At 38.3% G+C, this 282,500-nt stretch overlaps 1 protein-coding gene and 3 long non-coding RNA genes across 10 annotated transcripts; 2 read left to right on the top strand and 2 right to left on the bottom strand.

Annotated features, from left to right (window-relative positions):
- Positions 1–37,340: 37,340 nt before the first annotated feature.
- On the bottom strand, positions 37,341–64,844 carry LOC309391288. Of its 2 annotated transcripts, none has more exons than XR_014175255.1 (3): positions 64,637–64,844; positions 61,076–61,261; positions 37,341–37,464 (listed from the first exon to the last, which is right to left on the bottom strand). It is a non-coding gene; the product is annotated as an uncharacterized lncRNA (long non-coding RNA). The 2 variants fall into 2 exon arrangements; XR_014175256.1 differs by lacking the exon at positions 37,341–37,464 and adding an exon at positions 58,686–58,731.
- An 82,746-nt stretch (positions 64,845–147,590) lies between these two features.
- Positions 147,591–243,372, bottom strand: LOC309391287. Of its 2 annotated transcripts, XR_014175253.1 has the most exons (6): positions 243,289–243,372; positions 212,210–212,342; positions 168,126–168,210; positions 167,694–167,804; positions 163,628–163,867; positions 147,591–148,339 (listed from the first exon to the last, which is right to left on the bottom strand). It is a non-coding gene; the product is annotated as an uncharacterized lncRNA (long non-coding RNA). The 2 variants fall into 2 exon arrangements; XR_014175254.1 differs by lacking the exon at positions 168,126–168,210 and having other exon boundaries at positions 147,614–148,339.
- Positions 243,373–244,636: 1,264 nt separating this feature from the next.
- Positions 244,637–255,316, top strand: PEX2 (peroxisomal biogenesis factor 2). Of its 5 annotated transcripts, none has more exons than XM_081951585.1 (2): positions 244,637–244,869; positions 254,177–255,316. In XM_081951585.1, exon 2 carries the CDS (start codon positions 254,194–254,196, stop codon positions 255,100–255,102), a length of 909 nt encoding a protein of 302 aa, XP_081807711.1. In that variant the 5' UTR covers positions 244,637–244,869; positions 254,177–254,193; the 3' UTR covers positions 255,103–255,316. The 5 variants fall into 5 exon arrangements, with proteins under 5 accessions (XP_081807711.1, XP_081807714.1, XP_081807713.1 ...); XM_081951588.1 differs by lacking the exon at positions 244,637–244,869 and adding an exon at positions 245,726–245,978; XM_081951587.1 differs by lacking the exon at positions 244,637–244,869 and adding an exon at positions 247,515–247,664.
- A 2,159-nt stretch (positions 255,317–257,475) lies between these two features.
- Positions 257,476–265,849, top strand: LOC309392285. Its single transcript, XR_014175412.1, has 3 exons — positions 257,476–257,691; positions 264,393–264,509; positions 265,638–265,849. It is a non-coding gene; the product is annotated as an uncharacterized lncRNA (long non-coding RNA).
- The last annotated feature ends 16,651 nt before the right edge of the window (positions 265,850–282,500 follow it).

The following is a 282,500-nucleotide window of genomic DNA, read 5'->3' as shown; positions in this document are numbered from 1 at the left end:
GGGAGGGAGGGAGGGAGGGAGAGAGAGAGAGAGAGAGAGAGAGAGAGAGAGAGAGAGAGAGAGATCCTGTTCATAAATTTTCAAAGTTCTTAATTAAATTTAATGATTAAATGTAATCCTCTGCTCAGTGAATGAATCCAGATTAAAGCATGTGGGTAGATGACTGTTCAACTTCTTCCAGAAGACATTCAATAAAGAGGGGCTTACCAGGTGCCTCAATAACTGGTCCCATCATTCAGCTGTCCTTCCCATTAAGAAGTTTTTCCTTAATACAACAAAAATCTGCTTTCCTGTAATTTATATCCATTGTTCTGTACCCTGCATTCTCACATGACAGAAAACAGGTCTTAACCTTCTTATGTAGAATACCTTTCAGATATTTATGGTGTGTTATTTTCTGCTGATCAACCTCCAAGTTTAACATTTCTAGTTCCCTAGGTCCAGAGGTGGTATTCAGCAGGTTCTGACCAATTCTGGAGAACCAGTGGTGCAAATGTTGAGTAGTTCAGAGAACCCATAAATACCACCTCAGACTGGCCCCATCCCCATCTATTCTCTGCCTCCTGAATCCCAGCTGAACAGGAAGAAATGGAGATTTTACAGTATCCTTCCCCTGCCATGCCCACCAAGCCACGCCCACCAAGCCACACCACGCCTACCAAGCCATGCCCACACAACCAGTAGTAAAAAAAATTGAATCCCACCACTGCTTCAGTCAGTCTTTGTTAGACCCAGTTTCTATTGCTTTTATATTTCTATTGCAGTTCTTCTTCATCACTTTTAGTTTTTCTTAATCATCCGTAAAGTGTGGTGCTTAGATCTGAACTTCATATATAGAATATATGAATATAGAATATAGTACAATTACCTGTGATTTAGCATTTCTAGCAGCTACTGTATGTCACACTATTTGCAGTTTATATGCAACTATAATTCCAATATTTTTAAATACAGATTATTACCAGGTTACATATCCTGTACCTGTACATTGGATTTATTTTTCTTAGCAGGAAATTCTATTTAACTCATTGACCTCCCTATGCATAATTTAATTAATTTAATGTAATTAAGGATTGATTATGCTGCATGAATTTGCCATCAGATTTTTTCCCTGTGGATATTTAATTAAAAGCAAAGACCTTGACAATAAATATACCCAGAAAGCCACTGAATTTGTCCATCAAGTCTGGTGGCATGAAGTATATTGCAAGGCTTGGCCAACAGCCATCCAATAAGCTATAAGTTCTTAGTAACCGTATAGCTGCATGATCATTTTGTCTTATCTGTTTGTCCTTTGTTAAATGTATAATTATCACAGAGTCCCTGTCTATCTGTTCACCTTTGGTCCAACCTTGACATAAACCTATCATTCTCTATACATGTTGTTCTCAGTTTTGACCCAGCCTTCGTTTGTTTCCTATGGTACTTATCTAGCATTCTTGCTAAACTACTATGACAAGTAATGTCTGTTTTGAGTTTAAAATTATATTTCTTTCATGATATCGTAGCAAGTGTAGTACGTTGTCAAGAATATCTGGCAATTTAACCAAGTCAGTCTGACTGCAAATATCTAGAATTTCCAATACTAAAAATAGAGGGTTTTATGGTCATCTAAGAAACCAGTGGTAGATGCATATTGCTACCAAGGTTTTCAGCATAATAACTATTTTCACATCTATATTTAATTTAATAGACTCCTTCTCCAGAACCTCTAAGAATAGCTTTATCTTGTTAAACCTCTGCAAACTAGTGAAAATAACCCTAATTGTTGCCGATCATTTCATTACTGTATGAAGTAATATTGCCAATGCACAAGTTTGGGGGAATATCATTGGGACAATCCTCTGTTGTTTTGCATGCAATGGATGCTTTATTTTAGTAAATTATTTTTCTTGCTGACATACTGTTGGCTCTGTCTTACCTCTCTATTGCTGCTTCCTATGTGATTTGTGGCATTGAAAGCTATGAGATGGCTATTTAAACTTGACAGAAACAATGGCATCCTAACAAACTATTGAGGAAGACCTGGGATACAGTTGGAAATGATGAAATGTTGAAAACTGCTACTCTTCTAGGTCACAGAAAGATGCTGCAATTGAGTCCATTAGGATAAAAATTCAGTACGCATTTGAAGTTTACGGCTGGTAAGATCAAAACTTTTCTGACACAGTAATTTGGTAATGTCTTGGGCAATTGAATATTTAAAATTTCAATCTCTGTTTTTAAATGGAATTGCATTTAGTATAGCGCTCTCATCCAGCCTTGTAATCACAGGTGGTATTCAGCCGGTTTGAAGCAGTTCAGTAGCTCCAACGATCCATCGGCTCTGCCCACCTGCCCTTTCTCTATCCTGTCCTTTATTTTCTGCTTTCCAGCTCATCTCAATCACATGGCACAGCTAAGTCTCCCCCCCCCAGCTGTTTTACTTACCGTTGCTGACTTGGAAGGTAAGCAGCTGAGATTCTAAATGCTCCATTTTCAGCACTGTGTGTGCACGTGCAGCGCACGCTCACCGAACCGGTTGTTTCACCGGCAGCGTTCCACCACTGCTTGTAATAACCTCTCTTCAAGTAACCTTTTCTATGCAATTCCTCCATTGTACCTGGGGCGTTCCTAATCTGTTTATGAACTCTAAAGTATGCCATCAGTAAGCAGCTTTTAATCTTGGACACTGTACCAAGTTTGCTATGGCTTTTCTTTGGCATTAGACCTATTATTCCAACGAACTAGACCAGGGATGTCAAACTCATGGCATTGCTTTGTCATCATGTGACATATCATGACATTTTTTCCCCTTCACTAAACCAGGGGGTGCGGGTGGCCAACATGTGATGCATCCAGACTACTGGCTGCAAGTTTTGACACTCCTGATTTAGGCTAAATTGTGGCACCAGTAGTTGTACAGTATAATAGAATCATCTACTGTGGCACTTATGGCAGCTTGAAGCTGGAACCCTTTTTATTTACATTTTTTCCAAATTCCTACCCAAAAATACGTATTGACTAACTAATGGTATTTGCTTCCTATTTCCTTGTTTAAAGAACAGCAGAATGGTCTCTTGCTTGGATAAAGATTTCTACTGTCAACTCAGTGGCTAGACCAGATTACGAAATCAATTCCACAGGAAGAGTAAAACTATTTTTACTGAGGTGGGCTATAGTAATAGAATGTTGTGAGCCTAATTGTGCTATATTATCTTCTTTCTTATTTTTCAGTGAATTGGGAAAGTCCCTGACTAAGTCACTTACAAATGTTCTGGTCACTTCCTAAGCATTCTGAATTTTAAAAATGTTTTATCCCCTTTTGCTTAGACAATAGCTTTTGGATATCTCCATCAAGATAATATTTCTTAGTCTCTCTCTAAATATTACCATATACTATCTATACAGAATCTTTACCCTTCTTCATTCTCTAAAGCAACGTTTCCTATGCTAATGTAACATATAATCTAGGCTGAATTATATACTAAAATTAATCCTGAACATTCTGAAATTCTGGTTTGAAACAAGACACGAATCCACCATAAATTGTAGAATAGTAGGACCATTCCATGGATGCAATTAACAATCAAGAGCCATGGGTTCGTCTATCAATTCCTTTATTACTAGGTGATTTTGGGCCAGTTGTTCACTCTTTCAGGCTTGTTGTGGGGAAAAGGAAGAAGGAGTGCTGTTTTGTGCAGGATAAATAAATATATTCCATTTCCTGATTGTAGAACTATTTTATTAATAATTGGTATCTGCATTTGTTTGTTTTTCTTCCCTCTCCCCTTTGTGTTATATTACTATACTTATAGGCTTTGCAAAAGCTTTAAAATATAGATTAAATAGTATTAAAAATAACTCATAAGATACAACTGCTGGAAAATTGTTTAAAATAAATAAATATTGATCCTACTTCCCTTACATACTCAGGATGGTACTAATTTTTTTCATTAAATTATTCAGTTCTCATGTTAGTGTAGGTTGCTTTGCATAACCGTGATTTTATGATATAGGCTGTCAACATGCTGTTTTTTGCTTTTTTAAATAATGTATGAATTATATCATATGCAGGAGCCAGGATGAAAAGGCAGGAGCCTATATATAAAATATCCACTACACAGCTTGACAAAAAAGTCAAGAAGTAATCTGGGGAAAGTGTTCTTATGAATGTTTTAATTGTTGGGTATAAGGGAGGAAATAAAGTAAGATGGAGTTCTCTCAACTCTTGACAGAATCTCGCTCACTTTGATTCTTTGATCCACTGATTAACATTTGCAAGCACTACCTCACTTTTTTTGACTGAGGCGACTATTGTCACTTCGTGCTGCTTCCAGAGCCTGGTGCAAAGTTTCCAGCTGTGGATGCAGACAGATCAAAGCTTATGATGGACTCACTAGAACACAGTCTATCTGGAATACTAATAATAGTCTGAACTACTTGTAAAGAATCAAGTCATTTTTCTCTTCGCTTTCAAATAATCAGGGTTTCCTTGTACATGCTATTAATTGATTCAATATGCTGGAAGGAATGTCTGAACTTTTCCCACGCCTTACATTTACTCGTTTATTATATTATAACTCTACCTCCAGAGGTTGTTTTAATTGAAATCAGCTTTATTTTTTTTAAGAAAAAGAAATGGGCTGATCACAATTTATTTCTGTTTCAGTGCCGTATTCTTTTTGATTTCAAATGTATGGAGGGATTATTGTACTTGAAGGTCAGTTTTATGTTCAGGATTCAGTGTATTTAGCACACGAAAGCTTTGTAGTACAAGAAAAAATGCACAGCAATGGGAGCTGGGAGCTGATGACAGAAGAATGTGGTACCATCATCCAACAATCTTCTGCAGTCTTGGTTTAAGCATCTGCTCAGCTACTTTTATTATCTCGCAAGCCAGTTGAGAGCTTCTACCAAAATCCCAAAGGGTTTCTATAACAAATCCAGCTTTGTAGACTGCTAAAATAATCCTTACCTTGTCCTATCCCAAATTGTTTTAAGATGCTTAGGAGGACATTTTCAAGGTACATTGCACTAATTTCTGTTTGTCAAATCTGCATACTTTGCTTGTGATACTTTTAGTCCTTCTGAATAGATAGTGGGTTTGGAGGTTTGACTGACAGAGGAATGCAGACAAGATGAACATTAGCTACACATGAAGTCTGATTCACATCATCTGTTTCTCCTAGGGAAAAAAACAGCTGTGGAGAAGCCAGAATATTTGCACTTCTTTTGTTTAAAGATGTGTGAAATGTTGAGAAATTTCTTCTACTTGCAAGATCTGGTGCCTCAAGCACCACTGACCTCTTTCCAGAAGCTTTATCATCAGGCCTATTCCAAAAATCTATTAAAATAAGCTAGCCTTGGTTCATAGAGATCTAGGGTCATGTGGCTTCTAAAGTTGGCTCTGAGAAATATATTTACAGTACTTGTATCTAAACTCATAAATGTCATCACTATAAATTTTTTTGTTAACACCATTTTGTACTCTTCTATGGGAAAATGTACTTATTTATTTGATTTATATGCCCTCCCAATTGCAAAAGAGAGTCTGGGTGGCTTGCATTGTGTTATAAGCATAAAACCGAAGGAACTAAACCAAAAGAGAAGAAATACCAAGAACAGAAAAATAGAATAATCAAAACCAACCATTAGATATTCATTTCAAAATATTTCATTTCTAGAATGTCTTATGCCACAATTTCACCTAATAGCTATGAGAAGAACAAGATTTCTGAGGGCTTATGAAATGCTAAGATAAGGGTAAAGGTCCATTCTCCAATCTTGTAAACCAACCCACAAGCTCGGAGAACAAACCTTCATCCTCATCCTACACCACTATTCACCACTATTTCAAAGGTTAAGATAGTTGGGTCATTTGAATCTCAGGGGAATCTCAGGCAGTTGCTGCAACTAAGATAGCTCATAACTTGGATCCTCAGGTGACATTGTTTCACAGAAGGTACCTGAAGCAATCCCCAATCTCATATCTTTTCAGGGCTAAGCAGATATGATTGGAGAAAAACAATCTCACAAATGAACCAGTTCTGTGTCTTTAAAAGCTTTATAGGGGACAACTAGAACTTTTAATTGTTCCCAGTAGTCTATAAGGAGATAACATAACATTGATCCACCAAGCTGCATCCATAACCACTCACATCACTGCTTTTTGGACAGATTTCTGGTTCTGGATGATTTTCAAGAACAATCCCAGGAAGAGTGCATTGCAGCAGTCCAAATGGGAGTGACCAAGTCATGAATCTATCATAAAAACAGAGTTCTTCAATTGTTAGGTGGTACATACAATTGATTTTGTTCTAAGGTTCTCCTGGCCATTTATGCCATCTTTTCTTCCAGCACAAGATTCCAATAAATTTCATATCAGTTTCATCCACTTTTATTTGTTAGCCATACAGGACTAATGATGGAAATTGAGGATCCCAAATTGGGGAATTCTAACATCCACAATTACATGGTCTTGCTAAGGTTCAGCCAAAGCTTGTTCTTCCATAACTTTGCCCACATTTTTAGACACTAGAATAGAATCCTGACAACGTCACTTGGTTGTCCTAGGCCAAATTGGTACACAAGCTCTAATGAGGCATGGTTAAATGCCAAAGCCACATTATAGGTTTGGTGTGAGGATAAAATGAATCTCTACGTTTCTCTATCAGATCTTTAGAGAAAGTTTGAGTCCAAACATTAAATCCTAGTTTTGTGCTGGCAATGTCCATGTACAGTGTTATATTCTTTAGATTGTCCTCTAAATCAGTGTTTTTCAACCTTTTTTGGGCAAAGGCACACTTGTTTCATGAAAAAAATCACGAGGCATACCACCATTAGAAAATGTTAAAAAATTTAACTCTGTGCCTATATTGACTATATATAACCATCTTTGCTTTCTTTTGATTCCCACTCATACTTGGGCTTAAAGGTTAGCAACAGCTCAAGCCGAAACCCTGCTTCTCAGCCCTGCTTGGGGGGCGGTCCGGGCTCTTGGGGGCGCATCCTCCCAGCCAACTCTTTGCCCCGAGAATCTTCTGAAGGTGCAGGGAAAGGCGTTGCTCCCAGCGCTGCGGTCCCTACAAAAGAATCGTCTTCCTCCTCCATTTGCCCTTTGCCCAGCCGAGGGCCTCCCCGCCCCGGCTGCAGAAGAAAGAGGCTTTACGTTTGCGCGGCGCCAACCCCACGGAGGCGCGCTCCTGAGACTGCCGGCGGGTTGTGACCTTCTCGGTTCCACGACTGCTGCTCCCTCCACCTTCCCCGAGACTGACAAAACGGGGGGACGGCCAGGGACAGTTACCTGGGCGCGTGGGGGGGTGCGGTTTGCCTGGCGCTGGGCTCACCTGCTTATCGGCCGCCCAGCTCCGGCGGGGACTCCGGGCCACTCGACTGCCGCTGGCTCCCTCCACCGCCACGGAGCAGCGCTGCCCCCAACTCCCACGGGGCACTCCAGCCCACAGCGAAGGCGTCCTCAGGCGCGGTCGCGGGCCTGCTTCGGCTTACCGGAGCTCCGTCCGCAGCAGCCCCCGCAGTGGTGGCAGCCCAGCCTCCGGATCCCGCCTCCCGTTGTCAGCCCCGCAAGCCTCTTGCCCGGGCGAGAAGGCAGAGGCGCTTGGCCGCGGTCCCTTCCTGCCCTTCCCGCTGCCCTGACGCCCCCCTCTCCCCGCTTCTGTTGGATCGCTCCCCTGTGCCAAGACGGCCAGGCAGGCTGGGGGGGAGGCTGCGGCATGCTGGGATTCGTAGTTTCCCCAGTGGCTTCCCTCTTCCCTCTTCCCTTCAAGATTCAAGATTTTCCCACGGCACACCAGGCAACATCTCGCGGCACACTAGTGTGCCGCGGAACAGTGGTTGAAAAACACTGCTCTAAATGACAGCAAAATTTAAAATAATAGTTCCCTGGAAACACAATCAGAATTTTATCAAAAGGAAATGACTGAAAACTTTTCAGAAAATTGTTGTCAACGTTGTTTGGAATAGGTACCAGTATTCAGTATTCACATCTAAAAGTTGTGACTGCAATAAGTTTCTTAATATTATGCATAGAACTGTCTTCCAGTACTAGTACAGGTAATTCAGTATATAATAAAGAGACAATATATATCTAATTAAAATTAAATGGAAATAATATCTTTAGTCTTTAAGAGTCATGTTATGCATATTAATTTATATAATACATTATGCTACACTGTGAAAGTAATTTACTTTTTCTCAAGTATCTGCAAAACAATTCTATATGTTATTAAACCAGATGCAATTTATTCCTTATTTTCATGATTAATACAAAATTTAACAGAGGGTTTATTGCCTGACAAGTTAAGACCATGTGGTATAGTGGCAAAGAAGATAATAACTGACCATCTTGCTGATGACATCAATCAGTGATTGTTAGGTAAAGAAAATGTCACATAAATGAGGTAGATTTTTTTTTAGATCCTGGATAATGACAGCCGTCCTCTAAAACACTAATTTTATGTTGCAAAATTTAAGTTTTGCTGTTTAATATTTTAAGTTGTTTCTACTGTAGCAAATGGCTCAGCAGATAAGATTTGAGACCCAATTTGAATTGCATTGAGATGTACATAAAATGAAGGATTTTATGTAAAACTATAATGGAAAAAAGGTTGAAGCCTTTGTTCAAATGTGTAGCTAGAACACAACACACACACACACACACACAGACAGAGTCATAGTTGATGAGACATTACATGCTAGCTATTAAAATTATTATAACACAATAGTTCCAATAAGAAGAAAATAATTAGAATCCATGAAGCTAATTACATTATTAGACTAAAATTCAATATAATCATATAAAGATTTTTATAATTTAATAAAGTCTTAATCAAACCAGTTAGTGGTAGCATCAAGATGAAGATCATGGCCATACAGTTGAAGCTTATGCCAAGGTGTAAGATGGCTTTCATCCTGACATCTTTCTTTTGATTTCCCCTTGTCTTTGCCTCTGCTACTTGACTATAAACAAAGGGCAAAAATAGAAATGTATTCAACTCCTGTTAATACATGGGAAACAATGATGAAATCCTGGATACACAAAATAAGGCTTATCAAGGATGAAAAGTATGTAGACCTCAAAAATATAAATAGAGCCCTATTAAGTAATGTACATTGAATGGAAATATTTGTAGGTGAAGTGATTTATGTTGTTTCAAGAGTTTTACTTGGATTCAGTTTATGGAGTTCTTGCCATTCTTTGCTTCATCCTTCACTATTTGCTATGTAATGGAACAGTTTATTAATTAAATTTATATAGCCAACATCTCTCCCCCAAGGGGGAGTCTTGGTGGCGCATAGCAATAAATAAATGTCAATAAATAAATATAATCTATATTGTTTTCTTTTCAACTTTCCAAATCCAAACAAAATACAAAATATTCTCTTTTCCCAAATAATAAATGTACAACTATTTGTAGAATATTTTATTATGAAACACTAAGGAAAATTATTGAAGTTTAAAATATGACTTGTAAAGAATTACACAATTTAATAATGAAACTTTTCACTCTAGTAATTACTTATTTTAAATCACAAGCAATGTATCATCAGTGTCATGTTAAGTAATTGTGGAATTAGCAATTCATTACTTACAGAAACAACATTTGTAAAAACAAATAGTTTGACTTGATCGGTTTGGAGAATGATATAATGTTGGAATAGTTGGCATTCTAAGAAAAGTTCTTATCAAGCAAGCCATTCAACCATCCTATGAATTAAGCCATGGGCAATCCTCATTTAAATTAATGGAAGTTGTTATATTTGCTCATTCCTTTTCCAGAAACCACAATTAGGCGCTTTCCCCCAACCTTTTCTTCCACTTCTACTTGTCACAAATGATAGAAAATTGCAACATTGTTAATTATTTTACTTCAGAATGCATTTATTACGTTATGAAAGATAAAAAAATATTTGTTTTTCATAGACATTATGAAACCTAAACACCTGCATGTCTTTCCTTGTTCCACTCCTCCACACATTAGAACAATAAAGTTTAAAGATCAACTGTGTGTGTCACATTTCATTCATTACAATTGTCTCAAATATTTGTGTAAAATAATCTGTTCATATATCCATCTGGAAACAAAATTGGGTGTTTACTCTAAGATGATTGTGTGTGTGTGTGTGTGTGTGTGTGTGTGTGTGTGTGTGTGTGTGTGTGTTGGGGGAGTTTTGAAGAATGTAAGAATCAAAATGTAATGTATTTTCAGATATTTGGCACAAATTACTTTTGTCTTTGGGAAGGAGGGAAAATGGAAGATATAATAATAACATTTAGGTGCATATTGACATAGTTACATTTTAAAAAAAATGTAATCTCAGGGAGGCTTTATTTTAAAGGCATTAACCAGGGAAATGTATATGTCAAAGAATGAAAGCAGGATGACTTCCTTTATGAAAATTGTCGGGAAACATATTAACAGTTACAGAAAACATTTCTTTATTTTAAGAGGTGGAAAATATGAATGATCACATTAAAACTAAAAAGAAATTGTATAGGGAAAAAACAGGACAAGTGTATTGTTGTAATGTAGGCATAAAGTAGAAAGTACTTTTAGTAATATTTAATAATTTAAACTTCCACTCTCCCAATGCTATTTAAATATGTTGTTTAATATAAGATCATTTTGGCTCTTACATTAGCAATAGTTAGAATAGAAAAAACAGAATGATTATTTTCAAAATGCAGCAGAAACAAAAATTGGTGATCAGAGAAGAGATATTCACACAGAAACAAACAATTGTTTTCATTTTGCCTGTGCATATCCAGATTGTGAATATAAGTTTAACCAATATGTTTTCTATGCTGTGATACAATGAAATAAAGATGAAAATAAACTCACAATTTCCTGCATTCTCTTGATAAAACTCAAGCTCTCCATCAAATCTAAAAAAACAGCATGACCTCTAATTCACATTTCACCATATCTGCAATGTCTTACTAGAATTTCTACATCCAAATTTGCGCTTTTGGAATTTTATAAATCAAAAAACTTATATAAACCATACACCATTGGTATCTGATAATACTAAGGGGGATTATTTGCCTAAAGGTAGGCATGTTGGAATCCTATTGCTTTTGGGGCTGGAAGGGTATGAAAGAAAGAAAGAAGAGAAAAAAAGGTGATGTCTGAAAAAAAGAGAAAAAAATATTTGTATTTATTAGTTTGTCAAACATGTACAAAATAGAAGGTATAAATATAAACATGGACATGAACAAAAGAAATGAATACAAATAAATGGGGACAGTAGGATAGGGACGGTAGGCACAGTGGACGGTATGCATGCCCCCTTTACAAACCTCTAAAGAATGGGGCAAAATCCACGGAGAGGAGGGGGGAGAGAGAGATGCCCCTTGAAGGATGACTAAATGACTTGACAGTGCCCCTTTGCAAAGAAACAGATACAGAAGCATAAATGCCAGCGAAGACTATGATTTATTATCCTGAACATTTTTCCATGCAGTTAAATTAACTAAATAATTAGTAAATATCCACAGTATTTCTTGGGCTGCTTGCATAAAATAGGAATTGAAAGAAAAAGCTTTCTTTCTTGCTTTCTTTCTTCTCATTAGTTCTCAGTCTTGAACACTCAGTGCTCATCAGCAGCTTCACTGCTTCTGACATGAGGAAACATGATCAGATGTAAGACGTACTCCTTCCTTAATTTTCTTCTCTCGCTACTGGGATTTAAAGGTGTAATTTGCTTGCATCTGAAAAACAAATAAAAGTTCTTCAAAATCTAACATTGTAGAAGACACATAAATAGGATTCTAAAATATAAATGCCAAGTTTCATAAAATATTGAAGAGCAAAAAGTATACCATTTTATCTATTTAAATAAAACTCATAATCATATAGCTTCACCAGGACTCGGATGATATGAAACACAGAAGTGATCTCTGACGACACACCTTTCTTCACTGCCTTCATTGGGAGATCCATTTCAATTTGCAGTAGTACAGGAAGTATTCCCTTGTCTGTCAGTCAGTCAGTAATGCTTTTCCTTTCATTGCTTCATGTACACTATAGAGAAGATACGTGCAGAATCAAAGATTCTCCAAACTTTGAAGAATTGTTTCATATGATCATCAAAAACTTGATTTTCAAGTTTAGACCCTGGGTACCTCTCAAGAGACCTCAGTGGAAATCTCTCTTTCTCATAAACATCTTAGTCATGGGTGTCCAAACTTTTCACTTCCCTGGGCTGCAGTGAATGAAGTGGAATTGTCTTAGGCTGTATATAAAATATATACTACGGTATAGTTAAATATAAACAACATAATAGTATTAAAAGTTTATGGTCTTGTTGGGCACATAACTAATGTCCAGGGCTGCATTTGATCTGCTGGCCATCAATTGGACACATTTGATCAAACTATTTAATTTGGGATTCTAAGAATAGAAATTTAATTTTTTTCTATACTTGGCATGATGTTTACCACTGACCTACAGCATGTCATGGTATTTGGACTAGATATGTGATGGTGAACCTATGGCACGAGTGCCACAGGTGGCACGCAGCACTCTCTCTGTGGGAGTACAAGCCGTTGCCCCAACTCTGCCATGCATGCATGTGTACCTTCCGGCAGCCAGCTGGTTGTTGGATCTCTGCCGTGCATGCGTGGGAGATGCATGCATGAGGGATGGAGCAAGGCAAGGGCCCACATGTGTGTGGGGGGTGTGAGGGGTACCTTCGCATTGCATTTTGGGGGTTCAGGCACATGCACATGCATTCAGGTACCCGCGCACATGCTTTGAGCATTCAGTCTGGAAAAGGTTAGCCATCACTAATAATAATAATAATAATTTTATTTGATTAGCCGCAACCCTCTCCCGAAGGACTCGGGGCGGCGTACAATCAAAACGGATAAAAATACACATAAGACAAACATATATACAAAAGAACAAAGACATATACATATGTGCATGGAGGAGGATTGACTTATAAGTGAAAGACAGTTAAAAATACAATTTAAAATCCCCTTAAATAAAATTACTAAATTAAAAAACCCATCAGGAGCGATACGAAGTTATGGTTGAGCCAGGCCAGCTATTTGGAAAAGGTGGGTCTTGAGCTTGACACGGAAGGAGCGGAGGTCAGTAGTGGTCCTAATATCCGGGGGGAGGTCATTCCACAGGGCTGGGCCCGCCACAGAGAAGGCTCTGCTCCTAGGCGCCGCCCCATGGCACTGTCTGGTAGACGGCACCTGGAGAAGTCCCTCTCTGTGCGAGCGGATGGGTCGTAGGGATGTATGGGGCAGAATACGAACTAGATTATCCTTCCAGCTCCATAGTTCCATGCTGTTATAATTCTCAGTCAAATATTAAATCTGACTGTAGATAAATTCCCTTATCATGAGTCAGCTTTTTAGAACAAACTAGTAGACATAAGCAATGATGGGATTCAAATAATTTAACAAATGGTTCTCTCTAATGATTTCTTCCAACAACCAGTTCACCAAACTGCTCAGAAACTTAACAACCAGTTCTCCCAAAGTGGTGCAAACTGGCTGAATCTCACCACTGACAAGTCTGCTCACATACATACAATATGCAATTTTCTATGAAAAAATGTCAAGATGGCAGTCATAAACATGTAACCAAAGTCCTGCTAGTTTTTACTCATCTATACAGTATGTGGAACATAAAAAAGGAGTAGATCTTTGTAGTTGCCAGATTTACTTTTTTTTAATGCAGACACACATAGAGACACACCATGGTTGTTCCTAGGCATAGTTCAAATTAAAGGGCAAGGTGTGTTTTGATGAGGATACTAAAGGTCAAAAAAACAAATTGTTGTATGTAAGGGACACATGTTTAAGATGTCCGAACCAAGTTAGTATTAGTAATACCAAAAGCTGGGGTGGGGGGAAAGACAGCATTCCTCAAATTGACATTGAATCTGCCTTTAAAAGTAGCCTTGGTCAATCTTTCTACAAACAGACACTCAACTAAGGCACTTTATAACTTAATAAGTTGTAGGGAACGCTACTGGTTTCCTCTCAAGTTTTTCTCTCTAAGCTTCTGGCAAAGTTTCTAAGATCTGGACAAGCCATTTAAAAAGAAAAATAATGTGTCTTTTTCTTGTTACTGCAATATGAATTTGGCAGTGCTACAACTATTTATGAGCAGAGCAGATTACATATCAAATCATTCGAGGGGAAAGGGCACTTTGAGTATTAGAAACACCTGTGTTTAAAGAGAAACCATACTCATAAGCAAATACAAATACTTTAGAACGTGCTTTTCATTTGTTTCTGGAAATATTGGTTTGAGCCTGATCTTTGGACGCCAGGCCTATTTAGATTATAGGGCCATCTAGAACAGCATCTTGTTTTCACAAGACAGTTTATTTCAAGGAAATCAGCAAGCACAGCAAACAGTTTTTCAAAGAACTGATATTCAATAATGTAATGACACTGAATATAAATGATCTACTCCTTAGAGCCATAGTTGAGCAGATTGATTATATGAAGCATATCATAAGTGTCATCCACATCTGTTATAGACTATGAGACAAATAGCAATATGCAGTATAAATAGCAATATCAGTACAAATACAACACAAATATAAAAAGGCAACATTAAAAATAAAAATATGGTTTTCTGCCTGCATGGTCTTCTGTAATAAGCCGAAGGACAGAAAGAGGGAGTAGTGAGCTTCCTCCCATATTTGGGCATACCAGGGGTTGTAACACAAATACACACACACACACGCACACACACACACACGCACACACACACACACACACACACACACACACACACACACACACACACACACACACACACACACACACACACACATATATATATATATATATATATATATATATATATATATATATATATATATATATGCTGGTTTTGTTGTATTCGGGTCTTTTCCCGTGTAAGGTTGAGATTGTCTTTGCAACGTTTCGGCAGGATCTCACCTGCCATCTTCAAGCTGTGGGCTTAAAATGTGATCGGAGCTGCTGTCTTTCTGTAAGTCTTGGTGGGACTCCAACCACGCTTTAAGCCGAAAACATCAGCCTGAAGATGGCAAGTGAGACCTCGCTGAAACATTGCCAAGACAATCTCAATCTTATACAGGAAAAGACCTGAATACAACAATATATAATCACCAATCCATTGGGGATGTTAACAAATTCTTTGGGGACAAATCACTGCAGGAGGCAGGGGAAATTATCACACCTGGATGACATCAGGTTGAAGAAAGCTACCAGAAAGCAATGAATTTCTAGATGTGGTAAAGTTTATTCACGTGCAAATATAATAAGTCATCACCCTGTCACTTAATATAGGTAACCCTCGATATATGAGCACAATTGAGCCTACAATTTCCCTTGCTAAGCAAGATAGTTGTTAAATGAGTTGTGCCCCAATTTGTAACTTTTGTGCCATACATTTGTTAAGGAAAGCACTGCATTTAAGTGAATCATGCAGTTGTTAAACAAATCTGGCTTTCCCCATTGACTTTACTTATTGAAGTCAGCTGGGAAGGTTACATATGGAGATCACCTGACTCCGGGCAAACTGCTATAAATACATGCCAGTTGCCAAGTGTCTAAATTTTGATCATGTAACTATGGGAATGCTGCAACAGTCATAAATGCGAATACCGTTCATAAGTCACTTTTTTCAGCACTGTTGTAACATTGAATGGACACTAAACAAATGGCTGTAAGTCAAAGACTATTTGTAATTGACAATACAGAGGAGTATTATTAACAACTATTTGTTAATTTTAATGAGAGAATTTGGCAGGTTCAACATTGCAAAATTGAGTTTTTAGTGGCAACAATTGAGATCTGGTGGGGACAATTTAGGAAATTTTCTAGGTTGAATTGGCTTATATCAGGGGTTTCAAACTTGCATTGTCACAGCGTCATCCTATGATGTATTGTGACTTTTTTCCCCTTCACCCCTAAACCGGGTCTGGGCATGGCTAGCACATGACGTATCCAGCCCGCCGGCCATGAGTTTGACACCCCCTGTTTATATTTAGCTGGCCTGGCACCGTCTTAGTTTTACCTCCCGGGATTTATTTATTTTAATTGGGTTTTAAGGGTTTATAGGCTTTTAACGTATTATATTTATTATTCGATTACAGTCTCATAACCTCCTTCACCAGTATTAATTTAATTGTTTATGTATGTATTTTAGAATGTATTTTAGTGACTGTACACCGCCCCGAGTCCTTTCCGGGAGAGGGGGCGGTCTATAAGTGTGAATAATAATAAATAAATAAATATGGTCAAGATGAAGGAGTGAGCACTTTGGAAAAAATGGCCTAATATGAGAAATTTAATTTGGTGATAAAGAAACTTTCCTTATGCACTTCCTATTCTCATTCAGGTTTTATCAATAATGCCCAAATATTTCTATGATGACATCACATGACTTCATTCTTTAATGAACTTTACTTTCTCCACTACATACCCTGAAAACAAGGAAAGAACATTTGTATAGTTATGAATGAAGAAATAGCTAAAGATTCTTTATTTTACAATATAAAGTTTTAGAGAACTCCAATTATGCATACCCCTCATTATTCCATCAGAAAGGAAGGAGAGCAGTCTCCCTTCTTTGGTTGATTTAAATTCTTGCTGGCTTGTTTTTCAGTACACATATGGATATACTTCTCTTCTATCCAACCTTGGAAAGTTTCCAGAATGTAGGCAAGAAAACTTTCCCTCTAGACAGGACTAAAATTCATTATCTGAGCTTTGGGATATTCCTCCTTCTGCTACTAACATAGCTGGACACATCTTTGTTCATCTGTGATTAGTGACAGTAAGCTTTACACAGTAATAGTTTTGCTCTTTATAAAACAAAATTTTGTGAAGAAATATGAGATGATAACAAAGAACAGTGTTTTTAATTACTTTACCAAAGCATTCCCAGTTGTGCAATGTTTCAGTTTTAGTATTGCCATTTCTCTATTGGATGACTGGATCTGGAATAAAAGTAAAGACGTTTTTCAGAAAAGCTACAGAAAATTGTGTATATTGAGTAGCTATTATCTTTCCCTTTGTCTTCTTTTTCTGTATATTTTATTTGGAGCCTTTTTCTAGTAAAACCAGATTTAACTAAAGTTTTAAGATCTTCAGTCTCACAAAAATCAATGGACATTATTTTATAATCCTATTTTGAATGTGCTGAGTTCCTAGTACTCACACTACTCTGAAATTAATTACTAAATAAATTTGAACACAAGGAACACAAAACATTGCTTAAAGGCGGATCTCGTTAAGCAAATAGCAATAGCACTTAGATTTATATACCTCCCCACATACTTTGCCAAACTCTCTGGGTGATTTACAGAGTCAGCATATTGCCCCTAACAATCTGGGTGCTCATTTTATTGACCTTGGAAGGATGGAAAGCTAAGTCAACCTTGAGCCCGATTAGGATCAAACTCCAGGTTGCGGCCAGAGTTATCCCGCAACACTGTATTCTAAACACTGAACAATGCAGAAAGGGGATAAGGATAATCAAGGAAAGAATATAGTGATTTTATAAAAGGTATCTCTCAGATATTTCATGTATCCGTTACTTTTGGAAAATGGGGCTGGGTGGATTGCAATACTTTCTGCTTTCAATGTTCTCTCTACTTTATATCATTAGCTAGCTATAATAGCTACTAAGATAACATCAATATGAAAAATGCACACATACACAAACATTTTATTCCCAATATCTGCATTACAATGACCTAGCATTTCACCTACCAATTGGTGTCAGATGTGATGAAAATCAAACTAATTGTAGCATTGGGAATGCTCATCAGGTGAATGTTATTTGGTTACAAATAAACATCCTCATTTGATCCATGTTTCCTTGGAAGTTTATTTATAGAAGTTAACATAGAAGCTTACAAACCCCATGGACTTTTCTTTACTAAGGGGTCAAAGCTGTAATCATTCTTTGGTTAGTCTGTTTCAGTCCCATTGCATTTAGAGGGATTCCAATGGGTGGCATTCAGGTAAGCAGTCCAGACTTACCTATTTGATTGTTTGCCTATAGCTTAAGCCTACATTTCTATCCATATTAACCAAAAATGTTTATAGAAATCTTCTAGTACAGGGCTGTCAAACTCCCAGCCTATGAGCTGGATGCGTCACGTACTGGCCATGCCCACACCCACTTTGGTGAAGGGGAAAAAAGTCCCGATACATCACATGACACCATTGTGACAATGTGAGTTTGACACCCTGATCTAATGGAAGTGCAGGCCTGAAAGCAGTCATAATGGGCAGCCCTGGATAATTCTGGAAATTGCATACTTGTGAGGTTACCTACCTGCATCCCCCATAGACAAACCATTAGAAAAATAAAATTAATGTTCGACCTATAAGAAGACCAAAGACATATGTGATATTATAAGGACAAGACAGAGCCTGGAAAAGAGCATGGTTTCTGTTCAACCTATTAGTATTCTTTGGGGGAGTGAAGAAAAGAGTAGATGAAAGGGAGCTGGTGGATATAATTTATTTGGACTTTCAAAAAGCCTTTGATAAAGTCTCTCACAAGAGGCTATTAAGGAAACTGAGTAGTCATGGGGTGAGAGGTGAAGTTTTGTCAAGGATTAGAAATCAGTTAAGAGGTAACAAAGATTAGGAATGAACGGTCAATTTTCAACATGGAAGGAGGTTAATAGCAGGGTCCCCCAAAGAGCCCTACTAGTGCATGCATTATTTAATATATTTATTAATGATCTTTAGAAAGACTGAACAATAAAGTGTCAAATGACACAACATTATTTATGAAACCCAAGACTGGAAAGCACGGTAAAGAAAAACCGGAGGAAACAGGACAGCCGGACAGAAGGTTGGTTAATAAAAGCTGATGTGGACAAATTCCAGACAAAGCATACTGGAAGGATTAGTTTTAACAAATCATTGACATTGTTGGATTCTATAGAACTACAAGCCTGAGTGAAAATAACTGGATATCTCTATGGAGAATGCAGTGAAAACATCTGCAGCTGAAAGGGTTTTTAAAAAATTAAGAAAAGATGTTAAGATTCTAAACTGTGTTAAGAATGGAATTTAGGAGCATTCAAGCAAACATATTCTTTTTGTGATGGATAGTAATTTATTTAGTTGTGCAAAATTAATAAATAAGTTATTAAAAGTTAGTATGGCCAGAGCCTCGTAATGGACTGGATGAAGGCCAATGCTCAATCAAACCAGTTAAAAACAGAACTGCTGTTAATGGGCTGCTCATGAAATCCCAGATGAAATTTCACCCTGAATTAGAAAGGCCGAAAGGATCTGTTTTGTGCTTTTGGAGGAGAACCTAGTGCTGTTAGTAAACACAAAATTGAATCTCATGGTTTGTTTTTTTAAAATTATCAGTTGACTATTGATTTTTTTTAATATATTAGCAACAATCCTATTTGAATAAACTTTCTGACAACCTTTCCATTTTGCAATAGAAATACACAATACTATTTTTGCAAACTTTAATGTACCTAAAACATAGCACTAGGAATGCAAGCTAACATGGAATCATCTATACATTCCCATAGGTTGCCAGTCTGATTTTGAAAATCAGGATCTGGTTCCATGTGGAAGAACTAGTCTCAAAGCTAAATTATTGAAGATTATCTTTTCTTCATGACAGCTGCAGATATACCTAAGATAATTCTTGCAAGTCTTCCCAACTTGGTAGGTTTGCATAGGAGAAATCTTTTTCAATTGTGGAAGTTTCTCCTTTTTTTAAAAAAGTTTTTTTTTAATTTTTCAACATATAAACATTTCATATTTCCTTAAACAGTGTGTCATCTGGAGATTCAACTAGCACATAGTTAGGGGGTAACTAAGTAGAGATTACTTCAGTCAAAAATTTTATTCGTTCTTACCTATCTTGTTCATCTTAAGCTATATCTGAACCTGATATCACTGATGCATTTCAGCATTTCCCAATGCCATTTGCAAAACCAAAACTGGGGATAATATACATATTCAAAAAAAAAAAGAACCTCTACATATACATAAAGCAGTATATTGGGAAAACTCAATTGTAAGAAAGGTGCTAATAAAATGTATCTATTAAGAATAGTATGAATATTTACAGCCTGAAATTAATTTAGGTTTGGATGAGAAAAAAACCCAACATTGATAGATTTATTGATCCTCTCCTACTGACATCTCTGGCATATTTTTTAATCTTGTCATACTTATTAATACCTCATCTTAAAAATATGTTAGTAATTTTAGATTTTAGTACCGCTGAAGAAAAAGTTGCATATTTTAGATAATTGATGTTGATTTTGCATTGGTTTTATTCTGTACATCGTCTAATTCATTTTAGATATACAGTATATTAGGTTTAGATTTATATGTTTCTAGTTATATATTGTATTTATGATTTTATATCTGTTTTTTTAACTGCCCAGATAAGTTTAACTGCTGGACAATATCAAAATGAACTTAATAAATCTATTGCAGCAAGAGTTTTATTACAATGTATAGATAGCAGCTGAAGCTTGCTATTTCATTCTCTACCATAGTCCAAGACAGTGGACAGGCTTTGAACTGATAGAAAAGCCCAACTCTCATAATTCCCAGAAGCAGCTAACACTGAGAAACATCTGCAGTTGTAGCTTAGACAGTGGTGAAATCGAACAGCTAAGCTTCTGTATTTGAATGATAGAAGATCTCCGGGATGGATCATGGAGCAGAAGAGGCAGTTTGAAAGAGACAGAAGAAGATAAGGTCCATTCCATCTGTTTATGTAATAGAGTAGGCTTTTCAAGGCTTTCTTCTGATCTCTTTCCTGGTACTGGGGAAATGTGACAGAAAAGCAGCAGGAAAAGAGCTCACAGATCCTATTCTTGTCTATCCAGCTCCAACCTAGATAATAATCACAACCAAGGACAGTCCCAAAACAACTGGAAGACCACTTGAGCACAATTGGCACCAACAAATTCACCATCAGTCAATTGCAAAAGGAAGCTTTACTTGGAACAGCTTTCATCCTGCGATCATACTTCTAACATAACCAAACATCAACTTTGCTTATTTCAGTTCCCTGAGAAGAACAAGATAGATGGGTAAAAATGCCAAACCTAGTCTGAACATCTGGCTGACTGTTCAGAGAACCATAATAAACATATTCTGGGCATGAGGCAAATAGAATAAGCAGTTCTACAAAAAACAGACTCATCTGAATGAAAATCTGGATCATGGAGAAGATGCCCACTGAGAAAGCAGAGGGCAACAAGATGATTTAAAACTATAGATCTGACCACCACCACCCCCTTAAGAACTGCCCAGTTCAGAAGTTATGCAAAACATAAGTGTTTTTTGAAGTCAGAAGGAATGAAACAATTCAAGGGTGGATTAAATATATCAATGAAAAAGTTGTTAAATAGCTCAAAACTGCTTTCATTGTTTTTAGTTCTTAGTTCTTAACTGCTGGCAAATCTTTCCATTTCACTACTCATTTTTAAAATATTATATTTGGTTCAGACCATTTCTGGAATCAAGAACAATTCACCTATGACTCTGCCAACTGAATGAGCCCAAACGATTACAGAATGATAAAATATTATCAAAAAATAATTTCCCACCTATGTAGGATGCAGTTTCCTGCTATAGTAAAAAGCTTCTTAAACCGAGAAATCAAAAATGACTTAACAAGTGGCTTATTTTATTTATACCGTTACATATTGGCTATGACTCTTTTTATTGTATTAGTTCCTCAGAACCTTATAAGTATATTAATAAATCTGTAATTATAGAATAGTCATTCTCAAAAAGGCTAAAGGTTTTCTGTGTATTGAAAAAATAATTTGACAGCACATTGCCATTATCGTTTCAAAACCTGTTCAAATATATTAGATTGTAAAACTTGCTTAGGGTTTTAGGGGAAAATGTTTATTTTATTGTATATAAAATATATAAATATATAAAAACCAAGGCTAGGAATACACATTATGTTCAATTAACCTAAACTAAACCTACAGTGATTAGATCCAGGAAGGCAGGATAGAAATTGCAAAGGCCATAAGCTAATAGCCTTATGCATTCTGCCTCAAACAAACATGCTGTATACTTTTATAACTAAGTAAAGAAAGTCTTAAAGGGGGGCTTTATGTAAAAAAAAAAATGGTGGCATAATGCAGTCAACTTGTTCTAGCAATCATTACCAGAATACAATTTCTTTGACTTTCTGTTTGGGAGGGAGGAGAAAAGATGGGTGGGGGGAAAAACCCTTTTCTTCTGAGGCACATACTATAGCATGTTAATTCGGCATTAATTATAGAACATGTCAAACTGTATTTCAGTCAAAGCTCCCTGTTAGTCTCCAGAGCTTTTTTAATGACAGTAATTATAGGTCATAAAGAAGTCATCTAAAATTAACATTTCTCTCATGTCTTGATAGGAAAATGTAAATGGCTGCATAGTACAGATGTTTTGATTAGTAAAATTTACACTTCTTTTTTTGTTTCAGTGCTTGTCAAACTTTACAGAGCTAAACCTTAGGTGCTACATTTTTAATCTTTCAGAGGAGATAAAGGTGTGCCTGAAATGACTATATGATTTCTTTGTCTGCTACAATTGATGTGCAATTTGGAGTGTATCCTAGAAAACTAGAATCTATAAATCATCTATCAGTTTCCAAGCTAAATGAACAGTTGAAGAAAGGATGAGATGGCTTGGCCCAATATTGTTACTATTTATTTATTTAATTATTAAATATACTATAGGATCATGTATATTTTCTCCAAACTGCTTTTCAATCACAACTTTAAATCAATGTAATGGTGATGGGCATACTATGGTTCTAGAGCAGGGGTATCAAATTCCCCATGTCATGTTGCCATCACGTGATGTTTCACGATGTTTTTCCCCCTCGTAAAGCAGGGGTTGGTGTGACCTGTGTGTGACGCCTGTGGGCCACCGGTTTGACACCCCTGTTCTAGAGCAATCGACTATTCTTGGTTTATTTTCAAAACATTACTTCAGAATTTCAAACTTGTGAAGATAGCTACAAGCCCCTTCACTGCAACCTTCTGCTTGAGAGGAATAGAAAAGAGTATCAGAATGAGACAATCTGTCTGACCTGATCCATTTTTATTTATGGTCTTTCTTACTGCTGAACCCTGCCATGTTATTTTAAAAATTGAGATATATATATATATAAATGTTAAACCAAATTAATAAAATATAATTCATAGTAGCAGAGGAAAAAACAGAAAAATATCTTGGTAAAATCATCATCATCCTTGTCTTCTTTAAGTCTGGGCTGAAATTTTCATTCATATGTATATAAATCCATTTTTATTTAACAATTGGATGAAACATTAATTTGACCTAAAGGTGCCCTATCAGTCCAGTTTTCCACTTAGAATTATCTCTCCATTTGAATTAAATCACAATTAAAGATATTATTACGAAACTTTCTTTTTCTAAATCCAGAACTTATAAAACAACACCAAAGGAATTTGAAGGAGTTTTTAAGGCACCTGGGCAAACTGGACAAAAAAAACAACCTTGCACACTTTTGGCACAATATTTGTTCCAAAGATGATAGAAAGAAATGTTTCTTCGCATGGCAGTGGGATACAGAAGCAAGACCTCTAATAAAGAACTGAGTCAGCTTGCAACCTCATACGAAACAACATGTTCCTTCAAACACTGTGATTTGATTCATTTTAGGCCATTAGGAGCAAAAATCCATATCTGTGTCCCGAAATGGATGAGTAGTCAATAAAAATACAATATAACTACCTTTATGTACTTGAAAAAGCAAGCCTAGACATTCTCCCATCTATATTTTCTACTCCCTAAAACTACTAAACACCCACCAATAACTTATTAGATAATATACATAAATATTTACTAGTTGTACATCCTATACACACAGAAATGCATTCCGCATAAAGGGGTTAGGCAAAATCTTTTTCCAAAGAAAAGGAAAGGAAAGGAAAGGAAAGGAAAGGAAGGGAAGGGAAAGGGGGGAGGGAGGGAGGGAGGGAGGGAGGGAGGGAGGAAGGAAGGAAGGAAGGAAGGAAGGAAGGAAGGAAGGAAGGAAGGAAGGAAGGAAGGAAGGAATATTCTGATGTGTCAAAATTTACTTATTTGGAAATGAGGATGGAAACAGTCTGGTTTAAACCAATGCTAATATCATCAAGCATCCGGGGAAATATAACAAATTAAAAGGTAATCACTTCATAGCATAAAAGGCCTACACCTTAAGTAATAATAAATCTAATACTTGACATTCATCTCCCTAGAAAATAAAATTAGATAAACTTTTGCAAAGGCATTCCGAACAGTCAATCCAGTTTATTAATAATTTCCTGTTTCATACAGGAAGCTCATATTATCTGGTGGCAGCCACAGTGGACCTCCAAAGATATTTAATAAAGCTGCCATGGGTAATCCTGTCTGATTACCTATAGCCTTCCAGCTATAACACATACTGAGTTCGAGCTCCATAGAAGGACATCACACTGTCACCTAGTATGATGTTTGACAGCTTATTCTGCTACATCAAGCAGCACAAAATTACTTTTTCCAAATTCATCCCTAGTTAATAACCAAAAGCAATAATGGTATTCAACATGCGTAAAGCACTCAGAAGGCAAAATGAGGCAACAGAGAGAAAAAAGATTAAAGAGAGACTATTATGAAGAGGAGATCAAAAACTGAATCTTGTAACATACAACAATGTTTCAATTATAACATCATGCAGAGAGCTCCACGTATCACTTGAAAAAGCTCATCCTGCAAACCTAAAAAAACACAAGAGAAAATTCCTATTGTGTTTACACTGGATGCAGTCATATTCTAATTCAAACAGAGAGCACATTTCAAATTTCCCTTTTTAAATTACGCTCTGAAATTCTCTTGGAACCAGGTGCTGACTTACCTTTCATGGCAATGTCTGGTTAAGAGAAATAGATTGCTTTGATCATTTTTATTATATTATATTAACAAAAGCCTGCATCTTATTTTGTACTAAGATTGCAACGTTTTCCTTATAGAACAGATCAACAGCACTACCTGTGACAAAACACTTGAAAACTAAATAACATCCAGCACACATGTGCACACAAAGTCATACAGTAGAAGCATACAGTAAAAACTGACATGCTTTCATGCTGCAGAATGTGATGTTAAAATCCTATTTTCTTTCGTTAGGGAACTGATAAGTGACCTTCACAAATGAGATGGAAGATGCATTAAGTAATGTACAATAAGAAATGGTAAAAATGATTGTATTTTTTTTCAGCAACCATGAAAAAAGAGAGTGGGAATAAAAGGATGTATTCATGATCAGAAATATAATAGGAACTTGCTTGCTGATTTTAGTACAATTATCATTTAATTCCTCTCACACACATCACAGCAGGAATACCATTTAGAAATTAGTTGGGTGATGAGAAAGTCCTGCAAATTCTAATGAATTCTAATTCTAATGAAATGCAGTTCCAGTATCCAATTGTATTACTTTTTTTTTTCCTTTGAGTTTGGAATAATTATAGAAATTATCAAAGATTTTTATGGCATTTTGCTATAACCAACTATTCACATCAAAAATTGAATTGGGCAAACTCCAAAATATGTACATCTGCAAATGCAAATAACTCATTAGTTTGTGACCTTTGAATTGAAAGTTTGCAAATCAATCCTTCTTTGAATCTCCGACTCACCATGAAATAGTTTCAATTTGTAATTCAATATTTCTTCTGCGTACTTTACTATTTGGTTCTTGTGTAGTCAGTATAATAATCCTTGCTTGGATAAGGTTGATTTGTAGCCAGCCTAACTGGTTTATTTAAACTTGTCGGCAGGCTATGCATAACATGAGAACAAGTTTAATCTGCCAAAGCAAATTAAATAGAATATAGGCTGTAAAGAAACCTAAATTAGTGCAATTTTATGGGAGAAGTTTGAGATACTCAAGTTCATAAAAATGCATCTTGTTTTTCTAAGCAACAATTGTTACTCCAATTTTTTAAAAAAAAAAATAGTTTTAACAGTTTCAGCCTTCAACTATGCTAAGTATATCATTTTTATTTCCAAAATGGTTGATCAGGAAAAAAAAGTTTGAAAATTATGGGCTATGGCATTGTGCAATACATTGACTTTCGGTTATGAGAATATCTGCTTGTTCGGATTCTCCATATGTGCAAAGGATTCCTTTATGTGTTTACTTAAAAAGAGAAGGAGGTTCTCCACTTAGGTAATTGTTTCTTTACTTTTCCATAATTATAATTATTATAATTATTTCCATACTTATTATAGGCATAACATCCCAATTGACTCTATATTAATGTTAATAATTCTGACCTTATGACACCTTATGGTCCTTCTTTCTATCCAAATAGTCTATGATCACAATAAGGACTGGAAAACTGGTTCTAAGTCAGTGTAGTTGAAGTCAAATAACTGCACGATTAAACCCAATTTTACAACCATTTTTACCATGTTCTTAAAGCAAATAACCACAGGTGTTAAGGGGACCATGTTAAGGAGATCACGTGGCCTTATGCAAATCTAGTGTCTCCAATTGTGGCATGTTTGTGTCATTTTGCTGGGGAAATCATGATCCTGTGACACTGCACATAAATGCAAACCAGTGGCCAAGCACTCGAAATGCATTATGTGACCGTAAATTATTGTCATGCTCATAAGTGCAAGTTCAGATGGCAAAGCACTTTTTTCTCAAGCTGTCTCAACAGATATTATTAAAGGAGTGGTCATAAATCAAGGATTATTTATATGTCTTCTTAAAGACTTTAAGCACAATCAGGGGCTCTTTTGGCAAGGCGGGAGGAGTAAAATCTTCTCTGAAATTTCTCTGTGATCTCCATGTTGCGCATGCGCAGAAGCGTCTGGGCGGAGCCTCCCACCACTGCTACTATCAGTCCACCCAATCCAGGCTGAATCGAGAGCAACCCACCTCTGACCAAGGAGTCTTTTTTTCTCCAGTTCTGCAGAGACGTATCTCCTGGGCACTCATCTCCTGCAGAGCCTCCCCTTTAGGCTGACAGGAACGCTGTAGATGTAATGGCTCACATTGCATTCTAGTGGTGGCTGCAGCTATTCTCAGCATGCACATCATCAGAAACTTGAAGCTGGATCCCACAATGACCACTTGCTTGCCTCCAAGCATCATTCCTATCCACCAAGGAGAACCATTAACTTTTGGGGACATTTCCTTCAAAGGGAAATTCTATTGTGAGAGAAAGAGGCCTGTTTGGCAGAGCCTGGGGGAAAAGGATCACATGGCTTGAGGTATTTATTTATTTATTTATTTATTTATTTATTTATTTATTTATTTATTTATTTATTTATTTATTTTATTTTATTTCTAGACCGCCCCCTCTCCCCGAAGGGACTCGGGGCGGTGTACAGGTACCAAATTAAAAACCTTACAAATAATCATAAATATAGTTAAAATCGAATTAAACTTTAAAGCCCTGTACAAATTTATAAAAATTAAAAACTTAACCTAAGACCAAAATTTAAAAATACAGACTGAGGTGGGAGAGCTGGAATTAGGCCAAGCCGGCTAGATTAAACAGGTGGGTTTTGAGCTTCTTACGGAAGGAGCGGAGGTCCGTGGTTGTTCTAATATCAGGGGGAAGGTCATTCCAGAGGGTTGGGCCCATCACAGAGAAGACCCTTCCCCTGGGCATTGCCCGCTGGCACAGCCAAGTGGACGGCACCCGGAGGAGTCCCTCTCTGTGTGCGCGAATCGGCCGAAGGGATGTGTGGGGCATTTGTTGATCCCTGGGCCAAAGGAGAAGCTGCTTGGATTTTATTGGGGAGCTTTATCCTCATGCCAGTACTTCATGCTGTAGAAATGTCTGGAACACTTTCCCTCACTCTTAATCTTAGGTAATCTGAAAAGAACCAAAGATATCTTGTTCTCATGAGAGAAATGGCAGAACAGCCAAGGCCCCTGGGGAAAAAAAAATTTAGTTAGAAGTGTGGAATACACCCAAGTTGGTGTAAGGTTCTGTCTTTGAGATTTAATTGTTAAATTAAGGAATACCTGTAAATACCTGTGTTCCTGCATTCTGAGCCTGTTGTAGCTTACAAATGATCTTCAAGGCACCCACATATAAAACATATTGCCTTCCTTGCCATGGCTACCACCTGCTTTTCAAGCAGGACATGAGGCTCCAGAAGGATCCCCAAACTGTGCTAAGATTTTGACTGGGGGAGAAAGTCTTCCAGAACTAAGGGACATAAACCCATATCTTCTTATTCCTACTAGGTTTGACTCTAAGCCTATTCCTCACCATCTACAGCTTTCAGAGCACCTTGTCTTGATCATGCTTTTTAGTTATACTATCATCAATACATCATTCAGCAGCCATCTGGTGAAGAATCTGGTCATGGTAGCAAGCAGATGTTGTCTGATAAGAGAACACAGGTTTATTTTACATATTTCAAGGTGATAACAAAAAAAATGATAGTGGGCAATTTGTATCATCCCTGTCTTAGTTTACTTCATTGGTTTACATACTCAGAGGGGGCATCACCCTGAGTATGTAAACAAATTCAAGGTTGAAGTGAGTTAAGGAGTTGTTATCCCATAATAAATGATGGTGAAAATAAGTCAATATGTAGCTGACAAGCTAACTATCTGGGAGCAATCTAATCAAATCCTATTACTGATTTTCTGTGCCCCTGTTCAAGACTCTGATTGATTAACAGAAACTGCATATGAAAAGATATGTGGGAGATTTCCTGTCTCTACAAGATTAATAGCACTATAGAAAAAATAGGGTTGAACAACTCTTTAAGACACTATGCCTGGACCCAACACTTCAAAGAGGCTAGGAAGGAAACAATCTAAGGACAGAACACAATATCTGCCCAATTATAGTTCTCTGATAAGTAAAATTACTAAAGTGTTACTAAAAAGTAGCTTATAGTCACTTATATACCAAGGTTAACCATTTTGTTACAACTATCTGTTGTATTTAAATATTAGTACAATTCTTTCTTTGAAAAACACATTTGAGGATAAAACAAATTTATTCCATAAGGTGGATGTTACAAATCATTTTGCCGGTAGTAACATTTTTGGTTCAATATTAAAATTGGCTTTCCACCTGCTTTCTTTTTTTAAAGTTCATTGAATAATATTTTGGACTAAAATGTTATGATATCAGCAAAAGATCGGTTTTACAGTGTAATGTGAAAATACATCCATCAATAATTTTGTTATGTTGAATTAAGCTTTCCCCTTTATTATTGGGAAAACAATGCCTCATCTGAAGGATTTTATCTCTACGCTACCACATAATAGATTACAAAGTAATGCAATATCAATCAATCAATAAGCATGTGTATTTCCTTAGCTGTAACTGTTCACAATTTGTACTATAGGCTTTCTGCAGCTTTGAGAACTATATTTGTGTTATTCTCTGCAGCCAGATTTCTGAAGCAGTGTAATGCTGTGGGGGTTTTTTTGGTATCATGTGTCTAGTTGACAAACAGCACTTGTAAATCTGCTACACTTATGAAATATTACTATATTCTGCACTGAGACAGATAGTACCTGAAAAAGTTCCTAATAATGTAGAATAGGATTACAGCAAGAGAAACAACCTTCAAAACAGAGGCTTTATAAAAGAATGCTGGAGAAAGAAACATTTAACATTTTGAAACAAATTTGCAAACTTAAAACTAAATGCAACTTACTTAGTATGTATAGAGTGATACATACATACAAACTTAGAAAACAAAGTATTTCCCATTTTCTAACAGAAAAAGACTATGATATAAGATCACAATATATGTAATTATATTATAGCAAAATCTTAAGTGGAATCCAGAATGTAAAATAGCAGGCTTATCAGTTTTAACACACTGATGACTTATTTCGAGAAATAGAAGTGCTGAACAAATGCTTGTGCATCTTTTTCTTTCTCCAGCATAGATTTTATAAAGTTCTTCTCAATAGTCTTAAGAGATAATCCATGACATACCCAATAAACGACAACATATTTGGCCCACTGATGCAAGATAAACATCTTTGATACTCACTTCTAGAACAGCTTTTTGGGCTGGATGCAACTTCCCCCCCCCCCCCCCAATGTCAAGAAGCCATTGTGTCAGATCACTACTGTGGAATTTAAAAAAAAAAACCAGATATAACAGACTCCCAAGGTTTGAGCTTAGACCACCAATTGGTCTCTCTACATTCATCATGCCTACATCCAGAATTTCAGACTTTATGAAGCCAGATAGCCCTCTGGACATGAGATGTTGGAAAAATGGGACACAAGCGTCAATGCTAGAGGAGGTTTATTACTTTAAGAGGAAGTCTGAGCAGGGAGTCTGCCTACCAAACAATAAAAATCTTCAGTCTCCTTTGTAGCTATCCTTACTGTTGAAATCCTTAGGCTGCTCTTCTTCCCTGTGATCTCTTCCTTTGGTCTCGAGCAGGATACCTCAGGCATAATATGTTCAGGGAAGTATGACCATCCAACCCACCTGCATCATAGATGATGACTCTGCATTCGGGGAGGGGGGCAGGTAATGATTTTTCAATATAATAAAGGTGTTGTGGGAAATATGAGGACTCTTTTAAGTTGCATTTAGTTCCTAATGACCATGTTGACAAATACTTTCTAATGACATTACCAATGAGTTCTTGGGAGCACCATGGAAGTGCATTGCCACTATGTTCTTCTGGAATATTTCTTTTGTTAACTTAAACAATGGAAATGGAAAATATTAACATAGCAGAAAACATTGCAGCAAACTAAAGGATGCTGTTGGATTATGTAGCTGGATGCTTTGCTGATATAGTTTGCAACAATTATTAATTGTTTCTAATTATATTATATGTAATTATTTACATGTAGCATATAATTAATATATTAATAAAATATATCATGTATAATTTATTTTATTATATTATATAACAACCACCATATCTAATTATATAATGTATAATAATTAACATGCAATAAGGGGGAAAACATGGCCTCGGGACTGGACCACCCCTTTTTCTGAGGTTCTTCAGCTCAGTGGTAGCCTGTGCCATGAGTGAACAGAGGTTAACAAATTAAGTATCCTCGCTCCTACTTTCTCCTCCCTCGCTATAAGCCATTTTCTTCCTTCTAAAACGGCATTCAGGAGAGAACTGAAGAGAAATTCTTGCCCTATCCTAAATACGAAAGATAAACTAAAACTTTGAGAAACTATAGTTCAGCCAAGTTGAGGTGAGTAATAAAAGGCAACTTCAGCATTTAAACAAAAATCAACTTTATTAAAAGAGTCAAAATAAGGATTTGTACACACACAAAAACCTAATGCAATTGTGATACCAACTAAATAATTTTCAACCTTGCCTGAGGTAACTTTTTCCTCCAGGCAACTCACTCATAAAAAGTGGGTGTCACTCAGGCATGAAATCCTCTTATCTTCACTACCAGTTCGGTAGCAAGAGCGTCTGGCCATATGCAGAAGGTGTGTGAGGACTTCGGAATGGGTGGGTAGAGCCTCGCGCCACTGCCAATACCGGATCTCCTGAACCGGTGCAAACCAGCAGAATACTACCTCTGGTGTCACTGGTTCAATCTCTTGTTCTGGATAGGGAAACACTACTCCAAAGAAGACCTGTGTGCAATCTGGGGGTCATTCTGGACTTGCAGCTATTGTTCAAAGAACAGGTGGCACCTGTGGCCAAGAGGACACTTGCACAATTATGTGTTGTGCATTAGATGCACATCATTCCTGGATTGGGAAGCCCTGCTCATAGACACTTCTACTTCAATCACCTCATACCTAGCTGTTGCCATCCTTTGCTATCTCAAGTATACTGATATATTAAAAATAATCTGGGTTAACTATTCAGATATAGAACTCCATTTCAAGTGGACCCAATGACTCACACACACATGCTCACACACACACACACACACACAAATTTCTAAGAAAAGAGAAAGAAAACCCAATTGTAGATGTATTTTTGCTATCAGTAACACGGCAGCAAAATAATTTCTAGACAGTAGTGTCCTTAGATAATTGTGATCTCACATGATGTTTCTCTTGGGATGATGTATGAATTCCATAGCTTTTTATGTAGTTGTCCTCTTTCATCCTTTTCTTCTATTCAGTGATTTAAAAGTGTGATATTGAGGGGAAAACCAGGAAGGATATTGGAAAAAAAATGTTTCCATTATGACATAAAGAGACTTTGTTTGGTGTAGTGTTAAGGCATCATGCTAGAAACTGGGAGATTATATGTTCTAGTATTGCCTTGGGTACAAAGCCAGTTGTGTGACCTTGGACCAGTCTCTCTGTCTAGGAAGGAGGCAACGGCAAGCCACATCTGATTAACTTTGCCAAGAAAACTGCAAACCAACTTGAAGGCATGCATGCACACACAATTTACAACTTAATTTTAAACAACGAATTTGGAGAAGTAGATGATGAAAGTGCGAATGCCAAATGTGTATGCCATGGCGATGAGTATGAGGTGGGTCACAAATCCCGGCACTACCATTTCACTTATGCTCACGCTCGTGCGACACTTCTGCACATGCACAGAAGTGTCCAGGCAGGTGGGTGGACCCTCTCAACGCTGCCACTAGTGGTTTACTCGATCCGGGCCAAACCGGAAGCAACTGGGTATCCTTCCCCAAGCTGGTATTCTCTACCCATTTGGAAACTCTAGTTCTCCATGCGGTACCTTGGCCAAGCTGGCTGGGAATTCTGGGAAATGTCACCTTAACCTATATGAAGGTGACCAGGTTGGGCTAGGCCACAACCAAAAATGAGGACTGTATGAGTTTTATTCTGTGTAAGTTTTCCTATTTCATGCATATGTTTTACTTCTGGATCAGAAAGCACTCATTGCCCATTGGTGGAACTGGCCTAAGGATTTCTGCTGCTGACTTCCTACCCGTATTTGTCATAAAGCTCCCCACTCTCTGAGAACATTCACCTCTCACCCACCTATGCAAGCTGCCCTTGCCATAGGGCACAATACTGCTGAATCCTCTGATTTGACCCTGGCTAGAATCTCCTGCCTGTCTTTTCTGACACACTGTAGAGCTTTGAAGCAATCTTACAGCTACAGACCTATCAGCTGAGCCACAATTGTCAAAGCAGTCATCAGTATTTTTAAAATGTCACAGGACTCTTAAGTCTTGTTCTGGATTTACCAAATTAAAGGGAGAGAGAGAGAATGAAAGAAAGAGAGAATCCATTAAAACTGGATACAGTTACACTTAAGGGCATATAATTTAAAACACTCATTATTATTATTATTATTATATGGATATTTTTTCCTACACAGTTCAATGGAAAAATATGCTTGTGCATTCAGAAGGGTTTTTCACAATTGCTGTTTTAACCAGGACTATCAAAGCCTTTGTTAAGAAAACCCCAGGAAGGCAATGATTTTTGTTTGTTTTTATACAGTTCCTCTGAAAAGTATATTGTACATTTTTCTGAAAAGTTTTATGGAAAAATTCAACTCTGTAACATGCCAAAACGAATCTAGATGAAATGCTGGGAGCTCAATTACACCAGAGGAAACCCAGGCATACTTTTCAGCCCAATAGATAATGCTATTTCTATATCTCAAATATAACGGCAGGACATTTAAGTAGTGCAACTCTTACGGTAGTGGTGAAAAAATCCTGGCAGAAAAGTTGCAATGGGTAAAACAGTTGACAGAAAGGGTGGAAAGTATATTATGCCACATTTTCAACTGGATCATAAAATTATTCTGTCCATCTAATCTGAACACCTAGATCAGCTATATCCAGTCTTAGCAACTTTAAGACTTGTGGACTTCAACTCCCAATATTCCCCAGCCAGAGTTCCCCAGAATCCTGTGAGTTTGTCTATAAGTCATATAGTTGCCAAGGATGGACACCCCTGATCTAGACAGAGCTTGTTGAGAGTCCAGTACAAATATGAGATACAGGGGATCTTAAACCTTCTTGGTTTTAGCACTTAATCTCTAGAATTCTTTTCTTCTGGAGGTGTATTTGCCCATGACATCCCTCTTACTTTGAAAGGCCCAGTTTCAACGGGCTTTGGCTCTTGCAGTGATTGTATGTAGCAATGAACTTTTTATTGATTGTTGTATTATGTATATATTTTCATGACGGTTGAACTTGTATTCAGAGTCCACAAAGATTGGAGCGCTAAACACAAACGTTAGTAAATAAGCAAACATTGCAGGTCTGCACAACTTTACACTCTGATCTTGGAGAAGGAAAGGGGCATTTTAGAAACAATTTTCTTTCAAAGGCTTCCAAGTCTATTTGGAGGATAAGTGCCTTAGAAGAGGACACTCAAGACGGTATGCAGTCTAAGAGTAACTAAGAAAAATACTAGGCTGTCTTTGAATCATCCAAAAATAGAATCCCAGAAAGTTCCTTTTTCTAGAGTGAATATGTGTGCATGCTGATGGCAGAAGATGTTGGATCCAATTTAAGGAGAAAAAAAACTTTCCAGAATTACATGCATTACAATACACTGGATGGACTAGAGGAGTGCTGGTTATAAATATGTCTCAGGGACTATGTCACATTGCTGAAACTTGACAGTCATAAATTCTTGTTCCTGATGATCTGTTTATGATCTTGATTTATGTCTTGGCTTCAAGTTTTCCATAGGTCCTTGCATGTGACCTCCTGTCTTTGATCTCTGGTTGTTTATGACTTCCGTGTGTGCTCTGCAGTTTCTTGAATGTCAATCATTTTGGAGCAGAACATCCCCTATTGACTCTAAGATGACAGAGGGAAAGAAGTAAAACAACTGGCCAGATATTGATACAAGCATTTTTAGGCCTTGATATAGAACATTAAATGTAAGCATTATCCCTTTTCTTCTCTCAGCTATGAAATAAATTGCAGGAGATTCTTGCAGTCAACATAGGATATTTTGGTGGGTACTCCCATTATCCCTGGCTGGAAGAAAGATATATATGCTCTTTGCACACACATCAGTGTTTTTCCCCAAGACACCGACACCCACAATCTATGTGCACTGAGCTCCAAAACACTGCTTCTTAGTTGACTGTTGCAATCCAAAATCATTTAATTTTACCAATAAGGATATCTTGAAATGTCTCAGAAAGATTATTTTTTGCTAAGAATGTTGCTAAAATACTCTGAATACCAAAGAATTCTATTACATGTTCCATTATGTGTGGTAAATATAAGTGTATCAAAAGTGGCAGCAAGAAATCTCCCTGCCATAATCTCTGATGTTCTGAAGGCCTCTCGCGTATACTATGGGCAAGGCTGCTGTTTTCCTTAGTCCTTGCCTCACATTACATGTTTTTGTTCTGGGTAAGGCAGGGGTTTCCAAACTTGGGAACTTTAAGACTTGTGGACTTCAACTCCCAGAATTCCCCAGGCTGGCTGGGGAATTCTGGGAGTTGAAGTCCACAAGTCTTAAAGTTCCCAAGTTTGGACACCCCTGGGGTAAGGGAATAATCTATGGCAACAGGATGGCAACATAACTTCCTCTCTTTCTTTTCATGAATTGGAATCCAGATTTGAAAGAAATTTCTTTTATAGCAAAATTTAAAAAAAATCAGTGCATAATAAAATATCAATGTCCTAACAATACATATTAATTTTGAAGAGGCTGTGAGCGATCGGGACCTACACGGGACCTAACAATGATGATGATGATGGTGAAGTGTCATATCCAATATTTGGATTCACCTTGCACAATAATTGGCATAAGATCTTTCGTTCTATTTTACATTTTTTAAAACATTTTTACAAAGGATCCCATCATCTCTGGAATACTGCTGCTTCCCCAAACTATTTATTTAACTATCGCAGGAATTGGCCTGGAGGAGGCATCCAGAACCTAACTGATTGAAGATCTTATCATTCCTCATAATTGGCCATGCTAGGTAGAATAGAGGGTAGTGACAGCAAAACAGTATTTGGGGGGATCCTATACAACATGCTACTGGTAAACCATTTTCCTTGTGCTTTATCCTGCAGGAGCTTAGAACTCAATATAACGAATATGGTAAATCTGTTCCATTTAACCAAACATTTTTCATTGCTTCTTACAGTCTCCTGACACAATTTTTGAACACAGAAGCCTCAGCTTTTTCTGTATTCCTAAAGAATACTGTATTCTTGCAGGCCTCAGAGGCCTACATCCGAACACAGTATTTTGACTCATTACCTGGATTTTTTTTAATCTCCAGCAGAATATTAATATACTATATTCATATAGTATTTTATTTAAGAAAACTCTTTGGTAAATTGCTGAAGTTCCTTGTAATCATTGGTCTCACCCCTTCCCTTTTCAAAATTACAGGTTTTCTTTCTTTCAAATAAACTGGGGCTATGTTTGCTCTAAAGACAGAATATTTTTTCTGCTGACACCAGAGTTTTAGTACATTATTTGAACTTTTCATTTGATTGTTCTGTGCCTTTTTGTGCAATATTTGATCATGTTTCTCCATAAAGTTCAATCTCTGTGAAAAAAAAAATCATTAATTTACATCCAAATGCAAAAGTCATTATCAGCCCCTGCAATAAAATACAGATATATACAGATACATATACAAAAAGAAGATAGAGATATACAGTAGACTGATACACACACACACACACACACACACACACACACAAAATTGTTTCCCTCAAACTTCTGTAAAGTATCATGAAAAGTGAAAATACTAACAGCAAGACTTCTGGAGGACAGATATTCACATAGCTTCTATTCTCCTAAATGCCTAAATACCATTTAGGAGACATTTATTACCATTTATTTTAGTTGGAAGAAAGTGAAATGCTCATGATTGGCTCCCCAATCTTCTATGTTCCAAATAATGGTAACGGAGCTTTGGGAGATGAGAATTCAGCAGCAGAGAAATATGTTGCAATATATAAGCTCTGTCTGTATCTGCTTGCTCTTTTGTATAACTTATATGAAGGCAAGATGATAGTGAAAGATTGCATGAGAAAAATATCATTATGTTTATGTATTTTTCATAAGAAAAATATAATGTGTACTGGAAAAGGCTGATCGGTTGTCAAAGTATATTCAGATCCACAGCCCAAACAATATTCAAACATTAATAAGTTTACAAAGAGAACGTTATTTATGTAGAGCTGCATTAACAAGGGAAGCACAATGCATTTGGTTATATTTTTTCAGATCATAATGTTTTAATAATGTGGCTTCTGCTTTCTATAAAGTTGTGAATTGAGAGCAGGTTATGAATGGACTGTACATTTGTTTTGTGACATTCCTTGAACAGATGTCCCAGATGAGGAAATTCCTCATGGATTAATGATGTTATTGTGAGGTTTTCTTAGCAAGAACTTTCTTTCGAAGCCTTGAGCGGTGAATCATGAGGCTGCCTGAACTAGAAGTGGAGATATTCATGCTGTTAGATAAGGCACAGAGATAGAGATGAGCTTCTCTAATTACTCGCATCTTGGAGCAACCAACTGGAATTTATACACCTGGAACAAAGATGGGAGAAATTTGTTCAATTTGCACTTCCCAAACTAATGCGTGAACTGAAATGTAATATTTAATATTTGTTTTTTCTTAGATTGTAAGAGTGCCATTCTCTGAGCATAAAAGTTTGCATTTAAAGAGAGAGAAATGTTATAGTAGCATAGCAATTGGGATATTGCCTTAAAGGCAATGGGCTAGAGCAGTGGTTAAGACACTGGGTTTGTCAGACAGACAGACAAGGTTTGAGTCCTGAGAACTGCATAACGGGCTGAGGTTCCAGCCAGCTCCTGTCAACCTAGCAGTTTGAAAGCATGCAAATGCAAGTAGATATAGATAGGTACCACTTCATTGGGAAGGTAACCACACTCCATGATGTCATGCTGGCCACATTTCCATGGAAACATCTTCAGACAGCACTGGTTCAATGGCCTTGAAATGGAGATCAGCACCACTCCCTATAGTTGGCACTGATAGCACGGTAAAATATGCAGGGACTCCTTGAGGAATTATGAGATTATTTAAAAGTATAAAGAAAAGGGGCTTATATTCTGCAACAAACAAACAAACTGGTTTACTCTGTTTTTTAAAAATTAAGTGAAGATGAAAATAGCATTTTTTGGCTAGCATGCATGTATTAAAAAGTAAGTTCAACATCTGTTCGCTTGGAGATCATTAATTTTTTATTTTTAAAAAATATGCCACTCTAATATATTGCCTGTAAAAATGGAAAGATAAACCTCTCATTCCTAGCAAAGTTTACTATAATGGAAAATATATGTACCTCAGGGTTGGAATGCTGAGGAAACACCAAGATCCTAATAGTAATAAAGTTCCAATCTCAAAGGGAGAGAAATCCATGCCAGAATAACAGTTTCTGATCCTTGCAGTATGCTTTTAGAATGATTCTTATTGACACCAGTTCTAGCATCAGAATGGGTAAAACTAGCTCTGTGGGTAGGGCAAACTCATTGTTTTCTTGCTATGGTTCCATAGTTGATATCAACATAGAGCTTGAGCATAGCAGTATGAGTTCTTCTTTTTGATTTCAGTGAGTGAGAACTGTTTTAATTTAAAATGGGAAGACAGACAGAGAGAGGGGGGGGAGAGAGAGAGACAGAGAAACAAACACATGGAGTGAAAATAGGAAAATAAATGCCATTTCATGCCTCCATCACTTTTGTCTTGTAGCAACAGGTCAATAATGCAAAAGAATTTGAAGAATATGATCCTGACATATTCCATCATCCCACTACCATGGTTTTATATTTATCTATATAATTTTAAACCAGACTATGATCAGGTTTGCAGATTAATAATGTACAAATACAATCAGTTGAGTCCTTCCATTCAATTTAACACAATGTGTACATATCACCATAAATTTAGAGAATAATAGAAAAGAATATTTTCAGTCAAACCCTTGCTTAGTACAGGACTAAACTCCACTTGTACGGATCAAATACAAGAGTAGACTCCACGTGAACCAATTCAACATTTCCCAGAATAATTGTTCTCCTATCAAACTTTTTTGGAACAACGGAGAAGAAGTTTTGACCCTTGTCTGTATCCTTTCAAATACAGTATTTGTATATTTATCAGATATTGTCCTTAGTGTATTTCTTCTCAAGATTAAACATTCCAAATCCTTTCACTCTTTCTTTGTAGGATTTAATTTTTGCTTCCTTGATCATTTTCGTTGCTTTTCTCTAAACCTGTTTCAGTTAATATGAATCTTCTGGTTCATACAGTAGTTCATAACTACTGTGCTATATACCATGATCAGGCTGAAAACATACCCACACTGGAATGTTGTGTATCACCTGGGCATTAAATTCATTCAAAGTAAATATATATTTCATTGTCCTGTTTCTATTAATCTCACATTTCAGTCCTGTAATTTATTTGTTCTTTCCAGTTATCTGGTGGAACACACAGTCCTTCATTAAAGTGGCTTGACAAAAATAGGAATTAAGTGGCTTGCTTTTTCCCCATTATATGCTAGCTTTTGATCTATTTCATCGAGCAGCTGGTATACTGATTTTCTTGTTCCTTATATTTTAAATAATTTTAATCTCAATTTTAATCTCAGTTTGTTCTAAAATTCAGCTTTTCTCTACAGTTTTAGACTTCATGACTGTAATCGGTTTAGTGACCTGTTTTATTTTCATTTTCTATATGTCCTCTTTTTTCATTTTCAGGTTTTTATAAAGCTTTGTAAAAATGCACATTGGTTTCATCGGCTGTTCTCCATCATTCTTCCTCATTAGAATTATTTTCAATTGTGCTTGTTGTTGTTGCTTTTTAATGAACTTTCATCCACCTTAAGCTCTCTTTTCTATTAGTTTGTTTTTCTAATAAATCCTCCTTATCGTTTTTTTTCTGGGTTTATTAAAATTCAGTCCATTAAATTTTTATTGTTTTAAAACCGCAAAGAAAAGTATTTGACTATACATAAATTGGCTTCCTGGAAATACAAATAATATGTTTTCATGTGCTTGCTATTTCCACTTCCTTGACTACATGTGCCAATTGATTAGTATTAATTAACAGCCTAGAAGAGCTATTTTCTCCAGCCTTCTATTCTCTATTCTCTGAAGATGAAGAAAAAATGTTAGCACGTCAAGAATTTTTTGGTAGGAGCGTGCTTAGTAGAAATTGTCTCTCAACTGATGTGAGGGTTATCAAAATCCCCCATCACTACCACTTCATGCTTCTTTGAAAGTTCTTTTGAAATGCAGTAATCATATTTTCTCTCTAATACAGTGGGTCGTATCGGATGCCCACAGCAGTTTTTATTGTCTTTGTCCCTCCACATATTTGAACCCAGATTTATTCTACAGCAGTGGAGAAGAGTAAATCTGGGTTCAAATATGTGGAGGGACAAAGACAATAAAAACTGCTGTGGGCATCCGATACGACCCACTGTATTAGAGAGAAAATATGATTACTGCACGTGGACTTCAACATGCACAATTGCCCAGCCAAGAATTGAAGTCCACACATCTTAAAATTGCTAAAATAAATACTGGCTATAATATTGGCAAATTAATTTTGATTACTGAACAAGCTTAGATATTTTTAACATAGCATCTAATTATTTTCAATTGTGCTTCTTTTGAACCAACTGCATCTTCAATTGTTCAGTTCCATTCACAGAAAGCATCTTACCAGGTCTCCATTATATCTACTGAATCTTATTTCTTCCCTTGACTAAGAGCTCAAGCTCAATTTATTTGTCTCTGGTACTCTATTATTAGGTATGATGGTCATACATTTTATTTGAGTGGTTAATAGCAGCACTCTCTTTTCCTTCCACAGTGCTCAAGTATTTATGTGAAGTCCTTCCTTCAGATTTCTTATCTTCAAGCCCAAAAGGATTACATTTTAAAACCTTCTGGTCATATTTGCCATGCTTCAGCTTGGCAAGCAGTCCATTATTCTGATAATTAAGACTATTGTTCCAGGAATCTAATCTCTTCCATCATCATCAATAGCCTAACCAGACATTCATTTGCAATATTCGTCTTTCCTACTCCAATCGTTTTAGATTGCAGGGAAAACCACCCAAGATCAATACCACCACATCCTTCCATCATTTTGAGCTTCCTTCAGTATCCATATTCCTTGAGGCATAATTTATTTCCACATAAATTAGATGGAAGAGTTATTTGTCTGTGGGATTCATAAATCTTGAAAGTTAGTCCTGAGATATCCTTGATATTTATTTGTAGCAGATAGTTCATATCATAAACCAATGAGTCCAAATAGTATACAGGTTTTTTTTTAAGTAACGAGACACCAACCATCATAATTCTTTCCTTCGTTTGACCAAAACTGAATAGACTGTAATGATTAGTTCCAGAGATTTGGAAATTATTTATTTAGTTATTGATTTGATTTTTATTCGATTTGTTAAGCCCATTCAATTCAGTTTAAGACCGGGTGGCTTATAAAATATCATATTTAAAACACAATTTAAAATATAAAAAAAAATGTTACAAAATTCCTGGAGGAAAAGAAACAATAATATTAAAACAAAAACAAAAACAAATATGACAGTGTTTCCACAAGCCCTCTAATCCCAGGCCTGGAACAGAATCAGATCTTAAGGGACTTTAAGACATTTGGAGAATGAGAGCCATATGTATTTCTGGGGGATTCAGCATCCTGCATCCTGCCTGTTTCTTTCTTTCTTTTTGCTTGATTTGAAAATTCAAAGTTTACATCTTTAAAAACCCGAACATTGTTTCTTAGTTCCAATGGTGCAGAATACTGTCGAGGTTCCTTGATTCTTGCTATTACTGTTGTCAATTAACCTTCATTCTTTATTTGACAATCTTCCTTATGGTAAGTTGTTTTCAATGTTAGTTTCTACCGTAGGAACTGCTTTATGGGAACCAATAAAACATCCTTTCTTATCAGGTAACCATTTACTACTCCTATTCTTTGATTTATTCTTCAAGGGCAACTACAGGGTTGCACTTGCTGAATATGTAGGCCAGAATATTGTCAACTAGGAACATAAACAGACATGAACACTGCAGATAAAGGATTTCTCATCCAAGGATCTTCATCTCCACTTTTGTTTCTTAAGCTTTTACCAGTTTTACTGCAGAGAAGCATATAATCATAAAATAATAAAAGTTGGGAGAAGTGGCCATTAGGCCATTGAGTCCAATTCCCTGTTCAGTGCAAGAATCGACATTAAAGGAGATGGATGATAGTCTCGCTCTGTTAGGAAGGTTTTTTCTCATCAATATTAAAGTGGAATTTGTGTTCTTGTAATTTAAATCCATTATTCTGTGTCCTGCATTGTGAAACAAGAGAGAACAGAATTTCTTTCCTAAGACATTTTTTCTGGTATTTGAAGAGTGCTATCAGTTTCCCTCACAGTCATTTTTTCTTAAGGCTAAGCATAATGCTGTATCTCTTTCAGTCTCTCTTCAATTATTTTAATTTCTGTTCTCCTGACTATCTTTTCCCCCTCTCCCAAATGGCCCAGTTTTTTCCTGAATCCAGCCCAGAACCGGACACAGTATTAGAGACAAACTACAACCAAAGCTGAATAAAATAGAACATTAGTTGCAATGAGTTTGGAAATAAAACTTTTGTTTTATGCATTCTAAAGATTTTTTTGTTTTCTTTGCATAATATTTCACTTGTTGACATTCTTTTGAAACTGACTATTCTATACATAATTCAACTACTATCAATACTACCAATTCAATATTCTAGATCTGTGCATTTGATTTTTAATTTCCTAATTGAAGACAATTGCAAAGTGCAAATTTGTGCAGGGAGCAAATCTATTAGATTTTATTGTGTTACTTTTAGCTTGTTTCTCCAAGCTACAAACATCATTTTATGCAAAGGAATGTAGGCCTGACCTTGGGAATTGGGGATGAATGAATGAATGAACAATTAAGAAGAGACTTTCAGAAAAGATTGTTCAGTCCCGATAAAGAGGAAAATAGGAGAAGTAAATAGGAGAAGAAATGGGAGAAGTGAATTCAAAATAACACCATGTTGAATTTATTTCAATTAAATGGATAAACAAAACTCGTTACAGCTTTCAAGATTCTTTTACCCTCAACAATGAAAAGGAATCCTGAAATCCTTGGCATATCTCAAAGAGATATTTCTGTCCTTAAGAATATTAATGATTCATTCCAATTATTTATATGGTCTGCAATCTGAAAATAATTCTTCCCTTTTTATCCAAATCCAATGAAAATATTAAAAGTTAGGTAACCCAGAAGTCACTGAGATTTTTAGTATGGTTTTCAAGTATAATTTATCAATTTGATTGTCATGCTGTTCAATGTACCTTTAACTGGATTGCTGATCAATCTATCATGCAATAGATACTCTGATGAGAGCAACTTTTGCATCTCATTTGGAAACCAAGGACCCAGAGTATGGAGGAAGAATGAAGAGGCCAATCAAGCACAGTAATCCCACGGTCATTGAACCAGGTTTTGGTGCTTTTGGCAAAAGTTGCTCTCATCAGAAAAGAGGACTTTGGACCACTGTGCTTCATTAAGACCAGGGTCAACGCAGTTATCTACCAGGAGATTTTGGAGCACTTCATGCTTCCTTCCGCAGACGAGCTTTATGGGGATGTTGACTTTATTTTCCAGCTGCCCACACTGCCAAAAGCACCAAAACCTGGTTCAATGACTATGGGATTACTGTGCTTGATTGGCCAGCAAACTGGCCTGACCTGAAACCCATAGAGAATCTATGGGGCATTGCCAAGAGAAAGATGACAGACATGAGACCAAACAATGCAGAAGAGCTGAAGGCCACTATTGAAGCATCCTGGTCTTCCATAACACCTCAGCAGTACCACAGGCTGATAGCTTCCATGCCACGCCACATTGAGATAGTAATTGCTGCAAAAGAGGCCCAAACCAAGTACTGAGTACATGCATGTTTATACTTTTCAGAGGTCCGATATTGTTCTATGTACAATCCTTGTTTTATTGATTGCATGTAATATTCTAATTTTCTGAGATGGTGGATTTGGGGTTTTCATGAGCTGTATGCAATAATCATCACAATGATGACAAATCACGGTGTGAACTATCTTGCTTTGCATGTAATGAGTCTTATATATTAGTTTCACCTTTTAAGTTGCATTAAAATAAATGAACTTTTGCACAATATTCTAATTTTTCGAGTTTCACCTGTATGTATTAGCTATTCCAAGTGGTAGGTAGGAATTCAAAGAGCAAGATATATTTAGAAAATGTAATAAACAGGTGTTTGCAATTGCTTTAATATATTCAATTTACCTCTAAATATTTAGTATGTTTGTAAATGTTTTCAGAAGTTACATAAAGCAGTTTCACTTACAGCTGCTTCCATACTGACAGATGTTAAGATAGCACAACTTAGAATACTTTTTCCTCTCTCTACATGCTATACACTCAATTCATTTATCATTTGCTTCTGCTACACTTTTGGTCTCAGCTTTGCTATTAATTAGAGGTGAATGTACTTTGATTAATGGCTAACATATGTCACATATGCACCATATGAGGAATTGCAGCCTACATTTTCCCACTTATTGAATGCCTGATCCAGTGGATATAAGCAAAACATTGTTTTTAAATAACTAAGAAACTAATCTTATCATAGAGAATAATGTGGATATAATCAGAATACAATACAATAATTCATTTGAAGTGTTAAGAGTTCACTGAAGTATGCAATAGGAACAGGCCATAATTGCCAAGATAATGCAAGCAGGCTCATAAAGACCATCAGTGTCTTTAGTTTAGCCCAGGTTTTTTTATTTGATTTGATTCCAGTCTCTCAATAAGTTCTCATGGCTCCATAATTTGTTTTTTAAAAAATATCATATAGTAGGCTGTATTTTATGCTCCGTGTTTCCTTGCAAAACTCCTATGTACCTATGAAATTAGAGAAAAGAATACAGCATCTTATTGGAAAATTAATAAGCCTGATCTAGTGTATGGTATGTATAAACCATTTCAAATTTCACAGGTTTCTAGCATGAAAACAAATGAATTTGTGATGGATAGTTGTGGCCTCGCAAGTGGGTCTTTTGAAACTATTCCAAACATTCTAGAACTGTAGTTCTCAACCTGTGGTCCGCAGACCCCTGAGGAGCCCTGATGTCACCACAGGAGGTCCACAAAGGTTTGAAAAAAATGTTATGATTTAAATCTTAAGTCTTGAGGGTCTGTGGCCACAAAAGATATTTAAAGGAGGTCCGTGGTGAACAAAAGTTTGAGGACAACTCTTCTAGAATGTTTAGGTTCTGGTTTGAGTTGGAAATATGTGACTTAATATCAAATTAGACCCTACTTATGGGAAAGTTAGTTCAGCTGCTTTCAACTTGTAATAGTTTATTGAAATGAAGAATTTCAAGTACTCAAATTCAAAAGCTTTGCTTACTAATAGTATAGATGATTATCTGTTTGAGTACTGTTAAATAATTTAAATAAAACACTTACTCTAACAAAAATGTACCTAAATTCACCCTTTGTATCAAGGATCTTGGCAAATGGCAAATGGTATTCCAGTCTTTATTTTAAAAAAGGACATAATGAAATTATTTAGTATTTCTGGATATGTTTTTGGAAAGTTGCAACGATCAGTTAAAAATAAGAGAACCTAAAATATTGTCTGTACTGACAGACTACATCACAGTAGTATGGACAACAGCCACTTTTGGATAAGAATAAATGGTCTCACTCTGTAGTCAAATTGGATGGCCAGCTCCATGTGGTCAGCTCACCACCACCTTTGCCAACTCACCACTGCCAAGTCATCACAGGACAACTCCACATAACCAATTTGCCACAGGGACAACTCACTGCAGGCAGGCAGAGGGAGAATCAGTTGGGCGAACAAGTGGTAGGCAGAATGCAGATCTGTGGTGGCGGCTGGGGGGTTCCCACCAGAAGGAGAGCTGGACAGGCAAGCAAGCAAGTGGGTGGGCAGAGCACAGAGCAGCAGTGGCTGGGGCTGGAGAGCTTCCCATTTTCACACACCTCCACCGCTTCTGCTACTGATGCATTGTTCTGGGCCATTTGGAGTTTAGGCCACTTGATAGTGGAGGAGGTGTTCAGGCCATTTTAGGGTGATGATGATGGGAGGGTCAGGTGATGGCCAGGTGCATCCCATTTTCACACTTCCTTCCACCACTGCCACAGCAAGCTATTCAGTGGGAGCATTGTTTAGATTGGGGCAGTGGGGGTGGGCAGCGGGGAGGAAGTGGAGGTCAGGGGCATCCCATATTCACACACCCCACAGCTGCCTCTCCACCACCGCCCCAGAATGGACTGAACATCACCACTCCTGAAGAATTTGAACTCCAAATGGCCTGTGGCAGCAGCAGCAGCGGTGGTGACAAAGGGTGTGAAAATGGGAATCCCCTGGCCTTCACAGCACCTCTGCACTCTGCTCTACTTGCTTGCCTGCTTGCTGGCCTGGTTCTCTCTCCAGCTGGATTAAGCACCAATATAAAAACCATAAAAATCCATAGCTGAGCTATTCTAACACCATCAACACAACCACTGCACAGGCTCTACCATATTTCCATATCCTGCTTATGAGCTTCCCATGATCATCAACTTGATGCTGTGAGACCATAATGCTAGACTTTGGTCTTTCATCCATTTCAGCTGGATCTTTTCAACTCTGCTTTTTTTTAAAAAAAAAAAAAAAAGTAAAAGCTTTCTTAACCTACGTATTTGGATATACTAATGTCCAGATACTCTGGATATTCTAATATTGTCTCTCGTCTTCTTTGTTCTATATAAATGTAACCATCTTCATAGACAGCGAGACTAATGAGCACTATAGTAAAGAAGCCGTGCCTAAACTTCTAATGGCCAAACATGCTGTGGTGAAAATGAAATAATCATCACATGTATGAACATTTTAAATGCATTAAGACTGAATGTGCCCTACGAATGAATTTTGAATGCAAACATAAAAGAAAATAAATGTTCCCTCAGAACATTTGTAAGTGGGATTTGTTCCTGCAAGCAAAATGATGGTTGTAATGAAGGTCTACTAGAAAAAAGTTATACTCTGGAAAAAAAAAAAGTAGATGTTTCATTTGCTGGCTGTAGCTAATTTTCTTTTAATATATGATTTTTATGTTATACAGCCTCTGGTAGTAAGTGAAATATAATTCTAATTAATTTTTCCTATGGATGTAGACAAATCAATAACTGTAAGGATCCCAAGGGGAAAAACAAGCAACATGGTCTTCTAGGTTCCTAACAAATGCAAATAAAATGACCTTTTCTTGACAACTATGAATATTGTTCCACAAATTTAGCACCAAAATTGCTGCAATCAGCAATTCATAGTGCAAATACAGAGCCAATAATAGTCTTAAATAATTGTTCATTGTGGCAAAGCAGGGTGTAAACTTCTACCAATTGTTGCAAACTTCAATCAAGAATGCTCCTAGGAAACAACTGGACAATCAAGCACTAAGAATCTCTCATTATTTCCTTTATACATTTGTAGCATAACAACAGGCATATCATTGCATTTGAGATCTATTTATTTTATTTAATCTATTTATTTTATATTGGAAATATGAAAACTATCAATTGATATCAGATACAAAAGAAGTGACTCAGGCAGGTATGAACAAATGTGACAGATGAAGAAGATCTTGTATGTTTAACCTAGAGATTTATTATCAACAGCAATGCACACATTATTTTGTTAATGGTTGCTTGGGTAACTAGCAGGAAGTTACAATGTGGTGGATTGGACTGAGAAGTAAACACATACTCACATGCATCCAGGAAAAGGCAATGGCAAATCATTTCCCTATTACACCATGGAAACTACATGGTTGTGTCCATTAAATCTGATCCAAGGATATCTTTCTACATATATCACAAATTACAATTACATTTTAACCCTGGCTTGGGGATCTTATTTAAGCAGTTCAATATATTGTAGATGATGAATACAACAAACATTCTTATATCCACTAGTACCCGTGATTCTCTTCCCTCTTCCCTCCTTACAGTTCCATTGCATCCATGTGGTTGCTAATAAGTTCTTGTCAGTCCTTTAGTACAATACTCTGACAAAATTATATAATCATAGAATAATATGAGTATAAAGTGCTTGGTGCTCCCTGAGTTTGGTTGCAGATGTTTCATTACATGACTAGGTAACATCATCAGTATTGGTGTGCGTGGGGTTTGCTCTCTATTTATACCCAGTATCTTGCTTTCCAGGATTGGTGGGGGTGTGGAAAACAAGACCCTAATCAAGGAGCTTCCAAGGAAAAAGCATAGATATGTTGATTTGTTATACACATAAAAACTAACCATAACTTATTAGTTTATTTAGTAGAAAATACATACATTAGTTACTGCCTTAACTGGTGCCGTGGTGGCATAGAGATTAAAATGCAGTATTACAGACTAACTCACTGCTCATTGCTAGGAGATTGATTCTGGGTCAAGGTTGACTCAGTCTTCCATCCTTCCGAGGTCGGTAAAATAAAGACCCATATTGTTGGGGGTAATATGCTAATTCTGTAAACCACTTAGAGAGGGATGTAAAGCACTATGAAGCAGTATATAAGTCTAAGTGCTATTGCTATTGCTTTAATCAGTTTGCCTTTTAGGAGATATTCTAAAATATCTCCCTAGCTAACTTCTGGTTCTATTAAGCTCCTCCTTCTCTTATTCATGGATGTCTGTAGAGATTCTCTGTCATCCAGGTCATGGTTGTCCCAAAAGTGCTTAATGCTGAAGAAGCTTTTTGAATGAGAAGTTAAATGTCTTCAAAGAAAACCAGAAACTCCAGTTGCTTCTTGAAAAAGTACCTTTGGGTTATTCATGGATGAATTAACTCCTGCTCAATAGCCTAACAGCTTTTACAAGTAATGGAACATCACATTTTTAGAATGTAAGCAAATATCCTCTCAGTGCTGGAGACTTTGAGTGAGGTATGTGCTGTTAAAGGAGTTTTGTTTGTTGCATATTTCAATTTATATACGGTCCTTAAACTTTAGGTAGTACCACATGTGGCTTATGGATTTGTAAAGAGCACCCTAAATGTAAAGGGTACTGATGTGAAGTGTAGGTTCAAGTCACTGATTTAGTAGGAAGCATGATTAACTTGGGGAAGTCGCCATTTAATAGGTAGTTCTCAGCACCCAGTCAGCAGTCTGTAATGTGGTGTTTGATTCAAGGAAGTCCTATTAATATTTCAGGAAAAAAAAACATTCTCAATTTTCATAGTTACATAAGAAAAAAACATCTCAATTTCTATGATAGTATAGGAGATTTGCTGCAATCTCTGAAGCAAGTACTTTCTTCAGTATGGAATCAATCAGAGGCACATCAAAAGCCATGACTGAAATGCTATTTTTAAAGTGATAGAGTGGAATACTAGCCATCATATAAGAAATAATCATATTAATGTTAAATTTCTTCGATATATCTCATTACTTTTAAGTTAAATCAAATTTAGCTTTTGTTACCAGTTTCTTCATCCCAAATTAATTTTGGGAGTGAAATCTTTGTTACTTAACCAACAAAACTTGAACCAGAAAGCATTCACCATATTATTGACAAAATCACCCATTTTTTTGTTAATCTTTTATGTAAGGCTAGTTTATTCTGCTGAGAATAATATGAATTTTGAGAAATCAGATTTGATTGGAGACATGCTTTAAAATATACAATAAAACTAAAATAGAATTTATTACAAATGTATTTTCCTAAGAAAATATTCTATAAAAGCAAGAAATTAAAATAGAATGAATATTTTATTATCTATGAAGGCTGTTAGACTATTGAACAGGAGCTGATTTTTGAAGTCTCCTTATGATAAATTCAGTTAACTTATTGAAGCATGTTGGATCAATCATAACAAAAGAGAAATTTGACTAATGTCTATGTGATTATGACACACAAGGCATACTAAACTGATCTAAACAATCTTTTCTTGATGACATCTGAAAAGATATCGCAACTCTCTAATACTTGCTATTCTTTCATGTTCTGAATGAATCCCTATTACATCTCACTCAATATTGATCTTTAAACCATGTCTCCCAATCCGTTTCCTTGTGTGGTCACTGAACAGTATAAAAGTTCAATAGGAAGATCAGCTGCTCATCCACTTTTTTGCTAAAGCAATTTGTATTATGGATTTACTTTAGCAGTCTACAGTGGCAGTTGCTGTTTTTACTATTTAAATGCTTTGATTATCTGACCTTGCTTACTTTATCTTTTTAAGCGCTGTGTACTGGCTTTAAAAGTTGATCAATAATGGGGGATTCCTCCACCGCATTATGCAGAAATCAATCCTGATTTGGGCTATTTGTATTTGCTCTTACAGGTCTATCTGTCTATGTTAATTTTATATTTTCTCTTTCTTTCTTAAGTAATTTGGACCTATAGTTTCAAACAGAGATTCCTAGGTCTCAGGGGACTACAGGGACTATATTTCAGTGGAAGAACTGTGTCAGAAAAGATGTGAAATAATTCCTTAATGGATTTTAGGTTGATGCGGCCTAAATTTTGAGCCACAGCAGTTTGGATTGCAAATTTCAGATGATTCTTCTCAATTTATTCCGCTGCATTTAATGGGTCTTGAAGAATTCTAAAATTTACTTATCTTACTGATTTTCAATTAATTAATTTGATGAGCTGGGGTTGGAGCCCTTCCTATAGTCCCAGTCACAGGCTCATGTATTAATTGTGAAAGGAATACTTATTGATCAGTAGAACAGACATCTCAACTCTCTAATAATTGCATTCCTAATATAGATAATGACAGGGATAGTGTTAGTAATAGAATTAAGGACCAAAGGATAAAAAACTTTCAATATCATTCTCTCAGGATCTAGTAGCTTATCTACTGCATAGCACCTTTTACTAAAATATGTTCACTATATAAAATAAACCATACAATTGGTAATCAAGTCAGTAACATCTGTGTTAGCCTCAAAAGGTATTTGAAAAGTTAAAAGCTTGCTGATTGCTGCTTATTCACACATATTCAGTTTTATATGGTATTATATGAAGTCTTTAGTTAGCCACCTTTTCAATGCAACACATAATTTATTTCTTGAATCATGATGTTGCTGACTTTACTCTTTCATAGGACCAATTAGTCTTCAAGTGTGTCCTTATGCATCCTTTTTTGCATTGCACTTCCTTTTGACTCTACATAGAGGAATGTGGATTAGTGGCGGTGTCAATAGAAATGAGGGACCCCATAGTTGGGAAAGCATAGGCAATTATTTGTAAAACATTATTTGCAAGGTCAATGAGCATTTTTCTGTGTTCCAAGTATCTTTAAAATTGTTTTGAAGTTGTGTGTCTGTTAACATATAAAATGATTGCCAGTTACAGAATGTAAAAACCACATTTTATACTATTGTAAGGACTATGTCTTTGGTATGGCAGCCAGGCCAAAAAAAAAAAATCCTTTAGGCAGACTAATACTCAGTGAGTAAATTGGTTTTAAGAATATAGAATGTGTCCTAAATGGCATATTCACTCTTTGCATTTAACAAAGAGGGGAGAATTTAGAAGGTACTAGGCTACAAAAAAATGATTCCAAACCAGTTCAAGAAACTCCAAGGTTAGAAACATTCTTAAATGGAAATCAAAGAAGTAGGGGTTTTTATGATTACATTTTTTCCCATCAGTCTGCCAGTGAGGACCTAATACTTGTGATTGGGAACGCTCAAGCGCATGCAATGAAGCCGTTGGATGAGTCTCTGTTACCCATATAGTTGGTCAAGATTTATACATTGAACACACTAAGGCCCAAACAATGTTTTGTGCTTAAACACTCTTTAGAAGACATGAAAACCAATGAGTTGCTGCTCTTCCGGTTTCCAGCGCGTGCTTGCACACTGGCCGGCTGTCTTGGCATCCACATGTGTGCTAGAAACTGGAAGACCAGATGGCATGCCAGAAACCGGAAGATCTCTTCCCAGTGTGGACATGTGCACTGGGTAGCTGATGTTCTGGTTTACGGCACATGTGCATATGCGCATGCTCCCATTTTGGCACTTGGTGCCAAAAAGGTTCACCAACACTGGTCTAGTAGCTAATGTTCCATGCACACAGACAAAAAATGAAAGCTGCAAACAGAGAATTAAAATAGAAACATGAAAATATAAGAAACATGAACAAGGGAACACTCTGGGCAACGGAGAATGAAATAATTGACTACACATTGACATCATTGGTATCATCTTATTGAAATGGACTGGGATTGTTCAAAAGATCATACTATTTTCAATTCTGGACACAAAAAACAAAGGAAGAATAACTTGCTTTGGTAGTCAAGAAGTATGTAGAAAGAATAGTAGCTGAATACAATGGAATCAGTGATTAAATAATATGAGATACACTTTACAACCCTTTACCATTATGACCATCCATGTTTATGCTCTAACCAACCAATACTGAATAATACATCAACAGAATGTAGCTGGACACTGAAATTCAAAAATTGGAAACATTGAGGAAAACATATTTGTACGTACAGGTAATCCTCAATTTCTGACCACAATTGGGATCGGAATTCCTATTGCTAAGCAAGGAGGTTGTTAAATGAGTTGCACCCAATTTTATGACCTTTTTGCCAAGGTCATTAAGCAAATCACTGCAGGTAAATAGATCATGCAATCATTAAGCAAATCCAGCCTCCCACATTGACTTTGCTTATCAAGAGCAACTGGGACTCTGGGAAAAGATAACTGTTTTAGATACATGCTGGTTACCAAGTATCCGAAATTTGGTCATGTGATTGTGGGGATGCTGTAACAGTTGTAAGTGTAAGTATTGGATATAACTCACTTTTTTGTGCCATTGTAACTTTGAACAGTCACTAAACTAATGGTTGTAAGTTGAGGACTACCTGTATAGTTTAATAAATAAAAATGAAGCTTATCAATTTCTGCCACTCCAAATATTTTTTCATTGTTAATACAGCTTACCAAAAATAAAAATGAGATCATTACAAGCTGGGAGGCTACAGGAATTGATGGAATGTCTATAGAAATATGGCAGACAGGAGAGGTAGAATCCCTAAAAGGGCTAATCATACTATACTAGCAAATCTGGAGACTGACCCACTGAACAATTGACATGTCAGTATCAAAAAAGAACTTAATAGTATTCAAACTATTGTACCTTAATTTCACAACCTGTCAAAATAATGATTAGGATTATCCATAGATTAGAGCTCCACATGGAAAAGAAGATGCCAAATGTTCAAAGTGGGTTTTAAAAAGGCCAAAATACAAGAGATATTATTGCTGATTATTAACTGCAAAAGCCAAAGAATGCTAAAAAAAAAAAATTAACATATATTTTAATTGATTATAGATGAACTTCAGTTGTGCCAACTATAGGAATCCCATACAAACAAATTGCAAATTCTTGTAATGAAAATCAAGGATCACAATGGAAAAATGGTATAGGGAAGACTAAACTACTGACCTAATAGTTTGGCACAGGTCCACAACTGACAATAAAGCTAATAGGGTGATGGAAATTTCTGCTTTTTACCATCAACCATCAACAATAGAGGAATCAGTAATCAGGAACCAAAATAGCAATTGGCAGAGAAGCAAGGAAAGCTTTGGAAAATATATTCATATGTTGTGATATATCTATACTGCAGAGATCAAAAGTGTGCAGGCATTAATTTTTCTGTAATAGAAGCTAAACTTGGACTTTAAAGAAAAAGGATAAGAAGAGTATGGCTGTTTTTGAATTTGATGTTGAAGAGAACTGCTAAGAATTGATGATGATGATGATGATGATGATGATGATGATGATGATGATGATGATGGATCAAGTCAGTGCTTATAATTATTGACAAGGTAAGTAGATGTTATCCAACCTGCTGCTTCAAATCTTCCAATAGCACATCCATTATCACTGTAATTGAGTCCATTTTATGGCTAATCCATTAGTTGCTTTTCTTGGTTATCCATGTCACTATAGGTTTTATGATATTATGGAGGATAGGTAGGTTAGATTAGATTTTCCCCCTCATTTATTCTGATTGGTGGGATTGGTTTCTTTATTTTGTTCAACAATTTTATTGTAGAGGTACAGTTGGGTAGATTCCATCCTCTGCTTTCTAATTTACATGTGTTTATTTATATATGAGTTACACCTACGCTGATTTAACTCTTTTAGGTTTTGATTAGTTCAAAGAATTTTTTTTTACTTAGCTCTTATGTAGCTTCAAACTTTTAATGGATTAGACAAATAATACAGATAAGCCTTTTAATGGCTATTAGCATGGTAGCTAAATTAAACCTTCATGTTCAGACTCAATATTCTTGAGAAAGCCAGATGCAGGGATCAGCATGGTTCATCTGGTCAGCCATAGCAATAAATTTATTATGGTCTCATCCAGGCATTTCTTTTATTCTTATGATATTATAGTACTAATATTTAATCTTCAAGCTTTATCCAAAGTTAAAATAAAAGCATTTTTCCATATTAAGTTAATTCAAAGGCATATTTAGCCAAGTATATTGTGCATGATGTAATCTAATTGATGTAACCACATGATGTAATTCTCATAGTAAGTGAAATATAATGGGAGCAGATGCTAAAGTGAAATTTTGGTGATGGAAATGTAGAAATGCAAACATTTATGTATATGACTTTAGAAAACATTGTTCTGTCATCATTGCAATTAAGACAGTTCTATTTCAAAGACTTATGTTGTTGACAAGTGCCTCCATATCATCATTTTGTAACCTAACTGATGACAAAAGCTGCCTGAAATTAATTTAACTTGCATTTTGGGACGGCTTCAGATGCCCCTGCAGGAAATCACTCTAGTTCAGCTAAGCCCGGGATTCAATTCTTTATAGGTATGTTTTAATTTGCAGACTATTAATTGCCCTCAGTGTACATTTATTAGAGATAATGTCCATTTGCATCATGAGATTGTTTTAAAATAAATATTATTATTTGCCGTACATAATTTTAGCAGATATTCACATTCTTAACAATGTTAGAATTTGGGATATTACAAGACAGGGTTTGGCAGAAAGCCATTCTTTTCATTCCATCTGGACATGATAAGAACTGCTAAAATTGATGTCTGAATTTGCTTTTTTCCCTTCCGTTAGTCTCCTTTTCCTTTCTGTGATATGCAAATCTGTGAATGGGAGTTGTCAGATTTACATTTATCACAGTTCATAGGTGTTTATTTTTAAGCTAGGGATGGGCTAAATACCATCAATAAATAAACAAAAAATTAGAAAGTTCATATAGAAGAGTCAGATTCTCTAAGTTTATTATAATGTTTACTAATGTAAAGATTTAAGACACTGTGAGAAGAGATGTTGCTGAATGTAACCAGAAAACAAAACAAACAAAAAACAAAAAAACCCAGCCCCTGCTACTTGCTGATTCAATAAAAGATGAGGGATTTCGATATAACCATCAGAGCAAAATTCTTCCTTGCCATAATAGTTCCAATGTTAAACCTGGTTTACCTGGTTTTAGTTAAATTCTGATTACCTCATTTTAGTTAAACTCTGGTTACTCTGCCATAGCTATAACATATAACAGCTTTAAGTTCTTAATTGTGGTACAGGAAATAATCACAATCTATTCCTTTCTTTAAAAGGGTGTGGAATGAAATTGTGAAGGTAGACTCAGATATTTAAACAAACCAAAGAACTGACAATGTAACACCAAAATGTCTCTCTCAGTGAATTCACTGAAATTTAAACAGGCAGAATGTGGCATATAAAACAACTCTTAAACCAACCATACCTGTTGTTATATATTCCAAAAAAATAGTTGATATTTGAATTTCTTGTCTTCAAAAATATCTGTTTTCTGGGGAAATGTATATCTGGTATTTCAGAAAGACATTTTCCTTTTCAGATTGTCCCTGTAAAATGCAATGAGTAGCACAGCGAAGCATGAGGCATTCGGCACCAAATGAATGCATCACTCTCTGGCCAGCCCTGAAACAGACAAGTCCATACAGTTTTCCTCAAGTGGGTAAATGTTAAGAGAGAATAATCCAAGTTTCATGATGCAGCAGGACAAAGCTGGGTAGTGAAAATTATGTTGCAGTAGAGTCTTGAAAATATGACTGTAAAAGTTAATCAATAAAATGTCTATTCCTGTCTATTCACTAGAGGCCCCAGCTGCATAGCTTCACACAATCGATACTACAAATTATTACGATTTCCAGGTTCCCACTGGACATTCTGAACAAATCTTTCAAGTGTAACAGGCTTACATCGTGGGGTTGTTGTAGCCTAGCTTCCTTCCTCTGCACTCCCTGCACTTCAAATTTTTGGTGTAGTTCATCAGAAAAAGTGGCAAATTAAATATCTTAAAGCCACTGGACTTTGTGCAGCTGCTAAATTCTGGATTATTCTTGCTTTCTTTTGTGTTTCCTTGACTTTTTCTTCCATGAGTACTATTTGTACTCATATTAGACAGCCATAACGAGGTAATCATGGAGGAGATAACTTCACATTTTATTTTGTACATGTGCAAATATGTCCCAGTTTTGAAATCCTAAACAACTGAAAAAAGGCCATAGAGTTATCTGATTATCAACCTACATTTTTCATTCCTTCATTTCCTGCAGAACTTCCCTACATCTGCACATTTTTTCAACCTTTTAGCAATGTTTACCACGCTGACAGACTTCTCTTTGTGTTCTCCTGCCTTAGGAGAATGATTGCTTCAATATTGCTACTACAGCCCCAAACCTACTGTATTAGGTCCTGCTGGGGTATTATACAGACATACACAAGGAGCATCTCTATTTTATCCCTTACCTCCTAGCTTGTCTAGCCTGTCTTTGAATTTTGCTCCTCAAGAGTGAGAAACTGTCTCCACTCTCAACCATTTATTATGGAATTGTTTCCTATTTAAGGGGTTCCAATCTTTCTAGAAATATTATCTCTATCCAGAGGTGGGTTCCTCCCTATCAGTGGTGCCGTAGACACTGCTATCTTCTTTTTTGCTTCTGTGCATGCACAGAAGCAATTTTTTTTACTTCTGGGCATGTGCGCGCCTGAAGCACGTCCCTGAGCAAACTGGCGGTAAAAGAATCCGGAACCCATCCCTGTCACTGTCCATTTGGTAGTTGCATATATTTATCATCTCACTGTGTTAACGTGGTCAGCCTATTTGCAGTCTCTGTCACTTCCTCCTCTGTTTATTTATAAACCGTCTCCATCTTGTTTCAACACTCAGCTGTGTTGTTGTTGGTTTTTAAAAAATATATATTTTCACAATATTTGCATTTAAGTTTGATATGCAATTTTATCTTGAAGTGCAGGCAAATGTTTTATTCTAAATATGTCTTTTTATGCATGTTTTGCTGTTTGTTTTACCTTGGTAGCATATCAGCATATTTGAAAAAGTGCAAAAATCCAAGGAGAACAACATCCTAATCTTTATATTAATCTCAGAAGTGTAAACCTGGTTGGTTTGCTTCGAAGTAAAGATCAAACAAAATCCTTGTGCATTTCTATTTTGTAGCAATCAATCAAGTAGTGAAGCCAATGTTATCACAGACATTGCAATTGTACATAAACATGGGATAGAGATACGACAGTACACATTTTTGCTTTGTGGCCAGGTGAAATAGAGAAAAGACTTTCCATCTGGGTAGAAGTACAGTTTCCTGTCAATTCAAATGAAATTTAACATGAATCAGCATCTAACCAAAATGTGTGGAAAGTTTTAAATTCTTTTCAGCTTTTAGGAAAATAGTTTTAATAGCTAGTTTATCAGCTAATTTATCGGGCACCTTGGAAACTTTCTGTATTTTTTATTTTAACCATGGTAATCTGCCACTTTAATATTACTAATAATAGAATATAGAATAGAAAAGTATAAAATAAAATAGAATTCTTTATTGGCCAAGTGTGATTGGACACACAAAGAATTTGTCTTTGGTGCATATGCTCTCAGTGCACATAAAACAAGATACATTCATCAAGAATCATAAGGTACAACACTTAATGATAGTCATAGGGTACTAATAAGCATTTAGGAAACAATCAATATCAATATACATCGTAAATATACAAGCAACAAAGTTACAGTCTTGCAGTTATAAGTGGGAAGAAATGGGTGATAGGAATGAGGAGAAGACTAATAGTAATAGTAATGCAGCCACTTATAAAGTCTTTAAAGAGTTAAAATGTTACATAAATACAGTGGTATTTTGGTTCTCAATTGCTTTCAAACTCATTGAATTTGGTACTCGATGTATTTTGACACGAAAATTTTGTCCCAGTACTCATAATTTGTTTGGTACTTCCTTATGACTCACTACATTATTCCTTATGGGAAAAAGCTGTTTCGTACTCATCATTTTTGGTACTCATTGTGTCTCCTGGAACCAATTAACAATAAGTATCAAGGTACCACTGCAATTATATCTGAAGAGAATGCTTGCAAATTTATAAAATAAACATGTAACATGCTAGCTAATGTTTAATAAGAATTTTATATTTTTTATTTCAAAATAGTGTTGACTATCATGGTTTGATATTAAAAGCACCTTCTTAACTACAGGTGGTTTTGACTATATTTCTACCTTACATAACACAATTATCCATAGTTCTTAAAAATCTAAAAGTCATTTTTACTGTTTGCTCATTATACTAACCTGGATTATGCAGTTTTAGTTGTCATGTTTAAGAAGTCTTGCTCTCCTCTTAACTTCTGTTCCACAAATAAAGCACAATCCTCATAAAGGGACTGAAATTGTTGCAAAAAGGAACTATAACAAAACTTGTATAGCAGTACCAAATGGAAATGTTTGTGTAAAATGATGTGAAATACTGTAGGATACTTCTCCAGAAATATGCAACTATCCCTAAATTTTATTCTCTATAATGAAGATAACAGTTCTGTTTCATTACTGTCAAAAACAGCGCTATTTTCCAAATGATGACGTTATGAAGATATGATGCCTTAATTTCACTTTATATTTATACGAGGAGTCTCATTCAAGATCTTTGGGACAAAGACTTTTGTCAGGGATACTTTTAGGACACAAAATAACTCAACCACCTTCATGTGCTTGGTAATTCATTCTTATTTGGTCCTCCTTATGTCTCCATCTATCCTTTCAGCAATTCCTACTGGCTACACAAACTGCAGCCCTAGGACTTCACATAACCCTTCACATATTTTATTGTCTTCCATGCATCCATTAGCCCACACTACCAACTTTTGTCAACACAGTTATTCCAAATCAGCAATGCTGTTTGATGAAGAAAATAAAAATAATAAGCAGTAGTTATTAGTAGTTTAACACAAGAAAAGAAAAAGGATAGTGATTCATGGAAAAAAGTAAAAACTCAGAAAGTTCTTGCTCCAGTAATTTTATACGATAAAATCCTAAACTTTCATTCTTTCCTTCACAACATTACAAACTGTTTCCCTCGCAGCATTACAAACAGCTCCCAGTCACTGAAAGATTGATCGTGCATAATCTGTATCTATCAGCTTGTGAAGTTAACTAAATAGAGTTTTTTATATAGTGGCTCACACCCTCTGAAATACCCTGCCACATGATTTTTTTTTCCAGAAAGCTCGTAACAACAGGTGCTGATCATGTGAATGCTGTCCCAACTTTTTTGCTATTCCCTGAAATTATTGTTAGCACATGATATGGGGGTGAAAGGACATAAAATGGTAATATTTGTGAGTATTGATGTCTATGAGGGAGTTTTTGTCTATTTTCTACAATTTATATATTGCATTATAAACATTTCTTAGTCCTTTCTCACAGTCATTTTGGGAGAATTCTAGGCACAGCCTGTCCTCATCCTTGTATCTCATAGGTTCTAGTTTATATCAATGTTATCTTACCATTATATTTACAATTTTAAGTGATGGAAGCATGGTTAAATAATTTATTTTCCTTTTTAAAAACTTGTTTATGTTTTATTTTATGCTTTTTTTCTGTCTGATGACAGATTCTTGCTTATATGCCAGTACTATTTATATTACTATCAAAACTTCCTGCTTGGGAACCTATTTTGCTATGATTAGCTTGTTCTTTGAGGTTCCAGGTAAATGATGAATCAGTTTGCTTGGCATTTTATATCATAATTTCAATGAATGAAACTGTTTCAATCAAATATGGGGACATACAACTGGGATCCTAAGGATATTTGATGGCCTTACCTGGTAAGTTCTGCGCAATAACTTCAACGCTATTGTGACTTGATCCTGTGTAATCAGAGGTGTTTATCTTAGGGAAATATTTCACTTCTTACCACAAGTTTTAGATTAGTAAACTTTGTTGTCATCAAAGCATCGGTGATATCTTAGAACTTTTGCAGATCACATTTGCTTTATAAGAATGCAAACAATCCTTGAGCTGCTTAAACTGGAGGTACAATATAACAAGCTTGACCAAAAGAATGCATTATTCAGAGTATTTAATGTTAGAATGTAGAAGAGAGAAACACATTCTGCTGAAATGCATACCTTTCATAAGTCACATAAAAACTGCATCCTGAATCATAAACATAGCTTTTTTTCATAAACATTTACAAATGTTTAAAAGTTTAAAGTTTTCTTAAAAGAAAAAAAAAGGAAGAGGTAGAAATTGGGTTCATTTTAGCAGCTTCATATGTTACTCGTTACTCTGACTAGAAGCTCGAACTCTTAAGTTTGCTTTAATTTGGGAGCGTCTTGCTTTGAGGCAGCTTCTTGAACGAAAAAAGACAGAGAATAGGAGCCATATGTAACCTTCAGACCCCAAAAGAAAGAAGATGATGAGAATGCCATTGGCACACAGACAATAAAAAACACTATTTCCCCTCCACACCAGATTTTCACATTTTCTAGAGGTGGGGAGAAATATCAAACGGCTGCTAGTTAATATCCAGTTGGGCAGGAAAAAAATGGAAAGGTATTTTTGAATGGAGCATCAGTTACTTACATTTAATCAATATATTAGTCAATTGCATTAACAAAACACAACACCTAATCAAAACAAACCCTAAACACAGAACTAAAAGAATTAATGCTGACTTCTAGCTAGTCTGCAAGTCTTTTTGTAACATCAAAACAAACAGCAACTCACTTGTAATCACTAATTCTTCGTGAGAATCTATAATGCATTTTCTTAGAGGTTTCAGCATTCTCTCTCTCTGCCATTTCCCACTGCTCTTGGAAACTCTCTCTGCTCTCTGCTTGCTTAGCTGCCTTTGACTTGCTTTCAAGCTGGATTCCATTAGAAGTTTTTCATCCAGGCTGGCAAATTCTTGGGCTGGAAGATAATAAAAAGCAAGGCATTTTCCAAAGAAGCCAATGATAGGCTTTTTTTTTGTTTGTTTATTTCTTTGTTTAATCATAGTTAATTCAATGAAACTGGATGTAAATTTCTGTGTCATAGGTTTAAGTAAGCTCACTATGCTTCCCAGTTATTAACAGACATACAATATTTTAAAATGATTTTTAGAAGCCCAAATTTTTATTTTAAAATTGATACACCAGTCATACTCTTGTTTGAATCAAGATAATTCAATTAAATTCAGGGATATTAATTATCAGGTAAATATTTATAGAATTTTAGCTTTAATAGTTTAAAAGTAGCTGACTGCTTCCAAATTCATTTTCCATGCAAACATACAATTTCTGGATTCATATGTCTTTAAAGCAGACATGATTTGTTTTATTTCAAAAAAATACCTTTCTATTAATAACTGTCTCTCCCTTTTCATTTTCCTGTTTGCATTCTATGCCTTGTAAATAATTAAGGCAGAAATTGGAAACTTCTGGGCCACTATTCCCCCCCCCCCCCATTATGTAGAGTACCCCATAGTGTAAATAAATTCTCTTCCAAGGTCATCCAATAGATGGCACTCTTTCATTAGAGCAAAGAATCTGGAGCTGTGTGTTTCAAGCTATCTCAGAAAAAATAAGCAATTTAAGACAAAGACATTTTTCCTTTGTTCTTTTGTTGACCACATTCTAAGAAATATATACATATATAGGTGAATATTTAAATGTTTGTCCCTTAGCATAGATATACAGGTGACTGGTTTGGTGTTGATGCTGTTATTTTTACAAAAAAGCTTTTTTTAAAAAAAAATACAGCCTCAGATATACAAATGTTTATTGAGTTATGTAGTTCAAGTTTAATGAGGTACAGAATTACATTTCAGAATAAACATGCATCAATGAAGAATGGTTTATTTTCAAAAGTGAAGCCTATTAGTAAAGGTTGTGCAAATAATACAAATCCTAAAGAGAAAGGAAATGCTGAAGCACCTTGTAGAAAAAACATCAAAGCCAAAATTAAGAAGGTCACATTTTATATATAGTAAAGTTTATCAAATATTACCCTTTTAATAATCCTATTTTATTCTGGCAGAATAATGTGTAAATTAGGCTTCAATTAATTCAGGAAAAAAGGGATATGAATCATATAAAACCAGTATTGTCATATCAAAAAAAATGTATCACTTTTTTATAAATATCTTACATATTTTTAAACAATTGTAATCATCTGATGAGTTGACTGTAAATTAAACTATTTAGTCAAGAATTAGGAATATTTGGAACAATCAAACCTGGGTTTCCTCTTGAATAAAAATACAGTTCTAAAAGCATTCTATGCTGTAACAATTGTATTCAAGAATCATCTAAAATGAATATATTATATATGTTTAGAGGTGATATTATATTAAATGCAGCACTAGAGAGCAGTCCTAATGAAAATATCAATGTATTTAGTTTAGAAAGCTGATGTTTTCCAGGCTGCAGTAGAAAATAGAGAAGATTCACAGCAATTATTTTTTTAAAAAAATGCAATACAAATATCAAGAAGGAAAGAAGAAGGGAGAAAACTCTTTTAGCATAAAATAAAAAAAACAAGCAAATTAGCAGGTAGATGCCTACCCTCATACAAAGAAAGCTAGATGCTTGAATAAAGCTAAATGATTTCTTGTTTATCCTGAAACTCTGGTCTTGGCATTAGGAGTATTCCATGCCATAAAATATTGTATTTACATATTTCAGGCTAGTTTGAAGATTGCCTTTTGGGAGGGTGGGTTAGGGTGGCAAAATGTAACTGTTCAAGTAAATAAAATTATAAATGCAGGAGCACTGCTGCTAATTTTTATAACTCCCAAATGCAGGTGGATTTACAAACAATTCCATTTCTTGAAAATAGCGAATTCTGCCTTCTGACTTGCTGTCTGAGATAAAGCTAATTTGAAGTACTGCCTGCTATGTTTTTTCCTTCACAGAACAAACCCATGGATATAAATATCAAGGTTTGTACATTTTCTAGGGAACTTGCCCTTTCCTACCTATAGAGCCTATTTATGTTCCCAATTCTCTGAAGAATGTCTTCTAATTCATAGTGTGCTGGTTGAAAAGGGTTAAATTATTTTAAGTTTACCTATGCCTTGGACTTGAGCCTCTGCTGATCCCAAGCCAGAGGCACGAGCAGCTGCATGCTTTATTTACAATCCCTTTGTCAGACTTACAACTGCCTCAGGCTATAACATAGTGTACCTAATGTTCAAACTGGCAGGTAATCTTATGTCAAACATACTTCTTTGATTTAAAGTGATCAATAGATTCTTGTAAAGAGGTAATTTCTCTGATGTTTCCACCTTGCCTTTCTTACAGGTGATTCACACAAAAGCCTGCTTATATGATGTACAAACAATAAACAGAAAGCTATAATCATGTTTTTTCAGATGTTTCCGGTGCACAACGATTTTGGATCAATACCCTGTGTAATACAATTATCTGCAATGATCTGGTTGTATTGAAAAAGAATTTGCAGCAAACCTCTAGGGGGTTTTATCCAGAAACATGTGTCTAGCAATGTTGTGAATAGTGGAAGAGAAAATTAAGGGTTTGACACAAGCTGTCCATTATGTTCCAAATGACTTCATTAATATTTTATTTGCTAAAAATCATATCTTTCAAAACTTTACTATAGGGGAGGATCTGTTATGCTAAAGGATGATAATGAGGCCATGTCCCTTTCAATATTGACTATTTCCTGAAAAACACCTCTTAACATAGAATCCAGATGCTGGGCCTTTACATCTCAGGCAAAACCTATAGGAAGGAAATTATTGGCTGTGCCTGAGTGACTCTTTGAATGCTTGACAAAACAAAATGGGAAATTCTGTTTGTCCTCTGAATCTGTGTGGTTACCATGCATGTGAGAACAGCTCTTTGTCTTCAAAAGGATTCAAGCCATCAGTTTCTGAGCTACCACCTTTCGATACTGACAGTTGAGTAACATAAAGGCAATTTTAACCATCACACATGCTAAACATCATATGTTTGATAAATATGTGTCTGAACACATTTTATTTGATTTATAAATTCTGTAATAAGCAAATGTGCAAAGCTCTGTAAGCTGAAATGCCTCCCCTCCCAATATATATTTTTTCACACTATCCAATGGCGTGCAGAAACAAAGGAACACAGTTGTGTTTATTTCTATTTGATAAAGCTGCTTTCTCCAGCTCTAAATTTCCCCTAAAGCCAGACAGGGAACCTTTTGTGTTCATTTGATTACAGCAATCTTTTGTCCATATGATTGATATTTCTATTCTATTACGCAGTGCCAAATTCACAGTGCAGTAATATTACTATTTTCATATGTTATTACCTTGTCTTTTTGCATTGCTCTCCTGTACATCTTGCAGCTCAATATTACCTGCTGAATCTCAGTTCCAAATCGGACGGCATTTTGTCTTCTGTTCTCTCTTTCTCTCTCTGAATATTTTCAGCTTCCTATCCATATTGTTACAGAACTCCACCTCACACATTTTAGCTTTGATATTGTCTATTGCCTGCAAAAGAGCTGGGGCGCTCGGAAGCTCAATTCGATTGCATATTGCCTGTGAAAACAAAAACATTCCAAGAATATCTGTACTGTTTATAAGGAAATTTTTCTTTCAATTTGCAGCCTGCTTTTTCCATCAACAGGATAAAAAATGTATACCTTTTCTCATTAACAAAAAGGTCATGTTCTGACTTGTTCTATATGATCAAAAGTTCTACATTCTTTATATTAGCCCCTACCCCAAAGTTTGTGAAGGGAAAATTTTGCAATGAATGATTAATGCACTTTCTGTAACCTTCCGCAACACATATCCAGCTATTAAGAAAGTAACTGAATTTGAAAAAAAAGAGACTCCCAGCACCTGGGAGTAAGACAAACTTCTATCATCCTATTATCTCCCCAATTAAAATGTTTTAATTATAAAGAAATATCCCTGCATTGAAATTGTTACAAGATGCAAAGTATAGGATTTCAGAATTTTTGTTGTTCTTAAACTAGCTATGTTCTTATTATGCTTATATATCAGCACTGCCGTTTTAAAGCATCTTTAACTTCTGAATATTCAGTTTATTTGAGAATATTGAAATGCAAATGAATAAACAGTTCTGAAGGATTGAAAAGTTCATGAAAAAAATAATGTTCATATCACCCAGAAGAGAAAATTCACAAGCATCTGTGCTACGTTGGCTTAGTGCCACACCTTGATTCTCTATCATGCTCCATCATGCTTCTTTTAATCTGAATATTTAGTACTCTTTCATGTCTTAATTACAGCAAATTGCACACAGTTGGCACCATTTCTTGAAATTAATCCCAGAGTACTTTGTTTCTGTCAAGCACACTGAAAGCCTTGGAGAATAATAGTAAATGTTATTGCAGATCTAAATTTAAATGACTGTCTATGTATTTAACTTAAGCCTTTAATTATTCGTGCTGCACTGTTTTTGGTTCATATATTAAACATTTTTCATTGAGAAAGTAAAATTGCAAGAGACAGTTTAAAACCTGCATATATGTCTAGATGTAAAGCTAACTTGACAATAATTATTTGTGCTAACATATTATTTCAGGTGTGCAAAAATTGGACAGCATATAATGTGCTGACAAGATTTCATTTCCCTTTTCATCATCAGTGATTTAAAAACAAACAAACAAATAGGTCAATATTATTTTTAGAAATATAACTGTTTTGTACTTGGATGTGTCTGTGTATCTATGTGTACGTGTGCGTATGTGTATGTGTATCTGTGCATTCTTACATGGGGGTGTAAAAGATGCATTTCTGCATGAAAATCTTCTGTAAAATAGGGAGGTCTGCCTGCAGACAGTCAGAAAATACAGGTTTTGTCATGGTAGCCTTTAGATTTAGCTTGTTTAACCACTGTTAGAAAAGCTGTTTTAACAAAATGGAAACATATAGATGGCTCCTAAGCTTCTACCACTTGCTTCACTTTTTTTTTTTTTGTAATTTTTTTTTTGGGGGGGGGGATAAAGGAAAGATAGATGCCTGATTGTAAACGCATACATCCTAAGTTACTAAATAGCACACATTTTTGTTTTCTTTTTGCTTTTAGAATTCACACACATGCAAGGATAGAAAGAGAGAGAATATTGATACATTAAATGGTGCAGATCCAGGCTTCTTATACATTTGCTTGCACTTTAAAAGTGATTTCTGTTTTGCGCATTTTTCTCATTGTCGGGACATGCTTGATCTTCCTTACTACAAAGTTTCTTGACACCTGCAAAGTCCATTTCCAGCTGTGGCATCTGCCATTCTAGATCAGGACAACCCACATTCTATTTCTGGCAGAAGAAATGCATTTAGATGTAGTGCTTCCTTAGATTTTTCTATCTCAGTAAGTTGTTTCGTAATCATGTATTTCTGGTGTCAGGATTTCAAACCTATTATATCGTGCTTGTCGATCAGAAAGGTTGGCAGTTCGGTGGTTTGAATCCCTAGTGCCGCATAATCTAAACTAACAGCATAATCTGTTAGTTGTTCCAGCTTCTGCAAACCTAGCAGTTCGAAAGCACGTAAAAATGCAAGTAGAAAAATAGGAACCACCTTTGGTGGGAAGGTAACAGTGTTCCATGCGCCTTTGGCATTTAGTCATGCCGGCTACATGACCACAGAGACATCTTCGGACAGCGCTGGCTCTTTCGGCTTTGAAACAGAGATGAGCACCTCCCCCTAGAGTCGGGAATGACTAGCACATATGTGCAAGGGGAACCTTTACCTTTTATATCCTGAGAGAATAATGTTAATACAATCTCAGAAGTTGAACCCTCCTGAAGTAGATTCTACAAATATATGCTTCTCTGCAAGTTTCACTTTAGCCATGTGGAGCTTTGGTTTAGAGTAGAAAATGACCCTGAAGAATCTGCCTTGCCTTTAACAGTGTATTGTCTCTGCGCACACACACCCCCCAAATGCAGGAGTTAAAGCACATGTGATATACACAATTTGTAATTGCAAGGGGTTTCCCCACCCACCCCACCCCCAAGTAAATCAAAGGTATTAGTGAAGAAAGCGCTTAACTCTTTTCTCAGTGTTATTTCCTCAGACTAAATGTGGATACAGACAGAAGACAAACTATTTGATTGAGGCTGCTTCCAGAGAAGGTTATTACAGCACAAGCGCTCTGGGTACTTTGCAGATATTCTGTCAGATGAAGACTCAGATAATATCTACTCGATGTAATTCACTTTTTTTCTTATTCCAGTTAAGAAAGAATGCTGCACCATGGGTATTGATTAATATTGCTAATAGTTGTCAGTCTGACAAAGTTTTTCCCACTGTAAATCTAGTGGCAGCATCAATAGCTAATTTATGTTTTGAGAACTGCAGAAAGATTGGACTAAAGACTCATCTTCCAATACTGTTGGTAGATCATAGCCTTAAAAATTATTAATGAGAAGGGGAAACAAGCCCTATCATGTGAGAGTCAGGTACAAATCACCTCTTTTCTATGAATTCATCTAATGCCGAACAATTTATTCTGTGCATGTGGATTCCTGCAGTTTCAGTGTTGGTGCTCTAATATCATTATATAAATAGATAATGATTTGCACTAAGAAAGGGTTTCTTGTAGAAATAGAGTCGTTGTCATGCGTTAATATTATTCTTGTTTCTTTCAGTTCATCTTATCAGCTATCTGAATTTGGGCAACAGCCAGATAGGTCTTTTTCACCAACTGAGTTATCAGCTAACAGAGCCCGGGTGTCTCTGAATCCACATTTACAAAAGTGAGACACAGATGGTGAATGTTAAACCACTAATTTGCCAGTGTGCATTTCTTATGTTCATTTTTCACTTCCATACAGTGAAATCCCACACAGGAAGACTAAGAACATATTATACTCTAGATATCATAAATAAGACTCAAGGAAAGAAGCAGCTGTATTTAAGAAGAAGAAGAAAGCTACTTTAAGCTTTGATGAAAAAAAATACACCAGAAAAAAATTGTCCATTCTCACAGTGGCCTACCGCATGCCAGTCAGAAACAGTAGTTAACCCTAGTAGATCCTGATAGCCAAATAATCCAAAAATTTATCTAATCATTATTTAAATCTAAGCTAGTCATTTTCATTGAATCCTTAGTTGAATAACAAGCAGTTATTCTTATACCATGAAAATTCAACACATGACATAGTTGGTCAGTAGAAACCACAATAATGTTGTGTGTCATGTAATTGCATAACTGATGGAAATTAAATAATTTGTGTACTTTTCATGACACATGTGACATCTCTTCCCTCCCTCTCGCCTCCTGTAGAGATCTGGAGAAGAGCAATTAACTTTGCCCATCTTTATCCTTCTTCTAAACATCACCCATAGAAGATGAACAATGGAATGTTTTAATTTGTCAGGATGCTCCGGGGACTGAATACATCCACAGAACACACTTTCACTAGCAGTTTATTTTGTTTTTTTTAAAGGAAAGCATAATCTTTGCCTTATCTTTTCTGTTTTAATTAGACCACATAATTTAATTCACCCCCACTAGCTTTTTATAATAAAAAATGATATGGATGCTACAATTGCATGATTAATGATTAATGACAACAATCTGGCATTGTTTAAAACAAATTCACTGGGAAAAAAAGATTGTTGTATTTTGAAAAGGGAAGAGATGGAAACAAAAATAATGCTTTCTTCATTCCACATGTTATGGCTTATACAGGAATATCTTAGAAAAGTAAGTAATACAAAATATAGTAAATAAAGTATTGGCTGGGCCAAGCGCTAAAATAATATTATACCAATATTATACGGCTTTACCGGTTTACATTTTACCTCTAAGTCCATTCCAAAGTGAGGATATTGATAAAGTTCTAAATGGTTATCTATCTTATTAGACTCAATTCTGTTTAGTTTCCAAGATGAGTTAATGTTGGCCAGGTCCTAAATGAACATGTATATAAAGGAACAAAAATCAACCAAACAATTTGTTTATTTGTTTTGTTTTGTTTTCCTACACCAAAAGTTGAGCTGGTGATAAATGGTAATAACACAAGTGCTCTTTCACAGTGAAAAGCAAAACAGACTACAGAAGAAAAAAAATGCTCTTACTTTGTGTGCAAAGATTAATGGATTTTCTGCCCTCTGACAAGGTTTGTTAACAAGCCAAAGACATGTGTATGGGGAAGACTTCAAGACACTGTAAATAAAAAGATCAATGTGGAAATCAAGTTCCTTTCCAAAGATGTTAAGTTCTCTCTAAGGGCATTCTGCAAGGGCCACCAATACAGCTAATTTCAGAATTTTGTTATGCTCGGCTCTTTCACACTTCTTATCCCTTCCATAATGTACAAGTGGTGTTGCTTCCCACCCCTCCTAAAATGAACATTGAATAATAATATGCTTGCATATACCTAGCTTTTGTGAGGGAAAACATGGACACAATGATTCTGAGTTTGCTTTTTCTTTATCTTCTGTATCTTTCAGCATGTCTTTGTACATCTGCAATCCATGTGTACAAATAGGAAGGAGCCTAGTAATTACTTGAGAATAAGTATCCCAACTGGGACAGTCACTCAGAAGCAGATCTGTGGTTGCCGCATGGTGCTTCTTTCAGTAGAAACAAATGTAACTGTCTTACAAGGAATCAGGGAAAAGAATGAATAGCATGCTACCCACACTATTGCCACAGAACAATAGGGCTGTTGGAGCATTTCAGTTGAGGGACAGAACTTTGTAGCAAAACAATATAGGATCACTCAATAAGACAAAGTCATCACATATTCAGAAATATAACTACATTTGTGAATCTTTCCTGAGATTTTCCTATTTGTTTCTGGACTGGATCTAAGCAAATATATGGAGTCTCATCTCTTCAACTTGAATAAAGTTGTGATGGTCCAAACATTAATCTCTACCAATACAAGATTCACTTGTTGGGCTACTATGAGAATCAAACAAAAGATGGACCACTCCCCCTTAATCTCCAAGATGCTATAAGTCTTATATATTATCACTTTCTGCTTCCTATGAATCATCAGATACTGAATGTCTAAGCTTTTCAGGTATATTCTGACATTTTCAGATGAGTTTTTACAATCCTATCAAAATGAAGAACCTAAAAGCTAAAACTTAGCTTTTATGGATCTGAGAATTTTTTCCCTTGTCCTTTTTTATTTATCATATTTGATACCCTTACCAGCCACTACCTAAAATAAACAAAACCAAAAAAAAAACACATTACCCTCATCCAGGCTTTCCTATATATATATTAAGTACAAAAGAGCCAGATCAAACAGCTTTCATGACTGATAATCAAGAAGCAACATGAATTAAAGCAAACATCCAAAAATTATAAGCTCTTAAAGAACCAAAATAAAAAAGAAACAGAGGACATAATGAATTTCTCACTTGCATGAGAGCAATTTTAAATTTCCTGTTGTGAGAACCTGGGACATTTGTTCGCTTTATATATAGTAATACAGCTTGCCTTTTCAGAAACAAAGATTTAAAAAGAACTTGTTTTACATTCTTTTTCTCCTTTCCTATTTGATTTTTTTCCTGGGGCTTGTTTTGATTGTCTTGCCTTGCAGTCATCAGATAATCCACTGATTCTTTCCAAGGCCAAAGGAGGCATGATATGCCAGACCTACAAAGGAAGATTTCCACAGACATTGAATATTAACCATAGTTGTTCAGATTGTGTTAAGATGCTTTGCAAAAGTGCACATCTTGAGTTCAACTCTCAAGATTGTTATAATGAATTTTCTACTGTTATAGAGTAGCTAAGTAAACTGTTCCCTGATGACTAAATTTGCCATTCACTAGGACAGCATCCATCCAAGCACACAATATGTATTTAGCTACAATATTTTTTTTTCAAGATAATGGCCTTTAAAAAAAGCTCTAGATGAGTATTATGGGAAACTTTGATATTTTACTATCAACAATATCATCAATTTTCAAGGATAATAAGAACTGGTATAAAAGATCTCTTCCAGAAACTATCCTTGGAAATTGAAAATTGATGATAGTAAGATACCAAATATTATTAATTGAAAGGCTTGTAGTGATTATTGAACAACAAGATATTTAACATAACTATTGAGATGATAATGGTTTAATAGTTTCTAATGTTTTGGAAATATGCTCTGTTGCTTGAGGTCCTGTGTTCAGAATTGTTTGTGTAAACAATTGTTTGTCATGACTTGCTAATAACCCAACCAGCAACATTTCAGAGGTTTATCCAGTCTCAGCTAGTAACTGAAATGTTAGTCCATATTCAAGCCTCTCTATAATCTTTTTTCCTTCTATGAGCAGTCCAGATTAAGGATGCACTGAGCAAGCTGAAAAAGTATTTTTAGGAATTTTGACTAAGTGTTTCAAATTTAGAAGAATCAATGCATGGGCTTAGTTGGATCCTATAGTGCAAGAAGATATCCTGCATTTCTAAAGGAGAAGAAGGAAGTGATAACTAAGTATCTCTTTTGAAAGAAGTAAAAAGCCAATTTAGAATAGAATAGAATAGAATAGAATAGAATAGAATAGAATAGAATAACAGAGCTGGAAAGGAACTTGGAGGTCTTGTGGTCCAACCCCCTGAATAGGCAGGAAACCCTACACCACTTCAGACAAATGGTTATCCAACATCTTCTTAAAAACTTTCAGTGTTGGAGCATTCACAACTTCTAGAGGCAAGTTGTTCCACTAATTAATTGTTCTAACTGTCAGGAATTTTCTCCTTAGTTCTAAGTTGCTTCTCTCCTTGATTAGTTTCCACCATTGCTTCTTGTTCTACCCTGAGGTGCTTTGGAGAATAGTTTGACTTCTTCTTCTTTGTCGCAACCCTCGAGATATTGGAACACTGCTATCATTTATTTATTTATTTATTTTATTTTATTTCTAGACCGCCCCCTCTCCCCGAAAATACAGACTGAGGTGGGAGAGCTGGAATTAGGCCAGGCCGGCTAGATTAAACAGGTGAGCTTCTTACGGAAGGAGCGGAGGTCCGTGGTTGTTCTAATATCAGGGGGAAGGTCATTCTAGAGGGTTGGGCCCATCACAGAGAAGGCCCTTCCCCTGGGCGTCGCCCGCTGGCACAGCCTGGTGGACAGCACCCGGAGGAGACCCTCTCTGTGTGAGCGGATCGGCCGAAGGGATGTGTGGGGCAGGATACGATCCCGCAAATAACTAGGTCCTGCGCCATGGAGCGCTTTGAAGATGATAATCAGCACCTTGAAACGCACCCGAAAAGCTACAGGTAGCCAGTGCAGCCCGCGCAGGAGAGGTGTTACGTGGGAGTATCTAGCGACTCCCGAGACTGCCCGCGCGGCCGCATTCTGAACCAACTGCAGTCTTCGGGTGCATCTCAAGGGGAGCCCCATGTAGAGAGCGTTGCAGTAGTCTAGCCGGGACGTCACAAGCGCATGGGTGACTGTGCGAAGGGCATTCCGGTCCAATAGGGGACGCAATTGGAGCACCAGGCGAACCTGGTGAAACGCCCCCCTTGCCACGGCTGTCACATGGTCGTCCATTGACAGCCGGGCATCTAGGAGGACGCCCAAATTGTGTACCCGATCCACGGGGGCCAGATGTTCGCTCCCAATGGCCAGTGATGGAATCAGCTGGTTGAACCGGGATGCCGGTAGCCACAGCCACTCTGTCTTGGACGGGTTGAGCTTGAGTCTGTTACTTCCCATCCAGATCCATACGGCTTCCAGACACCGGGATATCACTTTGACGGCATCGTTGGGGTGGTTTGGGGTAGAGATGTACAGCTGGGTATCATCCGCGTACAGATGGTAATCTACCCCGAACCCACGAATGATCTCGCCCAGCGGCTTCATATATGCATTGAACAGGAGAGGCTAGAGGACCGACCCTTGTGGCACCCCACAAGTGAGCGGCCTAGAGGTCGACCTCTGCCCCCCTGCCAATACAAATTGCACTCGGCCAGAGAGGTAGGAGAACCACCGCAGAACGGTGCCCCTCACCCCTAGCCCCTCCAGTCGATGCAATAGGATATCATAGTCGATGTCTCCCCTAGTCCTTCTTTTCATTAAACTAGACATGCCCAATTCCTGCAACCGTTCTTCATATGTTTTAGCCTCCAGTCCCCTAATCATCTTTGTTGCTCTTCTCCGCAATCTTTCTAGAATCTCAACATCTTTTTTACATCATGACGATCAAAACTGAATTGTTTTGTTTTGTTTTTTGTTTTATTGGAAATGTGAGAAAGAAAGAAAGAAAGAAAGAAAGAAAGAAAGAAAGAAAAGATAGATAGATGATAGATGATAGATAGATAGATAGATAGATAGATAGATAGATAGATAGATAGAGGGATGGGAGGGAAGGAGGGAGGAAGGGAAGGAAGGGGGGAAGGAAGGAAGGAAGGAAGGAAAGAAAGAAAGAAAGAAAGAAAGAAAGAAAGGAGGAGGGATGGGCGGGAAGGAGGGAGGGAAGGAAGGAAGGGAAGGAAGGGAAGGAAGGGAAGAAGGAAGGAAGGAAGGAAGGAAGGAAGGAAGGAAAGAAAGAAAGAAAGAAAGAAAGAAAGAAAGAAAGAAAGAAAGAAAGAAAGAAAGAAGATACGTATGTTTTCCAGACTTCAAAATATTTGGATATTTTACAACTCCAGAAATCCTTGGAGAGAATTGGTCATGATGATGCAAAGCAGATGTATACTAAGTTCTAATTTTGACTGTGAAATAGAATTTACTAACTATACATGTGAAATTCACAGTACAAAATACCTTCCGATTAATTATTACAGAGCTTCTAGCAACACTAATCAAAAGGTGGTGAACTATCACTACAGTTTACTATGTATATGGTAAAATCTATAGGCTAGTTGGAAGAGCCACTAAGCAATCTTGCAGAAATCAAGTTTCAGAAAACCCAACAGTTAGAGTGGGTGTGTAGTCTGGTTAGAGAAATGCAAGGGAGACAAAGATATGGTAGTGAAAGAAGTCAAATGCAAGAAGGAGAGGACAATATTTAGTAAACATATCCAAATGTTCTAACAAGGAACCCACAAGGAAAGCAGCTAGTTTTGAATTATATGCATAGGAAGTGATTGTAGCTACTATGGTAGTATAGTCTTTAAAGCATTTAGAAAAATTCTACTTCCAAGGGATCAAATGCAAGCTACATCAAATGGGGATTTAGGATGTATTAGCTGAGAGAGTCAGGTGAAGTTCACTAAAGCAGATTATGAAATTGTAAAGTAGCAAGGCATCACAATCTTCTACAATAGCATAAATTAATCAAGTACACTAGTACTGTCAGAATGTGACTGCACCCATTCCACCCAAGTTGATTTTTAAAGTTAATTTCATACTAAAGCTGATGTTTGCAACTATGTATATCTGGCAAGATTGATATGGCCATCCTAGTCTATGTTAGCAACTTTTGCTCTCTGATCATAATTGCTCTTTGATCTGAAATTCAAACCTTATTCAACTTGCAGCCCAGAAGCAAGTTCTTATAGAGACTGACAAACTAATTCTTTTTATTTCATAGGCTATGATGAACTAAAGTTACTGCGGCCTTTATCTAGAGCAAGGGTGTCAAACTGGCAGCCTGCAGGCCTGTTGCATTACACGCAAGCCACACCCACCCGAGCTCCACAAAAGGGAAAAATATGATACATCACATGAAGACATGATGTCGCGAGTTTGACACCCATCTTCTAGGGCAGTGGTTCCCAACATTTTTGTAATGCTTGCCACTCCATTATCATGGAAAGCTTTTTTGAAACACTGATTAAGATGAGACTGCCGATGCAATGCCCATGGAAGCCCATGGGGATTATTGAATTGCATATTCAATTCTTTCCTGAAATCATATGAAAAATTGAGCAATAGTCCTATCCACAATTGCATTATATTTTGACTGAAAATGCCTAAACTATCAAAATTGAACTGGGAATTTCAGGAAGCTTGGTAATTTAGCAAGATCTTATTTATTTTCTTAAAATATATATTTATTTTGATGCTCTCAAGGCAAACCACTAACAATACTATCATGGGCATTAGTAGTCCTCTAAAGACCAATGACTTAGGGTTTTTCTTGAAAGCCACAATCAGGTCATCTATATATTATATTACACTGATACCTCACTGATCCACCATGAAAGCCAAAGCAATCCACCTAACAGGGTTATTGTTGTGGGGAAGGCAGGAATATTAAACATACCAGGGACGTGCGGTCAGGGGAGGCAGGGGAGGCAGAGCCTCACCGCTCTCATCATGAAAAGAAAAAAAAGGGAAAAGGGAAAAGGCACACGTGGTCCCATTCCCCGCCTTCCTGAGTCAACATGAAGGGGACTGCAGCTCGCACTCCGCGATCCCACAGCTTGCGGGATCCGCAGTCCCCTTCATGTTGACTCAGGAAGGTGGGGAATGGGACCACGTGTGCAGGAGGCTGAGGTTGCCTCAGCCTCCTGCACACGTCCCATTCCCCGCCTTCCTGATGACGTCACCAGCCTCACCAGCCATAAACCTCACCGCACGTCACTGAAACATACAGTAGTCCTCATAGACATATGATCCTTGCTGAGACTAAAATTTGTAAGTGAAACATTTGTTAAGTAAATTTTGTCCCATTTTACGACCTTTCTTACCACAATTGTTAAGTGAATCACTACACTTGTTAAGTTAGTAACACAGTTGTTAAGTGAATCAGGCTTCCCCATTGACTTTGCTAGTGAGAGGTTTGCAAAGGGGGACCAAATAACCCCAGGATACTGCAACCTTTATAAATATGAGTCAGTTGCCAAGCATCTGAATACTGATCATGTGAGCTTGGGCATACTACAACAGTTGTGTGAAAAAGGGTCATAAGTCCCTTTTTTTCAATGCCATTGTAACTTTGAACGGTCACTAAATGAACTTTGTAAGTCGAGAATTATCTGTATTTGCCAACTTCAATTGACATATCCTTTTATTATTTATTTTATACTTTTATTCAATCTACATAGATAGGGGGAAATATTGGATAGCCGGGAGCTGCATCTCAGTTTAATAATGTGAAATATGCAGCTCTACATCACATACATTGGATAGGGCTAAGATTGTACTCTTTTTTTCCCTTTGCATTTTGAATTATTAAGCTTCATGGGTTTTACACTACAGCTTTCATGTATTTTACAAAATACAATACAATACAATAGTAGAGTTGGAAGGGACCTTGGAGGTCTTCTAGTCCAACCCCCTGCCTAGGCAGGAAACCCTATACCGTTTCAGACAAATGGCTATCCAACATCTTCTTAAAGACTTCCAGTGTTGGGGCATTCACAACTTCTGGAGGCAAGCTGTTCCACTGATTAATTGTTCTAACTGTCAGGAAATTTCTCCTCAGTTCTAAGTTGCTTCTCTCCTTGATTAGTTTCCACCCATTGCTTCTTGTTCTACCTTGGTGATTTGGAGAATAGTTTGACTCCCTCTTCTTTGTGGCAACCCCAGAGATATTGGAACACTGCTATCATGTCTCCCCTAGTCCTTCTTTCTCTTAAGCTAAACATACCCAGTTCCTGCAACCGTTCTTCATATGTTTTAGTCTCCAGTCCCCTAATTAGGAAGAAGCCAAACGTGGATTTTTTTTATCACGGCATGAATGCAATCAGGACCTCAGAGCTGCTTTATATGATTGCCTAAATATTAAAATAAAGCCTATGTTGGCACTGTGAAAAGTATTCTGGCTCCTTATAATTCTGAAGATAACTATATACATCAGAGCAAAATAATCCAAAAATAATTGGATTTGTGGAATTGTGCTGGTAAGTGTGGTATGAGATTCAAATAGCATTAATTTTAAATTAATTAAAACAAGTTAAACTAATGATTTAAACCATTTTGTTTAATTTGTTAAAATATGGTTTGATTGAATTAATATTTTATTAGTTGGGGGGAATTATAGTTGGAATAACTACTTCTTTCTTATTAACATTTTGAGATCTCTTAGATTTAACAAATAAATAAAACTATATTTTGCTGTGATAAATAAACAGAGCAGAAAGTATTACAATAATCTCTTTGAGTTCTCACTGAAATATATAATACCTGTTTATATGAATCTTCTATTCATATAAGCTGGTTCATTTCTCAGCATGATTTCATCATTCTTTCTGCTCCCTGCTTTTTTCCTATTTTTTCATCATTATCATCATCATTACTATTTTGCCTACTATTCACATAGCTCTGTAGACCTTTATATTACACTGTATGCTTCCTTCATTTTCTTGAATTTTTAACAATTAAAACTTGACAGTGCATGCCAAAAGATATGTAATTGTCAGGGTTCCAAATAGCATCCTAAAGTAAATCAGAGTCCGAGGCAAAGGATTCCTCAAAGTTCCAATTTATTAAGACAGCCATGTTGGCACATCTGGGAAAACCCAATCTGAAAGCTTCCAGGTTTTCCCATCCAGTTGAAAGTTCAAGATTCTGCCCCCACACCCACAAGTCTATCACATGGTCCAATCTTCCACTGCCATATTGGCAGTTTCCACCCATCCAGTTCCGGCCAGGGGCAGGGACAATGGATGAACTTGGCTTTCTAGAAAGAATGTTATTATGGCTACATATCACCCAACTCCGTATAATCCCACCTCCCATTTTCCCACAATAGAAAATAAATAGTAAAAAGTGTGGCAGGCCTGAAGTACAAATGAAAAGATGGCTTGCAGGCCTGACAGTCGAACATTTTCAGGCACTAATGAAAATACGTAACATCAGCTCATTCCAATACATTCATATTTTGATAAATTTACAAAATGCCATATACATCTGCACACGGATATTTAACAAATGTCCCTTTATTTTTTTTAAAAAGTAATACTGATATTATTGCTAGCAATATTTCTACCAATAATTACAGCTAATATTATACCTACCAATAATTTATTGGTAATATTATGAATTAGTATTTCAATAATACAGTAATATTATTGCTAAGATTGATGTAGTTCAGACATTACTCAGACTGTTTTGCATGCTATGACATTTGATTCAATCATTTCATTTTTTGCCTTCTTGGCATTCATGTCAGCTGAGAATGCATCAGCCCATATAGAATTGCCCACAATTATTTTATGCCAAAATAAAGGTATGGGCTGATGTTATAAACTCCTTTTGATTTTTGGCTGCAACAGATTAACATGGCTATTGTTTGTGAACTTAGGTTTTATAACACATAGAGTTGAGGTTTTATTTAAATGAAAATGTTTATTATTTTAAATTTTATTATTTATCCAAAGAGAAATATCAGTTTGTTGTATGAAAATCAGAGTTTGCTTTTCTTCTCTGTACTTATCTATATACTATTTATTTATTTATTTATTTATTTATTTATTTATTTATTTATTTATTTATTTATTATTTATTTATTTATTTATTTATTTATTTATTTATTTATTTTTACTTTCACTAGCACTTTCTTTAATGGTCAGAATTGAACTAATGTAATGGAATGCATGGATAACCTTGAGGAAAGGGGGAGAGAAGATGCTGCCTAGGAAACCATCAGACAAAAGAAGCAGGAACCCACAGGGGAGGGGGGGGAACCTTAGGAAGGACCTACCCTAATGGATCTAGCAATTAAAAGTGGGAGGTTTGTTCTTTAAAAGTGGCAATATTCTATTAATGTAAGCTTACACTAACATAGATGTAGCCCATCTAGTTGCATTTTCTTTCTGGTTTATTTGAGAAAGCTGACACTGAGCATCATACAAATCTTCAGTCATTCCAAAGTGGACTATGTCAAAATCTATTCTCCCTTGCAAAAGGGAAAATGTCAAAATCAGTGTTTTCTTTAATTATCTCTAGTTAAAATTATACTCAAAAGCTTATTGTTCCAAACTCCAGAGGCAATCTTTGAAGTTTGCTGCACTGAATGTGTAAATTTGTCCTGAAAGATTTATTTCTATGAAAAAAATTTAGCTATAGAGACTGCAAAAATGTCTTCAGAAATCAAAAGGCAGAAGCAATATGTTGCATAAAGGTAAAAGTTCCCCTCGCACATATGTGCTAGTCATTCCCAACTCTAGGGGGCGGTGCTCATCTTCGTTTCAAAGCCAAAAGAGCCAGCGCTGTCCGAAGATGTCTCTGTGGTCAGGTGGCCGACATGACTAAACGCCAAAGGCGCATGGAATGCTGTTACCTTCCTACCAAAGGTGGTTCCAATTTTTCTACTTGCATTTTTACATGCTTTCGAACTGCTAGATGGCAGAAGGTGGGACAAATAATGGGAGCTCACTCTGTTACGTGGTGCTAGGGATTCGAACCTCCAAACTGCCAAGTTTTCTGATCAAAGCTCTTAGTCACTGAGCCACCGCATCCCACAATACGCTGCATGGACCTACTTAAAAATAAATTTAATTACAAAACTTTTAATTTCCCCCCCCTCCTCTTTTGTTAACATTGAAGACATCATTCAGGAAATAACATACTTAGAACTTTCTGTTCTAAATATAGCAAAAAAAAAAAAAGAATGAGGATAACTTTTAGATGTTAAACAGTAAATTGTTTTTTATATATTTAATTCCAGTCATTTCCCAATTTGCTATTGCTTAAAATAAGTTGATACTGTTCTCTCTGTTTAAAGGGATGAAGGAAGAGGAAAATAAATTTCCCCCAAATACCTGGTGAATTTAATTGCACTATGTCTGCCACTGATTGTAAGTGGAGGGAGGGATACCACCCTGACTGCCATTGCACTCAATTTTATTGCTCTTTTCCCATTATCAAATTATTCTTCCAAGTTGAAATGGAGCACAAATCTGAAGAGTTAGGGGCGTATATCATAGAGAAATAATCTCCAAGCAAAGAAGCAGTGCTATGATGCAGTGTTTCTAGAAATGAAATTATATGAAAAGGTGTATGTGCCTGAACAGCAAAAACTAATGATCCCACCAACTAAACATCACTATCACATAGCATCAAGAGTGGGCTGGGAAGTATATGGATTAGATGTGGAAAGAGAAACACAACCAAAGCATTTTTAAAAAATAGAATATAAACTTTATTGATAATAGCCATTTGACCATATCAAAAGCTAAAAACCAATACAAAAATACAAATAGATGCAAAGAAAACAATAGGACATGTTCATAGTAAATTGTCACCTCTGTAGTAAATCCCAATCTGGTCTAAATATTTTGTCTTATTTGAGATGGCCTTTTATATAAAGAGCACAGTCTTACTATTTTGTTTTGTTATTGAGATAATAGGACATGTACAAGAGATATGATTCAAATACTGAAATATAAAGATGCTAATCATGGAATATAAATATGTAAAACCACGAAGAAGGCTTTGGAATTGGGTCACCAGCCACAACTCTCCTTCATTTTGTCATTACAATCTCATGTATTTTACTTCAGAGAATACAATCTTATTATTTTAAAAAAATAGTCAATGACAAAAATTATAATAATTGGAGTTCTGTTCTTCTTATTCTTTTCCACAATATTATCTGATGTATTGATGGGATTCTGTGTCCTAAAACTTTCATTAAATTATATTTTCACTACTCTTTTTGTATGTGTCTATTCAAAGTAATAAGAAAGAGACTTTTTAGACTGCATTACAATTCCCTTGTTTATCTTGGCAGAACAATTCCCAGGAAACTTTATCAGTAGCAAATTTGAACATATCCTGTTTTGATACAAATGAAAGAAGATCTTGACAGATGGTATAGAATTCCTTGGAGTATTCAGAATAAGATAAATGCAATTAAGATTAATATAACTCCATGGTTGATTTACATTTTGAGAGGTCCTTGCATGTTTATTTCATCACAGTATTTTAAATGAATTGTTCAGGATATAGAATATGTTTCTCTGGCAGGGGCATCTTGAGATGTTCATATTATACAAATCACAATTATCTGTTATGAAAGGTGAATTTAACTTCCCGCAATTTCAAGCTCATAATTAGGGATTTATTCTAGCTTCCCTTACTGGCTGGAGCCTGGAACTTCAGAATTCTGCGCCTTTTCCAGCTCATTTTGAGATTTATCTAACTACTGAAATTATGGTAAATATTGTTTGTACAGAGAATGGTTTCCATATTGTAATAATATCACTTATTAGAGAGAGCTAATATGGTATAGTAGTTTAGTTGCCAATGCTCACTAGCTGATGTACCTTAGAGGCTTGGTGGGTTTTGGGGGGGGAAGGGGACGGAGATAAGTGGTGGGATTCAAAATTTTACTACTGGTTATGTGGGTGTGGCTTGGTGGGCGTGGTGTGGCTTAGTGGGCGTGGCAGGGGAAGGATATTGTAAAATCTCCATTCCCTCCCCACTCCAGGGGAAGATTACTGCAAAATATCCATTTCCTCCCGATCAGTGGGGACTCAGGAGGCAGAGAATAGATGGGGACGAGGCTAGTCAGAGGTGGCATTTACCAGTTCTCCGAACTACTCAAAAGTTCCACTCCCAGAATTGGTCAGAACTGGCTGAATACCACCTCTGACGGGGACAGAAGAGTATTATGTATGTCACCTTGAAATCCTCTATGAAAAGCCAGAATACTGAATGAACACAAATAGACAAACACATTTAACGTTAGTGGGTAAACTGAAATTTACAAATATTGGATCACATTCATTCTGAATAGTCTCTTTTTAGAATGTTTGTAGAATTAACACACACTGTGGTCTATCTTGGAGTGCTTCTTGACAACTTATGCAACTCAAGCACTTGTTACTCAAATGATGGAACCCTGATGCCATAACTTCTTCAGAGTTGCATCATAGCTTGGATATTTTTGGAGAGTCCATTTGAGGCTCCAAAGCCAGTAGGCCCTTTTTAGGTAGTTGAAAGAAGTGTGTGTGTGCATACACACACAGAGAGACAGAGTCTACACTTTCTAACCTGGTGTCTTAACCATTAGACCATACATGGGCTGGGGAATTCTAAGAGTTGACGTTCACATAAATTGCTGAAATTGAAAAACATTGTCGCAGAAGGTTGTTTGAAGCAACATGAAATTAGTTTCCTTTGATATTAAACTGAGGTTAATTGGTAACAAGTGTTTTTGTTCAAACACAAAAGTGTATGTAATCTGGAGATCCCGCTAGGCTCCTGCTTGCTTACCAACTCCTGGTTTATAATCAAGTGGCTAGGAAATTTTTTGCACGGCTTCAACTAGTGTGCCAGCTACATCTGTTCCTGGATTCCCTGGGCCTGCTTACAGTCACTCACACTTTGGTCCCTTCCAAACTGGACTACTGCAATGCCTCTACATAGGGCTGCTCCTAAAGATTAACGAGATATTTTGGCTGGTGTAGAATGTGGCAATGCAGGCAGTTATATTTTACAGTGCATTTTACACCTCTGCTCCATGGACTATATTGAGCAATGGTGGCACAGTGGTTAGAGTGCAGTACTGCAGGCTACTTCTTCTGACTGCCAACTGCTTGCAATTTGGCAGTTCAAATTTCACCAGGCTCAAGATTGACTCAGCCTTTCATCCTTCCGAGGTGGGTAAAATGAGAAACCAAATTGTTGGGGGCAATGCTATTGCAATTGGTTGCCAGTTTTTTCCTGGATCCAGTTCAAGGTGTTGGTTTTAATCTTTAAAGTCTTTAATAGCATTAGCCTGGGTTATCTGAGGGGCCATCATTCCATGGTTATATCAGCCACTTCATAATATCTTGCAGGGAAGACATGCTATCAGCTAGGGAATTACACCTGGTGGGTCTCGGGAGAAGTGTTTTCTCTGCTGTGGCAACTGCCTTACGGAACTTTATTCCCCCTGAAATAAGATTGAAAATTAGCTCCATCCCTTTTCACTTATAGTAAGTCCTCAAGATCTGGTTATGCTGCCAGGCCTGGGGCTCTAAGAAGATTGGAGATCTGTCCTGATGGGTCTATTGCTGAGGGAGCCATTTTTAATTTTACGGGAGCCTTCCATAAGAAACTCAAGACCCACTTGTTCCAATTAGCTGGCCTGGCCCAATCGCAATGATAGGTATAAGTATAATCTAATCCTGACCTTCCTGGATGGCATTTTAAATTTTTAAATTTTGGGTATTTTAATTTTTTAAATTGGTTTTAATTATTAGTTAGTTTATGGTACTGTACAGACTGTGTGCTAAAGTTGTTTTGTCTGGGGCTTTGTGCTTTGTTTTGTTGTCTAGTATATATTTATTGTCTGTACACCGCCCCGAGTCCCTTCGGGGAGAGGGGACGGTTTATAAATTTAATAAACTAAACTAAACTAACTTAATCTTACCCTCGCCTAGGATTAATATTTTTGTTTTGATGGTATTTACTATGTGACTTTTTATATTTTTACCAGTTTTATATTGGCTGTTTTATTTACTGTTGTACCCTGTTCAGAATTCCCTTTGGGGAATGGAAGGCTATATCAATTTGATTAAATAAATAACTAAATGACAATTTTCTTATTATAGGAATATAATTCAAGAATTAAAATGATAATTCATATAGTTTCAGCTTGTCATACTGTTGCCACATCATGAATTCAAAATTTCTTGCCTGTATTCTAAGTAGGATGGTTGGCAGCAGACTTTCAATGAATCTGGTCATGTTTTATAAAATTATTTTTAGTATATAATTTTCTTTTTTATTGATGGTGATGATTTTAATCTTACAATGTAATATTAAAATTACCATGAATCTATTTCCTGTTAATTATATAAACATAGATTTCAATCAGAATAGACCTGGAAGAGACCTTAGAGTTCTTCTAGTCCAACCTCCTGCTCAAGCAGGAGACGCTCTACAATTTGAGACAAGTGGTTGTATCCAGTCTCTTCTTTAAAAACTCCAATGATGAAGCAGTCACAACTTCTGAAGGAAAGCTATTCCACTGGTTAATTGTCCTCAGTGTTAAGAAGTTTCTCCTTAATTTCAGGCTGTTTCTCTCCTTGCTTAGTTTCCATCCATTATTTCTTCTCTTGCTTTCTTGTGTTTTGGAAAATAAGTTGACCCCCCTCTTCTCTGTGGCAGTCCCTCAAATACTGGAACACTCCTATCATGTCACCCCTAGTCCTTGTTTTCTCTAGACTAGCCATAGCCAGTTCCTACATCCTTCTTCATATGTTTTAGTCTCCAGGCCTTTAATTATCCTTTAGTTTCCTTTAATCCTTTAAAAGCCTTTAATTGCTTTTCCCTGCACTTTTCCCAAAGTCTCAACATCTTTTATTGTAATGTGGTGACCAAAACTGGATGATGGCTAGATTGTTAGACAGACAGACAGACAGACAGAAAAACAGACAGACAGACGGATGCTGCATAAGAATTCTTTTCAATCTTATAAAGCAGCTGAATTATCGAAAGGTTTCATGCAATACAGGGCAGTCCTATGAGTGTTAGCAATGACAGGAACAAGTAGTTGCCAGAGATAAGTGAATAATGAAAAATGCACACATTTTCTATTTCAATGCTTCCTTATACTGTAAAGTATATATTTAGCCTCATTAGCCTGGAACAGTAATAGTGGAGCAAAGAATGCTTAATTGACAATTCTGGAAGATGCTCAATCAAGTCTTCAAAAGAATGGATATATTATATGCCTTGGGTCTCTAAACGGAAACATGGAATACCTGTGTGCCCAAGAAAACCTCTTTTGATGACATCCCTAACTGACCCAATTTTAAATTGTTCAGAAAGACGAATTTCAAAATATGACCTCTATGTTATTTTAGAAAATAAAACAGTATATTCTGGCAATTGAATGCTTTTCTTTTCTTGAATATTCATAACATATTTTCAAAATATTTGTCTCCTCCCATCAAACTGGGGGGCCCTTACAATTGCTATAGGATTATTTATGTTTTGTTCTATGCCAAATTAAGATTTAAACCTTATAAAGGCAGATAATTGAGGTATGTGTTTCCATATGGGCTGGGTTTAGATTTTCTCCTCAGAGTTACGTAGATGTTCAGAGCATCCAATTTCATAGGATTTTCATCAGGATAAAATGCAAGGGCATCAGATCAGGCATTCTTAATTCAATGAAGAAAGGATGGGTCATGAATACAGCAGAAAGGACAAAAGCAAAACATTAATGTCACAACACATAGCTGCAATTCTATTCCCATTTGACTATTTAAAATATTTTCCCTAAATAAACTTTGCCTATGTGTACATGTGTGTTTACATGCATGTCTGTATATGTATGCGGATTCTTTTAATTTGGATAAAGTATCTATTATTTGAAGCAAATTTCCACATGACAATGTTATTATAATAACAACCGCCATGTCAATCATAAAGGAGATGTGCCAACATAAATGTTCTGTGATCAGTTAAATAAGCCATCTTGGCCTGGCTCCTGTTGATTTTGCATACTGGCATGGGTCCTACATTAACACATGTAACTTCATTAAAATGCCACTTTTCATTTGAATGCCCTGCTTTATAAGCTAGATAGCAAAACTGGCACTCAGAGAATGAAATATTAATTAGCACTTCATAAATTGGCATGTCTTACTTCTATGCTGTTCAGTGTGGTATTGTGTAGCTTTTATGTAGTTAAGAAAGTGAAGTCAATATGTACATTTAACATGCACAATTTTTATCAATGTTAGTTGATAAAACTAACATTGGCAACATAAAAAAAATTGCTTTCTGTCTGGATGGCTTCTAGGGTTAGCTGATAGACAGAAAAGGGAAGCAGTATGCTCCCTCCCATATTTGGACATACCAGGGGTACACAAGCATCCATTCTTCCTCATGAATTCAGGTCAATGTCTGAAAAGGACTACTGAAGTGCATTCCACTCTCCCACATGCTCTAAGCACACGTGATTGCCAGAATAACATTATTTATAGACAAAGGAATATGAGAAAAACCACTCAGAACAGTGAGGTATGGAACTGAGAGCACGGAGCAGAAGCACATATATAGGACATGGGAATGGAGTTTATTTAACAAATTTATATGGCTGCCCAACTCACACATGGTGATAATGGGCAGGTGATAGCATTAAAAATTCCAGTACATAAAACACCAACAACAATAACCCTACTACCATCGCCATGGTGGTAACAGATACAATCACATCAGTTTACTTAATTTCGGCTCTCTATCAGCTTGGTTAATATGTTGCTTACGGTTTCATGAAAATACTCAACGAAGCCTGTTCTTCAGGTGCATCGTTGATCTCTCATTCTGCTTTGCAAAGGAAGTTCCCCCACAATCCAAAAAACTAATTACCAGTCACAAAATAACATTTGTGTGGTTTGAAATACCCATAGAGGGGATTATCCCTCCCATCTCCAGTTTCCCCTATCACAAAAATTGCAGAGGCTGCCAGGAAATAAATGTAGTACATTGTTTGTTGTAGAAGCAGCTCATTTTTCCCCGATGCTACATGATGAAGGCTATGGCAGGGAAATGAAGCAGCAGGCAGACAGGCCCCAATAGGATATAAGTAACTAGTTTCTTATTCATGCTTTAGTTTTCTTACTGTTCCCTTTTTTTAATGAAATATGAACAAATAGCAATTCTGCTTCCTTTTTCAGGAAAGTTATATTTGGCTTTCGGTGGATCTTTTCTTGTCTTTAAATATGACCCAGATGAAGGATATGCAGGAGTCTAGTCCTTAAAGCCAATATTATCATTACTCTATTTCGTTTAAACATGTCCACGACTCGTTATTTAAAAAATACCCAACAAATCTTACCATTAGGTATTTGCTGGTTTTAGAAATCAATCTGAGAAGCTGTGTAACTATTACAGTAACCCTGGTGAGATCAAACCAAAGAAAGGCTCAAAATGGCATTCCTTTAACTTGACATTATTATCTCTCTATTTGCTAAATGTTTTTAAAACCATATTTTTCAGAATCTGACATACAGAGCAGTTCTTCGTTGCCTACAGGATGATTCAAAGAAAGAAAGAAAAAAAGAAAGAAAGAAAGAAAGAAAGAAAGAAAGAAAGAAAGAAAGAAAGAAAGAAAGAAAGAAAAACATTTTGAGAAATAATGAAAGAATAAAGACTGAGACAACAGTGCACATCAATATTTCTGCCATATTGTTCCATTATAAAGGCTACCAACATCATAGTTTTCAGAACTGATAAGAACATGGGAAGCTGCTTGGAATATGCATAATGTTTTAGATTTGATTCCAAATACACTATTAATTTGAAACATCTTATTACAAATGTAGAACATGTGGTTTAAATGTAACATAGACTGTTTGATTATTTGGGACATGCCATGAACTCAAAGCATAAATACTATGCTATGTGCATCTTTCTATTTTTGTGAATTTATGTTTGCCAATTCCAGTTTAAATTAATTGCAGAATTTTCTTTCTATGATATATATGTGGATGAATATGTGCATTTGTGTGTATATGTATGTACACACACACACACACACACACACACACACACAAACACACAGGAGGAGGAATTCTGGGAGTTGAAGTCCACAAGTCTTAAAGCCGTCAAGTTTGAACACCCCTAGGGTTTTTTTTTCTAAAGGGTTAGGGGTGCAAGGGTCTTGTAACCTGACAGCTTTAAGACTTGTGTGCTTCAAATGTCAGTTTCTGAGCCAACATTTTGGTTGCTAAGCAAGAGCGTTGTTAAGTGAGTTTCACCACATTTTACAAATTGGCCATGCCCACCCAGTCACATGGCTGGCAAGCCACTCCCACCCGGTCACAAGGCCAGCAAGCCACTCCCACAAAGCAGGCCACACCTACAGAAGAGGTTCTAAAAAAAATTGAAATCCACCACTGATATATGTGTGTGTGTGTGTGTGTGTATTGGTGTTACAACCCCTGGTATGCCCAAATATGGGAGGGAGCTCACTACTCCCCCTTTATTTTTAATGTTGCCTTTGCTATGTTTGTGTTGTATTTGTGCTGATAAATAAATAAAGGGAGACTAGTATAGATCTATTTCAAGCTATTTAGCTCTCATCAGCTAGCCATACCCTTTATTTATTTATCAGCACAAATACAACACAAATACATACCTATTTCCCTGGCTCAGCTGATAAGGAGGAGAGCCTGTGGCTTAGTGGCTAATACATCTGCCTAATATGTAATAAAGATTTGGCACCGAGAGAATTCACTGTGTCGCAGATTTCTGGTTGTGAGTCTCTGGGCGTGAAATGGGGCCCAGGGAGTCAGCTGGGCCTGTTGATAGTATACCTGGCTCCCGCCATACATCAACGGCCCTGCCCGGGCTCCTCGAGCGGATCGCGGAGATGGCGGTTGAAACCCCCAAGCTATTAGTGATGGGGGATTTCAACCTACCATCGACGGGAGAGGCATCCGGGGCAGCCCGGGAATTCATGGCTTCCATGACAGCCGTGGATCTGACTCAAGTAGTTCAGGACCCCACGCACGAGGGAGGCCATATACTAGATCTTGTGTTTGTCTCCGACCAGTGGACGAGTGATCTGGGAAGAGATCTGGGAATTTAGTCATCACGCCCCTGTCATGGTCAGATCACTCACTTCTCCAGCTGGACTTCCCTGGCGCTGCTCCCCACCACGGGGAGGCGGAACCAGACTATCCCAGATGGTTCCGCCCCAGGCGTCTGATGGAACCAGATAGGTTCCAGGCGGAGCTTGGGCCACCTCCTGCAGACCTGCCCCCGGGCAGAGGACCTGGTAGCCGCGTGGAATAATGCGGCCGCCGGTGCCTTGGACCGGGTGGCGCCTTTGCGGCCTCTCCGATGGCCACGATCGACCCGGGCCCCCTGGTTTAACGGGGAGCTAAGGGCGATGAAACGCCTTAGGAGACGCCTAGAGAGCAAGTGGAGGTCCTCCCGCTCCGAATCCGACCGAGCACAGGTAAGAGCCTATGTAAGGACTTACCTTGTGGCAATAAGAGTGGCCAAACGTCAGTATTGTGCCACCCTTATAGCGTCCGCAGAGAACCGCCCTGCCGCCCTGTTTCGGGTGACCCGCTCCCTTTTGTCACAGGGGCAGCGGGACCCCCCATTGCTGGGCCGGGCAGAGGAATTTGGAGAGTTCCTGCAGGATAAAATCGATCGGATCCGAAGGGGATGGACCCACCTCAGTGCTCCAGTGGGGACGTCCGAGGCTAGTCTTGAGAGACCATGCTGGGAGGAGTTTGACCCTGTTGTCACCGAAGATTTGGACAGGTTGCGCGGGCGACTGCGAGCCACCACATGTTTATTGGACCCGTGTCCCTCCTGGTTGGTACTGGCCTCCTGGGAGGGCTCACGAGGCTGGCTACTGGGGCTGGTGAACGCTTTGCTGGGTGAGGGCCTTTTACCAACCGCCTTGAAAGAGGCGGTGGTGAGGCCCCTGCTCAAGAAGCCTTCTCTGGACCCAACGGAGCTAGCAAATTACCGTCCTGTCTCCAACCTTCCTTTCTTAGCGAAGGTTGTTGAGAGTGTGGTGGCTCAGCAGTTTCCGCGCCACCTGGAGGAAGCTGATTATCTAGACCCGCGCCAGTCCGGCTTCCGACCCGGTCACAGCACGGAGACAGCCTTGGTCGCGTTGGTGGATGATCTCTGGAGGGCAAAGGATGGGGGTTGTTCCTCCATCCTTGTCCTATTAGACCTCTCGGCGGCCTTCGATACCATCGACCATGGTATCCTATTGCGCCGTCTGGAGGGGTTGGGGGTCGGGGGCACAGTATTACGATGGTTCCGCTCCTACCTCTCTGGCCGGACGCAATGTGTGTTGGCAGGAGAGGAGAGGTTGACCGCGAGGCCCCTTATCTGTGGGGTCCCACAGGGGTCGATCCTCTCGCCTCTCCTGTTCAACATATATATGAAGCCGCTGGGCGAGATCATCCGTGGTTTTGGGGTGGGATACCATCTGTACGCTGATGACACTCAGCTGTACATTTCCACCCCAAACCACCCCAACGAGGCTGTTGAAGTGATGTCCCGGTGTCTGGAAGCCGTACGGGTCTGGATGGATGACAACAGGCTCAGGCTCAACCCCTCCAAGACAGAGTGGCTGTGGCTTCCGGCTTCCCGGTTCAACCAGCATATGCCATCGCTGGCCATTGGGGATGATCAATTAGCCCCGGTGGAAGGGGCGCGCAATTTGGGCATCCTCCTTGATGCCCGGCTGTCTATGGAAGATCACGTGGCAGCCGTGGCGAGGGGGGCGTTCCACCAGGTTCGCCTGGTGCGCAAATTGCGGCCCCTTTTGGACCGGGAGGCCTTGCGCACAGTCACTCACGCGCTGGTGACGTCTCGCCTGGACTACTGTAACGCTCTCTACATGGGGCTCCCCTTGAGGTGCACCCGGAGACTGCAGTTGGTCCAGAATGCAGCCGCGCGGGTAATTATGGGGAGATCGAGGTTTTCCCATATAACACCCATCCTGCGCGAGCTGCACTGGCTTCCTGTGGCCTACCGGGTGCGCTTCAAGGTGCTGGTTACCACCTTCAAAGCGCTCCATGGCACAGGGCCTAGTTACCTGCGGGATCGCGTCCTGCCCCATACATCCCTGCGACCCGTCCGCTCACACAGAGAGGGACTACTCCGGGTGCCGTCCTCCAGAGAGTGCCAGAGGGCGACGCCCAGGAGTAGGGCCTTCTCTGTAGTGGGCCCCACCCTTTGGAATGACCTCCCCCAGACATCAGGACAACAACCGACCTTCGCTCCTTCCGTATGAAGCTGAAAACCTACCTGTTTCGACTAGCTGACCTGGCATAATACTACAATCTCTCCAGCCCAGGGCATTTTTAATTGGTAATTTTAGTTTTTAAGGGTTAATTTCACCGGGGTTTTAACTTTTTTAGGTATTGTAACTTATTTATTTATTCTTACCTCCTCTGTACGCTATATAATACTTTTGTACGTCGCCCCGAGTCCCTGTGGGGAGAGGGGGCGACTAATAAGTTCAAGTAATAAATAAATAAATAAATAAATAAATAAATAAATAAAGCCCAGGTTTGAATCCCAGTAAGGGTATGGCTAGCTGATGAGAGCTAAATAGCTTGAAATAGATCTATACTAGTCTCCCTTTATTTATTTATCAGCACAAATACAACATATATATGATAAGGAGGAGAGCCTGTGGCTTAGTGGCTAAGACTCCTGCCTAATATGTAATACAGCCCAGGTTCAAATCCCAGTAAGGGTATGGCTAGCTGATGAGAGCTGAATAGCTTGAAATAGATCTATACTAGTCTCCCTTATGACCACTTATGACCACAACTGAGCCAAAGATTTCTGTTGCTAAGTGAGATATTTGTTAAGTGATCTTTGTGCCAGTTTACAACCCTTCTTGCCACAGTTAATTGAATTATTGCAATTGTTAATAATAAGTATTAAGTCAACTTGGTTTCCCCATTGACTTGGCATATCAGAAGGTTACAAAAGATGATCACATGACCCTGGGACACTGCAACCATCATAAATATTAGTCAGTTGTCATGAGTCTGAATTTTGATCAGGTGATCAATGGGGTGGTGCAATGGTTGTAAGTGTGAAAAATTGTTACTTTTTTTCAGTGCTGTTGTAACTTTGAACTATCACTAAATGAACTGTTGTAAGTTGAGGACTATCTGTCTTTAAATATTATAAAAAGGGTTAACATTCACAGGCAAGCAGCAGCGTCTTCTTAATGATCCATTAATGATCCAGATTAATGAATCTTGGTGGCTGAGATCCATTCATGCATCTCAGCGACCAAGATTCCAGCCATTTATATCTATCCTTCTAAGAGGACATATTATAACTTTCCTCAGAGGAGGGGTTTCTCTTTCTATGAAGAGGTCTAGATCTAACTGAAGATCTTGATTACTGTATCCCAAATTTTCACCATGCAAAGTATGCATAATAACTCTGAGTTATAATTTCTCCCTAAAAGAAGAATTTCTTAGGACACATACAAAAAGAAATATTTCAAATCATACTCATATTTATATGTACAGTATGTCATCTTCAGTTTTGGGAACTGAAATGAATTCTACTTGGTAAGAAGAATGCAGCCCAAGGAACATTCATTACTCTATTCCATTAATTCAAACATAAGCAACTTACTTGCAGCTGGCCACTCTTGACTTCCAGGCACCCTGTTCTCCAAAAATAAAACTCCTCGGATAATAAGCCCAATCAGGCTTTTGAGCGACTGTGGTAAAATAAGCTCTCCCCCCAAAATATTGCAATACAGCAGCAGCCATGAGGTGACCATGCTTGCCACCTCCTGCACCCCAAAAATAATAAGACCTCCCGGAAAATAAAGCCAAACACTTATTTTGGGGATCAAAAGAAAATAAGACCCTGTTTTATTTTTGGGAAAACACAGTACTATGCCACAGTTTAAAAATTTCAACAGTAGGCAGTGTAGACTAAAGATATGGACTAAGCCAAGAGAAAAACTACATAGGATTTAATTTAATTTAAAATTAACTAAATATATTTAAATGTAATATCTGTCCATCTGTTCAGTAATAAAACTATTAAAGATTGCATGCAGTCTCAAAGCCTGTTTATAACTCTGAACTAATTCATCTTATGTTTACTGCATTTCCTACATACCTGCAATCAACCTGCATAAGTATGATTGTACTTCTAAACTTATCTGCTAATTGTACCTTTAATTCTAAACCTAATTTACTACAGAGTAAACATTCCTGAACTGAGTAGAACATTATTTTCAATTCAGATTGTTAGATTTATGCCACACGAGCATGCAAAATGAATTATTCTTAGTTTGTATATTTACATCCATGGTAATATCTTATAATGACTCCTGCAAATCTCATACAATAAATGCCATAATGGGAAAAAATTGAAGCAAATGCAAAATGGAACTTTATATGTATTTGTTTCTTCCATTGATATAATAAGAAGAAGCTACTTGAATATTGTATCCATAAATTGTCCACACATATATACCTTTAATTCAGTTAAGCACTGATCTAAAGTAACATTATTCTAAAAATAACATTATTCTACTGCAGGGATTCACTTACTACAATGTAAGAACTGGATTCTAAAACCATAGCATTTTTTAAAATAAGCTATTAGAACTAAGTATTTCAGCATCTGTTCAAAAATTCTAGCTATAGAAGTAATAGCAAATTGACTATGTAGTTAATATAATTTTTATATAGGAGAAAACCCTGTGTTTTGAAATAAATCCATGCATATATTTTTGAACAAATGTAGTTTTTTTTTTAAAAAAAAGCAAAGGAACAAATTCTGCCCAAATTTAAATTGCAATCTCAAATGGGAGTTGTCTATGATGCACTTGCTGGGTTCTATTTAGTAAAAAGGTTATAAAGAGGTGCATTAAGACTGTTTCAGAACTACTAAGAAGAAGAAAGCAAATAATTGTTGACCTTCCATATAAAATAAAGCTATTAATAACAAATCTATTAAGATGGGTGAATACAATCTTTCATATACAAAAAATGGGAAAAATATCATTTAGACAGTTTCTCTTTTCACAAACATTGAGTTAGCTGAAAATGCTGTTTGATTTACAGAGTTAACAGAAACCAAGCCAGATGAGAGAAGGCGCATCCTTAGAGAATACAATATCAGCATATGTGGCATAAGATCATCTCCCTGTGCTATTTTATGACCAATGCCACTACGGTTATTTTTTTTATGAATATTTCATAAGATGAAATGATAATTTGATCACCAAAATTACTGTCAAAATCTGATGAGGTGCAGGAGAAATTGCACACTGAGCAGCGATTTGGGCACTTGGTGGGGAGTTCATCTGATCATTCCAACATGTGACTACTGTAATGTATATTCATAGTTCCTGAGGATATACGCTATTGGGAGATCACATGGGTGGGAAGGGAGATTCTGTCTGTCTCTGAGCAAAACAAGATTAATCTACTATTTGATTACATCACTGCTGAAATGCAGGAAACAAGTCTTCCTCACACAAAGCTCTAAGCATGATCCACTGAAGATTCTAGCTACCAGGTCTGACTTGTAAACATCTGAATGAGCACCAGATAGCAGAGAAAAGTTTGAGTTAATCTAGTTTTTGCAGCCCAGAACTGGCCAGCTTGCTTCTTTCCAGTGTGATACATTTGCAACACTTAACAGGTTAAAACAAATGTTAGTTAAATCATTCCAAAAAGCTTGCTTTTCTGAAGTGTAAAGAAACCCAGGATAGTAGCATAGGCATCTTAAAAGTCTAGAGGTTGAAGATACACAGTCATGTTACTTACAAGGCTGAAGTGGTAACATCATGAAGATGCTTTTGCCTTTTCCTCCGCAGCTCATTCTTCCACAAGGAAAGCCATAGTGGGACTGAGAAATTTGAATTTAGATATACAAATATCCTTCCTTGGTTGAAAAGATGGAAAGAAGAAAAGATCATCCTGCTTACTTTATGGAAAATTATATATACACAGAACTATGCATAGCATTTATTATCTATGGATTCATAAAAATAAACAGAGAAAGTGATCTCAAAGAAATTTGGTATCGCTGTGCATGATATATGACAGTATATTCTAATACCAATCAGGAATGAATGAGCAGCTGAGAAGATTTAGATGTAAAGATACCTTATGCAGCCTGAAAGGTTTCATTTTTGCCATTTTCTAAACACAGAAAAATGCAACCCTCCAATTCAGAATATTGAATGTCTTATGGAAAGTGAAAGGTCATTTGTAACTGTCCAAAGGATTGATGGAGTTGAGATACCTCCTTGACCTTCACCCTGCACTCATAAAGAACGGTCTCAGATGACAGAGCATCAGGCAAATTTTCAGAAAATGTCTTTTGTTATTTTTATACTGTGTAGTGGACTTGTTACCTGATATTTTTCATAATTATATGTCAGGATTTAATTATTGTATGGCTTCCCTCATTAAAAGTACCCTGCCAAGTAATACTGTTAAGCTACAATTGTCAACGATTTCTTTTTTTTTATTTCTTGCTACTGTATTCCATCTTAGCGTTCTGGAATAATTGCTTGGATACCCACAAAAGCAACGTCAAGGTCAAATCTTACAAACACAGAAAATTCTTTTCCAATTAATTACTCTCTGTTAAGAATGCATGTTTTATAAATCAGTGAGATGCTTCAAAAATCTGTGGTGTAATTGTCATGTAGAACAACTAGAAAGAACTTCAGTTGAGATGTTAAAAAAACATTAAACTTTCACAAGGCTTGTGAGAAGCAAGCTGTGTATTGTATATTGATCGTTGTCCCATTTTTCAATTATGTAACACTTCAGTGGAAAGAAATGCAATACATATTGCCAACCATATAAGTTGAAAGTAAGGAAAAATTACTCTCCGAAAATTTATCCTGTCACAATTCCACTTCTTTCTCTTGGTGGGAGCAAAACTGTAACAGATAATTGCAGTACTTGGTTTTAAACAAAAATTCCTAATACATAAGTCCCTTTCGGGAGAGGGGGCGGTATATAAACGCTAATAATAAATAAATAAAATAAATAAATAACAGACAAAGGTAGACATCCAAATATTAATAGTACATCCAATAAATACAACTCAACAGGCAAAATTCAAACTAATTTCCATTAAAAATTATCTCTTTTCCACAAATACATCATGTACTTTTTTTTTTTTTACAGAGTGGATTCTATTGCGGGGGCAGAAGTCAGAAATCCCTTTCCACATTTAAAAACAGAGTTGTGAGTGATTTTAGATCTCCTTTTCTACCTTCAGAGAAAGTTCTAAAACCTTCAACTCTGTAAGATTGAAGTACCAATGTTGAAAAAGAGTGGGAGGAAAGGCAGCCTGGAAAGCATGAGTTGCACAAATAAGTGGAGAAAGTGGATTCACATGATCCTAAGATTTTTCATTCCTCAGTCATGCCCCCAATTCACAAAAACTTTTAGATCTGTTAGGGGTGCCCAGAGAGTAGGATAAAAAGTAAAAGAAAGTAAGATGACAGTTATGAAAATACAATCAAAGCTCATACATTTTCATGAATATACATGTGACTTTCTTGAGCATGCTCTGTAAATACAACACAGTCTAAGTGTTGGCAGAGCCAAACCAGACAGTTATAGAGGTGCAGATGACAGACTCAATAATTCATCTGTAGAACAGAAGTAGCAGTTCTTTGGGCAGCTTGAGCTTTCTGGGTTGGCACAGAACAGAAAGAACATTCTTTGTTGTGCTTTTTTGATGACATTTTTGATGTTAAGTGTCCTTTTTAAGTCCTGAGATATGATAGAACCTAGAAACTTGAAGGTCTCTACTGTTGATACTGTGTTGTCTAGTATTATAAGAGGTGGTAGTATAGGAGGGTTTCTCCTAAGATCTACCAACATTTCTACAGTTTTGAGTGTATTTAGTTCAATATTGTTCTGGTTGCCCCACAAGGCTAGTTGTTCAACTTCCCATCTGTATGAGGATATTGTGTCCCTTCCTACAAACAATGGTGTGATAGATATGTTCCTTGTACCCTTCTGACTTATTGGAACTAATCCAGATGTCTTCCAACCCTCCCAAGTTGACATTCAGGTGTAGTAGATGACCTCAGCAACTCTCTTCCCTCCTGGGGTTCTTGGACCCTACACACCTCTCCACTTTGCTCAGCTGAGGTATCCCATCAGCCTCACACTCTTTCCTGCCTACTCTTGATGTCTGTGACATTTTAGGTTGGAGTTGGGGGCAGGTTTCTTCATATCAATAAAAGTTTGAAATTTGAAAAATCCTATGTAGCTTCCGTATAAAGCACCCAATCACTCGCTGGAGGTGGCCTGTAAGAAAGTAAAGGACTCCAGCCTGAAGGAGCATTAGAAACAGCTCTAGTTTCAAACCGCAACAGGAAAACAGAGTGATTGAATTTGTGGTGGAAGGGATGTGAGCATCATGATTTATGTCCTCGGAAAGTGGTTGCTACTTCATTTTTACAATAAGACCACTAGAATGGCTAAGTCTCGTATTGTCCAACTTCAGACATTAGGCAAAGATCTAGCTCTCTGGAAACGGCTGTAATGCTGGGAAAGGTAGAAGGAAAAAAGAAAGGATGACCAGGACTGTTTGAAGTACTGAAAGGCCAGGTTATGAGTAGGTTGTTATTTAGAAAAAAATCTAGCCATGTGATTGATAGGGGTAACAATGACTTGATGGCATGTAACCAATCAATCTTGTATGCAGAACATTTTTTGGTTTGTGCCTTTGAGTCAGTCTTGATTCCTGATAACTGCATTGTCACGATGTTAAAAAGTTTGCTAGGCCTGAACTGCCTAAACTGACATTCAAGAGTTAAACTAAGAAAGCTTTATTGCGCAGGTCATAAAACAAAATGTTATCTGAAAGTGATTTATTGCGCATGCGTTTACACATTCCAGAACTAAATTCCTTTTCTTCTTTGTTCGGCTGCCAGCTTGGCAGACGTAGCTTTCATTATCAAAATGTAACCATTAGTTATTTCTGTTTCATTTACTTTTTATTTTATTATTAAAGTTTGTTTATTAATTAGAATACTTTTAAAGACTTTTATTTTTCTCAATATCTCAAAAGATATGCGGAAGGGAATCAGCCACGGTCCATTGATCTCAGATTTCCCCAGGGCATTTTTCCCCTGACAACTTGGTATGCAGAGGTTGGTCAACAACTTGGCAGCTGAAATGGCTACAATTTATGGCTGCATTTTCCCTTCATGCTATCTAAAGATAACCGACTAAGCCTAATTAGCAATGTCGGAGAAAAAGAAAAAAAAGGAAAAGAAAGATGGGGCGAGCACAGATGAATCAGCTTCCTCTGACAAGGAGGCTCCCTCGGACACAGAGAAGCAAAAACCTTCAAACGTATTCCAGGAGCAACAAAGTGCCGAGCCAGATGTGGGGGAAGGAGCTACAGGACGCGACATCCACGAAACGAGGTCAGTGGTTCCTCCTTCTAAAATATCTCCAGGAGATTATGAATTTTTGGGGGCCAAGCCAAAACTTCCCACTCTGCCAGAGCCACTCCATTCCCAGAACCTCGCAGATTATCAAACAATTGATGAATGGCCGGCTAAAAAAAAATCCTCCCACGCAGAAAGCAGATTTTATGAAATCTCCCCAGATGATGAGCAAGAAATGCAAAGCTATCTTGATCAAATAGAACGTTTCGAAAAATATGCTAGGGACGCGAGAGTGTGCTTTGAGGAGATAAGGCGAAGTAGGAGAAGCTCCCCCATTCCCAAAATGTCTGAGGACGCCATCTTGTCTTCAAAACAACAGCCTAAGACACACCCCACAGAGTTCATTGGTCAATTAGAACAAAGAGATATGTACACGTCACCGAGGTCACGTGATCCCTTTGAGCCCATTGAACTTCCGGCCATGTATAGAGGGCTGCAGCCAAGAAGTGAAGCTGCACTGCCATCTGCTGGCGGAGAAAAATTATTACAGCAAAAGATGAAGCAGTTGCACCAGATTTTTAGAGATCTGTCTATGAGTTTTACAGAAGCCCAAACTTTGCCGCCAAAGGTTAAGTCTTCAACACCCCCTGGCGGTGTCGAATCCTCCCTAGATGGAAAAAGGCAAAGCGAAAGGCGAATTCGAGGAAGCCAATTTGATGTTGCCACGCAAAGGCCAATGATGCAACCCCAGCATCCCCTGGTTCAACAACCAGATTTGCAACCAGAGCAACAAATTGTTCCTCAGCAGGTATTCACAGTCACCCCCTTGACTGGTGAGTCCAAATTAAAGGAGTCAGGAGAGAATTATAAAGCCTGGGTCAGTGAAATTGCGCTCTTGCTTCGAAGAGAAGGCACACATTCCATGGTTTTTAATCCTCCCCCTCAGCCCTGGACGCCTGCAATGAGAGACCTCGAAAACAGAGCAATCACGACTTTACTCATGTCAATGGAAATTGAGATCCAAGGTATCTTTCCACCTGATGCAACTGCCCAAGAAATATGGGCTATTTTGGAAGATTGCTACAGGCCCGTTTCAATTGAATCCTCATGTTTGCTCATGTCTGAGTTCCATGGTTCGAAGTTGAAACCTGGTGAACGAATTGGTGGACATTTGACCAAACTGAAAAGAATGAGAAGTGAATTGAGACAAAATGGCCATGTAATCGATGATATCCAAATGATTAGCATCATCATTAACTCATTGAATTATGAATGGAAAGATGCTGTTGCAAAGATTAACTACGTGCCTATTGCTCAACGCACAGTTAACCATGTTTGCAGACTTTTAGTGGAAGATGAAGCTATCAGGTTAGCTACACCACATCTGCAACGGCCTCCAGCATCAAAGGCTCCAGCCAGACGTCCCTTCCGAGGAAGAGGCTATGCTCCAAGGATGCCAAAATGCTACACCTGCAACCGTGTGGGACATGACACCCGGGATTGTCCCCAACGAGTTCCAGCTCCCGCTACGTACCAGCCCAGAGGAACAGATTCCAGAGGCAGAGGTAGAGGCGAAAGACAAGGTCGTCGTGGTCCAAGGCGTGATTCACAAGCTCCACTTGTGACACTGGCCATAACCAACGTTCCACAACCTGATCCAAAGTTCGACAGACGTCTTTTGTGGACTTTAGATAGTGGAGCAGCTGTGCACGTTACCCACAGAAGGGAACTTTTCACAGAGATGGGCGAACCAGAGCCCGAGTATCGAGAACTGTATTCCTTCACCAACCACACTTGCAAGGTTATGGGAAAAGGAACTGTTTACATTGAAGAACTCGATACACACATCCCTGATGTTTATTACATACCTTCAGCAACCAGTAATTTGCTTAGTCAAAGTCACTTGTCTAGAGATTTAAAGTTCCAGGTTCACCACCTCGAAAAAGCAAGTTACTTAGTTAAAGATGGAGATATTGTTGCTGAAACCATGCTGATTGGTGGTGTTTATTACTTAAAGCCAAAGCCTAAAGGGCAAGCACAGGCAAGTATGCAAACTCCAAAAAGGCACAACGCAGACCCAGAGAGAGTTGTCCCAGAGAGAGAAAACATTACTGTGCCAAAGGCTCCTAAAGCCAACAAACAGAGAAAACAGAAACAGGTTGCTCAAAGCAAGCCTGAGGGTCCTCATGAAACTGTAAATGTTGAGAATTCACTAACTGGTAAACTTTTGCATTCCAGGTGTATTCACAAGTGGCACAGAAGATTGGGGCATGCCAGTTTCCGTGTTCTTAGAAAGATGCCGGAGTTCGCAAAAGGTTTGGATCTAAAGGGGTGTAAGGTGTTTTTGGATTGTGCCGTTTGCAAAAAGGCTAAATCTAAGGCGGCTCCAATTCCAAAACACGCTACACGCCAGTCAACACGCATTTTTGATTTGGTACACACTGACATAGTGGGTCCTTTCCCACCAACACTTGGTGGCAGAAAGTATTTTTTAACAATTGTAGATAATCATTCTAGATATGGATTTGTATATCCTATGAGAGAGAAATCTGAGACCTTTCAGATCTTTAAAGACTTTGCAGCTTTTGTTTCTACACAATACCAAGTTCGCATCGCCAGAATCTAGAGTGACCGTGGTGCAGAATTCATGTCTCAGCGTTTCCAGGACTGGATGCGTAAGAATGGAATTCTTCATCAGACATCTGCTCCATATACACCGGCTCATAACGGAGTCGTAGAAAGAAGACAAGGGGTTCTACAAACCATGATGCGTTGTCTTCTAGAAGATGCCAATCTCAGTAACGCATACTGGGGTGAAGCAATCAAATATGCAAATTACATTGTCAACCGTACTTGGAGCAGTGTAATCAATCAAACTCCTTTCTACATGCTGTATGGCTACAAGCCAGATCTCAAGAACCTCCATATTTTTGGTTCATATGCTATGGTGAACACTCCCTTAAGTCAAAGAAGAAAGGGAGGTATAGTAGCAAAGAGACTAAGATTTATGGGTATTGATGATAATTCAAAATGGTACAAATTCATTGATACTAAACATGTGATTGTCATTTCACAATCTGCTAATTTTGAGGAAGACATTGACTGGTCCAGGATTCATTCCAATGATCCTAAAGTTTATTTTCCTAGAGATGGTGTTCCAGATGCCACGCAGCCTGATGGCAATTCGCAGGCAGATATTCCTTCTACCAGTTCTTCACAAACTGATGTTCCGTCTTCGCAAGCCGCGGATGCTGATGCTAGCGACGAACGTGAGGACGAGGATGATGATGAAGAAGAAGAAGACTGGACTGATGTTCCTAGACGCTCCAAGAGGGCCACAAAAGGAATCCCTCCACAACGTTATTCATGGCAACTGTCAAAAACACCAGTACCTTTGATTTGCAACGTTACTCTTCCTCCAGCGACATTCACACAAATCAAACAGCTTCCTGATTCAGAACAAGACAAGTGGTATGATGCAATGCAGGATGAAATGGACAGTTTAAAGAAACTCAATGTATTCACACCTGCAAAACCTCCAGCAAACAAGAAAGTCATTGGCACCCGATGGGTCTACAGAATCAAGAAGAAACCAAATGGTGAGTTTTTATACAAAGCCAGACTTGTAGCTCAGGGTTTCGCTCAACATTATCCTGAGGACTACACAAACACTTACTCACCAACAGTCAGAACTGAAAGTGTAAAAATTGCTTTAACCACTGCAACTATTCTTGGTTTAGAAGTTTTCCAATTTGATGTGGACACAGCTTATCTACATGCAGACCTAGATGAAGAGATCTACGTGAGAAGCCCTCCAGGATTCCGAAAGCAAGAAGGGGATACCTGGTTCCTGAACAAAAGTCTTTATGGTCTGAAACAGTCAGGTTTAATGTGGTATTTATGTCTTACTGACAAACTAAATTCAATGGGCTTTATTAAGTCCGAAACTGATGAATGCGTGTTCACAAAAAGATCTAACAATGCATATGAGATAATTCTTGTTTATGTTGATGATATTGTTTATATTGGTCCAAATAAGAAAATGAGTGAGATTTTTGCTAAAAGTTTGCAGAGATACTTCACACTAAAATCTTTAGGACACATTAGCACTTATTTAGGTGTTCAAATTGAAAAGACACAGAAGGGGTTTAGTCTTTCACAAGAAGAGAAAATTGACCACATTCTACATCATTGCAACATGAAAGATGCTAGCACAACAAAGACACCCATGCAAACAGATTTTCACAACTTAACACATGAACCAAGTCCTGAGTTCGAGGATCAAACACTTTATCGTTCAGTCATTGGTTCACTATTATACATTAGTAGTTGGACCAGACCTGACATCGCACTTAGTGTTAATCTTTTATCACGACACGTAGGTAAGGCAACACAATTTCATTGGTCATGCATTAAGAAGCTGTTGAAATACCTAAAACACACTAAGCACATGAAGTTATTGCTAGAACCAACACACGCTGATCAACCAAAGTTGATTTGTTTTACTGATTCCAACTGGGCGAGCGACAAGAAGTCACGCAAAAGCACTTCTGGTTACATGATGTTCCTAAATGGTTGTCCTGTTTACTAGCAAGTGAGAAAACAGAGTTTTGTTTCATGTTCATCTACTGAAGCTGAATATGCTTGTGTTTCAGATGCTTGTAATTCTCTAACGTGGTTTGATGCTTTGATCACAGATATCTGGACACGTCCGATTCGACCAATCACCGTGATGGAAGATAATGTATCTGTGGTTTATATTTCTGAGTCACATTTTACAGGTTCTAGGTCCAGACACATTGACATTTGTTATCAAAACACAAAGCAATTAGTTAAGCAAGGTTTTGTTAAATTGCAATATGTTTCTACACATGATCAGATCGCAGACATGCTTAACAAACCACTTGCCGCAAATCAACACGAATATCTGCGAAAGAAGATGTGCCTTAATTGATGATTTGATGACGTCAGCCCAGACTAGCAAAAGAAGGGGTGTCACGATGTTAAAAAGTTTGCTAGGCCTGAACTGCCTAAACTGACATTCAAGAGTTAAACTAAGAAAGCTTTATTGCGCAGGTCATAAAACAAAATGTTATCTGAAAGTGATTTATTGCGCATGCGTTTACACATTCCAGAACTAAATTCCTTTTCTTCTTTGTTCGGCTGCCAGCTTGGCAGACGTAGCTTTCATTATCAAAATGTAACCATTAGTTATTTCTGTTTCATTTACTTTTTATTTTATTATTAAAGTTTGTTTATTAATTAGAATACTTTTAAAGACTTTTATTTTTCTCAATATCTCAAAAGATATGCGGAAGGGAATCAGCCACGGTCCATTGATCTCAGATTTCCCCAGGGCATTTTTCCCCTGACATGCATTGCCAAGTCCCTGCAGCTTTGTGGCCAAGATTTTCAGAAGAGGTTTGTCACTGCTTCTTCCTAGGGGCTAAGAGAAGTGACCACAACAAGATCACCCAGTTGGCTTTGAGTAGAATTGCTGATATCCTGGTTTCTAATCTGATGCCTTAACCACTACCTCAAACTGGTGCTCCACTCACAGCAATACATAAACTTTATTATTATTAAACTTTATTCTTTTCTAGATCAGATTAAATTTGTAAGTCATTCCAGTTTCCTGAAACATTCATAAAAAATTGACATAAAATAATTTTATCCTTAACCAAAGGCCGACACAAAGATTATCTGAATCCTTTTTGTAAGAATTAAAATAGGCTGTAAAAATATGAACCAATAACCAATTTATTATTGATGCCAGTTACTGTTATGGCATCATTCTGCTGATGCCATTAATACCAGCCTTTAGGGAAAACAGAATAGCAACAAAAAAGTGGAATCTAATACTGAATATAGTGCTATGGTGTGCATTACAGTGGGTGAGTGCATTTGATTGCAAGGTTTTAATGTACAGTTTTTCAGTAACGGTGGGCAAGTGTTTTGATTTAAAGAATACTTGAAATGTTTTGCCACTGGCAATGACATCAGTTAATAACTTTCACATACAGGAATAAACCTGAAAGATCTGAATGCTATAAAATTTATGATTTTGACCACTGATGTTAGAAATGCTTGTGCATGTATATAATCAAAGTCGATTTTATTTCTACCATTTGCGATATATATTCAATCAACAGGCATGCCAACCCTACGCCACAACTATTTTAAGGATAGTTTCAATAAGTTCCATTATCAAACAGAGACACAATTTCCCATTTCATGCATTGACAGCAACAAAATTGAACTTTCCTATATAGCAGATGTTACCAATGCTTGTCCACTTTCTTTTTCCCAAACATATCTTCAGCCATTGTTAATAGGAAGTTTCCATAATGTTAAAGCCAACAAGATTCACCTGCTCCCCATCCAATTGAAAGTCAAAGGGCATAGACCTTCAGACTTGTTCCTGCTTTCTTCTTGGCACTCCCAGTCACAAAAGGCAGCTTCTCCATTGATTATACTTCAGCAATGCAGATTGGTTTATCTTACTAACAAAAATGTAGTATATAGTATTCTAAAAATGAATCAAGAATTAACTCTAGTTGATTTCCAGTTACTAAAAGTCTCCAACTTGGTAACTACTAACATAAACCACAAGATCTGCTCTACAGATAACAATAGAACAAATTAGTGGACTATTGAATTAGCAATGTAGACTGCATTGTTTGATACTATTTTAAGGCAATATTGATGTTTGTTTTAAAATCTGTAAATATAATACCAGCACAGTTGCCAAACTTTGTCATAAAATCCCCTTTCTATATTGGTTTTTTTATTTGGAGAGTGGATCACCTACAAATTGCAACAGGATGGGGGCAAGGAGCACAACTTTGCTTTGGTTTCAGATAGGCCAGTAGTAAAAAAGAATTTATTCAACCCTTCAAACAAGGCAGAAGCATCTGAATAGAGAGATTTCTGAGAATTGCAAAGTCTCATGTGAAAGCATTCTTAAGTGAATAAAAATAAATCAATCAAATTCCATTGTAATTGTCTCATTTACTGAATACTGTCACAAAGTGAATTGTCTATGCCAATTGATTTTAGGATACCAATCTTACCATACTGGCTTCATAACAAGGTCAATAGTACTGAATCCAACTAGTGCTACTACTAATGCCAATAATAATAATAACAACAATAACACCCCCTCCGAGGAACTTTATCTTGTTGTGATAGAGGGGCTTGCACGCTCTAGTGATCCTAAGGGCTATGCTGAACAGGTGCAACCATATCAGACAGGTCTTAGGTGAAGGGACAGACAAAATTTGCTCCACAACTCATTCAAACATGGTGAATACGAGAAAAATGAAATTTATCCCGGCTGAACCGTCACCCGGATTAACAAGGGTTCTCTTGGATGCTAAGGCTCCTGGGCATTCTGCGCAAAATGAACTATAGGGCTCAGCTCCCTCTGCTAGGCAACCAGGACATGGAGCTGACAAGCTACTGGAAGAAACAGCAAAAAAGCGAAAAATCTGGACTAGGGAAGAAAACATCTCTATTATGGAAGCTTACTATCAGTCTGAGCCAGAAAAATGTGGATTTCAAAAACGAATGTATCAGATTTGGAAGATGAACCACACAGACTGTGATATCAGTGAACAAAGGCTAATGGACCAACGACATGTAATTCTGAGCCATAAATTTTTCACTACAGCAGAATTAACAGAAATCGAAGAGAAAGCAACTAATGGTCTCAGTATACCAACAAAGAAGAGTAACATCAAGAATGATTTGCAGACTCAAAAACAAACTGAGGAAGAAAGGGAGGAAGAGGCTGCTGAAATGGATGAAGATAAAGAACAAGGAAGCACTGAAGAGCAAGCACCAACAGATAGTGTTCAATTAGCTGAGAAAATAAATCATCAAATGGAAGATGCTGAAAGAACACGTTTTCCAAAGCTGAACCAAGTGAACCAGAAAGAATTGAGAAATGTACTAAAAAAGGTCAATGAGGCTGTGCAAACCATTCAAACCACTACATTAACTGAAACAAACTGGCTGATGTATGTAGCAACCTTCATAACCACCAAAGAATTGGGTTTGAAAATACAAAGGAACCAAAGAGGCAAGAAGGGGAAGCCTAAGTGGAAAAATTGGTTGGAATTGAAGATCAAAAAGTTTCGTGGAGACTTGAGCAACTTGAATAACTTAAGGCAAGGTCATCTAAAGAACAAGCAGGTCAAAAGCAGCCTGGAAGCAAGATACGATTTGGAGAATAAGGAAATTGCGGTAGTAATTGAAGAGCTGAAGCAGAGGGTTGTTGCCATTGCTGAAAAGATTAAACGGTATGAAAATCGAGTAACTCGGTTCAAGGAAAACTCAGAGTTCGGAGCAAATCAGCACCAGTTTTATAAGAGCTTAGAAAGTGGAGATGGAGTAACAACAAATGAAAAGCGTGATAAAGAGAAAGCTCTGAAATTCTGGAAGAATTCGTGGGAAAACAACAAGAAGCACAACAGAAATGCAACATGGATCAAGCAGGTTGAGGATTCTATTAAAGTTCATAAAATGGAAGATGTGAAAATAACAAAAGAAATGGTGCAAAGGCAGTCAAGAAAAGTGAAGAATTGGAGTGCACCTGGATCACATGAGCTACATGGTTTCTGCCTAAAGGCACTTACAAGTATGCATGAAAGATTGGCAGCCCAAATGAACCAGATCTTAAAAACACCTGACAATGATGAATGGATGACAACTGGAAGGACATTTTTGATCCAAAAAGATAAAGAAAAAGGAAAGTACCCTGGAAACTATAGGCCAATCACCTGTTTGCCAACAACATACAAGCTCCTTACTGGTATCATTGCAAACCAAATTTACGGATACTTGGAAATAAATGACTTGCTTCCTGTAGAACAGAAAGAATGATGTGAAAATTCAAGAGGAACAAAGGACCAACTGCTGATTGACAAGATAATCTTAAATAATTCAAAGAAAAGATGAACCAAGCTGTTCATGGCTTGGATAGACCATAAGAAAGCATTTGATTGAGTTCCCCACAGCTGGATCAAGAAATGCCTGAAAATCTTTGGCATTAGCAGCAACATACAAAAATTCATGGAAACTTCAATAAACCTCTGGAAAACGAAGCTTATGGCTAATGAAGAAGAACTGGGTGAAGTTGAAATTAAACGAGGCATTTTCCAGGGTGATTCCCTTTCACCCTACTTTTTATGCTCTCAATGCTACCACTGACAACCATTTTGAAGAAGGCGAACTGTGGATACGAACTTGCAAAGAAAGGACTGAAAATTTCACACTTGGTGTGCATGGATGATTTCAAGCTGTTTGGTAAAACAAAAGCTGAACTGAATTTATTAATTGAAAGCACAAAAGAATTTAGCCAAGACATTGGTATGCAGTTTGGAACTGACAAATGTGCAACAATGGCAACCAGGGCAGGCAAGATCCTAGAAGATGATGGAATACAACTTGAGAATGAAGAAACGATAAAGGCAGTAAATCAGAAGAAGGCTACAAGTACTTGGGAATTTTAGAGGCCTCTAACTTAATGCATAATAAAGTCAAGGAATTAACTTCAGCCAAATACATTTGACGAATTCACAAGATATTAAAGTGCAAACTGAGTGGAGGAAACATCATAAAAACCATAAATACCTGGGCTATACCTGTAATTCGATACTCTGCAGGAATAATTGACTGGACCCAGATGGAGTTGGACAATTTGGACAGTAAAACAAGGAAGCTTATGACAATGAATCATGCTTTGCACCCTAAAAGTGATGTTGACCGATTGTATCTACCAAGAGCAGAGGGTGGTCGAGGACTCCTATAAGTAAAGCAGACTGTGGAAGAAGAAAGACACAGCTTGAATGATTACATCCAGAAAAGTGAAGAACCAATGATTGAGGAAGTAAATAAAGGATGCCTTTTGAAGACAACTAAGTCAAAAGCTGAATATAAGAAAGAATTGAGAAGCGAGCTGAAAATTGGAAAAGCAAAGCTATGCATGGCCAATACTTGAAAAGTATTGAAGGCAAAGCTGACCAAAAACTAACTTGGAACTGGTTAAGATCAGGAGTACTGAAAAAAGAAACAGAATGCTTTATTTTGGTAGTTCAAGAACGAGCCTTAGCCACAAACTGCATGAAGGCAAAAATTCAACATGTTACCACCAACAGCAAATATCGCCTCTGTAATGAGAAAGATGAGACAGTCGACCACTTGATCAGCGGGTGAAGCAAAATTTCACAAACTGACTACCTACAATGCCATGACCGCGTTGCTAAGATTATTCACTGGAAATTGTGCCAAAAGTTTGGATTTGAGTACAGCAAAAACCACTGGGACCATCAGGTTGAGAAGGTTTTAGAGAATGAGAAAGGCAAGATCTTGTGGGACTTCAGAATCCAGACTGACAGACACTTGGCCTACAACACACCTAACATAACAATAATTGAAAAGAAAAAAGTATGGTTCATTGACATTACATACCTGGTGATGCATGAATTGGAGATAAACAGCAAGAAAAAATCACAAAATACTGGGACTTGCAAATTGAGGTTGAGCGACTGTGGAAAAAGAAATCATGTGTTGTCCCAATTGTAATTGGAGCCCTTGGAACAATCCCTAAAGGGCTACCTCTCTATTTGAAAAATCTAAATTTACCTGACTTGAACATTCTGACTCTACAAAAAACTACCCTATTTGGAATAACTTATATCCTCCGATGTTACCTTAACAGTTCCTAGGTCCTTGCTTAGGACTCGAGCTATTAGGCTACCAACTAGCCCCAAAGGCTGTGAATCTCACCAAAGATTAACATGATGATGATGATGATGATGATGATGATGATGATGATGATGATGATGATCCACTGGAATTTGTGCCAAAATTATAATTTTAAAACAACAACAAACTGGTGGGAACATAAGCCTGAAAAAGTCACCGAAAATCAGATGGTCAAGATCCTATGGGATTTTTGTATACAAACGGACAAAATACTGGTGCATAACACACCAGACATCACACTGGTTGAGAAAAATAAGCTTACAATCATAGACATCGCAATAACAGGTGATAGCAGGGTCGACGAGAAGGAACATGAAAAAATCGCGAAATACCAGGACCTAAAAATTGAAATTCAACGATTATGGCACAAACCAGCAGTGATAATTCCAGTGGTAATCGGCACACTAGGAGCTATTCCAAAAGCACTGGAATTACATTTAAAACAGTTAAAACTTGACAAAATCACCATCAGTCAAATGAAAAAAGCTGCACTGCTTGGATCCGCACATATATTACAAAAATACGTTACGGCGTCCTAGGCCCCTGGGTGGGGCCCGACTAGTAATCAATGCCAAATCCGGCGAAACAACTGGCTGCTGTGATACAATTCTGTTGATGCAATAATAATAATAATAATACCGGGATTTGAAAGGGCTGTTTTTACAGTTGCAGTTGTATTAGCCTCTAAGCCACAAACTCTCCTCCCTTATCAGCTGAGCAAGGAAATAATTAAGTGTTATATTAAAGCACCTGGTATGCCCAAATATGGGAGGGAGTATACTGCTTCCCTTTAGCCTTTCAGCTCCACCCTAGGACAAAAGGGAAGCAGTATGCTCCCTCCCATATTTGGGCATACCAGATGCTCTGACATAAAACGGTATATATTTATATACACTTTATATTTGTTTTTGTAGATTTTCACGAGAGTAGGTATGCTGGTCTTGTTGTATTCGGGTCTTTTCCCAAGTAAGATTGAGATTGCCTTGGCAACATTTCGGCGAGGTCTCACTCGCCATCTTCAGGTTGGTTTTGAGCTTAAAGCATGGTTGAAGCTGCCGTCTTTCTATAAATTTTGGTGGGTGGGTGTGGAATGCTGGCTTTGTTTCAGTAAGTGGAATGATTGGTTGTGTGGTTGTATCATGATTGGTAGATTGGTGCTGATTGGTGCTGGCTGTGTGTCCGTTGTTGTTTCGTGTTGTAACGGCCTGGGTGGTGGGTGGGGCTCGTTTGTTGACTAGGGCTGGTTTCCAGATGACTGGTAGGCGGGAGGTATCGGCACGTTTATTCATGTTGTGGGGGTGTTTCTCTATTTCGATAGCTTTCAGAAGCTGGGAAGGTAGAGGACAGGAAGGCCTGGAGGAATGTTGTCCATGGGATCACAATGGTCAGACATGACTTCACAACTAACAACAATCAATAATTTTGTCCCTAGACAAATCTAGAAAGAGAGAAACGTTAATGGGATTTTTTTCTCATTTCATCCCATTTTGCTTTGGAAATCATCTAATTTCCAAATCTCCATAATAACTGAGCTGAGGGTTAGACCAAGAACTTTTAGCAGTTATATCACCAACCCTAGTTAATTTCCTCTTTTTTTATTAGGAACAGGTAGCCTGTGGACCATTCCTTACAAAATGACCAGGCAGGGAAAGTACAGAGTGATTAGATACCTATAATGGAGGATAGCTATAGTTTCATCATATCATATGCCCAAGCATCATTTAAAAAAAAAACGCAAAGCCATCCTGACAATTAGATATAAGCCTTTTTCACATAGAGAATAAAACTTCTTGATAACAGAACAGATTTTCTTTGATTAATTTATTAGATATCTTATTAGCTGCAAAATTTACTGCAATATCTAATACAGATAGCTGCTACAATCCTATACTACCCAAAACAGAAGCACTCGTGGCGTGAAATAATCTGTTTAAATTATTTAAAAATATTTTTAAAGGTATTTATAGTTTTTGTTTGCCAAAGAACAAATATGATTACAAACTGGTTTCCAAATGAGAATATGATTCATCAATAAAGCTAAAAATGAGTAAATACAATTCAGCTCACATTAAACTGTAGTTGAATATAACATTTCATGGAAAGAGAAATGGCTTCTTTGGGGATAGTAAAGCAGTAATACTGTATTCTCTGGCTTAGGAGTAAGTCCTCATGACCTCTATCAAATTAACTTTTCACTAAACTTGTACGGGCTTGTATAGTAGGCTAACTTTCATGTGAACCGCTCTCTATATTTGATATTGTATTAAGTAAAATAGTCAGGCTCTACAGCACAAATATTTTGACTTGAATGAGTTAATGTTCTCATAGCTTTTCTAACCCGTTGTCTTTTTCTTAAACAGGTACACGACTCTTGGTAAACTTTCTCTGCTTTCAAAGACAAACATAACTAATAATTTCTGCAAAGGTCTTGAGCCCTTGGAACATCTGTTTTCAGTTTACTATAAAAACGGAGTCTCTGATCTCATGTGTTGAACTACTGTATGTTTGCCACTGTCTATTTCCTGTGAAAAAATACACTGAACAATAATAGCTTTTGTTCCTAACCTTCCAGCCACAAAAGCAGCTGAACAAATATCTTTCCTGCTTTCATTTGGAATAATTTATGCCATGTATGTGTTTGCCCAGGGTCATTTGGCTTATTGGATGTTTCATCATTTAAAAATCAAATCTTTGGACTAAGAACTTCTGAAACTTTCAGTCTAATAGGTTCCTCATGCTAATAGCCAGTCTATTAATATAAGTTCTTTCTAAGTACTACTTCCCATTATATTTAACAATGAATTAGCAATAAAGAGAAAGTGCAATGCTCTTTACAGTGGTAACAATTATATGTGTGAGAGGCATATATATTGCTATACACGACACCCCCTCTTTCTAGTTATAGTTTCCATGAAAATTCCTTCTCTTTTCTATGCTTATTTATGTAAACAATTTTGTCTGCTCAAAGCTGTAAGAAAATTTGCACAAGAATGCTTTAAATTTTACATAAGCTTCAAAGGGAAAATTATTTTATGTGTCTTTAATATACTAAAAATAGAAATGCATACCCATTTTTTTTAAGAAAATCTACAAATCATCATTTAATAAAAACTGATACGAAATCACTATTATAAGGTGTATCCATATATTTTTGTTAGAAATAGATTACAATGAGTTCATTGAGCATACTCCCAGGAAAGTCCATTTGGAATTTCAGCTTTTTATAGGCCAGACTAATAGACCAGAGAAATTAATGGCACTGTATGCATTTGAAGACCACACCATTACATGCAAATAAATAATTTAACAGCTCAATCTAATAGAGGCTCATTAATTTAGTGTGTTGACCTAGTGTGTCCGGCAAAGGTGGGGGACTAATAATAAGGATTTTCCCCCCTTTTCCTTTATCTTTCTGACGGTGACTTAATTCAATGCATTTGAACCAGATGTGCATAACCTGAAACCTTAGATCTGAATTCATTGTTCAAAAACTAGTTCTCCCAAGCACAATGGATTAGTTACCATATTGTCAAAAGGGAGCATTATTAAATTCATAACCGGAGTATAGCAATACTTAATTTTAATTAATTAGAAATTAAAGCAAAGAGTGTTGTCCTGAGCTCATTCAATGTCTTTCCACAGAGTCCCTGGAGCACAAGTCAAGGGACATAGTATCAGTGGTAGCAAGAAGAATCTGCAAGCTCAGTGTGTGTGTATGTATGTATATATATGCTGGTTTTGTTGTATTCGGGTCTTTTCCCATGTAAGATTGAGATTCTCTTGGCAACGTTTCGGCAAGATCTCGCTTGCCATCTTCAGGCTGCTGTCTTTTGCTTAAAATACGAACGAAGCTGCCATCTTTCTGTAAATCTTGGTGGGAGGGGATGGGGTGGTGGCTTTGTTTCAGTAAGTGGAATGATTGGTTGTGTGGTTGTATCATGATTGGTAGATTGGTGCTGATTGGTGCTGGCTGTGTGTGCATTGTTGTTTTGTATTGTAACGGCCTGGGTGGTGGGTGGTGTTCGTTTGTTGACTAGGGCTGGTTTCCAGATGTTTGGTAGGCGGGACGTATCATCACGTTTATTCATGTTGTGGGGGTATTTCTCTATTTCGATGGCTTCAATAATTATTCTCTTGTTGAGGTGTTCTGCTTTGGAGATTAACCTGCCTCCTTCAAAATTGATTTCATGTCCTGTAGCTTTAAGGTGCTGGAAAAGGGAGGAAGTTTTTTTTCTTTTTTTCTTACTGCGTTCTTGTGTTCTGTGATGCGTGCATTTATTCTCCTGTTTGTTTGTCCTATATATGTTGCCGGGCAGATTTTGCATGGTATTTCGAAGACGCCTTGGTTTTCTAGCTGGATTTTGTCTTTGGGGTTTCTTAAGATGTTGGCTATTTTTTGGTCAGTGGTGAAGGCTGTCTTGATATTGTGCTTGTGGAGAATTTTGCTGATTTTATCTGTGGTGCCTTTGATGTAAAATCAGTGTAGATCTATATCAAGCTGTTTAGCTCTCATCAACTAGCCATACCCTTACTGGGAATTGAACCAGGGCTGTATTGCATATTAGGCCGCTGTAATTGCCACTAAGCCATAGGCTCGTCTCCTTATCAGTTGAGCCAGGGAAATAGGTATGTATTTGTGTTACAACCCCTGGTATGCCTAAATATGGGAGGAAGGTCACTACTCCCTCTTTCTGTCCTTCGGCTCATCACAGAAGACCATGCAGGCAGAAAACCATATTTTTTTTATTTTTAATGTTGCCTTTTTATATTTGTGTTGTATTTGTACTGATAAATAAATAAAGGGAGACTAGTATAGATCTATTTCGAGCTAATTAGCTCTCATCAGCTAGCCATACCCTTACTGGGATTTGAGTAATAATAATAATAATAATAATATATATATATATATATATATATATATATATATATATATATATATATATATATATATATATATATATATATATATATATACACACACACACATACACACACACACACACACACACACATACACACACACACACTATATATATATATATATATATATATATATATATATATATATATATATATATATATATATATATATATATATATATATATATATATATATATATATATATATATATATATATATATATATATATATATGCTGGTTTTGTTGTATTCGGGTCTTTTTCCGTGTAAGGTAACCTTACACGGGAAAAGACCCGAATACAACAAAACCAGCATACCTACACCCGTGAAAATCTAAGGGTATGGCTAGCTGATGAGAGCTAAACAGCTTGAAATGGATCCATACTAGTCTCCCTTTATTTTATCAGCACAAATACAACATACATATATATATATATATATATATATATATATATATATATATATATATATATATATATATATATATATATATATATATATATATATATATATATATATATATATATATATATATATAAATTTAAGATAGTGGCTTCAACTAAGTGATTGAAGCTCTGCCCATTTTTTATAAGCATCACACACAAGATGCACATAAAAAACAGATGGAACATCAATTGCACCGTCATAGCCATCATATCAACCTTTTTGATTGCACCCTGCAGACATCCTTGTATGGTATGCAGCACAGAAAATATAGTGCAGTCTGGATTTAGACAAAGTCTTAGCTCCTTGGCAAATATCAGGCATTCTTGTATTTTCTGTACTGTAATATTGCATTACGTACATTCATCCCTAGATAATAAAAATAGTCCTGATTTGTTCTTATCACATTAATCTTAGAGATTAAGAATGAGTTTTGCTTCCCAAATATTTTCATCAAAAGAGAAGGCGGCAGAAATTATAAAACCAAAAATTTGATTTAACTATATGGTATCACTCAAAATCAATGGATTTTGCTTGTTTCTTTTTTTTTGTATTGTTTCAAAGAGTGAGGACGAAAATACCGGATATTTGTTGTCAAAAAGGAGGATTTAGCATTACTCCATCTTTCTCTTCTTTGGGTGGAAAAAGCCACAAATCTTTATGGTTTGGTTTTTGGAGACTAGAGAGTAATATTGCACTAAAAACCTAATATAATGGTTGCAAACAAAAATAAAGAATGCTTATAATTTAAAGAAGCAAAGAAAAGGGAGAACATTTTTTGGTGGAAAGCGACACTTTTTGTTTTACCATTGCATATGAAATGATAGGGATGAACCTGAAGAAAGTTGAGAGGAACATTTCTATAAAAACCATAGTGATACATTAAAGATTGAAATGTAAATGAACATTATAATTGTTATGTTCAAGAAAAAAAATGATGAAAAGAAAGTTGGAAATATGAGAAAATTTTAAAAATGGAAATGCCATAGACTGTGTTCTACTATATAACTGTTAAAATGTTTAAATATGTATGTGGTGTGCTTATGGAGTGGGCATGAAATCTTAAGATGTGAAGATTGCATCAGTGCTTGATTATATGGTTATTATTGCCTCGTACAAAGGGAGAGATATCGAAGCCGACTGCAACAACGACAGGGGGTTAGTTTGTTCCATGTATTTGGAAGATTTTGATTGAAAGGAAATGACAGGTTACACTGATAAAGTGCTGTGTGGTTTTATACCAGGCAGGGGATGTGCAGGCCATATTTTTGCTCCTTAGCATAGCAATGGGAAAACTATACTGTGAGAAACATTATTGCATGTTTGTTGATTTATAGAAAGCATATGACGAAGTGGGTAGGGTTTAATTATGGAATATTTTGCATGAATACGGGCTTGAAGGTTGATTGCTGATTGTGGTAACAGGAGAATGTGATGGAAGTAGAGCATGTGCGAGAATAAATGGAATGCTTAGCAAATGGTTCAGTACTGAACAGGAAATAAGACAAAACCACATTATGTTCCTTTGTTATTTAATGTATTTATGGGTAATTATATAAGGAATGTTTGTGGTGACATTGGAGTTAACTTGGTTGGGGATATAAACCTCTATATGTTTCTTTATGCTGATGGTGATGTACTGATGGCTAAGAGCCTAAGAAATCTCCAGCAGTGTTATACATGATGATATAATAAAGAGTATAGATCAGAAAATTAATATATTCAAGACTAAGATAGATGTGTTTGGATTGAGGAATATAGATATAGATATATATTCCTCTACACAAACACAACTATCTTAGCCTTTGATATATTGATACACACAAATGCATGCACATACAGTGTGCATTTGAGCAGTGTCTCTGTCCATCCATCCATCCATCCATCCATCCATCCTTCCGTCCGTCCATCCATCCATCCATCCATCCATCCATCCATCTATCTATCTATCTATCTATCTATCGTATATCTACTGTATATATCTATCTCATCTTTGTCTATATCTATCTAATTTTATATAAATCAAGGCAGTGAACATACAGTATCTAAATATATTAACAGAAATATGTGGCAGCTATTACCAAAAAATACCTATCCTGTTTCCCTGAAAATAAGACCTCCCCAATCGGACTTTTGAGCACATATGCTAAAATAATCCTTCCCCAAAAATATTGCAACACAGCAGCAGCCATGAGGTGACCATGCTCACCGCCTCCTGCACCTCAAAAATAATAAGAGCTCCCTGAAAATAAGTGCTTATTTCAGGGGTCAAAAGAAGATAAGATCCTGTCTTATTTTCGGGGAAACACGGTAGTATGCCACAGTTTACAATTCCCAAAGTAGGCAATGTACAATAATGGTATGGACTAGGCCAAGATAAAAAAATTTCTCACTGTTAGGAAGTTCTTCCTTAGTTCTAGATTGCTTCTCTCCTTGATTAGTTTCCATTTATTGTTTCTTGTGTTGCTTTCTAGTGCTTTGGAAAATAGGTTGGCCTCCTTTCTAGGCTGGTGTCTTAACCACTAGATGAAACTGATTCTATTATTAACATAATTCTTAATAAAAAAAAATAACTAGGAAAAAACTAAATTGAAGGAGCAATCTGTCCACAATGTCCAGATATCATAAATAGGCAATTTGCAGAGGTTGTGATACTGGTGCTTTATATGGTCATCCTTGATTATGTATTATTAAAGGTCAATAAGTACACAATCTGTTTCCAAGGCAGGCATTTGTTCTGAAAGTATTATTACTCCTTCAGCAGGTAATGATATTTCTTCAGTTAGTATCTCATCATTTGTAAGTGAAAACTGGAAGCTAATATAGACAGTCTGTACTGAAATTACATAGATTACATTCAAGATAAAAATTAAATAAGGTTGCATATGCTTTGTATATGGTGAACAATAGGGACAAGGTTTAATCAAAGAGCAAGGTGAATTTTCTAACCAAGAAGGCTCTAAAATGTTGCTAAGCTGAAAACATGCAATACCTACTTTTCCATTCCCAGCATTGTTAATTGCCCAGGAAGCATATATAATCTTAAATTCCGTGCCTCCTTTGCATCAATATATTGTGTAACTTATATTCAGAAATGCCCATACTTAAAGTGTTTTAATTAATGGTATTAGAAGGACTGTTAGCAGAAACAAGCATAACATTTGGGAAATTGCCACAATGGTCATTCCAAATAAATTTGAATTTAGGCTTCAAAAGGTGCAGAAAGCAATTACTTTCACTCTAATTTATTCAACAAATGTAAAAAAAAAGTATCTGCAAAGTCCCAAAAAAAGGAATAAAGGGATTTTATTGTTGTGGGGGGGGGGGGGGGGGGAGAAGTGTGCCTATTGAGAAGAATCAATGTTTACTGCAAAAAGTGAAAATAGCTATATACAAGAGTGTCTTTCTGACCACTTTGTTATAAGGAAATGGGAACTAGAAAAGTCAGGAGAAATATAAAAGTAAGTGGAATGCAGTGGGTTACTTAGGAATGGTGAGTGTTAAAAACAAGAAGAGATAAGGTCAAGGATGAATGGATGCTGAATGAATGTGAAGTGAATACAGAAGTGAACAGATACTATGAAAAGGGTTACTGAGATAATGTGGTCAGAGTGAATGAATATTGTATGGATTGAAGTGCTACATAAATATATAAAGAAACAGAGAATGTTTTGAGAACAAAGGGAAGATTGAGAAATTCATAATTGGAGAGAACTGATGAGATCTGCAAACTGAGAGAACTAAAAAGTTTAAAGAAAAGGCTCAAGAGATGTACATACTTTATGAAAGCAAGAAGAGCTTGCAAGGTTGGAACAATATGAAGAAATATAGTCCATAATTTTAACTTGTTTTTCTTTTTAACCACCCTGTGATCCCTTTCATCAGGATTGAATGGAGCTGAGTCTTTACTGGTCGGATGCCCTTCCTGACATCTACGTGGAGTTCACAGCAGATATCTTCTCTTTGTGCCCTGGTAGAGAAACATCTGTTGCTGTCTAGGACTGAACACTCAACTTTCCAAGTGGAAGGCAAGCATCTTCATCTCTAGACAACTAAGCTGCTCAAAATTTTTATTTGTATTACCTTACCTATAATTTCTTTGGCTTCTTAATTCTTGCTCCTTTCCTTCCATTTCCTTATTACTTCTTACTCCTGAAAGAAAGAACATGAGGGTAATTAATGCACAAATGAATTATTTATTTGTTTGTTTTGATGTCACCCAATCTCCAATGATTTTCTTATGATAAGAAATGCAAGTATATTTATGTTTATACCAGTTTTGGTACAAAGCACATTAGGGAACTGTAGAAATAACATATGTTATCCATTTACAATAGTCTCCAACCCCTGCTTTCTACATAATAGTCAATCAGATTTCTTCCTTTTTTAACTTCAGGACAAGAGTAACTTAGATTTAATTGAAAAATCATGGCCCTTCTCTTTGGATCATCTTAACTTTGGGAGTCCACAGATTTTTGAGGCTCCGTTAATTAACATGGGTAGATATTGCAATTTTATTTTTACTAACCTGACTAGTAAGCTTTTTGTTCAGTAATATGTGCAGGCAATGAAGTAATTTACAGCCTCTAGATTTCAAAAATGTATATTAACTTCAAGAAATCTCACCATCTAAACTTACTAAATTCTAAAAAAAGATATTGTTATTGATTTGATGGGTTAATAAAGAAGCCTCAATATTATCTGGTTACATAATTGTATTTCTCCAATATTTTTTAATTATATTTGAGCATAATTATTTCCTTCAAAATGCAATCTAGTTCTTCGTATTTTATTTTATGGATTTAAATATTTTTTCTGAGAAGGGAGCCACAGGTTTTTCTAAACTCTTAAAGGGACAAAAAAAATTAAGAAAATTTTTTTCTTCATTGTTTTTTATACAACAATTGCATATATATTGAGAATTTATATATTTTAGGTGACACATGGGACTGTTGAAGAAAAAGTTATCAACATCTACTTTGCTGTGTGGTGTGTTAAACATCTTGTCTTTTTTACTTAATGTGTAAAAATGCATCCAATTAATGTGGATAAAACTAATGAAGATAAAAGCTTTAGCTATATGTGGTATAATTTGGAGATTGGTGTCAGCGTTCCAAATATCATCCAAAATTAAATCAGAGTCCAAGGCAAAGCATTGCTCTATGTTCCCAATTATTAAGAGAGACATGTGGCACATCTGTGGAAAACTCGAATCTGAAAACTTCCTGGGTTTCCCATCCAGTTGAAAGTTCATGATCTTGCCCCCACACCCACAAGTCCATCACATGGTCCAATCTTCCATTGCCACGCTGGCATCTCCACCCATCCACTTCCAGTCAGGTGCAGAAGTACCAAGACAAAGAATTACTTTGGGCTTCTAGAAAGGAATGTTTTATTTTGACAACAACACATTCACATTCTACTCCTTATTATTCCCCTCTCAATTACCCCACTAATGAAACAGCATAGTAAAATAATAGCGAGTATGGCAGGCCAAAGAACCTAAAAGGAATATGACAAATATGACTGCAGGCCTGACAATTGGTGAAGAATGGAAAATTTAGTTCATGGTTTGATTCATCTTTGAAAGCCATTCCTTAAGGGTACAGCTGAGATGCAAGATGGTCTAGAGCAGGCGTATCAAACTGGTGGTGCTTTGAAAAGGCAAAAAAGTTGCAATACATCATGATACATCACATGACATGATCGAGTTTGACATCCGTGGTCTAGAAATTCCAGAGGAGTGATAGTACCTAAAGTCTTCAGGTAGAATAACTATAATTATTAGAAAACAACTTAGTTTTCAGTTTACTTTTTCTTGTCATTTGTTCAAAAATATTGGTGTAATTTTTTTTGAATATTTTAAACATTGAATCTTTAAATATATGTTTGTATTTCTTTAGAAAATAGGGGAGAGGGAGAGGAGAAATATTACGTATAGCTATATTCCATGTCTTTTGGGATCTGAGACTCACACTCCCTGTGTTATTTAGCCATAGTTCTATGTGCTATTGTGGCTATGGAAAGACAATTGTTGAATTCTAAGTAAATATAAGATTTGCTTTCAATTTTTCTGGAAAATAATTGCTTATTGTTGCTGCTATCTCTTATTGCTAAATTCTCTATTTTTAAATTGTGTAGTGTTCGGCTGAAAAAAAAAGATTTTTTAAAAAAATATCATTACAATTCAGAGATTAGAGAGATTCATAAAGGTGAAGTAACTATGGCAACCAGAAATGCTGGCAGTTTACACTGGAAGAAAACTGATTCACTCACTCCACCGGGTTCTATAAAGCTTTACCTGCACACATGTAAGACCACATTATGTCTAAAGGTGTGGTTGTACACATATAGTAAATTTGACATCGAACTTTAATTGGTCTCTAATCATAGACAAAGCAACTACAATTATTCAACTATACTTGAGTTTTCATAGACCTGTATGCTCATTAGGTTGGCTCAAAAACAAGACATATAGAAACAAGTCATGCATGTATGTCCATCTCTTTGTGTACATGAACAAGCAAAACCAGGCATTGAGTTCTTCGAGAAAGATTGACAAAGATATTATGCAGAAGAGGAAAACTATTTATAACATGGATATATGAGATTTGGAATTCCAACCTAAGGCATCTTACATGATGTAGCAGTTCAAACTAAGCCCTACCTAATTACATTCTGGTGGGAAAAAGTTAGAGGCAATGTGCTGGCTTCCCAAAGGAAAATCAAGATATAAATCTAACAAACAAGTAATGAGTTCTGCATAGGTACTATACTCCAGGTAACATACTCAAATCCTACCCTTGCTACTAACAATCTATAGGGGGAACTAGGCTTTTTACAGAAGCTTTTCTCATTTTTTTAAAAAATAAAATGCAGATCTGTTGTAAGATAAAAGTCTCCTACACTTCCATATGAAGTGCAGTCCTGCTCTACGAATCTGAACATTTGCACAGACTTCTTCTTAAAAGAAGCTCAGTAGGCTGGCTGAATAAAATATATTCGTTATTCCAGTGATATATGCCCAAGATTTGTGTGTTATGTATGTATATGACAGAATGGAATTTTGAATAATGTATTTGAACCCAGGTATACAAAAATAAATAATGGAAAAGTAGCATGAGAAGTTGAGTAGCTTTATAATAAGGTGACCAACCGTCCTCCTTTAGGGAGGACAGTCCTTCTTTTGTAAGTTCTGTCCTCCCTCGAAAAGTGTCCTCCTACATGTCCTCCTTTTTGATATTTGAAGGCTAATCTGTTGCACGTTATGTGACATATTTTATCAAACAGTTTTTAATGGTGTTTTTTTTACTTCATTGCAAGTATATTGAACAGATATTGAATCTTGTGTTGAATTTTTATCTAAAGAAATGCTAGACATTAAACTAGACAATTGTCTCTTTGAAGAAATTAGAAGACTGAATGTATATTTAAATTCTGAAAAATTAATACAATGGGAAAATCAACATGTTGAAATTGATAAAAGATGGGTAGATATTTTCAGCCATTTCAAAAATGAACATATTCCATGTGAACATTTATTTATACTTGTTCAATTTACGTTGTGCTGCCCTGGAACTAATGCAGCAGTTGAAAGAGTTTTTTTCAATTGACAATGATTTTTCAACAAGTGAGAAATCGAGATTGAATGTTGATACTCTAGCTGCAGCACTTGCCGTAAAATTCAATATGAAGGATATTTCTTTTTCAGATATTTCCAATATATTGTTAGAAGATGATACATTGACAAAAAATATTAATTCAATGGAAAAGTACTCATTTAAATAATAATTAACAGGCATGTAAGCATAATTACAATATAAAATATTGCAAATGTTTTTATTATGCATATATCATATTTTAGTGTATTATTGTTGCAATGGATAAAATATTTCTTTTATTTACGATATATATTTTTCCAATTTATTTGTCCTCCTTTTCATTGTAAAAAAGTTGGTCACCTTAGCATTTTGGACAATAGAATGTGTTTTGTCCTCCTTTTCATTGTAAAAAAGTTGGTCACCTTATTTATAAGCAACATTTTTCAACCCACCCTCATGATTTTTGAAAATCCAGTTCTACACCCTTTTACTTACATATTTGCTATTGATGCATATAGGATAACACCATGGTTGCAAACAAGATCATATTCTTTTTCTTACACTTGTCAAAAAGATATATTGAGATTTCCTATTTTAATATTATTATCAACTTCATTAGGTCAATTTTTAGCTGTTTTGTTAATGTATGGAAGTATCTAAACTTTTAATTGTTATGGCTTAAGATCTTTTGTGTCTGAAAAGATATGGTTATAAACGTACACTTAGGATACCTTATACTATTTTGGTTCCAAATGTCAGTTTTCTATACCATATTGAAATACCAAACATATTTTCTACATTCTTGAAATCAGTTTCAGTATTGCAAAACATTCTATGACCAACATAATATGTGTAGTTCAGGATTGAACTGTAGAATTATTGGTGATCTCTGGTTTGGTTGTTTCTTCGCAGATACATTGTACGTGTTGTGTATTGAAATGTCAACAAGCAAACAACCAAGCTCAGACAGCACCAATATCTCTGCATTCCATGCCATCCTATCCCTCTCTAAATAAGACAGAAATATTCAACAATTAACATATAGTGATGGAATCCCAAAAATACACAGATTCTTTCAAAATTAGAAAGAAATATTTGCTCCAACTCACCTATGAAACTAGATACTTCAAATCCAAATATACATGAACAAAATTACAGATAGTCCTCACTAGATGAACAGTTATTTAGCACCCATATGAGGTTATGAAAGACCTTCCAAGAGCCACTTACAACCCATTTTCAAATTTCCAATGGCCACCCATACCCCTTACATGATTGCATTTGAGGCATTTGGCAAGCAGTTCATACTTATAGCTGTTTGCAACATCCTAGTCACATGACCATGGCTTTTGCTAGTTTTCTCTCCGTTGGGGAAAATAGACTCATTTAATGTTTATAGTGGATGCTTAAGAATAGCAATAACGGGACATGGTGGCTCAGTGACTAAGGTGCTGAGCTTGTTGATCAGAAAGGTTGGCAGTTCAGCGGTTCAAATCCCTAGTGTCGCATAACGGAGTGAGCTCCCATTACTTGTTCCAGCTTCTGCCAACCTATAAGTTTGAAAGCATGTAAAAAATGCAAGTATAAAAATAGGAACCACCTTTGGTGGGAAAGTAACAGCGTTCTGTGCACCTTCAGTGTTTAGTCATGCCGACCACATGGCCACAGATACGTCTTCAGACAGCATGACTCTTCAGCTTTGAAATGGAGATGAGCACCACCCCCTAGAGTCAGGAACAACTAGCACATATGTGCGAGGGGAACTTTTACCTTTACCTTAAGAATAGCACTATTTGCTTAATTGCACTATTTGCTTTATGACAGCTGCAAAAAATATCTTAAAATCCGGCATGGTCATGTGGTGATCTGCTAAATGACTGCCATGATTTTCACCTGTAATTCCATGCTCAATTATGGTCACAAGCTGAGGACAACCTACACTGAAGAGCCTTCACAACTAAAGAAAGAAAATTATTTAGCCATTGCTTTCCAGGGTTTTTCAAATAGGGGGCTTTTAGGGTTACTCTAAAAATTACCACCCAATATTTTGCACAGCTGAAACCTCTACTGGATCTCAGTCCATTCTGCAAAATGAATGAGCAGCTCTATTTACAATGAGACACTGAATTCAATCCAGATGAAATCAGAATATGTAATGAAAAATATTGACTGAACGTTAAATCTAATTTTCATACATTATCGTTGTAATACTTCAACACTGACTTTAAAGGCATTTTCAAGTGAAAATAAGTAACTTAAAGAGGTCAGCCAAGCATGGAAAGATAGAGATTGCAGCTTTTCATTCCCAGCTGACACACATCAATTAATTGGAGTTAGCATTAAGTTCCCATTTAGTAGAATTTGCCATTCTGGGGTTTGAATTAATCCAATTTTGTACCCAAGGTTTAAGCACAGCAGTAAAATGATTTGCAATGAATTTTGGTAGCATTTTTGTCACTTTTACCTGATATGCTCTTTTTTGTACCATATTTCTTCCAAAAAGTTTAGGGGAAAAGAGTACAAAAATAAAAGGCCTGGAATCTCGTAAATTGGCATAAATGCATGTCAAAACCAGATACAAATAGCAGTAAATTTTGGTACTTGGACTACACTCTATATTAATGAAAGTAAATATTAAATTATATTTTATGAGTGCACTTTATTATTTCATATTAGCTACCCAGATGTGAGAAGATAGGCTGCCTACAAAATGGCCAACATCTGTGCTGCGATTGTCCACTCTTTTAAGTCCCCTCCTTAGTCAGCACATCAATTACTGACCATAAAGGTTGAGGAAAAAGGCAGCTACATGTGGTGGTGGTGTGAGAAGGAGGGGAAAGAATGTGGGTCATTTGTGAAACAACCTAAAGCAGATAGAAAAAGATACTGATTTCCAGCAGTAGGTCTCACAAGGAGTGGCAACTGTAAGAGGAGATAGTAGAAGTGGGTATAGTATAGTGGTATAGTAGAAGTGGGAAGGAGTGGATAGCGAACAGTGAGTAATAGCTTTTGAATGCTTTCATGTGTGTTGCCTAAGAGCTTGTGTAGTTGTGTTGGCTTCCTTGGCTCCCACTGACTGAGGTATATGCAAAACAAACAAAAAAGCCCATGGCAACATAAAATAATTCTGTTGGGTTGTGATCAGTGGTGAGCTGCTGCCTAGTTGAACAGGTTGTTTGGGTGAACCGGTAGTTATGATCACTGGCTTGGCCCACTTACCCACCCCTGCGTTATCCTTTCCATTTATAACTAACTTTCTGGCTCATTCTCCCCACCTACACTGCCCAGCTGTGTTCCGCACAGCACCTGCCTGTTTGAAGCTCTGTTCCAGCCCCGAAGAGGCTCATGTGTGCTCATAACCAGCGAACCAATTGTTAAGGTAAGTGCAGCCCACGTGCACTTTGGCTGCGATCAAACAAGTTAAATAACCAAACAGGTAACTCGAGCAGGAGAACTTGAGGGAGATACATAAACACAGATCTGTCATAGATACAACCCACTTGTTCCTCTGCTCCTAAACTAACTTGGATTATGGTTTACATTTTAAAAATTAAGAATAAACTGTCTAAATTCAGTGTGTTAGAATCTCCACTCCATCCATAAATTTAACGGCATTCAAAAGGCCTGAAAAAGGCTTCCAATTACAGTGCTATCAAACTAAAGTTTGGCATATAAGAACTAGGCCAGTTTCCTTCATTATTCCAACCCCCGCCCATCAGCAAGCATGCATTTGTTTCAACTCTAACATATTTTTTTGAAATGTGCAAATGTGTTTGGATATCCTTTCCTGCCTTGAGGTTTTTTTTGGGGGGGAATCAGCATGAAATAAAAACATACATAGACTAAAGAGGCACTGTTCTCATTGGGGAATACTTTTAACTCCAAGCTTTGTTAATTTGTTCTCTTCTATACATTCACTGAATGCAGTGAGGGATAAAGGGAGACAGACCACACATCCTCACACTGGCATACACTCATTCGTGCATATGCTTGCTTGACTAGGACAAGCATAGAGACCCCTTTCATGAAGTCTGCCACTTGCACGGATACTGCAAGGCATTGCCCAAAGGAATGTCAAAATCTGGAACATTTGTAATCTTATTCCCCCATCCATGCATTCAAATAATGCATGGAGAGAATGATCTGAATGAGACTGAAGTCCCTGCAGTTTTCTTGGCAAGATTTTTGTGGGTTGCCAATGCCACCTTCCTAGGTATGTGAGAAAGTGACTGGTCCAACATCACCCAGCTGCTTTGTGCTTAAGGTGTGATTAGAACCCTCAGCCTCCCAGTTTCTAGCCTGATGCCTAAACCACTGCACTAAACTGGCATGGTGTGACATAAATAACACTGTACTGTCAGTAAGGACTGGCGAACAGGAGAAAGACTGATACAAAACTTTTTTACAGAATTGTGTAGATGTGATGAGAATTCATAATAACGTTAATCAATTCAAATAAACATTTATGGTTTGCATTACATTACATATCAAGATATACCAAGGTGTACCCTCTGAGTGATATCGCGTTTGCGTGCTTGAATTTCTAAGCACAATCCAACTAGTAATTTATCTAGCCTGTCTTACATTGTCCTTTCTATATTTTGGGTTGCCTTCATAATTCATGATAAAGAAATGGAAGACTTGAACTAAAGTGACACTTTGTATCATAATGAGAGCTTACCAGAAAAGGGAATTGATAATGCTTCAAAGTAGTTATAATGCATGCAATAACACATACTAGTCATAGTGCCTGGGGCACATCGAATTTTGTGGGAAAGTTATAGTTTTCACTTAGAATATGATAAAGTCTCTAAAGTTTAGAGAGGGGTTGTGTGCGAATGTTTCTCCTCTAAAGTGACAGAAAACTCTGTAGCTAGTTATCAAGTTAATCTGGTTAGAGGGAAATAAGGTGGTGTCACTGTGGTTTCTCCTATTTTTCCCTATAAGTATATTCCTGTGACTAGGTTAGATTGAGTGGTCTAAAATCACTACCACAATTTCAATAATAATAGAAAGAAAATCTAACCCAAATTAGTATTTGTGTCTGTCATCCTGTCTGGTTATAATTATAACTATTATAAATGAGAACATTTTAATTTTAGCGTTTCCCCCTCTTACTGATCAAGTATGATGTTGCTTCTCTTAGCATATTAGTGAACAGAAGACTTTTCTATTTTTACTAACAGGGATACCACTCTTTATAAGGATAAATTTTATACTAAATTAATAATATATGTTACAGTTGGATGGTCCATTGCTGCAGAGGATAAGCTGCCTTTCTGTATGTTTTTTTTCCTCTTTTTTTTAAAGAGCTACTACTCAGAAGCCAGAGATACAAAAGATACTTCTGTAAAGATGGAGGAAACCTGCTTGGTCCACTGGGGTCTCTGTTATCTAAGCTATTACTATGATCTGGCAAAGGAACATAGGAAGAGGCAGTGAACTGAGCAAGGTCAGCAAGATACTTTGATTTCAGGACCATGGAGAGCAATTCCAAGTTAGGAATGCAGATACGTTACTCCAGCACAAATCTGGAGGGAGCAACTCATAGGATTTATAGCTATGCCAGATTAGATTTGCTGGAAACCTCTCTCTCCAAAAGTGCTGTAGTGGCTTTAAAAATGTCAATACTCCCTTCTTTAAGCACTCCATGAACTATTCTCTTAGATAATGAGGACAGGAGAAATGATAAGGTTTGGAATCTGTTGCTTTCTATAAAGGTCTTTCTTCAGAGCCAGAGGGGAATAGTGTATCTTGTTCGTTGTGTAATCCTGATGTATAATCTAAGGGGAGTGCTTCAACCTGAAACGAGTAGGCTTTTCTGATATTTCTTCAGGATTCTAATCACTGGGGCTTTGCTTTATGACTAGTCTCAACCCTTGAACATAACATAACCAAGTGTGGGTGGGGAATTTGGATGTAGTCTGCACATAAAGGCTGGTGGGAAAAGAAAAAAAGTCCTCTGGTGATTATCCATTTTGCAATTCAATTTCTTACGCCAAATATTTTAAAAAATCTGATTCAAAAGATGGAAACTTTTTGCCTTTCAGATCAGACATTGCCATTTTAATGTTTCTATTAGCCCTGCGGGCGGTGGATAACATAAATTGTAATTCAGTGTATCAACTGGTAAAGAGAGAGCCACAGGAAGACATAGAAACATAGAATAGTTGTTAAATGAATGACAGGTCCTGAAAATCCAGCTAAGAGGGAAAAACAAGACCCATGCGATCAACACATGTGTCCTATCAGTCATCAGATACCCTGCCAATATAGTGAGTGGTCAAAAGAGGATATGGAAGCTACTGATGTGAAGTCCTGAAAGGTTTCCACCTGAAGTCCAACACACAAAGATTGCAAACCACCTGGAAAGAGGGCGGGTGGTATCTGATGAGTGTCAAAGCTCCTGTCGTGCACTAAACCCTGAGTATCTAGGAGTGTATCAGTAAGATGGCATCCAAAGACGAGCTGCTAAGCAGAATATCTGAAGCAGCAGCAAACATGGGAGGAAGATCAAACAGATAAAATGCCATGCCAAGACAAGACCTTGTATGGAATGTACTATCGACAGATTGCTGACATGACTGACATTCAGAAATTCTATCAGGGGCTGGAAAGGTTTGATTAAAGACAATACTAGGCCCCAATCATAGCAGCACAGGAGCAGACACTAAGCATAGAGCCTTAGAAGCAGAGGTCTACCACACAGGACAAGATATGAATTGCAGGCTAGGTAGAGTGGCTTCAGAGATAATCTAACTAATAGTGGCAACATGTGAGATACTGGAAATAACATCATCTTCTTAGCAGCACAACCAAGTAACTGACATTGTGTACAGGAAAGTCTGCACAATGTATGGGTAGACTCTTCCAGGTCCAGATGGGAGATTTCACTGAAGAAAATAACTGCAGTAAGATCCTTTTCAGATCCAGATGGACAGGCAAGTATGACCAATCTATCATCTACACCATGGTAATAAATAAAGATCAGAAGACAGCAGTGTTGATAGATATAGTGGTGCCAAAGACATGTGTGTGTGTGTGTGTGTGTGTGTGTGTGTGTGTTCACATATTCACATATTAACAGATATCATATACAGATATTTAAGATGCATCTAAAATAAAGGACAGTAATACATTTTTGCAACACAATGTATAAGGCATTCTAATTAATACTCTGCTGGAGTCTTTTAACCAGGTACCTAATAAAACAAATAAATTTCAGTAAAGTAAATAAATTATTTATAGAAATATTTATACAAATAAATAAATAAATAAAGAGAACAGTTCTATAATACAGGCATTAAAATATTCTATAATATATATGCCTTAAGATCTGGAATGCTATTTTTAATGCATAGCTGTCGGCAATTCTAGAAGAACACAGCTGCACAGATAGATGGTTCAACCTCTATATGTTGCCCCTGCAAATGCAATAGAGTAGTTCATAAATATGAAGAGTGAACACACCATTATTCAATGTCTCTGAAGAAAATGAAAGCTTCTATTTTCCTTGCATTCATCCATTTTGCAGTATGATTTAATTTAATTTTAATGTAGGTGGTTTTTTTCCCTTTAGTAAGGGCTTCAGCATACTGAAACAATGAAACCCTAAACTGAGATTCACTAAAATACTTATAATTCATTCTATCTCAATTAAAAATATCAACAGTTCTTAAGTACCTTTATGAAATGTAAGCATAAGATATTCATAGCTAATAATTTCATTTAAAAAACCATCTAGATATTCTAACAGAATGGATTAAACAAAATACAATTCCTATATTAATAGTCTATAGAACAAGGGCAAACAGAAACCAAAATAAAAATTACACTCTATTTATTTTAAAATATATCATGTGCACAATAGGACACCTTGAAGTCAAAAGGTCATTATTTTCATGAAAATTACATATTCTATGCAAAAACTGATAGCATTTATTGATGGACAGTGTCATAAAGCCATCACTGTGTTTATAGACATTTAATTGAAGACAGCATAAAACGATAAACTAAGAAACATGCATGGTTGACTCCTCCAATTCAAACCATAAATCATACTGATGTTCAGACAAGTCTCCCAGACACAAATTCTGATGATAGATGAACCATTTAACTTTGATTTTTGAAAGCAATGAGCTTGCTAGCAATACCTCACACGGACTAATACCACATATGGTCATATAAGAACTCATCAAAAATCCATTTTTCTCTTTTGTGGATGCTAAAATTATCTTCTAAATGATCATTATTAAAAGTATGCAGTGTGTAACATCTTTCTAATGTGCATAGCTGGACTCATAGTTGTCCTGCTTCAGTAACCAATGATTTTATCATTATTTCTAATCTTTCAAAAGGAACCCTTAAAAATAAATAAAAAATGAGGTAATCGGGAAAATTAATTTATGAAGAGAAATATAAGAAGCTTAGGGGATCAAATAAATGAAAGGGAACTCTGCTTTTCAAAACCTATTCTGTTACCAAAATGCTACACAATTAGTCCTTTCTTAACTGATCATGTGTTGCTTTTTCTACACATATTGCCTATAGAATCGATCACCAACGGGAAATTCACCAGTGATGACCTATTACTCAACATTTTATACAACATGAAAATGTGAAAAGGATTCTCTACATTATTTGGAGATTTCCTGTTGTTAAATATATATTATTATAGTACAGATGTTTTATCATTTAGCAGCAACTTTGTGGTGTAGAAGCTATATATTGAAGTCCACTTTTTAATGTTCTTTTGGATAAAGCTAAGTTTTATGGTTATCTTCAGACATTCAGTGTTCATAAAAGAAATGATTTATGCCACTGCCTTAAAAATGTAACAAGGTTGAGGGAAGTAGAAGAGGAAGATACTGGATAAGATAGACGAGGAGGTGGAATATTATTGGAATGTTCCAGGAAGTGCAACAGGCTTGGTGGAGATTATTTGTTCATACTGTCACCAGAAGTCAAGCACAATTTGATAGTTGGATAAAATAATACTTTGCTCAGAGATAAATCTAAGTAGTCCCTCATCTTGATTCTCTATACAATCTTACTTTTAGCATACACTTATTACTCCATAATCTATCCCTTCAGGGAAGCTTGCATTTCTCCATATAAACAATAAAAACTCAAAACAGTAAAAAGCTATATATGCAATCCATAAGATATTAAACCAAGTTAAACTTTTACATACATGGCTTGCTTTGAAAATTTAACTGCCAAGACTTCCAATCATTCTGAGGGGAACAGATTTTGGCTTTCAGCCTGAGTATAAAGTGTATGCTGCATATTTTAAAATAGCGTTTTGTTATATTATTTTATGAATTTGGACCCAAGAACATTTTTGAATTATATATTATATATATTGCAGTCGTCTGCAATACATACAATGAAATACATCTGCACAATTATGAGATACTTCTGAAGTTAAAACAGAAACTTCTAGCTTTACAGGTTCCTGTTAAATAACAGAAAATATTCATATTTATTTTATTTTTATTTTATTTACATTTGTTATAATTGCCCTATTCCAATGGACTTGATGCATACATATCTTTTTGCCTGTCTAATATTTTAGTTTCCAATTGTTTTTTTCCTATTGGGGAGAAAAAAAAGGCACATTTCTCCCTTGTATATTTGAGATTCCAGATGGTGGCTCTCTCCAGCTAGCCAGAGTAGCAAATGCCTGCAAAGGATTTTGAGCTTTAGCATTATAATTCATGGGGAAGTAGCCGGGTTTTTCCCCCAGGGACTTGTTTAGCTGTGGAGCGTAATGTCAGACTTTGGGTCTTGTTAGTAAGCAGAATACATCCTAGCAGCAAGGCAGATAGTATTCAAGATTCATTAATATAACTTGATTTGTTAGGCTTACTAACAAAGCCCTCCTATTTCACCTCATTTTCCCATTCTTCTTCTTAAAAAGTGCATACACTATTTAATGCATATTTTCCTCCAAGGGGGAAAAGACTAGATTTAAGAGAAACGCATTTGAATAAATCTCAAACTTTCTCAGTATCTTTAAGGGTCACTCCCAATTACTCTAATAAATATGAATTTATTCTCTACGTTGTGCACATAATAAACTATATGGATTTGATTTTTAATTTTTTTTAAAAAGATGTTTGCAAGCCTGCAGTTCTGCCACTGTTCTGATGCTTCTCTGATCTCCTTCTTACCAAATCAAGTTTTAGAATTTCCAGCTCGGTATTGGACCCCCTAAAGTTCCTTTTTGGTATCATCCGGCTATAATAAATGAAAGTACAGTGATATTTAGATGGATGAGTTGTATAGCAGGAAGAGAAAATTACCAAACAAGGACCTAAAGCGATCCCCTGTCTTCTCATGCTTGATTTCATTCCTTAATTAGAGCCATTAATCAATAGGTATGAGATATGAGGCTTTAGAAGGGCTTGGTGACACGACACCTTGCCACCTGTCAAAATTACAGCTTTCTGTTCATGCACCATCCCTCAAACAGTTATTTTCTGCAAGCCTGGCTGCATTTCACAATCCATTATTTACTGTATAGTTCTATTTCACTGCAATGTCAAAAGATAACTCTCTGATGATAAGGAATGGTTTACATAAAATGGTTAAAACTCACAAACATAGACTCGGTGATCTTGCAGTCATTAAAGCTTTAAATGTTACACTCTTTGAGAATGATAGACTATATCTGTGAAAAAACATTCTTGATATATTCCATTTCCTAGAACAGGTTCTGCTAACGATTCATGCAAAATAAATTTTCCCTGAGAAGAAACGCTGCAATCATGAAAATATTTGGTTTTATTTTTTAAGTAATAATGCAGATTTAATGATGTCTTCATTGCATGCATTTTCGTATTCTTTCTACACATTTAAGCCCTGAAAATAATTATTGGATGCATGCATAAATGGTACTAAGGAAGTAACATAGCAGTCATAACAGTCGGCATGAAACAAGGAGATTTCAGTTGTCCAAGATATGCAGAAATTAAAAATAATTCTAAAATATGCACCACAAACCCAAAGAGGTAATTTACAGATGCACACCAGTTCAGGGACAGTGGAGCATGTTTGATAGCCATAGAATGTTGAGGGTCAGTTGGAAAAGAAAAGTGAAAAGGGCTGGGTGATGTGGAATGACTGTTGGATAAGGCTGCAACTGATTGGTTTCAACTCTGGAAAGAATATTAATCCCAGGAGGGCATCTGTATGTTGCCGCAAACTGCTTACCACATTTACTGAATATGCATTATGCTTTGGAAGAGAAGTATCATCAAGTCTGATGTTTAGTTTGTAATGTGATATTTTATGACAAGAGAAGCTTCCTGCAGAATGCCTTGCCACTGTCAAGAATCTCAATTTTGAATGATTTTTAAACAGGCAATGCTGCAGGAATGTTGTATTTTATAAAGTATCTCTTATTTTCTATTTATCATTTTAGTTTCTGATACAGACAAAATGCTATATGGAAGCATTTCATGATTAATCGATTTGTTCTACATTTCTGTGTTTAAAATTCCAACAGCATTATTTTATACAAGACTAGTGGTTGAGTTCAATATATTAATCTGTATAGAAGCAACTTTAAAAGAAAAAGAGCTTACTCTATAACTTAAATTAGGGATGACAATTTAAATCCTGGGGTTCCTTTTGTGACAACTAGGATCACCCTGCCTAAATTTACTGATAGCAGTTAGCTACTTGCCAATCTGAAGTAGAAACTATTAAAATAAACTTTTTTAAATTATTTTTTAAAGCTTCCAAATTCCCCCTAAAATCTTGATTTAGCCAGAAGTGTGCTATGACCATATCCACTGCAGCCCTGAATTGGTTCTGAACATGTTAAGTGTGGTTTGCAATCACACAAAAAAAGATCAAGATCAAATTTCTAAATAATTAATCAACAGGCCAAATAATAACAAGTTATATCAACAAATAGTAGGAAATTATACTGGAGACGGAGCTTTTCAGGGAATCCCAACTCCACAGCAGTTTTCCCGTCAGGGCTCTTACAAATGCACTGGAAACATATCCCAGCATACTTAATCCCAGTTTATAAAACTTCTAGTGTGAAATATCAATATGAAAATCCAAGGACGCCTATCAAATTGTTTTGTACCACCATGTTTCCAGAATAATGGAGCTGGAAAGGGAGGGCTTGCCAAGAAGAAGCAGTGCTTAACTCCTCCCAATTTGGCAACTTTGAGTCACAAATGGTTCTCAGCCATCTTTAATGAGATGTTTTCCATCTTAGTCCTACAATAGAGCTAGCTGTTGAAAGAAGCCATTCAGGTGGAAGGAAAGAATGTGATAGGAAAATGTTAAGGCTTAAACATCTCCATTATATTTTTTACTAATCTTTGATGTTCCCACTTCCTAATTACTTGCTAAAGCCCTATTTAATGGAGTGTTCCTTGTGAATTCTCTAATAATATAGTTGTATTTTTCTTTTCTTTTTAAAGATCAAGAGAGCTGATCCAGTTTAAGAAATTAGCAACCTGAATTCACAGAATCGTATCAGAGGTACCTAGTTAATTGCCTTGTACAATCTCCTTCCAGTTGCAGTAGTCTTCTATTAAAGATTGCATCTCAGTTTTTATCTCAGTTTATAGTTTATAAAATTATAGTTAATAATTATAATCATTATGTACATCGTTTTCTATCATATTATTCAGGCCCATCTCTGGCATCATCAGCTATTAGCACTTCGTAATAGCATTTAGCAATAACATTAAGACTTATATATCACTTCATAGTGTTTTACAGCACTCTCTGGGTGGTTTACAATGTCAGCATATTGACCCCAACAATTTGGGTCCTCATTTTACCCCTCTCATAAGGATGGAAGGTTGAGTCACTCTTGAGCTGGTCAGGATTGAATTCCTGGCAGTGGACAGAGTTAGCCTACAATATTGCATTCTAATCACTGCACCACCTACAACCTACAGAATATCTCTAAGATCAAAGTGCTTTAAAACCCCACACATAAAAAAATACCCATACCAAAGGGGGCCAAATCTTTTGCTATCTACTGAAGGCCAACTCCTTCTTTCATCTCAGTAGTTCTCAGCTGTTTCACAGTATCTTGTAATATTTTGCCACTTATTCATTTTGTGATTAAATATATACTTAGAGCATACATTAAAGCACATTTTGATACAAATGGCAATTTGTCATTGCTGAACAATGAAAATCTGAATAATTTATAAAACATTTGTATCCCATTACTATGACACCTCACTATTTCCATCCCCTTTCCAATACTAAGAGAAGAATGGTCATTTGTACAACAGGTACCATTTCCATTAATGCAAACAAAATGAAAATAAAGGAGAAATATCACTTTCATAAATATTTCACACCATATTTGGAGCAAAGACTTGAAAATTAAAAGGCCTCTTTCTTCACCAACAATGTTAACTTTTCTATCCCAAATTCTAACAAAATTATAGCTAATTTTGTTGCACACAAACTATAACTTGGCCAATTACAAGGGGGAATACTTTTAATATTTATCTTAGAATATTTCCCACTAAAAGTTTGATTGCATTATGTAAAGCCAGGAGAACGTGAAGAAGCATCATAACCCCATAACACAAACTCTACCCCTTACATATATGTACGCACTGATGTGATGCCAATATGAATAGATGGGGCTGGAAGCATGACATCATGATGTATCTTAGATCATTTCCTCCTCTAAACTAAGAAATTATATATAAATGTACATTTACTTGTATGTAAATAAATGCACACATTAGGGTTTGACATAACTATATGTATAAAAGTGCATAGAAAATTTGAAAAAGGATTGCAAGTGTTTTTTGTAAGAGCAGTCACATAAATACCAATTTCGCTCTCAAAAGGAAGAATAGGCAAGAAAGAAAGTTAGGGCTACTCCACCCAAAGTTTTCTGGATTGTAAGAGATTCTCTTTGTTGTTAGTTGCGAAGTCGTGTCCAACCCATCGCGACCCCATGGACAGCATTCCTCCAGGCCTTCCTGTCCTCTACCATCCCCCCGAGTCCATTTAAGGTCACACCGACTGCTTCAGTGACTCCATCAAGCCACCTCATTCTCTGTTGTCTCCTTCCTCTTTTGCCCTCAATCTTTCTCAGCATTAGGCTCTTCTCCAGGGAGTTCTTCCTTTTCATTAGGTGGCCAAAGTATTTGAATTTCATCTTCAGGATCTGGCCTTCTAAAGAGCAGTCAGGGTTGATCTCCTCTAGTTCTGACTGGTTTGATTGCCTTGCAGTCCAAAGGACTCGCAGAAGTCTTCTCCAGCACCATAGTTCAAAGCCTCAATTCTTTGGCGCTCAGCCTTTCTTATGGTCCAACTTTCACAGCCATACATTGCAACTGGAAAACCATAGCCTTGACTATACGCACTTTTGTTGGCAGGGTGATATCTTTGCTTTTTAGTATGATGTCTAGATTTGCCATAGCTTTCCTCCCCAGCAGCAAGCAACTTTTAATTTTTTGGCTGCAGTCCCCATCTGTGGTGATCTTGGAACCCAGGATTTGGTTGTTAAACTGTAATAATAGAGTTCCAATAATGTAGAGGACATAGGGAATGGCCTTGGAAGACAGGAGAAAGAGCTATTATCAAGGTTCAACTAGCACTGCATGGCGGGTTGAACTCTCATCAGCTTCTGCCCACCTAGCAGTTTGAAAGCATGTTCTATGTTATGATATCCATGATTTAGTTGCTTAGTCCAGCTCCTTAGTTTACCCTTCATTTTGCCACCTTATGAAATGGGAGACTTTGTTGAAATGAACAGATTAATCACATTCTGCTGCAACTAAACTGCTTGTTCCTATCAAAAAAAGGACTGCTGTACCAATGAGGAAGGTTGAAAATAAGAATATATGTGGAGAGTATGTGAATGCATGCATGAGTTGGCAGTGGCAGCTCCCTAAGGCTTAATCTGGCACTGAGTGCTCAACCCGGATTTAACATGTCTAATTTGGCACTTACTCTTTCATGAAAAATAGTAGAGGAGACAATCTCTGACATTGTCAGATATGTTAGGAAATGTCACTTGGCTGTCAGCATAGACATTTCTCTGGACTAGTCACAATAAATTAGCAAAACCTTTAAGGCTATAATGCTATCCATGCTTACCCAAAAATAAATGCTCAATGAGGCTTCCTTCAGAATAGATGTATTTATTGAATTTATATTCTGCTTTTCCTATGAGACTCAAACTTGCCCTTATTTTATTTTAGTAAAATATACTGGTTTAAATTTATCGAGGGGCGAAGCCATGACCTGGAGCATCCTGATACTGATATAACACAAAATCACTACTAGCCACTACAGAGAACTGGACTGTGAAAGTTAGCTATTTGTGAAAGTTAGTTATTTGGAAGAAACATTCAGAAATTTAAGCTTGCTAAGTTTATTCAAAATGAGAAGATTACCAGTGTTTACCCACAAGGTTTTCATTTAGTTTTAGAATATCTGTCTTCCAGTACTTGCTGCTATGTAAAGTAATAGCTGTTGTCACTACTGCATGTTGTCTTTAGCTATACCCAAAGAATTAAGGGGCTCATGCCCTAAAAGTAAGAGAAAGCAAGTGGTGAAGGAAAGGAAGGCAATGAGGTAAGGGGAGAAAGAAGACAATTTCTTTGTTGCATATACTTCTGTTCAGAGGAAGTAATTAACTAATGGAATAGCTTGCCTTCCAAAGTTGTGTCACTGGAGGCATTCAAAGAGAGACTGGACAACCATTTGTCTGAAATGGTATAGGGCAGTGGTGGGCAACCTTTTTTTTTAACTGAGCCAAATCTCGCCAAAACCACGATTGAAATTTATTTTGAGAGCCACATTTTTAAAACCGAAAATACATAGGATGGTACACTGTTTTTAGTTTCAATAAACTCTGGCATTTGAAGCACGCAAGTTTTAAAGCTGTCAAGTTACAAGATCCTTGCATCCCTAACCCTTTAGGAAAAAAACCCCAAGGGGTCTTCAAACCTGACAGCTTAAGACTTGTGGACTTCAACTCCCAGAATTCCTCCTCCAGTCATGTTGGCTCAGGAACTCTGGCATTGAAGCATGCAAGTCTTAAAGCTGTCAAGTTGCAAGACCCTTGCACCCCTAACCCTTTAGAAAAAAAAACCCCAGGGGTCTTCAAACCTGACAGCTTTAAGACTTGTGGACTTCAACTCCCAGAATTCCTCTTCCAGTCATGTTGGCTCAGGAACTCTGGCATTGAAGCATGCAAGTCTTAAAGCTGTCAAGTTGCAAGACCCTTGCACCCCTAACCCTTTAGAAAAAAAAACCCCAGGGGTCTTCAAACCTGACAGCTTGAAGACTTGTGGACTTCAACTCCCAGAATTCCTCCTCCAGTCATGTTGGCTCAGGAACTCTGGCATTGAAGCATGCAAGTCTTAAAGCTGTCAAGTTGCAAGACCCTCGCACCCCCAACCCTTTAGAAAAAAAAAACCCAGGGTCTTCAAACCTGACAGCTTGAAGACTTGTGGACTTCAACTCCCAGAATTCTGAGAATTGAAGTCCACCAAGGGCATCAATCATATTAGCCCAGGGATCTGCAAAATTGGCTCTTAAGACTGGTGGACTTCAACTCCCAGAATTCTGAGAATTGAAGTCCACCAGTCTTAAAACAGCCAATTGTTACCTCTTAAAACTCCCCCATTGGTGGAGCCCCAAGAAGCGAGGAGGGAGAAAAAGAGACGGAGGCCAAGGAGCTTCCCCCCCGCCCTCTCCCAGCAAAAATCTAACCGGGGAGCCGGGCGGGCAGTAGCAAATTAGCTGATCACGCACGCGGCGTGATCGGCTAATTTGCTACTGCCCGCCCGGCTCCCCAGTTAGATTTTTGCTGGGAGGAGGCGGGGGGAGCTCCTTAGCCTCCGTTTCTTTTTCTGCCTCCTCGCTTCTCATCCCCGCCCGACTTCAGGATCCTCCACGCGGCGTGATCAGCTAATTTGCTACTGCCCGCCCGGCTCCCCGGTTAGATTTTTGCTGGGAGGCGGGGGGAGCTCCTTAGCCTCCGTTTCTTTTTCTGCCTCCTCGCTTCTCGTCCCCGCCCGACTTCAGGATCCTCCACACGGCGTGATCAGCTAATTTGCTACTGCCCGCCCGGCTCCCCGGTTAGATTTTTGCTGGGAGGGGGCGGGGGGAAGCTCCTTAGCCTCCGTTTCTTTTTCTGCCTCCTCGCTTCTCGTCCCCGCCCAACTTCAGGATCCTCCCTAATCATTGTGGGTCGAAAAGAAAAAAGGGAAAGGGGCGCTTGTTTTGAAGTGCCCGAGAGGAGGGAGGGGAGCGGGCGCCCGGCACACAGAAGAGCCGCATTAAAATGTGTAAAGAGCCCCGTGTGGCTCGCGAGCCGCGGCTTGCCGACCACTGGTATAGGGTCTCCTACTCAAGCAAGGGGTTGGACTAGAAGTCTTCTGAGATCCTTTCCAATCCTCTTATTCTATGTTCTATGTTATTTTGTTGGGTGTTCTGTCATCACGTTTAAACTGACTGGTAACCTTCCAAAGTAAACCAGTGTTGCCAACATGATATTCTTACATCAAATAGGCAGATTCAACTTGCTGTTACAATGGCTGTCAAGCCCTGGTCGGCTTGCCATGACTAGGGGGAAAAGGGGAACAATGGTGTCAGCTGTGTGACCGGCGTCCCAGCTGTGGGAACATCATGGTTCCAGTAGCTTGTGTCTCACATGCTCCTGATGGCTGCTGTCAGACCAGCATGTCCCATCTTCAAATGGCTGACGAGCGCTGCTTCAAAGAGTTGATTAGTGCTGATAGCGATGCCGGAACAGCTGACAGGCAGTGATCCCAGGACTGTAACCAGTTTCTTGCTAGCTGCCTGGTGCTGATTCCAAATGGCCAGAACAGCTGACTGGCGCCGGTTGCACCGGCATACTTCAGGAGACCCAGAAGGAGGATTAACAGAGGCGGATGCTGGCTATGGGGCTGGGGCGTGGTGTGGGCATGCTAGGGCCATGTAAGGCTATTTACAGCGCTGATAGGCAGAAGCTCCCAGTGCTGCCTTGGTATCTTTTGGAACTCATTCGTGCCAGTGTGCGGCCTCATTAAAACCTGTAGCAAGTAGCCTTGTTTCTGGGTTTTCTTGCCTGGGATATGGATGCCTGAGAGAAAGTCAGCACTTTTTTTATCTGGCTAATGTGGGTGGCATAAAATATTTCTTTAAACTATAGAATTAGGCAGAATTTTCTTTAATAGGAAAAAACTATAGTTAAATAAATATTTGTCATTGGTATTAAAAATTGAATAAATTCCATATTGTAAAAAAATATTTTCATATTGCACTTTGTATAATGTAATTCAGAGAAGTATACCAATAAAGTATACAGAAATGGCTTTAATATGATATCTTTTAGGATAAAATCGCTCAAATCCGGAAGGACTGGGTCCCTGTCAGTGGTTCAATGGAGACGTCCGTGGCGAGTCTTGAGGAATCGACCTGGGAGGAGTTTGACTTGGTTGCCATCGAGGATTTGGACAGAATGCGTGGACGACTGCAACCCACCACATGTTTATTGGACCCGTGCCCCTCCTGGCTTGTACTGGCATCCTGGGAGGTTACACGAGACTGGCTCCTGGGCCTAGTGAACGCTTCATTGAGCGAGGGGTCTCTCCTGGCCGCCTTGAAAGAGGCGGTGGTGAGACCCTTGCTCAAGAAGCCTTCCCTGGACCCTCTGGAGCTGGCCAATTATCGTCCTGTCTCCAACCTTCCCTTTTTGGCGAAGGTTGTAGAGAGTGTGGTGGCTTACCAGTTTCCACGACATCTGGAGGAAAATGATTATCTAGACCCGCGCCAGTCCGGCTTCCGCCCCGGTCACAGCACGGAGACAGCCTTGGTCGCGCTGGTGGATGATCTCTGGAGGGCCAGAGATAGAGGTTGCTCCTCTATTCTGGTCCTATTAGACCTCTCGGCGGCTTTTGATACCATCGACCATGGTATCCTGCTGCGCCGGCTGGAGGGGTTGGGGGTCCGGGGCACCGTTTTGCGGTGGTTCGGCTCCTACCTTTCTGGCCGGACGCAGCGTGTGTTGGCAGGGGAGGAGAGGTCGACCCTACGCCCCCTTACTTGTGGGGTGCCACAGGGGTCGGTCCTCTCGCCACTCCTGTTCAACACATATATGAAGCCGCTGGGTGAGATCATCCGTGGTTTCGGGGTGGGATATCATCTGTACGCTGATGATACTCAGCTGTACTTTTCCACCCCGAACCACCCCAACGAGGCCGTCGAAGTGATGTCCCGGTGTGTGGAAGCCATACGGGTCTGGATGGATGGCAACCGACTCAAACTCAACCCCTCCAAGACGGAGTGGCTGTGGGTACCAGCTCCCCGGTTCAGCCAATTAATTCCATCATTGGCCATCGGGGGCATCCAACTCGCCCCCATGGAGCGGGCGCGCAATTTGGGCGTCCTCCTGGATGCCCGGCTGTCCATGGATGACCATGTGACAGCCGTGGCAAGGGGGGCGTTCCACCAGGTTCGCCTGGTGCGCCAATTGCGCCCCCTACTGGACCGGGATGCCTTACGCACGGTCACTCATGCGCTGGTGACGTCTCGCTTGGACTACTGTAACGCTCTCTACATGGGGCTTCCCTTGAAATGCACCCGGAGGCTACAGTTGGTCGAGAACGCAGCCGCGTGGGTAATTATGGGGAGTACTAGGTACTCCCATGTGACACCGTTCCTGTGCGAGCTGCACTGGCTTCCTGTGGTCTATCGGGTGCGTTTCAAGGTTTTGATAACGATCTTCAAAGCGCTCCATGGCTCAGGACCTAGTTACTTGCGGGATCGTATTCTGCCCCATACATCCCTGCGACCAATCCGCTCGCACAGAGAGGGTCTCCTCCAGGTGCCGTCCACCAGGCAGTGCCGGGGGGCGGCGCCTAGGAGTAGAGCCTTCTCTGTGGCGGGCCCAGCCCTGTGGAATGACCTCCCCCCGGATATTAGGAATACCTCTGACCTCCGCTCCTTTCGTGTAAAGCTCAAGACCCACCTATTTCAAGTAGCTGGCCTGGCTCAACTTTGATCCAACTATATCGCTTTTATTTGGGGTATTTTAATTGCATTAAATTATTTAGGGGTTTTTAAACATTGTGTTTTTAATTGTTTTTTATTCATCAGCTCACCTCCTCCTTGTATATGTATATGTCTTGGTATACGTTTTTGTTATATGTATGTTTGTTTATATATTTATTTCCTATGTTTTATTGTACGCCGCCCCGAGTCCTTCGGGAGAGGGTGCGGCTAAGAAATAAATATTATTATTATTATTATTATTATTATTATTATTATTATTATTATTATTATTATTATTATTATTATTATTTTATATGAATGACAAATTAAAAATATATGATATATAATGAAGATCTAATTGATTAAGTATTTCTCATGCATTTGCAAGGCAACAGCAAAATACTATACGCATCTATGTACGGAAGAAATATAAAATTATATTCTTCGATACTATTGTATGCTGCAATAAAAATTCCATACATAGTAAGAAAACATAGAAAACATAGTTTTCCTTTTGCATTTTCTTCCTCCATACCAGATTTGGTCCCGTTCTGTTCAGAGAATGATTCCACAGAGGACGACAGTGTTGCATTTTATTTCCAACATGTTGTTAGATTGGAAAGAATAACAAGTTAAGCTTTCGAACGGACACACTTCTACTATGTTTGCCCGAAAATAAGACAGGGTCTTATTTTCTTTTGACCCCCGAAATAAGCACTTGGCTTTATTTTCAGGGAGGTCTAATTATTTTTGAGGTGTAGGAGGCAGCGAGCGTGGCAACCTAATGGCTGCTGCTGTGTTGCAATATTTTTGGGGAGGGCTTATTTTCTGGGAAGGCTTATTTTAGCGCATGCGCTCCAAAGTCCAATTGGGCTTATTATCCAGGGAGGTCTTATTTTCAGGGAAATAGGGTAAGTAAACCAGTTCTAAAAAGTTTGCAAATCTGAGGGCACATGCTTTAAACTGATAAAGGGTTTTGTATACTTTTTAAAAAAAAAATAAAGTTAGCCATCCTAAGAGATTAACAAATGCCAAGCTGGAAAAGCAGTTTCCTTTATCCTTCAGTTTATAAATTTAATTCTAATCGAACACCCCCTCCCCAAATTTTTATTCTAAAGACGTTTACTGTCCACTTTCTCCATGCATGTCCTAACATCATTCATAAGTCTGAAAATAAACCCTACATCAAAATGTGTAAGGATGACTGCACTAATGGACCATTTACTGTCATCTTTCTTGAACGAAGAATGTTAATTTGCAATTGATTAATCATCTACTAAGTAAAGTTTCTCCTGAACTGAGTTAAATTCTTGCTAATTACAAGATTACTTCTCAGAAAACATTATTTACTATTGCTGTTTTCTAGTGTTTTTTTTTCCAGTCTACTGATCAAAATTATGGAGTTGATACTTTCTGATGGTTTTCCATCTGAGATCAACTTAATTTTCCATAAATCTTGTCATCTGTTGAATAAATCTGTAATTAATTTAATAAATATACATGCTATTTATACTACAAAGATTATAAAAATGTATATTAATATCTCTACCTTGCTTATATTTTATCATTTATATGATTATGTCATGTTATTTTGTTCTAAAATCTGATGTCAAAAATATGAAACAGAATATTCATAGAGAATTCATGCACGCATTAATGAATTTGGATAATTAAAGTAAAACACTGCAGGACCTAGTAGTATAGAGTTAGGTACTGTATTTTTCAGAGTATAAGACCTACGGGAGTATAAGACGCACCAGGGTTTTGAAGATGCAAATTTTTTTAAAAAGTAGGTAGGTAGATAGAGGGATAGAGAGGGAGAGAAAGAAAGAGAAATATGGTAGGTAGGTAGGTAGAGAGAGTAAGTAGGTAGGTAGGTAGATAAAGGGAGAGAGAGGGAGAGAGAAATAGAGATAGATAGAGAAATACAGTCGGTAGGTAGGGAGAGAGAGTAGGTAGGTAGGTAGGTAGGTAGGTAGGTAGGTAGGTAGGTAGAGGGGGAGAGAGAGAGAGAGAGAGAGAGAGAGAGAGATACAGTAGATAGGTAGGGAGAGAGATAAAGTAGGTAAGTAGGTAGGTAGAGGGATAGAGACAGAAATACAGTAGGGAGTGAGTGAGTGTGTGTGTGTGTGTACAGATAGGTAAGTAGGTAGGTAGGTAGAGGAACAGAGAGAGAGAAATACAGTAGATAGGTAGAGAGAGAGTAGGTAGGTAGGTAGGTAGGTAGGTAGGTAGGTAGAGGGATAGAGAGAGGAAGAAATACAGTAGATAGGTAAGGAGAGAGAGAGTGTGTGTAGATAGGTAGGTAGGTAATAAATAATAATAATAAATTTGAATTTATTAGCCGCTCCCTTTCCACACAGGACTCGGGGCGGCGTACAATAAGACATATAAAAACATAAAACATATGTGCAAACACATAAACATCCAAATACACACATATACAAAGACATACATGCACGGAGGAGGTAACAAATTACATCACATTTGGACAATTAAAAATCACCATTAAAAAACCCCATTAATAATAACACAATTTAAAAATTTAAAAGGACTGTCAGGAGGAATAAGAAAAAATTTACGGTTGAGCCAGGCCAGATAATTGAAAGAGATGGGTCTTCAGCTGTACACGGAAGGAGCGGAGATCGGAAGTAATCCTGATGTCACGGGGGAGGTCATTCCACAGGGCTGGGCCCATCACAGAGAAGGCTCTGCTCCTGGGTGTCGCCCCCCGACACTGTTTAGTGGACGGCACCCGAAGAAGTCCCTCTCTGTGTGAGCGGATTGGTCGTAGGGATGTATGGGGCAGGATGCGATCCTGCATGTAACTAGGTCCTGTGCCATGAAGCGCTTTAAAGATCGTAATCAAAACCTTGAAACGCACTCGGTAGACTACAGGAAGCCAGTGCAGCTCGCGCAGGAGAGGTGTTACAGGGGAGTATCTAGTCCTCCCCATAATCACCCGCACGGCCGCATTCTGGACCAACTGCAGTCTCCGAGTGCATCTCAAGGGAAGCCCCATGTAGAGAGCATTGCAGTAGTCCAGGCGAGACGTCACCAGCGCGTGGGTGACTGTGCGTAGGGCATCCCGGTCCAATAAGGGGCGCAGTTGGCGCATCAGGCGAACCTGATGGAACGCCCCCCTTGCCACGGCTGTTACATGGTCATCCATGGACAGCCGGGCATCAGGAGGACGCCCAAATTGCGCACCCGTTCCACGGGGGCCAGTTGCTCGCCCCCAATGGCCAGAGATGGAAGCATCTGGTTGAACCGGGAGGCCGGAAGCCACAGCCACTCCGTCTTGGAAGGGTTGAGTTTTAGTCGGTTGCCATCCATCCAGACCCATACGGCCTCCAAACACCGGGACATCATTTCAACGGCCTCGTTGGGGTGGTTCGGGGTGGAAATGTATAGCTGAGTATCATCAGCATACAGATGATATCCCACCCCAAAACCACGGATGATCTTGCCCAGCGGTTTCATATATGTGTTGAACAGGAGAGGCGAGAGCACCGACCCCTGTGGCACCCCACATGTGAGGGGGCTCAGGGTCGATCTCTGCTCCCCTGCCAACACACGTTGCGTCCGGCCAGAGAGGTAGGAGCCAAACCACCGTAAGACGGTGCCCCTGACTCCCAGCCCCTCTAGTCGGTGCAACAGGATACCATGGTCGATGGTATCGAACGCCGCCGAGAGATCTAATAGGACCAGGATAGAGGAACAACCCCTATCTCTGGCCCTCCAGAGATCATCAACCAACGCGACCAAGGCCGTCTCCGTGCTGTGCCCGGGTCGGAAGCCGGACTGGCGCGGGTCTAGATAATCATTCTCCTCCAGGTGACGTGGAAACTGTTGTGCCACCACACTCTCTACAACCTTCGCTAAAAAGGGAAGGTTGGAGACTGGACGATAATTGACTAGGTCCGTTGGGTCCAGGGAAGGCTTCTTGAGCAGGGGCCTCACAACCGCCTCTTTCAAGGCGGCCGGCAGAAACCCCTCGCCCAACGAGGCGTTCACTAGGCCCAGGAGCCAGTCGTGTGTAACCTCCCAGGATGCCAGTACAAGCCAGGGGGGACACAGGTCCAATAAACATGTGGTAGGTCGCAAACGTCCACGCAACCTGTCCAAATCCTCGATGGCAACCGAGTCAAACTCCTCCCAGAGTGGTCCCTCAAGACTCGCCTCGGGCGCCTCCAGTGGACCACTGAAAGGGGCCCATCCCATCCGGATTTGAGCGACTTTGTCCTGTAGATATTTCCCAAACTCCTCTGCTCTGCCCTGTAAGGGGGCTTCCCGCGGCCTCTCAGACAAGAGGGAGCGAGTCACCCGAAACAGGGCGGCAGGGCGGTTATCTGTGGACGCAATAAGTGCGGCACAATGTTGACGTTTGGCCGCTCTTAGTGCCACAAGGTACGTCCTCAAATAGGCTCGTGCCTGTGCTCGGTCAAATTCGGAACGGGAGGATCTCCAACGACTCTCTAGGCGTCTCTTGTGGCGTTTCATCACCCTTAGCTCCTCGGTAAACCAAGGGGCCAGGGTGGTTCGTCGCCGCAGGAGAGGCCGCAAAGGCGCCACTCGGTCTAGGGCCCCGGGAGTCGCACTATTCCATGCGTCTACCAGGTCCTCCACCCAGGGGTGGGTCAGGTCTACAGGAGGTGGCCCAAGCTCCGTCTGGAACTTATCTGGTTCCATCAGGTGCTTGGGGCGGAACCATCTAATACCTTCCGGTTCCGCCTCCCCGCAGCGGGGGGTAGCACCAGGGAAGTCAAGTCGGAGAAGTGAGTGATCTGACCATGACAGGGGAATAATAGTTGAATCCCCTATTCCCAGATCACTCGTCCACTGGCCAGAGACAAAGACAAGATCCAGCGTATGGCCTCCCTCGTGAGTAGGGCCCTGAATTAATTGGGTCAGGTCCATGGCTGTCATGGAAGCCATGAACTCCCGAACCCCCTCAGACGCTTCTCCCATCGACGGCAGGTTAAAATCCCCCATCACTAAAAGTTTGGGGGTCTCAACCGCCACCGATGAGATCAGCTCGAGGAGTTCAGGCAGGGCCGCTGATGTATAGCGAGGAGCCAGGTATACTATCAGCAGGCCCAACTGCCTCCCTGGGCCCCATCTCACGACAAGGGACTCACACCCGGATGTCTGCGGAACAGTGAGGAATATATAGAGAGAAATAGAGAGAGAGAGAGAGAGAGAGATACAGTAGGTAGGTATGGAGAGAGTGAGTAGGTAGGTAGGTAGGTAGATAGAGGGATAGAGAGAGAGAGAGAGAGAAATACAGTAGGTAGGTAGGGAGAGAGTAGGTAGGTAGGTAGATGTTTCCAGTTGTATTTATCCATGTGCTGGAGAAAGAAATCATTGACAAACCTTAGGACTTTGTTTCTGCTGGCACAGCACTTGATCAATGTAATTCTCATCAGTTAAAGGGCTTTCCAAAAGGGGGGAAAAAGTTTTTGCACTCTGCAAACCTCCGAAAAACAGCCCGTTTTCCGGGAAAACGGGCCCGTTTTCTTTCAAATAAAATGCATGTATAGCCTTGAGAGGACTTGCAGAGTGCTCCTGGGAGGTGGGGGAGCCAAAAAAGAGCAAAAAAAAAAAAATTTCACGAAAAACGGGCCTGTTTTTTGCCAAAAAAAATGCATGCATAGCCTTATGGAGGCTTATAGAGTGCTGCTGGGGGCTGGGGGGCCAAAAATGGCTTTTTGTTTGCTCATTTCTGCCCTTCCCAGCCCCCAGGAGCTCTCTGAAAGCCTTCATAAGGGTATGCACAGCCATTTTGGTGAAGGGGCGGGGCTTCGGGAGGCAACAAATGCTGTATTCAATGTATAAAACGTACCCAGATTTTCAGCCTCTTTTTTTGAGGAAAAAAGGTGCGTCTTATACTCTGAAAAATACAGTAATAATCTTATTGTCGGAATCCCAATAAATCAATAAATAGATTGTTTAATTAATGCAGCTGCACTCAATCTGTTAGGCAGCTTATTTTTCCATTCATAGATTCTTGTATTCCTAACCTGATGGGACAAGTGGTAGACAGAATCACTCAATATCCAGTACACATGCTCAGACATTCAGTATTATTGTTTTGATAAATAAGACCGTAGCACTTGCTATATTTGCCCCGTACAGGCTATAAAGTACAACAGAAATTGCCAAAATTTCCCAGGTCCAACACCCTGTTCTCCATGCTGACTACCATCACATTAAGTGTACAAAGCTATATGGAAGGCTTTCATCAAAATGACATGCCCTCACCACACATACACAAATGGGAAGATGCTTCGGCCCATAGCACTACACTGCTTTCATCATCTGCTGCTACTGGGGCCTCCGATGGTGGGTCATAGTATTACAAATCATATAATACTAATACTAATACTTGTGAGACCAAAAGCAATTGACCTTCCTGCTTTTTGTAACGAACAAAGTCTTGGTCTTGACAATTCAGGAACATTACACATCTTGGATATATTGCAGCAATAAGAAAATGAGGACTCCAGAAAATTGGCAGTCCATATTTGAGGAAGGTTGAGATGGTTTCGTAAGTGTCACTGAAGTCTTAGATTCCTGAAAAGAAAAGACAAAAGAAAAGCTATGAGGATTCTTCCTCATAATTTGAGTTTTAAGTCCATCAGAAACTGAAACAGATGATTTCTGAGTACTTTTGTATAAAATTATTCCAGCCTAATTTTTTTTAATACAGTAAGTTATGTCATGTATAACAGTTCTGAAAATGTTCTACTCCACAAGGAAAACAATTCTACAAAATACAGAAGCAACGACATTAACAAATGTCTCATAAAATAGATTGCATAAAGAACATTTATTTTCACTGAAAACATGTGCTAATTTTTTATAGTGAGACATCCATTAAACATTGATACAGTCAACCTCTGACTGAACCTTCAACACTGTCACATGTCATGGCTGCTGAAGATTTATTATGCAGTATGAAATTGGGCGTATACAGTAAACCTGATAGTAAATGACCTTTGCAGAGAGAGAAAAGTGACTTTTGTTGCTGAATGGAAATGAGTCTGAAAAATATATCAAACACATTCAACAATCAAGAAACAGGAGGTTAAAATTTGAACAAAGCATATTTGAAGCTATTGTTGATTAGAAAAATATTTGAATTTTCCTACAGAAGTGCAGAAGTTATATAGCACTGTTTTCAATCATAATGATCGCAAAATAATTTAATGATGAAATTATTAATAAATAATAATTTTGCAAAAAAAGTATTATTGCAAAAATACAATATGTGGTAAATCAATTAAACAGTTTAAAAGTGGCCCAAAAATGCCATACATCATAAATCTGTTTTCCATACATTTATAAATTCATCAAAACATCCTGTGTATCATAAAATACTGTGAATCTTTGCAAGGTGTAATATAGTATCTCTGTATCTGTCATCTGTAATGGCAGTTAATACAAATATAGCATTCCTGAAGAAGTGCATGCCAGATCTAGGTAGCTGCAGAAGAGTTTTATCTGACAACAATGTCTGAATAAGGCTAAAATTGTACCCCTTTTTGCACATTTAAATCACATGCTCATAACAGGTAAAATTAAAAATTGCATAAGTGCAATTGAATTCACCATTAAGCTTCTGGGATATTAACAAAGCTGAGTGAATTAACAAAGTAGGGCAGGCAGTCATTGTTTCTATATAGACTAGAACAAAATAATAAAATTTTGTTATTTCATTTCCAAATTCAGTTATTTTATACTAGAAAATAAATGAAGCAATTATTTTTAATATATAAACATATAGAAAAACCGATTGTAATCATCTATATGGGGGACTATTACTGTATGATTATGTCGGGTACTTCTGGTTATCATCATTTCTTAAAAAGAAGTAATTCACAGTTTTTTTAAAAGAGCCATTTTAATGATTTAATTTCTCAATTAAAATTAATTAGACAATTAAATAATGAGAGATATTCAAAGTGTGTGTTTCTCACTTGATCTACATCTCAAAGTAATGCAGAGATTGGAATATAATTGCACTTCATATTTCAGAAAGGAAATAAGTTAAGTGATTACTTTAGAAAAGTGTATTTTCTGAGAAACATTAAAAATGAGGAAATGATTTAGGGGATGAAGATTTAAATAAAGAATTGCAGGTTCAAAGATTAATACACAGAGTACATACAGTATATCTGAAGTAAATTGATCGGTGTATTCTTATTAACATTCAATTCTATTAAGTCTATTCATTATTAGGTAGCGTTTAATTTCAGGGAAGTCTGCATATAAAGTTTAGAACTGGGAATAAGCTTATTTAACCCACTGGGATTTTATTTGATTGAGAAATGTGCAAAATTGCCAGGCAAAACTCTCTTTATAAATGTCGAAAATACCAGAATGGTGCAAATAATTATTACAGCCTGATTATTTTAATTAAGGAAGATTATTTTAATTAGGGAAGATTATTTTTGGCCCAATTAGAGCAAAGGTGTATTTTCTGTATAGGTTGCTGGTAGTTCAATAGACATCAATATATCCTAAAATGTGATGAGTTCTGCAGACTGATTGAAAGGTTAATGTCTTTTTCCTGTATTAGATCATTCTTTTTTTTTTCTTCTTGTATGACTTCAGTGTTGATTTAAATACTCAGCTGGAAGACCTTCTGTTGATTGTTCTGCAGGCTAAGCAGCCTTCAGTGGACAATCAAAAAGGGCCTACTGCAGAAGAATCCCACTGGCACAGATCCTTTGTGACTCTTAAATCTCATTTCATAGAACTTGAAAAGAAGTGCCCCGAAGCTTTAATGCAGCTCAGCCACAAAGTGGAAGTGACAAAAGACTGTAGCACAGAAAAATCAAAAGCAACATCCATGATATTTCAGAAATGATACTGTACTTTTACTTTAAATTTTCTTTCACCAATCTGGAAAAAAAGCCCTTGTCCCACCCCACTTCTCTCTCACAACACACACACACACACACACACAAACAAAAATATATAAATATAACAGTACCCTCATTTCTGCAGATCTTTGCAGAGGGTACAAAATTTGTATTTAGAATAGAATAGAATAACAGAGTTGGAAGGGACCTTGGAGGTCTTCTATTCCAACCCCTGCCTAGGCAGGAAATCCTATACCGTTTCAGACAAATGGTTATCCAACATCTTCTTAAAAACGTTCAGTGTTGGAGTATTCACAACTTCTGGAGGCAAGTAGTTCCACTGATTAATTGTTCCAATTGTCAGAAATTTCTCCTCAGTTCTAAGTTGCTTCTCTCCTTGATAAGTTTCCACCCATTGCTTCTTGTTCTACCCTCAGGTGCCTTGGACAATAGTTTGACTCCCTCTTCTTTGTGGCAACTCCTGAGATACTGGAACACTGCTATCATGTCACTCGAGTCCTTCTTTTCATTAAACTAGACATACCCAATTCCTGCAACCGTTCTTCATGTGTTTTAGCCTCCAGTCCCCTAATGGTACAGTAAGACAAAAGAAAAGATGCTATATAGCAGCGATGGCGAACCTTTTTTGGCTCGCATGCCATAAGTGGGGGGAGCGCAGGGGGGGGTCATGTGCTGGTGTGCCACACCCATAATGCAATACGCGACCCCCCAAGTGCACATGCGTGCACTACAGGCGCAACCCCCCATTTTTACATGCTTTTTTCACCCTCTCCAGGCTCCAGAGGCTTTATAGGAGCCTGGGGAGGGCAAAAACAGCCTCCCCCGCCCCCCCCAGATGCCCTTCACATGCGCGCTGGCCAGCTGACAGGGCAGTGCCTCGCGTGCCCTGACAAACGGCTCCGTGTGCCACCTGTGGCACGCGTGCCATAGGTTCGCCATCACTGCTATATAGCTTAGGAAACTAGAGAAAAGGAAATAAATCTGCCTGATAGTTACTCAAATTCTCACTTTAAAATGCTTTGGATAAAAGAAGAAAAAAAAACACAATAGCTAATACCCACCATGTACACATCTGAGAGAAAAAAAAGGTCAGTTGGACCATCTACTCCAACTTCAAAGTTAGTGTTTTAGAAAACAAAATCTTGCTTAAACATATAGTCACCCTGATGGAGGGCTGTCAGTACAATCTGGGAATAAGTGATTTTGAAGATGTTGGCTCTCGTCACTTTGGCCCTTTCCCAACAGTCTATAATTCCATTTTTTTCTCAAAGAACCTGCTTTGAAAAGGTCCCTCCCTCCCTGACTGGTATAGTGAAGAAGCTGCAGCTGGTTAAAGCGTTTCTTTTAGATATTCAAAGGTCCACATCTGATTTCCTGAGGCGGATGGCTCCCATCTGGAAACATCTGGCTTCCACAGAAAGAATAAGGATTGAATGGTACCGAAATTAACCTTGGTAGTGACTGAAGGCCTTAAAACATGGGATGGAATGTGGAACATAAACATTTTATAGGTGATATTTTATGGTCAAAACTTGGTTTTGTGCCAATGAAATAGAGCTTTGTCTGCCTGAATATTTAATAAGAATAAAAACAAGTATTGGAGTGACATAAGCTTCTTAAGAGTTTCATGCTGAAAGAGTGGAGAGTTTTAAGTCTGACTATAAACATGAATAATCTATGACACTGAAAATGTGACGCCAGAAAATATGACAGATACATTAAAAGAATTTGATACTGATATACCTACTTTTTAAAAACAAAAACAAGGCCAGGCAATTACTAAATGCAGAGCAAGCTGAACAGGCCCAAACAAATCTGATAATCTCTGCTCTGCTTAGCCACATGCCAGTGTAATGGCTACAGATACCTGATCTGCAGCTGTATTTTTTTAACTTAGATTTGTTCCAAAGAAAGTGGGAAACAATTCATTTTATATTTTTCTTTTCCTATTCTTTCTTTTTTGCCTTTTATTTTTTTCTGAGATTTTTGTTCTTTCCAATCTTCTCTCTCTCCCCCTCTCCCTCTCCCTCTCCCTCTCCTTCTCCCCCCCCCTCTCTCTCTCTGTGTGTAAACTTACTGGACTTGAAACAAATATAGTATTTATTATATACTATTGCTAGACCTGGTCACGGTTGCTAGAGTAAATGATGGCCTACGCAAGTATCAGTAGAATTAATTCCAATGACAATAATGATAGCTTGGAGAAGCACTCTTCATCCTTAGCATTTTGGTTGGTGGATAGTTGCAGAAAAATAACTGAATACATTCAAGGCTATATACACTGTTTTAAGTGTATATGTTTACACACACATATACAGACACACACACACACACACAGAGGGGGGAGGGGGGAGGGAGGGAGAGGGAGAGGAGGAGAGGAAGAGGGAGAGAGGGAGCAATATCTTGCATTAATTCCAATGTCTAATTCAGAAATAGTTCTGCATCAGCAAAATGAAAATTTCCTACACATTGCTTCTTTATTGTTGTTTGCCACAGCAAAACCTGTAACACATTAATGTGTAATTTAAAGTGGAGATGCTGAAATCTTGCATTCTGGGGCTAACCTCCGAAAATTTAATGGGATATTGTGTTGAAGTTGTTTAGCCATTTAGAAAGTTTGATTCTATTCCACAGGCAGAACAGCTACTTGTTTGTGGAAGAGATTTTTACTTTATCTACCAGGATTTTACATTTGTAAAAGCACACAATAGGTAATCCAAAAGTTATTATATCTATCTTCTAATCCAACTGTGGAAAGCCAGTCTCCTGTGTCAGAAAGTGGACAAATAAGAAATTAAGCCAGGTAACAAGATACTACCACTCACCAAAGAATTCATAATTTGGCTGAGAAAGTTTGTTATTAGCTTCAGCTACTAATTTCATCAACAGGTATGTTAGTGAAAATGAAAAATCTAAAGATAACCAAAAAAGAGTAATATTAACGTATTTTTTTAAAAAGTGGGGGGAGGGGCAGGTTTACTTCTGCATTTGCTCTGGATTATTAAAGTTGTGCTGTGTCTTGTATCTTACATCTTTACTCCCAATTCCCAGCTGCTCCTAAATGTTATGGGAAAATTTTATAGGGTGACAACTGGCAGGGGTGAAGCTGTGAATACTTCCTCGTGTAGTATTCTGGTACTCCAGAAGTTGATTTACCCATGTGAACTTAATTCCATTGTTCAGTAGTTGAGCCACTTTACTTCTTGTTCAGCTGTTGTGCGTCTTCAGTTGTTGAAAGGGAAATCTTTCCATGTATAGCTTGCAGAGTTTATATGCAGGCCTTTTTTTACTTGACTCATAGTTCCCAGGCTAACTTCTCCAAAGCTTCAGCTGCCTTAGTATAATACCAAAATGCTACAATTTTAGCAGAGAATATGAATTCATATACATAACATTTTCACAGTTGCATTCTTTTGATCTAAAATGCACATAATATCAATTAAAAGGTAGATGGGGGCATTAATGGAATATTCTTTGCACCCATCTATAGGTCAGCCAGAAGTAAGATTTGTTTGACTAACGAAGTTTTCAACATTTTGAGATAAACGGCAGGTAAAATGTTCATAACTTGGTTTCAAATTGGAAGTTGAAATAGTGATGGTGTTATGATTAAAGGGTGGATCAGGAGCTAAGATGCTGAGTTTGTCGATCAGAAAGGTCGGCAGTTCGGTGGTTTGAATCTCTAATGCTGCGTAACTGAGTGAGCTCCTGTTACTTGTCCAAATTTCTGCCAATCTAGGAGTTCAAAAGCATGTAAAAATGCAAGTAGAAAAATAGGAACCACCTTTGGTGCGAAGATAACAGCGTTCTGTGCACTTTCGTCATTTAATCATGCTGGCTACATGACCACTGAGACGTCTTTGGACAGTGCTGGCTCTTTGGCTTTGAAACGAATAGGAGCACTGCCCCCTAGAGTCTAGCACATATGTGTGTGGGGAACCTTTACTTTTACCTATGATTGAAAGTGCTCTGACAAAGTGTGTGTGTGTGTGTGTGTGTGTGCATACACACACATTTAAAATAGCATAATTCCTACTTTTCTGTAATAATTGAGAAATAGTTTATATGTGTTGCCTCTTTACACATGTGCATTATACTTGACATCATCCAGAATTTGGCTCATTATGTATCCTCCCCCCCTCCCATGTTGTTCTGGATAGAGGTAATCTAGCAAGGAGGAAACTAAAAGAACTGCCAGAAATAAAAAAAAAAATATTTGATTGCTATTGTCTGTGAGCCTCCATACAATAATTAAATTTAAAAAATGGTGCCTGCATAGTTCTCCTGATTTGATTTCTTTTATTAGGCAGATGTGCAGACAGATCTATTTATTGGTCAAGAAATGTCTCCCCCCCCCCTTTAATCCAAACATTGTCCATACTCATTAAGACTAGAAAAACCTATCATCATTGTTTTAGTCTGTGCAATTACTTAAGTTTTCCTTCACTTCTCATTTGTTTTTCTAGGTTGTTAAAACTTTCAGCATAACAATTTCGTTTAAGAAATTGAAATGGTGTCATTGTTCCTTGTGATCTTATCTAACATGATTTCTCTTATAATCCGATGCATAAACCTCATTTGAAATATTTCAAACAGTCACTATTTTCTTTAAAATAGGAATTATTTTATCAGCATGCTAAGAGAAATCCTTTTAACAATGTTTTATCCCCAATGAAGTACCTGACTAGTTCAATACGTGATGTGACTCAAATGACTCATTTTCTTTTCATTCCTTGTTGATACTTAGTAAGAAACATTCTTTTATGTAAGCTTCTGAATTTAAGTTGAATGATTCTAGGGATTAAACAATAAAACCAACAATGGAGAGAGATTTGCCCCAATTAAGATTTGGGGCAAAACATATCTTCTTTTGTTATCTTTAACCAAACTTTTTAAAAGTTTCAATTCTTTAATATATTTCCTATTATGGCTATCAGGTGGGACATGATTTGAGATATTATCTGGAAAACTAATGGTAGTTTGTTGATTATTTCCTTACAACAGCGTTTTGAAATGTACTCAAGGCTTGATGTCCTCATATAAAATTTGGTTCAAAATTGAAGAATTTATCACGCTGATGATATATCATGGAGCACTTCATCAAATACTTTATAGAAGTCAGGATTTGTTATATCGCTTCTGTAAAGTCACAGTGTATCTATAGCATTCCCACAATACATTAAATATTTTCATGATAAAAATAAAATAAATCAAATATTTGTTATTTACAAAATCATATTGACATCTTAAAATTATTTCATTGCTGTTTGGATCCTTGCAAATGGTTCTCTACAGATCCAGGCTACAGTCTATATTCTTCTGTGACATTGTCCTCTTTCTCTTTCCCACATGGAACCTCTTTGTTTTCACTAACATCTGAATGCGAAACCAAAATTATTATCTTTGCTGCCCCCCTTTTGCTGCCCCTCTCTACCAATATTTCTTGTCCACTGAATAATTTTCAATTATGTCTTCGTATCTATCTATTGAGGAATACCTATTGGTCTTGAGCTCTTTTTACATTAGCTTCTTTAGCCATGGAATTCTACTATTCCTTTGAATTCATGAAAATCTATTTTTGTCCAAGTCTAGCATTTCTGAAAGTGCTATTTCTGCTAGTTCCAAGTCTAGCATTTCTGAAAGTGCTATTTCTGCTAGTTCCAATCTCTTAAGTAAGACTGCCTTGTTGGTTAGCAGCAAGTCAAAAGAAAGTAATACTTCTGTGTCCTTTTCTACCCTTTGAAAGATATAGAAGAGAGTGAAAGGAATTTTCCAAAGAACCACACATATTGGGTTGGTTTCCCAAAAGATGTCTACTACCTATTGGAAGTTTTATGTCTAAGTATACTTAAAGTAAAGTAAAGCATGGGAGTAAAACTGAAATGTTAGTAATTTCATATACACCGGTAATCCAAGTCATTTTTTTAGCAAGCAATAGAAGTGGATTGTTCTATTTTTTTAGGCTTCCTTTGAAATTAGGATTAGGGTAGAGTTCTCAACAGTGTGCCACAGAGTCAGTTCTTAACAGTAAGCCACACCTTTCTGTTAGATCTGGGCAACGAGAGAACAGACTGCGGACACGAAGTGACTTAACAGCTCTTTATTAGTAGTAGTAGTGATCCAGCTTACTCTGTGGTCGGAGGGTTCCCCTTTTATAGGGATCGGGTACGCCCCTCGACCAATCAGAACGATACCTGTTTCCCGCTGTAGCAGCGGACCAGAGAGGAGACTTCCTACGATATATGCTAATATCTAACACCCCTCCCCTCTTAGACGGAACATTGCGGTTGGTTATGTAGTCCTTAAGGTATGTCGGAGTTTGCCTTACTCGAGTGGAGCGTCGCAGTTCGGGTTGGTCAGGAGTAGTTGCAGGATCAGTTGCTTTCTTTGCTTCGAGTTCTGGTGTTTTCAGACTTTCGTTGCTTGGGCATTCGGGGGTCTGCTCGCTTACGTTGCTTGGGGGTTGTTCTGTTTCGCGCTCGACCTCTTGCTCTGTCCTGGGCTCGCAGGTGTCGTAGTTCTCTGTGTTGGGCCTCTCGAGTGGCTGACTTTGCATTGGTAGGTAGCTCTCGTCCTCGGCTCGTAGGTCTGAGTGCGCCAGGCGACCCCGAAGTTGATCGATGTGCCTCTTCCAATTCCGCCCATCTTCCAGTTCTAACAGATACGATCGTGGACCCGTGATGCCAATGACCGTTGCCGGCATCCACAATGTTCCCCCTGCATAGTTGTGGGCGTATACCGAATCCCCTATGCTGAAACTCCGAATTTTGCTTGTGGAGTCTGGGGGTGCTGTGGCAGAGTAGTTGGGGTGAAGACGGTCCAGGTGAGACTGTAGACGGCGGCCCATGAGCATTTCAGCGGGGCTCCTTCCCGTCGTTGCACTGGGGGTAATGTGCTGAATGAGGAGGTAATGGTCTATGCGTGTTTGCCAATCACCTGGACCCATCCTAGCGAGGGCCTCTTTTGCGGATCGCACCATTCTCTCTGCTTGTCCGTTTGATGCCGGATGGAATGGCGCGACGAGGGCATGCCGAATTCCCTGACCTGCTAAAAACGTTTCGAAATGCATGGCCGTGAATTGGGGCCCGTTATCGGAGACCAGGAGGTCGGGCAGGCCATGAGTGGCGAAAAGTCGCCGTAGAACCTTAATGACTGCTTCTGCCGTGGTTGAAGTCATTAGGACTACTTCTAGCCATTTGGAATATGCATCCACAACTATAAGGAAAGTCTGACCTTGAACTGGCCCTGCGAAGTCGATGTGTATTCTCGACCAGGGTGCTTTCGGCTTTTCCCATTCCGTGGCGGGCGCTTCCGGGGGTGCTGGTCTCGATTCTTGGCATGGATCGCAAGTGGCCACCCACTCCTCTATCTCTTTGTCCATGTTTGGCCACCAAACGTAACTTCTCGCTAAAGCCTTCATCCTAACGATCCCCAGATGCCCAACATGTAATGCATCTAACACATTTTTACGTAAAGCATAAGGAATAACAACTCGATCCCCCCACAATAAGCAACCTTGTAACACTGATAGTTCGTCCCGTTTTGACCAAAACACTTTGAATTCTGGGCCCACGTTTCCCTTCGGCCACCCCCTCCAAACCCAAGTTTGAACTTGCTTTATTAAACTGTCTTTAGAGGAGAACCTTGCAACGTCGCAGGAAGAAACCGGTCCAGAGTCCAAACAGTCAATGAGCAACACCGGTACTTCGGGAGTGGGGTCTGGCAAAAGGTCCGGTAGTGGGCAACGGCTGAGTGCGTCTGCGTGTCCTAGAGTGGAGCCCGGTCGATGAATTAACTTGTAGGAGTACGCAGCCAGGAAAACAGTCCATCTGGTCATGTGTGGAGAGAGGGAGACCGGGGTGGGGCGGTTTCCCGCCAAAAGTCCCAACAGCGGTTTGTGATCAGTAATTAGTTCAAAATCGCGGCCGTAGAGGTATTCATGGAAACGTTTTACTCCAGCTACCGCAGCTAACGCTTCCCTGTCCATCTGGCTGTAGTTCCTCTCGGCCGATGAAAGAGTTCTAGAGTAGAAAGCGATGGGTGCTTCTTTTCCGTCTGGCATCCTGTGGCTAAGGACTGCGCCGACTCCAAAGGGTGATGCATCGCAGGTCAATACTAGCGGTAGTGTCTGGCTGTATTGGACTAACAGCGAGTCAGTGGTGAGCAGGCGCTTTACCCCGGCAAAAGCTGCTGCTTCGGATCGTCCCCATCTCCATGGTGCGTTTCGCTGGAGTAGTCGATGTAGCGGCTCAGCAACGGTCGCCTTCTGTCTCAGAAAAACGCTGTAGAAGTTAAGTAGTCCGAGGAAGGCCTGCAGCTCGGTCTGGTTACGTGGTGTGGGGGCGTCCTGGATCGCCTTAATTTTCTTTGAAGTGGGGTGTATTCCCTGACCATCGATTCTATATCCCAGGAATTCTACGCTAGGCACGTTAATTTGGCATTTTTCTTTTTTAAGGCGGAGACCCTTCTCTCTGATTCTGGCCAAAACAGTTCTGACTCTTTTATTTAATTGCTCCTCGTTTGCAGCGGACACCAAGATGTCGTCGAAATAGGGGACGACTCCCGGTATCCCTTGCAAAAGCCGTTCCATGATGCTCTGGAACAAACCTGGAGCAATGCTCACACCGAATTGCAGCCGGTTGCATTTGAATGCCCCTCTATGCGTCACTATAGTTTGGGCCTCTGCTGTGGCGCTGTCCACGGGCAATTGCTGGTAAGCTTGTGCCATGTCTAACTTTGCAAATATCTTTCCTGGCCCCAACGAGTGCAATAAGTGCTGAACTACTGGCACAGGATATGCGCTTTGTTGTAGCGCGACATTAATTGTGCATTTATAGTCCGCGCAGATGCGGACTGACCCGTCTGGCTTAACTGGGGTCACAATGGGCGTTTCCCAGCGCGCGTGATCCACCAGCTCAAGGATTCCTTGTTCCACTAGCTTATCTATTTCCTTATCTATTTTTGGGCGGAGTGCAAAAGGCACTCGTCTCGGTTTAAGTCGGATTGGCGCCACTTTGGGGTCTAAGTTGAATGAGATTGGTTTACCCACATACTTACCAAGACCGGGGCTGAACACATCCTCGAACTCCTTAAAGATCTGCTCAGCACTGCTGTTCTCCACGCTGTTGATCCCGGTGACTTCCAGCCCCAAGGCTTCAAACCAATCTAGTCCTAGAAGGTTCTGTAATGGTGCGGTGGCGACGGTCACGGGCAGCTGGGCTACGATGTCCTTGAAACGGATCTGGAATGTGCCCTGGCCCACGATGGGGACTTGGTTCCCCTGGTAGTCTCGCAGCAGGATGTCTGGAACACGTAGTTGGCTCTTTTTGAGGCTAGGGATAGCCTGTTTCATGGATGCCCATGAAATGATCGTCAGGGACGATCCTGTGTCAACTTCTAGCTCGCAAGGTGAGCCCTCCAAGAGGACTGTGACTTTCAGCTTTTTTGGCCGCTTGGTGCGGACCTGACTTATCGTGGTGAGATACGTTCGCAACTCCTCTCTCTGGGTCAACTCTATCTCAGCATCTGTATCCTGAAAATACTCTCGTTGAGCGTCTTGATAGAACGCTCTTTCAGCTCTTTGTGTGTAATCTCTCTGGGGATACGCCCGCTCAGCTCTTTGGGAATTTTCTCTCTGGGTAAACACTTGTGGATTTCTCTCTGGGCGCCCTTTTTGATTTCGCCAAGCCCCTGGGTTGGGCTTCTGTTGGCGGTACATGGGTGGCTGCCTTGAGGCAGGGACTTCGCTCCGGCACACTCGTGCGATGTGCCCAAGTTTGTTGCAGTGCGAACAAACAACGTTCCTGAACCTACAGGTAGACCGGGGGTGATTCCCTCCGCAGCTTGCGCAGGGCGGCAAACGGAATCCGGGTCTCCCCCCAGGTCTCACGTGACTGCTCCTCATCAGGTGACTTTCCTTGAGCTCGGGATCCTCGAAATCTGGAATGGTGTCCTCGTAGTGGACTCTGGTGTGTCTTGGCGCTGGCTGGCCTGTGTTGAATCCGCGTTGAATTGTCTCCGCTGATCTGTCTGCTGCTTCTGAAGCTCTTGCCTCGTCGAGTACAATCTGTAGGCTTAAATTGGTTTTGGCTAACAGCCGTTTTTGTAGGGAAATGTCTCTCAGCCCGCTAACGAGTCGATCCATAATCTGCTCATCCAGGTCTCTGAATCCACAATGTGTGGCTGCTTTTCGTAGAGCTGCAACGTACTGGTTGATAGATTCTCCCACCTTCTGGTTCCTCGTGTTGAATGCTTGGCGGCAAACATGGCGGGAAGGTTTTGGCGCGTAATGAGTCTGTAGAGCCTGTTGCAACGCCATCCATGATACTGCCTGTATTGGAGTAGGCGCGGTGAGGTCTCTGGCCGTGTTGAAGACTTCTTTTCCGCAGTAGCCGAGGAAGATGTTTTTCTTCCGGGCGTCGGTGATCCCCGTGTATTCGTTCGCTTCGAGAAAACACTCGAAACGAATCATGAAGGCTTCCCATTCGTCGTTCGCTGGGTCAAATGGAGCGGGGGGAGTGTGCATCGCCATCTTCTCTCGTTTGAATTTGCCGCGCTGTGGTGACCTGAGATGGCTGCCGGAATTTCTGCCGAATTCCTAGGCTGGATCAAATCCGGAGATTCTGGAGGTAGCGTTCTTCGTCCTATCTGTCTCTCGATCCAACCTTCGTCACCAATGTTAGATCTGGGCAACGAGAGAACAGACTGCGGACACGAAGTGACTTAACAGCTCTTTATTAGTAGTAGTAGTGATCCAGCTTACTCTGTGGTCGGAGGGTTCCCCTTTTATAGGGATCGGGTACGCCCCTCGACCAATCAGAACGATACCTGTTTCCCGCTGTAGCAGCGGACCAGAGAGGAGACTTCCTACGATATATGCTAATATCTAACACTTTCACTATGGCATTATTTAATAAATCATTAAAATGTGGAAGGGAAAGAAACTCTTAACTCAATCGCAGATTGAAATTCCTGAAGACTTAACCACCTTACAATTCTCATAAATTGATAGTTTATTATACTGAATATTGTATTTATTATTGTGAGTGCTAAACTGCTTTTACTCCTTTCATTTTTGTACTATGTAAGTATTTGATTCTTAATTTCTTTCAACTTCTAGCCATCCATTATATAATATACTACACCATATTATGGTGTAAATATAAATATTTATATAAATAAATATTACACCATAATAACACATGCTGGGCTACCACTAGTGGAGGGTGCCACTAAATAATGATATTACTAGGTAACACCAGACTCAATTTCTTTATTTTAGCAAATAATAAAAATGGCATGAAGAGGAAATGTAGAATAAGAAAAAAAGATAATAGAAAAGAGATTTACACTAAATGAAATTACTATATTTTTTGGATTATAAAACACAACTAACTATAAGACGCACCTAAATTTAGAAGAGGAAAACAAAAAAAGGGGGGGTTGGCCTCCATGCGCCACATTTTCAGTCCTTTTTGGAGCCTTTTTTCACCCCTTTGCCAGCCTTTTTTCTACCCATTTTTGAGGGTTTTTTCAGTCTGTTTTTGAGGGTTTTTTGCCCATTTTTATGCCCATTCTTTTTGCTTTTTGGGGGCCATTTTCGAGGATTTTTCAAGCTGCTTTTGAGGCTTTTTGGACTGTTTTCTAGGCTTTTTTCAGGCCGTTTTTGAGCCCTTTTTGGCCCATTTTCTAGGCTTTTGGGGGCCATTTTTTGAGTCTTTTGGGGGGCATTTTTGAAGCTTTTGGGATGTGTTTTTGATGCTTTTTTGGGGCCATTTTTTCCCCAAATCAACTCTGACAACTCTTTAGGAGGCCAGATCCTGAAGATGAAACTCAAGTACCTTGGCCAACTAATGGTGAGCTACTGAGAAAGAAGGACTCACTGGAGAAGAGTCTAATGCTGGGAAAGATTGAGGGCAAAAGAAAAAGAGACGGCAGAGAATGAGGTGGCTGGATGGAGTCACCAAAGCAGTAGACGTGAATTAAATGGACTCTGGGGGATAGTCGAGAACAGGAAGGCCTGGAGGAACATTGTCCATGGGGTTGAGATGGGTTGGACACAACTTCGCAACTAACAGCAATAATGTTGCACATTAAAGATAACTGAATTATCTGATTTAAAATCTATTATCAATATCAAATCAATATTCAATAACTAGTTAAATAAAGTTATTAATTTAATTAATTAAATTAAGAGTGTATAATTGAATCATGCCAGAATGAACTATTAATGAAAATTTCTATTAAATTCATTATAAAATGGTATAGGTCCGTATGTAGAATTATAATCCCCAAGTGATTTCTAAATTGAATTCAATTCTTTGTCAATTTTTTTTTCAATTATAATGTTATTTTTGACATAAATGCACATTTCTACAACTCTCTGCCACTTCTTTAAAAATTGATTCATTTTTGATTTCCAATGAAAGGCATAAATGTTTAGGCAACCATTATTTATTTATTATATACTGAATGTATACTGTACTGAATTATGCAAAGCCTACTTCAATATACTTTGTAAGAATATGGGCATTAATTAAATTTAACAAAAAGACAACTAGCAAAAAGAGAACTATATTTTTTTCAGAAAAATCTATAAGGTAGATTCTAGATAATATATTCTAGAATTGTTGGGCTTTGCATTATTTCTAATAAATATGAAAAAAAATATCCAATTGATTGTTGAATTTTGAGCAGTATTTAGAAAATGAGACTTAATTTGTAAGCCATGAATTTATAAGGTTTTTTTTTCCTCATGGCTCTTTAATTAAACATGTTTCAAAATAATAGATTTCTGACAAATTACTTCTTAGAATATAAATCAAGGGTATTTTTTTTCAAGTGCAGAATTATACTGAACACTTTAAACTGCATAGGGTAAATGAGTTGGATAGAAAAAAAAGGAAAGATATTTGGTTATGCAAGTTAGCAAAACACCAGAAGGTGCATTACATGAAGCCTGATTATTACTTACCTAGCTAAATATGTCTAAGGCCGTTATAGCAGAGCCTTCTTAGTGGGCATGCATGCTGTCGCCAGCTGCTCTTATGGTTTCTGGGACGACGACGCACGTGAAGATCAGCTGGCCGGTGTGTGTATGCGCACCAGCCAGCTGTTCTTCAGTTCTGGGGCTCCGGCGTGCACTCATGTTCTGGTTGGGCACTCGGTGCCGAAAAGGTTTTCCATCACTGGTCTTAAGGTAATAGCAAAAAGTCTGAAAGAGAAATTGGAGGATCGTTTGGACTTTACTGGTTGCAACATCTTAGAAGTTATTTTTCCCACTCAGAGAATTCATCTCATCTAACCACCTCTCTCAAAATTTGTGTGTGTGTTTGTGTGTATGCACATGTGTATATGCGTACAGGCATTTATGCATTTTGAAATCATTTTATTATATGCTATTCCTATCTCAAAAGAAGCAGACATCAGTCCAGTCTTTTAATACTGGGCAAAATTGCTTTGTGGTCCTTAAAGTGAATGATTTTTTATTCTGGTTTGGTTCTTAGTAATATTATAATATACTTTTAATGGGTTTCACCAACTTAGTAATCTTGTTATAGTGAACTATTTTCCAATTTTAGATGTACTTGTTTGGGGAAATGCCCAGTGCTCACTTCTGGGGCACCGGATTGGAGAACAATGTCATTCATCATCTTTTAGCTCCCTTTGATAACTTTGTAAGATTGCTGAAAATACTCAGGAGAACAGAAACATTGGGTTTTAATTGTCATATTTCTTAAATTATGTGATGATATGACACCTTAATGGAACTGAGCAATAGAACTAGAAGCACCAAAGAGCAAGGAAGGGATGCAGGAGGGAGGAGGGCAGACACGCATAGAGATAGGTCTACTTCCTACCACTAAAGTTAAAAAATTATTAAGTTATTCTGTCTGTGATAAATTTTGCAGCATACTCAAGCTTCTCTTACAATGTTCATAAAGATGACCACAAGAAATACTGTAATCAGATCCCCAGAGCATGATATGCCTTTAATGTATTATAGCTAAGGTTGTGTAGTGCACCAATTTGGAGTATCCCAGATTTTTTACTAGATCATTTATCACAGAAATGGACATCTCTGCAGTAAGTCTAGAATTGAAATTTGGAGAAAGTAAGACCCCCAACTGCAAGGAAATATCAACCTTGGAATGTGTTAAAACAATGTTTACGAATACAACATTAAAGTGTCCAATCCAGAACTTTTCTACTTTATACTCATGATATTTCCTTTTCTTGATAAGCCAATAAAAAGTTTTAGTTTGTGATACAAAGATCTATTTGCTATTTCCTCACCCACAAATGTGTCATAGCACTTGCCCCTTGCCACTTCAAAAATTGGTAAATACCATTTTGAGCCAATGGCTCTGCTAACTATTTTATTTGTTTGTTTATTCAGTTTATAGCCACCCATTTCAAACCAACAACTTTGGGTGGCTAACAAAAATTAAAAATGATTAAAAAGAACTGCACACAAAAGGAAATTCAATACAAATAGTAGCCAAGCTATGTTATAATCCATGGTATCAGCATAACCAGGAAATGAAGTTACAGTCAATTTCTCTGTTTAAAAAAATCCAAATTGGAATTCAATTTCTGTTTCTCTGCTCGATCCTGAGGAGAGAGTCAAAAATCACACTGATGGGATTGACTGAGTTGAGAAAACTGAGGGCAGTCAAGCGTAGGAGGCAAGGCTAAAGACTCTAAAATAACTCAATCACGGGGGGACAAACTGAAGTTGAACCCATGCTTGGATTTTCCAAGAAGCCCACAGTAGAATGCCTGGTGCCTGTCAACCGACATTCCTTGGGTAATGGCACCCAGAACATGCCAATCCTACCAAACAAAATTGGACAAATAGAAAATGGGAGAAGATTGTCCTTCAGGTATTCTGGTCCCAAGTCATGAAGGCCTTTAAAGGTGACAGCTGGTACCTTGAATTTTACCCAGGATCACACTGGCAACCAGGGTTGCTGTGCTTTCTCTCTTTTCTTGACAAATTTCAGAATGACAAAGTGCAAGTTTAAGCATTTAGTATTTGGATATTTATTTACACAAGCGAAATATAATGTAAGCAACAGTATTCTTTTAACATCAAAACCAGTAGTTTTGAAGTTTAGCATCACAACCTGTAGTTCTCCAGAGAGAAAAAATATTCTTAATTCCGAAAACTTGAAAGCTTCTGCCAATCTGAGAAGGTGATTTTATCAAGTAAAGTTGGGTACCATACTTGAAAGAAATAAACATTCAATTGCTTAAAGGTTATCATTCTTTGATGAAATTTCAGATAGTCATTCTGAATTATGAACACTTTACAAACCTTACACAGGATAAAATATCCCATGAACTGGAATATTTTATATAAAACTAAACCATCTCTTTTCCCTATAATCCGAACCTTCAAATAGATACATGTAGTCTTATATTTTAACTCTAGAAAGAGTGCAGAGAAGAGCAACAAAGATGATTAGGGGATGGGAGGCTAAAACATATGAAGAATGGTTGCAGGAACTGGGTGTGTCTCATTTAATGAAAAGAAGGACTAGGGGAGACATGATAGCAGTATTCCAATATCTCAGGTGATGCCACAAAGAAGAGGGAGTCAAGCTATTCTCCAAAGAACCTGAGGGTAGAAGAAGAAGCAATGGCTGGGAACTAACGAAAGACAGAAGCAACTTAGAACTAAGGACAAATTTCTTAAAAGTTATAACAATTAACCAGTGGAACAACTTGCCTCCAGAAGTTATGAATGGTGCAACACTGGAAGTTTTTAACGTGTTGGATAGCCATTTGTCTGAAGTGGTATAAGGTTTCCTGCCTAATCAGGGGCTTGGACTAGAAGACCTTTAAGGTCCCTTCCAAATGACCACAATTGAGCCCAATTTTTTTGTTGCTAAGCAAGGCAATTTTTAAATGAGTCATTTGCATTTTATGACCAATTTGCAGTGATTGTTAAGCAAATCACTATAGTTTTAAATGACTCATGCAGTCAATAAGTGAACCTGGCTTCCTCCCTTGATCTGGCTTGTCAGAGGTTCTCTAGAAAGGTTGCAAATAACAATCCATTAGACTCCGGGATGCTGCAACCATCGTAGATACTAATGGTTGTAAGTCAAGGACTTCTTGTACTCATCCAATGTGATGTGATATGGCATATAGCATCATTGGTAAAAATATATGACTACTTTGATATGAGAAGTAATTTCATGTTAACTTTATTACACATACTTTTTAAGTTGATCATATTTAAGAAATTTAAATAATTAAAGTTCAGCAAATTTGCCCCACATTTTAATAATACTTTCAGATACTGATCAGAGAATTGACATCTTATTCAACATCAGGGTAGAAAATAGACATCTTTATAAGTTGGGGTGTGTAAATTATAGAGAAATCTAAGATTCATTTAGATTAAACAATGCAACACGTTTCAAGCTGCCAGATTTATCCATTATTTGGATGAAATATTAAATATTCTCTTTCCTAGTTCAAGGTCTTATTAAATGGAAACAGTATTCTGGTTTGCAGTGTTATTTTGACCACATGATGAATCAGGACTATTAATGAAACCGTTACTACCATTAGACCAAGATTATATGTCAACTGAAAATGCACAGTCTGCAATCCTACATACAGCTGGCTGCTTAAATTCTCAAAGACAACATGACTGAAAGAGCGTAACTACATGCTGAATAAAAGTCTTCTCTTAAAGTAACCAATACAGATTTATTTGCATTTTTAAAATAACTTTGTTCTTAAAATGTAACACAAGCAAACAAGCAAAAATCAAAATGAATATGGCATTAGAAATGCCCTGCTAACTTCAAAAGCAGGAATACTGAGCACAGAAAACTTTTTCTTTCATTACCATCTGTCAATAGCAGAACTAATTGAAAACTTCTAAATTTAAAACAGAGCAGCATGAAGTCTCTATCTTACTCTACCTATACATCAATAGGTCATTCTCAGTTAATTAAGTGGAGGCGTAATCAGCTTAATTTATGTACTCCAAAGCAGTTAATGATATCTTAGTACAGTACCTGACGTTTGGCCTGCCCATATAAAATGCAGAGTATTCTAAATCTATTCTGTTGCTCCCTGACTTCAATTTCTCCTTTTCTTCTTGCATATTTCTTGTCCATTTGTTCATGCTGGGAAAAAAACCAAAATTCCTGAAGTAAACAGCAAAGGGAACCTTAATTAAAATAGCAAGCTAACAATAATGACATTTTTATAAGGCATAAAACTCTAAATAAAACAGTAACTTCTTGTAGCAAAAGCTATAAATTAGCAGTACCAAAGACATTTAGCAATCCTTATAAGGCTAAGTCTAACAGAGGAACAACACTAAGAAGCTTAAAAGTTTTCAAGAATTACATCCTGAATACTGACTGCTAAAAAGAAAGAGTAAATAAGTGTTGGGTTTAATAGTTTTATAAGGGTCTGAATCCCAGAAGTTCAAAATGTGGTACCTAGACAAGTAGATCATCATTTTTCTATTGCAGCAAAAACGCTTCCTTCTTGCCATCTCTGCAGCTTGTCTTCATTTTACTGAAGCTGCAAGTTTACACACAAAGACAAACCACAATGTCAACCAATTGGACCTCACTTAAGGAACCGAGGCGATCGATTCGTAAAGCAAAGAATGAACAGGACCCCATTTCTGAAGTACGTTGCTCAAACTGCTCTTTCATTAAAAGATGCTCTCTCTTATTGATTTTGGCTTAAGTAATGAGAAAGCTTATCCAAAAATCTTTAGCATTTGGGCTCAAGTTAAGGAAATCAATAGAGTCATTTCCCATTTGAACTGCATATGTGAATTTTATGTACGAGAGACAAGACAAAGCCCAAATCAGATAAATCAATAACATTGCCAATAGAACATGAAACTGACAAATGGCATTTTTAAGCAATTAAAGTGAGCTGTAAACACAGAGAGGTTAATCAATTACAATCTTTGGCTATTAACAGTTTTTAATTTGTATAAATATTATATAGTAAACTGATTCCTGGTAAATGAGGTGGTGTGTTTGGCTTTCACCCAATAATGGAACATTTACTGCAAAAGGATGTAAAGAATAGATAAAGACTTGTATTTAAATAACGTACATTTTCCACAATTGTAATGGTATGTGGGAATGACCTTGGAAGACAGGGCAATGAGATGCAGACAAGGAAACATTGAGATAAAAGGCAGCTTGACCCATAGCAGGAATGTGGGTGGGGGAAGAGGGCAGAAGATACCCTTCCTAGTTTCTTAGGTTGTAAAAGGAGACAAAAGAGAGAAATACATTCAGAATTAGACGAATGTCAGCCTCATGAGGTAATACAATAATACAATAGCAGAATTGGAAGGGACCTTGGAGGTCTTCTAGTCCAACCCCCTGCTCAGGCAGGAAACCCTATATCATTTTGGACAAACGGCTATCCAACATCTTCTTAAAGACTTCCAGTGTTGGGACATTCACAACTTATGGAGGCAAGCTGTTCCACTGAATTGTTCTGTCAGGAAATTTCCCCTCAGTTCTAAGTTGCTTCTCTATTTGATTAGTTTCCACCCATTGCTTCTTGTTCTACCCTCACGTGCCTTGGAGAATAGTTTGACTCCCTCTTCTTTGTGGCAACCCCTGAGATATTGGAACACTGCTATCATGTCTCCCCTGGTCCTTCTTTCTCTTAAGCTAAACATACCCAGTTCTTCATATGTTTTAGTCTCCAGTCCCCTAATCATCTTTGTTGCTCTTCTCTGCACTCTTTCTAGAGTCTCCACATCTTTCCTACATCGTGGCGACCAAAACTGAATGCAGTATTCCAAGTGTGGCCTTACCAAGGCATTATAAAGTAGTATTAACACTTCACGTGATCTTGATTCTATCCTTCTGTTTATGTAGACTATACAGGAAGCATGCTGAGTTTGAGGTAATTCTGTTTTATTGTAAGGTTACATTAACAGAATCTTGCAAGACTAAAAGTTCTTCTCTTCCAAGTTCATTTCCACATACCATTACAATAATGAAAGAAATACATAAAATATGTATATTAAAGTGCAACCTGAGTATGATCAATGAAATACAAAATTCAGGATTCAAGGACTTATTACATTATTAGACAATCTTTTTTCAAGTACCATTCCTACAGGTTTTGGTATCAGACATACTATCTTTATTCTGAACATAAATATTAATAATATTGATTTGTAAAATGCTTCTTTTCCATATAATACTAATAGAACTATGAGGCATACTACACTCTCATTTTATCTAGTTTGCTGAACTGGTTCTGAAATTTGTAATCCAATACATGTAGAAGTCTTAATGTTTTTGTAACTGAGTAACAAAATCTAGATAAATTATTGTTCAATGAAATAAAATGTTGATCTTAGCAATACCTGACAATACTTCTTGGAATTGGGTGGAAAATGTTAAGAGTGAAAGCCAATCTATGACTTCTTTTTTCATAGTAGGTGGGAACTATTATATAGTCAGTGAGGCTAAAAGTAAACGTGCTGCCCTTTTAAAAAATTGTTTGCAAATTTTAGCTAAGGTGTGTAGGAATCACATCATAATACTAATGGGGATCTTAATAACCCTAGCATCAACTGGGAGACAAACTCTACACCTCATTGAAGATCGAACAGGTGTCTGACAAACCAAGCAGAAAAAAATTGTCTCTCAAAAGGTACAGGAGGAACAAGAGAGTTTACTGTACTAGACTTAGTTCACACTAAAAGAGATGAAATTATAGAAGGGGCTGAAGTTACAGGAATTTTGGGGAGCATGACCATGCAATTTTGGAATTCAACATAATGCAAGCACAAGCAATAGAACATAGTCAAACTAGTGTCTTGGATTTTCAGAGAGCTGATTTCAACCAACTTGGAGAGAGCCTGGGAGGTTTCCGGGTTGGAAATCCTCAAGGGGAAAACAATGCAAGTAGCTTGGGAAACTCTGAAAATGAGATAATAAATGCCCAGTCTAACACAATACCACTGAAAAAAGAGAAATAGGACAATATAAAAGGAGGGAAGAGGAGCACACGACTAAGGTAGAATACCAGCATACTGCCCGAATATGCAAAGATGAAGTCAGGAAAGCTAAGGCTCAAAATGAATTTAGGCTTATAACAAATGTCAAAAATAATAATCAAAAAAGTTTCTTTCGACATATAAAAAATAAGAAAAAAGTCATGAAAACAACCATTCTACTAAGAGAGAAAATGGCAAAGAGGTAAAGGGCAACAGGGAGAAAGTGGAACTGCTTAATTCATTCTTTGCATTATCTTTATACAAAAGAAAAAAATAGTGCAATATAACAAGAATAATACGAGAAAATGCATATTAGGAATACAATTAAAAATCCACAAGAAAATGGTAAAGCAAGACCTATCCACTCTAGATGAGATCACCAGAACCAGATGGATTATAATCCAGGGTTTGAAGGAGCTGGCAGATACGGTCTTGAAACCCCTGAAACATATCTTTCAAAAATCCTTGAGCACTAGGGAATCTACCAGAGGACTGGAAAAGAGCTGCTGTGATTCCAATCCTCAAAAAGGAAAAAGAATGGACCCACCAATTATACTGATATCAATACCTGTGGAGAGCTCTTCCTGGAAGACAAGATGGGGTTGTCAAAAACAGATTATGCAAGATATGCATTATTTGACAAAGTGTCTAAATTACTGGACAAGCAAAATGCTATGAACAAAGTATACTTGGATTTCAGTATGGCATTTGACAAAGTAAACCAAAGAAACTTATCAAGCAGAGGTACAAATTAGAATTTACGAGAAATTTCTTGACAGTGAGAACAATCAATCAGTGGAGTGGCTTTCCTGAAGTTTGAGTGTTCTACTACTAAAGGGTTTTAAAAAGTGATTAGACAGCCATTTGCCTGAAATGGAATAGAGTCTCCTGCTTGATCAGGAGATTGGATTAGAAGACCTTCAAGGTCCCCTCCAACTCTGCTATTCTGTTATTCCTCTTCTCGATCATGTTAGGAAGAGCTCCACATTTTTGAGAGAAGATGTGTAAATAAGAATTTAAACTAGTTCACTTTTTCCTGCTACCGCTTCCTGCTCTGTCCCCCATCATGAATTAAAGAACACCTGGACTCCTTTTAGTTTTTGGACATATTCCTCAAAAACTCTTCTTATATTTTACATTCTTCTCTAGCCTCATTGCACTCTGAAAGTTAGCCTTTGTGACTCCATTCTTACAGCTTTGAGCCTACAGTTCTCATTATAAACCTCTCCTTCTATCTCCTAAAGTGCTCCCTCTCTCTTTCTCTCTTTCCCTCCCTCCCTCCCTTCCTCTCCTCCCTCCTCCAACTATCTGTTAGCTCATTATTCATTTATGCAGGTTCTTCATATTTTTCCCAATTTTCCTTATTATGAGATCATTTATGGGTTTCCTTTCAATATTTCATTTTTTTCAAAATTTCCCATTCTAGTTAAGACTTATCTTTTAAGACTTGAAGCCCACCTTTCACCTAATTTCATTAAATTCAACCTTCCTCATCAGCAGGATATGTACCTGACTATCAGTTTTATCTCTCTGGTATTTTAAATTCCAACATGACATAGGCTGTTTCCCACAAGATGTCTGACACCTTCAGTCCATTGACCAATCCCTCTGTGTTGGTGAGGACCAAGGAGCCGATTTCCTTGTTTCTTCTTCCATCTCTGAAAAAATGAAATTGTCAGCAGCAGAGGTAAGAAATCTGTTCTACCTTTCCTTCCTAGCCCAGTTAATTTTCCAGCTGATATCAGGGTAATTGAAGTCTCCCATTACTACTATAGCCTGCCCTCTTGAACTTTGTGGGTTGATTTGAAAAGGAATAATTCACACTTCTTCTGCCTGGGTAGATGCCTGTAATAAACTCCAACAATGGCATCACTTTTGTTTCTTATTCCATTTAATCTTATGGAGATCTTTTCATAGGATTTTCATGTCACGAATTATGATTTTTTTTCACAGGCAGATCGGTTTATACACACTTAGCTTTCTTTTTTGTTGAGTCTAGCATCAGCCCAGCCACAATAAACTCTCTAATTTTGATAGATAATACACACTTGAAACTATTTAATTTTGTCCTTTCCTAATAAAACCTTTTGGGTCTGGCCACCACAATATCTAAAATACCTTTGTGCATATAAATTAGAATCTATATAAACAGAGGAGAACTTCATGCTCTGCATGCATTTCTATTCAGATGAAAAGGGACTCTCACAGGTTTCATATGCCTTAAATATATGCTGTACTTTAGTTCTTGCTGCAGCACCTAGGTGGTTCTATTGATTACCATTTTAAAACATTACTGTATCTTTATCTTGAATTCCATACAAAAAGGGTTTTCTGAAGTTTCAATACGAACAACAAACAATAAATATTGTTTGCATTCATATTTTTGCAAGTTCATGCACTGCTTTAAATGCATAGAGTTTCTGACAAAAAAGGATTAGATTAGCCATTTCAGCATTGCAATGTAGCAATATTATAAAATTATTTCTGAAATCAATAATGGTTTTGGTTCCAGGGCTAATCTTATACTGGAATGCTGTTTATAAAGATATTAAATAAAAGGATTACTCAGATTTTAGCTATATCTTTCCAGAAAAATATCCTTTAAGAATTTCTCATTTGGAATTGGGATAATAAATGAATGCAATCTTTATTAGTGGAAGGTAGAGTAATATACATAAAACAAATACTCATTAAATTATACAGTATGATAACATCTATATGCCTACTTGTGCTTGTCATTTTTTCTGCCTGTTGGACACATCAGAATTATAACAACTTGATTTATCCACTACATTTAATACATAATATAACAAAATACCCATATGTATGGCCTGTAATGTATAATTTAAACATGATTATTATATATTTTACCCCTACCTTCCTGACTTAACCATGATCTCTTATGCATTGAGTTATTTTTGTCTGTATGAAATGCAGTTCCCCATATGAATGTCAGTTTGAATTAATGAATATTTTCATAAAAATATTCCAGCAATGAATGTTTTAAAAACCTTGTCATAACAATCACTAAATTTACACATGACAGCAAGCATGTGTTACTGCATTTTTATCTTAAATATTTGATGACTTTCTGTTTAAACCCAAGATTCATAACCCAAAGGACTTTGTTTTCCTATGGTATATAGAATTCAAGAGACATTAGAACAGCCTTCATTTTCTGCATCAGTAATATTGTTCAGAGAAGCACTAGAAACATCTTTTATTTCTACTCTGCTGCTTTATTCAAATATTTTAATCACATTTGTAGTTATTTCCTCCTCTCAGATTCTTTAGCCATATCTGCACAGAAATTATTATCAGTGATCTCTTTGTCCCAGGTGAAATGGAAATAATTTTTATAATGTATTATGAAAGAAAATATATTAGAACCTCCTTCTTTCCCTTATGTATACACATATATTTAAGTGCCCATAAATAATTCTGATTGATAATCATAAAAATATCCTTGGAAGCTACGTCATCATAAGCAATGATGTATGGAGTACAGATATTCTATTTGCTGATAGGCAGACCTTGAAAATTCAGACTTGAGATTTCCTCCCCCATTTCCAAAAATGGTTAAATGTTTTTACTTATTTAAAAAGGAAACCAACAAACCATTGTTGGAGCAATATATTACTATGTTATAACTGAAGGTTGTCCACTGAAGGGTCACCCTCACTTGACCTTGTTTGCACAGAAAGGTAAGCTCACCATGGTAACCTTGGTCTTGTGGCTTTCTATACAGTAAATCATTTCAGCTCTCCTTGTGTAATTCTTTTATTGGCTGTGCAATTGAAATGTCATGCTTCACGAACAGAGAAGCTAGTAATTTCTTACGGATGATTAAACCACCTCTGTAATGTATGAGCATGGATGAAACTGTATGTAACAGTCTTAGGCATGAAAATCATGGGAGGAAGAATGAACACTTACATTTTTCAGATGCTCTAATACACAATTACCTATGATCACATACTACCTAAAGATACACACTTTCCGGACACAGCCATGCACAACCTTTTGTAGAATCTTCATGGAGATCTCTCTCAAATAAGTACCACCTGGTTTTTTATTTACTTTCCTTTTCAAATCCTTGTTGGATATGTAAGTGTAAAAATGTCAGAGAAGGCATACAGAGGACCATTAGTACCTCAAAAGATTGCTTTTTACCCAATCTGTTCATTTTGTCTCCAGCAATAAAAATTGAAAAAATTGAAATCAAGGATTATAATTCCTAAGAAAGTCCACTGTACTTTCAAATGATTTTTGTATTGATTTTCCAAAATATACCCAGCTTAGTTCCATGTTTGTTAAAATCAGCAGTGGGATTCACTTACCTTCCCTACCAGTTCGCAAATGTGAGCGTGCACGTGCCCACCACCTTCTGCTCATGCGCAGTGCTCATGCATTACATCAGGGCAGGTGGGCGGAGCATCCTGCAGCTGCTGCTATCGGTTCGCCCAAATCGGAGAAAAGCGGCTGAATACCATCTCTGGTTAAAATGTATTATGCATGTATTTACTGTATATCATGTGTACTCAAGTGAAAAAAAATGACCCTAAATTAAAGTCACCTTTTCAATGAATAGTTAACAGCTCCCTAACTCTGTCAACTTAAAGAGTACCAATTTTAACTGAAACACATCCTGGAGATTTTCCCCAAGTGTGAAAATATATCTGTGAACATATTTGCATAATATATAAGTAGACAGTTATGGCTCTATATAAACCTTTCAAAAGCTACATTCCAAAAATGACAAAGCCAGAACAAAAAAAAATTATAACTAGTAATTAAATTAATTGCCTATAAAACAAGGTATCCCATTTGCAAAATTAATTGATCCTCATCAGCATTCATACAAGCTACTCCCTCACAGAAACACTAAAAAATATGAACACATATATTCCCTTTCCCTTTTTTCAACACGGAAGGAAGGAGATGGAGAGCAATGGTGGATGAATGCAGGAACAAGGAAAAAGCAGCTGCACAGAGAAAGATATACAGGAAAAGCTTCTTAAGTATTAAAATCGACTTGGCACCTCATCCCTGCCTAATAGCATCAATTTTCAGGCCAACCCTTGCGTTATCTGCAATTTACCAAAGGGAAAACTGCAGCTATTTGCATCTCCTGCCCATTGTTTTTTTATTGACAACTTATCAATGAATAAGTGATATCAGTGAATCTAACAATACCCTATGTACTACTAAATATTGGAGGAGGAGGCCTTTTTCTTCCTACCAGATAAATATAAAAGTTTATTTTTATGAAGTAATAAGATGCATGGGCCCAACCAGTGTCTGGAATGGTACTGATGTTTGGGTTTATTCAATAATTGCAGTACTCAGAATACTATCGTTTGAACTTGCAATTCCATTCAGCACTGATAAAATTTCCATTCCTCCAGAGGAAATTTTACTCTGATGTGTAAGAAAGGAGGCAATCTCGTGCACTGAAATCTATATCATACACATCAGGAGCTCATGAATCTTCAGACCACTGGCTTTTCTTCAAGACTGTGAAAATTATCTCCCATCTTTGCATATTTAAAATATATAGTGTTTACTATATTTTGCTTTGCAGCGATACAGTCTCTTCAGGCTAGTACTATTTATGGAAACTTTCCTCATTTACAGCATATGGATTTCATTAAGAATGGCAGTTATAGGTGCCAGTACTAATTTTCTCTCTTCAAAGTAGATCAAAATATATTTTAAAAAAAATCTATTTCTTAAATTACTTTAAATGTTCATGGAGTCACCCAATTGTCTTGGTATCATATCACCATACTGCTTGAATTTAGTTAAAAATACATATTGAAGTCTAATTACTTTCATTTAATGCCTGTGCCTGTGAAAAATATCATATTCTGAAGTCTTTAAAAGTATATATACCTATAGTTGCACTTAAATTTGAATCAAATTTTCTATTGTTTTATTTTAGAAAAAAAATACTTCTTAGCAAGTTACTGTCTATCAGAAACTAAAGTTGCTTTTCCTTGGTTACTACATTGTACTATGTATTTTGAGATTTAAATAGCTGAGGAGTTATGCAGCTATCACCATAATTTTAGAGTTTTCAAACCATACTTCAGAATTGGAGAATGTGATTGAATAGTATTTTTAACAAGTGAATTTGGCTTGGTTTGCATATCTCATTAGCAATAATATGGCTTGATCACCCTATGGTTAATAAACCATCGTTTGTGTTAAAAAAGCACAATTTCATTGCCTTGAGAAACACAGCATATGTGTTTTAATGTTGATAGGTAATTGGGAATTAGTCAATTAAAACCACTTTAATCTTTGAAAAGTACACAAGCTTTTGATATGTGACCTAACATTGACAACCTCTATGCTTTTGAAATATACTTATTTCAGCTTATCCCAGTTAGCAACCAAGTGACAGCACATTTACCCATCTGTAGTAAAATGTCCATGTCCTGGTTATGGATAATGAGTGATCTCTGTGGAAAACAGAATGTTAGACTAGACAGTATTTTGATTTGTCTAAACACATTATTTCTTATATGACCAATGCAGTCTTTCCTTCCATGACTATTAGAAAAGAAGAACACAGAACATTATATATTACTGTATTTTTCAGAGTATAAGAAGCTACCAAGGTTTTGAAGAGGCTTTTTTTTTAAAAAAAAGTAGGTAAGTAGATAGAGGGATAGAGAGGGAGAGAAAGAGAGAAATACAGTAGGTAGGTAGTGAGAGAGAGTAGTTAGGTAGGTAGGTAGGTAGATAGAGAGAGAGAGAGAGAGAGAGAGAGAGAGAGAGAGAGAGAGAGAGAGAGAGAGAGAGAGTCGGTAGGTTGGTAGGTAGGTAGAGGGACAAAGGGAGAGAAATAGAGATAGAGAGAAATACAGTAGATAGACAGGGAGAGAGAGAGAGAGAGAGTAGGTAGGTTGGTAGGTAGGATAGAGAGAGAAATAGAGAGATAGAAATAAAGTACATAGGGAGAGAAAGTAGTTAGGTAGGTAGGTTGGTAGATAAAGGGAGAGAGAGAAATACAGTAGATAGGTAGGGGGAGAGAGAGAGAGTAGGTACATTGGTAGGTAGAGGGATAGAGAGAAATAGAGAGAGAGAGAGAAATACAGTAGATAGGTAGGTATTTCTGCTAACACAGCACATGATCAATTAATTCTCATCAGTTAAAGAGCTTTCAAAAAGGAAAAAAAAGTTTTTGCGCTCTGCATTTTGGGAGGTTTGCAGAGTGCAAAACCTTTTTTTCCTTTCCGAAAGCATTTGTTTTTCCAAAAAAGGCATGAATAGCCTGGGGGAGGGGGGCTTGCAGTGTTCCTGGGGTGCGGGGGGGGGGGCAAAACAAGCAAAAAAACAGGCCATTTTCTGTCAAAAAATTGCATGCATAGTCTTATGGAGGCTTATTAGAGTGCTGCTGGGGCCGGGGGGGGCAAAAAACAGTCCATTTTTGTTCATTTCTGACCTCCCCAGCCCCCAGGAGCTCTCTGAAAGCCTCCATAAGGGTATGGACGGCCATTTTGGTGAAGGGGCGGGGTTTCGGGAGGCAGAAAATGCTGTATTTGGTGTATAAGACACACCCAGATTTTCCTCTTTTTTGAGGAAAAAGGTGCGTCTTATACTCTGAAAAATACGGTCTTCATGATGTCTTCTCTTTATGCTAAAATAATAAATGTAGAAATCACATGTAGAGAATAGACCATTGGGTCATATTAATCTATTCACTGGTTATTCCCAATATCAAAAAAATTCTAAATAGACTAAACCCTAGGGGAAAAAATATCTTGGTTACTTTGCTTCCTCTTTTGAGTAGCTGACTAATAATCAAAATTAGGTTTTTCCATTGTGTAAATTCTAAGGCTATTCCCCTAACATTTACTTTGGTATGTAACCAAAGTAATAAACTCTTAACAGCTCTGACTTTTAGATAAAATAATATAGATTTTCTAACCATTTCTGAATTGCCATTTGCCTTAATGAATATACTGTATGTGGAAGCGCTAGTTATCATTGCTCTTTTGCATAACCTATGTCTGCTCTTAAACTATCTGAAAAGCATGAGATAAAAATATGCTTTGAAAAGGAAGCAACCTTATCCATAAGACTTAAACTTGGATTTCATGATATTTCAGTTGAGTTATTTTTATCATTTTATGTTAGTAAATAGATACTATCATTAAATATACTTGAGTAGACAACAACAAAGCTGGAAGTACAGACATCTGTTATATAAGGATATATTGCCAAGATGAGCAGAGAAAAAATGTTGAAGTTTTTTTCATGTAGAAAAAAAATAATGATTAACGGAAAAAGTGGATAAAATGTTTTTATTTCTTTTTCATATTGGAACCTGGAGCTATTGATTGAAGAGGAATCGATAGAGATGCACAACAGTGATGAATGTATTATCACAAAGTATAGCAATGTTCACTAACTGAGGTAGCTTTCATGGAAGAACAAGTGAATAAAGCTATCAAGAGTGGTAATTGCTATATATCCTATATATCCTATATAGCCCTTTAACTCTACTTTCTGGAAAACACTAGCAAAAGGATGTTTTTGTAGAGAAAGAAAACTAATTTATGGGAGCCTTAGCTTGCTCTAAAGTATTTATATTTATTTCTAAATTACTATCATTAAAAAGCTTTTTCTTTAGACCAATGTATATTAGCATGCATAATTTCTGTTCCTAGTTAAAAGAAAAAGGTACAAGTGAAGAAATATTTTTTATTATTTAATCGTCCTTTCACATCTGCCTCTAACATTTATTAGACGCATCAATGTGTCAAGTTCCTTTTAGATAAAGGCTCATCTACATCTTCAGGAATTTTTGCTGGTAAAGAAATGAAGAAATATGAGCTCTGGCCAAATCAAAAATCTAAGTGGGCATCAAAATCAGCAAAATTCTCCACAAACACAATAGCAAGACAGCCTTCAACACTGACCAAAAAATAGCCATGCAAAATCTGCCCTGCAACATATATAGGACAAACGAACAGGAGAATAAATGCACGCATCGCAGAACACAAGAACGCAGTAAAAAAAAAAAAAGTAAAAACGCCTTCCCTTTTCCAGCACCTTAAAGCTACAGGACATTAAATTAATTTTGAAGGAACCGGGTTAATCTCCAAAACTGAACACTTCAACAAGAGAAAAATTATGGAAACTATTGAAATAGAGAAACACCCCCACAACATGAATAAACGTGACGATACCTCCTGCCTAAAAGACATCTGGAAACCAACCCTGTTAAACAAACGAGCCCCACCCACCACCCAGGCCGTTACAGCATAAAACAACAACTGACCCACAGTCAGCACCAATCAACCAATCATAATACAGCCACACATCCAATCAATCCATTTACTGAAACAAAGCCAGCACTCCACACACCCCAACCAAGATTTATAAAAAGACAGCAGCTCTGGCCATGCTTTAAGCCAAAAACACAAGCCTGAGGATGGCGAGTGAGACCTCACTGAAACGTTGCCAAGACAATCTCAATCTTACATGGGAAAAGACGCGACTACAACAAGACCATCATATATATATCACAACATTGTATATTCAAGAGATTGTTAAATGTGGCCTAAAAATCACCATCATTTCAACTATGATTAGATTCCATCTCTAAGCTTCACCTACCTAAACAAGATAGGTCAAGTAGATTAAAATTCTGAGGTTGAAAAGCACCATCTAAGCATGATTCCAGCCTTTTCTGAGTTGACAGTTGATTTCACAAGTCAGTCTTGCTATCTTACATGTTGTGACTACATGGCCTTAAGGTAATAAATCTGCCTTGAATGTAGAGGCTCCCTTACTCTAATTTTTCTGTATTGTGGTTAAAATTGTATCCTGTATCTGACTTGATCTTGAATAGATCACACCATTAAACATACACTAAAGTGACCCCAGGTAGGAGCTAAGAGGTATTAGAAACTACAACTATAGATCCTCCCAGGCTACCTCCCTGTTTGACCAATGTATAAAGGATGCCATTTGAGTCTCAAACTGAAAAACAACATAGATCATCTTTTTTTTTTTTGTCAGCTCTTCTAACATAGTCATGCTGCTTTGGAACAGAATTCCTAATTTGAAGTCTGGCCTTCCAAGTTCTCAGTATACAGCACCTAGAAGAGGTTTCTGCCCAACTGAAAATCTCCTAACAAACCAAATCAGTCTCTAGCTATACATCTCTTCTGTATTGTTTCCAGCTGGGTAATTATGAGAAAGGGTAGAGGAACAAGTTGATTTCCTCATACTAATTTAAAAGAACAGTTTGAAAATGAAAGCTACATTAGTTAATGATTTGTTTAATAGCAATGTTATGAACTGTTTTATATTCTCCTCAAAGGTCAATGGATGGACATTTTGTTAAAACTTAACTTATACTTAATCTACATTTAATGGTTATTATATATAGTTATTTGATTATTTGTTATTATGAAAAACAGCTTTGCTTAAGTGAATTGGTTTTCTTATAAAAATGCACAGATACATTTTAACATATTGCTATGGAAGTAAAAATGAATATTCAAAAGTCAAAGATCAGAGTCAAAATACTATTTATATCGCATACTGCTGTATAAAGCTTCATACAATGGAATATGTCTAATAGCTCAGATACAGTCAAATACATTTTTGAAGTGGACATATTTACAAAAAAAAATCCTGAAGATATAACATAATCGGGAAAAAAATAACCCCTCAAATGGGACCCAAATTATTTTAGAATTATAAACTGTGCATGGAAAACACGAAAGCTGAACCTTTTGCATACTTCTCAACAATAAACCCTATAAAGTGTGGTGTGGCAATGGAATTATATACAGTATTTATTTCTCATTTTCTCTGCAGATGTTATAGATTATAAATGCTCGACGATGTCTTCTACTTCCAGAGACTTGATTCTTAACATTTCTCAAAATTAAAACAAAATGAAAAAAAGTTCAGGTATGTTGTTCTTTTTCAGATGACTGTCAGTGTATAAGGGTTCATGAATTGGAATAGACATGGTAACAGGTCAGCCAATGGGGAATGTTTGGTGAGCCAGAAGGCTCGGCGCCTGGGCATGGCTTAGGTTCACTGATATGTATGTATGTATGTATGTATGTGTATGTATGTATGTATGTATGTATGTATGTATGTATGTATATATGAGTGCTTCTGTGGTTCATATATATATATATGAGTGCTTCTGTGGTTATTGATTCTGTACTTCTAGATTCTCAGTTATGGTTCTGGATTCTGCTGTATAGTATTGTATATAAAGAAGTTTCTTATATAAATGAATCCTGATTATTTACTTGTGTGCTGGTTGGATTGCTGTAAATTCTAACATGACCAGTATAGAAACCTGATGTATTTAAATTTCTGACAGTACACAAAGATCTGATAAGAAATCCTTGGCAGAAGAATTTGTTGGTACCAGTTTTGCATGAAAATATCACTCCCACACATTTCAAAAGACCAGAATCTTATCTTGAGTATTAATTTTGTAATATTTTTGAATAAGAAGCTTGAAAGGCCATTTTTCATCTTATCAAAATGGCATGCATCATCCTACAGTCATTACATGTTATTTTACAATAGAAACATGATGAAAAGAAAAGAAAAATACCTGATTTCTTTGTCAGTTTATCCATTCATCTTCAAGTCCAAGTTTTTCTTAGTCTTTTACATGTTATTTGGAATAATTTGATAACTGCATAAATTTTGTTCACTAAACTGGCAGTAAATGAACTTGATAAAAAAATTGGATTTATTAATGTATTAGATTTAATGTGGATAGAAGGCAGCATCTGATTTTTACCATCAATTTGCATAGTAAAAATCGATTGGAAGTGTTTTGAATCACATTATCTGCTTGTCAAATTTGAAGGACACCAAGATCTCTTGGAGGCAGAATTATAATTTCTACATTTTATAAATAGATATACTAAACACCCCACACTACCAGCATACCTGGATATTCAACATTCCCTGACCCTTGAAAAATGTAACACTCTTGCTGACTGAACTAAATTGTAATTCTTTATTTGCCATTCTTTTCTTAAGTTAGTTTCTTAGCCAAATCCTGCTTATCTGACTGTTGCCTCCGTAGCAGCTTTCATCTTGCCTTTCAGGGCACCCCCTATGCCGTCTGCAAAGGCAGTCCCCAATCTTTCTGGTTCTGCAGACCCGCGACAGCAGTGTGGGGAAAAGGGGTACGTTCTGCGTAAGCAGCATATAGGCAAATACAGGTGCATGCAGCTCCATTTGTGCAAGTGGCAGATGCATGCACCCGATGCCCGCACAAATGAAGCTTTGCGTATGAACGCACTCACCTGCTGCTTGTGCAACCCAGTTCCAAACAGGTTGCGACCCAGGGGTTGGAGAGACTGCTCTACAATTTGCCATAATCCCAGCAGGAAAATCAAAGGCATTAAGGTCATTCCTGGCGCAGAGCTAAAGCAAGCAGGACCTATACTGGGTAGCGGCAATATAGGAAGATGCTAGTGGCATCTTCCTAGAACACTTGAATAATAGTAATAAAGACCATGATTTCATATTATGTGGGGGGAAAATGGAAAATAGCCCAAATCACATGTTTAGACAATATTAAAAGAGTTAACAACATAGCTCCTAATCGCGGACTCCTGAGGTTGGATCCCACTCAATGAACTACTAAGAAGGAGCCAAGGATCTTTTGGAATCCTAATGGTGTTTAAAATGTGACTACATTAAAGCCTCAGAGACATTTAGTTGCTGGTATTTCCATGCAGTAAAATTTATCTAAGGCATCAATGAATTGAAATATGTTTTGATTGGACACTTTCAATCAGTCAGCCATATTGTCTACTACTCAAAATACAAACACACACACACACACACACACACACACACACACACACACACACGAAGAATATTGCTTCCATAGGAAGGATATAATGTAGATAGTACTTGGCTACAATGTAATCAATGACTGAATAATATCAATCAGATTTAATGAGTAGTCAAGTAATCTTTGATTAACCAAGCTTATGCTCCAATTACTGATGCAGAAGAAGAAGCTGGTGAACTTTACAGTTAGATCAGTTTCAAACTAAGAGAACATGGAAACAATTTGTAGTTGGAATCCAGAATGTCAAAGTTGAAAATAATGATGAAAATTTTGTTGGACTGTATGGCCTAGGAATCTGAAATGAAGTTGGAGAACTGGATCTGGATATTTAGTTATAAAAGTAAAGATGTGACCAAGGACTCACTATGGGAAGTATCATGAACTGCTTATGTGCAACTTCCAATTAAAGAGAAGCAAAAAATAATAAAAATAAAATAAAATCAACCAGTTTCAGTGATACAAGTTTGACCACATAACTACCATTTTCAAGGGGAACATAAGGAATTGCTTTGAAGTTCCTCATCTCATTGATAGGAACCCAGGTGAAGGTGACAGTAATAAAGACTGGCAAAGTGGAACTATGGTCGAGAGATTTTAAAAACTGTGTAACAATAAGCCATACTATTGTGATTACAAAAACTAGGAAAATAATTTTTATTGGACAGTTTCCTAGCAATGATAATCACTTAGTGTGGCAAATAATTTAATCCTACTCTATAGTGTATCATTTCTGATGATAAATTGGCCAATGGAGCAGCGTATTGAAGCTAAAGAAACTTCTTTTGATGTTTTTGGCATGTTGCTAATAAATCTAGTTCCCACTGTGAGATACTTTTATATCATAGAAACAAGGCTTTAAACCCAATATGATAATATGTCAAACTCAAGAAGCCAGCAGAATCAATACCTAACACTATCGAACTTTATACAATTGCAGAGCCAAGTATTATTGTAGTGCCATTGTACATCTAAATATTTTGGAGTGAAGAATAAGAAAAAGTAAAAACAAAATTCCTCTTTTAGCATGAGTAGCCAATGAATTCATAATGTATGAATTAATACTGAAGAAAATATTTGTACCTCAGCAAAATCAAACCAAAAAATGATGTGTAATTCAAATAGTTTAATCAATAAATATTGGAGGAAAGTTTAATTATAGGTATTCATGTTTCACACAGATTATAAAATAGTAGAACAGTTTTATATAAAAAAATTGAGCAAACAATAACAAACTGCTTGGAAACAATCGGTTTGTTCTGAAATTCTGTGTAGTACTGAAACTAGCATGGACTGTGCGTCTTCTGTAGTTGGATCATCAAAAGGATTTATACTGTTAATGAAAAAAGTAAACAATAATATTATAAAAATGCATTGCTAAATATCAGTTACAAAAACAGTTGAAAATGACAATGTCATGAAAATGGCAAACTAAACTTAGTGAAGAATGAGATACAAGTCAGCTACTACACAGTGTAGCTCCAACAGTTATGGAAAGGAAGTGTTCTTATATGAATTAGCAAATGAGATGCTTGCTTTATTTACTCCTGAGCAATAAAAAGAATTTTTGTGGGAGACACTTTTTAGTCTGTGAGGTTATTTTATTTTACCAAGCTTATACACTGCCCCAATTATAATTGACACTGAGTGGTCCACATATCTTATCCCATAAAGTGAGGTTAAAAATGTACATAAAAAGAAAAGAAGTAACAAACAATTTGTAATTCTGTGCCAAGCAGAATAAACAACTCAATTCAAACAGAATGCCATATCCAAAGAAGTAATGCATTTGTCGCTAAATCTTGATGAAGGAGCCAGGTTTTAATCACGTTTCTAAAATCCAGTAAGGTTGGAGGCCTCTTCTCTTTGGTAGAGAAGATATTTCCAAGGAGAAGGACAGCAATTGAAAAGATGCAGAGAAGAGTAACAAAGATGATTACCGATAAGTGATTGGAGGTTAAAACATATGACGAAAGGTTGCAGGAATCGAGTATGTCTAGTCTAATGAAAAGAAGAACTAGGGGGGATATGATAGCAGTGTTCCAATATTTGAGGGGCTGCCACAAAGAAGAGATGGTCAACCTATTCTCCAAGGCACCTGAAGGGAAAACAGGAAGTGATGGATGGAAACTAATCAAGGAGAGCACCAACCTGGAAATAAGAAGAAATTTCCTGACAGTTAGAACAATTAATCAGTGGAATGACTTGCCTCCAGAAGTTGTGGGTGCTCCAACGCTGGAGGCTTTTAAGAACAGATTGGACAACCTTGTCTCTCAAAGGGTCTCCTGCTTGAGTAGGGGGTTAGACTAGAAGCCCTCCAAGATCCAACTCTGTTATTCTATTATTCACCTCCAAGTTCTCTGAAAATGATACCCATTGAGCGAAAAGACCAAAAGAGAGCCTCTTCTACTTAATCGTATTGGATGGGCAGAAACAATATGAAATCATTTACATTTAAATGAAGTAAATATTTAGAATAGAAGACAAAACATATTACTGTCAAACAAAATATATAAGTGATAAGTTCAGAGTTTGAAATGTAAAGTGAGGAAGGGCAATATGAGAATTTCCCAAATGTTACTGTAATTATTTATTATATCATTACATCAGTACTGCCAAAAATCTATAAGGTACTGGGAAATAAAATTCAGAACTAATTTCTAAATTTAATAATCACTGAAAATTACTTTTAAGAAATCTTTTCATTTAATTAACATAAAAAGAATCCTAGCTTAGTCTCACAGAATAGGATGAATTAATGAACATACTCAATAATCCTAATTTGAAATTAAAGTATATGGAAGTGGTGATGAATTCTGGATACTGGTGAAGAATAGATACCCCACAAATTGCAAAAAAAAAAAAGTTCTGATAATCCACACACATTTTTCAATATCTTACCTGTGTGAGTGAGGATTTTCTGTACTGAAAAAACATAAAAACAGCAAAAAGGGAGAGATTACATCTGGCAAAGTGTGCTTGTCCAGAAATCTGCCTGATTTAAAATGGCTTTGTAAATCTTATCAAGCTCAACAATCCCACTAAGTGACAAAACAGATGTTAAATCCCGATACATTTTTATTTGTTAAATTTCTCTGAGTAATGTAAAATTGAAAATAAAACAAGCACTATAGTAAATAAGCAAATTTCAAAAACTATTTCAATAAACATCATTTATTGAGTTTAGAACTGTAACAAGGTGTTTTCTAAAAAGAAAAAAAAACCTTTAACGTTACAGAATCAATTTTGAGGGGACCTTGATGTCCTCTGAGCTTGCAGACATCTCATTACCCAAACTAGGTAACATCATCAGTGCTAGTACTGATGAGGTTAACTAGTTTGGGTAATTAAATGTCTGAAAGAAAACAAGCAAGCTGAGAGAGAACAAAGGACCCCTCATGGCCACACTGAGCCACAAATAGTCTCCTTTATTCGATTCTATTTTATTCAATAATCACAGCTATCTGTTTTTAAAGTAACTATATTAGCAGAAAATGACACAGAATATATTTCTCATCAATGAAAAAAGTTTTGAGAAATAGCTCATTAAAAATCATTGCACTTTCGATGCATTACGCACACTAGGGCAATAAAACTGTCAATAGTATTGTGGTTCTTCTCTTATTTTACAAATAAACGACAAAAGAATATAAAAACAGTGTACCTTAAGATTCCTTAACCTAACATTCAGGATAGTTTCCCATCTATTTTCCATGAAGTGTAGTTGGATAGAAATCCTAAGCACATTTACTTACAAAATGTTTCCTACTATATTCTGCATATATGATTTCTAAGTAATGTGAGCATGATTAGGTTGCATGGCTTACTGTTTCATGCTGAGATCTTAAATAACCATTGTTCCCTAAGACCAAGAACATATCTTAAATTCAAGTGGTGAAATAGTTAAAAAACAAACACAAAATTCTGACAAAATATATATATATTTGTTGTATGCTACTGAGTCGAACTATGAAACAGTATACATTCAGTAAAATAAAATCAGCAACCAATAATAAGAATCTTACAACTGAGCATGAAGGGGATAAGACCAACTCAGATTTAGGCTTAAATGTACTGCTGCTTCCCATTAAGAATATCAGGCCAAATACAAAGAAAGTATTGCAGATGCATAACACACAAAGAAACCACAAATCATTTCAGTATTTCCATACTGACTTTCAAGCGAGTCTCTTCAGTGCTTGGGAAAAAAGGAAATAAAAAGATACTGCTGATACCTTGTAAATTTGGTCAGATTGTTTATTTTAACCTGTTTAAGCTTCTCCATCACTGATGATAGATTCTCCATTTTACACACCTGAATATATTTATTGCATGGTAGAAAATGCACAACTCACATAATTATCATTCTCGCTTCTCCAGCTGTAAAGACAAAACAACAGTAGTATATTTTAGGTTAACTAGCATCTTAAATTAGTGTTATTCACTAACTGTACATTTACCTTGGTCACTAACCTTGGTCACTAATTTTTTTAATTCAGAAATTTTGAAACATTAGAAACATTGCTATAAAAAAAGGAGCACATAATCAAACACTGTATAAAACAAGATTGATTTTACCACAGTATTTTTAACTGGCAAATCTCTTTATTGGCTACATAGCATTCTGAAATTAAGTGCACCAAGGAGCAGAAATCATGTGAAGTAGGAATACTTTTTTAGAATAATTACATTAAAGCTAATCATGATTTGTTATCACTTTTCCTTAAGGCCAATGTATTTAGCATCTTCCATGCATAATAAATTATATTAGCTCCAGGCTTATTTATATTGTTTTCAAAATAACTCAAGTATTTTTTTTTTCCTTATAGCATTGTTTTTTTAAAACAGAGAAAGGTCCTGAATGAAACTGATTGAAATGGCAATTCAGTATATATTTGCCTAGTATACCATTTTATTGAAGATTTTTTTTATATAAACATGCATTGTTTATCTTTGACAGGCTTCTTCACTTTGTATACCAAAATGTTCCCTTTCACAGTAACTTATAATTAATGGGGAAAGAAGTGATTCATATTATCCTTGGATGCAAGCTGTGACTTCAAGATGCTCAACACAAATGCAAAACATACTTTGATTTCTTGCAACCACAAAAGAAGAAAACTTATGTTTGGCACCATGTTTTCATGTCTGAAGTCCTAAAATTATCCACAAATATCCACAATTTTAGAGGACTCATAAATTAACTGAGTATTGCAGCCATATCGTATGCACTCTGACCATAATCTTGCACTATTTTACTACATAATTAAGTTGCATAATGTATAGAACATCTAAATGCTGGTTTCAAAATAGCTACTTGGAATGTCAAAGCAACCACATTTGTTTTTAGCTATAATTGCATACAAACAAAATAAATGAACAAACACTTTTTTGCTGATCCCAGTATAAAAAGAAGGGCCTGTCATGTGCTGTAAATCAAGGGTAACCACAGTGTTTGGAATTGGGTGGAGGACACATTAAAAATACATCATCAGTTGGGACAGCCAAAGTTAATTTGAGTGAAATCATATGCTTCTGGTAGCACAACATAGAAAAAGATGTGATGGTTGAATAAAAGGTAGCCATGTGTCCGGCTATAGAGAAAACAACCCTCTACTGGAATTTTTGTAGTGGGATGGGGGTACCTGTGGCTCTCTAGATCTTGCCAATTCTTATCACTGACCCTCCAGTGGGCCTGAATGTAGTCAACAACATCTAGATTCTCAGATCCACTGCTGTGAAGGATTAGAACAATTGTTTATTCCAAATTCGCTCAAAGCAGAAAAATAAATCCAGGGAGCTTGAAGTTATCTTCAGTAGCTGGCATAACAGAACATTTGATGACCTCCACGATGTGATGTGTTTAAATTATAGTATTCATTACTAATTTTCTAATGCACCTATAAATCAGTATATGTAAATTTTATGCCAAAACATCCCTTTTCTGATGATACACAGACAGCCACTATAGCTATATGTTTTGCTGCTTTCAGCTTTATACTTAAAACAAGAAAATTGTAGGCGTTGTAGGCTTCCTCTCTCCTTTTATTTATCCATTTACATCTTGGCCTTTTCACATGTATTTACATCCTGGACCTGCCATAGCCATAGCTATCATCATCATAATCTACTCAAGGGCTGATATTTTACAACTGCGAGGGTCCCCCCTGTCACAGGTATGCCCCCCGCCCTGGTGAGGGCACACCTCGATGAAGGGTTTATTGACCCAGAGAGGTGGAGGAAGCGGGGGATCAGGGGTTTTTTAGTAAAATGTTTTTTAAAATTTTTAAGGGGTTCCAGGGAGGGGGGGAGGGTTACTCAACCTGGGGGTATGGATATAGCCAGGTCAACAGGTGGGATCAGGATGGAGGGGAGCGGAGTGGGGGAGGTGAAAGGTTACAGCATTCCTATGGGGGGGGGAATCCGATAACGATGGTCGTAGGGAGGGGCGGGCGCGAGGACACCAGAAGAACACATAGTCGGTTGGGAGACCGGGGCTGTTGGACACGCCCGGTCGCTTGTACCAACCCCCGCAGTCTAGGTGGACAGGATCGGCAGAGCCTGGGCCTTAGGCTGATGTTATGTAATGCGAGGTCCGTGGTTAATAAGGCCCCCCTCATCAGGGACTTGATCTCAGAGGGGGAGCCGGACCTCGCAGGAATAACGGAAACCTGGTTGGGCCCGGAGGGGGGGTTGCCCCTCGGTGAAATGTGCCCTCCAGGTTACCGGGTGTTCCATCAGCCACGGGCCCAGGGTAGGGGCGGTGGGGTAGCGATAATCATCCGGGAAGATTTGACTCCGAGAGAATTCACTGTGTCGCAGACATCCGGTTGTGAGTCTCTGGGCGTGAAATGGGGCCCAGGGAGACAGTTGGGTCTGTTGATAGTATACCTGGCTCCCCGCCATACATCAACGGCCCTGCCCGGACTCCTCGAGCTGATCGCGGAGATGGCGGTTGAGACCCCCAAGCTACTAGTGATGGGGGACTTCAACCTGCCGTCGACGGGAGAGGCATCCGAGGTAGCCCGGGAATTCATGGCTTCCATGACAGCCATGGATCTGACTCAAGTAGTTCGGGACCTCACACACGAAAGAGGCCACATACTGGATCTTGTGTTTGTCTCCGACCAGTGGACGAGTGATCTGGGTATAGGGAATTTAGTCATCACGCCCCTGTCATGGTCAGATCACTCACTTCTCCAACTGGACTTCCCTGGCGCTACTCCCCGCCGCGGGGAGGCGGAACCAGATTGTCCCAGATGGTTCCGCCCCAGGTGTCTGATGGAACCAGATAGGTTCCAGGCGGAGCTTGGGCCACCTCCTGCAGACCTATCCCGCTCCCGGGCAGAGGACCTGGTGGCCGCGTGGAATAGTGCGGCCGCCGGAGCCTTGGATCGGGTTGCGCCTTTGCGGCCTCTCCGATGGCAAAGATCGACCCGGGCCCCCTGGTTTAATGGGGAGCTAAGGGCGATGAAACGCCATAGGAGACGCCTAGAGAGCAAGTGGAGATCCTCCCGCTCCGAATCCGATCGAACACAGGTAAGAGCCTACTTAAGGACCTACCTTGTGGCAATAAGGGTGGCCAAGCGTCAGTATTGTGCCACCCTTATAGCGTCCGCAGAGAACCGCCCTGCCGCCCTGTTTCGGGTGACCCGCTCCATGCTGTCGCAGGGACAGCGGGATCCCCCGTTGCAGGGCAGGGCAGAGGAGTTTGGGGAATACCTGCAGGATAAAATTGATCGGATCGGAGGGAGTGGACCCACTCCAGTGTTCCAGAGGGGGCGTCCGAGGCTAGTCTTGAGATTCCACGCTGGGAGGAGTTTGACCCTGTTGTCACCGAAGATTTTGACAGGTTGTGCGGGCGACTGCGAGCCACCACATGTTTATTGGACCCGTGTCCCTCCTGGTTGGTACTGGCTTCCTGGGAGGGTACACGAGGCTGGCTACTGGGGCTGGTGAACGCTTCGTTGGGTGAGGGCCTTTTACCTACCGCCTTGAAAGAGGCGGTGGTGAGACCCCTGCTCAAGAAGCCTTCCCTGGACCCAGAGGAGCTAGCAAATTATCGTCCTGTCTCCAACCTTCCTTTTCTAGTGAAGGTTGTTGAGAGTGTGGTGGCTCAACAGTTCCCGCGTCACCTGGAGGAAGATGATTATCTAGACCCGCGCCAGTCCGGCTTCCGGCCCGGTCACAGTACTGAGACGGCCTTGGTCGCGTTGGTGGATGATCTCTGGAGGGCAAAGGATGGGGGTTGTTCCTCCATCCTTGTCCTATTAGATCTCTCGGCAGCTTTCGATACCATCGACCATGGTATCCTATTGCGCCGTCTGGAGGGGTTGGGGATCGGAGGCACCGTATTGCGGTGGTTCCGCTCCTACCTCTCTGGCCAGACGCAATGTGTGTTGGCAGGGGAGCAGAGGTCGACCCTGAGGCCCCTTACTTGTGGGGTCCCTCAGGGGTCGATCCTCTCACCTCTCCTGCTCAACACATATATGAAACCGCTGGGCGAGATCATCCGTGGTTTTGGGGTGGGATACCACCTGTACGCTGATGATACCCAGCTGTACATTTCCACCCCAAACCACCCCAATGAGGCCGTCGAAGGGATGTCCCGTTGTCTGGAAGCCGTGCGGGTCTGGATGGGTGACAACAGGCTCAGGCTCAACCCCTCCAAGACAGAGTGGCTGTGGCTCCCGGCTCCCCGATACAACCAGCACATTCCATCGCTGGCCATCGGGGAAGAACAATTAGCCCCGGTGGAACGGGCACGCAATTTGGGCGTCCTCCTTGATGCCCGGCTGACTATAGAAGATCATGTGGCAGCCGTGGCAAGGGGGACGTTCCACCAGGTTCGCCTGGTGCGCCAATTGCGTCCCCTTTTGGACCGGGGGGCCCTGCGCACAGTCACTCACGCGCTGGTGACGTCTCGTCTGGACTACTGTAATGCTCTCTACATGGGGCTCCCCTTGAGGTGCACCCGGAGACTGCAGTTGGTCCAGAATGCAGCCGCGCGGGTAATCATGGGGAGATCGAGGTTCTCCCATATAACACCTCTCCTGCGCGAGCTGCACTGGCTTCCTGTGGCCTACCGGGTGCGCTTCAAGGTGTTAGTCACCATCTTTAAAGCGCTCCATGGCATAGGGCCTAGTTATCTGCGGGATCGTGTCCTGCCCCATACATCCCTGCGGCCCATTCGCTCACACAGAGAGGGCCTTCTCCGGGTGCCGTCCTCTAGAGACTGTCACAGGGCGGTGCCCAGGAGTAGGTCCTTCTCTGTGGCGGGTCCCACCCTTTGGAACGACCTCCCCCCAGACATCAGGACAACAACCGATCTCCGCTCCTTCCGCAGTAAACTGAAGACCCACCTGTTTCGGCTAGCCAGCCTGGCATAATCTCGACAACTGTTCCACCCCTTGGTTAATTTTAATTGTCAATGTTAGCTTTTAAACTTTTATTCTTATTGGGGTTTTAACTTCTCTGATTATTGTATTTATTTATTTTTACCTCCTTCTTTGTAGTCCGTAGACCGTTGCTTGTGTACGTTGCCCCGAGTCCCTGTGGGGAGAGGGGGCGACTAATAAGTCTGATAAAATAAATAAATAAATAAAAAGATTAAGGTTCAGCTTAACATTTTATTTAAAAATGTGCAGAACCCAACAATGATGCAAGAGCAGACACATTAGGAAATATATCTATTTATCTATAAAATTTCAACCCTTGTTTATCAACATTTGGCCTCACAGTAATATAAAATAAGAAAAAGAACGTTGGTCTTACCTGAACATGTCTTTTCAGGGGAAGAGAGGGAGGGGTCACGTGTGGGTATTCTCAAAGCCTGATTGGTCCAAAGACTGAGAGAAAACTTCTTAAATACTCCTTCCTTCTCCTTATCTCCCAGTTTCCTCAATGGCGAACATTGGACCTGCAAGCAAGTATAGGCCCATCCACCCCATTTTACACAACCTAAGGCGGATCGTGACCCCTCTCTTCCCCTGAAAAGACACGTTCAGGTAAGACCAACGTTCCTTTTCCAGTGGAAGAGAGGGAGGGGTCATGTGTGGGACATACCAAGCTTAGTCCTAGGGAAGGAGAACTATGACCCAAGGGGAGTGTCAGCCACCACCCTCTGCAGGACCCTACGCCCGAAGGAAGCGTCCACAGAGGCGAATGAATCGAGCCAATATTGTCGGATGAATGAAGTCGGGGACGCCCAGGTCGCCGCTTGACATATGTCTTCGAATGCTGCCCTGGTGGCCCATGCCACCGTGGTCGCGGCACTTCTAGTCGAGTGGGCCGTAATCCCAGCTGGGACAGACTGACCCATTGCCTCGTAGGCCGCGACTATGGCCTGTCGTAGCCACCGGCCAATTGTGGCCGAGGATACCCTGGCTCCCAATGACCCTGGCTGAAAAGAGACAAAAAGGGCCTCCGACCTGCGTACCCCCGCCGTCCACCTGAGAGAGACGCGCAAGATGCGCCGGATGTTCAAACGATGCCAAAGCTGCTCCCTATCTCTAGAAGGGGCCGGACTGAAATTGGGCAGAACGATTTCCTGTGCCCTGTGAAAGGGGGTGTTCACCTTCGGGAGAAAGGTGGGGTCAAGACGAAGAACCACCCTATCCTGGTGGAAATGACAGAGGTAATCTTTGGAAGATAGGGCGCCCAGCTTCGAGATACGACGGGTGGAAGTGATTGCCACTAGGAAGGCTACCTTAATGGAAAGAAATTTCAATGGAACCATCCAGATTGGTTTGAATGGGGGCCCTGTTATGGCCCTGAGGACCAGGGGAAGATCCCAAGTTGGGAACCGCTGGACAGTGGGGGGGCCTGAGGTTAGCCGCCCCCTTCAGAAAATGTTTGACCAGAGGAACGTGTAGAGAGAAGCGGAACCCATTCCTCCCAGGATGGAGGACAGTGCCGCAACCTGTCGACGCAGAGTGTTGGGCGATAGACCATCATCCAGTCCTTTCTGCAGAAAGTCCAGGACGTTGGGAATGATGGCCCTGGCTGGGTCTACGCCTAAGGGGGAGCACCATCTGACGAAGGCGGCCCAGGTGGAGCTATAGATTCGGGTAGTCAACGGGCACCTAGAGGCCTCGATGGTCCGTATGACCTTAGAGGACAGGTTAGCCTTCCTCAGGAGTTGCCGTTCAAGAGCCAGGTGGTCAGGTGGAGCCACTGGGGCTCCAGGTGGATCAGGACCCCCTGGTGCAAGACGATCTCCTCCTGAGGAATCCTCCATGGACGGGATACTGACATCTGCACGAGGTCCACAAACCAGGGTCTCCTGGGCCAATAAGGGGCTATCATGATGACCAAGGCCCCTTCCGACACTACCTTCCTGAGGGTCCCCGGGATGAGTGGTATGGGAGGAAAGGCAGAGAGCAGGTCCGGAGGCCAACGGCCCCTGAGGGCATCCGTGCCGTCCGCTGTCCGGCTCTGGAAACGGGAGAAGAACCTCGGCAGTTGAGTATTCGCCGGCGTGGCAAAGTGGTCCACCAATGGGTTGCCGAACCTCTGACAGACTGCCTGAAAGAGATCGGGGTGGAGCTGCCACTCGCCATTGTCCAGAGTTGCCTGGCTCAGCCAGTCCGCCTGGTGGTTGGACTCGCTGGAAATGTGTTACAATACGAGGGACATTAGATGTCTCTCCGCCCAGGACCCGATCCTCAAGGCCTCTAGCCAGAGAGCCTGAGAGTGTCCCACCCTGAAGGTTTATGTGGGCCTTTGCGGCGACATTGTCCATCAGGAGGAGCAGGTGACGGCCCTTCACCAGATCCTTGAAGTGCAGGAGGGCCAAACGAGCTGCCTTCAGTTCCAACCAATTGATATTGTGTCGGAGGTCTGAGGCAGTCCAGCGACCCTTTGCGAGTCTGGAGTCCATCCAAGGCGGAAGCGTTAAAATTCTTCTGCAGGGTAAGTTCCGCCCGCTTGTCCTCCAGTTTCATCTTATCCGTGGCGTCCCCAGAGACCACCGGAGATGAAGAAACCAAGGCTGCAATGGGAGTGTCAATAGTTGGCAATTGAAGGACCTGGGCGAAGGCCTGCTCTACATTGTAAAAGCGCCGGTCACTGCTCCCTGGATTAGAGAAATTTGAGGGGCGAGCTCACTGGTTCTTAACCACCTCCATAAACAGAGGGGGAGCCGGAATCTCTTCCTTCTTGATGGCTGTGTTGGAAAACATAGCCATATCAGGATCCCTAGGTGGGGGAACCGTAGGATCTCCCGTCCCAATTTTGGTGGTCTTTCTGGCCTTGTGTAATAGGGTCTTGAACATTGCTGGGGGGAAAAGACCTGTGGAAGAACGAGGGTCTGGAGGAACAGAGTCCTCTTCCTCCGAGAACCCCATGTCCTGGGGATTGTCTTCCCCCCAGGATGGATCCCTCACTGACCATAGATGGTGAAGGAGCCCTATGCTGCCGGCCATGGCTGCCCTAGGTTCTATAGGAATGGGAGTTCCTTTCCCTCTGGGCAATGCCCTGTGTGATGGCTGCAGAAATAAGCCTCTTAATATTCTCAGGTAGATGTTCCAGATCCTCCACCTCCTCACGAGAGGAACCAAGGGTCTGAGGGGCTATTCTGCGGGAGGTCTGGGGTTTTTCCAGAGGGACCCTCCAAAGGGTCTCCAGCTCCCTCCCTTTCCGAATTCGGTGAGACAGGAGGGGAAGGTGACACCCCTTGTCTGGAATAGAACTGAGACCTGGGTGGGGAGACCAAAGGAGAGGATGGACTGAAGCCCCTGGGGGAGACTAATTGAATAGAGGCTGGCCTGACGGGACCTGGACCTGCTGGGCGACCTGGGCCTAGTAGTTTGGGCCTGCTTTTCGGCCCTGGCAAAGATCTTCTCTAGTGCCTTTTGCCTCCTCCCTGGTTATGGCCCAAGAGGGGCGCTGGGATGCCATGAGCTTGTCTGCCACCGCCCTTGCCCTGGAACCCAGGCCTTGATCCTCCCCAGCTGCCCTAAAGGCCTCTACAGGGCCTTGGGGAACCCCTGGTCTCACCTCCATCACCCCACTCACAAATCTGTTTGAGTCTCTGTAGGCCCCGCCGGAGCTTGCGGGCTGTTAAATCTCTGGCCTCCCTGCTGAGGCCTTGAAGCACCCATACGGCCTTTAGCGGCCCTCCGCACATGGCATTCAAAATGGCCGACGGCACTTTGGGCGGCTGGCGCGTTCCCCAGGGGCCTGCGACTGGTCCCCAACGCGCGGGTGGGCTCTCCGCTGTTGAAAACGGGCTCTCCTGACTCCAAAACTCAGTGCCAATAGGATCAAATTTACAATTCTCCAATTAGTAAAAAATTGATAAGTTAAATCTACCTACTATCTCAACAGTGCTTGGACCAAAAGACTGAGAGGAAACTGAGATAAGAAGAAGGAAGGAGTATCTAAGAAGTTTTCTCTCAGTCTTTGGACCAATCAGGCTTTGAGAATACCCACACGTGACCCCTCCCTCTCTTCCACTGGAAAATTAAAGCAAAGAGTATACAAGTCAATGAAGTCAAATGGCATGTTAATTATCAATTCAAAAGCAATTAAAATATTTATCAGAAATTGTTGAAAGCAAGTAAACCACATAAGATCAGGTTGTATTTTACTAGGCATAACGCATTCAGAAAAACTAAAATATTGTATAACCTTTGTCTATCATACCTGTTTCACTTACATTTCATCATACTAAACTCCACATCTAGCACTGAAAATGTGCAAGATATAGTGTTATTTAGTTAAAGCAGTCAGAAATTAAGCTGCTAAACTGTGAATTAGAGTCTTCCTTAGGAGCAATTGAAAGCTCCCTAGACAAGGCATTACACTAATTTCTAGTAAGTGTTTCAAAATGAGAACACTGCCACTGAAAACACTACTCTTCCTAGTAACCACCAAAGGAAAGAGCCCACACTCAGATGACTAAAAGCTCTGAAACAAAATGAAAATATTCTTGCAGACAACCGTTTTCTGAGAATTGGGGAATGATGACAGTGTTGAATGTTAAAGCCTTCAACAGTAAGACATACAATGCTAAGATGCAAGCATATGTTATTCATTCTTTTTCTATAAGATTTCATGGATCAATCTATCTGTTTCTCTATGTGTGTGAATGTATGAAAGTACACACATACAATGCATACACAAAAACAACATAAGATACTCCTTGCTTAACAATGGTAATTGGGACCAGAATTTCCATTGCTAAGTAAAGTGCAATATCATATTACCACATCGCTAAATGATGGTAATCCCAGAGTTGCCTTTGGTGAGAAATTAACTCTATAAATTTGATTAATAAATAAATCTCAGCAATCCCTATTGCCATAATTAAGCGAGGTCAAGTGAGCAGCTTCTCTCAATTACCTGCCATTTTGCAACAAGAAGTGTCAATGGGGAAACCATAAGGTGCAAGTTTCAGGTGGTTCATAAGTAGGCCTGTGGGTGGGTAAGCAGCTGCTGCAATGCAGCAACCACAGCAAGGGCAGAGGGAGGATGCGTAGAACCAAAGTGGTGCAGTGGTTAGAGTGTAGTACTGCAGGCTACTTCAGATGACTGCTAGCTGCTGTTCAGCAGTTCAAATCTCACCAGCTCAAGGTTGACTCAGCCTTCCATTCTTACAAGGTGGGTAAAATGAGGACCCAGATTGTTGGGGACAATATGCTGACTCTGTAAACTGCTTAGAGACGGCTATAAAAGCATTATGAAGCGGTATATAGGTCTAAGTGCTATTGCTATTGCTATAGGTGTCTTCTGTAGGTAGGAGGTTGCTATAAGTGCACAAACATGATCTTCTGAGTTTCATAGTCTGTAGCTGGGCTTCTCGGGAAAACAACTGTGTAACTGAATTACTTATAGGAACAACTTTCTCTGAAGGCTTCCCCATTGACTTTGCTTGTGGGAAGCCAGCAGGAAAGATCACAAAAGGCAATTGCATTGCATTTCATGACCATGGAATACTGCAAATATCATAAGTGTGAGCCAGTAAGCCACTTAATAACTGCTTTGCACTTATGTGACATGACCATGTCAGTGCTGGGGCAACCAGAACTTTGTGACCTCATCATAGATATCACTCATTCAGTACCATTATAATTTCAAGTATTGACAAAAAAATATGATCATTAACTGAGAATGTTTTCTTCTTCTGCTCAATCATGTCCAATTCTCGACTTATCCACTGCCTGGATAAGTCAGTCCTCGAGAATTGGTTATTTTCAGAAGTCATTAGCCATTGCCTACTTCCTAGAGCTGAGAGAAAGTAGTTGGCTCAAAGTCACCAAGTTGGCTTTCTGCCTAAGGCAAGCTATTTCCAGTTGGATACCACTGAAGAAAGTTAGCACCTACCCCCCTCCTAGAAGAAATAAATATTTTAGGAAAAAGGCAAAATATTATATTTATTTCTCTCCCTCTCCCTTCTCCCTCTCCCCCCCTCCCCCCCTCTCTCTGATAGAGCACTTTGGGAACATCCAACTTCTTTTGCAATTACCTTTTGAGGCTTTCCCTCCTTATGGAGGGTGTCAATGATGGTTTTCTGCACAACTGTCAGGTCAGCAGTCTTTCCCATGATTGTGATTCCTACTGAACCAGACTGAGAGACCATTTAAAGGCTCAGGAACCATTTGCAGGTGTTATGGCTTAATTAGCTGATTAGAGTGGGACACTTTGAGCCTAGAATATTGCATCTTTTTCACAATATTCTAATTTTCTGAGATTGTGCATTTGGGGTTTTCATGAGCTCTAAGCCATAATCATATATTGTTTTGGCTGCAGAGGGCGTCGCCCCTAGGTTGGTAGCTTCCCCTTAGCTAATTCTCAGATGGAAAGGATAAACTTGGCGAGCAGAAGATGAACTGTTTAAAGCCCATTGGTGCAGGCAGGACAAAATTACCCAAACAAACCTGGAAATAGCTGCGGATTTCCCGTTAAGCAACATCACCACCCTCCCCTCCAATCATTGCCTTCCTCCCAGGAGAGGGGCGTGTGCCACTTCAATCCCCCGCCCCCCAACACCGCCGGCGTCTTAACCGACCAGCTTGGCTTGTGAAAAGGTTTTTTTTTAACTGTTGGTGGGTGGGGACATTGTGCATGGTGTTGTTAGGGGGGAAAAAACCTCTACCAATCGAATTCTAGTTGAGCTTGCGAGAGAGCTCTTTGCCACTGGTTTAAAAAACGGTCACATATTTCGTGCCATTCTTTTCCTTTGCATGGAGACGCTGCTGGGTAAAAGTAACTGGTGGGAGGGGGTGATGAGCGGAAGTGCGGTCACTCCCTTTTGGTGGTGTGGATTTTGGTTAGGGAGGTTTGGATTACCAGCAGGAGGGAGCTTGCATTGCAATCTTCCGTTTCTAGCCTTGGAAATATGGGTGTTGTTAAACTCATGGGAGCTTTCTTTGATATGGGTATAGTAAACTATATGTATATACTATTATAGTATAGGTCAGGAGTCCCCAAACTTGACAACTTTAGGACTTGTGGACTTCAACTCCCACAATTCTCCAGCCAGCATAGCTGGGAGTTGAAGTCCATAGCTGTCTGGAGAATTCTGGGAGTTGAAGTCTAAAGTTTATAAAAGCTCCACTCAATGCTAGTCATGGGTGGATTTTCTTTTAGGATATGTGTATAGTTTTTGAAATATCCCCATTCCCATCCTCTCTCCTTGCGGAATTACTGGTTTTGAATAGTTGGTTCAGCGAGCAGAAGTTTAGCCATTGAAACCATGTAAGCATTTAAAGGCAGAATGTTTGTGTCGTGCAAAATAATTGGCAATCTGAAGGAGATAAGGTTATATTGTATGCCTTTGTATGTGTGGATATGTGCACACATAAATTTTGCAGCAGGGTTAACAATGACCAGAGCACCTATGGTTAGCATAGCCAATAAGAAACTTGGCCAATAATATTAAACCAAGTATGAGCAATTATTGGTCCATGGTTGCTTAAAAAAATGACACCAGTTTCTTACCATTTTTGGATGGGACTGATGAAAACAATAATACAAATCTTAAAATTGAGTTGTTGTTTTTTAAAAAAAGGAAAAATAGATTGTACTTCAGTTTTGCTTAGATGTGTGATGTGAGTCAGCTGTTTTTGATATTTAGATCACCAAATCTTAAAGACTATGCAGATGGTTTGGAAGGGGTTAGTAGCAAAGGTAGTGTTGATATTGTGGAAATTAATGAAACTGAAAATTACAATGATGTTATTGCAGGGATGTGACTATTTAACTAAAGTTGTTTCTCTGACATTCTAAGACTTAGATGTCTGAGTGATATCAGGATCTTCTTTTGATGGAAATTCCAGATTAGGTGATAAATCCATTTTCAGATAATGAGGAAGATGGGGTAGTGGAGGAAAAACTCATAGAGCTGCAAAATGACATTGAGCTGAAGCCAAAGTTTAAGAAATTGTTCCAAGAGTTTTGGTTACAGAAAGAAATTTCTGATCATTATCCTGCACTATGGACAGTGGTTAAGAAGCTCCTTGTTGCATTTCCAACATCATATTTGGTGGAACATGGCTTCAATGTGGTCATCCAACTTCTCTCCAAGCAAAGAAATCGACTCCAGATTACTGAACGTGGTGATTTAAGACTCCTGCTAAGTGACTTAAAACCAGACATTGGGAAACTGGTATCACTTCATCAAGCCCATCCATCACATTAAGAATTTACTGAACAGTGAAGTAGTTACTAAATTTTACTGAGCTAACTAAGTTACTAGTTACTAAGGTTCTTGATAAATGACTATCAGACTTTGAAAACCTGATAATTTTGTTGAATTAACATTAACTAAAAAGGTTTTTAAATTGGATTTTGAATAAATGTGCAATTAATTGTTGCAGTTTGAATGTTACTGTTTCTATCTTCCTTCCGTCGTGAAAACCGCCCAGTCATATGACCCCCCCAGCCACGCCCACCAAGCCACGCCCACAGAACCAGTAGTAAAAAAAAATGAATTCCACCACTGGATGGGGGGGCACTGACTATCAGTTTGTAGCACCAAGAGGGCGGTAGACTGAAAAAGTTTGGGAACCAGTGGGCTAAAGCTTAGAGGCAGGAACCAGTGACACCCAGGCTAAAGACGACTGTTATAGAAACTTATTTCAGTCAGCCATGACCATTAAAGAAACTACCAAGTATTTGTTACCCTGGAAAGGCAGAAGTAAGGAACTTCAGAGTACAAATGCTAGAACACTGTTATATGAAGGCTATGAATTCTTGCTCTACAGAAAAAAAAAACACCTTAAAGCTTCATTACTTTCTCTAATAACGATTCTACATTAGCTGAGTCATGCCTGGAAGTCTTTTATCACATCCAGCCAAGAGCTAAACTATGGGTTAAGTATCTGGAAATGTGTGATTTACTGCAAAGCACTGGTGTGAAGCCTGACATATTTAGGCTAAGTCCAACCTCCTGCCTAATTCAGGAATTGAATCTAAAGCATCTATGACAGATGGCTCCCTAACCTACACTTGGACACATCCAATGAAGGAGAGAGCACTACCCTTTCTAGATAATTGGTTCCACTGTTGAATTGTTCTTACTATTATAACTTTTTTTCTAGCATTTTAATTGGCACCTGCCATTCTGTAGCTTTTAGTTATTATTTTGTGCCCTGTACTCTTGAACAAGAGAGATCTGGCCCTGAACTTTAACAACATGATTTCCTTCAAGTATTTGAAAAGTGCTATTGCATACCTTCGCCATTCTTCTCTTTTCAAGGCTAAATAGTCCCATTTCCTTCAATCCTTATTTGTAGGACTTGATTGTAGGACTTGATTGCAATTCCCTGATCATCTTGGTTGCCATTCTCAGAAATTGTTTCAATTCCACTTGGTCCTTCTTATAATAACGTACCATTACACAAGGTAGGATTTTACAAAGAAAAATAGATGGAATTATTACTGCCTTGACTTTGAAATGATGTGTCTCTTGATGTTGTCTCAATATAGGTAGTCCTCATGATACTCAGTTGAGATCAGCAACAGTGTCAATAACCAGAGCAGTTCACTTAGTATTATAAGTACCATGAAGGTACTTATGGTTTTACTTCAGCTTTCCTTTGCTTTACAGATTGGTGAAGGTCATAAATGTAAATGGTCATAAAGTTATTTTTTCATTACCATCCTAAGTGCAATGGTTGCTAAACGAGGAAGACATTCCTGTAGCATTTGCCTTCTTCACAGGCACATCACATTCCTTGCTCGGTTTACTCTCAACTTGTCTTTTCTGCAAGTACAATTGCTAAATCAAATATTGCTCACTCTATATTTTTACATTTGATTTTTGTTTCCTAGATTAAGAACACTACTGAAATCATTTGCAATTGGACTTTTAATATTTGTTAATAATAATATTACAAATATTAATATTTGTACTTCTATAACTGTCTGATTTGGTACAGCAACTAAACAGGATAGGCACAGACGTCAGCCAATAGTTAGGACTTAAGAAAAAACAACTGTAACTAGCCGGCCTTCCACTGAGGATCTGTATACTGCATGAGCTAGAAAGAAGACTGAGAAAATATCTCCCTTACATCCTGGACATAAACTGTTTTCAACTCCTCACCTCAGGATGCCACTACAGGGCAGTGCATGCCAAAACCACCAGACACAGTTTTTTCCTCCCTGTCGTCATTTTGCTAAACACATAATTCCCACAGCATTGTCTATGCCTAAGGATATCTAACCATGTAGCATGACTGTATTACTATTACCCTTCTCATCTTTCCTAGTATTTACTCTTATTGGTATCTTATGACTATCATCTTGTTGGTTGTATCTTATGATTTAGAATTTATCCCTTTGTTGCTTGTATGTATACTGAAAGCTTGTGCACCAGACACAAATTCCTTGTGTGAACATTTGGCCAATAAAGAATATTCTTTTGTATTGACCATTGGCTTACCTGAAGGGTCCTTTTCTGTGCACTGCAGGAGAGTCCAAGCATGGGTCAAATGAGTCTGGTTGTCCTAGGACTAAGGACTTTTTCCTTGGTCATGCCTCCTGGTGCTCCTTAACGCCAGATTTTTTACCAGTGAAGGAACCAGTGAAGGAACCAGTGAAGGCTGAAGGTGTGATGATACAATAGAAGGAAGTCCGAGTTGATGTGTTGGTCCCAAATCTCTGGCCCTGAAGACCAAGGGCGGGTTTGGACTCTCCCGCAGTGCACAGAAAAGGACCCTTCAGGTAAGCCAATGGTCATTTTCCTGTGCGCTGCTTGGAGAGTCCAAGCATGGGACATACCCAAGTTACATGTCATTAGGGCGGGAACAAGGTCTGTCCTGGGATTCTGTCATGGAAACAACCCCCTGAAGAACCCACCTGCCGAACGATGTCTCAGCTAAGGCAAACATGTCCAATTTATAGTTTCTGAAAAAGGGCGATGGGGATGACCACGTAGCCACCCTGCAGATTTTGTCTATGGTAGCCTGGGTTGCCCAGGCAGCGGTGGTGGTGGCGCTCCTTGGAGAATGAGTGATGATATGTTGAGGTACTGCCCTGGACTGGTGTTCATATGCAGCTGCAATGCACACTCTTAGCCATCTGCTGATAGTGGAAGATGTTACCTTTTGTCCCATGGACCCTGGCTGGAACAACACGAAGAGGGCCTTCGACCTGCGGAATTCTGCTGTCCGTTTGATGAATCTCCGCAAGGCCCGTCTGACGTCCAGAGTGTGCCAGACGCATTCCCTCGGGTGTCTGGAGCGCAGGCAAAAGTTTGGTAAAATTACCTTTTGCACCCTATGGAACCAAGTGTTAATCTTTGGGATGAAGGCAGGGTCCAGGCGAAGCACAACTCTGTCCAGATGTATGATACAGAGGTCCTCTTGGACAGATAGAGCCGCCAGTTCTGATATTCTCCTTGCAGATGTTATAGCCATAAGAAAGACTGTCTTAAGAGTGAAGTGTTGGAGAGAAGTCATGCAAAGAGGCATGAAGGACTTGAAGTGAGAGCCTGTAGGACCACCAATAGCTGCCATGTCGGATACTGTGAATCACTGGAGGGCGCAGATTGGAGGCACCCTTGAGGAAGCACCAAACCCTTGGTAATCTGCTGAGGGGCTGAGCCGAAGCTCCAGACCAAACAGTGGATAATGCAGCGAACTGGCGTCGAAGGGTGTTGGGAGTGAGTCCCCTATCAAGACTCTCCTGTAGAAAGACCGATATATGGGGAACTGGTGCAGTGACCAGATCAAGCTGAAAGTTGTTGCACCACTTGGTGAAGGTCGTCCATGTGGAATCATAAATTCAGGTCATCGAAGGTCGCCTGGATGCCTGGATGGTACGTATCACCTCTTCCAACAGGCCGTCCCTCCTCAGGAGGTTCCTCCTCAAGTGCCAGACGGCCAACTGGAGCCATTGGGGATCTGGATGGATGATGGCCACTTGGCTGAGGGAGACCTGGCCCTGAGGGATTCGCCACAGGCTGGACACCGAGAGGATGACGAGGTCAGCGTAACAGGACCTCCAGGGCCAATTAGGCGCTACCACCAGCACCTCCGCCTTCTTCGCAATGATTTTGCGGATCACTTGTGACAGAAGCGGAAGTGGAGGAAACGCATATAACAGTTCCTGAGGCTATCTGCAGCAGAGGACATCCATCCCTTCCGCCCCCAGCGAGTGGAAGCAGGCGAAGAATCGTCGTAGCTGCGTGTTCTCACAGGTGGCAAACAGGTAGATCACTGGAGTGCTGAATCTGTGTGACAACTGGCGGAACAGAACCAGGTGCAATCGCCACTCTGCATTGTCTATGGTGGTCCTGCTCAACCAGTCCGCCTGGGTGTTGTCCACCCCCAAGATGTGTTTGGATCGGATGGATTCGACGTGACGCTTTGCCACCTGCCCAGGCAGAGCTCTGCCTCCGCCATGAGCTTCCTGGATCTCGTGCCATCCTGGCGATTTATGTGCGCCTTGGTGGCCACATTAATAGTATGTACTGACTGTCTCATTGAAAATGACGCAGATTCCACCAAATATAGCTTCTTGTCCCCACCACTGGGCATGGCAAGGGAACCAGGTTGGACCCATTGCCGCTGAATTACATCCATAAAGAGACTGGGAACAGGAACAAGGTCCTGTGGTGGAACCTGAGACTTAAACATGCTATCGTTGGGATTGGCTGCGGTTGAATCAGAAGAACCCTGGCCGGCCTGGGCCTTAGTGCCCAGCTGGATAATGGCCTTGGCCTTGTGTAAAATGGATTTAAACAAGGTGGGCTTGAAAAGGCCAAAGAAAGCAGGGGCCTCTGTGGGGAGGTCTTCGTCCTCAGAGATCTCCTGCTCCTCCTGGTCTGGGTCCTCCCAGGCAGAAACCTCATTGACTACTAAGGATTCCAGAGAAGGATGGTGTACCCTGAGGCTAGCACCAGAGCACCCCCCACGTCTGCTCCTACCTCACTCGCTGTCCGATGCAAGGGAAAAGGGAAAACAAAGAAAAAAGGGTCTAAAAATAACAAAAAGAACTTCAGAAAAACAAAAAAAAATTAAGTGGCAAGAAAAAAATGTGAAGGAAAAAAGAATATAGGAGAGTCCAAGCCTGGTTTAAAATAGAAGCTGGAGCTCACAAAATTAGTCCTTCATTGGGCCAGACTGAGGAAAAATATGGGGTTAAGGAGCACCAGGAGGCGTGGCCAAGGAAAAAGATTCCTCAGTCCTAGGGCAACCAGACTAATTTAACCCATGCTTGGACTCTCCAAGCAATGCACAGGAAAATCTATATTTCTTATTTTAAGAACTGCCATTTATCTTGAGTTCCTTCTCTTGTTCTCTATATTTATATTTATTAATCAGATTCAATTCTATGGAATCATCTGAGTTTATTTATATCTGTTTGCTGTTTAGAAATAAGAGATACTTTTGTTTACACTTCACTTTTCCTTAAAATCAAGAACTTCCAGTATCTCCCAAATATTCCTATTTCTACTTCTTCAATGACTTTTCTATTGTTAACTAAAAATAAATAATAATACATTTTTAAAAACAGACTCTTTTCTGACTTTTTCCTGTTGACACTTCCATTCTGTCAAGCAAATTATCAGGAATTAACTGGAAAGACCAGATCTGTCTCCCAATAAATGTCAGGGTATCTCAAGTCTCCCATTACTTCTTGCTTGTTTGAAAGATTGTTCGTTTTGAGTTTGATGGTATCACTCTCATCTTTTGCAATCTGCTTTTTCAAGGTACCATACACATCTTGGGACAGGCTACAGTAGACATCAACAACAGTATTTCTCTTATTTGTTCCTTTGCCTAATTTAAGTCATGTGCTCTCTGGAGCATTGCCAGTTTCATTCATTTGGATTTGTGATTAGAAATTGATTTATTCTTTTTTTTAATGGTGCATTTTCTCCTACTCTGAGCAAGCTACATTTTCGAATTATGTTTGGGGAATGGAAATCATTGCACAAGGTATCTATTAAAACAGTAGTAACGCCTCAACCTCATCTTGTTCACTGCCTATACTCGTAGTATGAATATGTAGTCAATGAAGACCATGGATTTTGTGGGCCAATGTGTACAGTTACAATTGTCATAACATCCCCGTGGTCATGTGACCAAAATTCAGGCACTTTGCAACCAGCAAGCTTTTACAACCTTTCCAGCATTCCACAGTCACGTTCACCATCTGAAAGGTTCACAACTAGCTTCCAACAAGCTGAGTCAAAGGAGAAACTAGCAGTAAAACCATCCGTTGTGATCACATGATGTTCTATCACGAGTAGAAAGGCTTTTATATATTTCTCTTTCATTCTGTTGTTTGCTGTTAAGTTAGTCAAACACAAATTGTTAACTTTAATGAAAATTTAGCAGGCATTTAAACATTTCCATTGTAACAAATACCTGTTAGGTGTCTTGCCATAGTGCAGCATACAATCTCTGCAGACAGTTTCTCCCAACTCTACTCAACCATCTTGACAAACTTATTAGCTTTACCTGTTCACTCATTCAGTGACTTTACTCCATGGAATTTGTCTGCATTATATTATTCTTAGTGTCTCTGCTTACTCAGTAGGAAGCGATCACTCATACGGGGCATCACCAGTTCTTAGGACACCATAGCCTTGCAATCAGCAGCTTGTCCAGAGATTAGCTTTTTACCCCTCGCAGCTGAGCACACAATCAGTCACAATACAGTTTCTCTGATCTAACTCCTGTTCCCCTTTGAACCCACCTGGAGAGCTCCTGTTGCCGATCCTTCTTTAGTTGTTCAACTAACTTTTTTTTTAAAGTTTTATTATGAAGGAGGAGAAACATTAAGCAAAGAACTTCATACAAGTCTCACTTTAATAAAACTTCTCATCAACTCGTTGGTGCTGGATTAACATAGGGGAAAATTATTTCTACATTAAAATTAATGCATCATAAAACAATAGTCACGTTTCAGACGGAAATACTTTCATTTGAATCATAGTTCTTAACAATGGCCATGAATACACCCTTCATATTGCCATCATGAATATTGTATAAAAATTGAAAATAAACTAAAAGTAAAATTAGAACACATCTTTATAAATTACAATATGTCAAGCTAACAAATGGTAGACTTGTCATATTGAGCAACTAAATGTCTAAATGATCAGTCAGCAATCCTAGCGCAAAGGGGAAAAAAAAAAAAACAAAAAAAGCCACCGGCTTTGTTGGCTATAAAGCTGCTGCTCGATTTTTCATACTGCCATTCTACTCTATTAGCAAAGCCTAACACAATTAGGTATGAATATGCAGTAATAACATGCAGATTGTTCCTTCACAATTGCCCCAAGGCAGCCGTCTCAGCTTTTCTGTGCCTGATTCCTTCAACATCATTACAGGCTTGGCAAAATTCATGGGGGGAGGGGGGAATACCTCCGCCTTTCTTGCACGAGGCTAGCTAGTAAAATCATTAGTTGTTGTTAACCATTCTCTCTCAATAGGTTTGTTCGCAGTGCTCCCCAGCTCCCTGCCACTCCTGCAGTTGTACATGTTTCCCTTGGGTAATGTTAGACACTACATTTGAGCCTGCCAGAACAATTAACCCTACTGTTAATTAGAATGAAATGTCAGGCGCACAGATGGTACAAGCTGGCACCCTGCCATCCCGCCAACTGCTGCTGAAAGCAGCTACCCTACTGCTGACAGCTGCTCAGCCATGTCCCAAACCAGCAGATGTCAGAACTTTCCAGCTGAGGAAAGCTTTCAAGGGGGGGGGGGGGGGTGAGTGGGGAAGGGTGGAAAACAGAGGCAGAAAGAAGAAAAGGGAATGTCTGAATCCCAGCAGTGATTATTATGATTTTATCATCATTGTTTTTTGTTACCTGTTGTCATACTGTATCAGTCAAGCAGAGGTTTAACAAGTAGCATGATGCAAATTAAAAGAAAAGAAAAAAGAATGACACTAATCGTCAGAGCTGAAAGCAAACATTCTGCAAAAGCAATATTACTGGAAGATAACCGGTGAAGCTAAGTATAAATTAAAGACCTAATATGCCAAATCTCCTATTTTTCTAGCTACTCTAAGATAATTTTGAAATAACATTTTAAGACACAACTACAAACAATCTTGGTAGCTTTACATGCAGTATGTTTGACAGAAATTTCTTCTCCTTTTGTGAATCTGTTATACAGTAAAGACTTCCAAACAATCCCTAAATGATATAGCAAAATCTGGTGAATCCTATATATGTAGAGATACAGATAGAGATCAAGATGATAGAGATTGGATTTAAGCAAGAAAAAAAAATATTCTTCAGATTAAGCAACTAAATCAACAGCATTTATTGCATTTCACGGGTGCGTTGCATTATATTTTTATTGTTCCAAACTATATATAGTACAAACTGTTAAAGTGCAAAAGCATTGCTAATAAACTAGATGGTGCATTTTCATATAATTCTGCAACATTTCCAATGAAGAAATTTCAACTTCAACAAGTAATCGAATTTATTTTTTTCCATTTGTTAGACTCACCTGTATTCTGTATTACTGTATTTTATATGATCTATTTATGTAGTTTATTAAATTACAATTTTAATTCATAGTTCATACACTATACTTCAATTTCTTTGATAAAATTGCATTATATATTTACAGAAAGAAATTTATACATAGTCAACTGATAATATATGGGGGGAAATACAAAAAGTTGGCTACAGCAAAAATAAAGTTACTGAAGAAACTGCAATCTTGTAAGTACTTTGAAAGCAAACATTAAACAAAGTAGAATTTCTTTGATATAAATGTGCATAGATTTGCTAGTTAGTTTAGTGTGTATTCTTACAGCATTGTTTGTTGTAGCCAACAAGCAGCTCTATGTTCGCCAATAAACATGTCATTCCAAAAAAACAAATCCAAGCTTCATTTTATTCATCAGAGTAGCCTGAAGTTGAGACTATTGTGGCCTGCCAGCGGCTGGCTGCAGAGTCGGACACTCAGGAGGTTGTGGAGGAACATGGACTAGTCATGGAGGCTGGGGAAGACTCAGACGAGGGCTCTGCATCAGAGGCAGAGACGGGGCTGAGGCCATCTGGCAGTGATCAGGTGCCTACGGAGCTAGACAGCAGGGAGGCAGAGGAACAGCTAGAGTCTGTTCCCAGTGTGCGCATGCACAGAGCTGCCAGAAAAAAAGAACAACTTGGAAGTAAAGTCACAGGTGGAAGGTGATTGGCCCCTCCCATAGAAAATAAAAGAGGAGCGAAAGGAGAGTGGGCTTTTGCAGGAAACCATTCGGTCAGTCATTAGATTCGTTTCAGGAGTGTAAAGATCTGTTCATGAATCTCAGAGACTCTGTGCCCAGTCTTTCCTTGCACAGCACCTCATTTGGAAAATATTTACATGGCAGCTTTCCAAGATAGATAAGGTCTGTAGTCATAAATATTCCTTTGAAAGACTGTTTGCCAAGCCTTTCTGAATGTGAATGAGAGGAATTCACATTCGTTTAATAAAGGGGTTTTTGTCGAGACTAGGACTCTGCCTCTTGCTTTTTGGGGAAGCCTAGGTCAGAACAGAGACTATGAAGAACACCTTGTTTTAGCCCCAGTATCATTTATCTGTTTCTTTATACTAATAAACATATTTTGATATAAAAATAATTATCACACTGTTTCAATTTGTATAATAGCTGAGTTGGTCCCCAGAGACATACAGTAGAGAGAGAAGTGATAGTAACTAAATACATTTTTGGGTCAAAAAATACTGTTTCTTAATGTTAAAAGACTGCTGGCTTCAAAATAAAGTATAAGCCCATTGTGCTAAGTATCTTCTAAATGGAGAGGAAAAAATATACATGTCCCTATTCTAAGTTGTGAAACCATTCAGTTTGCAACTATTATTTTAATGATTATATTCTACCTTAAATAGATTAGCGAGATATATCAGAATGGTAAAAATATGTCATCACTGTCTAAACGTAACACATAGAATAATAAAAGTTCAATAATCAAATTTTACACTCCTGAAAAAGAAAGCTCAAGGGCAGATCAATAATCTTTTGTGAAACTAAACAGAATTGTTGCTCAGAGATAAAAAGAAATACTATATTGTTACTTGCCGGTAAGAATTAAAACAACAGTTTTTTTTTTGAAAAAAGCAGTCTTATCAAGCAAAGTTATTTTAAGGTTCTCTTCTAAAATAGCAAATCAATATGCCACATCAATCCTATTGTGTAGGAAGGGCCAAAATATACAGAACTTTATGACAAAATTACCATTAATGTGACTTTCAAAATATCCAAGTTTGGTAGACAAAGTTGTGTTAAAATACCAATATTTCTCTACAGCCATCTTGTAGTCAAGCAAGAATAATCATCCACAACAACATCTGGCTACCTGATATGCCAGCAGAAATTCCCAAGAAATGTCTGACATGACAAGACTAATGGCTGGAAGTGACCTCAATAAATGAACATAAATGACATTTCTAGGACATGGTTCATAATTCAAAACTTCTCAGGACACAACTGAGGAAAGAATAAAGGACTGTAAGAATCTAACCGATAACTCTGAATGTTGAACTGGCGAAGAAATACAACATTTTAACATTTTCATGACAAAAAGACTGCTAGGGTCATTGTACACATAATATTAATTGCCACGTATGCAAATGATAGACATTATCTCCCATTTCATTGTTGCCCTTTCCTTACAAACATGGCCACTAGCTTTTTTCCTCAATAAAAGCTGTTCTTGTATATCAACAATCCTCTTAAAACATTCTGCATTATATATGATACACAAAAGGATATGAAACAATAACATAATCCCATGATGGCGAACCTATGGTACGTGTGCCCGAAGTGGCACACGGAGCCATGTCGGCTGGCACGCATGGAATTGCCCATTCCTCTCCGGGCTTCTGGCACAATTTTGTGCGTGATGATCAGCTGTTATTTGTGCATGCGGCAGCACCAGAGACGGAAGAGCTGGTCTTCCAGTTTCCGTTGCGCACATGCATGCCAGCAAGCTGTTCATCGCAGGCATATGCATGCCAGTAACCGGAAGACAAGCTTGGTGGAGTGCATGGAAACCGGAAGTTCATTTCCCAGCGCACATGCCCACTTAGCAGCTTCTCTTCCAGGTCACGTCCCCAATGACATGCACACTCCCTTTTCGGCACTCAGTGCTGAAAAAGTTCATCATCACTCACAGTCATTTCATTACATTATGCAATAACTCTTATTTTTGCTGCAGATGACTAATATAGTTGTACCTCTGCTATCTCTTTCAGTGAACAGGATACGTCACTTCAGTCTTAAAATTTCTCTAACCAAATATGGGTTACAATCAGGAAAGCCATCCCATTTCTAAGGGCACCAAAGAAAACTTACTTCTTTCTTTCAATCCTGTAACAGAAAAAGGGGATTTTCAGAAGAGTGGCAAGATGGCAAAGATTTGAACCTCCCCATTTAATTATAATAGTTTCAGTTCAGCCCACCTTTTTTAAAAAAGATAAAATTTTAAAAATACAAAGCTCAGACTCAGGTTGCAATCACCAAGACATATAAGTTGCTTCTTTCTAGACTGGAAGAGATTTGGTCAATGCTAGTGATAACAATATCCAATGGAGCAAGAGGCTAAAACTCCTTCATGCAGAAGAAATTCCTTTTGCATTTCTAAACCAAGATTGTTTCAGTTAAATGTAGTTTGTCATGCTTATCCTCCCCACTCCTCCATTTATACTGCATAGGGCAGAGCAGAAATAGAGTTTATTTCTATCTTCTATTTAAATAGACTTGATAAAAGTGCTGAGCAGCTGACGGTTTTTCTTCTTAACCTTTCCCCCATTTCTTTAACAGCAAAGTGACTGGTTAATTTTGTAAGTTAAGTCAAAGACACATATCTTCAATATTCTATGCATCAGAAGAACACTATCTGCTCAAAATCCACTGTGGCTTCATATATTTAATAAAATTTGATCCCTTCTTAAATAAGTAAGCTGAAATATGTATATAAAGCTTGAAATCTAACAGATTTTATCTGTTACACATGCAACAGCTTTGTAAAATTCAGCTCAAATCATTAAGAGGAAAGCAGTGAAACATAGCAAAAAGAAAAATAGATAACATTTGCTTTCAAACAGCTTTATTCTCCTTATTTTGAATAGAGATACAATTTCCCTTTCCTGAACTAAGATACTTGAACTGGTGACATCCCACAAACAACTAAGGGTTGTTCAAACCCGTATTAATCCTTGGGGTATTCAATACATTTACATGAATCAAGGACATTGGTTATATGCCTTAGATTGCAAACTTTATTATATGCATGCTGAATATATCTGAGACAAAAAAAAACTCATTTATGTTGTCAGGGCATACAGCTTCAGGCACAAAAAGAAGTATTTTCTCTGGGACAGTAGTCAATCTACATAAACTCTCTGAAGAATAGCCTGGTTTTGCAATTCATGTTCACTATATCTAAGTTGTCTATGTGACTCTAAAAGGAAACACTGATCAAAGGACACACTTTGCAGCATTAACACGGGTTGCTATATACAAATATAGAAGCTAGTGCACTGTCAAAAACTGATTCAGATATGGTGCAATTCTCCTGGCAGCAGCATTCAGAAAACTAGGCATGCCATCCCCATTAATTACTCTTTGTAAATATAATACATGGGCATGTTCACAATTGTAACTTATTAATTATCATGACTGAGTAGTTAATTGTGCACTCACTCAAAGCCAATGATTTTACTTGAATGCTGTAACCAAAGTTTGACTCAGTAGCAAAGAGTAGCACACTTGTAGATAATGAGAACAATCATTTAGGGGGGGGGGGACCTTTTAAAAGGTTGGATAAAAGATACAACTAGAACAGTCCCTTGTTCTGAAAATTCTCAAAGTAACTGAAAGCTCTAATTCAACTCCAATTTATTTTCCAGCAACATGGGGGAAATAAGTATTAAGCAATTCAAGAAAGCTGCTGCAATAATTTCTGAAATGATGAATAAGCAGTTTGAAAACAAGAATAAATAAGGAAGGTTACAAAGGATGCAGTGCAATTATAATGAAGCTGAAGATAGGCTATACAAATACAAAACATTTTTAAGAATGGACAAAATCCACCAAATTTGAAGATTCCTTTGGTTTTAATTTCCTCCTAATCCCCTTCTGTTTATGGTGATCCACCTATACTTTGAATAAAGGTAAAGGTTCCCCTCGCACATATGTGCTATTCGTTCCCGACTCTAGGGAGTGATGTTCATCTCCATTTCAAAGCTGAAGAGCCAGCGTTGTCAAAAGACATCTCCGTGGTCATGTGGGCAGCATGACCACCTTCCTACCAAGGAGATCCCTATTTTTCTACTTACATTTTTTATGTGCTTTCAAACTGCTAGGTGGGCAGAAGCTGGAACAAATAACAGCAGCTCACTCCATTACGTGGCATTGGGGATTTGAACCACCAAACTGCCGACCTTTCATATCGACAAGCTCAGCGTCTTAGCCACTGAGCCACCCTAGATTTTGAATTCAAAGTCCCTAGACTTTGAATAACTGAAGATTGAGTATGGGTCTTTGGTTCAAGCGTCATTCAGGGGAGCCACATTTCCTTGAAACCTGAGGTTTGTCCTTTCTGTTCTAAAATCAAGCAAAGAAGGCAAGGTTGAAACCTTACAGTGACTACTATCTTAAGACAGAATTCATTTGGCATCCATTTATGGCCATCTGCGAAACGATGAAAGCTGGAGAGATATAAACAAACACTTGTTTCTTGGCCCCATTCCAATTCAATGAGATGGGCATTACTATCACATTGCCAAGATGATTAATCTGGCATCTTCATAGATGAGCATATTTGACATATCTATACAAGTTATATTTGCAACAAAAAGATGCTAGACCCCTGTAAAATGATATAAAGTTACGTATTTTAAATGTAAATATTTGGTATTTTCAGAATATTTTGCATGTACACATTGAAATATAATATTTTAGGCTTAATCTAAATAAATCTTTAGAAGAGCCTGATCTATTAACCAAGGTTCAAAGCACCACACAACTACATATGTAAGTATGACCTTACTGTTGACCTTACAAAGCACTTACTATCTTGTTCCTCTCTAATAATGTCTCCTCCACTGCAAACAATTTATTCTACCTCACATTCATCAAGTGGCCATAAATCAACACTAGACCCTTTTTTTACCGAGTTGCTGATTTTTAACTTGCACAGACAGCACTGGTGTTTGGATGTGAAATCTAATATTGGCACACATATTGATTTTAATTAGTCTAATTAGTTCATTACACCAAAAATCAAATAGACCATTCATTACCTTCCAAACTAATGGCATATGATCAAGGGTTTCATATGATAATGAGTTGGATCAATTATCATTCATAAAAGAACTCATTAACAAGTGTAAACACTGCCAAGTCTAATGCCACTGCAAATTATGAAGCCATGGCTTGGCCATTTGCATAAGCATACTAATTTTACATCCTGTTCATTTTATTCTAAGATCTACCCTCTCTTTAATACTCATTAAAATTATCCAATTTAAAAAGAAAGCTGTTAAACCCTGGATTTAAACCCTGTGGCACTGCCTGTAATCCAGAGGTTTACATACATATATTCTTTATTAAAAGCAGAGTATTGGAGGGTGTGTGTGTGACACACAACAATAAAAGAAAGCCTGATCTTCAGATTCTTTAAAGCCATGAGCAGAAAAAAAACAGAAGAGCAAGGAAAATAAGAAGGCTTTTTAGTTGAGAGAGTTTTGACCCCTTGAAATTCCTTCGGCACCACTTGTTATACTTAGCCATATTTAAATCAGGGCATCTCCTGCAGCCCTTCTGACACTTTTGGAAATGGCTCTAATTCATTTAGTCAGAAGTGCTACTCAATAGCTCGACAGCCACAACACTGCAGTCAACAATCTCTATTGGATCAAAAATTAAGAAATGCTATGTCTTGGAATATAAATCCATGAAATAAAAATGAAACATCTGTGAAATAGCAATTTCACTTTGGCCACTTAGCAGGATTTTTCATTAAACAGAACACCAACATCTGGCTTTATTACAGGGCCAACATACACCTTTTTTTCTTCCAATCATTTCACACAGTGCTGCCCAATTCTTTCTTTCTTTCTTCTTTCTTTCTTTCTTTTCTTTCTTCCTTTCTTTCTTTCTTCTTCTTTCTTTCTTTTCTTTCTTCCTTTCTTTTCTTTCTTTCTTCTCCTCCTCCTGATTTCCCCTTCCAACTTTGTTTTTACTTTTTCCTTGTTTGTGTTTGTTTAAAAACCTTTTTCTGGCAAGTTAGCTAAGCTTGCCTTCCTTCTTCTAAGGTGCTTCCTCCTTTTTCATCCCTAGCTTCCTGGTCCAGCCTCATGTCCTTGTTATATCCCTGCTTTGGATCCTAGTGTGACTCAGAAGCAGCACCTGTGATGGAAGTGACCAAAAGCAAAATGGATTTCCGAAGAATAGAAATGCTGACTAGGTAAGTTGTTGAGATAGGGCCAAGGCCATCACCAGGGAGCATCTCTTTCTGGAGCACTTTCAATTGCTCAGACTGTACGCTTACATGACCTTCAGTGCTTGGCCCTTCTCAACAGTACGTACAATGCCTACAAAGTATTGTTAAGAGTGCTACAGGTGGCTGATGCTACACATCTGAGATTCAGAGCATGCATGCATGTAGTCTTGTGTATGTACATGCATACACAGAAATGCATACACTCTTGGGTCTCCTCTAACTACTAAGCTGGGAGAGTGACTTCAACAAATCCAAGGAACTGTTGAAGAGTTCTCCATCCAAGAGTGCAGTCCTAGGGACAGCTAAGATAAAGTGCAGAATCCTCAAACTCCCAGATCTCTAGTACACGATGTGAGATTGAGGAAGGCACATGCCATCCATAAGGACAAGGTGGGAATTTTTTATACACATACGAGAGAGAGAGAGAGAGAGAGAGAGAGAGAGAGAGAGAGATAGAGATATGAATGATCTTCTAAAGTCATTTGTTTATACATATTCTCAAACCTCTGAAAAGAATTTTTAAATTACAAAAGCCTTAAAATGAAAACCACTGCTAGTCCCATCGTGCCAGTTCTTCTGCTGCCAAAAAACCAGAAGAATTACCCACAAGCACGAAAATGTACGCAGGTCCAAGGTTTGGAAAAGTAAGAAAAAGATCAAAGGAAAAAAATTAAGGAAAAAATATCTCCCAAATTCCTCTTCCCAAATGTGGTTGTTCCATTACGATGACTATTGCTAGAACAACCAGAATAACTAATACATCAACATCTGGTCAAGTGAAAGCAAACTCTATAGCACAAGATTCAGCAAATTATTATATGGATTAAAAAATAGTAATTTTTGCAGCAAAATTACAGTATTGTATTGGATATATCTTGGAGCAATCTCTAGGAATTCATCTAGATGTAAGACTTTAAAATTGTGCTCTTGTATTATCAGAAAGTCAGCCCCTTTAGAAGTTCCCTAATATACGATTATAAATCATATCATTTATGTTCTTACTTCTTCACTTCTTTCTGTTTCATTACTGTACCCTACCTACTAGTGCCTAAACTAGTGATGGTGAACCTTTATGGCACTGAGTGCCGAAAAGGGAGCACTTTGCGTGCAGTCGTCTGGGCCGCAAGCAGGAAGAGGAGCTGCCCAGGGGGCATGTGCACGCCAAAAAATTAACTTCCAGTTTCCAGCGCACGCATATGTGCCAGCCAGAAGGTCTTCTGGTTATTGGTGCATACGCACACGCAACAATCAGCTGGCTGGCACACATGCTCATGCCGGAAAATGGAAGAGCAGCTCTTCCAGTTTCTGGCACTGCTGCACGCACAAAGGCCAGATGATCATCATGTGTGCGTGTGCGCCAGAAAACCGGAAGAGGAACGGGCAACGCCACATGTGGCAGGCAACATGGCTCCATGTGCCACTTCAGGCACGCATACCATAGATTCGCCCTCATAGGCCTAGACTGACAATTAGCCTCCCATAGCAAACTTACATGGTTGGCTGGCAACTGCCTGGTTTCTTACTCAAAGAACCACATATTTATAGAATAATAATGCAATTGGTAAGTATACATACAAGAAAAACATACATTTAATAAATAATAAATAAATAGGAACATGTGTAAGATATTTATTTGTTTAACTCATTTTTTAAAGATAATTTATATGGCTGCCCACCTCAGAGAAGTGACCCTGGGCCATATACACACAAAAAAATGACACAGCTTTTACTTTGTAATTACATAGTAGACTGTTGTGGCCCAGCAGGAGCCGTTGGAGCTGCCACAAGACTCCGACAGCGAGGGTCCCTATGAGTCAGCTCTGGAAGATGTGGAGGACCCTGGACAGGGTTCCGACTCTGAGAAGAGCGGAGAGAGGCTAGTTGGCCACCAGGAGGCGCCTGAACCTTGAACCAATGGGGAGGAGACAAGGGAGTGTGATCCGGATGTCAGCAGTGAGTTGTTCCTGGATGCCCGGCACCAGAGAGCTAATAGGCGTAAGGAACAGTTGCACAGTTACAGGAGGTAACTGCACTCGGCTGGTGGTAATTAGGCTCCTTTCCAGACTATAAAAGGACTGCTTGTGCACACACCCCTTTTGCAGAAGTCAACGCATTAACTAATGTTGGAGAACAGTATTGTGAGCTTGGCAGGCTGGATTGCTGCCAAGGCTTATCTGTGTTGGATTGCTGCTAAGGCTTATCTGTGTTGGATTGCTGCCCCGGCTTGGCTGTGCCGGTTTGCTGCCAAGAACCTGTCTGTCTGTTAATAAATTCTGTAAAGTATCTTTGGCTCAGAGTGTGTTGGTGTGGGACGAGGGGGGGGGGGTAGAACAGAAGACTATATGGCGACAGTTCACATACAATTCTTTTCAGGATGCAATTAAGGAAATACAGCACAGGTAGTATTCAGCCACTTCTGCCAGGTTCTGGAGAATAAGAATGCAATTGGTAAGTATACGTACAAGAAAAACATACATTTAATAAATAATAAATAAATAGCGGTAGCGAAAATTTTGAGTAGATTGGAGAACCAGCAAATAGGCTGGCCCCGCCCCCACTGCCTCCCAGCTGATCTTTTGTTGCCCTGAACAGGAGAACGGACCTGGAAAGCAGGTTAATGGGTTGGGAAGAGAATGGGGATTTTACAGTAAACATCTCCCAGGAGTGGGGAGGGAATGGGGATTTTGCAGTATCCTTCCCCTGCTATGCCCACAAAGCCACAGCCACAAAACCAAGCCACACCACAACCACTAAGTTATTTCCATAGAACTGGTAGTAAAAAAAATTGAATCCCATCACTGAAATGCAGCATCAAGATTTGTCCCTTGTTGCTTCATTTTCTTTTTACAAGCAACTAAATCCATACATTAATATGTATTATAAAATAAGCTTCTGGCCAACATAATAATTAAAACTTTCTTTCTGATGAAAATAATAATTGCCATCTATTAAACTGAAACAATAGCAAAATGATTCAAAATTTTGTTCATTGTTTCAATGGGCAAAAAAAGATTTTTTTTTCAAAAGAGTTAATAAAATAGTAGTGCAAGATCAGTCAGATCGCCTTGCTGTTTCAGCAAATTGCTAAGAAGCTTCCATTTCTGGTGAGATTTTCTTCCACAATCCATAAGAGAAGTAAAGTAAGGACTCAGTTTTTAAAGAAATGCCTCTTAGTTAGCTTGATCATCGCTTTCAACAAAGTAGGCCAAATCTGTTATTCATAATGGATGGCCAAAGGCATTGTTTTCTGATTTCACTGACCTCTTAACACTTTACAGACAGGAAATATAAATCTAATGATTAAGTCACTGGCTTCTGGACCATATATTAAATGAATTCTTACAGAAAATGAAGAACGGAAAATACAGTGAATATTTTCCCATTTTTGTTTCTATACAAAGTTTTCTATATACCTCTGTTATGACCTTAAATTAAAAGGATACTTTAAAAAATGGAAGTCCAGCAATACTATGCATCCTTTCTGCACAGAATTTTTCAAAGAGCATTATCCTTGGCAGATTGGGTATTTATACTGAAGTAAGCAAGTCTTGTAAAGCATTGTTTGCTGATTCTTAGTGGCATGCACACAAAAAACAGGCATTGGATTTAATATTCCTCCTCCTATACTGTGACCTTGCTACTAACAAAACCATGGTGTTTTTTTTCTAACATTTTCTATTATCTTCCACCTCCATTCTGTCTTCATTTGTACAGTGAGTGCTATAGCACTGAGATTATTTGCTATGGATATCTACGTTCATCTTTTCATTATTAAATTCTGCTCTTCTGCTTTTCACTTCCCTAATGAGAAAAAGGGAATGAGCCAATCGGAAGCTATCTTCACCCTACTTCCCCCAAATCCTAACTAAAACATAGGATTAAACCCCTACCTCAGTAATGAACATTTTTTATTATTATGTAGAATCCCTATTCCTATAGTAACAAAATAGTGGAAAGGATAAGTTAATCACTAATCTAATCTATTAATGAAATGAGTCCAAATCCCAAGTCACAAAATCCTAAAAATGTAAAGAATGTAAGCATACATACCTGATTTTCCCACCCTGAACAGCTGCATCCAACAATAATTATTCCACTTATAAATGAACTTCTAGGACAAGCAGACTACCTACTGGTGTAGATATTTTGGACTAATTCCCATTATACACAGTATGAAACTTAATGCATGAAACTTAAACACTGAGAGGGTACTAGGTTGCCCTATCTATTTTCCAGAGTGTATTCCTGCAAATCAAATTCTGAAACAAACAATTGCATAAAATTAACATAAACTAACATAGACATAGTGGCTCAGTGGCTAAGACACTGAGCCTGTCAATCAGAAAGATTGGAGGTTCAGCAGCTTGAATCCCTAGAGCCACGTAACAGAGTGAACTCCCGTTACTTGTCCCAGCTTCTGCCAACCTAGCAGTTTGAAAGCATGTAAAAAATGCAAGTAGAAAAGTAGGGATCACCTTGGTGGGAAGGTAACAGCATTCCGTGTGCCTTCCATGTTTAGTCATGCTCGCCATATGACCTAGGAGATGTCTTTGGACAGCGCTGGCTCTTCGGCTTTGAAACGGAGATGATCACTGTCCCCTAGAGTCACGAACAACACATATGTGCGAGGGGAACCTTTATGTTTACCTTTAACATAGACATACACTGTCTGTATGTAAGTCCTCAATAAGGAATCCTAAATCTTGGCACTACACTCCCTTTTAGCTTTCTGAGGAGTCACAGATTGTGCCAATGCTCAGAAACCCAGCAATTTCACAATTTCTCCACAGCAAATATTTCAGCACTTCATTAGGAGTTATGAGTAACTAGAGAATGTCTCATAGCAGCAGGGAGATAATGAGGAACTAACAAGCATTAATGTGGCACTTTGCCCAGAGCAGAACAACTTCCCTTTTACTAGTCATCAAATAAGACCATGCTTGCAGCATCGTATGTGATTGAGGCGATCCTCCGTTGGAAATTTAAATTGCTAATCGTGCCTATTATCATTATTGCAATACTGTAGGTTATGCCATTCAGGCTCTAAAGGATCTAATTTTCTTTCTCTATCAATAATACCATTTTACATAATTTGTTTCATTTTTAAGACAGTAAATTTGTTTTCACCAAAACTGCCATTACAGGAAAGATTTCTCACACCAGAATGGATCTAAAGCAATGGCTCTCAATCCAAAGGTTGAGTAAACCTTTACCAAATTGCCTCTCCTGTAGTAGAATACAACATGAAAGTGTCTCATGAAATCACACTGTCTACCATTCCTTGAGCCTAGATTTTGAGATGGCATAAAATGCTTATCAAGGCAACTTCCATAATCTTTTCAGCTTGATGAGGAGACTTGTATAGACTTGTTCAACCCGTTTCACACAAGGAAAACAGATGCCTAAAATCTCAGAACCACAAGAGTCCTTGATATAGGTGGCTGTTTTTCACTGTCCTGGTCTATTTTTTTAAAACATTCAAGTCAAAAGAGATGTACAGCATTTCTACCATCAAATCTTAAAAATACAAAGCTTAAAAAATACACATTAACTCAATATGAATGTTACATTTTCTAAAAAAAAAAAAATGAAAGTAAAGATAAATCCAAAACAAAAGCAGCAAAATGGAAATATTTTCCAATACACATCTTTTTCCAGCTGATAGTACTCTAAATTACATAGACCTTTTTAAATATGAAATGTATAATCACATTATAACATTAGGCATTTTTATTATGATGAATAACAATAGAATTACATTAAACTTCTGGCTACTATCAAAAAAGCCACCATGTATTTAAGTCTAAGTTGTTCTCTAGAACAACTTCCCATGTAGATTTCAATATAAACTTCCTAAATAAATAACTTCAAAACTTCCTCTCCTGTGTATTTTTCATTTCTAGTTTCTGTAGAAAAATTTGAGACTAACAATTTCTATTTCATTTTCAGATGAACACCATTCATTAAAAAAAATCTGGAAAGCTGAGACATCCAATTTAGAGCATTTTAATTAATTGTTTTTATACTGTGAGAAACATGAATGTTCTTTGTTTTGCATTACTAAAAATATTCCAAGAATATCTATTTCTTTTTAGCTTTTTCTACTTCAACATTTATTGATGCATTCCTTCAGCATACTCAATTAATGAGATTCTTAAAGTAAAACTCTCATTAAAGATTTTCTTATGTGACTATTGAAAACATTTTGCTCTCCTCTCCCCCTGCAGAAAAAGACATGCCACTATCTTCTCCTTAACTAATGCAATTTCACACACACACACACACACACACACACACATTTATATCATATTTAATTTCACATGTATAGTTTTATGTTTCACATGTATAATTTTTTTTACATAAAACAAGTTTTTAAAGCAGAAATTTCAGAATTAATTGCACAAGCAAAGCAGCAGACTAAATATGACTCTACACAATACGTATCAGCATTCCTGGGTCCCTAAAAGCCTACCATCATGCCTACTATGTTTGCCCTGGGTTTAGCCTTTGGTTCTAGTTAAACAAGCCAAATAGCTGTGCTTAACAAGTGATTTAATTTCCCACAATGTCCTAGCATATCATTGCTCTGAAACTTTAGAGAAGTGATCCAGCTAATTAAATTATTTAGATCAAGAGCCCATGGTGGCACAGTGGCTAGAATGTTCCATTGCAGGCAAACTCTGCCAACCGTTTAGAGTTCAATCCTGATGGGACTCAAGGTTGATTCAGCCTTCCATCCTTCAGAGGTCAGTAAAGGAGGATCCAGATTGTTGGGGGCAACATGCTGACATTGTAAACTGCCCAGAGAGTGGTGTAAAGCACTAATGTCCCCCCCGACATTAGAACCACCACCGACTTCCGCTCCTTCCGACAGAAATTGAAGACACACCTGTTCCGACTGGCTGGCCTGGCATAATTATAACGTCTACCTCCTGGCAAACATATTTCTTACTGGTTTTTTAGGGGGATTGTTCTTTTAAATTTAATTGTATAGGATACTTGTTGGGGTTTTAAATTTTTTAATTTTAAATTATTTACTTAGCAGTACAGTTCTGTAAATCTTTTTATCCTCCTCTTACTTATTTATCTATCTACTTAATAATTTTAATTGTCTAAATTTTATAGTTATTCATGATGTATTTCTGATATGGACTGTACACCGCCCCGAGTCCCTTTCGGGAGAGGGGGCGGTCTATAAGCGCTAAGAAATAAATAAATAAATATAAATATGAGTGTTATTGCTGCTGCTGTTGTGGAAAGGTAGCTTGGTGCTTTTTCAGAGTGCTGCTGTCTACCTTGCTGCTAGGGAAGTGTCCACCAAAAATTGAAGATAAAGGTCCATTATACGATTCATTTGCAAGGAATCCCAAAATATGCAATAGAATAGAATTAAGCTTTTTCTACTCATATTTCTTTATACTAAACAGTACATTCTATACAGGTAATCCTTGACTTATAACAACCATTTGAAATTATGACAGAGTAAAAAAAAATTACTTACTATCTGTCCGCAAAATTTTGACTGCTGTACCACGTCTGCAGTCATGAGATTTCATTTCAGACACTTAGAAAGTGGAAACCAGCTTGCATTTTTGACCGGTTTTAATGTCCAACAGTCACGTGATAACATTTGTGATGTTTTTTGCTATTTTCTGGGGGGAGGGGAAATGACATTCAGTAAAGCTGGATTCAGATTTACGAACACCTGATTCACTTAGCAACTGTCATAAAAATAATTGTAAAATCATGTCTGGTCATGTGGTGACTCCACTTATGACATGACTTACAACCAAAATTCCAGGCTCAATTACAGTTGTCAGTCAAGTACTGCTGTAGTTCCGTTTTGGGATTCTGTTTATCATGATTCAAGTTTCACATAAAGCCTGCAGTAACTCCTGCATTTTCTCAGGTACTCTTATTTCATAGCAGATATGGAAAAATAAAGTAACTGTACAATTGTTCTCTCAAGAATGACTTAGATTTGGATTCTAATTACGTTGTAACTAGACTACAGTAACAGACTATTATCTGCAGAGCTTAGCTTCTACTAAGCTTCTGCAGATAATTAGCTTCTTTTTGACTTGATCAAACTATGGTTTATTGTGGTGTGTGACCATATTATGTATAGCAATAGCACTTAAGCCTTACATAGTACTTTGCAGCACACTAAGTAGTATACAGAGTCAGCATATTGCCCCCAACAATTTGGGTCCTCATTTTACCCACCTCGGAAGGATGGAAGGCTGAGTCAACCTTGAGCCCGGTGAGATTTGAACTGCCAAATTGCAGGTAGCCGGCAGGCAACAGAAGTAGCCTGCAGTACTGTACTCAAAACCACTGTGCCACCACGGTATGTATGCAGTTTTAATATTTCAGCTTTCTGCACACCGTATTTGTTTTTGATAATTAATATAGTTATATCAATGGAAAAGCAGAATGCAAAAAATAAACACAAAATAGTCTGTCCTGTTTTGGAAAGAAGCTTGGTATGGCTTTCATTTTTTACTGCATGGTATCATGAATTGTAAACTATCTTCTAATGGAAATCCTTCAACAAATTTGTTGCTAGCCATGTACTTGGAGAGCATGGTATCTTCCTTGGAACTGCAAATACATGTGTATTTATCTGACCATAAAAATTTCCCATGTGAAACCTTTGGCGTTTACTTGTTAAGAATGGTTCAGATTTCAGAAGGGTCTGAAATGAGCTTTCTTTAGAAAAGGTATCCCTTTTGCTTCTTGATAAAATTTTAATACTTCCTTGACCTAGAGATTTGTAAACAGACTTATACATTGACACTCTATTTTGAGTACTTTCATTGTCCACAAAAGTTGAATTCGCCCTGCTTCTTCCGCTTAGTGAAAAGTATGAAATAGTAAGGAAGTCCACCTTAAGCAAAACACTGTTTCTTAAGCTAGTTTAGAAAGTGATTTATTATGAATACACGAAGTAATGTGAGGAAATATATATATTTTAGTATGATCTCCTTGAAAAAATAAAAAAATTATTAAACCAAAAGACTAGCTTCTCTTACAGCAAAATCTTTACCTTTTTACCTTTTATTTCGATTTTTATACCGCCCCCTCTCCCCAAAGGGACTTGGGGCGGTGTACAGTCAAATGAAATAGATAAAATAGACTACAAACATGGAAACATAAAAACATAGAAGAGGAGGCAATACAACACTGTACAGGTAAAGCAGATAAAAAACAGTATATAAACAATCCTAAAAAATACCCAATTAAAATTACCCAGTTAAAATATATCTGCCAAGAGGTATAATGAGGTTATGAATGGTCCAGGCCGGCTAAACGGAACAGGTGAGTCTTCAGTTTTCGTCGAAAGGAGAGAAAGTCGGTGGTGGTTCTGATATCGGGGGGGAGGTCATTCCAGAGGGTTGGGCCCATCACAGAGAAGGCTCTACTCCTAGGTGTCGCCCGTTGGCACTGCCTAGTGGACGGCACCCGGAGGAGCCCCTCCCTGTGAGAGCGAATCGGTCGCAGGGAAGTGTGTGGTAGGATGCGATCCCGCAAGTACCTAGGTCCTGAGCCATGGAGCGCTTTAAAGATGGTGATTAACACTTTGAAACGCACCCGAAAGACCACAGGCAGCCAGTGCAGCTCGCGCAGGAGCGGTGTTACGTGGGAGTACCTAGTACTCCCAAAAATAGCCTGCGCGGCTGCGTTCTCGACTAGCTGCAGTCTTCGAGCGCGTCCCAAGGGAAGCCCCATGTAGAGGGCATTGCAGTAGTCCAGCCGAGACGTCACCAGTGCATGAGTGACCGTGCGTAGGGCATCCCGGTCCAGTAGGGGGCGCAATTGGCGCACCAGGCGAACCTGGTGGAACGCCCCCCTTGCCACGGCTGCCACATGGTCATCCATTGACAGCCGGGCATCTAGGAGGACGCCCAAATTGCGCGCCCGTTCCACAGGGGGCAATTGCTCGCCCCCTATGGTCAGCGATGGAATCAACTGACTGAACCGGGGTGCCGGTAGCCACAGCCACTCAGTCTTGGAGGGGTTGAGCTTGAGTCTGTTGTCCCCCATCCAGACCCCGACGGCTTCCAAACACCGGGTCATCACCTCGACAGCCTCGTTGGGGTGGTCTGGGGTGGAAATGTACAGCTGCGTATCGTCAGCGTACAGATGATACTCCACCCCAAAACCACGGATGATCTCCCCCAGCGGCTTCACATATGCGTTGAACAGAAGGGGCGAGAGGACCGACCCCTGAGGCACCCCACAAGTGAGTGGCCTCAGAGTCGACCTCTGCCCCCCTGCCAACACACATTGCGTCCGGTCGGAGAGGTAGGAGCCGAACCACCGCAAAACGGTGCCTCCAACTCCCATCCCCCCCAGCCGGCGCAATAGGATACCATGGTCGATGGTATCAAAAGCCGCCGAGAGATCTAATAGGACCAGGATAGAGGAACAACCCCTATCTCTGGCCCTCCAGAGATCATCGACCAACGCGACCAAGGCCGTCTCCGTGCTGTGTCCGGGCCGGAAGCCGGACTGGCGTGGGTCTAGATATTTGGATTCCTCAAGGTGTAGTGGAAACTGCTGTGCCACCACATTCTCTACAACCTTCGCTAAAAAGGGAAGGTTGGAGACTGGACGATAATTAGCTAGCTCCATCGGGTCAAGGGAAGGCCTCTTGAGTAAGGGCCTCACCACCGCCTCTTTCAAGGTGGCAGGAAAGGACCCCTCGCTCAAAGAGGCGTTCACCAGGCCCAGTAGCCAGCCTCGTGTCACTTCCCAGGATGCCAGTACCAACCAGGAGGGACACGGGTCCATTAAACATGTGGTCGGTCGCAGCCATCCACGCAACCTATCCAAATCCTCGGGGGCAACAGACGCAAACTCCTCCCAGAGTGGTCTCACAAGACTCACTGTTGGCGGCTCCTCTGGTCCACTGAAGGGGGTCCATCCGCTCCGGATCTGAGCGATTTTGTCCTGCAGATATTCCCCAAACTCCTCTGCTCTGCCCTGTAGAGGGGCTTCCCGCGTCCTCTGTGATAAGAGAGAGCGGGTCACCCGAAACAGGGCGGCAGGACAGTTATCGGCGGACGCAATAAGAGTGGCACAATGTCTGCGTTTGGCCACTCTTAATGCCACAAGGTAAGTCCGTAAATAGGCTCTTACTTGTGTTCGGTCAGATTCGGAGCATGAAGACCTCCACCTGCCCTCTAGGCGTCTCCTATGGCGCTTCATCACCCTCAGGTCCTCGGTGAACCAAGGAGCCCGGATGGGTCGTCGCCGCAGGAGAGGCCGCAAAGGCGCAACTCGGTCCAGGGCCCCAGCGGCCGCCCTATTCCAGGCGGCCACTAGGTTCTCGGAGCGAGAGCGGGTCAGGGCTACAGGGAATGGCCCAAGCTCCGTCTGGAACCTATCTGGTTCCATCAGGCACCTGGGGCGGTACCAACTTGGACAGTTTGGTTCCGCCTCCTCGCGGTGGGGGGTAGCGCCAGGGAAGTCCAGCCAGAGACATGAGTGATCTGACCATGACAGGGGAGTAATGGTTACATCCCCTCTTCCCAGATCACTCGCCCACTGTTCAGATACAAAAACAAGGTCCAGAGTGTGGCCACCTTCGTGTGTGGGGCCCTGAATTAATTGGGTCAGGTCCATGGCTGTCATGGAAGCCATGAACTCCCGAGCTACCTCGGATGCTTCCCCCGTCGACGGATAGTTGAAATCCCCCATAACCACAAGCTTGGGGGTCTCAACTGCCGTCTCTGAGATCAGCTCGAGGAGCTCGGGCAGGGCTGCTGATGTATAGCGAGGAGCCAAGCATACAATCAGCAAGCCCCACTGCCTCCCTGGGCCCCATTTCACACCAAGGGACTCACATCCGGGTATCTGAGGTACAGTGAGCTCTCTCGGCTCTAGACATTCCCGTATCACTACCGCCACCCCACCACCCTTACCCAAGGCTCGAGGCTGATGAAATGCACGGAAACCCGGCGGGCACATTTCCACAAGAGGTAAACCACCCTCGTGGCCCAACCAGGTCTCCGTTATCCCTACAAGGTCCAGCTCCCCCTCTGAGATCAACTCATTAATGAGGGGGGCCTTGTTGGTCACGGACGTTGCATTGCAGAGCATCAGCCTCAGGCCTTGGCTCTGTAGTTCCTGACCACCTAGGTTGCGGGGGTTGGTACAAACGACCGGGTGTAACCAACAACCACGGTCTCCCAACCGACGCTGTGGTCTTCTCCTGTCCTCGCATCCCCCCCTCCCCGCGACCGATGTAATTAGGCAACCCTCTATTGGAACGTTCTTTCCCCTCCCCCCTCCACCACACTCACTTCCCTCCTGGACTCACCTGTTCGCCTGGCACTGGACCTCCTCCTGGACAGATTTCCCTCCCCTCCTACATACTAAAATGCACATCACATAGTTTTACAAAGCTTTCATCATATGAAAAAAGTCATGATATACTAAGATGCAAAATAGAATTAGCATTTATTCAAACATCATATAAACTATTAGTGAATACCTTGTAAATTTCCCAGGATTTGACTGAATTTACTTTTGTTCTTACTGTTTCCCCCAAAATAAGACCTCCCCATATAATATTGGGCTTTTGAGCGCATGCGCTAAAATAAGCCCTCCCCAAAAATATTGCAACACAGCAGCAGCCATGAGGTGACCACGCTCGCCGCCTCCTATACCTCAAAATAATAAGACTTCACTTATTAGGCCAAGCGCTTATTTCAGGGGTCAAAAGAAAATAAGACCCTTATTAAACACAGACCCTAATAAAACACTGTGTTTTATTAAATAAAATGCAGTATTACCACTTATGAACAGAAAAATAAGAGAGCAAAGATTATATATTGCTTTTTAAAAACATGTATTATTTTGTGTATCAAGAATTACCTAAAATCAGCACTGAGCAAAGGAGCAATGATAACTTAGGCAAGATGAATAAGAAAAAAACAGATGCATGTCATTTATTTTATTTATTAAACATGTTTATATCCTGCTGCAACCAAAAGACTGTTGGAGGCTTACATAGAACATAATGCATCTTACTTATAATAAGACACACTGTGATTTATTGGGCTACATAGTTAGTTCTGGGTAATGTGTACTATGCAGTTAGTATTATATTCAAGTACAACTACGTTCATGTCAAAGCCCTTACTAAGGTTCTTCTGTGTTGAAAGGATGTCACCATTGCCCTGGGAACACCCAAAGGGGCTCCTTTTATATCTTTGGTATTTTCCCATTGAAATGGTTCCTATTTATCTACTTGCATTTGCAAGCTTTCGAACTGCTAGATTTGCAGGAGCTGGGACAAATTGACAGCTCATTCCACCACACAGCTTGTGCTCTCATGTTTTTAACTACTGAGCTGTTAACCTCTCAATGGCCTTCTGACTCAGTAACTTAATCCTATGAGCCACAGTGGATACCAGTATATTCAAAGAACAATTCAGAAATAGCAATAGTTGTAATTAATGTTGGCTTTACTCATTTTTTAAATATTATTTATTGTTTTATCACAGAAAATAAAATACAAAACAGTAAAACAAAATGAAACAAAAGAAAAGCATACATTCAACCCTAACAACAAAAATAGAAGAAGAAACTGTGTACAAAAACAAAGAAGAAAAGTGATCAATTAAATTTAACATTTAACATGTAGGATCCACCCTGGCTGGATGCTAAAAGAAAAGGAAAAGCAGTAAATTCTCCTCCCCTTTTACAAATAATTATAAAATTAATATAATATTAATATTCTAATCTTCAATTTCTCCTGTTACTCTTTACTTTATTCTTCTTTAAAGGAATGCTCTTCACCAAATATTTTGAAATTCAAGACCGTCTTTTGAATCTCATCTGTATCTCCAAGACCTCATCTGACATAGAGCTCATCAAGGATTGATCTGCTCTGCATAGTCAGCGTGTGAAAATATATATCAAAATGCTGTCTAATGAATTTCACTTTAATGGCTACCACAGCCCTGACTCTTGGGATAACAAAGGACAATTCCATATGGGAATCTCTAATTTATCACAGGGTCCTGAACAATGTTAGATTGGAAGCCTTATGTAAAATGGCAACTAGGAATCCATCAAGATTCTTGATCGTTCTGAATTTCAGTTGACTCCAGCCCCAATATTACAGGTAGGTATCATTTACTGCTTGCAATTGGAACCAGAAACTCTATAACACGGGTGTCAAACTTGATCGAGATGGTCATAAATGTGAGATCTGGTTGTAAAGTTACTTTTCAGGACCAACGTAACTTTGCTAACAGTAGCTAAATAGCAGTTGTTAAATGAGGTCCACTTGTACTCATACTGACTGGTTATTAATGCCACGCCTTTCTGGGCATTGCAGTTCCAACACCTCTGCAAACTTTAGGATGGGGAAATTTTTAATAGGGCCAAACCAACTGTCTCAAGAATTAATTATCCACTAGTTAGTACTTAACACTGCTCTATTCCCAGTGACATTCTTGTGAGCTTCTATGAAAAATGAATATTAAAAGAACTACCATTAGGGAAAATATAAATCTAATTATATCATTGAACACTTGATCAGCATCTTTATTCCAAGAATAAACATGAGGCAGCTCAAAATTGGAGCTAAGAACAATCAATTCTAGTGACAGGACATCGGAATCAAATGCAAATAACCAATTTACCAAGTTGTAGTTTTTTTCTACATATGGTGCTTGGTCATCTATACTAATAGAGCTGCGACGTGATCTTTCCCCTGCCACACATTTTAATGTGTAACAATAACTGGGGGCCTGATCAATAAACTAGTCATCTATAATAGTAATTTATGGCAGGTGATTCAGAACAAGCAACTTACACGGCTTCATAACCAATTTTTTAAAGAAAGGAGCTTGGCTTCTGTGCATAGTTTTCAGATGCTAATTTCACACTTCCATTCTGAGTCTTGCTTATGTATTTTGAAAGCTTTAAATATTTACAGTTATTGTGAGTTGTTTTAATATATATGTTTAATATTCTCTTTAGCTTTTGTATCCTTGAGGATTTGTTTCTTGGTTTAGTGAGAAACCATAGTCACATTTCTAAAGTTATGGTTCCAATATTCATTGTACATACGCCTTAAAAATCAATAGAAAACTTTGCAGCTTAAAAGCAACCAAATATTGAAAACAAAACAGAAATTAGAACAAATTAACTACCCATGTCCCAAAACAAAGAACAAGGTAAAAGTGACAAAGGCTGTGGTGAAACATAAAGGGACAAAAGGAAACCATCCATTCTGTAATAAAAGAATTAGCTGATAAAACTAATGATAAAACAAGAGTAATAGAACAATTTAAAGCCATTTATGATTATCTGCAGTAATGTTGTTGTATTCCTTTGCGCATGGGTTAACAAAAAACATAGGATGAAAAGCTGCATCTCTTTTCCACCATTAAACTCCTGAACCACCATCTCCTCACACTGGAGTAGTATGTTTTTTGTGTCTTCAGATTCCAAAGCATGGAGAAGAGCCTATGCTATCAAAGTTGCACATCACACAGAAATCCAATATACACGACATGTAGGTTGTTTTGTCTCTACATATCAGCACCAGTCCACAGATAGAAGTGTGAGAACAAGATTCATGTAACAAAGCAGAGTTCCAGAATTGTTAACTGTATATACTTATAATATAATAAATAATTTCTAAAATTTTCAAAGACAATAAGCTTTTTGCCACCACTCAATTTATTCTGTCATTTAAAAAAATCAGATCAGGCAAATCAGAGGAATGTATTATTGAAGGCAGATTGATTGACATCTAAATAAACAATTAGAAAATGCCACAGAGTTCTATCATTAGAGACAAAGATGCTGGGAGTATGACACAGTCAAAAGAAAAAATATTTATATATCTTACTAAGGACTGACTTGGAATATCAGTTCCCATAGTATAAATGGTGCTTATCATTTATATATGTTTTGCTACACTTATAAAAAAGCCAAAATTTATAAAATTTATAAGCTTGACTGTTTTTAAATAAATAACTTTTTAAAATAAATTCTTTCCAGCTGGTATCTTATATGCAAAAGGAAAAATACTCTGCACTCTGCAAGTGACTACCTTAAATTTAAGAGGTGAAACATTTCTTTTTTTTTATCTAAGATTTCCAATCTTAGACAAATCATTATTTTATAAAGCTGATAGAGACAAGTCCTTCCCCGTCTGCAATTCTTGAGTATATGATTTGAGTAGACCCATAAACATAGTAAGGCTTCTTCACAAATGAAAACTGATAGTAATGTGTTTCAACAAAGGCATGAAAAGCAAATAAAATTAAAATGCTGTAGGATGGAAGTAGCTGCAGGATTCCTATATGAAACAAGAAGTTGGAATACATTACTACTGTGAGCTCTAACCTTATCTTTGCTATTTAAACCAGAGTTGAAGAACACAAGGCCCTAATTTTCAATACAGAGCTTAGAGGACTTCAACAGCTGATGCTAATTTACAATTTGTAATGTGATACAAAGAAAAATTAGCAAAATAAATAATCACATTTAATTATTATTACATTTAAATTACATTAAATCAAATTCAGGTTCTGTCCTACTTTTGCACAACACTTGGCAAACTATTCAAATGCCTAATAGTCCTCATTCAAGAAAGTTAGAAGTTTCCTATGTCTGCAATAAATTGGATTTATTAAATAGAAACACTATGTATCCAGGAACTTCCTTCTTTGGAAGCAGATTTTTAAATGAACACTGCAACTCCTGAAAGTTCTCATTATGCTTGGGCATAAAGAACATTGATGGTGATCATTGCTGATGATGATGTATTCTTTTAATTCCATCATCGACATCCATTTTGGACAGCCTGCCTATGGATAGCTGGGTAGTGTCTCCAAAGCCAAAAACAGTGAGTTTTTAAAAATATAACTTTTAATCTGTCAATGTGGCTTGTTTTCTAGGTGCCGAATAAGGGTGGATGGATATTTTTTATTAGTTTTAAGTATTTGTTTCATTGCATTTGTCTACAGTAATCCATGTATAAATATCACAATAAATATTTTAAAAAATAATTCTTGAAACTACTGTATTTTTCAGAGTATAAGATGCACCTTTTCCCCCTAAAATTGAGGGTGAAAATTTGGGTGCTTCTTTTACACCAAATGTAGCCCCACCCACCCCCACCAGAGACAAAAAAGTGAGGCAAGGAGGAAGCGATGGTCTGTGGCAATCCCTGCAGCATGGAACAGCTGATTGGGGGTATTCTGGCAGTAAGATCCACCCGCCAATCAGCTGTGCTGAATCAGGCTGCAATAAGTGCTGAAGCTGACCTGGCTGGTCAGAGTTTGCAGCAGCAATCACATTCAGAAAGCACAGTAACTGATTCAGCAGGATTCAAAATAATAATAATAAACAATACATTACCAAAAGCAGGTTTTCCAAGGTAGCAGTAAATGCAAGCAAAACACAAGCAGTTTCACTCTCAGTTCTCGTCTAAGCCAGGCTCCTTCCTGTCTCCTTCTTGCTCACACAGCAAATTTCAGAGTCCAAATAGCCCTCAATGGCTGACTTAGTTGCTATGCATATTCATTGGCTGATCTTATTACCATGTCAGCTGAATACCATAGATGCTGGTAGGCAGAGGCAGAATTTTTTTTCTTCTTATTTTCTTCCCAAAAACTAAGGTGTGTCTTATACTCCGAAGGGTCTTATACTCCGAAGAATATGGGGCTTACGTTGTAACTGTTACCAAAACCTAAGAAAAACAATGCAGAACTCCAAATGTGTTCAAAACTGAAGTTTTGGCTATTGTGTGGAATCAACATTGTCGTTGATGACTTGAGCAAGAAAGCGAAGTCTACTATGAAAACAAATGATGGTGATGATATTCAATGTTTTTAAAAGTTGCATGTGGTTAATCATGTTTAGTTCTTCTCTAATATGGGTCACTGACTATTCCTTCCAGATATACTTGCATAGTATGCTTTACATTTAACCGAAATTTATTAGCAATACAGTAAAAAAGAAGAATTTGTTGCCTGAGCTATTTGTCACTTTTATTGTCCTAACAACATGCTGCCCTGATAATACATTCTGAAGATTAGATGTCAGAATTAAGCTAAACATGTATTACATGTACTCCACTGTACTGTAGCTTAACATCTATAGAAACCCACAAGCCACAACAATGTAATTTGGTGTTTTTTTTTTTTAAAAATGCATTGCTATGAACTGTAGGTGCTTAAACATTAATACATTAAGTTCTGTCTTGAATAGGCAACATTAGCCTGTGCTTTCCCAGTGTGAGTTTCCAAACAGAATAGAAAACGTGACTTCTTTCAGATGTTGTAGGTTTCACCTTGAAGTAAACATTTTTCCCAAACATCTGGAGAATCACTACCTTTGTCCTAGAACAGTGTTTCTTAACCTCAGCAACTTTAAGATGTGTGAACTTCAGTCTGCACATCTTAAAGTTGCTGAGGTTGGAAAATGGTGTTCTAAAAAGCCACTCTGAGAAAGCACAAGGTCTATATATTGTTTGCTGTTCCAGGAGTAATGTATTGAAGATTTGAAGAAGCTGAACTGATGTCTTATTCCCAAGTGCTCAGGAGGCACATAGTGATGAGAAGCAGAACATTTTGGTTCTGCAGCTCTACTTTTAACATGCCCCCATCAAGAACATTTGGTTAACGCTACTTGTCCTTTTTTACATGGTAAAGTTAAAGCATGTCCCTCAGAGCCAATTTCTATTAGTTACTCAGCCTCTGATTTAGTTTTCATATTCTTCAAAATTTGCTTGGCATTTCTATGTAGACATTTTGTAAGCCACTCGGGGCACTGAAAAATGTGGAGGTGGGGAGGTAACATCTATAAATAAGTAAAATGGTTTTCTAATAAGGCATTCAAATTTTCTAAGCAAGAGTATTCAAGGAAAATTATTTTTCCTTCTATGTAAACCGTATTCCATATATAAAAACTGGGTCAGATTTTTACTGTAATAACCATCTTTGAAGCATTAAAAATTCAATAAAAGTTTCATTTAGTTACATCCCAGGCTCCTCCTTGACATTTCTCTCTTCTTCTAGTTCTAGTTTGCACAATCACACAAAAGAAAGAGTTCAAGGCAGTGTGAGGAATACTTATCTGCCCACTTTTGTCACTGCTTGGATAATTGGAAAGAGCAGGTGAGCCCAAGGAAATCAGTTCCTCATCAATGCTCTCAGTTTTTGTTCCTGTAAATTTTTATTTTCACCTATTGAATATGTTGAATCAATGTCACTCCATTACAATAAACACTGGGGAATCACAGACCCCATTTAATAGGGGCATCCTCTCTAGATTATATGCATGGTAAATGGGATCCTCTCTTTTATTTTATCCCCTAAAGCTCCTGATTTTTCTCCTGCTGAATTTTATTAATTAAGGCAGCTCTATTATATTAAACAGTCTTGTCCTTGATATTACAGAGGCAAAAAGTGGTAAGGGGGGAGAATGCCATGGCCTGTAGATCATCCACAGGGAAATTGTTTATACTCTTTTTTTCACCTGCAGCCTTTTTTGTCTCACTTAACAGTAGACCAGCACTCATTCATTCCATTCAATAGGGAAAATATCAAGCGGCTGAGGAAGCCAGAAATTCTTTTCCGGCTCAGATTTTAATTTCTTGCAAGATATCCTGTACTTTGCTAGCAGCGTCATTGCAAACACCTGAAGGTACATCAAAATCAGATTTGGAATCTCATTTTTTCTCATATTAAAAACATAGTAAAGTTAATATTAATGAATGCAAACTGAAAACAGTTCATCTGGAATATTTGATTTAGAGGCCAACATATTTCAATACTGTAGACCACAACTTTGAACTTTGGTACCGTTTTCCAAAGCTGTGATATTTTACATTGCTTCACAATGTGTGACTAAGTGTCACAACCTATAAAGTTATTTTTAAAGCTCACCTTAAGAATATTCTATACCAAATACAGATGATGCAGTACTGCTGGTACCACAATCAGAATCATTTACTGCATATACAGTGGCAATTGTACCGCTAAGCTGCCATTCAAAGCTCTTGTTATACAGGAAGAGAGCATCCCATCCATACATAACAGCATTTTCTGTCAATCACATTGTTTCTGCACAGATCTAGCATCAAATTTGATTATTAAATTGTGACAGGCTATAAAACATTGGTTCTGCATCAGAACAATCCGATCCAAGATGGAACTAAAATCAAAAAGAACAAAAAAGCTTCTTAAAGGCAGTTTCTCAACAATCAGAAAAAGAAATTAGGAAAACCCACCCAAGCGAATAAAAGTGTTAGCTGAAGTTATACTTCAGACCTGCAAGGTTCTGTTAATGTAGCTTTACAGTAAAGTAGAATTAGCTCATCTGGTTGTGTTTCCTACCTGCTTTGCCTAGGAAGACTGATATCAATCTTGTAGTTTATTTCTCTGATAGTTAAGAAACTGTGGGCTTCCTTGTCTGATTCTTTCCCAAACAGAACTCTCTTCCCCTTGTCCCTCAAGATCATTCTCTCATACTAGTCCAGTTATGATGGTGATGGAAAAATAATTTTACAACAAATCCTCACACTTATGACTTTTGCTTAACAACTGAGTCACCAGTACCAATTGTGGTCATTAAGCAAGAACAATCATGGCACTTTCATTACAAAGGAAAATATACTGTATTACTGTGTTAAAAATCCTATTTGCCAAATAAAAACCAAGCATAAATAAAGCCCACCATGATATAAAAAATGAAATTAGATAAAGTAAACCCAAACAATCTTTCTCTTATACTGGCTAGGGCAGGGGTCACATAATTTTAAATCTTGTGGACCACTAATATGAATTTTTTTAAAAAGATAAATAGTATTTCACTACAATATTTAAAAAATGCAAACATTTTTTCTGAGGACCACCAAAAAATTTTCGTGGACCACCTGTTGGTGACCACTGGGCTAGGGTATCTGTTGGCTTTCAGATGCTTTCAGCTCTTGAATTGGGTACAAAAAGGCTAGAAAATATCGCAAGCTGAAGGTCTCCAAATGTAGTGGTCTATACTGATCTTTGCATAACAAAAAGAAAAGGGATTACAGACCTTACAAAAAAACAAAAAAACAACCTATCAGTTTAAAGAATCAGAATAAAATGACAAAGCCCAATGCAATACAGATATTTGTTAAATGTGAATCAAAAGTTGGTAAACTATACTTTTTCTCCCCCCCCCCCCCGGCCCATCCTCTTGGTTGGCCCTAAAGCATTTATTTTGCTTTCACTCCATTAATTAATTTACTAATTAAACAACAATTAAGTTTGAAGTCACCTTGGCCAAAGTATGATTTTAATTAAAAGCAGGGGCATACAGATGGAAAGAAAAGGAACATCAACCATTATTACAGGTTAATGTTCTTTCAAGTATTGAAAATGAACAAAAGATAAAATATGAATGAGTCAATCTCTCTGGCCAGTATCCATCCTTAGCAGAATATTTACTGCTATCCTTCTGAAAAGGATATGTCATGCAATTTATAGCAGCAATTTCTCAGTTTAAGTATGTTTTGTTGTCCGTCCCCCCCACCACAACCCTTGCCTGTTTTATTCTAATGTTCAATATATTCATACTTTAAGATAGACATTTAATGGGAACTATTAAGTATCTGTAAGCAAAGAATAAGTTTCTCTATGTTTTGCTATGAACTTGAAATAACTTAACATGTGTTTCGTTAAACAAAACAGATTAATATTTTAATTTCTGATTAAGATTAAATTCTACTTTCCAGTACAGATTGGGATACAAGGGCAAAGATGGGAACCAACTTGCTAAAATTAAAAAAAAAAAAACTAGAAACTAGATTAAGTTTAAAAATCCTCATATGACTATAACTTTGATCAAAACAGTGCACAGTAGCACACCTTTTGTATAACGAAGTCTACAGAAAAAGCACTAAACCTACAAAAGCCATTGAAGAAGAAATCATGGGGCCTTGATAGATTACATGCTGATAACACTACTGTTGGAGTTTCAGTGGAAACCTGGGTTCAGTATAATTAACAAAAGGATTTGAACTGCACAAAGACAAGAGTAATTTTTTACATAGAAGTTCGAAAAAAGGAGCTAGGCTTCAAAGCTCTCCCACTAGCCACAAGTGATAGATAATGCAAGCAGAGTTTAGCTGAAAGAAGATGGAGAGAAAGCTGAGCTTATCTGATAAGTACATGTTTGTCTGCAAATGGTAAATTACCATGAAGCTCTATAAAATGCACACTTGTTTCTACTCCTTCTTAAAAATGTTTAGTTATGATCCAAGTCCCTTGTTGTGCGGGAAGTCCACAAAACCTTCAAAGAACAGTATTCTAGTAAATGAGAGTAGTACACAGGGGTATAGGAAGCATACCATAATTTATAACATCTTATGAGTAATACCTAAGGAGGTCCAAGATTGGAGGTATGTATTCCATTAAGCGAAATATGGTTGGCTTGGTTTTGGCTTACTGTATAGGTTGAATCTAGCCATGCAGTTTGTAAACTGTGGTTTATGAATTAATATAATTTATATTTTCAGCCAATTATTTCTACCTAAATAAAAGGGATGCGGTGGCTCAGTGGCTAAGACGCTGGGCTTGTCGATCAGAAAGGTCGGCAGTTCAAATCCATAGCGCTGCATAACAGAGTGAGCTCCCGTTACTTGTTCCAGCTTCTGCCAATCTAGCAGTTTGAAAGCATGTAAAACATGCAAGTAGAAAAATAGAGACCACTTTGGTGGGAAGGTAACAGCGTTCCGTGCACCTTTGGCATTTAGTCATGCCAGCCACATGACCACAGCTACGTCTTCGGACAGCCCTGGCTCTTCAGCTTTGAAACGGAGATGGGCACTGCTCCCTAGAGTAGGGAACGACTAGCACATATGTGTGAGGGGAACCTTTACCTTTACCTAAATAAACCATGACCTGGTGCAATGTCAGCCAATCATCTACTGTTGCCCCCAACCTGTAGTACCACAGTTGAATCTCAGCAACCAATTTAATAACTACTACAACTCTTCCATGTATCTAGTCTAGCAGTAACCACAACGAATGGTGATAACAAAATGGGATGCATATGTTGACACCATCATACAAATTACCCCTCATTACAGACCTCTGTTCAACATCTGATATAAGTATTGTATCTAAGTCACAGACTGGAGCAACATCATAAGATATATTTTGTCTTTAATTTTCCAGTTTTCTTCATCACAACTACAGTCTTTATCCTATACCAAGGAAAGTAGAAAAAAAGTGCTACCATATATGTATGTACTATACATAGCTATGGGAGTATCAGAAGTTGGGACTGAAGAGCAGACGTGGGGAGTGATCTCAATTTTTGGGAGTTAAATTTATATGTCATCCATCTCAGTATCAAAGTGACTCTGGGCACCTTAAAACACAATAAAAACAAGAACATAAAATATTAGAAATGTTAAAAGCATTAGAAACATAAATAAGATTTGGACGAAACTAGGAACTAGACACATGGATAATACAGAGGTGGAATTTCCTTTTTTTAGGCCACCAGCCTTCTCCAGCGTAGAACATGGCCATTGGGGATCCAAGCCATTAAAGTGTTATTTTCAAATCCAGGTATGGGATTTCATGTAACCATAGTACAATACTCACATGTTACTTTTCTGAAATTAGAAGGTAAGTATCTGGATTCCTGATTAGTAAACTCCAATACAAATAAGCAGAGAAAACATGCATCTCTAATACTATTGTCACCTCCAATGAAAAATCCAGATAAAGGCCTTTTCCCTAGTCCCACTGAAATTCTAATAGAGCATGATGCAAGCTATGACCGACAGACTAGTGGAAAGAGAAAGCAATTATTGAAGGAGCGCGTATTTCAAATTAAATGTTAAAATACCTTGAAAATTCCATTTAATTTACAAATTAAAACAATACGCTGACATGTTAAAAAAATCCAAAACAAATTTTGAATGCTTCATTCTTTTAATCAACCACAGTCTATACAAGCTTGTAGTCAATAGCAAACATGTTATTTCCATAGTGAAATATTTCTCCTCTTCCTATGGAGAAAAAAAACAACACTTTGACAAAGCTGTATTTTCCTTTCCTGGTACCCATTAGGATCCGCTTTGGCCCCTTGACCCACCGACAGACTATACAAGCATTAGCGTTCAGATTTGATATAACATTATTGTTGCAAGCTCCATTTGTCTAATTCATCAGGAAAAATTAATGTAAAGTGGAGTCATCTAGGGTCATTAGAAAATACTTATATGAACTTTCAACGATAACTTTGACTACACAAATGTTCATTATAAATAAATTGCTAAATACTTGCAGTTTTTAATTCCTTCTTGCCCCATTTTGAAATTGCAGCATGTCTGCAATTAAGAGATCATTAATATCCATAATAGAACCTTCAAAGTTATTTCTTTACCTTTAGGAATCTATACAGCTCCATTAGCTTTAATGAGAATCATGTGCACATATCAAGGAGAAAATGGGCCAATTAGAGCTAGTACAAGGTATTCAACCCATCATGAAAGTAATATTCAAGGTTATTTTGAAACATGCATAGGAATGAGTTCTATACTAGCACAGAACATGGCTGCCAAGTGATAACATAATTCAAAACTTGACTATTCCATTTGCCATTAATGCAATGGTACAGAAAGGTACCATATTTTTCGGTGTATAAAACACACCTTTCACACACACACCCAAAAAGAGAGGGTGAAAATCTGGGTGTGTCTTATACACTGAATACAGCATTTTTGGCCTCCTGAAACCCCGCCCCCTTCACAAAAATGGACATGCAGAGAGTTTGGGAGGCCTGCAAAGTGCTCCTGGGGGCTGGGGAGGGCAAAAACAAGCGAAAACAGGCTGTTTTTTGCTCATTTCCTTCCCCAGCCCCCAGGAGCACTTTGCAGGCCTCTCAAACTCTCTGCATGCCCCATTTTTCATGGTAATTATGACCGAGTCTTAATGTGTATGGAGATTCTCAGTCATCCAGGTCATGGTTGTCCCAAAGGTGTTTTTTTCAAGAGACAACTGGACTTTCTGGGGAGTTTTGGAAGATGTTTCACTTTTCACACAAGCTGAAGAAGCTTCTTGGATGAGAAGTGAAACATCTTCAAAGAAAAACCAGAAAGCCCACTTTCTTCTTGAAAAAGCACCTTTGGGATAACTGACTCTTACATTTTGGCTATTCCATCATTCCCATGGTCGCATGACTGCAATCTGAGTCTTTGACTACACAGTTGTAGTGTCCCATAATCACCATTTGTATCCTTCCTTGCCTGCCTCCCACAAGCAAAGTCAAAGGAGAAGCAAGCAAGGAAGGACACAAGTCGGTCCTGTAACTCATGCCTAGTTCCACACAGCATTTTATCCTAAGAAGATCCAGTTATGGAGTGGAATATCCCAAGGATCTCATATTTGATGGCATGTATGTGCCTGCAACACTCACCTGAACTCTATAGGATTCATACACCTGCCTGGCCACACCAGGGGTGGGTTTCTGCCAGTTCCACCTCTAAGAAAAGGTTCCACAAATCTACAGTGCCGTTTAGAACCAGTTCCAGCACCCTCACCCAGCCCATCCGCAGATCATCAAGATGAAGAGTGAGAGGAGGAATTCTGGGAGTTGAAGTCCGCAAGTCTTAAAGCATTCAAGTTTGAACACCCCTGGGGTTTTTTTTTCTAAAGGGTTAGAGGTGCAAGGGTCTTGTAACTTCACAGCTTTAAGACTTGCGTGCTTCAAATGCCAGAGTTCCTGAGCCAACATTTTGGTTGCTAAGCATGAGCGTTGTTAAGTGAGTTTCACCACATTTTACAAGTTGGCCATGCCCACCCAGTCACATGGCTGGCAAGCCACTCCCACAAAGCAGGCCACACCTACAGAAGAGGTTCTAAAACATTTTGAAACCCACTACTGGGCCACACGTGCCACCAGTGCACTTTTCCACACCTAGCAGCAATTATCTCCAGCCATTCTTGCACTGCAGGGAATACTTACACACCTTTCCCACCTGACAGTGGTCACCCCCAGCTCCACTAAAGCTGCATCTCATGGGCCACACACACCCTCCCTATCTGTCAACTACTCCTGAACCTGCCACACTCATGTAGCCTTACCTGCCTGCCACTTTGCTTGTGAGCCACTAGAGACTTAACCTGCAATGGTCGTTTAACTACAGCAATGGGGTGTACCAGGATTACAATCGCCAAGTGATGGAGCACAAATCACGTGACTGCATCACTTAGCGATAGCAATCCCAATTACTATAATTAACTAAGGACTACTTGTATACATGAACTAAGTTTTTTAAAACACCAAAGATAAACTGTTTCAAACACCCGAAATGATCTGAACTCCAAATGTCTTGGGTTGGCCATGGGAGGAGTTAATCTCTGAATTATTATTTACTCAAATATGTATTTACAATTTTAATAAAAAATATTAAAATTATATCCTGATCAACTCCCAAATATTTTGCACTCTTGGCATTGCTAAACAACTCTGACGCCTTTAAAAAGAAAAGAAAAATGTGGCATTGCAAAGAGAGAAAAAAAGCTTTGGAAAAAAATAAAATGTGGCATTCTAGAAACGGATGCCTTGAGGGGGAGGAACAAAAACGTGATAGATAAGCTTCCCAAAGCTATTGGTAATTATAACCAAATGGAGCCTCAGAGTTTACAGCCAGTCTACCTTCAAATATTATTTGCTGCGGGACAAATAAAAACTCAAAACATGAGCATTTTCTCCTCGCGGAAGTCTTCATAGGGTTGCTGCGACACAGCCAAGGATGCACCATCTCACCTGCGCTAACCATCAACCTGCGCTGGGCTCCAAAGAGTCTTTCCGCGGTGACGTACTTGGAATCGTCCCGCCCCCTGTCGTTCCGAGTCCTATTTTTCTCAACCGGTAGCTCATTGGTTACCATTTAGTGCCGCCCCTCCACTGTGATTGGATCCCTATACCGCTCGTCAAATAGCCGATTCCGATCAAGCGGCTTTGGGATCGCTTCTCTTTCTATTAACAGCCTTTGGAAAGATCGTGAGCTGAAAGAGTTCAGTTCCCGATACGGATAAGCGAGATTCCGGGTCTCTTTAGGAAGCCATGTTTCATCCCTCCCTCCCCCCCCCCCCCGAGGGAGCGGAAATGAGAATTGCACAGAAAAAAAAAGAGCCGATGAAATGATGTTACCGCCGCTTCCCCCCCCCCCCGGTCCCTTCAACAAATAAGGGTTACGCTCTCTCAAAGTCAGGTCTTATTTTAGCTTATTTTAAAGGAGCTTGGTTATATAACCCACAAATTACTCGCTTGGAGAGTGTCTGAGGACGTGTGTAGGATGGGGCGAGTGATTTGCAAGAGACTTCAGATGGGGGAGTCTTGCAGAATGAATCCTGCAGGCTGGGTCGGTCCAACGACTCAGCACTGTAGACCCCCAAACAGTAACTGCTTAGGAGAGAATTTAACCTTTCCCTCCCCACTGTCAAAACCATTCACTAAGGTTGCATTACTATTACAATTAGTCTTCTCGTCGTTCCTATCACCCATCTCTTCCCACTTTTGACTGCAGGACTGTAACTTTGTTGCGTGTATCCTTACGATTTATATTGATTTTGTTTCCTGATTGTTTATTTGTACCCTATGACTATCATTGAGTGTTGTACCTTATGATTCTTAACGAATGTATCTTGTCTTTTTATGTACACTTAGAGCATATGCACCAAAGACAAATTCCTTGTGTGTCCAATCATACTTGGCCAACAAAGAATTACATTCTATTCCATTCTATTCATTCTCCCACCCAATAGCTGCTTCGGGCTTTCTAAAAGTGAGCGGATGCCCCTCAAGAGCAAAACTAAAGCCTTGTGCCCAAAGTTTAATGATCCGCAATTACTGACATAATTCCAAGCCTTCAGATTATCCAGCCAGGAATAAAAGGACTCCAATGAAGCAGACCGCGAGCATACATTCCTGGAAGCGCTTTCCTAAAAGAGAAAACGAAGTCTCTTCCGACAACGGGAATGGAGACGGTTTTTTCCCCCCTCCCTATCTCTATGAACAAAGCGGAGGCTCAGACTTACAAAGCGCCCAGGAAGCAACCTCTCTAGGAGATGGGAGCGAGTTTAATCGGCGTTTCCTGTTTCTTCCTCCAATTGTCGGCTTCCATCCGGAGCGGCGCGTCACCATCGAGGGCCGTAGAGATGACGAAAGCGGAAATAAAAGAAAGACGACTCAGGCCGCTCTAGGCACCCCAGCTGAGGGCCTCGTTGCTCGGTGTGAAATCCGGGTCATTCTCCCCCCCCCCCCCCCTGGAGCCGCGAGCCGCGGAGGCCGAGGCGGCGGTTGCGCTTCCCCAGAAGCCCCTCCCTCAGGAGGAGAGCCGCGGAGGTCAGTCAGGGAGGGAGGGAGCGGGCGAGCCAGCCGGGGCTGACGAGGCTGAAGGGAAAGCGGCCAAAGAGGGTTCCTTCCACTGGGCAGACCGGCTTTGAAGCGAGAGGGACATGGGTTCTCCCCCCCCCCTCCCCGCCCGCCAATCGCCGTACAAGCGTAAACGCAACAAACGGCTTTTTTTTCCCCTTATCCTGCGTCGAAAAGCTAATCCAGTGGGATTTCTGCCTGTCGTGGAACTTTTTTTCCCCCCGTTTTTTTTTTAACTGGGTGAGCTTCATCCTTGGACAGCCCTGCGAATGTTTGACTCAAAATCCAGATAGGGGCTTCGTCGCTGGAAAGCCCCCACCCCCAGTGGTGTATTAACCATTAAGCCCACTAAGCGGGTGCTTAGGGCACCAGGCCCAAAGGGAGCGCCACAAAGTTGAGAAAGAGAGAAAAAAAACCAATGATTTGTACAGTATGTACAAAGGTGGGAGGATGGGGGGGGCACCAAGATTTGTCAGTGCTTAGGGCAGAGGTCTTCAAACTTGGCAACTTTAAGATGTGTGGACTTCAACTCCCAGAATTCTCCAGGCAGCTATGCTGGCTGGAGAATTCTGGGAGTTGTAGTCCACTAGTCTTAAAGTTGCCAACTTTGGAGACCCCTGGCTTAGGGCATCAGTGAGCCTTAATCTGCCACTGCCGCGTCCCCTCCCCCTTGGGAGAGGGACAATAGCAAATATTCTAAACCAAAACCAGAATTAGGGATGAGAGCATGTTCGGCCCAGTGGGACACGTGTTAGAAACACAAGGAGGGTGGCTTCCATGGCCGTTGGTAAACTTTGGAACTTTCCTTTGATTGGCAAAAAAACCCGACAACATTTGGCTCATAAGTTGACTTGGAAATGTGGTTGATTTTTAAATTGTTGGCTCACTCAATCTTGACAGGATAGCTTTACTTTGTTTTAATCACTTGTGATATTGCCTTAACTCAGGGGTCTGCAATCTGTAGCTCCAGAGCCACATGTGGCTCTTTCCAGCCTCTGCTGCTGATCCCTGTCAGCTGATCCCACCTCTGGCTGGCCCCGTCAATCCCCTCCCAGTCACTCCTCCCCTGGCCTGAGAAGGTACGCCACCTAGTCACACCGGTTGTTAAAAGTTTTGGCTTTCAGGGTTTTCTAAGGGAAATAGGTCCAAATGGCTCTCTGACTGCTTAAGGTTGCTGCCTTTACTGTAATTGAAAATGCTTGAGAATCATGGCGCTTCATGTTACTCATTCAAAAAAATTCATAAAGTAGTTGAAATTGCACCTTCCATTTAGGCAGCAATCTTATACAGTTCTTTCTTCCTTAGCAGGAAATGATTTTATGGTAGTTACTTTTCGGTAAGCCTGTACAGATAGTCCTCACTTACTGACAATGATTGGGGTCAGCCATCCAGTTCTAAGCAATGCTTTCATAAAGGGAAACTTTACATGATCATGCTTGAGTTAGGTCAGATCTCACTGTGGTCTTTAAGCAAATCGCCCCATTTGTTAAATACAACATCAGGTGATTACAACTTACTATTTTCTGCCAGCTTCCCGATTGATTTAGCTTGTTGGAAGCAGCTATGAAGTTTGCAAATGGTGATCCTATGGGTGAGGATGGTGTGATCATCATGAATGTGAGCTGATTGCCAAACACTTGAATTGCAATCATGTTTAGGTAGGGATGCTGGGACAGCTGCAAGTTCAAAGACCAGTTATAAATCTCCTTGTTCAGCCCTGTCGTAACTTCAAATAGTCATTGAACAAGCAGTGTTTCTCAGTCTTGGACATTTTAAGAAGTGTGAGCTTTAGCTCCCAAAATGTTGGGAGGGAAAGGGAGTTGGAGTGTGCACATTTTAAAAGTTGCCAAAGTTGACACACTGTTGAACTATTTATTGCCCATCTCCCTCAAATCTTATATAGGATTGTGCTATTAAAAGAAGTTAATTCCCCAGGCAACGGTTATAAAATGTTATTGGTGGCCTTGCTCAGAGCTATCCTGGTAATCAACTCTCGAGTGTTCTTCGCTCTACATTTGAATTTGATTGTAGGAAACAATCTGTGAGTAAACACTGCTTGCTAGGTCAAGCCAAACTTGGGGATATCTCAAAAATTATCAGCAAGACTGAGCAGTGCCTGTCGAACAGTGCCTATTCTTCAAACAGCATCCCACAGAATGAGAGATCATATAAATGGATTATTGTTCATGGAAAGGAGTCCTAGTGCCTTAAAGCTAAACCACTCTTAATCTTGAAAACCTTGATTAGGAGAGTAAAATAAAATAGAAAGTAAAATATCCGGGAATGCCTTGCCAAGATAGAATCAGCCTGGCTGCTGCAAATAACAAGAGCACCTATTGAGCAGCCCCCACTCCTCAAGTTCCAGGAGAGGCATGTACCAGTGATAAGTGTTTTAACAGTTGGCCATTTATATTATGGTTTTTCACTGTATTGTGAAAAACTGTAGTGATTATATTGTGCCTAATTGGTTGGGGTGACTTAGAACTGTGGTGAGTAATTAAAATATTTTTAAAATAGATTCTTTTCACTTAAGTTCCTGTTTTTTTAATATGATACAGTCCTATCACCATGGACAGGGTTTGCTGATTACTAAGGCTGTGTGCAACTTGAAAGTACTTCCCTCCGAAGTACTACATCAGAAGGGCTATACTGCTTCAGTCTCGCCATTATAAAGAGCTGCTGCTCATACACAAAAGCCATTCCTGCTAGAATGAAGTTACTGGCTAAATCAAGTTGACCCTCTCAGTGCTTCTAGTTGATACAAGGTGATTTTTATTTTCTGAACCAAAGAACTGTCTCTCTTATCTGTTTGAAGTGAGGCTTTCAGATGGAGCTGCACGATGTTACACAACTCTTACCAAATACTATATCTATATGGTGTTGAGTAGAAATTTACAAAAGGGTTTGTTCAAGTTCCCATGGCATTTCACTTATTAGTATGCCCACTACAATTTGTTTTGTTAAATCCAAAGTCACTCTTTGTGTGTGTTTACCCATTTCACTCATTATTTGCCAGAAATATCTGAGACTTCTTAAATTGATGACATGCAAGAAAGGAGATTCTAGTTTTAAATGACATAGTCAAAGTATGGCCAATGTACAATGTTCAATCTTGAGGCAAGAGAAATTGCTATAAAGATAGTAATGCTACCTTAGGAGGCACATTTAATTTCCTTTTGAAGTCCAAGATACTTCCCTTAAAATAAGATTTTAAGATAAAAATGTAAATGAGCTTTTAGAGGACATTGTGAGTTGCTTTATACCATTATCCTTATCAAAAATGTCATAGAAATTCTTTTCTGCACTTTCCTATGTATAAGTAAAAGTTTTGTTAAAACATTTGGAAGTTCTGCTGCTACAATAAGCAGTTTTATGAATTTTTATGAATTTTTCATTTAGTTTAATCAATAGTGTAGGAATGTATCTGCCTTTTTATGTGAGATATAAAAAGGGATGAAGTGTTGATAAGTGATTCATTTTTACAAATTCAACAAAAATGGAGAAGATTCTTATTAAATATTACAGAAAATGTGTGCATTTTATTAGCGGAATGCTAAAAATTAACCTTTAATGCATGAAATTCTAAACTTGGAATGTTTATAGAGAAATGTAATGTACCAATAGGCAGTGCCCCTGGAGACTAGATGAATTAAGTATCTGAAACCACTATATGTTCATAAGTAATCATGCAGTACTAAATGTCACAGTGACTCATTCAGGAACTTCTTAACGTATTATGGTAGAAATATTTCCAAACAGTTTATTACCGCTCAACTTCTTTTGTTCTTTAAATAAGAAAAAAAATACTAATCGTCTAATATTTTTAAAGTAATTTGAAGTGGAGCGTGCTTTGAATTAAGATATTTTGTAATCTGTATCTCTCCAAATTAAAAATTACTGTAATAATTAAAATATACTAGTGCCCTATAATAAAATAAAACTTTCCTACAATTTGGAAATGCAATTCATAATCACTGGTCATACGGCCCCATGATTTTATCATTGCACAATTCTAATATCAATATCAAAAGCCTGATATTAATAGATGTTTCTACTATGCACCTATAAAGATGTTTTTAGTATCTTTGAAGACAAGGCTATATAGGTGGTTACAAAGCTGATTTACAGTGTGCAGAAGTTTTAGAAGCCATACTTGTAATTACTGAGAAAGCTAGTTATTTGCTGAAGATTCTCTTTCAGCTTTAGAAAACAATGGCCAACTATTTCTGAAAAGTTCCCAAGAAAATTGTATAGATTTATCCATGCAGCTTGGAGGAGTCAAGACTGAATTGAAAGTACCTGCCCCCATAAAAAGGGGAGAGGGGTAGAAAGAAGATGTCTGTGCTACTTCATTGATACTTAGCATTCATTGCTACATTACATATTCATTAAAAATAGACATGAATTCTGCTCAGTCATAAACTTTGCTGGTTGCAAAGTGCTCAAATCTCAGTTATGTGACCATGAGGATTCCTTTGATGGTCATAAGTGCAAGGACAGATTGCAAAGTTACTTTTCCAGTTCACTGTAACTTCAAATGATTACTAAACCAAATAACTAAATTCTAATTCCATTTAGATTTATTTATTTTATTAAATTTGTATGCACTTGTTACGTGTTATAAAGCATTGTTTTTTCCTTAGTTATAATAAAAAGACTAAATAGGCCAAGTAAAAATAATCATACAATTTTTTTTCCAGAAATTCAAGTAACATTTGAGTAATGTTTAAGTTAAGTTTATAAATGTTAGGTATTATCTGTGCAGAGCGCTTAGCAAATCTAAGTCTGTTGTATACTTCCAAATGATAGAAGGCATTTAATTGAAGCATATAGAAATTCAAAATATAATGTGAAATTAATCTTTTTGAAGGTTATTTAAGCTATGACATAGTAATGACAAACTAATTTTATAGTGATGAAAAGATAATATGTAATCCTGGTGAGGCTTTTGTTAAGAGATCCTACCTGTCTTTCTTGAATGTATAAAAGTACATACAAAGGACAGTCTTGTCAGGCTACATGCAGGCACAGGTTTCGTCATTCCTCTTCACTATTCAATTCCCTGCATTCAATAGTTAGCTTAACAGCACAACCCTCAAGAATTCTATGTAGTTTAATTAAGCATTAAATATAAACTATTATTGAAAATGGAGGAAGCCATATTTATGCAGAAATCAGCTGCTATGGAAACCAGGAATCCAGCCATGTGAATATATGTATGTATGCGTGGTGCAGGCTTGTGAGTGAGTGAGTGTGTGTGTGTGTGTGTCAGTGTGTATGCAATATGTATGAGCCTCAGAGTTTAAATCGTAGCTTTGTTTCTCCTGCTTTTTCATAGAAATGGACTCATTGCTGCTCTGCTTCCAGACTGGGAAGTAAACGGCACCTGCAATAATGCTTATGTCTGACCCGCCTAGCTTTCCATTTTCCCAGCTTCAGCTCTCACAGGTCTTTAAGAAGGTTGTTTATGGTGAATTGGCTTGAAAATCTATAGACCTGAGATAGCCCACAACCAACCTATAGTGTACGATAGACAGGCAGATAAGGTGTATACATGTTTGTGTAGTTTTGAACATTCTTAACTAGCATCTGAATTTGAAAAGAATACTATGAATTCCTTGGGAATTTGTTTTTAAATTGAGACAAACATATTTAAAAATTAACAGCTCATTCTCTAAGAAAACATATTTATAAATATCAATTATTACATCTATATTCCCTTCGTCCCCATGCATTCATTATGTTAGGGATGAGAAACACTCACTATGCAGATATTGTTGGACTAAAATGCCCAGCAGTCCCAGCATGAGGGATATTGGAAGTTATAGCACAGCAGCCTCTGGTTCTCCACTCCAGTGTGTGTGCAGTTTATTTAATAGGAATTCTTTTAACTCTTTCTTCCCATTTTATTGGCATAAGGATGGGAACTAGATGGCATCCAGATGAATTGGACCACACAGTCTGAGTTTCCCTTTGAAATTCTGTATCTAATACTTATGTTAATTACACTACAAAAAGCTTTAAAAAATCTGCAATTACTGTCATGCTCTTATAAACTAAGGTGACCTAGGAATAGATTGTGATATATGAAAATAGTATCCTTAACCCTTCCAAATTTTGGTACCCACACCCTATGGTTCATTTTTGTAAGACAATGCTATCAATGAGATGTAACATTGATTGGCAGCTGAAGACACATTTTACTCTGATGATTATTGGCTGCATATTTCAATACCACCTGATTGATATAAGTGATCCTTGGAACTAAAACTCTTGGAAAATATATTTGAATTCACTGGCGGATTATTTATAGACATTAACTTATAAATTGCTCTGTGCATCACAAACACAATTATAATATTTCATTAGTCAAATTTAGAACACCAAGAGGAACAGCTTGGTATGTTGTTTAAGTATTACATTCTGAAGATCTTTAGCTTGCATACGTAGGCATTGGACTGTGTGCCCCTCTGGTATGAAAACGTTGTTTGTTTTCTGCTAATTATCCTGTAAAGAGTAGGCGTGAGATGGCAATGTCATTGGATTGGCATAAATTAATTTATTACAGCAGAATTGCTGGGAGGGGTGGGAGGAATGACACTCTGGAGATTGCTTGAACTCATACATTTCTGCTGCCAAAGTTTACAGGCCTGTAAATTTAAATGTAGAATTTTCGTAGGCAGGATGCATTGATAGATATGCTTAATGGAAATACATCTAGTTCTGAGCCTCAGAACAGGTCAATAATAATGCTTATATTGATAGCAGCAATGTAGGAGATTTGGTATTAAAGCTAAAATCCATGTTATCCCCTTAATCATAATTACATTAATATCGACAGGCCCTTGACAATACCCACTTTAGTATTGATAGATTTCTGTCAATAATGCATTTCTAAATAAAATACATTCATTCATAATTTGTATAATACACAGTAAGCAATATTAACACATATCAGAAAAATATACCTATTTAATTAATGATACTCAATAATTTGTTGTCTTAGAATGCATTATTGGTCAATAATAGTAGTTTAGTTTAGTAAAAATAAAAATACGAATGATAGCATTTTTAAATACAAAGTACCTGATAATTAATAGAGCAGTGAAGATGTCAGGCAGAACTTGTGTAAAGTTATGACCTAAGTAGGGCTGCATAGCCTAGAAACTCTCTGGTTATCTATTTAATACATTCTGAACAGGAAAATTGCTATATAACCTCATAACTGTCTGTCAGTTAATATGACAACATTTCACAGAAAATACAAATGCAAATTTGAGTGAAAATCCATGCTGATTTTCGCATTTGGAGGCATTTAAGTGGTAGCAATCTGTTGAAAACTGGAAGTGAGAAAGTCTACTCAGAAACAGTGTTGACCATGTAAACGCATCTTAGACTATGTGAAACAGGAGAGATCAATCATAGAAGATACAAGTAGCAGTACTGGTATTCTCTCGTTTTGCAACTACAGTTGGGACCAGCAATTTAGTTGTTAAGCAGAGTGGCCACTAAGAGAAACTGCAACTCAATTTATGATCTTATTTCAAAGCTTTTCTTTGTTTTACAGAACTGTGAAGGTTGTACATATAAGGCTTGATGAAAAAGATACATTTTCATCACTGTTGTAACTCCAAACAGTCACAAAATAAGGAAAGCCTAAATAAAGATGGTGTGGTAGGTACAATATTAGTGAGATCTATTGGGCCACTGGAGCCCAGAAGTAGCTCTAGAATGCCAGGTTTTAATCAAAAATCAAATCAAATCAAAAGAAAGCACTTCCTAATGAATCTGAACTTCAATATCATGAAAGTCTAAAGCATAACAAACCAGTATTTTAAAAGGAATTTAAACAAGCCAAAATCTCTTAAATGTAAGAAATTTTAAAAATGAGAATTTTTATCTGTGAATTGCAGGTCAATTAAAAATGGCACTTCCTCTGCTCAGGTTAGTCAGACACAAGGGCAAAAAGAGAAGGAGAAAATCTGTACAATTATTAGTTCACTAATGTGGCAGTCCTTGAAGTTGATGTTTTGGTGGAAATTTTGGGACAGCCCATGGGAATGGAATGTGAGAAGAAGAGGTGGGATTCAAAGCCTCCCCCTCTACGAGCTGTATCCTAACACAATGACTATTTATTAGATTTCTAACTCACTTTTGTACCTTGTTAGCCCTTGAGCCTAATAAAATATTAGAAACCTAGACTCAAATAAATGGAAAAGCATAAATAAAAATGGTAAGTAGCATCTTCTGGTTTAATTATGTTAATATGACAGGTGAACCTAAGTAAATGTATAAAAAATGTTTTTTTAAGTATAAAAATGGTTTATATAGTACCAAACCTGGTTGGATATTAACTGTTCAATCACATGAATTAGAGGTGCACCTGAAGTACAGATTTTAGGGCCAAATGTATCCCCTAAAACAGTGTTTCTCAAACTTGGCGACTTTAAGTCCTGTGGACTTCAACTCCCAGAATTCCCCAGCCAGCTGGGGGATTCTGGGAGTTGAAGTCCACAGGACTTAAAGTCGCCAAGTTTGAGAAACACTGCCCTAAAAGCTTTGAATGACATTTCAGAGATTTTTAAAAGTTGATGCCAAATTGTAATTAATTTACAGAAAGGAGAAATGATTAAATGCCTGTCTAGAGGGCAATTATATTAACTATATTTAATTTTATTTAAATCTAGATATAAATGGAATGAAATAAAATTTAATTTTTATCTTGTTACCATTTTTTGGAGTATAGCCTTCAGCATATCTTTCAAAGGCCACACTCAGCTTTTGGCCTTAAAAATTTTTTATGGACCTCTGACCTCAAATACCTGGGATTGAGGAATGGTAATTATCCCTCAGGGAAGCTTGCCCTGATTACTAAATTTGTTTTAATCTGAACATTTGCCTTATAAAGTAGAAGCCAGGGTATGTACTGTGCAGTAACAGGTGCCATCAGAATCCTGGTTCATGTGAAAATCAACATATGTATATTGAACATACATTGTATGTGCTGGTGAAAAACCACCAGCAAAGGAATTAACCTGAGTGGACATTTGTTGTCTATTTCAATTATAATGTCTAACATGACAACTGAAGATCCAGATTTAAAATATTTGCTCTCCATTCGGTGAGATTGGGATAGTTATGTTTTATAGCCTGAATTACTCTTGACTGTTCTAGCTGATGAAACTGTTATCAAAATGAAAAGAATAAATATTCTAAAGGACTACAAAATGTAAATGAACAAATGGAAATATGTTGATGAATTTATTTTTTGTTATAGAGGGGTCCGTGTTGACCATGGCATCGAAGGACAGCAATGTCAACAAAGTGATTCCTGTCCTCAGAATTAGTCAGCTGGATGCACTTGAACTGAACAAAGCCTTGGAACAACTAGTTTGGTCCCAGTTCTCTTGCTGTTTTCATGGATTTAAACCTGGACTCTTGGCTCGTTTTGAACCAGAAATTAAAGCATCTCTCGGGCTTTTTTTGTGGAGATTCACCATCTGCTCCAAGAATGCAACAGTGGGACAGGCTCTACTGAACATTCAGTACACAAATGATTTATCCCAAATACAGAAATACCAGACATTGAGCAAGCAACAGAAATTATGGTATCTTATTTGTACTGTTGGCGGAAAATGGCTGGAAGAAAGGTGTTATGATTTATTTAGCAAACGTCCATTGGAGTCATTCCAAAGGACAAAATATTTTATTAACATAATAGTCAGGCTTCTCAGACTCTGTGAGTTGCTAAACCTCCTAATTTTTCTTCAGAAGGGAAAATTTGCTACACTTACTGAACGTATTTTAGGAATCAGATCAGTGTTCTGCCAGCCACAGGGTGTCCGTCCAATTGCGTTTGAATACATGAACCGAGAACTCTTGTGGCATGGATTTGCTGAGTTTCTGGTGTTCCTTTTGCCACTTATCAACATGCAGAAACTCAAACTCAAGATTTCTTCTTGGTCTTTACCTGTTAGGAAAAACTTCAATAATGAAAATATGTCAGAAATAAGTCACAAGGAATGTTCTGTGTGCGGGGAATGGCCTACTATGCCTCATACTATTGGCTGCTCACATGTTTTTTGTTACTATTGTATTAAAAGTTGTTTCTTATCGGATATATACTTTACCTGTCCTAAATGTGGCACCGAGGTGCAAGATCTCCAGCCGTTAAAATATAAGTTAGAAATGAAAGAGATATAACTGACTTGATGTTTTCCTCAAACCTATAACGAAATATAATTCATAAAAATGACAGAAATAATTTACATGTACTGCATATTTTAGTTGGGTTCTCCCCCCCCCCCATACAATTGTCTTTCTATAATTCATTCCTATATAGACTGCTTAATTTATTATAAACAGGTGATCTAATACTACCATGTACTTGAAACCCAATAAACTGCTTTTTAAAAGATCAAGTCATATTTGGTGCTTTTTACCTAATTTTTTTTTCTCAAAACACATGCAAGTTCCAGAAGATCTGAAAACTAACTTTTTTATGTGTACCCTATTCTTGATTAGTTGGTGCAAGAGAAAAATCTTATGGACTAATCTGAAGAGTTATGAAAAAATGACAATATTTTCATTTGCAACTTTTCAATTCAGGATTTTTTTTAAGTAACATGTTTAAAATGGAAATATTAAATCTGAGATTCCTAGTCCTATTCAATTTAACTTGAATAAAATCATAATCGGCTGTTTTCATACATATTGCCTGTGTATCAGGGAACAAAATGCCTATATCAAATGCTACCAGCCATTTAGATGACAATTGATTATCACTTTTGATGATAAATTATTTGGATCAATATATATTTCTATTTATCCTGTAATCATTCAGAGGAAATATATGTTACATTGTGCCAGGAAGCTGACATTTTTAGCCTATTTTTGGGCATTCCGACTGGTTTTAGAAAATATTAACTGTATTATGTTTTTAAGCTAAATGTTCTTTTCATGTTCTTTAACTGTAAAATATCCTGTTTATCCAATGTAACTGTCTTTGTACAGCTATTAATTTTTTACACTATCCTGTTTCTTACTTTGGGGAATTCATCGTTATTAAAGGGTAACAGTTCTATCATTCCTGATCTTTTATCTCTTTTATCTGGCACTTCCTTGCATGCTGTTCATAATCCTGTTTGGGGTTTATTTTGATATTTTTCTTGCTTTAGTTTTAGCTTGTATAGCGCACCCATTATTTAGAAGAGTTTTGAATTTCCTTTGGTTTGCTAGTGGCATCACTTATTTTGTCAGCCCTCCTTATCAGTGACCTATTAACTGGTCTTTTATTTGGGATATTTTGCAGTATTGAGCTAATGGTCTATGTTTGTCTCTTTTTCTATGGACTTTGTAGTTTAGATTTGCATCATTATCTCTTGGCAACAGAAAGCAAGAGTCTCACAAAATCTTCTTTATGTGGATTTATTAAAAGAGAAAAGGGATTAGGTTACAAAAATATCAACAACTAGCTATTTCCATTTTAGCACCCAATTTGTCTCTTAGGTTCACTGGGGATTGGATTTCTTAATTCTTTTGCTAATACTCATACGATGGATTCCTGACAGAACGTACAAATGTTTTGAGCTAATAATATTTTGCAAATTGCTAACCCCTTTCTCAGAGTCTAAGAAGCTCCTAACATTTCTTTTCATTAGAACTTTCCAAAATAGCAAACTATGATAGTTCACAATTTCCCTAGTAAATATTAGGGTTTGGTGTTGCTCCCTTAGTTGGTTTAGAAATTTCATCAAGTTTTCCTTTCAGCCAGGCAACATATTAGAACATGGATTATAAAGCCACCTTCTCAGTGTCTTTCATAAAGATATTGGAAACAACTGTTGATAATGTTGACCCCACTATTACTATTGCAGATTTCATGGACATATTTGTAAAATCACCAGGAATGTGGGAACTCAAAGGAGATTTTACCTCTGTATTTAAATTTAACTTGCAATTAAATTTCAATTGACAGATTACAAATTGATATGGAAATGAGTGAATATTCTGGATTGATTTTTCACAATTACTGCTACATTAAATGTTCTGTTTTGATAAAATATGGGTAATTGCCACAAAAGGAGTATCAATGGACTGTTCTTTCTGGTTGGCTTATTTTATCCATTTCTAGTTCATCATAGCCCAATTCAAAAGGAAGTTTGTATCTGAGTTTATTATTTGGTTTTGTTTCTGTAAGATTAAATAACTCCCAGAAAGCAAATAATCTATCTTCCTTATTTTCTTTAAAAAATACCTCTTTTTATATAGATCATAATTTTATTTTCAATATGTGGCACTTCACAATTGTATGTAACCGGGATCTTAGTCACAGCTTGTGAGACAAAAAATTGTTTTATTTAGTTATTAACTGCCCTGGTTTTGTTGCAGAAATAGGGACAGACAGAAGTGTTACTGACCCTCATCAAGTAATTCAAACAGCATACATTGCAGCCACTTTTTTTCTGCCGTTCCTGTAGTGATCCTAGCCTTTTTTTACCAGTAGGATAGGTGTAATAATGGAGAAAACCATTTCTGAAGGGTCAATGAATCTGGGAAAATGATTGCACTACATTAACTTTTAACAGCATGAACACCTTTAAAGAGAACAGTCTGCCTTGGCCATGTTTGCTAATGTCTGGCTTATGTCCATTTAACAGAAGATTTAAACTGGATAAGGAGTTATGTGTTTACCAATGAGAAAACTGACTCTGAGTTGGAGATAAGTATGTACTAATGACGAACATGTGACTGCTAACGTGTACAAACTGCTGTTGAAAATGAATACTGAAAGTGAGTATGTCAAAGACTGTATAATTAAATGAGCAAAAAAAATTGGTTGGAATATGATGTTGGATTAGTGGGAGATTATGTGCAGTAAAGGTTAAAAATAAAATTTGATTGAGATTTATTGATTAAAACAATTTTTATAAGATTATATATAATTGGTACTTAATGATAACACCTAACTAACATCTAATAAATTGTCTAAGATATATAAGTGTGTGCCAAATGTATGTTGGAAATGTAAACAGTCTGAAGGTACCTTTTATCATTTTGGTGGATACTAAGAAAGCTAAGAATTATTGGAATAGATATGCATTTCAATTCAAATAATTTAGATGTATTTTAATTCAGATTTTTTTTTAAATGGAATATATAAGTGAAGCCAGAAGCTTTTCATTTAGATTTGATAGATTAATCATTTAAAAAAAAACATAGAACTTTATTTTTATGCATGATAACAGTAACAAGGATTCTTTATTCACAGTGATAGAAAGATTCATAAGTATCATCGATGTAAGAATGGATAATGAAAGTAAAGGATTTGGCGGAGATGGTGAAATTGATGTTTTGATTGGAGAAAAAACTTTGTCTAGCTTCATCTCTACTTTTAAGTTTAAAACTAAAATTAATCCAGGACCATACCACAGTAACACTGGATGAGTCACCAGAAGAATATGCCATCCTCATACCTTCTAGTGTTAGACGTTTTCCAGAATGGGGATTCAATATGTTCTCCAAGAATAACCATTAGCGATGATCAATCAAGGGATTGCAAATTAGGAAAGCAATCAAGGTTACTCTTAAATACTCAGTAGCCTGCCTTTTGATTGGAAGCAGGAGTATGAACTATGGCACAACCTAGTGCTCCTGAATCCCTAGCCAGTGCAGTGAACCACTTATCTAGGAAAATATCAGTGTCCAATTCCACCATATAATGGACAATGATTGATTACTCCAGTAATACCTACATTGGCCATTGAAAAACCCCTGGCAGTGAAGACACCTTTGCAGGGGTTTTCTGCCAGTAAAACATCATCTCATTATCCTCCTCCTCGTCATCTAGTACAGAACAGTTTCAATGGGATAACTTTTGACCTTCAGTATTATATATACAGTACATTCTGCTAACTAAGCAAGTTAATTTTCTCAAAACAATTGCCCAACAAGGACCAGAGTTACAGTTTGCAGTTTGACAAGAATCCATGGGGGGTTGATATTAAGCACACTGAGGGTAATTAAGTTGTAATCATTAGTTTAGCAACCAGTTTGGCACAGAGCTTCAGTCTCCCCACCTTAGCCACAAGCAAGAACATGAGTTAATTTGCACTCCTATTTAAAGTTGTTCTCTTGTCTTTAGAGAATGTAATTATTTTAACTGTTAGAGATGCAATCATACAAAGCATTTTGCAGCTACCAAAAGAATTTAAAAAAAACATCTTTGAGTTTCAACATCCCTCTTTCAGTTGTGAAACTGGCGTATCAAAATGAGACAGAGGTGCATCTTAAATTGGATTCCGTCCACTGCAGAAAGCGCCTCAACCTTCGATTTTTGTTTTTTGGAACAGTTGCTAAGGAACATAGTTTCATTCTTTATGAATCTTTTGGCCTTCCTGGGTCTTTTTTTTCCAGGAAGAAGAAAAAGATATTCTGGAACTCAGAAACCCTGAATGCAGATCTGCTCTCTACTTGGAATTGGAATGCAGTTTATCCCCCCCACCCGTCCATTTCCTTCCCACCTCCCACTTAACTAGATGGATGAAACACTTTAATGTCATTATAAGAGTAATGGAATTGCTTGGGTGTTTGGGAGTAGATAGTATTCTACTTGTGATTGTCTTTGCAGTAATGCATTGCTTTGAATGTGGAATTCTATTATTTTACATCTTTGGCAGTTTAAAGTGTATTTTTTTTTATAAACAGCAAACTTCACCTCATAAAAATTCATTACATAAGGGTATAAACAAGTATTTTTCCTTCCAGTCATTGGCAGTAAGTGATTCATCAGTTTTTCACAGAAAACCAATTTCATTGCAGATGTTCTGTAATTTCCATCCCTCTTCAGTTGTAAAATCATATCAACCATTCCCAATGGTAGCAATGTATTTTTTTTTAAAAAAAAGAATGTGTGTGTGCTTAATCTTTTTAATAGAATTCACTAATGTTTGCTGTCTCATCAGCTTTTCAAAATAACCCTAAAGTAATCATACTGCCATTCTTCCTTTGGGTAGATGATCAGTTCCTTTACTGCTCTCTATTATACATTTTAATACTTTGTTAAAAAAACAATAATCTACAACCACCACGTAGAAAGGCTATATGTCCACTGTTTCTCTTGGGAAATGTCTAATACAATTCTATACATGCCCACTTGGAAGGTACTTTCTTCTAGATCAGGGTACTTTCTTTCAGTTAAGTGGATAGAGGTTCGTTTCCAACTGTGTGGTGGATAGAGAATGGCTTGCTAATTATTCCTGTTGACTCATACGGCAGTTTGGGCACCACCAGTGTTTTCATGGATTGTAAAATTCTCTGTGGGAGTGAGTTGCTTTATCACAATTCACTCACAGCTGATTGCCATCTTTATTAAACTGCAGCCCTGTAAAGCAAGATTCATCTATGTTTCCCAATCTTGGCAACTTTAAGAAGTCTGGACTTCAACTCCCAGAATTCCCCAGCAAGCACAACTGAAGCACTTTAGGGTTTTAGATTTAAATCTGGGGAAAGCCCAGGTTCAGGTCCGCCGACATCCAGGGATCTCCCTAGGGGCCAGTTATTCTTTCTAAGCCCATCTTAACACAAAGCCTATCTTATCACAAAGTTGGCATTGCAAGAAAAATTAGAATAGGTGTCTATGCTACATTGAGCTCTTTAAAGATGGAATATTCCTATAACAAATATATTCAAATAAAACAATGTAATATAAGGGGCAGGTCAGTGGTGGGTTTCTGCCGGTCTGCACCGGTTCGGGTGAACCGGTTGGTCAATGGACCTGGAAGTAAGTTCCTGCCCTGTCACTCGCTCGCTCCTCCCGCCCGTCTGCACTATCCTAGCCCCGCCCACCGCCCACTGATTGGCTACCTCACGAATCGCCCCACCCACCTCTAAGAACCCTATCTAAACCCACTTACCTTTTTTCCTGTTTGGCGCTCTATTGCTGCCTGCCGACTCCGAGGAGGTAAGTAAGCTGCAACTAAACATGGAGCGGGGGGGCTGCCGTGGCCCTGCACTATAAGCGAGTCCAGTGATCTTTTGCAGCCTTGCAAGGATCCCGGGCTCGCTTATAGCGCAGGGCCGCCAGAAAGCACGTGGGTGGGGATGGCAGCAGGAGCTTACGCGGCACGGCCAGCCCAAGTTCGGGGATTTTGCAAGGCCTTGCCGTTTTTTGCATCGGGGCATGCTGCAAGAGAGAGGGAGTAAAGACCTTTTCCGAATTGTTGATGGTGGAGGTGCGGGCCCGTGCTCACTAAAGCAAGTCTGGGGAAGTCCTTTGCACCAGCTGGAAAAGGTCTTCACTCCCCCCCCCTCTTGCAGCATGCCCCGATGCAAAAACTGTCGAGATCGGCGCACTTGGGGCTGTTGCTGCGATGTCCAGCGAGGCTAAACTAAGCCGCGCACCTCTCCCAGCCACTTTTGCGCCTTCCTGGAGCGCCAAGAACCTTCATGCTCTTTTCCGCGCTCTCGGCTCCTCGCGACGGCAATAGACGTCCAGAAGCAGCGGGGGCTGGAAACCTTAGCCCCAGAAGCCGATTCTGGACATCTATTGCAGTTGTGAGGAGTCGAGGAGAGCGCGGTAAGAGCGCGAAGTTTAGGGTTACTGGGCAACGTCTGTGTGTGTGAGGCTGGAGTTACGCCCCCCCCCCCGCACCCTCCCTCCCGGGGGTCGAAGCACCTGAAAGGGACGGCAGGCTGCCACAACTCCACTGAGAAGACATTTCTGACAAGAGAAACTTCTCCGGTCAGGCTGCACCCAAGCTGGTGGAGTGCTGGCAACCGCCAGCCCGTCGCCAGGGAGACAGTCACTGAGGTGAGCCGCGTGGTTGCTCCTATCGCACGGGTGCAGCCCGACCGGAGAAGTTTCTCTTCTCAGAAATGTCTTCTCAGTGGAGCTGTGGCAGCCTGCCTGTCCCTTTTAGGAGCTTCGACTCTCAGGAGGGAGGGTGCGGGGTGGATAAAGGGAGCCGCAGCTCCTGTGAAGGGGGGCGGTGGAGTTCGGCTTCTCTCTGCCATTTAAAGGAGAAAGATGGGACAAAAGGGAGAAAGAGAAGGAGAAAGAGGAGGTGGGGGAAAGTGGGATCCTTGCTGCTTTCTGAGCTTGGTGGTTTTCTTACAGACATTTCATTACCAAACCAGGTAACATCATCAGTGCTAGAAGGGAGTGGGGGGGGGGGGAGAGGAGAAAGGACAAAAAGGAGAAAGAGAAGGAGAAAGAGGAGGTGGGGGAAAGTGGGATCCTTGCTGCTTTCTGAGTTTTGTGGTTTTCTTACAGACGTTTCATTGCCAAATTAGGTAACATCATCAGTGCTAGAAGGGAGTGGAGGGGGAGAGGAGAAAGGACAAAAAGGAGAAAGAGAGGGAGAAAGAGGAGGTGGGGGAAAGTGGGATCCTTGCTGCTTTCTGAGCTTGGTGGTTTTCTTACAGACATTTCATTACCAGACTAGGTAGCATCATCAGTGCTAGAAAGAGTGGGATATATTGAGAGGAGGAAGAGGGATGGGTGGGAGGAGGGAGATGACAGTGGGGTCCTTGGTGTTCCCTGAGCTTGGTGGTTTTCTTGCAGACATTTCATGACCCAGCTTGGTATATCACACCAATGACAATAAAATATCTGCAAGCAAGCCATCGAGAACTCAGGGCATTTATTTCTTCATTTATTAAATTTATATGCCTCCTGCCTTGTGGTCATCACGATCTCCTCATCAGGATCTTCCACAATGACTAGCCTTAGAATTACATCTCCACAATCTCAAATTTTATTTATTATGTATAGAATATTTTTAATGGTTTTATTTTCATTTATTGTGTATAGAATATTTTAATGGTTTTATTTTAATTTATTGTGTGTAGAATATCTTTTTTTTAAATTATTTTAGGGAATTTTTATTTATTTATTGTTTATAGAATGTTTATTACAAGAAATGTTATTCCTTTTTGCAAATGTTTTATTTGTGATACAATATGTTGCTTTTAAGTGTGCAGATTGATGCATGGTTTATGTGTCTCAAAGTGGCTGCTTTTCTATGGGCAGGCCAGGTTGGTGCAAGGCAGCTTTGCCAGATTTTGTGTGTTTCTGTGTGATACCTGATTGTTTAGGTAATTGTGAGGTGGTTGATGGTTCTGTGTGCTTCCTGGCACAGTCCTTTATAATTTCCCACAATGCCTTGATGGTTTTTATTCCAGTGGCTTTGTCTTTCCTGTCCTTGGGGTTAGGGAAAAAAACTGGTTTCATCTGCAGTCTTTTGGGGGGAAACTGTTGTTTTGTTTGATGTTTTCCTGGCACTGTCATAATTTGTGTGTGTGTGTGTGTGTGTGTGTGTGTGTAATGTCCCGCAGTTATCTACACATTAATAATAATCAAGTACTAATAATATTTCCTTATACATTTTAGTGACCTTTCCTTACATAATTGGTGTTTTCTTTCGTACTTTTAGATTTCTAATTGCTGTTTCTGTTAGTTAGCAATTGATAAAGCAAACCCCACGTGAAAAAGTATTCGAAGCCTTCTTGATTTTAATTGTCAATGTATTCATTCCTGCACATTCTAATATTTATTCATTTTCATATCTTTGTTTTTCCACTGTTGTGCAAACACAATTCCAACAGCTGCTAACATGTGTAAAATTAAATATGTATTGTATTCCCTTTGAAATACAAGTAGTAAATAGTAGCTACTTACCTTCTGTAAGTAGCTCTTTTATTGTTTTGTGTACTTATTTTAATCTTATTTAAGTAGTAAGTGCACAAAATAATAAATTTCCTTTTTTATATCTTCTTTTTGTAGATCATCCACTGGGGCAAAGAATTCAGTGACATTGTCTTGGCCACTCCCACCCGGTCACATGACCAGCAAACCACTCCTACCCGGTCACATGGCCAGCAAGCCACTCCCACCCAGTCACATGACCAGCAAGCCACTCCCACAAAGCAGGCCACACCCACAGAGTAGGTTCCAAAGTTTTTTGAAACCCACCACGGAGGCAGGTAGATGCGTCAAAGGGAGACATTGACATGGGAACCAAATGTGTGTATGCAAATATATATAGCAATAGCACTTAGACTTATATACCACTTCACAGTGCTTTACAGGCTCTCTAAGCAGTATACAGAGTCAGCATATTGTCTCCAACAAACTAAGTCCTCATTTTACCGATCTCGGAAGGATGGAAGGCTGAGTCAACCTTGAGCCAGTGAGAATTGAACTCCTGGCAGTCAGCAGAGTTAGTCTGCAATACTGCATTCTAACCACCGCTCCACCACAGTTCTATCTACGCTATATGTATGTGTAATGTATGGTATGTATGCATGTATGTATGTATAGAAGGGCTCCTCCCTGGAAGTTTGTTTAATAGCTTTCCTTATTTTCTGTGTATGCAGAGAAACCACCATTTGCACAATAGAACCACTGCTATTTCCGCTGTACTTAGTAGACTTATTAAAAGGACCTGGATTTAATTTATATTCTAAAACGTTAAATTAATTTTTACCTGAAGATATTAATGGAAATTCATTAGCCCTAAATGTGATTTTATTGAATGCCTGGAGGACTAAATTAACCAGAACGGAATGTGAAATTTGGTAAAAAGAAATAGATTCAGAAATAGAACAAGGTGAGAAAAGATTAACAATATAGTTTTTTTTTTAAGTATCACCAGATATTTGCAGCAAAAGGCAGCACATTTGAATGATGTAAAAATTATGCATAACCCAAACTTTTCTCACAGGCAAAATGAGCAACACATACAAAATGCAAAGTGGCAGTTTCATTTGCAGTAAAAAATGTGAGGAAAGTGCAAAGAAATCAGACTACAAATAATTGTCAAATTATTTTACAGGACCTACTTCACCTGTGGCAATTGTAGCTTGCATCAAAGACATAAAGGCACTTAACTATGTGAGACTTTTGACACTTCAATTGTATTTGCATCCTTGTCCTTATCACTAAAACTGAAAAAACTGACATTGTTGCAGATATATTTTAAGTTGTCTTGTGCAAACATTGATTCTAGCAGATTAATCAAACAAATAAAAACATTTATAGTGGTTGTTTTGCCTATGGCTAGCACAGATTCTGTCATTTCTGGCATTATTAATTAAATCTCAGTTTGGTATCAGGACTAAACATGTGTTTTCTGTGATAACCCTCAAGTACAAATAAATGATGCTATATTGAACCACGCAACTAAAACTTCCATGTCCCTTTAACACTTTACTTTTTAGTTACCCCATATCACAGATGGAAAATTGCCATATGTTGTATAAAGCAAAGGAAAACTTTGATTAACCCATGTTAATAGGTAAAACAACAAGGTAAACGTATGCTGCAATTATTTAAAATATCACAATAAAAAGCCACAGCTTAGTGTATACTTTTTAACATTTCAGAAAGTGATCCAAACTGGTCATTCCTCAGGAATACCTAGTAGCTTTAGATACACATTTTTAGAATTGTTATAAGCATCACTACAAAATGATACATCCATCATAAGAATATATTAAGTGATCCAGGAAGTTAAGTACAAGATGAGAGGTTCGTCCGGTTGGTTGGTTTACTTGTATATTTACATTTGTTTGTTTATTTGTTTATGTACAGTTTTTATAATCCAGTTAACCAAAAGGTTTATGGCAATGAACTGCTTTCAGTCACTAATGAACCAAAGAACTGCTTGGGATCAATGATTATGAAAATACCTCAAAGGAGAATTCTTATCAAATATTTTGGTATCTCTCTATTCTAGATCAACCAGGTATAAAACTGAACTACCAGTCAGCTTATTAGGAAAATAATTTCTCTGGAAAATCTCTGGATCTGGGAAGTATCATCATCTGTCATAAAGTATTTGATAGTGCAAGCACAGGCAATCTGTGAACAGACTTTCTCTCAACTTTCTTGAAGGCTATTGGACAGAATCAAGTGAAGTTGTGAAACCACATACACAAAAATATCAGAATTAATTGAGGGAATAAAAGATCTTTCATAAGTCAGTTCCCCCAGGCCTACCTCCTCCCCAGAGCACCGGAAATTGGTACGAAAATGGCCAATTTCAGTGTACCGTATTTGTCTGTCCATGTTTATGTATTAAGAAGGCAAGAAAGGAGGGGCTCAGTGTTTTTGTTGAATAAATGGAATAGATTTGGCTCATGCTCTCATTGCCACCCTTATTTTTTAACTTGAAACAAGATGCTTTATTGTTGAATTTTAGTGGCAAGTGTTTGGAGAGCTGGGAAGAAACAAATGCAGATTTCTACTCTGTGTCTTTTAATCCTGGCTAACTATATTGCATAGCATGCAGAAGTAAACTAAAATATGTTGGGCTAGTTTGTGGTTCTTTGTGTGAAGTCAACCCAGCCATTATGTGCAAATGTCTGTAAATATTTAGAATAAAAGATACTCTTTTGACTCCCAGGATAATCGGCATTACTTTGCCATTTCCACTCCTCTAGTATACATCTGAACTAGTGACCTAGAAGTGAAAGGATAATTCTCAAGTAATTTTACAGCTTGCTTTGAATCTGAGTTTTGTACATCTTACTAATTACCCTTATCTAAATGCATTTATCTCTTTTTCCAACATCACTTCAAATTCATGGCAACATTGATTAAGTACCTGATGGCCTAGCTAAGCCATTTTTTAAAATTGTCAAGCTAAACTCCCTCTTTAGCATTTGTAGTCTCCTAAGTAGTAATCTAGTCTCATTTATTCTAGCTAACAGTTAAGTGAACTCTATAAGGCATGAAAAAGAACAGATTTCAGTTTGACATCACCCAGTGTTCTAGCTAGCGAGAAGGGTTTTAAAAGAATCACCAGACATTCATGTGATCTCATCCTGTCCATCTTTTTCACTTAACTCATCTAATATGCTTTTAGGACATCCTACAAATCATCCTGGATCTTATGCACCTGGAAATCAAAGACACTGTCTGGCACTCCAACCCTTTGCTCACACCGTTTCTTACTTGACAACCACATGACCAGTAGTTACAGTAATTTTAGCAGAATAACTTTTGTGATTGGGACACAAGAATATTTCAGACTTTTGTAGGAACTTTCACAGAACTAAAATTGCCTTTACATAGGGTTGTCAACAGAACAGAGGAATAACTTCGTCATATCCACCCACATTGTAACTGCTCCATGTTGACGTCTCCTCTCATAAAATATGTGTATCAGCAGGCTTGCTCATGATCTATAAATGTATCTCACCAACTTGCAGGCGACTTAAACTATAAAATCTTGCTTATAGAAAAGTTATTTCAGAATTATTTTCATCATCCCCCTAAAAAATGTTAACCACATACCAAATCAAACACTGTATATCTGAAAATGTGTTTAACATTATGTTTGATTTTTCATGAGTGATTTTAGTTTCTAAGAATTGTTGTCATAGGCAATGGTAAGAATGTTTCTCACAATATTGTAAGCTGCCCAGAGTTATCTTGCACTAATTAATTTTACAAAGAATGAATGAATGAATGAATGAATGCTCAGCAGTTTTATCCTGCATTTAGTCAGAAGGTATAAATTTGAAATATAATTACATTTAACTAAACATAGTTAAAGGTCTAGGGCCTTGCCTTATTAGGATTACTGTCTCACAAGCTTTAGATCATCTCTCCCAAATACAATTAAACTTCCTAATCTTCTAGATAAATCTTGGAAAGAAGAGTCAGAAGTCACATTTTCAGTTAGATCTTGCATTGTTATTCACTGGAGGCTTCAAACATGTTTCTTCTGTTAGGGTTAGGGGCTAAAAATTATTGAGTTCTAGCAGTGCAGATTACCCTCTTATTGTCTTATATTGAAAATATTCCTCTTTTTGGTTTTTTAAAAACCCTTCTAGCAAATCACTTTATGCATCAGCTTCTATTGCAGTCCTTCCTTTGTTTGGTTCTAGATACATTCATTCATCAGAGAAACTGAAATACAGAAATTCATTGTTGTGGGGTTTTTTTTGTTTTTTTTTGCTTGAGGAGAGCAATGAGTTTCCCTAAACTTCATTGTTTTCAATTAATGTTTGCAATCAATTCAGTTACAAATGAGCTTGTTTCTTTCAAACTGACTGCTTTATGTTCTTTTTACAATATCTGAAGTAACCTCTGCTTACTCAGCAAGAAACAATTGTTAACGCTTCCACAATGGGCAATCTGAAACTCTCAGAACATATTCCTCACAATCAGCATGTATTTTAGAAATGACCTTTTCACCCAGCTAAGTATGCAGTTTTTGTAGACTTTCTCCACTTTATTTCTTCCTCCTGTTGAATTCCATTGCTAAACTCCTATTAGTTGTCCCTGTTCAGTTGTTTAAAAAGAAACGGCGTGGCAATTACAACTGTAGAGCTGGTATTTCTGTCATTAAACTGTTTAAAGTAAGAATAACATCTGAGAGATTCTGAGGTTTGATTAATGTTCTGATGTTTTACAGCTTTGCAGAGCCCGAAATGTTGTTCTAGTTTACTCTCCATATCCACTTATCTAAATCTGAAGGAGGGCTGAGTGGTATGATGGATGCTCTGATGAGAAACATAGTGATTGGCCATTAAATTTTATCACCTCTACAAATGCTGCTTATTGGCATGCTTTGGGGAATATATCTATCTCTTGTGTATTTTCTTATTTTGCTGTTTTTCAAAAATTAATTCATTATCATTATTTAAATGCATTTTTGCATGATACCCTCTCTTCAGATTCATAAATTCTTTTATTGTTATATTTTATCAAGTTTCAGTCTACATTTCTATATAACAGGTATGTCCAAAGTCCGGCCAGGGGGCCAATTGCAGCCCGTTTTCAAATTTTGAGCGGCCCGTAGCCTCTTCTCCCTGCCGGAGTTATTTGTTTAGCCTTTCATAAAATAGTTCATTTGCATTTAATGTTAATGGTTCAAAGAATGTCAGGCTGAATGGTTGGCATTTTCACCTCACCAAAGCTGGCCCTCCTTGCAAAAAGTTTGGACACCCCTGCTTTATTCGTCCATTAGTCTATGTGTTTTCCCCCTTCATTTCTTTTCATTCTCCATGGGTCCCAGTCATTGCTTAAAATTAATTTCTTTGTACTATTTCTCTGAATTTCTCTTGTATTGCCAGTTATCTTCATTGTGTAAATGGTTATGAGATTTAAAATAGTGTATCTTATACAGATTAGCATTATTTTAATCATATATCCACAGTAATCATATTATGCAAGCTTCTCAGACTTTTCTTTTAAACTTACTTTAAAAGAATCTCTAAACATTGTTATTCTTAAGTTTCTACATTGGTTAACGTTTTTTCTAAACTCTTTGCTGGACTATTGAGCAACAGCTCAGTGATGGGATTCAAATTTGTTTACTACTGATTCTGTGGGGGTGGCTTGGTGAGTATGGCAGGGGAAGGATACTGTAAAATTTCCATTCCCTTCCCACTCCAGGGGAAGGTTACTGCAAAATCCCCATTTCCTCCTGATTAGTTCCGACTCGGAAGGCAGAGAATAGATGGGAGTGGGGCCAGTCAGAGGTGGTATTTACCAGTTCTCCGAACTACTCAAAATTTCCACTATCGATTCTCCAGAACTGGTCAGAACCTTCTAAATACCACTTCTGCAACAGCCAGTCTGTTTTTTCCTTGTCCATGCTATTTCTGCCATTAAAGAACTACAGAGAAATATTTTGTTAACCAAAGACCTTGAAATGTCTGTTATTTTTATTCCATTTTATCAAAGAGTAAAACAACTGTTAGTGTTTTGGTGCCTTCCCAATTCAATCTATGGTTGCATTTGTCATTAGATCCAATTCTGGATTGAACTGATCATAATCTTGTTGCCATCAAATCTCTTTGAATTATATCTTGCCTCCTTGAAATTTCCAATCTGAATCAGATTTTGGAATAATACATATTGTACACTTTAGTGTATAAGCCATATCTGTTGTACTCAGAGCCCTATCTAATTTGGTTGTGCTGGGCCCTAATTTCTGCCGAATTGTATCATTGAACTGGTGAGAGTAACTTCTGCCTTTATGATTGTTTCATCTACTGGTTTGAGCTTTCTTTTAAAAATTCAAAGCAGCTGCTATTTTCAATATAGTATCAATTTTGGGAGGAAAACCTGAATGACTCCTCTTTTTTTTTAATTGCTATATGACTGCTCGAAATGGATTCCTTTTACCTCCTAGCTGCTTTCCCCTTTTGATGGGGGGGGGGGGAACGGCTCACAGTGTGCTTTCACCCAAAATGGAAAAGCAATTGGGGAAATGATTTTAAGCAGACAAAGAGCTGGAAAGGAATTTGCTACGCATCTGTCATCCATTTTTCCTTTCCTCATTTCAGCATCTAATGTTGAATTACCTTCAAAAAGACAAACACAAACTGCTGGGTGAAACTCAGCATCATATGTAGTTTGCATTTTGAGACTAACTCAAATGTAAACTTACTGTTGTGGCTCTGCATGATTTTTTTTTTAAAAAAACATCCTATACATCTATATTACCTTGGGCAGAATAAATTAACATAGACAGAGGCTGCTATACCTTACTGCATTTCTTGAGCTGCTGATAAAGCAAATTGCACTAGAGGACCAGCTAGTACGACAAGATAGGGCTATGACAGAAATAATATAAGGAATAATAAGGACTCAGGTGTCCATAATTAAAGCTGTATTTCAACCAAGGGGTTTCAGTTACATCATTTATCAATGTCATTACAAGCTCTTGACAAAATTACAAATTTATATGCAGAATTCAGAGATACATGATTTGTTAGAATGCATGAAGAATGTTTCTATTAAAAGCAGGCAGACAATATGTTAACCTCTAATGCTAGAAATGCCAGCAATCTAAGATAGGAAGAAAATCTGCTTTTGTTTCCCCGTTCTTCTCCCTCCCCCGTTCCTTCTTTCTGCCTACTTAGCAACTGATCAGATTGATTTGAAGCACCAAGTCAAGGTGGGCCAGGGAAAACTCAATGTGACTCTCTAAAAAGATCTGCTGAGTATTAAAATCAATTTGCCCCTTGCTAGCATTTCAGGGGAAGGTTTGGGGGTAACTGTTAAATGGCAGACTAAATATGTTAGCTGTAAGCATTGGGTTCCTCCTGAATAATATAGTATGGTATGTGAAAACTTCCAAGATAAGGGGACAGTCGTGCCCTTGAAAGCATCATCCATGCAACGTCCTTCTCAGTCAATAGCCTTCCAGCCTTTCTTTCCATATTGCTTTGGAGGTTTCTCTGTTAAGTTCCTTTGATCAATAAAGCGGTGTCAGGTACACAAGGGAAGCCACTATTTTTATTTTGCGAAGTTAGAAACAAACAGTAATAACCTCTTACAACATATTCTTTCATCATCTTTTTCAGGTTCACACACTTTAGCCTGCAAACCTGTATCCTGATAGAAGAAGATAGAGTTATGTTCTTGTTAAAAAGGCACCAGCAGGAAGTCAGCAAGCCAGTTTAGTGATGGAGTTTTAGCATCAGCACTTGACCAGATGCCTTCCCATGAGGAGACAGGGAGGACTGTCTCCTCATGGACAGTCAGTGTTTCTGAGTTAGCATTTTTGCCTATGTCTCCCCCTCGGAGATTCATTGGAAAATGTGTCTCTTCTTCCCCCCGCCCCATGGAATATGAAAGCTGTATTTTTGTACAGTATCTCAGAATAATATTGACTATTCTTAGGGTGTGGGAAAGAAAAGAACCGCTGCTTCCAGTGCTACCTTCTGCTTCATACAATCTCTTATGTGATGGTTGCATTATCAGTTTCTGCAGCTACACTACAGACTTATAGCAAATTTGTCTTCAGCTTTATTATGAAAAAAAGAAAGGCAATTGAAGATAAACATGCAAGGGATGAGTAATGTGGGGAATAAATGAATAAATACCCTGAAACAATAACCAAAACAAACGTTTCTCCAAATGGCAATAAAAGTGCATTAATTTACAGTGGCAAATTGCTAGTGCTTAGAGCAGATGTACTTAATTATGGGTTCCTTCTTAATTATGAATTCCTCATCAATTTGAAATGCAAAGCTTACAGCCTCAATAGATAAATATTTCATTTTATTTATCTGTTGCAACTATTTAGTAGAGTGTTTATCAAAAAGAAAAAAAGAAAAAGCAGATATATATATTTATTTATTAGCACAAATACAACACACACACACACACATACACACACACACACACACACAGACATACTTTGAAATGTATCTAGATGAATGCAAAACTGAAAAGAAAACAGTTTTAATTAATGCTATTGGGGTGCTCACTAAAATATGCAGGTGATAATCCATCCACTGACAAATCTATCAACCTGATTATGATACATAAACATATGCTACTATTGGGGATCTGTGAGGGAAGGGTTAAAATCATCAAGGTGATGAGCACACTCAAGTGATCAAAGCCCCAGTGGGGTTTTAAAATAAAGCCAGTGACCACGAGCCGCAATAAATTAAACTAGAGACAACAAAGCACAAGTTAACTAACCCTAATTTATAATCTATACTACACTGCTCATGAATATATTGTAACATCATTGGTGGCAATTATACCAGTGATATTGTATATATAAACCTAAAACCTGCAGTTGTGACAGAGATAGCAAATATTTACTTTATTTGGAAAATACTTCACATACTATATATATAATATGTGTCTCAGTAAATGTGTTTTTGGAAATTAAAAGAGAAGCCATAGCTGTCCTGTTGTTGGCCCTCACTCCAATCCTTTCAATGCCTCTTTTATCCTTAATCTCCACATCGCCACATTTTTTGAAAACCTCTGCTTTCTTCAACCTCATCATTCCATCTGATCTACAAGCCCTCATTTAATTTCCCTTGAAAATTAAGGAGGATGCTACTATCTCTAACCTATGTCAGTTGTCATAGGTTGTCATGAAAGGAATCTCTTTCCTTTAGCCTTCCTTGCCTAACCCCCTCCTTGCCAATTTATCCAGAAGTGAGTTAATACCACAATTTTCTAAATAGACATATGAGTAATGTGTAGGCAACATCTTGATATTTTTTTCCGATCCAAGGAAAAGTGATGGAACAATTGAGAGAAAGATACTCTAATATTAGTTTCGGAGAAAGAATGTGCTTTCAGACAAGAAATTATGGCATTAGTGTCTGCTTCCAAGAGCAAGTAGAAGAAAGAGAACATGGAAAGGGAATCCTTCAGAGGGAGCCAGGAAAGATATCTCCATCTCTGTGACTAAATATGATCACTTTTTCCATGATAGCCTGATTTGGCATCTTCATGAAACCTTCAAAATTAGACATTTATTTTCATTTAGGAAATAGAAAGAAATACAGACTCATAACCAAATTCCAGAAGAAGAGGAAGGATTGTCAAATCTGTTTTAGATCACGATTAACTTGCATCCCATGGAGTTCAAGTATTAATACATCTGCATCCAGTACCAGATTGGCCTATTGCTTAGGCAATTGGTTTAGCATCAGTTCCAAAACCAGCCAGCCAATTATGAATTATTACAAGCCTTTCTTATATCCCACATGGAAATAGTTTGACATTTTCCACACCAGGATTAAAAGATGCAAGTCATCTGCCTTATACTGTATGTATATGATTATATTGTTGAAATAAATGCTATTTAGCAGTTCAGCTTTGTTAAGTGAATTCTACGTGCAACTTTTGTTTCTGGCAAAGGATATATTTTTATGAAAATAATGGCAGTAAAGGTTTGCTATTCCAATTAAAAACAATACTGTAGAATAGAGGTAGAAATATAGCACCTGTTGTACTTCAAATTGTTGTTTAATGTATGTTTCATAACCAATATATTTAAACCAAAGTAAAAGGGTTAACATTAATACTCCAAGGATAGCCAACATGCAGTGAACTGGAGAATTCAACCCAGCATCTGCATCATTTTGTATGATAAATCAAGTGAGGAAACTATTTCTTCCATTCTGAATGAGTGAGGAATCATAAAATAGTTCTTGTTATTCTGAATGTTTCTCATCTGTTCTTAGATATCTCTGAAGATTCTTAGTATTTAATTTAAAGCTGTTTTATCTTAATTTAAAATGGATTTTTTTTTAGTTTTAATAATGTGGATGAGCAGTGAGCGGCATGATAGTATGAAGATGCTTGCCATCCACTCAGAAAGTTGAGAGTTCAACCCTAGGCAGCAGCAGATGTTTCTCTATCAGGGTACAGACAGAAAATATTTGCTGTGAGCTCTACATAGGTGTCAGGAAGGCATCCAGCCAGTAAATGTTCAGCTCCCTTCAGTTGCCTAATTCCATCCCAAATAAAAGAACTAAGAAGTTGTAAAAAGAAAAATTGGATGGGTAATCCTTTTGAATGTTATTTAGGACAAACAAATAATCTTCCCAAAGAATATTCTGTGGTGCTGTAAATCCAGGGACCAATTTTCCATTACTATACAAACAATGTTAGCCTCCATGGATTTGGGTGAGGATATTATATAATTTTTATGAGTGACTGACAGGCACACAACATTCGGTAAAAAAACATAATATTGTATAAATCATAACATGACACAAATGATTCATGTAATATAGTGAGGTGAAGGGGTTTAAAAGTTTAGTAAGCCATAACATGAAAAACAACACCCATAATTTGTCCCAGAGTCAAAGCCACATTTGAGTGTTGCATAATTAAAACTAGTTCTACCTAAAACATAACCAAAAAAGAAACCAAAAAGAAAATCAGATAATTGAAGAAAACATATCTCACAATCAAAACCAACAAACACATCAAATGTATATATTACCAACTTACCCCAGGGCCTGGGAAAAAGCCAGGTGTTTTTTAAAAAAAAGAACATGCAAAAACTTGCAAGGTAAGGATGATCTTCAGGAATTCTATTCTATAGGACAAGTACGGCAACAGAGAAAATGTGCGTCCTGGGTCCATTTGGATATAAAGCCTGCCCGCTTTGTCATATCTTACAAGGAGGGCAAAAATCACAGGATAGCAAGTTTAGGTAGCAAGGTTCTATGCAATGAAGGGCTTTATAGATGCTAACCAGCTACTTGAATTGCACCCGTAGGTAACCAATAAGCATGTGTAGCAGAGATATTACAGGGATATACTTAGAGTGCCTATAATTGATTTGACTACTGCATACTGGACCAGCTGTAGTTCCAAATGGTTTCAATGTAAAGTCCATTAGAGTAAACTACATGTGAAGTGACCATGAGAAAGAACTACTGGTCCAGGGAAGGCAGTGTTGGGTTCTGGATCCTGTTGCAACCGTACCGGTTGCAATGGAGCCAGCGTCCTCCACATGCATGTGCGCAGTGCACACACGTGTGTTACTGTCCAGTGATGTCTCCGCAATGCTCCAGCTGCTCAGCGGAGAATCATGCAGATGCTGTATGTGCCATGCGTGTGCATGGAAGCACCAAAGAGTTTAAAGACAGGTAAGGAGCGAGGGTGGGTGAGTGGGCCCTATAGAGCATCATACCGGAACAGTACCTGGTGCTCCGGGCAGGCTCTGGTATGCCCGTACCGGGGCATACTGCCTGCAACCCACTACTGAGGGAAGGGCACAATTTGCACAGCAGAGAAATCTATGCAAAGGCCATCGTGGCCTCAAGTACAATCCCATTCAGAACTAAGGATGAAAAATTTCCAGTCACACAATAGCTATTGTTATTTTGATGTTAGAGCCAGTCTTCCGCATCAAACCCAAACTGCCTCCAGGCATTACAACATGACTTCATCTGAATCACTACCTATTTCTATATAAATAGCTGGCCTCCTAAATGAAGGATATTCTGCTTCCTTTCTTGGATTCATTCAGCTTTTATGAGATTCCAATAGTTAAACAGAGTTTACTGGTGAGATGACATACAATAAGGATCCCACAATCTGTAAACAGAGAGAAGATGGCCAGTCAACTGAGCTCCTATGTGAGCTGCAGAAGAAGAAATCAATCTGCCTAGGACCTCATGAAGTATCTCCAAAGCTGGATAGTTCTGGTGGTGTCTGTGAGGAGAAATAGAAGGGATGTGTTCTCTTGAAAGTTTTCCTTTCCTCCCACTTTTGCCCACAGATGAGAGATCCCAGTGATGTGGGAAAGTTGTTATCATATCATTGGTTCTTACAGCCACTTTCCAGATGGCCAGTGGATGAGAACGATCAATAATAAGGAAAAGATATGAGAGGAAAAATCAATGGCATGAAAGAACCAACTGTGGAACTACAGAAGGAGGTAGCTCAGATGATTGCAGGTTGGGCAATACTGAAGATACATAGTCTGACACCCCCTAAACTAAATACTCTCTAGACTAGGTAATTTTAATAAAATGTACATGATCCTGAAATCATCCAACTTGGATACATTTTGACTAGCAATAAAGAACCTGTATTTTCAACTGTGACCTATAGTGATTCAAAGCCATTCCAATTGTTTTATAAGGTGAATCAGATGGGATCCATGCTTCAGTGAATTTAATCAGATTTTGGGGTCCTTGGTAATCTCTGAGCTTCATGGTTTTATTGCAGGCATTTCTTTACCCAAACTAGGTAACATCACAGGTGCTACTGCTAAAATGTCTGCAAAATAATACCAACCAAGCTCAGAGAGCACCAAGGACCCCTCATTTCAACCCTGAATTGCAAATATTCTCCTTTATGGATTCGTCAGATTACCTCTATGACCAGAACTGATTCATTTAAATGAATTAATATCTTATTGAACAAATTTAATTGATTTTATGATTATAAGCTTGGTGAAAAGGGGATTTTCATTTTATTTTATTGTTTTAATAACACTGCTGCTTTGCCTTGAAGTGTGATTTGGCAATTTGCAAATGTTTTAAGGTTCTGTTGAATAAATTGAAAAGTGGATAATAATTCTTAGCTTCTTTTGCTGAAAGTTATTAACTGCATCCTAGATTATTGTCCATAATCGGAAATGTAGCAATTTCATAAGAAGATAACATAGAAAAGATACCATGGAAAATAAGGTACACAGAACCAACAAGGCAATATGTGGTAGACTAAGGCACATTATTTTCAGCCACTTTACCGGGAGCCTCTTGTTATAAGAACATTATATCTTAATAATTAGCATACATTTTTATTATCCTGTGTTGTTTTCTTATATAAATGTTTCTATCTATTCAGACCTTTCAGAAATGATTATTGGAGCACTCTGTTTGGTATAAACCATAAGTACTGTATGCTAAGGTAAAGGATGCCCTCGCACATACGTGCTAATCATTCCTGACTCTAGGGGGCATCTCAGTTTCAAAGCTGAATAGGCAGCGCTGTCTGAAGATATCTCCGTAGTCATGTGACCGGCATGACTAAATGCCAAAGGCGCACAAACATTGTTACCTTCCCATCAAAGGTGGGTCCTATTTTTCTACTTGCATTTTTTACATGCTTTTGAACTGTTAGGTTGGCAGAAGCTGGGACAAGTGATGGGAGCTCCTCTAATACGCAGCACTAAGGATTTGGACCACCAAACTACCACTCTTTCTGATCGACAAGCTCAGTGTCTTAGCCACCGAGCCACCACGTCCCTCAGTCTTAGTCACTGAGCCACTATATGCTACCCACAGCTTTACCATACAAGTCTCTGACTAACCAGTGCCTGTCACCATCACTATCTTCATAATCACAAGGCTGTGCTGAGTTCATAAAAAGAACCCTTTTTAAGCAGACTAGGTAGAGGTTATGTCTCATTAAACTGTTTCAATAATTCATTGTGGTAAATTCAATATGTCCTCCAAACGATCCTCCTTCTCTAAAGCGTATTACTTTGGATATAGCAATTTCAGCCAAGCTACTTTAATTTATACTTTCTATCTTTGTGAGGAGTTTCACATAAAATTGCTTCCCATTTGAAAATAGCCTATGTTTTGTCAGTTGCTCAAGCAGCCTCAACACTCAGCATGCCATTTGTATTAATTAGGGCACCATGTGGATAACCATGCTTCACCAGGTAGTATTTGCTCGTTTCCTTCATTACAAAAGAATTTAGGCTGAATCCAACATGATAATGAACAAAAACAAAAAGACATCAAACCTTTTCTGAAAGTGACCATAGTCCTTGGTTTATATATCTACTATATACATTAGTATACTTTTAGAGAAAGACTGGAATTACGTCCAGGCTTCTGGATTATAGAAGGCACATATGTGAAGGATCTATTTCACCAGCATGAATGTCAGTAGACTTTCTGTATAATCCTTATTGCACAGTGATATTTTTCAGTAAATATCACATTATACAGTAATCTTTGACCTAGTTATCATATTGTACATGAAGAGTTATTTATTTAAACAATGTAAAAATTAAAGATCACAATGCCATTTTGTTCACCACTTATCTTCTGCTACACATTTAGTTTTCAAGTTTGTATAGTTCCCACCCTACATCTGTTTCAGAAGTTGTTAAAAACATGGAGTTACGGAGGGTGCTGAGTGTTTCTTAGTTTTCTGTTGATTTGGGGTATGTTCGATTGCTTTGTTCTGCCAAGTATTTTTATTGTTTGGTCTTGAAGTATTGCAAGCCAACCAGAATCTTTTGGAAGATGGGCAGTTTTCTAGATCAAATCTCCATCCATCCATCCATCCATCCATCCATCCATCCATCCATCATAAGTTTTTTTTAAAAAACACACACAACAACAAATGATTCATTTAAAAATGAAATTCAACTTATATCAGAAGACCATGTAGATGTCATGAAGAATGGCCTTGAAATATAGTGGGAAGGTTCACTACCAGGGCAATGTCAGGGAAGCATGGCTCAATCCCATTCCAAGAAACTTGAGAAAATAACCTCAGACTGGTCTCTAATTCTCACGAAGATGTATGATTCTGTTAGTATAGCAGTTTCAATACAATTAGTCTTAAAGCGTATGGTGTTGGTTTCTTAATCTGCTTTAACCTAAAGGACTCAACCCGTTTCAATATATTTTTACTGGATTGGATTTTATTTCCATTCTTTGAGTCTAGAATTTGCGCAGCATTTTTTCCCATTATTTTGCTTCTTTGTTGTGAACTTTAAGGTATTTGACACTTGTCCTCCAATAAGATCAGCTCCCGAAAATATGCCCCTCAACTCAACCTACCTCTTGGGTAGTTGTGGACAAAAATACAAGGGAATGCTATGTGTGCAGCCTTGAACTTCTGAATGAAATATAGAACAATCTTACATAAATAATATGGTAAAATTACAATTGATTAAATAAATCCTTTGGATAGGTATATACCCTATATATTCTTTATTTTGTAAGCAAAATAACACTTCATAAAGCAATTTCCCCAATTTTATAGAAATTGATATAGTAATCTTATAAAATTTCTATTTGGGGAAAAATATGATTCATACTGTTAGCATTTTCTTAAGTGTGGCACCCTCATAACAAATTTAGACAGATTGGAATAAACTTCCCAATGAAATTAAAATAATAAAAGAAAATAAATGTATTTGTACACCATTGCTTTGTTCCATTTTTTTAATGACTTCCCAGTGTAGTTAACTGCTGTGGGATTTTCAGGCAGGCGTCTGAGTACTAATTACTTAACTTCTGAGATAAACAGCTATTGTGTAACTGCTAGTTAATGGACCTTAGAAAGGATGCAACTATTCAAGATATATAACTGGTAACAATAGGCTACATATAGCAAACCATCTTCCAGTTTGAAGACTTTTTCACCCCTTCGAGGACAGACTTATCAGCAAACAAATTAAGTTTCCCTTTATCACCATAATGAATGGCATGGTACCTCCTTTGCAACACTTGGAGTTCAAGAGATCAAGTTCAAGACCAGGAGCACAGCACAGCAACACAAAAGTCAAGAATAGGACAAGTTCAAGACTGTCTACTATGCCTGAGGAATCCAGAATTAGCCAAGTATGCTACAAACATGCAGGTATTTTTTACCTTCTGCCCTGCCCCATATAGATGCATTTATTATGGTCTTAATCAAATGCCAACTTAAAATCAGAGTATCAATATTAACAACACTATCTGGATTTTACCTGTGAAGCAGAAATGCCGTTCATCCACACATGCTCAAATGTGACTTCAAGAAACAATTTGAAGAAATCTACAAGTTTGCAGAGAACACTGCCTATAATACATGGCAGATGTTTGCTAACTTAATTATTTAAGCATGGTTGGAGCACATTAATATTCAGGTGAGAGATTACTAGTCTCTCACAATCTATCCCAGATCTGTCGAGTAGTCTGGAAAATAGAAAAAAGTCCAAGGCAACATCAATGGAAAATCTGGCGGTTGGGCAGAGCTTTGGCAACATTCACTCTATAAGACACACAAGCATTTCTTCCTACTGTACTTTTGGGGAGGAAATAGTGCATCTTATATACCAAAAAATATGGTATATACCTTTCATATTTCAAGAGGGCTAGAACCATATTAAGATTCAATCAATTTTGGATATATTCAAGTTTAAACTACCCAAAGAAAAGTACAATCTTCTTCATTCTGGATAGAAGAAAACGATACCTTGATATTTATTGTACAAAACTTGGTTTATAAGAAAAGTTTTATAAACTCAATATCTTATAGTCTCAAATTTTTCTCTTTGGAGATTAAAAAAGGTCAGGGTTGAGATATTATGAAAAGCCTTGAGCGATTTCAATCTTACATCATATATATTGGATAACAAATATGGCTGTTTGAATATACGTAACAGGGCATTTAAACCTAATTGTCTGATATTTTACAATGAAGTTAAATAGGGCTATTCTAATTCTTTATACAAATTGGATTTTTTTTTACATATTGCCAAAAAATAAATAAAAAGCAAAACTGCTTAAGGAATTTTTTTTTCTGAACCCTTTAATGATTATCTAGGGCGGACATGTAAGATCCATGTTACTGAACTACACTTTTCAATATTGTTCACTGTTACTTGTATTGGTAGGGTGCCATAGGTTAAGCAGCGTAAAGCTTTTTACACTTTAGGGTTCCATAAGAACTTGCTGGGTTCCATGACAAAATATAGAAGAAGGAAAAAAAGAGAAATTCACTTGAAAGCAGCCAATGTTCCATCACTAGCATTTTACCTCTTGAGCAAGGCTTCTGATAATAATAACATTATTATTACATGAAACAACATTTTCCTATCCCGGTGGTGGATGAAAATGCCAAATCCAGTCTAAACATGTGTCTGCAACCAACCATCATAATATCAGTAAATAGAAAATAGAATGTCTGCGCCAAAAGTCAGCAAAGATAGTACTAATAGTAATAAATGCCCTGGATGCAATGCCAAAACATCTGGAGCACCACTTGACATTGACCAAATCACCACCAGTCAATGACAAAAGGCAGTTTTACTTGGAAACTTACATCCTTGCATCCTATGATGATACTTTTTAAAACTATCGAACAAAATCTGCCTATTTCAGGTGGATAAAAATGTCAAATTCAGTCTAAACATCTGACTGATTATGCAATGGGCCATAACAATAATTTATAAAAGAATCCAACGCTTGAAAAAGTCTGGAAACCTTTGGTCTAGAAGGCTAGGCACTGCTTCCTCTGATATGGACTTTAAGAAGACCCTACATTCACAATAGAATACTGATGTCATAACTTCAGTATGTGTTTGGCTAGGACTTAAAATTTATAATTGATGCTAACATATCACATGACGGAAACTGCACCATAATACATAATCCCTGATTTGATTAGTCTTGATTCTAACTTCAACTGATGTAAATTTTCTCCCTCATTTGCATACTTCTCCCATTTCTTCTAGCCGTTTTTTTAATGTATCTACAAATCTGAGTGTTAACTGAGGCAGAATGTGTTATACATGCACATGGGGAAAATGAATATTTTATCTTAAGTGAAATAGAAACAACAATTGGTATAAAGCACTGTGTTGAAGCAATGAAAACACTCTCATTAAAGTAAAATGGAGATAACCTATACTAAGGAAATAGCTTTTAAAAGAAAAATGTCAGCTATGAACAAAAACAGGTTTTTCATCTAACTCTGTTTTTGATTGTGATTTTTGTTCATGCACTCCCAGGAAAACTAATCTCAGATTTCTAAAACCTATTGAAAGTATGCAGATATTTAGGTAAATAATTAATTGCAAACATGATGAAAGATAGTATGAGTTAATGCATGCTTAGGAAGACCAGGCTCAGGTTTTTAAAGCTGTCAGTTTCAAAACAATAGCCAAAACTACATAAAATAGAACATTTGACCAGAAATGTTTCCAAGTTTCCAGTTATGCCAATTGGGAGGGGGAGCAGAATAGTCATTTTTAGTCCCTTAGGCTTAACTGCTATCCTGTTATGGTGAGGTGTAATTACATTTCAGCATAACTTTCTGTTTTCAGAAATGATTTCTACAAAGCTGCTTTATAAAAAGCAGGAGAAAACTGTTTTTTCCAGAGTTTGCGAAAATGGTCACAGTGCCAGCAAAACCTACTGTTGATCTATTTCTACTTCTTTCAATAGTAGAAAATTAGTTACAAACTCTAGCAATTTAAATAAAAATTATGCAGATTAATAAAATCATTATTGGTGATCTTTATTGGTGATCATCACATGCATATAGGACTACATTCTTTTATTATATCTAGGTGCTTTACTTGGATGCTGGATGAGTTTGCTGAAGTACCGTCCTTTTA

Source organism: Natrix helvetica, assembly GCF_964273705.1.
Source record: "Natrix helvetica genome assembly, chromosome: 4".
Classification (NCBI taxonomy): Eukaryota; Metazoa; Chordata; class Lepidosauria; order Squamata; family Natricidae; genus Natrix; species Natrix helvetica.
The sequence above is the reverse complement of the archived record's forward strand: the minus strand, read 5'-3'. Positions and strand labels throughout refer to the sequence as shown.

What these genes read in the sequence shown, in the direction of transcription:
- PEX2 (XM_081951585.1), top strand. Translation starts at nt 254,194, where the DNA reads ATGGCATCGAAGGACAGCAATGTCAACAAAGTGATTCCTGTCCTCAGA.